At 38.9% G+C, this 274,028-nt stretch overlaps 16 protein-coding genes and 1 long non-coding RNA gene across 29 annotated transcripts; 10 read left to right on the top strand and 7 right to left on the bottom strand.

Annotated features, from left to right (window-relative positions):
• Positions 1 to 1,415: 1,415 nt before the first annotated feature.
• LOC137181516 (transmembrane protein 43) lies at positions 1,416 to 6,992 on the top strand. The gene is made up of 12 exons (XM_067587280.1): positions 1,416 to 1,549; positions 2,521 to 2,667; positions 2,776 to 2,910; positions 3,635 to 3,729; positions 3,817 to 3,866; positions 3,954 to 4,023; positions 4,113 to 4,183; positions 4,288 to 4,415; positions 4,536 to 4,610; positions 5,568 to 5,669; positions 5,785 to 5,902; positions 5,983 to 6,992. Exons 1-12 carry the CDS (start codon positions 1,532 to 1,534, stop codon positions 6,183 to 6,185), a joined length of 1,212 nt encoding a protein of 403 aa, XP_067443381.1. The 5' UTR covers positions 1,416 to 1,531; the 3' UTR covers positions 6,186 to 6,992.
• Positions 6,993 to 23,950: 16,958 nt separating this feature from the next.
• On the bottom strand, positions 23,951 to 28,151 carry LOC137181513 (transforming protein RhoA-like). The gene is made up of 5 exons (XM_067587277.1): positions 27,994 to 28,151; positions 26,902 to 27,059; positions 25,347 to 25,467; positions 24,786 to 24,916; positions 23,951 to 24,686 (listed from the first exon to the last, which is right to left on the bottom strand). The coding sequence occupies exons 1-5, from the start codon at positions 28,121 to 28,123 to the stop codon at positions 24,513 to 24,515; spliced, it is 714 nt and encodes a 237-aa protein (XP_067443378.1). The 5' UTR covers positions 28,124 to 28,151; the 3' UTR covers positions 23,951 to 24,512.
• Positions 28,152 to 29,605: 1,454 nt separating this feature from the next.
• On the bottom strand, positions 29,606 to 33,191 carry LOC137181514 (cytokine-inducible SH2-containing protein-like). 2 transcript variants are annotated; one of them, XM_067587279.1, is made up of 3 exons: positions 32,845 to 33,191; positions 32,259 to 32,512; positions 29,606 to 31,973 (listed from the first exon to the last, which is right to left on the bottom strand). In XM_067587279.1, the coding sequence occupies exons 2-3, from the start codon at positions 32,395 to 32,397 to the stop codon at positions 31,462 to 31,464; spliced, it is 651 nt and encodes a 216-aa protein (XP_067443380.1). In that variant the 5' UTR covers positions 32,398 to 32,512; positions 32,845 to 33,191; the 3' UTR covers positions 29,606 to 31,461. The 2 variants fall into 2 exon arrangements, with proteins under 2 accessions (XP_067443380.1, XP_067443379.1); XM_067587278.1 differs by having other exon boundaries at positions 32,259 to 32,415; positions 32,845 to 33,189.
• Positions 33,192 to 35,013: 1,822 nt separating this feature from the next.
• Positions 35,014 to 47,349, bottom strand: LOC137181559 (WD repeat-containing protein 82-like). Of its 2 annotated transcripts, XM_067587352.1 has the most exons (15): positions 46,558 to 47,349; positions 46,209 to 46,309; positions 45,781 to 45,847; positions 44,649 to 44,748; positions 44,012 to 44,128; positions 43,632 to 43,787; positions 43,452 to 43,521; positions 43,222 to 43,364; positions 40,028 to 40,201; positions 39,335 to 39,430; positions 39,138 to 39,242; positions 38,635 to 38,715; positions 38,292 to 38,442; positions 36,633 to 36,754; positions 35,014 to 36,512 (listed from the first exon to the last, which is right to left on the bottom strand). In XM_067587352.1, the coding sequence occupies exons 1-15, from the start codon at positions 46,716 to 46,718 to the stop codon at positions 36,345 to 36,347; spliced, it is 1,812 nt and encodes a 603-aa protein (XP_067443453.1). In that variant the 5' UTR covers positions 46,719 to 47,349; the 3' UTR covers positions 35,014 to 36,344. The 2 variants fall into 2 exon arrangements, with proteins under 2 accessions (XP_067443453.1, XP_067443452.1); XM_067587351.1 differs by lacking the exons at positions 35,014 to 36,512; positions 36,633 to 36,754; positions 38,292 to 38,442; ... (2 more) ...; positions 39,335 to 39,430; positions 40,028 to 40,201 and adding an exon at positions 42,778 to 43,119 and having other exon boundaries at positions 46,558 to 47,112.
• Positions 47,350 to 47,452: 103 nt separating this feature from the next.
• On the top strand, positions 47,453 to 51,148 carry rpusd4 (RNA pseudouridine synthase D4). The gene is made up of 6 exons (XM_067587350.1): positions 47,453 to 47,934; positions 48,747 to 48,954; positions 49,095 to 49,188; positions 49,586 to 49,736; positions 49,836 to 49,933; positions 50,698 to 51,148. Exons 1-6 carry the CDS (start codon positions 47,538 to 47,540, stop codon positions 50,899 to 50,901), a joined length of 1,152 nt encoding a protein of 383 aa, XP_067443451.1. The 5' UTR covers positions 47,453 to 47,537; the 3' UTR covers positions 50,902 to 51,148.
• Positions 51,149 to 51,411: 263 nt separating this feature from the next.
• On the bottom strand, positions 51,412 to 72,272 carry LOC137181553 (transcriptional regulator QRICH1-like). Of its 4 annotated transcripts, none has more exons than XM_067587337.1 (12): positions 72,151 to 72,272; positions 58,101 to 58,360; positions 57,919 to 57,993; positions 56,304 to 56,393; positions 55,254 to 56,189; positions 54,622 to 54,781; positions 53,417 to 53,571; positions 53,217 to 53,331; positions 53,030 to 53,138; positions 52,764 to 52,915; positions 52,572 to 52,662; positions 51,412 to 52,268 (listed from the first exon to the last, which is right to left on the bottom strand). In XM_067587337.1, exons 1-12 carry the CDS (start codon positions 72,161 to 72,163, stop codon positions 52,079 to 52,081), a joined length of 2,346 nt encoding a protein of 781 aa, XP_067443438.1. In that variant the 5' UTR covers positions 72,164 to 72,272; the 3' UTR covers positions 51,412 to 52,078. The 4 variants fall into 4 exon arrangements, with proteins under 4 accessions (XP_067443438.1, XP_067443436.1, XP_067443439.1 ...); XM_067587335.1 differs by lacking the exon at positions 72,151 to 72,272 and adding an exon at positions 59,584 to 59,699; XM_067587338.1 differs by lacking the exon at positions 72,151 to 72,272 and adding an exon at positions 59,043 to 59,500.
• LOC137181552 (uncharacterized) lies at positions 66,312 to 70,944 on the top strand. The gene is made up of 6 exons (XM_067587334.1): positions 66,312 to 66,631; positions 67,817 to 67,936; positions 68,028 to 68,143; positions 68,442 to 68,592; positions 68,675 to 68,796; positions 68,879 to 70,944. The coding sequence occupies exons 1-6, from the start codon at positions 66,358 to 66,360 to the stop codon at positions 70,751 to 70,753; spliced, it is 2,658 nt and encodes an 885-aa protein (XP_067443435.1). The 5' UTR covers positions 66,312 to 66,357; the 3' UTR covers positions 70,754 to 70,944.
• Positions 72,194 to 88,700, top strand: tmcc1b (transmembrane and coiled-coil domain family 1b). Of its 7 annotated transcripts, none has more exons than XM_067587346.1 (9): positions 72,194 to 72,283; positions 77,164 to 77,340; positions 79,514 to 79,553; positions 80,823 to 81,085; positions 84,733 to 85,152; positions 85,882 to 85,923; positions 86,553 to 87,037; positions 87,133 to 87,268; positions 87,348 to 88,700. In XM_067587346.1, the coding sequence occupies exons 4-9, from the start codon at positions 80,864 to 80,866 to the stop codon at positions 87,660 to 87,662; spliced, it is 1,620 nt and encodes a 539-aa protein (XP_067443447.1). In that variant the 5' UTR covers positions 72,194 to 72,283; positions 77,164 to 77,340; positions 79,514 to 79,553; positions 80,823 to 80,863; the 3' UTR covers positions 87,663 to 88,700. The 7 variants fall into 7 exon arrangements, with proteins under 7 accessions (XP_067443447.1, XP_067443444.1, XP_067443446.1 ...); XM_067587343.1 differs by having other exon boundaries at positions 80,313 to 81,085; XM_067587345.1 differs by having other exon boundaries at positions 79,510 to 79,553.
• A 1,339-nt stretch (positions 88,701 to 90,039) lies between these two features.
• On the top strand, positions 90,040 to 92,666 carry LOC137181560 (transmembrane and coiled-coil domains protein 1-like). 2 transcript variants are annotated; one of them, XM_067587356.1, is made up of 4 exons: positions 90,040 to 90,623; positions 91,494 to 91,848; positions 91,932 to 92,067; positions 92,145 to 92,666. In XM_067587356.1, exons 2-4 carry the CDS (start codon positions 91,550 to 91,552, stop codon positions 92,454 to 92,456), a joined length of 747 nt encoding a protein of 248 aa, XP_067443457.1. In that variant the 5' UTR covers positions 90,040 to 90,623; positions 91,494 to 91,549; the 3' UTR covers positions 92,457 to 92,666. The 2 variants fall into 2 exon arrangements, with proteins under 2 accessions (XP_067443457.1, XP_067443456.1); XM_067587355.1 differs by having other exon boundaries at positions 91,405 to 91,848.
• A 36-nt stretch (positions 92,667 to 92,702) lies between these two features.
• h1m (linker histone H1M) lies at positions 92,703 to 94,422 on the bottom strand. Its single transcript, XM_067587357.1, has 5 exons — positions 94,213 to 94,422; positions 93,792 to 94,048; positions 93,593 to 93,713; positions 93,467 to 93,522; positions 92,703 to 93,020 (listed from the first exon to the last, which is right to left on the bottom strand). The coding sequence occupies exons 1-5, from the start codon at positions 94,304 to 94,306 to the stop codon at positions 92,763 to 92,765; spliced, it is 786 nt and encodes a 261-aa protein (XP_067443458.1). The 5' UTR covers positions 94,307 to 94,422; the 3' UTR covers positions 92,703 to 92,762.
• Positions 94,423 to 95,949: 1,527 nt separating this feature from the next.
• LOC137180809 (uncharacterized) lies at positions 95,950 to 112,128 on the top strand. Its single transcript, XM_067586057.1, has 13 exons — positions 95,950 to 97,100; positions 97,329 to 97,613; positions 97,963 to 98,274; positions 98,449 to 98,508; positions 103,259 to 103,306; positions 103,562 to 103,636; positions 104,657 to 104,758; positions 105,557 to 105,575; positions 106,049 to 106,068; positions 106,206 to 106,222; positions 106,354 to 106,411; positions 107,205 to 107,221; positions 112,108 to 112,128. Exons 1-13 carry the CDS (start codon positions 97,088 to 97,090, stop codon positions 112,126 to 112,128), a joined length of 1,047 nt encoding a protein of 348 aa, XP_067442158.1. The 5' UTR covers positions 95,950 to 97,087.
• A 15,315-nt stretch (positions 112,129 to 127,443) lies between these two features.
• LOC137181512 (uncharacterized) lies at positions 127,444 to 136,388 on the top strand. Its single transcript, XM_067587276.1, has 12 exons — positions 127,444 to 127,717; positions 127,808 to 128,104; positions 128,443 to 128,754; positions 130,654 to 130,713; positions 131,267 to 131,341; positions 131,440 to 131,514; positions 132,809 to 132,898; positions 133,645 to 133,663; positions 134,150 to 134,169; positions 134,307 to 134,323; positions 134,447 to 134,504; positions 136,153 to 136,388. Exons 2-12 carry the CDS (start codon positions 127,990 to 127,992, stop codon positions 136,155 to 136,157), a joined length of 846 nt encoding a protein of 281 aa, XP_067443377.1. The 5' UTR covers positions 127,444 to 127,717; positions 127,808 to 127,989; the 3' UTR covers positions 136,158 to 136,388.
• A 16,134-nt stretch (positions 136,389 to 152,522) lies between these two features.
• LOC137182263 (uncharacterized) lies at positions 152,523 to 153,600 on the top strand. Its single transcript, XR_010928293.1, has 3 exons — positions 152,523 to 152,829; positions 153,091 to 153,387; positions 153,512 to 153,600. It is a non-coding gene; the product is annotated as an uncharacterized lncRNA (long non-coding RNA).
• A 5,643-nt stretch (positions 153,601 to 159,243) lies between these two features.
• On the top strand, positions 159,244 to 161,749 carry LOC137180808 (uncharacterized). The gene is made up of 7 exons (XM_067586055.1): positions 159,244 to 159,520; positions 159,742 to 159,768; positions 159,997 to 160,269; positions 160,361 to 160,657; positions 160,971 to 161,282; positions 161,534 to 161,593; positions 161,694 to 161,749. Exons 1-7 carry the CDS (start codon positions 159,487 to 159,489, stop codon positions 161,747 to 161,749), a joined length of 1,059 nt encoding a protein of 352 aa, XP_067442156.1. The 5' UTR covers positions 159,244 to 159,486.
• Positions 161,750 to 165,282: 3,533 nt separating this feature from the next.
• LOC137181511 (voltage-dependent calcium channel subunit alpha-2/delta-3-like) lies at positions 165,283 to 201,697 on the bottom strand. Its single transcript, XM_067587275.1, has 39 exons — positions 200,579 to 201,697; positions 198,825 to 198,906; positions 195,835 to 196,062; positions 194,279 to 194,395; positions 192,922 to 192,981; positions 188,270 to 188,432; positions 187,552 to 187,683; positions 185,744 to 185,804; positions 185,497 to 185,647; positions 185,143 to 185,217; positions 184,942 to 185,031; positions 182,395 to 182,508; positions 181,261 to 181,339; positions 179,922 to 180,055; positions 179,408 to 179,425; positions 177,544 to 177,615; positions 177,364 to 177,444; positions 177,187 to 177,261; positions 176,175 to 176,258; positions 175,806 to 175,877; positions 175,630 to 175,691; positions 175,458 to 175,525; positions 175,267 to 175,312; positions 175,056 to 175,153; positions 174,776 to 174,869; positions 171,720 to 171,815; positions 171,476 to 171,597; positions 170,688 to 170,765; positions 170,526 to 170,587; positions 170,400 to 170,444; positions 170,235 to 170,297; positions 169,432 to 169,502; positions 169,263 to 169,338; positions 168,704 to 168,744; positions 168,075 to 168,130; positions 167,858 to 167,975; positions 167,618 to 167,730; positions 167,286 to 167,368; positions 165,283 to 166,242 (listed from the first exon to the last, which is right to left on the bottom strand). Exons 1-39 carry the CDS (start codon positions 200,701 to 200,703, stop codon positions 166,150 to 166,152), a joined length of 3,498 nt encoding a protein of 1,165 aa, XP_067443376.1. The 5' UTR covers positions 200,704 to 201,697; the 3' UTR covers positions 165,283 to 166,149.
• A 3,264-nt stretch (positions 201,698 to 204,961) lies between these two features.
• Positions 204,962 to 208,474, top strand: LOC137181510 (parapinopsin-like). Its single transcript, XM_067587274.1, has 4 exons — positions 204,962 to 205,509; positions 205,808 to 206,136; positions 206,839 to 207,081; positions 208,208 to 208,474. The coding sequence occupies exons 1-4, from the start codon at positions 205,179 to 205,181 to the stop codon at positions 208,322 to 208,324; spliced, it is 1,020 nt and encodes a 339-aa protein (XP_067443375.1). The 5' UTR covers positions 204,962 to 205,178; the 3' UTR covers positions 208,325 to 208,474.
• Positions 208,475 to 208,563: 89 nt separating this feature from the next.
• cacna1da (calcium channel, voltage-dependent, L type, alpha 1D subunit, a) lies at positions 208,564 to 273,530 on the bottom strand. The gene is made up of 46 exons (XM_067587273.1): positions 273,032 to 273,530; positions 270,815 to 271,262; positions 269,449 to 269,554; positions 252,909 to 253,048; positions 247,650 to 247,825; positions 246,864 to 247,016; positions 245,440 to 245,636; positions 244,920 to 245,023; positions 243,233 to 243,402; positions 240,588 to 240,662; positions 239,073 to 239,160; positions 238,680 to 238,706; positions 238,051 to 238,211; positions 237,469 to 237,694; positions 237,148 to 237,355; positions 236,470 to 236,590; positions 236,155 to 236,242; positions 236,005 to 236,035; positions 235,744 to 235,898; positions 235,507 to 235,636; positions 233,350 to 233,409; positions 231,786 to 231,892; positions 231,591 to 231,678; positions 231,376 to 231,483; positions 231,237 to 231,289; positions 231,000 to 231,146; positions 230,552 to 230,753; positions 229,898 to 230,056; positions 228,649 to 228,759; positions 227,970 to 228,053; positions 222,244 to 222,372; positions 222,086 to 222,151; positions 221,896 to 221,987; positions 221,627 to 221,786; positions 221,051 to 221,178; positions 220,851 to 220,947; positions 220,628 to 220,730; positions 220,346 to 220,447; positions 218,532 to 218,665; positions 217,503 to 217,619; positions 216,674 to 217,062; positions 213,578 to 213,706; positions 213,293 to 213,432; positions 212,458 to 212,564; positions 211,989 to 212,306; positions 208,564 to 211,825 (listed from the first exon to the last, which is right to left on the bottom strand). Exons 2-46 carry the CDS (start codon positions 271,114 to 271,116, stop codon positions 211,520 to 211,522), a joined length of 6,294 nt encoding a protein of 2,097 aa, XP_067443374.1. The 5' UTR covers positions 271,117 to 271,262; positions 273,032 to 273,530; the 3' UTR covers positions 208,564 to 211,519.
• Between the last annotated feature and the right edge of the window lie 498 nt (positions 273,531 to 274,028).

Raw genomic sequence — 274,028 nt, 5'->3', positions numbered from 1 at the left:
TATGAAAAACTCAGTTTCGAGGCATATGATACATTCAAAATGGCGACATCTGCTGGGCAAGTGTTGGTACTACACTAGTATGGCTGAATTAAATCTGACAGATTATAAATGGTGTTACTACTTTCACTGTTGTTATTTTGTTCATTACAGTCTATATTATTAAACGGATCACTTTTAAACAGTCTACAGCTCTGTTTTCAGATATCGTGGCGATGGGGAGGAACACCTTTTTTCATCTCTTTATTTATAGAAAGCGTCATTTACAACATGTGTGACATCAAGACAATAACAGAAAACACTTTGGCATCATAATGAAATAAAGATAACATAACAAGCATGACTTCACTTTCACTTGGTTGAAACATTCAACATGGTAACAGGACATACGGTAAAAGTAACAATAAAAGTAACGGAAAAGGTAGGCAATAAAATCAGATATCTTAAAAATTAAATAAATCTTGGAGCATACTAACTGTATGTGCACATTTCTTATTATTTATAAACTGGAAAGAATCAAGATACTTAAATACTAAATTCAATCGTGAAAAGTTCAAACTTTGGTCGAGAACTTGGATTTATGGATGTAAAATGTTCCCAGTAAAATGACTAAATTGACAGTCGGTTGAACTTTCAGGTTTTGTTTTCATAGTATATTATTACATCATTGGCTTCCAGCTTAATTAAATGGTTTGTTTGAGTGTCAGAGTAATCTTCAATTATTTTCTGACATTCTGACATATATAAAATAGATGTTTCGTTGTTTCTTCTTCATTTTAACAAAATTCATATTTGTTATCGCTATCCACAAATCTTGAGATGAATTTGTTGGTGGAATATATATTATGCACAACTTTGTAATGCACTTCTTTCTTTGTTGGCGATATGAAATAACAAATCCTCATAAATTTCCTATGTGGAGTAATGTTGCTTTTGCTGTAGAAATCATTTTGACAAGTTTATTAGTACAAATGTGACTTTAAATATTTATTCAGTTGACGAATAACGTCGGCTCCAATTCCAGCATCGGGGTGGTCACGTGATTATTGATGTGGTGAAGCGAGGCATCGAAACGTACTCTGCCTCTGATTGGCTAGTACTCGTTGCCTTCGTTGGTTAGGTTTAGATATGAGGAGTGAGATTGGTTAGCGGTAGGGTAAGAATATCAAGGTAATCCAATCAGAGGCAGGGTAGAGGCGGGTCTTCACAAAAAGCGGGTGGGGGAAAAAAAATTCTTGCGATATATTTTTTTCCTAGGATGGCGAAGTCATGACCCGCACTGCTCTGCCTCTGATTGGCTTACCCTGATATTCTTACTCTAATCCTAACCAATCTCACTCCTCATATCTAAACCTAACCAACCCAACCAACGAAAGTAACGTGTAAGTAGCCAATCAGAGGCAGAGTAGGGCGGGTCATGACATCGCCGTCCTAGGAAAACAAAATAGTCTAACCTTTGGTGATTCAGCTTCCAGTCTCATCTTCGCTAACATAAACTTTCCTGTTTGACCGTGTAGTTGAACCTGATAGAGAAATGTCTTCAGCACCGACAGTAAGTTGTTTAGATACAAGGCTACGGTTTTATGTGTTTGTAGAGACTTTACCATGATTCCTGCGTGCAGTTAAGGTTACTGTAACGTTAGCACTTAAACTTTAGCTTCAGTCTAATCTTCATTAAAGCTACAACATTAGCGTTTAATTTACACTAAGCTGTATTTTATTTAGACGCAGTGACGTAACCCACGATTAGTGAATGACTTTTTGTTACAAATGTCACACGTTACTGATAACTTTGGTAATTCATTAGCTGAATCATGAAAATGAAGTTAGGAAGTAAAATTAGCACAGGTCAAAAGAGGTGTGTCAGGTATTCACGTCTAGTTTAACTCTGTGAAACACTTACCGATGTACTTTCACTTTCTTAACTAGCTGTAATGAATCTGATATCTGTGTCAAATGCACAAAAAGAAGTCGACCTAACAGTGTTCACAGCAGATTTGCTGTCTTATGTTCAACAACACTAATACAAAATGTGGAATTACGGCTCCAAGAGTTTAAAAGTTAAAGTTACCTTCTTTTAAATCTTCATACACAAAGAAAAATGGAAAAATTAGCATTAAATTTGAATGTGGTGCAGCCAGTTTTGCTCCATCATCCACACTGACTGAGTTATTGTCTCAGGTGAGATACACAGTACTTTGATAGTTAATAAATTGTACCAGAGTGACTGCTAGGCGATTCTTTTAAATTATTATTATTTGTCTTTTCAGATATTGTTATCATGACATACATTGGTGCTGCTTTAAGTCGCTGTCAGGGCTACAACTGTCCTGCTACAACTGTTTCTTTAGTGGAGACAAATATGGCCCCACAATCCAGAATAACCAGATATGAACAATAATGAAGGAAGTGCCATTCATTGGGTGTTCACTAAGTCAGGAATTTCATCCATCTTTCCTCTGGATGTTGATTGGTGGTTATTGTTGACATTCAAGTTGTGCTGTTTTTGCATTTTTGTTTCAGTTTTCAGGTAAAGACCCAAACCAACACAAACGCGTGTCTTCAAAGTCAAACCCTGGATTCCTGGAGAGATTAGGTGAAACTGCAGGAGGAACAGTCTTCGGAGTTGGACTGTTTTTCCTCTCAATATACATTCTCTTCACCAATGAGGTAAGAAACCCTCACACAGCATCACATCAAAGCAGCAATACACTACAGTGAAATAGTTGTGTTATGTTGCATGAAACAGCAGACTAACACCGTTGTTCATCTCTTCAGGGACGGGCTCTGCAGACAGCGTCCTCCCTGAATGAAGGTCTCTCTCAGGTCGTGTCACTGGGACCTTCCTCCAGCCTCGACCTGCAGAACAACAACCGTTTAGTTCACCTGTCTGCAAAGCTGCGCACCGCACAGGTAGATTGTACTCGGTTATTGGTTGCACTTCCAACATTTTGTTGTGTCAAACTACTTTCTCTAATCACATGTTGAAAGTGACCTCACCATTAATCATAAATGATCAAGCGAGTATATACAACCCCACCTACAGTAAATACATGTATGTGGATTAAATGAATCTTGATATGGATCCAGTTTTCTGTGGAAACTGTGGAGATCATGCGAGACAGACAAAGAAAATGGAAGAGAGAACGGAAAAGGAAACTAACGTATATCAAATTTCAGAGTGAACACAAAATAGTATTTCATTCAATATCATTACTGTCCTATTGATTTTTTTAAATTCTTCATGTGTTTAAAGACAAATATATATGTTGGATTATGAGTAACAGGAAATGCTAAAGACATATTTGAGGTAATTTAGAACAATGTCACATTTACATAGTTGACAAGTTTATTTTTCAACTGTAAAATGTTTTGGGCACAATTCTTTAAAATACAAATTTCAGGGACACAGTTGCTGTGTTTTTTTTTTTGTTAGAAACTTAGCACAGGTTGAAGTGTAAAACAGGATGTATCCTTTTCAGACACGTTTGTGACAAGTTTTTTATTCTGTTGCTGCTACTAGAAAAAAACTCACAACAACTCCAAAATCAGCTAAACCCAGGCAGTAATTTCTTATTGCAATCTACAAGTATTTACTTTCTTAATTAATTAATCACCTGCATCTGTATCTGTGTAGCCCCTGCATGACCCCAACTACAGAGTGGTGGTGCAGGCAGTGAAGCTGAAGAGGCAGGTGGAGATGTATCAGTGGGTGGAGTACCAGGAGAGCAAGTGAGTCTCTTGTCTTGCATGTCAACACTCGGGGCAGGGTGAGGTCTAAAAATGTTGGCTGGTATACCTATTGTAATGTCATTTCAGGGACTACCAAGAGAACGGTGAAACCAAAACTGAAACGACGTACACCTACAGTGAGTGGTGCTTAACTTCAGTAACAACATGACCTGCTTGATGTTGTTTGAATTGGTTGGATGTGTGATTCTCTCTTTTTCTTTTAGACACAGAGTGGAAATCAGAGTTGATCAACAGTCGCAATTTTGATAAGGAAATTGGTCACCAGAACCCAAGGTACTCAAATACTCTTAAGATTACTCTGTTATTCTGTAGTATTAGAAATAACTTATTTGTGGTTGAATAATTGAATCTCTCCATCTCAGTGCCATGGCGGTTGAGAGTGTGACAGTCGTGTCTCCTGAAGTCATAGTTGGACCTTTCAGTCTGTCTAAAGGTATCTGTCTAAACAAACTGAGAAGTCATACAGCTGCTGTACTGTCTGTCACATTGTTTACATTTGACTCATAATTCATCAGTTGATTGATTGCTCGTCCTCAGGCCTGGTGGAGCAGATCAACAATTTCCAGACACTGAGCTTGAGGAATCTCGTTGGCTTTAACTTGGACCCTTTTCTCACCATTGACGATGATTATTTTTATCACACTCAGTACCCGCGCAGGCCAGAGGTAAGTATCATGATGGGAACTTCTCCCAAATACATGTGGCATTGGCCTCTGTGGTGCTATGTAATTAACACTGGTGCACTTTCTGACCTCATTTATCATTTGTTTGGTTTCATTCGTAAGGTCGGGGATGTTCGTGTGAGATTCTCCTTCGCTGGACTAAGCGGTGAGACGTCCCCCTTCGGCCCGGCCCAAACTGTGAGTTCTGCTGTTCCAATTATACATGCATTTCCACAGTGCCTTTATCAATAAAATACCTATATGTTGGTATTTATAACACAGAGATATTTGATCCTCAATAAGCTTGAATTTGTCTGTGATAAATGAGCAATATTATTTTAGTGCTGAAATGAGAAAATTAAGAGTTATTCATCAATTTAGGATTTCACTCATAACATTATCAAACTCACAATGGACAGTTTCTAAACACAGGATCAAAATCAAAGCAGCAGAACCAGAGATGTTGTCTTCTCTGTTCCATGCATTCTTCTTCCTGTCTTCTTCTGTCGAAACCTGGCGCTGACATTACCCACAATGCAGCTTGACCGCTGACAATTCAGTTGGACATTTGAGTATCTCATGCTAGTAGCGGCTAATATAACCTCAGGACGTTAGGCTCAAGGAGAGCTGAGGAGCAGGCTGCAGAGGTCCGGTAACCTCACTTCTTTCTGACTCGATACACCCAGAAATTTGTAGTCAAGTCACATCACTTGAGGCAGTCTATCAGACTTCACACAGCTCGCTCTTGAGCCACAAAAAGCTTTATACAACTTTTTTCACATACGCAGTAGTGCTTCCCATGACCTGAAAACCGATGCGCCGAGTATGTAAAGTCTTTAAAGTTCCCCTTTAATTGGCAACAATTTTGTGACTTAAGTAAAAATGCCAAACATCTTCTGGTTCCAACTTCTCAGATAAACAACTGGGAACTTGTGATGGTCATTTTCTGACCTTTTACAAACCTAATTATTAAGTAAATAATCGAATAGTCAAAAATAAATCAGTAGATTAATCGACAATGAAGAGAATCATTACTTGCTGCACTAGCTTTAATGATAATAGTTTTTGTGAATATTTGAACTTCATCTGAAATCGTGGCCTTCCTCTTCAGTCACTGGTGAAACAACAGTGACGATGTGATGAACTGTTTTTCAGGTCAGTATTGTGGCGATGCAGAGAGGCGAGCAGCTGGTGCCCTTTAAGACCAAGTCAGGTGACACTTTGGAGATCCTGTACCTAGAGGATCTCTCTGCAGAGGTCAGTCTTGATTTTATTTCATGTGCTGAGTAACCAACTCATCTGCGTCTAGATAACATGTATTTTCCATGTAGTCTTCGGTTCTAATAATTGATGGGATCTATTTTATCTATAGGAGATTTTTGAGAAGGAACACCAGCACAACAGTATGAGGACATGGGGTCTCAGGGCTGCTGGCTGGGCGCTCATGTTCCTTAGTATTCAGCTGACCATGCGCATCATCTACACACTGGGTAAACACACAGTAAAGCCACAATGTATAGATTTCTGTCCCTGCATCTGTCCTTCATATTCTTTTGTTCTGTGCCCGCAGTGGACTGGGTTCCTATTCTCAGAGAGCTTGTGTCCGTGGGGCTGAAGATCTTCGCCTTGTGCGTCTCCTGCTCTCTGTCTCTTCTCACCATTGGAGTAGGTTGGCTTTTTTACCGACCGTTAGTGGCAGCGGCTCTGGGAGCGCTTGCTCTGCTTCCAGTGTTTCTCGCCCGCTCAGGACTTCCAGCCAAGAAGAACGAGTGACTAGTCAACTGATGATCATCACAAGTTTCTGATGTCTGGTCGTATCCCTCATCAGAGGAGAGAGACAGTTATTGTGCAGCTTTTTTTTCTACAGTGGATTGTAAACTGTACAGGATTAAAGTGACTCTCCCTGGCAATGTGTTTTGCTCTACTAGGTACAATAATAGGTTTAATCCAACATCCATCAAAGTTTAAATGCACTTGAACGCATCAGCCTGTAAATAAATTTGTGTATAAAAGGATATCACACCGTAACCGCTCAGTTGATGTACTGTTAGACACAGGTGGAAGTCCTCAGTTGTTGCCTTAAACCAAATGTTATCAGCTGCGACCTTTCAAAAGTTCATCCACACACACAAAACCTCCTGTGTTCTCACTTGATATTTTGTTGTTCACAATGAGCAACACAACATTACTATGGTGTCATTTTTTGCTGTAAATAAAACTTGCCAAAGTCTTGTTGCTTCTGCCACTAAACTTATGGTTCTTATGTGAAACGTAGGTTGTTTGTTCATAAATCCTGGATTTCCTGCAACAATGAAGGAACATTGTTTATCTATTTTTAAAACATCATGTTGCCCATTTCATCAAGTATTTATTAATAAATTAATGACTTGAGGTGATGTCTTTGAGTTTAAACATCTTTGAGTTTAATTCACAGTTCTCATTTGAAAAAGTGATAAATGACTGTCTTTGTTTTGTTAAAGACCAAGACCAAAGACCTGGGTATCTGCAATTTGTATTTGTTTGCATTTGTTTGCATGCATTTTATGTTGAATAAAGCACTTTTTGTTTTTATCAAATTCAGACCTATCAGACTTTTTGCCTCGTGTTTCCAATAAGGGTGCAAGATGGTCTGGAAGTAAAGAGGCTGACCAGTGCCCAGTCAGCCCTGACCCCAACTGACTGAGACTCAGGCTGTCTGAAGTCATTCCCTATTAATTATACAGCACATTACATTTACTTTGAGTGTGAGAGAGTGTCAGTATTAAATATATGCTCTATATACTGTAGTTCCCATAGAGATTTCACAATCCCTGCCGGGCATGTAGTGCAGCCCAGGTGGCCATCTCGAAGACTTCCCTCACGCCATCCTTTGTTTTTGCAGAGCACTCCATGTATCCAAAGGCACCAATCTTGTTAGCCATGTCTCGTCTATAACTGCTCCCAAAAGTTTTCCTCTGGTACAGATAAGCCATGCTCCGACTGATGTTTGACCAGTATTTATTTTGTTCTTTTAACTAGCAACATATTCTTTTTAACCATCAAACACCTTGAAAAACTAAAATGAAATACGTATGTAGCGACTACTGGCAACAATGTAAAAGTCGCTGAGAGGCTGAGGTTGGGCCTTGTTTGCTGTTTATCTGACACACTACCAAAAAGATTAGCTGAGATCAAAAAATAAGTTTAATAACTTTTATTAATGAAAAGGATCAACTTATTATAACGTGCACAAAATATACTCAAAATAATCACAGCGATCAGGTGTAAAACAGCGGTCAACAAAAAATACAGCGACCCACTCACCCTCTATCTCTTTCTTACCAGCTGGCATGCAGGTGAACAGGTGCTTATATTAACTATAGGATATCACCACCCACATCCATGTGACCTGATTATCAATCACCGTGATCGTGCAATAATAAATAAACCAAAATAACCCAAAATATAAAACAAAAAAATACTACTTTGCAATTCATTCAAACTTGAAAATTAATCCATTCATGACTCCTACACGCCAGGCCCCTAATTATTAGGTTATTACATAATAATTATTCACATTACAGATGTTAATAGGAGGCATGAAGCAATTAAAAGCTCAATAATCAAAGTCCATAAATTTTCTTTACATTTTCGATCTTCTTTCTTCCTCCCGATCCTGTACATGAGTCATAAGTCAGTAAGACTAGAGGTTACTAGCACATAGTCTTATCAGAGTGATCATTACCATCACTCTATGTCTGTCAGTCAAAAATGGAGGTCAAAGTGTCACAATGTGCATCAGCCACTCCTTATCCAGCTTTGGCCTCCTGTAGTAGACAGACTTTGGTTATTGGTCGGTCCAGGCAGCTGCTCTTTGTTTTGATGCGCACCTGACGCACAAAACCTCTCCTGTCTGGAAAGGTTTGTAGGACTCTTCCCATGACCCAGGAGTTACAAGGTGCTGTGTTATCCACTATAAGCACTATATCTCCAGGGATGAGGTGAAGATCTTCTTCACTGACAGGACGACAGGACTCAAGATACCAAGAGGATCATAGATGGAGCTAACTGTTGAGAGAATGCCTCTCCTGGTGAGTGGTCTGTCCTTGATCACAATCTTGAACTTAAAAGTATCAGACTAGATACACCATTCCACACCAAGTACTCTCTCTACTGGTAGCACATACTGGTCCATGTCCAACCTTTTCATATCCTTAGCTCTGTGGCTCTCAGGTATCACAGACAGAACATCACGCCTGTTGCTTATCCACTTTGTGAGCTGGAATGCACTTTTAGCACAGATGGAGACGAGGTCATGATAAAGTGACACTGTTTCCTCCTCTGAAGCCACTGACACAAGACAGTCATCAACATAGAAGCAATGTAGGACCTTATCCACCACTTCCTGGCTGAACTGTTCTTTGTTGTCCTCTGCACATTTTCTGAGGGCAAAATTGGCGCAGCTGGGAGACGACGTTGCCCCAAAGAGCACCATCATCCTGAAGTCGACGAGATCTTGATTTAAATCCCCGTCAGGCCACCAGAGGAACCTCAGCAAATCAACATCTTCCACTGGCACTCTTACCTGGTGAAACATGGATTCAACATCTGCCATGATCACCACCGGTTCTTTCCTGAATCTGGTCACCACTCCTGTCAGTGAACTTGTAAGATCTGGTCCCTGTAGGAGCTGAGCATTAAGTGATGTTCCCTGGAAACTCGCTCCACGGTCAAAGACAACTCTGATCTTTCCTTTTGTAGGATGGTAGACACCATGGTGCGGGATATACCAGACCTTGCCATCACTATGTTCCACATAGCAAAACAGACACCATTGTGCTTCAAGAAGCCAATCTTCTCTTTATGTGCTCTTTTCCCCAACTGAGGACACAAATCCAATGCATGACCTCCTCCATAGCAAAGACATGTCTTCCTTTCAGTTTGAACATGTTCCTTCCCTTTGGTTCCAGGTTGAGTTTTGTTTTGGCTACAGTGATAGCAAAAGTTCCTTTAATTCCAGAACGAGATTGTGGATTGTGCTTGCTTACACCTTTGTTTGTTGTCAGCAAAGGAGCATCCTGTATGTTTCCAAACACTGGGTCAGTTAAGATTCTCACTTGTCTCTCAATGAAATTAGTGATGTCAATGAATGTAGCTCTCTGGCTGCGCCTTTCTTGCAGTTCACAGGCTACAGTTCTCCACTTGTCCCTAAATTTGTAAGGCAATTACCTTATAATGGCCAGCATATTGGCAGGCATGTCTAGCTCATGCAAGTATTGCACCTCTTCCATGGCATTACAGCAGCCTCTGAGGAAAAAGCTGTAATCTTGAAGAGCTTTTACATCTTCAGTTTCGATCGGAGGCCATGAAAGAGCCCTTTCCATGTATGCAGATGCAACCTTCTGCTCATTTCCAAACTGCTCCTGTAATACAGCCTTAGCCTTAACATATCCCCTCTCTGGATCAATGTGCTGGCAGCTTCTAACAAGCTCTTTTGGATGACCCTTAGTGTGCTGCTCCAGGAAATAGAGTCAGTCACTGTGGCTCACAGTGTTCCACAGTGATCCATTCATGGCTCCTACAACGTATTAAAAACACAAAGATATTATCAATACAAATTAAATATACAAACACATACCGTGTGCACCTTCTGACCAGAAATTTAGGAGTTATGACTTTTAATGTCGCACTGATACTCTTCATTGGCGAACTCCTTAGTCCGTGTAGCTTCTGATAGTAGCATCTGGCAGTACATTCATTTTCTCTCCCACTAAGTGATCATGTGAACACCGCATGTTGTCCATTCAACGTAATTCACAGGTTTAACAGTAGGTGTTGCCATTACCCCAGGGAAACCAAATTACACTCGAGTGGATGATTGTTCACAATTGACATGACCTCATAGAAGAATGTTCTCAGTGAGGTGTCAGCTTCTATTTGGCGCTCCCACACGCCTCCCATATGGCTTGCTTCCAGAACATTCATGAGAAAGTCGCATTGGTTTCTTACCAGACAGAAATCCTCTCTTTGTCTAGTTCCATTAGACCTTTCTCCATCTCATTCTTCACATTGACAAAATTTGTACCTTGGTCAGACCGGATCTGTCTCTTAGCTCCTCTAATCGCTATAAAGCACCTCAAAGCATTTAAAAAGGCATTGTGATGGCCCCAGAGCCTGTTGCCTCTGTTGCCTTTGCAGGTCCTTGGATGGGTGGAGCCGATGTCATTCGAGTACTAACTGGGAACACCTGGCCAGTGCCCCAGAGAGCATTTAAACCCGCCTGCCCTGATTCCAGTCTCTCTCTGATCCCCTCTCCATTCACCACGCTGTGGTTGTTTTTTTGCGTTGCCTTTTTGGTTTTGTTTTGCACTGACAACACGCACCCTCACATTCGAACACCACTGATACAGACTTCCATATCCCATTGCAATTATTGTTATTTACTTTAATAAACTTCATTTTATTATTGCTGAGTTTGGGTGTGCGTCTCCCTCCTTTTTTGTGGCCTGCGAGCCGGTCATAACAGGCATCAATATTGAGATCCTCCAACATTTCAATGTGGATGGCTCTGGAGCTTCAACATGTGAGTAACAGACTGTATCTCTTGAATTCTTTCCGACCTTGTTTTGCAAGTAACACATCTGATATGCTTTGCCACTACCTTGCTGGCACCTATTATCCAATATCTGCTGGCCCTGAGTTCATTCAACGTTTGCCCTCGGCCTTGGTGCTAAGTTTTCTTGTGACAGTGGTCAAGTATTAGTTGTATCACCATGCCTTCCTTAGGAAGGATCACTGGATGTTTCAACTCAAATGATGCAGAGGACTTCCTCAACCGCCCTCCAACCCTGAGCAGTCCATTAACAAGGAAAGGATCAAGTTGGTACATCTTGTGACTTTTTGGTAGATTAGCAGATTTCTGAATGAACCATTTCAGCTCTTCTTCAAAGGCTTCCTTTTGTGCTGCCTTGATGAGTGCAAGGATGGCCATTCTTCTCTCTTCCACACTAATGGACCCTAACCAGTCTCCCCTTGCCAGTCTTTGAATCTGAGCTATGATGTTGAGGGCTGTGTTCCAGTCAGAGAATCTTGACAACCTTTCAAGGAAATTGTCCTTTTCAGAGGCACTTGTCTTGAGAACCTTTACTTCTGGGTCACCAACAAAAAGCTCTGGGGATCCTTGACTTGTGACAATCTCCCATTCCCACAAAAACTTAGGTCCAGTGAGCCAATTTGAATCAATCAGGTCTGCCACCTTGAGACCCCTAGATGCATGGTCTGCTGGATTTTGACCTGTTTCAATGTAGAACCATTGTCCCAGATCTGTAGTGTCTCTTATTCTCTGGATGCGATTAATGCCAAAAACATGAGAGCGCCGGGCTTCGTTCTTGATATACTCAAGCACCACCTGCAAATCTGTCCAGAAAGACTCCTGATCAAGTCCAACTGATTCAGTTCAAGCTCTTTTCTGAGGAGGTTACTTACCTCAAGGCACGGTATGGTGACTTTGTTAGTGGGTGCCACTCTGGCTTTACCCATGACCAGTGCACAATGCACTTGTTCATCAGCAACAATCCTGATATATGAACATTGCCTATAACCGTCATTGCTGGCATCTGAAAAATGATGTAGCTCAATTTTTTGGATTGTGCCAATGTTCTCAGGTACAAAGCATCTTAGTATTTGAATTTTCTGAAGATTCTCCAAGTCTTTGAGCTATGCTTCCCACTTTGGCTTTAGTTCGGGGGGGAGAGGTTCATCCCAGCCAACACCTTGCTTACACATCTCTTGGAGAACTCTTTTTCCAATCAAAATGTAGGGAGAAAGAAATCCTAACGGGTCGCACACACTTGCGACTATTGATGGGATTCCTCGCTGTGTGGCTGCCTTTTCTTTGAGGATGACATTGCATGAGAACACACCAGTCTCTACATTCCACTTTACTCCCAATACACTCTGCATTGGAGCCTCATTGTAGTTCAGATCCACCTCCTTCTTTACACTGGCATGTTCAGTCTCTGGAATCATATCCCAGACTTCTCTGATGTTGGACACAAATTTGTGTAGATATAGTTTCCCTTAGCACAGATTTTTTGTGCTTCATTGATCAGCTGCTTGGCCTTTTCGACTTAATCAACGCTGATGATCCCATCATCCACATAGAAATTTCTTCAAATGAAGCTTGCTGCCAATGGGTAGTCCCTATCATGTTCACTGGCAAGGTGTTTCATGCCATAATTAGCACATCCCAGAGATGATGCTGTTCTGAAAATATGCACTCTCATTCGATATTCCTTGGGCTCCCTTTCTGCGTTCCCATTTTCCCACCACAGGAACCTCAGGAAATCCTGATCTTCTTCGCTGACATGGAAGTGGTGGAACATTTTCTCCATGTCGCAAATAATTGCGATTTTATGCTCATGGAACCTACACAGCACCCCAGTCAGAGCATTAGTTAAATCAGGACCTGTGAGTAGGTGATCATTAAGAGACATGCCTTCAAATTGGGCAGAGCAGTCAAAGACAACTCTAATTTTTTCTGGCTTCCTAGGATGGTACACCTCGTGGTGTGGGATGTACCATGTATTGCCCTCTTTCAGTGTAGCATCTGCTTTTTCTGCATCACCATCCTTAAAGACACTGTCCATGAATTTCACATAATCCTGCTTGTACTTGGGACTCTTTTCCAATTTCTTTTTAAATGCTTCAATCGGACTTTAGCAAGCTGCTTATTGTTTGGAAGCTGAGGACGCTCTTTGAGGGGTAAGGGCATTTCCAGATGTCCTTCTTTATTATGCTGAATTTTCTCATTTGAGAGCTGTAAAAATTGAATGTCCTCTTGAGATATATTTCTTTCCTTAGGGTTTGTGTCCCGAAAATCTGTTTCCAGTGCCTCGATCACAGAGGCAGGTGTGATAGACGGATTACAGAGATGCGATGGCAGACCCCTGTCACGTCCATTGAACTAATTCAAGTTTTCATGGATCCCACTATACTCTAGACTAAATCAGTCTTGACTGCATATGGATCGTATTCTTTCCCTGATATCACTTGTTTTGGTTTCAGGGCCCTTGTGCAGTCATAGCCAATCAGGAGTCCCGCAGGAAAGTTCAATAGATCTGGCATCTCTTCTGCTATGCTATGAATGTTGGTCCAACCCTTCACTGTTTCGTGAGTGGGAATACTATTCTGCTCCAGTGGGATGTATTCTTGAGTGTATGTGGGTGGCGGCTCAATGTACTCTTGTGAAAGGTACTCTCTCACTCTTAGTGCATCCAGTCTTTGGCAATGCACTATTGAACCCCTGTCAGTCATTGTTGACAACTTCAATTTAACAGGTTCTGTGTCTGCTTGAATTTTTTCACAAACATCTTGGTCAATAAATGTATTACTGCTCTGTGTGTATAGTAGTGCATACACCAAGGTTTCTGGGCTGTTTTTTGTTGCACAAGAGAGCCACACTGGAACAATCATTGAAGTGCGATCACTGTTGTCCACTCTCACAATGCATGCAATGGTAGAAGCACTTTCCTCCCGTGGTGGCGTTTCAGGCCTTTCTCCTTGTGGACATCTTTCATGAAATGGAGATGGGTGACTATGCCTGCAAATATTGCATGTGACCCTCTGTCTACAGTTTCTGAAGACATGGCCAACTCTGAGGCAACCAAAGCACATCTTTTTGTAAATGACAAATTTTTTCTTTTCCTCCAGAGGCATCGCTGCAAAATTTTCACATTAATATATAAAGTGATGTTGTTGACAGCAGATATATTCTGAAAATCAGGTCCTACAGCTGTCCCTCTACATCACTAAATGGGAAGGGTGAGTGCCAGGGGACCTAGTGGCTCATCTCTCCCTAAGAGTCCAAATAGCCTGTGGAGAGAAATACAAGTTAATATTTACATATCTCAGACGAAAACTCAAATCCTGTATTTCATAAAGTTAACATACTCATATCACAGAAAAGAGTTCAAATACTATGTATCATATGGTTAACAACACTAGCAGATATATTCTATTTGCTTTTTATCTTGAGTAGGAGAACGGGTGGTTTGGGTACCTTTGACGCCCTTTGATGCATTTAAGGCTTTTGAAATGGATTTTGGGTTTTGAGACCCTTTTGTTGATGCCACCAGGACACTGACTTTGAGACACTTCTGTTTGAGACGCTTCCCTCACAGGTTTTTAATCTGTGTGCTTTGATGCATAGAGAGAGGAGACTGGATTGCATACTATGCATGCCTCTTCTGCCATGAAGTCAGAAAATTCCTTGAAACCTGGATAGGACTTCCTTTCATTCAGTTCTTTTGTGACATACCGGTTCCAGCGGGTTGTTGCCCAGTCAGGATGTTTCAGTAATAATTTTTGATTTTCTTCACAATAATCTAAAACCCTTAGATCTTGAACATGGGGCATCGCATTCTTACAGGAGATGAGGAAATCACTAAACTCTCTTAACTTAAGTGAGTCCTTTGGTCCAATCAAATCAAAATTTCCTTTTTCCTGTTTATTTCAGCCTGTTTTGATGCGAAATGTGCCGCTGCGTCTGCCTTCTTTGCAGATACATGACTCTCTTGCTGACTACTCCGATCAGCTCTAGACACAGTTGAGCCGTAAACTGACCTAGCGTCATTTCTCTGGAGTAACAGGAGGAGTGATTCTTTCAAAGCCACTGCATCAAACTCCTTGGTATCAACTTCTATATACCACTTTTTCAGGAGTACAGTTCTTTCAGTAGTAACTGAGGTGCAGCTATCCATTTTCCTCCTTATATCTTGAGATGGTGTGGTCAGTGCACGTAAGCTCTCATATTCCTGTTTTAGTTCTGACACATTTTTCCACTGATTTGATCATTTCACCTAACTCAGTTTTAGAGCATTCTTCTTTGAGTTTAGATCTAGTGAGTTGAACCTCTGCTTTGAAGTTTACATATGTGAACATAAACTTTCTTTCCTCTTTTGTCATCTCATTCCTTTTAAACTCAAGCGTTTTTTCTGTAAGGTTTCTCCCTCACTGATCGTCTCACCTCTTGTTCAACTTGAGATGGTGCCTCTGGTAGCCCTATCCTGTGTATTTCAAAATCTGCATGAATTTCAGCGATTCGTTCTTCAATTTTTTGTCTTTCTGATTCTTCAATTTCACTACTCTGCTCCATTTGCACACTCCTTGCAAAACCCGCACGATTGTAATATTAAACAATGAAGGGCAAACTTACAAAACCATCAGGAAAATACACATCAATTATCAAACAAGCTACACACTTCCATTCAACTTGGAACATTTACAAAATGCAATTTTCGATTTCCCCCTTTTCTTTTGTCTTTTTTTTTTTGAGTACTTTGATTTGCAAAAAATATTAACTAAGAAGGGGGACTATGTTTTCAAACTTAAAAGATACAGTCTGACCTGGTATGTCCCAAAGGTGTTATGACTTATTGTAAACTGCAATGTCCACAGGCTTAACAAATTGCCTCCACTCTGGATCAGGCGATTGTGGTTCAGATGTCTGACAAATGTTGGGATATGCAGGCAGATCTTCCATGTGGACTATGGTAATGAAGTCTTTGAAGCATGGCAGAATTATTTACAATGTGATTACAAAGTAAACAAGCCACTTTCTTCAGAAGGGAGTTCAAATCTCTGGAAATCAGCACATTTTTATGCGACAACTACACCGTCCATCCTCTGGTTTCACAGATGTCACAGCCCAGCTCTAAACTGTGGCAAAAAAGAGAAGTCACACAGGTATTCAATAATACTGCCCCTTAACTCAGCAACCCCCAGCTCTTAGAGAAGCAAATTTAAGAGTTTACAGGGAAAGCCAGAAGAGGAAAGTGGGGACCAATGAGTCGGAAACAAGAAAATGCAAAAAACCAGAACAGTTAAGTCTAAACGAAATTCTCTAGGTGCACCAGTGCACAACTTGGCGTGTGACCCTCAAATGCATAAGGCTTTACCTTAACCAGTAGTATGCTCTTTAGACTGGAGCAAATCTGTGATGCTCAGACTTATGGTCATACCAGTACTTTTTCTCACCAGGCTTACTGTACTTAGGTGTTCGTATTGTACCAACTCTGCCTGTGGTCTGCATACCGGTAGGAGCTGTGGACAACACAGAATACGGCTGCAAACATTCAGGCTGTTCTGATCTTATTGAATAGATGCTGCTAGTGCGGCAGGTTTAACATGCACATCACCACAACACTTACTCTTAGCTCTTATGGCGGAACATTCCAGTGTCCCCTTTCCGTACAATAATTACACATGTCAGCATCAGACTGTCCTCCTGAAACCTGTTTTGACCTACCAGCCCTGTCCTCGGACCACATCCTTGGTCGCAGCTTAAGCCAGTTCCCAGCATCACGGGCACGGGACTCAAAATCAAGCTTATGCACCAGGACATACTCGTCTGCAAGAGCAGCAGCCTTAGCAGCAGTTTTGACTTTACACTCATTAATATAGGTGGCAACATTACCTGGCAGAGATTTTTGAAACTACTCCAAAACCATTGCATGGCATAAATCAGCAAATGTTTTAACTTCCAAAGCTGTACACCACTGATTAAAGTGAGTTGCCAACTCCCTGGCAAAATCCATATGTGTCTGGTTACTTGACCTTTCCCATGATCTAAATTTCTACCTGCAAAGAGTACTACACACTGTTAACTGAGCCGTACGCACTAACACAGGACCGTACAGACCACCAAATGCACATAACAAAATCGGAGCCCTCTAACTGCCTAACCAGAAACTACCTTGTCTTCAGGTAGCTACTTGTGGTGGGTATTTATGCACCAGTAGCCCGATGGAACAGTGAGGCAACCAGAGAACTGGCGACCCCTTCGTAGCCATGGATGTGCCCCCGAGACTAACCATGTTCACCACCACACTACAAACTCCCCCCAACGAATACCATAGGGAATCTACAGCCTAATCAGGGTGTGAACTCTGACAAACTACTTTGAATGTGCATCTGACAGCCGGTACAACCTGCTGTGCACCTCAAAAATTACAAGAGTACATGCTCTCTGGTGAAAAACTAACCTCTCCTTTACTTCAACACCCACCACTAACATTCCAAGCATCAACACAACAAAACAAGACACTGACAAACTACACTTACATGCAACCAATTATACCCGTTTAGAGTGACTCCCTGTAGCACACTTCCACAACCTCATTCACAAAACACTGAAAACTCTGGACGTGGTACCAACACACCAGAGACCAATACTACTGATTATACACTACCTTCACAATTTTCAAACTTGCTTGCTTAAGAGGCAACAACTTTAACTAAATAAACTTACCACTATACCTCCAAAGACTGTTAGGACGACCCCCAATTGTCACAGCCCGGCTCTAGATTGTAGCAAAAAAAGGGAAGTCACAAGGGTATTCAATAAAACAAGAGTAAATTTTTGTAACACAAGGTACTCAAAACCAACAAAAACTAAAAGTAAGTAGAGTTTGTCTGTAAAATCAGTCATGTAGGCAGTTGCTGAGTGAGTGTATGCTGTGTGGGTGTTGTATGGTGAAACAAAAGGAACCAAAAAGCAACCCAGGAGTGTGTGGGGGAGAGAGAAGAGATGATCTAAGGGCACACCAGGCCCAAGTGTGTCCCATCCGTGTGCTCAGGAACCTGCCCCTGCAAACAAAGAACACAGCAGCAACAAGGAGTACAAAGTAGAGGGGTCATCACACTGGTTCCTAAAGAAAAGGTCCAGACAAGTGTTAGGAAACATGCATTCATTACTAGGAGACTGAGTGTGAGTGTGTGTGTGTTTGTGTTTGTTTTAACATTTTTACCTGCTTCATTTTGGCAAGCTCCCTTCTGGTGTGCTCATCGTTGCGCAGGTCCTTTTTATTTCCCACCAGTATAATGGGAACATTAGGGCAGAAGTGTTTCACCTCAGGAGTCCACTTCTCGGGAATGTTCTCTAAACAAGGAGACAAAAAACACCATCACTCAGAGCACAGACACAGCTGTAGTGTGCATGATATATGTAGTGTGAAATGATTTATCTTAGTTGAGTAATTAATCGGGAATTAAGAATGTTGCACAGAGTCCTGACAAATTTCATTATACAATAAATGCCTTGGTAAGTGTGCACAGTTGTGATTTATAGCGGAGAGCAAACAGACACGTGGTGGGATAACATGTACCCGAGGAGGAGCATGTGAATATACTTCTCCGTGTCCAACAGATGTTCAGTTATTTTGTGTGTGGCTGGTTCTTTGCATTCAATTATTAAAGCTGTTTTTAACACAAAACCTTTGCCTGAATTCAGATGAAATTAACTTGTATCAGAGAAAAAAATGTAACACAGACACTGACACACACTGTCAGAGGTCTCTGGTTTCACTTACCGAGACTGTCGGGACTGTCAATGGAGAAGCACATGAGAATGACATCAGTGTCTGGATAAGAGAGTGGGCGCAGTCTGTCGTAGTCTTCTTGACCTGCTGTATCCCAGAGTGCTAACTCGACCTGCGGGAATAGTTCACAAGTTATCAACCACATGAAGCTGAACTGTGTTCAGGGAGTTTTGACATTAGACTGACTTACTGAGTGCATACACACCAATATCCTCTTATTCAGGAATTCTTAAGTATTATACTTAAAGCACATAAATCATCCAATTTATATGACTGACATGAACGATTTTATATAAAGCAGTACATTCACTTAAAAGACAAACAAAAAATTATAAATTCCACACATTATACTTCCTTGTCAAAACAAATGTTTTCATTTTCAAACTTGTAGCCTTCATCCCAAACCAGTGTTAGTGACATCTAGGGTTGCCAACTTTTTCACTACCAAACAAAGGACAAAAGTTGGCATGCTGTGGCGCTGTGGGCATGGTGTTGTGTGAATATACAGTGTATTTTTTAAACCATTTGTCATAATAATAGCTAATCTCTTACAGTCAAATTAAAGATTAATACACAACTCTCATGCCTTGGCAACATATGGTAGGTTTAATAATAGTTTGTTAATTTACAGCAGGTAGCTTTAACACAGTCCTTTATTTTAACCATTACCTATTACCTTTACTATAAGTCTAAGTCAAAACACTTGTGACTCTTGCACTGTAGGTTAGAAAACGTTATCCCCTTCTTGTTAATCTTGTTAATCAAGCAGTCTTTTGTCTGTTTGTGCAGCCAGATAAAAGTCCTTACATGAAAAGTCATAGTTCACAGATATTTGAAGTTCATTTTTGATCAGCTCTGTGCTGCATCTGTTTCTTGAGTCTAACCATTTAATGGTCATCAAAGAGAAAATCCCCTCTACAAAGGCATTTGAGTCTGGCACACTGCGGACAAATGAGACAATCCTGAACATGTTGATTAAGTTGGCTTTCCCTATGTTTTGGAAAACTGCAACTCACTTCTCATTGGTGTATTTTGTGGTATCCTGTCTGGCTTTCTGTATTTCCTTCCGGCTAGCACAAAACTCTTCATAGAGTTGGTCCATACTGACTGTCTCTGTCATTTTGAGGGCAGCCACCAACTGCTCCATGTCAGTGAAGGAGAGCTCCTCATGTAGGCCGATCAGTTTCAGTTTCATCATCACATTTTCAGATGAGAAATCAAACCACTTGTCAATGTATGCAATGACAGAGTCATAGAACTTCAGAAAGTCCTTTTGCCACTTTGATTTTTGTGCTGACACTTGTTTGTCCATCAGCTGCTTGCTCTGATATCCAAGAAAGCTGTCTTGTTTCCGCTAAAGCATCTTCACTTTGAATTTTCCCACCTCCTCGGTAAACATCTGTGATGTAGAGCGTTGTTTCCTTCAGCTTCCTAACGAGTGTGTCAAAAACACACCCCACGTTGTGGAAACAGCACAGATAAATCTAAGCAGTTCCAGTTCTCTTCGTCCTCAAAAATCCTCTTCAGTGCCACAGGACAGGGACCTTAAGTATGAGGTGAGAACTGGCCCGCTCTGCAGCAGATGAACAGCTGGATGAAGAGACAGCCATCGCATGCAAACATAACGCAGAATTTCACGCCATTCAGTGTCAACAAAGGCAACAAATGCACACAGTTCCTCTCTTCAGGAAGCAGACACTGAGAAGTGGCTGTAGATGCAGTTTTATCACTGCGTAAAAGTCAAGTAACTTGCACTGCACCCCATCAGACAGAAAAATATCTCACGCACACTGGACACATTTTTCTATTTCCCTTGTTTGACGCCTGAGACACACATGCTGCGTGAACCTCAGCAGTGCGTGTGCGTCGCAGAACTGCTGTGTCTCGCGCGCCTGCAGCAGCCACATAGACAGCGTTGCTGCTGCGGCGCTTCTGCTGCCAGCTCTATCTGTCTACATAGAGTTTGGCTTTGATAATGGCCATCAATAATAGCATGTTTCGTATCATTTAATTATAAATTTCATTTGTATTTAGTTTAGTCAGAAAAAGATTAAGAAGCGTGTGCTTAATTGTTAAAAATAAATAAATCATATGTGAGGTGAAAGCGGCTTTCTTTCTGATGGGCATGGTGGGGTCTAGTTGGGGATACTTCTGTGTCAGCCACATACACTCCTCACAAAGGACGGTTTTTTAAAATTCATTACATTAATCATTTCACTAGTTAAACCCTGCTGTCACCTCTCCAAGTGAAGAAAATCCCTCCTGACGACACCAAACGAGCCAACCACTCCGATAAACAAACCTCAAAACTAACTGTCGGGAAGGAAACTGACAACAATTAAGGAAAATGACAACACCAAACCTCTGCCTGGAAGCAGGTGAAACAACATGCAGGAGCCCCGGTTTGAGCTAATATCACGGAAAGCGAGCAGGGGCCGAGAAAAGAAGCTCGAGTTCCCCGCCAGAGAGGCTTCCTGCACCGCGCAGGCTGACAGGCTACAGATATAGACATTGAAAACATCGTGAAAGGTGTAATGTTGCTGGTATGATGTTAATATGACTGTCAACAGATCATTTTTTCTGTCTATTTTTGCTGAGGACTGCACGCGTCACGCGGAAAAATGGGCGAGACCCCAAATCTCTAGATGAGGCGCAGTTGAGACGCGCAGCTGCTGAAAAGCAAGAGGTTCCGCGACACACACGCACTGCTCAAGCAGACTGTGTCCCAGGCGTAAAACACACTCACCTTCAGTCGGGGACAGATAATCCAGAATATCCTGCACAGTCTTTGGTCCTAAAACATTCATTGTGATGATCTCAGATTTCGTTCTTCCTAAATGCATCTTCTTCACAACATCTGAGTCATGAAACAAAGCACCGTTGAGTTTAACGAAACAGTTGGTGCTGTTGTAGCTGAGTCCACGGTTAACAGTATGATACACGTACGAGGCTTCTCTTGCTACAATTTTGTCATTTTCCACAGTAGATGCCACGAGGAATGCACCGATATTGCTTGCACCTTTCGCTGGTGTGGCCTTCTTGTGCATTTCTGTGGACGCATGCTGAGTCGGGTCATTCTCACCTCCATGGCCAACCGAAAAGTCCCTGCTACATAAAGTACAGAAGGCTTTCATTGAGTCACCGCTGACGGGCTTAACCCACGTCTTTTTTTTTTTTTTTTACTTCCCATTGCTTTTTGTAGCTTAGTGTTGGAGTACTCGAGTCCAGGACTCGATCTCGAGTCCGACTTGCGCACTGATGAGTCGGACTCGGACTTGGACTCGAGCATTGACTGCATTCGGACTCGGAAGTTGAAGACGAGGACTCGAACTTGTTAATTAATGAAGAGGTTTTATATATCCGAATTTTTGCCGGTCAAATTTTCACACAGCCACACTATGATTCATTTCACGCACACAGCAGCAGCTGCGGCACAGACAGTGTACACACACACACACACACACACACACACACACACACACACACTCACACACACACACACGCCCACAGCGCATAGACATTACAGCAACACACACACATCGCCGTTGGTATGGTGAGTGAAGAAGTCACAAAGCTCGCAATTAGTAATACTTTTAAGTCCAAAAAAAGTATTTAGTTCTTATAAAGAAAATCAGAATCGACAAAAATCCAAGAAAATTGCAATCGGTGTTTAGTCAACTGATGATCATCACAAGTTTCTGATGTCTGGTCGTATCCGTCTATCAGAGGAGAGACACTTATTGCGCAGCTTTTTTTTGTCTATAGTGGATTGTAAACTGTACAGGATTAAAGTGACTCTCCCTGGCAATGTGTTTTGCTCTACTAGGTACAATAATAGGTTTAATCCAACATCCATCAATGTTAAAATGCACTTGAACGTATTTGGAGTTTTATCATCCTGTAAATAAATGTGTGTATAAAAGGATATCACACTGTAACCACTCTGTTGATGTACTGTTAGACACAGGTGGAAGTCCTCAGTTGTTGCCTTAAACCAAATGTTATCAGCTGTGACCTTTTCAAAAGTTCATCCACACACACAAAACCGCTGTGTTCTCACTTGATATTTTGTTGCTCACCTTGAGCAACATTACTATGGTGTCATTTTTTAATGTAAATAAAACTTGCTTAAGTCTTGATGCTTCTGACACTAAACTTATGGTTCTTATGTGAAACGTAGGTTGTTTGTTCATAAATCCTGGATCTCCACCCTGTCAGCAACAATGAAGGAACATTGTTTATCTATTTTTAAAACATTACGTTGCCTGTCTCATCAGGTATTTATTCATAAATTAATGACTTGAGGTGATGTATAAACATCTTAGAGTTTAATTCAGTTTTCATTTGAAAAAGTGATAAATGACTGTCTTTGTTTTTTTCAAACCACTTTGTTTGGTCAAAAACCAACACCAAAGACCTGGGTATCTGCAATTTGTATTTGTTTGCATGCATTTTATGTTGAATAAAGCGCTTTTTGTCTATCAAATTCAGACCTATCAGACTTTTTGCCTCGTGTTTCCAATCAGGGTGAAAGATGGCCTGGAAGTATAGAGGCTGACCAGTGCTCAGTCCAGCTTATCTGTCCTTGAGCTTGTTCTGTTACTGAACCGCCACCCTGAACCCAAGTCTGACTGAGACTCAGGCTGTGTCTGAAGTCACTCCCTAATAATTATACAGCACATTACATTTACTTTACACCGTTTTATTTGATCGTGAGAGAGTGTGTCAGTATGAAATATACACTCTATATACTGTAGTTCCCATTGAGATTTCACGATGTAATGACAAAATAGTGTCTGTGGCACGTCCACGACTTTCTTCTAACAATCTCCCAGTGCAATGTGTTGGATTTTCTAGAAAATGACTTTAATGCAACATTACACCTGTCAGGGATTATGCAAATTGACTCATAGATGTCTAAAATCTCTATTTAATGCTCACCACTGAGTACATTATGCAGGGAAAGGTAAATGAGTGAAGGAGGGGCTGATTTCAGACACAGCTCTGGTGTATTTGTAATTCAAGGATATGCATAAGACAAAATGCCTGTGCATGCAAAGTTTTATCTTCAAAGTAACTTTCCCTACCTAAAATCTTTCATTTTGTATCCAAGCAGGACTATGATTCAGTGGCGTAAGTGCTCGTCAGTGTTTTTCAAGCAAATGATGCAAATTATCAAGCTTCTTACAAAGTAATTTATTACACAAAACACTAAGTTTCCATTTGCGTTTTAACAAAATGCGTTTCCAGTCTCATACTGTGCATGTGATCATAATGCACGTAGGATTTGTATATGAAGCACACAAACAAATTTTTGACTTCACGTGTGCATCTGTTTGTTGAAATAATTAAAGGACTACGGGTCACAGTGTATAGGTACTTCACCCTAGTTGGCTGTGGAAACATTCCTCAGATCAGCAGGCAGGGCTTAAGCACTTAACTGTAGTTGGCAGGTATGACACAACAGGTCCCCTGGCTGACTTCTCTGATTACATAGTACATGTTGATAAAGGAGATTTCATTATGGCAGATTTACTCATGTTAAAGTACAAAAAAGTATTTTCCATAACCTCAAAATTGAATACTGACAGAACCTGACTACTTTTGCTTAAGACAAAAAAAGTAAAAGCATTACACCTTTAGTAAAAACTGGGGAGAACAGTCTTTTGTGTGGGTGTGTTTGGGGGGATTTGACCTAATGCTCCTTCTTTCCCCCTGTAGGAAGCAGTCCTCATGCCCCCGTTTACAGTAGGACGCATTTACTGTTCTTCTTTCCCCGCCGGGCTTGTAGTGCAGCCCTGGTGGCCATCTCGAAGACTTCCCTCACACCATCCTTTGTTTTTGCAGAGCACTCCATGTATCCAAAGGCACCAATCCTGTTAGCCATGTCCCGTCCATCCTCTGGTTTCACAGGTTCCTAAAGAAAAGGTCCAGACAAGTGTTAGGAAACATGCATTCATTACTAGGAGACTGAGTGTGAGTGTGTGTGTGTTTGTGTTTGTTTTAACATTTTTACCTGCTTCATTTTGGCAAGCTCTCTTCTGGTGTGCTCATCGTTGCGCAGGTCCTTTTTATTTCCCACCAGTATAATGGGAACATTAGGGCAGAAGTGTTTCACCTCAGGAGTCCACTTCTCGGGGATGTTCTCTAAATAAGGAGACAAAAGACACCATCAGTCAGAGCACAGACACAGCTGTAGTGTGCATGATATATGTAGTGTGAAATGATTTATCTTAGTTGAGTAATTAATCGGGAATTAAGAATGTTGCACAGAGTCCTGACAAATTTCATTATACAATAAATGCCTTGGTAAGTGTGCACAGTTGTGATTTATAGCGGAGAGCAAACAGACACGTGGTGGGATAACATGTACCCGAGGAGGAGCATGTGAATATACTTCTCCGTGTCCAACAGATGTTCAGTTATTTTGTGTGTGGCTGGTTCTTTGCATTCAATTATTAAAGCTGTTTTTAACACAAAACCTTTGCCTGAATTCAGATGACATTAACTTGTATCAGAGAAAAAAATGTAACACAGACACTGACACACACTGTCAGAGGTCTCTGGTTTCACTTACCGAGACTGTCGGGACTGTCAATGGAGAAGCACATGAGAATGACATCAGTGTCTGGATAAGAGAGTGGGCGCAGTCTGTCGTAGTCTTCTTGACCTGCTGTATCCCAGAGTGCTAACTCGACCTGCGGGAATAGTTCACAAGTTATCAACCACATGAAGCTGAACTGTGTTCAGGGAGTTTTGACATTAGACTGACTCACTGAGTGCATACACACCAATATCCTCTTACTCAGGAATTCTTAGGTATTATACTTAAAGCACATAAATCATCCAATTTATGACTGACATGAACGATTTTATATAAAGCAGTACATTCACTTAAAAGAAACAAAAAATTATAAATTCCACACATTATACTTCCTTGTCAAAACAAATGTTTTCATTTTCAAACTTGTAGCCTTCATCCCAAACCAGCGTTAGAGACATCACTTGAGACAATTGTCTTTTTCACATATGCAGATGTACTCAAGACATGTAAATAGTCTTTGAGGAGTAAAATCTGTGGAGTTCTTCTTTAATTTCTTTAACCAAGGCCCCATACTGTCCAAAGTCACTCACTCCTGCAATAACTGTCTATGCCTCCTTTGGTTACTGAAGACTGGAATATCAATTATCATGATATGAAGATAAATCTCCAGTGTCAACAGTTTCACTATTGAATTGATGTTTAGACCTCAATTTTGGGCAAAAACAGAGACACAGACAGTAACGCTTGATTAATGTGAGTGTTATTTTCTAATTAAACACTTAAGGCCATATATGAATTTTTAAAACCTTTTAAAACAACCTTAATTTGTAATTATTCAAGAGATTTTACTGCCATCTGCACAGGCACAAGGTACATGCATGTTGGAATTATTGCGTGGTTCAATCAGTCAGGTTTAAAAAACCCGACAAAAAACAAATTTACAATAAACTAACTTAAAAAATTAGATAGAAAAAATAAAGAGTAACAAACACACATTTGTTTTTTCAGCCCTAAGGAACCCGGTTATTTAAAAGTTTACCCAAAGTAAAAACGTATCTGGGTTTAAACTGATACATGTATTGTTAAATACTTATTCACAATCAGAATCATCTTAATTGGCCGATTATGTTTATGCATACAAGGAATTTGACTCCAGTTTAGTGCCTCTTGGTATACTTACAGAGAATAACAACACAACAATCTTCAGAAAGATACAAAAGGAATGAATATACAAGGGGAAACCTTTTCAGTGAACAGTAAACAGGATACAAACGCAAAGGTGTGAAGTTTGCAAAGAGTGTTGAGTTAATATTGAACAGTAAAAAAAATGGGTTACATGTTACTTATACATATAGTAGGTTAAAATGTCCTTATGTTCCACAAGTCTTAAATCAATTGAAATCCTCAAGCTTTATTCCTATTAATCACATCAGTGGATCACACAGTATATAACCTGTACGTAACACTGTTTATGAAAGCGGGTGGAAAAGAAAATACAACCAGCAATCAGCTCTTGTTGTAATCAGATATTAAGTTATACAACGCTGATTCCTGGTCTGAAATGTGAGGAGAGCAAAATTTCTCATACCTGTTTGCTATCAACTTCAATGTCAGCAACGTAGTTCTCAAACACTGTGGGCACATAGACCTCTGGAAACTGGTCCTTGCTGAACACGATGAGCAGGCAGGTCTTCCCACAGGCTCCATCTCCCACTATGACCAGCTTTTTCCTGATTGCTGCCATAGCTACAGACAAGAGACAGAAAACAGCAGAGGTTACGACATAGGAACACTTTATCTAAAACAACTGCAGGGCCATTTTTTTTTATTGCATTCAAGGATTATGCAACTACTACCAGCACCAGCACTACTACCCCTGTGAGAAACGATGAGAGGCCAGTAACCTTCAGCTGTGTTGACACAACGCCAAACCCGTCTGAAACCAACACCCGAGGCTAACAATTTAGCCTTCTGTAGCAACATCAGCATCATCACGGATATTTATGGTCAGTCTGTCAACTACACAGCAGGTTTTATACAAGGCTGACAGTCTTTAGTTGACTTTGTCTTGTATTTTAAGTCAAATTAGCAACCTTCTTCCATGATGATACATTTCCGCTCCAGTGTTTCTGACCCACCCCGGTATCAAGCTTGACAAAGTCTTCCCTTTATTTGGTCTCACATCGTCCCAAAAAAACAATAAATGTTATATGTTGATAGCCGGTGTCAACAATATGATTAAGAATAACTGCAGTGATGTCTGACCTAGATTTTATTGAGCTAGGAGGCTGTTCTGTTTACCAAAGACTGAACGTTAGCTACCGTAGCTAACCAGCTAGCCGGATACGTAGCTAGTGCGCTAAATTTACATTTTTATCTGATTATTCAAAGGTGGTGTAGGATACATGTGTACCTCTGTGTGTACATAATGAACCTGACGCCACAGTGGTGTGTGTGGTTCCCTTTTAAGAGCCAAAGCTCACTTCACAAACCGGGGTTTGCTACCCAAGCTTAGCTTAGCATAACGGAAGTCAATCGGTATGTTAGCTAGCTGGCTAGCGTAAGCAGAATATCGGAAGAAAATACACGTAAACAAACTATATGTAGCGATGTTATGACCACTAAAACACACTGACGCGGTGCTGCAATTCCACTTTACTTGTAAATACCATATGCTCACCCAGTGATTGATTTAAAATTTGTCCAAATGACTTCCAAGTAGTGCTTTGTTGGCCTCCGTCGCTGCTGGCTGACTGCGCTGCTGCTGCTGGAGGATTAACAGGAGGGAAGTGAGGGGGTGGGGAGAGCATAACAATACACTATTATACCAACACTAAAACATGGACTTTATCATATAATATCTTATTATAATAATAATGAGTATCATGATTATGATAATAATAATAATAAGTATTATTATTTGTAGTAGTAGTAGTAGTAGTAGTAGTAGTATTTCTATGTTGCATGCTTTAACATACAATATTTATGCTTTTATATTTTGTCTTACATGATTAAAGCCCCTTTTATACATTATTTACAGTACATATGTTTTGTATATGTCAGGACCTGCTGTAAATTACACAGGTCCCTATGCAGTGGTGGAAAGTAACTAAGTACATTTACTCAAGTACTGTAATTAAGTACAATTTTGAGCTAATTGTACTTTACTTCAGTATTTCCATTTTATGCAACTTCATACTTCCACTCCACTACATTTCAAAGGGAAATGTACTTTTTACTTTTTACTGTTGTACTTTTCTCACATGGGTTCATTTCAATAAATGTTCAAATGATTCAATATTTCACCAAAAATCAAAGATTAAAGAAAAAGAAACCCAAAAACTGAAAACAGATTTATGTATCAGAACTTTGTTTTTTCTTCTCCCATTAATCACTTCACGACCCCTCAGATGTATCTGGTGACTCTTTGGAGGGGCCCGACCCCTAGGTCGGGAACTTATATATACTCATGCAGTGCTACCTGATTTCTTGGCCTCCGTTATTGCTGCTTCAATGCATAGAAAAATGAATACTGTTGATGTGAGATATGAATGAGTAGCAACAGCATGAAAGATCATTACAAACATAAACAGATGCTAAGTCCTGTAATAGTGAATCTTTTCTCATTTCAAGTATAATGAGGGCTGCATTTAAAAATAAAATACATAACAGAGAGCTTTTGAAAAAATGCATCCTAAAATAAAGTGGATCAATCATATTAGGCTCTTAGATCGTTTATTTTCTGTGACTTCAGTTTGGATCATTTGAGTTGGTATATTTGCTCAAAAGATTTGTGCTTATATGACACATCCTGGTTTTGAACTGCCTGTGGGAAGTAGCCCTAGTGTCTGTCCATTCTTGATTAAAAGCTGTGTTTTCACTGTCTACTTTTCTCTTTTTAGAGCATGCCATGTGAAAAAACTTTTATTTAGCTGAGCTGATACTAAACGGTGACATGAAAACACTGCTGACCACTGACTGGTCAGTCGTTTATCTCACAAATTAATTTAGAACTATGCATCATGTCAGCACAATAGACTTTTTTTTTACAGCAGGCATTTTCATACATTATGTTAGGAAAAGCACAGGTGTTAAAAATAACATAAACAACAGCTCTGCTCTATTGAAGACTCAAAACGTCACAACAGTGAACCAGCATGTACAACACCAGGACCCTGAAACTGAAGCAGCTAAATGGAATTCAGCCATAGTTGATTTTATTAACACCTGTGCATTTCCTGTGACATGTCATAATGTCTTCTGTGAAAAAAGGCTTGTATCAACTAAAATAATAATAATAATAATACATTTAATTTGTACTGCACTTTTCATTCTCAGTGAAACTCAAAGCGCTACAGTATTAATAACATGGAACACACAACATAAAGAAAATAATATGAGTTAAGATGAAAAAGCCTTCCTGAATGGAAAGGTTTTGAGACCTTTTTTTTAAAAAAAAGAGTCTAGGGTCTGTGCTGCCCTCAGATGGTTTAGGAACGCTCAATCCCCCGTGGTGCGGAGCTTAGTACTGGGGGCCGGACGAGCAAGCTGCTGGCAGATCTGAGGCTGTGAGTGGAGGTTTGTGGTGTGATTAGTTCCTGTAGGAAGGGAGGCACATGTCCGTTAATGGATTTGTATGTAAGTAGCAGGACTTTGTAGTGAATCCTGAAGGAGACAGAGAGCCAGTGCAATGAAAACAGAATTGTTGTTGGTGCTCTATGTTTGTGTTTTTGGATCCTGGCAGCACTGTTCTGAATGTACTGGAGCTTCTCGATGCTCCTGCCAGGGATCCCTGTGAAGAGCTCATTGGCTTTATCTCCTCAAGGTAACTACTTGAGGAGATAAAAGCATGGGCAAGTTTCTCTTCATCTGACAGGGTGAGAGGGGGGTGGAGTTGAGAGATGTTTTTGAGATGGTGGAAAGAGGTTTTGCATAGATCTCTTATATGATCATCAAAAGTCAGCTGAGGGTCAAACCTAACACCCAGAACCTTAGTACTTAATGTACTTTAGTGGTGAAAATTCTCCAACAAATTTGCAACTAATCAAATTACCACAAACCAGCTTACAGGCAGTGTACCTGGAACTTGTGGGGATCTTACAGGTCTGAGTCACTTTTCCTCTTTGCCTGGCTGCTAATCCAGCCGTGTAAGGTAGTTGTACATTACTTGAGTGTTTCAACTTTATGCTACTTTAGACTTTGTCTCCTCTGTGTTTCTTTGACATGAACAGTATATGACAGCTATAGTTACTAGTTACTCTGCAGATTAAGATTTAACAAATATAAGATCAGCAAATACAATATGATGCATTGTTGTAAAATAGAAAACCCAGCAGAATATAAATATATATTTATGGCTCCAACTCAACCAGCCAGCTGCTTACACATAACAGATCTATAATTACTGCCCAATAATAAATATATAATCATATAAAACTCTGAAGGGGGTCATTCTGCATTATAAGCACTTTTTAATTTATACTTTTGAATACCCAACTTGAAACAAGGTATTTTTTCTATCGTGGTATTGCTACTTTTACTTCAGTAAACCATCTGTGTATTTCCTGTATGACTCCATATATGTGGACATATGCAGTTGGTATAATATTGTTTTAAGTCTGCATTAAGGAAGACAGAAGAAAACTGACATATACATTGTACATTAACATCAGCTACTGCTACTTCTGTTAGCCTTCCTGTTAGACATAGTGCACTTCTATGCTTTCACCATGCTGATAAAGGTTGTAATGAGGAAAGTGTCTCAGCGATGCTGCTGCTGATTATTTAATTACAGACTGAGAAATTATTATAATACTTCAGATTGACAGGTTGAAGTAGAGAGAGACAGAAAGGTGGCCTGCTCTCAGTTGGGGCAGCAGTGTATTAATAACTGCAGCTCCTACTCTAATCCTGATAAGAGGCTTTCTCAGCACTGCTCTGTTCCACCTCTTGGAAACCAAGGCTGAGCTCATTTATGAGCAGCGAGGTCACAGTGAAGTGTATTAAACCATTACTCTATTCTCCCTCTGGGTTGCTCTCTACTGCCTGGGGTCTCAGACTGTTCCAGATTCACAGTCTGTGTGGTAATGGAGAGAGACCCTGATCCATATTCTTGTCTGTGTGTCCTGCACCGCAAAGATAGAGACCCTCATATGTGGAAAGGATAGTCCTGCAGGTAGTGCAGGAGCCGCTTTGGGAGTGGCAGCTGGTCGGGGCAGTTTGTGTGTCTGTTGATGGTGAGGCGTGTCAGGTGCTGCAAAGAAGGGAAGGCCTCAGGTCTGCAAAGGGGGCGCATGAGCCTCAAAGGCACGCCACTGTCCTTAGCTGTGCACTGGACAGAGCTGGGCTTTGCTTTGGGGTGGATGTTGTCCTCATTAGATGCCTGGTCCTGTGGTGTGCGGCCTGAGCCAGTGTAGTGCTGTATCAGACTGAGAACATCAGGGAAGGACTGCAGGTGAGGCAGGCCGGGGAGGAGGGAGTCCAGCCAGAAAGAACCCCTGTTGTACTCTATTCGTACACTGGTGGGTCCACAGCGGGTCTTCACTGACAGGGCCAGCATGTACTGAGGGTGGCTGCTGTCCCGCACCAGGAACGTGCCTTCAGACTTTGTCAGGAGAGCATCCCGAGCCTCACTCGCTGAGATGGAACCCCAGTACCAGCCTGCAATAAGACAGATGGTTTTGATATCAGTTTTTAATTAATTTTTCACTTTAATTTAGTTCTAGATCCACTTGTTAGGCTGATTCCTCTTTTCACCCCAGTTCCTTCTGCAATATCACCCCCAAAGCCTTTAGTACAATATCACCTTCCAAAATGTTTATCATGTGCTCATAAATGTCTCTTAATCAAATAAATAATGCATATATGAGCTGGATTCAAACAGCTAGATGTTATATTTAAATGAAATGAAATGCAATGCCAAAATGAGAGAGGCTGCTGGTGTACCTGAGGTCTGTAGATACTGGAAGGTGGTGGTGATGCAGCAGAGGTCCTCTGCTGGGTCCCAGGGTGGAGGGGAGGGATGTGGGTAGCATGAACCTCCTTGCTCCTCATGATGAAAAATAGTCACTGCCCGGGCAACCATCTCTGACTAACAGAAGCCCTGTCAGGACAACGTTGATGTTGGTGCATCCACATTTATCAACATGTGTCAAGCAAGATTTTTGTGCAAGTTTATACTGAATTTTGTTCCAAAAACTCTGTGAAATAAAGTAAGTGGTAAAAGTTTTCATATCAGTCTTTAAATGCATATTTTGGTTGTACAATTTTATTTGAGAAACCATCACAATTATTACAAAAATGAGAGACAAGACTGTCATTGTCCAAAATTAGCAAACAAACTATAAAACCAAACAATACCAAAAAAAAAGAGGCAGAAGCAAAAACTATACACACAATAAACAACAACAATTACATAATAATAAAGTTTATATAGCTTTAAGCTCGCTGTCTAGACAATTCCTGTATTTTTGTATTAATAAAAAATGCTAGAATAAATCTAATTTATGCGATTGTTTTTAAATATTCTCACCTTAGATTACAGAAAAACATGAGGATTGCGACCAGTTTGAGAAGCAGTTGAAAAAAACAGTCCAGAGAAAAATCCAGCAATTTCTCACGGTAAATAATTAATTTTCACGGGCGAATAGTGTCGGATAAAGGCGCAACAAAAACTATAAAACATTCATAATCACTATCTGTTGTAGTCAAATAAAATGAGAAAGAATATCACCGGTGGTCTGCTGAAGTAAAAATGTGAGCGAGAAGCGGAGCGGCTGCGTTTTATTCAGTAAAGTGCAGCACAGAAAACAGATCAGTTGAGTTTGTACTGACGGAGGTTCCAGGAATCTGTTTCCAAGAAAGGTTTTGTGTTTCAGCGCCCGCAGTGACAGACAGGCTGCAGCCAGCAGCTCCACTGAGCTGCGTCAATACGCACACACTGTCCACACACTGAACTTCCTGCTCAGATTTCACAGTGAAACGTACTGATGTTACAACTCTATGAAGAAGGAGTCAATCCTTGCAATGCAGAATAAGATTAATAAAAATTGCATTGCATGAGAGGAGTACAGGTGTTGTAGATAAGTCCTAAACCTGCTTTGAGAAATGATTTCTAAGTTTGTAAATGGCCTCATATAGCTGAGAGCTGGACCGTATGCAGGATTTCAGAAATACAACCAAACCCACCTCAACATTTTGAGTCTGTGAAGTTGTTCTGATTATTTGGACTTAGACAATTTATTTCATTATGTTTATAAAATGTCATTTTTCATCACAAAGTCTTGACTGTTACTTCAGTGTGAATGAACGGACAGATAAACGGATATGAAGATGGCATTGTGAAATAAAATCAGACTTTAGATGAGTGTTTGGGGCACCGCTGCCCTGCATGTTTTAGATGTTTCCCTGCTCCAACACACCTGATTCAAATGAATGGAGCTTGATGATGAGCAGATCATTTGAATCAGGGGTGTTGGAAGAGGGAAACATCTAAAACATGCAGGACCAGGACTGGAAAACACTGCTTTAGAGAAGAGCATTTTGAAATAATATCAGCTTAAAAAGAAAAAAAAAAAGAGAAAGAAAATAAGCACAAACTCTGTTATTGTCTAAAGAAGCAAGATGAAACATTTCACAATAATTATTAAAATATATGTCATAGTTATAAACTATGTTTGTACATATTTACATGATTATTATTTCATGATTTCTTATTAACAATTTAATATTGAACGCTTTCGGTCTCCAAATAAAATAGATACCTGTGGATCTTCAAATCTGATTTATAATAGTATAATATAATTTTAATTTTATTCTGATCTATAACTTACGGCAGATTATTATTTATTATTTCTTTCATCACTTGTAATGTAAGAATTTTCAACCTTTTATGTTGAAGGCACAGAGCATTGCTTCCTGTGATGTTTGTGTTATTTCTGCCAGCAGTAATGTGTTTGATGCTGCATTCAAGTCCAATGGAAATTACGACTTTTACCCATAACCCTGTAAATACTACATTAATTATATTATGTAAGACTTGTAAGTTTTCAACATGATTTATTTTCACTTACTATTCATTTAGACCTTTGGTCTGTAGTCTACAGCCATGCACTTAATGTGTATCGTTTAGTTAATATTGTAGCCCACAGCAAACCAAACACTATAATATATTAACATCCATTCATTCATTTTATGGCCAATTCTCTGCGGTCCTCTCCAGCATGCTTTGAGCAAAACCTTTCAACCAGTAATTATCATTATCAAGAAAAATGTGGTGCAAAAGGTTTATTTGTTCTTCTGAAAATCAGCTGCTCTGTGTCATTTCAGAAGTCAGTAAGTTGTCAGAAGTCAAGATTCATCACCATCCACCCACAATTCCCATGTACAAAGATAATGACCTCTTGAAAGCTGCCATTCAGCTCTGAACCGTGTTTCCGAGAAAAATTGTTCACATCAGCCATGTTTCCCGTGAGATATGAAGGCAGCATAACGAGCAGCTGAAGGCTTCTGAGTAGAGAGGCTTCCTGGAAAACACACAACAAATTGACCTCTACTACCGAGCCCTGATCCCTGCTGCCGGCCAGCATGACTGTAGGATATCACACACACACAAACACAAATAAAAACGAGGATACAGACACGAGAAAATAAAGAAAATATTTTATTGTAGGTCCATGTAAAACAACAGCTTTCAGTTGAATGTAGTCAAACCTTAATCAGGTGACTGGAGAAGTGATGTAGATGAATTTACATGTGGTAAAGAGTGAAGGATGGGCACAGCATAGGCCTATTCCTAGGCAATATAAAGGATAATCCACCCTAAAACAGAAAATTCATAGCAATTTCCCAATGGTTGTAAATAGATTAATCAATATTAGTGAATTAAAAACAGTGAAGCAACTGATTCCCAAAAGTGGAAAGCAGAGGCAGGAGAAGGCAACATGGATGGACAATAGTGCCTTCAACCTGGGCAGTAGTAGACAAATGTAAGTCAATCAAGAAAATAACACTTTTAACCCTTTAACATCCAGATATCACATTTCATTTCCCTCTGAGTAGCTTTAAGGTTGTTAAAACATTCTTGTTGCACACTATGAGGCAGTGTCATTGTGTAGCAGCTTGTTCAAACTATTACTTGAAGCTATATGATGTTTACACTGAGACTCTGTGTTTCCATGGCTGCATTATCACATCACATAGAAATATTCTACATGTCTTGTACCTCATTTTTATATTATCTTGAGAGGCAACTGGATTTGTAAGATCACAAGATCACGCGAAAATCCATCTTGTCAGGCTTCAAGTTATGCGCTTGTGTCCGAACCACCGGTGGTTTGGACCAATCAGTGCTGTGAATCCAGCTGCCTCGCAAGGTAAGATGGTGATAGACAGACGGTTCATCCAATCACCTGCCAAGTATTTTTTGAAAGTGCCTTCCCTTTTCCAAACAGTTTCCAAGGACGACTTCTCAGATGTCTCTGTGTAACAAACCATCTAATGCGTCAGGTTACATTTCTTACACATTTCCTTAAAATTCAGCCTGACATATTTGGTATCTTTAAAAAAACTTTTGGATCTCAACTATACTCACTGTAGATTTTTTCCCTTCATAATTATTTATTATCATTATATAATTATCTGCAAGATGGTCCTCCAGTCTACCTCCAATCTACCAATTATTAACACTTTATAATGACTTTAACATGTTTTCATATACACTTAAATTGAATTTAATTTTTATAAACCAAAAGAATCACCACTCAATCACCCTCATTAGACTCAAACCATCAATTTCTTGTTCAGTGTTGACAGAGCAGCTATTACTTTCATAAACATGTTTCACAACAGGAAAATTTATATGAATTCTGCTTTATGATGGATTTATTTATAGTTTCCCCTTTTGTTCCAGTGTGAAAATATGTCCTCAAGTAGCCTAAAAATAAAGAAGGAATGGCTAGAAGCTAAACAGTCAAATAACAAGTCAATTCATAGATATTGTGTGGGTTTGCTTGTGTATCATGTGTATTACGTCTAACTTTCTTCCCCGTTCTCTCCTGCACCCTTGATGAGGCGTTTGTTGCCCCTCTTCCCTCCTGGTCCGCGGGGCTTGGCAAAGGCCTGCTTTAAGGTGTGCTCCATTGGGTGGACCTCCTCATACAGGAAGTCTTCTGTCAGGCCGTCGCCACTGTCTATCTCCATCTACACACATACAGAATAATACACACACAAATGAACTTGTACACAGATGAATCACTACTCTTTTCAACATCATAATTCATAATCATGGTACTATATTTGTGTGATTTGGGTGATCTGTACCTTTTTGGTGACCTCCAGCTGGTAGTCTCTCTCCACCTCATCCAGTAGCCTGTTCTTACAGCTGGAATACAACATCCGCTCCTTGATACTACAGGTGTACCCAGGCATCGAGTATATGAACACTGGAAGAGACATTAAGTCATCACTTCACCAGCTGATATTTTCTGCATTGCTCGATCAAATATAACTACTGCTAAACTATCGCCCTTCATTATTTGTGCTGTTAAATCTCTCTGTGCAGCAACACAGAAACCTGACTCATATGGTACAGCTCACAGTCAGAATAACATCCTGCCTTCTAGGCACATTACATTAAACTCAGGGTAGACAGAGTACTAGAACATCATTCAATAAAGCACATGTTGTAACACTTGGCCTTAATCAAATAGGAGTAAGAGGACTGAGAAACATTTAGTTAACTACACACAGTCACTGATACAGCCAGTGGTTTCTGAAAGCTGCAATTGATTCTTTTTCTGAAAACACAATATTGTCATATTATATCATACATTATATTATCATCACCTTATAAACTTGCTATGGGGAACATGTTAGGATAAAATTTCCTATTTAAACAGCCAGCTGACACAGAGCAACATCAGCATAAATTTGGAAACCTGATCACTCTCCTGTTTGATTTGGTCAGGTTTGGTCTCCACCGACTCCTGAGGGAAATATCTGGTGCTAAATGCTTGTTGTTTTTATGTTCAGCAGCTATATGCTAACTTTTTCTGTTTGCCGTTTGGCACTGAGCCGGTAGTGTGCAAGTTTATAAGAACTTTTTTGTTAAAAAAACAAACAGCTGCTACGGCTGATAATGAGTTTGATGAGAGCGGTGAGAGTGAATCAAAACAATACAAGTTCAACCAAAACAATGAGCTGTAAGACACTAAAACACTTCGTCCAGCTGAGAGTAGTTGCAGAGTCTGGAGATAATTCTCTTTGGGTTCGTCACTATGAGTGAATTATTTCTCATTACACATACAGTAGACATTTCATCCATTGTTACCATAAAAATTAATTGGGTCATTTAATAAGGAGATGAGGTTTTGGGAGATTCTAAGACAAATATACTGACTCTTTTTGGCAACTATAGACATTGTTATGGTGGCCCTGAAGTACAAAACATAACAACAAAACTGAAAACACATCAACATTTTAGACAATTGAGCCACTAAGCAATCCACTACGCATTCATGACTAGTCAGTGCATTGGTGGAAGTTAACCTCCATACATCATCACTGACTGACTTGATGTGGGTTTGGTCCAATCACAAACAAGAATTGTTGTCCCTACCTTCTCCATTTTGTGAAATGTTATTGTGTCTTTCTTTTTGTTGTTGCGCTTGTCTTTTTGTTGTTGTGTTTTGCACTTCAGGGCCACTGTACATGGCAGTTTTTATGGTAGGAAACCAAATGAAGTTCAGTAAAGGAGAGGGGAACCTATTTCAGCTTCTAAAATTACTAAAAATGTTTTAAATAAAAACAAATTCAATAGACTTTTCATATATAATAATTCCTTCATAATTCACGTGGCTCTCCCTCCAGTTTCTTGAAAATAGCAAAATTACAGATCATGCTATTTCTATTAGTGAACTACTTGTATCCCTACATTAGCTCATCGCTGCACTCACATCTACAGTGAGCCTGTGTACTGACCGAGCGCCTCCTGCAGCTGGCCCTGGTGAGAATGTTTGAAAATGAAGAAGTGGTATCTGGGTGAATCTGTGGGAATCCTGTAAGGAAGCTCATGGGTTTCTGTAGGTTTGGTGTGAACCAGCTCAATGGTCTCTTTCTCTACATCCAGCCTCTGCAACACACACACATACACAAGCATGCTTTGTTCACGGGTCAAGTCATGCACAGCCAATTTTACCGCTATTCACTGACAAACATTGAAGCACAGTTAGTTTTGAAAATAGATCCTTACAGCTTCTTTTTTATTTACAGAGAGTTTGTTACATTTTGCATGCTGTATAATTAGCCATAAAGATTTTCTCACCAGCTGTATGTAGTTGATGCGTTTCTGCTTGAGTTGCTGCAGAGCTCGCTTGGCCTCTTCTTGTAAAGGGAATGCAAGACCCTGAAGAGTCTGTGCCCTTTTGTCTAAGCCAAACTCCATCGTAACCTGCAGAGTTGACAGAGAATCATAGAAAACTTTGTGCTAATACGTCTCAACACATAAAATAAAATAACTACATGAGCAAAGGAAGCTAATGACTGAAACAGATATCTATGAATAGATTGTGACATACTCTCGCTCGTGCTGTTGGAGTCCCAATACGTCTGCGTTCATCCTGTGGACACATTAGACAGTTTGTAAATCTGACTCTTCCTCACACACACAGACACACTCCAAAACTCTTATCAAGAAGAAAATCAACGTACCCATACAACTTTATCCTGCAGGAACAAAGTAGAAGCATACAGGATAAGTATGGAGTATATATATAGTATGTTAGGTATTTAGTTCATATCATATTCAGACAGCCTGTATTCTTTTACCTCTGTGACTTTAATTTGTTGTAATTCCTGCTCAGCTGCTGTGAGTGGAGCCGGAGAGGAGCAGGAGGACATGTGTCGCAGGTATCCCTGGAAGCACAGGTCGTCCTGCAAACACAGACACGGCAAACAGGAAGGTACATAATCACAGCAGATGACGATTCACTGATCAGACATCATGCTGGAGAGATTTTACTGACCTCCACGGTACCAAACAGTTCGTCTTTGATGTGACCTCCTCCAAACTCTTTCTTCAGTGTGGCGCGGGTCGCTGCGTACACCATCTTCTGCCTCACCTGCAGGATGCCAGGACACACACAGGAGGATATAATGAGCTTTAACCATTTGTTATTATGGTTTGGGATTTATCATTGATTTGTATTTACTATAAATAGTCTTTATTTTTATTTTGTGGTAAATTAATTTGGTAGTTTAGTTGAGTGTCGATTAGCTGTTTAAATGACTGATTGATGACTTTTCTGTTGTTGCTTTGTTTGAGTTTAGCTTCTGATCTATTTTTAGTTTCTGATCCATTTTTAGTATTTTTAATTTAAATATGGAAAGATGTGATGACAAGACAGACATGTTGAATGTGTTGAAGGCAGGTGATGCATTTTAAACTATAAATACTAAATCCTTCACAAAATTTAAATATTTTTTCAATTTATGCTTATTAACAATAATCACAATCTAAAGCCAAACCTGTGTTTACATTTTTTTTGCCCTCATATAAAAAAACCTTTAAAATGTTACATGTATAACAATGTAGTTCATAAATGTGGTTTTCATCTTATTTTTAGTGTACAGTAACTCTGGCTGCAGTACTTTGAGCGACTGAAGTTATGACTGTGGCTGTTCAGGGTGATAACGTGAATTAGCCTCTCCGGACATACTGGTGATTGGTCAGGTGACCAGGCAATGAAGATCCACTCATATCCCTGTGCATTCTGGGAGTCCAGACGGTAGAGGATGTAGCACGGCTCCTGAGGTGTGAGCAGAGGAAGCAGGAACTGATCATAGTCCCTGTCCCAGCTCTGTGCTGGCTCTCTGTATGAATCTAACACCAACTCCTCTGCAGACAAAAACCTGTATCAGCATCTAAATATTTAGAACAAGTCAACTGAAAGTTTACTTCTGTTTCAACTGTCTGTGTTTACCATTCATGATGACAATCTTCATTATTCTGATGGCACCTCCCCTTGCTCGGGCCAGAAACTCTTTGAGCTCAGATGTTGCTAAAGTAACCAGATATAAGGCAGACAAGTCAAAACTGAGGATGGGGGGTTGACAGCAAGTGAGACAGAGTTGGGTAAATAAGAACATGAGACTCCACTTCAGGTAGAAAATTTGATCCACTGCCAGATAGTCACACTATCACCTAAAGTGACTCAGACAGGAGACATATGACCAAATAATCACTGAGAAATATGATTTTGAGGGTGAAACAACCTCACCAATCCCAGAATTTCAAACCTATGAATGGTAGTTTGGTACTAGAAAGTAGATTGAGGTTTTTAATGTTCTCCCTCCTTCTCTCTCACCATGGTTACCAAACACAGTGGTCTCATAAATGATGTAAGATCAGGTGAGAAAGGTGAGAGAGGTATGCTTCCGCCAATCCGTCCCCCTACGCTCCAATTACCAAATGCCATAACACATGTACTGTATGTATAACTATATAACTATAATGTTAACTCTTAAACTATCCATAAATGTCTGTAGGTGCTAAATATCATGATCGCTGGACATTTTTGATGTGAGTCTAAAACAGGATTACAATTCTATAGATGTGCTGCTCTTACAGTCTATAATTATTTACATCCACAGCAGGTAGAAAGACAGTGAAGTTACTGCTTCAAGATGATTTTTTAAAGATAACATTAAAAAAAATCAGAGAATATCGTCAGTGAGATTGTGAGGATGAATTATTTACCGTGGCACAGCTCAAAAGCTAAAAAAAATAAGTAAAAAAGTAGTTTGGAAACAACGAAGACACAACTTCCAGAGCATCCTCTTAAAAAATGTACTTACCGTTAATTCCAGTTTGGTGTGACATCTTTTGGCAGTCAGTTTTCAGCTCTTCACACTCCTCTCATGGAAGAAGGACCAGGTCCAGATCACTGTGTCCTCGCTCTTCTTGCTCAGCAGGTAAGGCTGCCTCTCCACTGATGGCAGACAGATGGACCCACGCGCACCTGTGTGACATAAACGCCTCGAGGGTGACTCGGGATATTCACTTGAAATACAATCTGCGGAACTGTGGCTGATGAGTAATAACGTGCCTGTCAGTGGATATGCCACCCTGACCACTGATCTAAAACTCTTTGCGTATCGATGACCACAACTTTAAAGGTCTCGGTGTGGGAGCCTCTCTCGTGTCAAATACTGCATTGTGCTGTGTGTGAGGGGCAAACCAGGCTATGCAGAAATCTACCCGCCATGACATCAGTGCTAAAGTCTTTTCAGATGCTATCAGTGCACCACATGTAATGACAATTTATCACTCATTCGCATAAGAGTGTCCGATCAGCTCAAGGCTGACGCAACTGCGTGATCTCAAATTCCAGCCGCCTAGTCGCAGAAATGTGACACCAGGCGAGAATCTGACAGCTACATTTCAACATTGTTGTCTGGACTAAGAATGGGGGGATTTCAGGTATTTGTGGTCAGTACATTCTTGGTATTTTTATTGGCATGGTTGCCTTTAAAAATTAATGAAAAAGCCAGAAAAGGCTGTGCACTATTAAAGTATGGGAATGTGATGTCTGTTACAGCGAGATACAACCTCATTTTATCCCAAAACGTAAGGCAAAGAGCTCCAAATATGTAGTGTGTTCACTGAAAGAGTTGGCTTGTGAATGATCTGTACAACAGGCCACAGACAAAAGCAAAAAACACACTAACAAAGTCAGTATACACTGTACAGTATGTGTGTATATTTGGGTGGAATGAGTGATGGTGAGAAGAGGGGAAAAAAGTGTTATGTTTGAAAGAAAATGAGTAACAAGTGCATAAACTATCACACCTTATTCCGCCGTCCCTCCTCCCACACATTCAGCGGTGGTTGAGAGAAAGATAACTTTGCACCTGTGAGGTTACCTGTGATGGGATCATCCATTATTCACTCAGTGGTGAGTACACAACCCAAGCATCCATACATTATTCAATAGAGTCCACCCCCATCTCTTCTACTTCAGGAAGACACACATTATGTGCACAAAAAAAGGAAAAAAAAACACCCATTCATCAAATTGATTAAAGCTGTCTGCGTTTCTCGCTCTCTTGCGTGTTTGTTCACAGATTGGTTTACTGACTGAGGGAACTTCTGTTTGCATCTGTTAAGTGAGCTCACAAGTTTAGTGTCATTGTTGTGAGAACCAGCAATCCTCTAATCCTGTAATTATCTAAAAATAAAAGACCCATTTTTAAGACATATTTGCTGTTTTAAGTTTGAAATTATCCATAAACAAAGAGCAACTTGTATGATCTTATCAATTTTGTATTAGAGAAATTGTGAAACATTTCAATTTACTATAAAATGTAAATGTTCCCCATTCATTGGTGCTGCTGTATATCAAAGATTTATCTAGATGATTAAAGTATTTTAGTTTAGTATCATGGCACAAAGGAAGGAAAGAGTAGCTGATTTTTCATCTATAACTGTTTATTCTCAAATATTTAAACAATAACAACACTGATTATCAGTTATACATGACATAACAATATACAGTGTAACAATATTAATTTAACATGAATATTCACAAGTTCTGTAAAAAAACTACTATTAAAAGGAGATATGTGGGATGTGGCATCAATCATTTTTTAATTTTAAAAATACTGTTGGTAAAAACATTAAAAAAAAACTTTTTTCCTCCAAAATACTGTTAGGCCTTGAGGCTCTCGTCATGCCAAAAGAGGCAGTTCAACACACTAAGGTCACTGAACCATCCCTCTATAGGTCATCAACATACGGGAGCCAAAATGTCTGTTGAGAGAAAGAGAAGAAGAAGAAGAAGAAGGTATTAGCGAGCGCTCTGTTCATAGCAGTTTGTCCAATGAGAGATTATTGTGATATGTTTGATCTCACCATGTTAGTGCAGGCGCTCGCAAATGTCAAGTATCTGGGGTTAAACTGCAGGGTGTTGATGGGTCCTGAATGTTTCCCATCCAGCACAGCCACCTTCATCCCACTCTCTGTGCTCCAAACATGGACTCTCCCGTCCTCTGAGCCTGTACAGCGAGACGCAGTTTGTCACAGTCATGAGAGAGATCTCACAAGCGGAGACACAAATATAAAGCTGAGGTGTAAGGACTTACCAATCATGACAAACTGTGAGTCGGGAGTGAAGCATGCCTCCAGGGATATGCCTTTACTGTTGTTGTAGCCCTTTGAATGAGCAAAGTTAGGAAACTTACAATTAATTGCACTGATATACAGACAGATGTATAATAATTGGGTAAGTTTGTGGCAATTGGAAATTACTGTTTGTGTCTTACAGAAAAAGTGTGCAGCACAGATCCATTGAAAGCGTTAAGGACGCGAATCATCCCTCCGTTAGTAGAGATGAGGATCTGTTTCCCATCATTGCTGAATTTGAGTCCAGTCCAGTCACAGACGCGACTAAACCTCATTTCAAAGGAGGCAAATGGACCCTTTTCACAGAAACAGTTCATATACAGGGATTAAAGCAAGAAAATATTTATGAGCCTGAAAAGTTGTCCAAGGATTAAGTATTAAATGAATTTTAATTTTAAAAGAACTTTAACCTCTGAATATATCAGATATAATCATGACAGCAACTTTATGGAGGTCGACTCCCACATTCATACATACGAGCACAGACACTAACAGCTAATGTGCTGATTTTGCATTTTACCTTGTCAAAAGCACGAAGGTCGTACAATTTAATGGCCTGAGATTCCACTCCTGCAGCAAAAATCAGTCCATCAGGGTCAAAGGAACATACAGGTTTCCCCAGCGGATTTGTCAGACCCTGAAACACAAACATGGGGAATAAAAAGGGATGTTTCAACAGAAAGTTTCAATTTTGACAATATATTCAACAAATTTCAGCCTCCTTGCTTACTGACTATTGTTTGTCATACTTCATTCATATTAATGTATCTTTTCATACACGTTATTTACTGGTGGCACCTTTGAATTTTGATGCAGAAACAGTATTTTCTTTAAGAATCTTTCATTTAGTGTTTTTACATGTTGTGCTTTATTACAGCTGCTGTGTTTGGGTGCAGTTTTACATCTGAGCAGGAAGATCAAGATCCAAGAGAAGCAGTGGTTGGCAAAGCAGGTCTGGGGACACCCAGTGGTCACAGGACAAATGCTCATTAAACGGGGCTTTGTTGACTGCTGATACACAGAAGTGCCTCAATGTGCAGTAATTTGTGAGGTCCTGATCGAAAGCGCTAAGAGTTGTAGCAGCAGCTGTGATTATAAATTTGAGTAACTGACTACAGACAGTAGTGGAAGTGTCATTATGTTCACAGACAACTCACTTGGCAGTTTGGAGACCGCAGATCCCAGATCCGGATCGTCTTATCCAACGAGCCTGAGATAAACGTATCATCCACTGGCGACATGGAGAGAGCAATAACCCTGAAAATAAAAATCACAGGAGAATCAAATTAATTTTAAAGAAAAAAAGATCATTTTAGACAAGGTAATAAGCCAAAAAAGGACAAGGCGTAACTTTGATGATGCCACTGAGAACTGAGAACAGCAGCGTTATCTCAGATACTAATAAGAACAAGCTGGAGACAATAATAAAATAAGAACGGAGCACAGACAATAGTCACCGTCACAGATGCAAGCATGGCAAACTTCTGTGTTAATGTGTTTGGAAATACATTATAAAAGCACAATTTTTCTTTGTAAATTTAGTGTAAATGTTTATTTTTTTACATACTATTTTTTTATCAGCATACTGGATAAAAAGGTATAGATAATCAATGGATTAGAATAAGTACTAACTTCAAAGATGTAGGGAGTGTAAAAATTTACTTTTTGTGACCATTTTAATGAAATTCTACTTATGCATAACTCCACTTGGAAATGCAAGTTGTTACTTCTTGGTTTGATCTGATTAGAGGCTTGAAATGCTCTCCAGGAAACAAGAGTTGGATCACAAAAATGTGTGCAGTCATTTCTTCACCCAGCATCTGACCAGCGTTGTGCATACTGGGGCGGCTGAGGTTCAGGAGATAGAGTGGGTCGTCAACTAATCAGCGGTTTGATCTCTGGCTCCTCCAGTCTGCATGTTGAAGTGTTCTCGGACAAGAGACTGAACCCTAAATTGCTCCTGATGGCTGTGTCAGTGGTGTGTGAATGTGTGTGTGAATGTGCATTTAATTAGATCCTGATGAGTAGGTTGTCACCTCGCATAGCAGCCTCTGCCATCAGCGTATGAATGTGTGTGTGTGAATGGGTGAACGCTGACATGTATTGTAAAGCACTTTGAGTGGTCGGAAGACTAGAAAGGTGCTATATAAATGAAGTCCATTTACCATTTACCAAACATCTTCTCATTGTACCTTCTCGGGTGGAAAGAGACTAATCTGTAGCTTGGTATTACAGCACAATATATCCTTCCTCTGGGCTCAAGGTTTGTTTGTTGCTGTCTTTACTCACCTTGCAGTGTGACCTGGGAAATATCGGATGTACTTGTTGTCACTCAGTGACAGGTAACGAATGGTATCTGTAAGAAAAGTAACAAATATTTTATTTACCAAAACACATGAGACCACATGAACACAAGTCCACACAGTGCTAGCACAGATAACATGTATTTCATATTTGTGACCATTATAGCCAAAACATAAACAGGTTTAAGGCTGAGACATGATTCTGACAATGTAGAGACATCCTTGTAGTGAAAGGATTATTCTTACACACCACATGTACACACAAACCACAGTTTTTATAACATCAAACATTCTTGTCACAGTCTGTGCTTTCAGACCCATTTGTAGACCACATGTATCTGAATTCCGTTTTCAATCATGTGGTTTGTTTGGTGCTTTGTGCCAAACAGCCCACTGTCAGTACTGAGTTATTACCATCCAGTTTGTTGGAGCTGTAGACCACCGTCTGTGCGTCTCCATGCGTGAAGCGGATGAGGTCTGCTCCATACTTCTTGCTGAACAAGGTCCGCATGGGCCTGAGAAAGGACACGACATTTCAACCTGTTAATCATCTGATCACCTGAGAGCATAGGTAGGTAACATGCAGCACTGCCACAGACAGTTTCACAACAATCACAATATGAACCAATTTATCTAATTAAGACAGTTTGGGTATGGAAATTGATTATTAATTCAATATATTTTGATCATGATTCATTTTACTTTGAGTTTAGATTAGAAAGATAATTACACAGTTACCACTTGTCATAACATGCATACTTACTTTCCTTCCCGGATATCATATAACACAATGCAGTCGTCGTCGCTGCTTGATATCGCATTTTCACCGTTTGGGCTGTAATCCACACAGTTGACTTTCTGTGAATTTTCTCGATATGTTCTTGCAACCCTGAAACTTCGCAACACGCTGTCTGTGATCTTCATGTCTGTAGCGCAAAGCTTCTCATAAAACAATATACAGTATAAAACCAAAGGGTCGTCTTTCTCATCAGTCCCCTTATTTACTTCTGGTTTACTGGAGCCAGCGAGTCATTTCTTTTCTCTGTCTGGTCGAGCGATGAACGGACTGTTGCTTGCATTTCCGGGAAAAAGCAGCAAAAAACAAACAAACGAACAAATGTAAACAGTATTTACATCTTGCAGCGATACACCAACGTGTAGAAACAACGACCATATGTTCCGTTTGTTTTCTCAGTATCTCTTCCAACGCCAGGGCGGGGTTTGTCAATCACCGCGAGCTTTCAAATGCCGCAATACAAGCGGGCGATGCCGGAAAGACAAACGAGCGTACCGCTGTCAGGAAAAAGGAAGTTACGACAGAGCACAGGAAACTGCTGTTGGCATCACACACTGTTAAAGAGTTGTTTTTTTATCCTAAAAATGAATTTACAAACAGTATGAAGACAATTATTACAATTGAACAGACACCACACGAGACATAAAAACATTTACATTTACTTTTTTGTTATTTATGTGTATTGATTAAGAAATGACTGTTTATTTTATATATCTCTATGTATATTTTTACATTTTCTCAATTAATTTCCACGTTAATATTGTATTTAATTCTATGTATGTATTCTCTATACATTCTCTATGTTGTTTAATGTGCGTTCAATTAAAAAAAAGTTCAATGTGTTATAAATGAAGTTGCTTACGGCCCGGAAGTCATTTGCACATGACCTCTGGAGTCACGAATGTGTACTGTTGTAGTAATATAGTAATGTGTACTATTCAGCCACAATGAGCAGCTGCAGGATAGCCTGTACCGGGAACTGGAGCTCCGGCTTGAACGTCCTCTTTTCTGGGGTCAAAACACGCCGCTGTTCGGGGTCGGCAGCGTCCCTGCGCCGGAGCCAGACCACCGCCGCCAAACACGCTTCAGGCCCGGACACAGGACACAAACCCCGCCTGAGAGCGATAGACCTGGCGCGGAAGGTCCAGCAGGAGAGGACGAAGCAGCAGCCGGCCGAGCCTCCGGTGTCCGGCCAGCAGAGGAGAGTGACGGAGCTGAAGCGGTTCAGTCAGCAGCTACAAAACGTTCATCCCAACGTGCTGGCAAAACACCTCCACAGAGGCGTGCTGTACCAGGACAAAGATGTGGTTGTCATCAACAAACCCTACGGTGTTCCTGTTAGAGGTAAACCGACAGCTCCTGCAAGTTGTCTGAAGTTGAGCTGCAATGATTAGTCTGTTAATCGATTCATTTGATAATCGAATATTCGTTCTAGTCAACAACAACAACATTTGCCGGTTGCAGCTTCTCAAATGTGATTTGAAGCTTTTGTGTCATACATGACAGTAAACTGAATATCTCTGGATTTTGAAATAATGATCAGTCAAAACAAGATGTTTGAAGATGTCACCATTAGCTCTAATATAAAATTATAATTAAAAAAATACATCTATTTCACTATTTTCTAAAATTTTATTGACAGAAATTAATCAAGAAATCAATTAACGGATTAATCAATAATGAAAATAACCGTTAATTGTAGCCCTAGCCTGAAGACATTCAGTGTCATAGTTACATTGGTAGAAAATTACGTAATTTACTTTAATTTTTAAATATCAGAAACACTCGATTACTGAACTAGTTGATCAATAGAAATTCAACTATTTGATTGTTTGAATCAGGTTTTACAATAAAATACCAAATATTATTTGTTTCCAGTTTCTTAAATATTAGAATTTCTTTTTATTTACTCTAATCTGCAGATTAATATCTGTCAACATACTGTAAATGCCATTCTGATATATCTGTTATAAGTCAATGTTGGCTGATAATATTGATCTTGTTGTATTGGTAATGCTCTTATTACACTGGTGGAAACTAGACTTTGTAGTATTGCAAAATCGGTATTGGAATCAGCTGTAATGACAATGGAAGTTGTTTGATTGGCAAAAAGTGTTAATTATCATGCTGCATTTGTTGTTGTTGCTGTGTCTCAGATGACTCAGGGGTCACATCCATCTCCTCGGTGCTTCCTATTCTCTCCAAAATGATGGACGGGATGAAGATCAGGTCTAACTCTCAGCTGCTCCCCTGTCTGGGACTGGAGAAGGAGACAACAGGAGCTCTCCTGCTGGTGAGGAGAGAAGAAGCAGCGGAGCACATTCTCAACCTCAACAGAAACAACCAAGTGCAGAGAAAATACTGGTAAGATACAGGATGTGGATATAGAATATATATATATATATATATATATATATATGTGTGTGTTTTTCATGACTCATAGGTCACATTTGACGTGCCAGCATTCACATCTAGTCATTCACAAATTCACTGTTCCTCTTCAGGGTCGTGACAGTCGGTGTACCAGTGCCATCTGAAGGAGTGATTGACATTCCCATCATAGAGAGAGAGGTCACAGGCTCTCAGCCGCACTACAAGGTGTCTCTTCTTCTGTGGTTCTGATGCTGTAACAATTAGTTTTTAGTCAATACATCAACAGACAGAAAGTCAATTCCTAATTTGATCATCAGTTAATTGCTGTAGTCATTACTAAAAATAGCAAATATTTGCTAGTTTCAGCTTCAGTGATTCAAAAAGTTGCTTTTTTTTCTGTATGTCACCATAAATAGAACAAGAGTTTTTGGTGTTGATCACATTGTTTTGGTAACGTGTGATGGATGTTTACTGTTGTTTAAGTAAATTACTACAATTAAAACAATGAGTAGATTTGATAACAAAATGATAATTATAGAGCAATGATATATTATTGTGTAACTATTCTTATCACTTTGTTTAGTTTTTTCAATCTCATAACTTTTTTTTTTAAAAATTTCAGATGGCTTTGAGTCCTCTCTTCAAAATGAACGATGCAGGTGATGGTTTAACTAAAGTCCGAGGCCATCGGCAAGCCCAGTCAGCAGTGACCAGGTACAGGGTCCTGGACAGCAGCAGCGGCTGCAGCCTTGTGGAGCTCCAGCCGTTCACTGGTGAGAAGATTGTGCTTTTTGGGAACTTGTCACAGGAAATAGCTGCCAAATCAGTTTGTTGAATTTCTTTCTACTTTATCTGCTTTCTTGTGACCACAGGGGCCAAACACCAGATGAGGGTCCATATGGCGTTTGCTCTGGCATGCCCCATCCTCGGTGACCACAAATATTCACACTGGAGCAAACTGGCACCCCAGGTAAAATGCTTACAATGCACCACAGAGAACTGGTGGCGTCACATAGATCCAGTTATTAAATTAATGGCATGTGGCATTGGATGGCATGTCACTTGTGCCTCCCTAGTTTAGCTACCAGAACAGTATAGTGTTCATCAGCTGCAGCTGCCATCAAGGAGTGGTTATCTTCCAGAATCACATTATAGTCAATGGTCAGCCAGCAGTGGCATATGCCTGAAAAATGTGTCTATGGTGGTATCTTCCTGTGAAAAGTGGCCAATGCCAGGAAGACATTAGCAAAATGCCACCATCAATCAGCAATAAATGCCCTTAAAACAAAAATAGCATACTACTAACTGCTTTCTGATCTCAGCGTTTAGTCAAATGATGACAAATCAAGGCATATCTGGTGTCAAAGTGTTTGTGTTTATCCCTACAGTACCTCAAATAAACAGGCAACGATGTGACGTGTTCTGAATATGGCCTTTATACTCTGTCACTGTTTTTTGTAAGGTTAATTCTCATAGGGCCTCCTCCCACAAGCAAACATTTTGATGAAGTCTTGCTGTTCGACTTCAAGGTTGTGGCCTTTGAAAGACCAGTGAGCCGTCAGTCTCAGTGATTCTCACATCTACCCTACTGGCATCCAAAACAGGAGTTTTAGTTGCACACCCTTCCATATTACACACATACAAACGGAAGAGAACAACACACATTTCTGCAAGGGGCAATGATTTCTGTTTTGTCACTTCTTCATAACTTAAATGGTACATTTTGATCCCCAGAAATTACCAGAACGTGTGTTGGGAAACCTTGGACTGGAACAGAGCAAGATCCGTTATCTTCCTCTTCATTTGCACGCTCGACAGCTGACGCTGCCAGGAACCAGTCAAGCAGACGTCAGTGTGTCCTGTCCCCTCCCTAAATACTTCACACAAACACTGAGCAGACTGCATTTATCTCTTCCTGATGAAAAAGACCAAAAATAAATTTGTGTCCAAAAGTAGTGTGCGTCAGTTGTGGAGGATTTCAGACTGCGATGTGACAACAAAGAGTATAACCATTTAAATTAAATGGGACGTTAAATTATATTAAGGTGGTTCATTGGAGAGATGTTCTGTGAAATTATGCACAGAAAGCTATGTGGAAAATGGTGTGAAACGTGTAACATGTTACTGTACAGTGCTATACAGCTCATTTTACTAATAAACAAATGAAGCCAAACTGTATTATAAATGCTTTTTGTCAATGTGTTTGATCCAAATCTGCACATTTCTTTTCCTGGGAGGCACCACTACAGTATGAATGCTGTTTGTGTGACGAGTTAAGGGTTTAAGAGGCCACAACATTCTGTATTTCAAATGAAACAACACAGCGCTTAATATTTTTCATTCTTGAATTGCTTGACATGAATCCTGACACAAGGACTGTGTTAGCTAAACAAGGATTTTTCCACCAGTATATGTTGTTTAATAACCTACTATACATACACACAAGAATAAGTTGGCAAAAATCCTTTATGGGGGTTTCAATCACTGGCTTTGACCTGAGAAAAATGTTTCCAATCTCCTGAATGACTACAATATAGCACTTGACCTTGTGAATATTTGAGGTTAAACACACTCAATGATCCACAAGCATAAATTATGACGTCATTTTTGAAAACAGGCACAAGTTCTTCAGCTTTGTACATATCAATACATGATCCAAAATGCAGTATACAAAAAAAGTTGAGAGCAGTGGTCCCTGTAACATTAAGATGTAATGTATCAGGTTGGGACCGTAATGAGAAGTAAGACGTGGTTAATGGTCTGTGAGGTTAAAGAGCGAAGGGTTAAATATCCTCATATTATAATCGATAAGACTGACTTAAGCCTTGCTTACTTTTCAGTTCAAAGGTTACAGAGGCAAGGGCTTAAAAAAAGGTAGTCAAGAGAAAGTTTAACAGTTTACCCCATCAGCTGAAAACAGAAATTACTAGAAGAGAAAACTGCTTTGAATCTGGCACGTGCTTTCATGATGCACTCCTCAAAGAGAAACGCTTGTTTCACAAGTTCAAAAATTTTTTTTTGAGATGGCCAGTGAGGTTTATCGAGTCAGGATGGGTACTGCATAGTCAGCAATCAGTGACTGGACAACTATCTCCTGTGAGTCAGTCCTCTCAGCTTAGCTCACGTTCTCTGGACCGGCGCCGATGATCTCCTGGATCTCTCGCACCACGATGATGCGTGCCAGCATCTGCTCCACTTGCTGACTCAGGAGGGGCTGAGACGAGTACCACATCGGGCTGTTTGGCGCAACGACAGGCTCTGGAGTCATGTAGTATGCGTCATTACGTCCTTTAACGCTTTGAGGACTGCAAAAGGGAGGAAAAGGGAGTTAAGGTTTTGAGGCTTAGAACTGCAATTGTCAGTCGATCACTGGGTTACGGACTGCTGGTCAGGACAAAACAAGACATTTGAGGACGCCACTTTTGGCTTTGGGACACATTTCTCACCATTTTTTGACATTTTACTGACCAAACGACTAATCGATTAATTGAGAAAATAAGTGAGAAAATAAATATATAATGAAATTAATTGTTAGTTGCAGTCCTGTTGGGGTCCATCCTGAAAAATAATCCAGTTACACAGAATTTGTTTGGTTAAGCGCCACTCACCATTTGAAGAGATAAAAGTCATAAAGTTTAATGGGACATCGAAGAGGATTCTCTGGATCCTCGATCTGCTCTTCATACATGTCATCAGTTCCTGAAACAGAAGTCACACAACAGGTTAGCGACAATGATTTCAGCTGTCAAAGGCTGCGATACATAGCAACACTTCAACATAAACCTAACTATACTGAGCACCTTTTTGTCCGGCATTGTGTGGACTTTGTCCTTTCAGAAGGCGGATGCTGGTCGCTTTGTCCTTGGCATTAGTAGGGTTCTTCCTTGTGTGTCTCAAGACCTTAGAGAAAGCTACTTTCATGTGCTGTTCAGGTGTTATCAGGCGGAAAAACCTGTGACAAAGTTGTTGTTTTTTTATTACAATTAGGATTTACATCTGAAATACATTTCCGTGTTGTTAAAGAGAATAGATTCAGTTAAGTTAGTGTCGAGAGGTGGGAACTCACTTAGTGTTGAAGTACATTAGAGTTGTTAGCAAGGTGCCTGGTGAATGGGCACCAAGCTGTTTACACTCCCACAGCATCTCCTCTGTCACATGACTTGGAATGACGTAACCTTAGGGAGAGGACACACAGTTATTAATTCACACTATAAAAAGAAATAATAAAACCTTAAATGGCGATTCTCTCTTACCTAAAGGATGGATACTGGGTCTCCAACCATCCAGGATTTTGTGTAAACACTCACAGAAACGAATGTAATATGGATCAGAGAAAATATCGTCCACTCGTCCATTTTCGGACAGATACTATAAAAAGAGACATACATTAGTAACTTCAGATAACCTTTTGACACGGTCCACCATCTTCGTGTTTGAGCATGTGGGCACTAACCTTTTGTATACACAAGAAAACATAATATAGAACATCCGGTGAAAATTGTTCTTCGTCTGATCCTCGTGCCTCCTGCGTCATCAGGGAAAGACCCAAGTTTAGCTCAGCTACTGCGCTGGACACCAAGTCTTCTTGAAAACGCAGAGGCTGACGACCTGAACACATCCACAGAGAGATGAGAAGAAGAGGCAAAGTTTTTATTCTTGTTTAAAGGGTAGAGCGGCCTACATTACTTGTGTCCTTGATCTTTATTTAGACAGAGGGAAAGCAGAGAAAGTTAGATGCAAGACAAAAAGTCTGGGAGTCGATGCTGTTTTAGACAAAATCTGTATACAATGTCTTAATGACCATTTTGTCGTCTCGTCATCTATTCAAAAACACTAGTGCAACGACCATTCAAAATGAACCTGTTTGAAACAGGCCGATTGCTTGGCTTCCGGCTGCTACTTCAACGCAAAGGAAGATGAATACAGTTGATGTGAGGTGTGAATGAGCAAATACACCAACAACATGAGGCAAAATAAAATTCTATTATTAAGTACTCTACGAGTAAATAAATGTTCTATTCTCATTTCAAGTAGCCTAAAATAAGGGCTGCTTTTAAAAATAAAATAATTTACATCCTAATGAGACAGTATATGAGACAAACTGGTTTTGAACTGCTTGTGGAAGTATTGGGCTCTGTCTGAGTGCCTCCAAAATGCAGGTGACCTACACTCAACAATGTACCTGAATGCCTCCTGCATAGTCACTTGCAGCTGATCTGCCAAACGTGCTGCTACACTACGCTTTCTGTCTAGACACAGGGTGAGAGTGTCCATTCTTGATTAAAAGCTCTGTTTTTTCTGTCTATTTTCTCTTTATAGAGCACTTTTCTCTGACTCGTGTCACATCTCGTCTCTGGTCTTTTCCTGACATGCTGGAGTCAGTCGGCAGAGCCCTGAAGCTCCTCCCTGCCCCTGAACAGAGCAGAGCAGCTCACTTGTCGCTGGTTTATTCAAAGTTTATTAAAATTACACGGATTGCAAGTCCAAATTGCACCAAATTAGACACTGCACTCCCTTGGGTCCCCAGCCATACACCCATCAAGTGTAGAGTCAGTGGGATGAACGGTTCAAGAGATACATGAAGGACATATAAACATACAGAGATTCCTTTTTATAGTAGAGAGATAGATGTATTCAAATGATTATAGGCTGACTTACGTCCTATGGGTGCAAGCTTTGTCTTTTCCTGCTTGCTCAGCTCTAGGTTTTTTCGCTTCACCCAGAGGCGCCAGACCTCCAGGCCCTCCTCTGGCTTCAGACAGACAGGAACCAGAATTTCCGAAGGTGGTTCTGCATGAGCCTCCGTCTCCACTTGACCCTGCACAAGACCAAGATATTAATGTTAACGTTGAAGTTCATGCTTTCCAAAAAATAAGATAGCAAGTAATTTCAATTTCAGACCAGTCTGTCTGAAAAGGACCAGAAAAACAGAAACAGAGAAATTTGAATGATGATACTTCCAAATCATGAACTATCATATTTATGAGGTTTTAAACACTATGAGCAAGTTTGAATTAGTAGCTTTTCGGTATCGTTTCCCTTTGACATACCGCTGACTGCCCACTAATTATTAATGTCTTGATAGGAATAGTAATTTTTAAAAGCCACACAGTTTGCCATACAAACCTATATTGTACAATAATCACAGAGTTGTACAACAGACTACTGCACCTGGATTTAATTTCATGATTCTACATTTTCATGCACTGAGCTGAGTGGAAAACAAGTACAGCACACAGCGCTAACTGAAGGTCTACAGTATGGCTGGTAATAAACAAGACTGTTCTTACCTGCAGATGGAGCTGCTGCTCTTGTCCCTCTTCTCCTTGGCTCTGCTGTTGATTTGGGTCCCATATGTGTACCGACTGTGTAGTGTTGTAAGTCCCATCTACAGTCTGTACCGCCACAGGGATGTGAATGTTCCCGTTCATGAACTGCGCCGGGAACAGTGTCTGTACTATTTCTTCCTGAGTCCCGGTAGAGGCTGACTGCACATCTGCAGACCTTATTGAGGAACTGGGGGACATTTTGTCCTTACCGTTGGCTGTAGTAACTTGCACTGTGCTGTACGACTCCTGTGGTATGGCAATGTGAGTTACACCCTGCTGTTGTGGAGTCGAATAAACAGGGATGGTCCAGGTCTCCCCTGTGGGACCTGTGATTGTTCCCGTAGTGCTGTACAGTTGAGCACTGTCAACAGTGAGCAAATCTGGTCTTAGGGACACATAACTTTGCTGCTGCCCTTGAGGGATGGCTAGAACTGTGGCCACTTGCTGGCCCTGTGGAACGGCATAGGACACTGCTAGGGGAACATCCACCTTACGCTTCTTGGCAGGTTGGAGAACAGTTGAGACAGTACCGGACCTCCTGTCTGTCTCCCTGGGAGAGTCCTGCTGGTGGGAGGGAGACATGGCCTCTATCGTCTGGATTTGGATCTGTTGGCCCCCTTGCAGCTGGATCTGCTGACCACCTTGTAGCTGAATTTGTTGGCCCCCTTGTAGCTGAATGTGTTGGCCACCTTGTAGCTGAATATGCTGACCACCTTGCAGCTGAATCTGTTGGCCACCTTGTAGCTGAATGTGTTGAATCTGTTGACCAGCCTCGAGTTGAATATGTTGGCCATCCGGCAGCTGAATCTGCTGCGTTCCTTGTAGCTGGATTTGTTGTCCACTTGACAACTGAATTTGTTGTCCTCCTGCTACAGCTGCAACCAGCTGTGCCTGAATCTGTGAAATACAGACAACATGGTGACAAACCAGCAGTAATGCACCATACCAGTGCATGAATAGATTAATAATTCTCAGTATGGGCGACGATTTAAATACTATTTATTTAAGTACCTGCTGTTGTTGCTCCTCTGTGAGTTCTCCCTGTGGGACGAGGTGGGCTGTTGAGATTCCCTGCAGGTCCTGCTGTTCCTGGATCTGAACCTGGCGCAGAGGAGAGGCATTACAAAATAAACCGGCCTGTCAGCAATCATACCGAGAAATAACAAGACTTATTATTCATTGACAGATTTACGAACTACACTTTTTATGAAATAAGCAACTAAACTTGGATTTAGATGAAAAAGTGACTTAAATTATTTCAATTATGACATTCTGATTATAAAATGTGAATAAGGGGTCTTTGCCAAAGAGTAATTTATTTTTAAATTCAAGAACACACAACAATTTCAAGTGCTTAATACAGTTCAGCAGTGCAACAGAGAAGGTGAATGATTGATCCCAGTTCAATGTGCAGCCACTGCCAAGTCTACCAACAACCTACAGGGAGCAAAACAGCTAACTGTGAGTGAATGAATGTTACTTATTGGACCCATAAAATCACACACCACTTTAAAAAAATAATGCATATTATTCTTATTAATTTGTTATTAAAACGGAAGATTTGAAACAACCTAATTTATATATATATTATATAATATTTCACTTGTACTAGAGCAGAATGGCAGATATACTCTCAAAGGGAACAATTAAAAACTGATTTGCACAATCTGCCATTTTGGTTTTGAACTAGAATCATAATCTTTTTTCTCACCTTTTCTCAACAACAAATGGATGCCAAGTGCCAGACCAAAGCTACTTAACTCCAACTACAATTAACTTATCAAACACCACAATGCCTTTCCATTTGTTTTCCTCTTGACAGTGAGTAATGACAATGTTTCTGGACCCTGCCAGACCCATCTGTCTTGTGCAGTTTAAACATAGTATGTCTCTGATAAGACTGACTAATGTGATCACATAAACACAAACCTTACTGACAACCAATTTTCTTTTTAATCCACAGCAGTGATATATATATATACACACACACAGTATATTTATATGTATATATACACACACACCGTATCATTTTATACGTCTGTAATAGGACAATTTTTACAAGCCTAGTGATGTTCTATAATTTTCTTTTTAACAAATCCGAGACGAGACCAAAGCCAACAATAAATTGATTGAAAAAGTAATTACACTGCTGCACTGAGTGACATGTTTGTTCATTACTATTGTTGTTTATTTTGAGTCGTACCCACATACACTGCCCTACTGCAGTAAATACTCCCTAATGCACTAAATGCGTATTAATCTGCCACTGAAAATACTCACCAACAAAATTTACTCATGTCTGAGTGGTGTTTTTTTTGGAAGCTACAGTGCCCAGCTGTTTTTTAGGGAAATTATTTAGCCTTTAAGAAATACAAAACTATATATTTAGAGCCATTTTTAAAGACAAACATCTTCAGTGGGAACAAATGGGTTTGAGACTTAGTGCCACAGACATTGTAGGCAAGTCAAAAAGTATTGAGAGACAACGTATTATAGTTTTTTGTCTTTTCATGAGATTTATTGACAATAGGAGAAATATGGGATGTCTCCAGCCTTATTCTTTAAGAAATAATTTTTGCATGGCTTACTATCTGTGGTAAGGAACTGACACTCGCTATAAACCAACCTGCACTTGAAGCTGCTGTTCAGAGCTTTGATGGACAGATAGCTGAGGTGAAATCTCAGCCGAGGTCACCTGTACCTGTCATAAAACGTGTGTGTGTGTATATATATATATATGTAAATATAAAAGGTATAGCACATTGCAAAATATTGATTCATTCAACCACCATAATAATATGCTCTTACCGGGCATGCTAACTCTAAGAGAGAGCCAGCCACCTCTGTGCTGTCCGTGTAGACACAGTTGGTGCCCTGCTGCTGGTACACCATGGCTGTGGTGGTGGTCGCCCCTCCCTGCTGGCTGAACTCCTGCAGCACTTCTGGGCCCTTGGCGAGGGACTCCAGGAACTCCTTCATCCTGTGCTGAGGCACAGTGCGGGCCTTCTGCCGCACATATTCATCAAACGACACCACACCACTATCCTGCTCATTCATTGTCACTTGACCTGGAAAGATTACAACACATATCCATACACTTGAGAATGTAAAACAGCTTTGATTTACAACAACATCTCTGATGAAGATGTAGCTCTGGTTACTATTTGCATCTGCAGTTGTAAGAGCACAGTATAATAAGCAAAATTATATAATTAAAACGTCTGATAGTCAAAGAAAAGGACGTTTGGATGACATAACTTAGTGAGCACACAGGACAAAGTGCATTAGTCGATTTTGGCTTCTAAGCTGCGTTTTAATCAACTTTTACTAGTAAAGTTGCAGCCAGAAACACAGCTCACAGCTAGGCCTCAGCTCAAACTTAAAATTCACAATTTTGTCTTAATGTACGTCAAATAGAAACACAGGTCAAGGTACCAGCAGTATGTTATCCTGGCAATATAAACTGTAGTAATAGTGTGTACGTTGGCTAGGCTAGTTGTTAGCATGTTAGCAAGGCACTACTGTTTTGTTACAGCCTGTGTGGCTAACTGCCGCTAACGTCAACTGTATTTAATACCACCGAACAGAAATGCGATGTCTACTGTAAATTATGCAACTGGGCAACACAGTTTGCTTTTAAGGTAACAAACATCAAAGCAACAGTCCATTCATTGCAATAGCGTAACACTAGCTAATCGTTGTGCTAATGTTAGCCAGCTAGCTCAACGGCTCTGAATCCTGTCATGCTACCTTAAATAAAACGAAATCCTCTCCTTTCCGCCAAGGCACGGTGTTTAAAACTAAAAAAAAGCCGATAAACGTCTAACAGCTACCACCGGCGTGCCATCCACCTCGCCACATAGTGCATGTGGCAGCAGTGTAATCCCGCAAACAATGCTGTGATTAGTTTGCAATAAAATGTAACAGCAGCAGCAGCAGCGGCAGCGAGCAGGCGAGGTCTCTGACGTCTGCTTATTTCAGGGGGAGATCCAGGCTGCCTCCGCTATGAAACAAGTTCCCCAGCTGCGGCAAAGCACGGATTTATTCATCCAGCTGGATCCTGAGGGATATTGCTACAGCACGCACAGCAAGGCTACACATGCAACAACGTCCCTTGTGTTTATAAAATCAAATATAAAATGACGGAAGTATAGGCCCCGAAAACAACACTGCTCTCTGCCAGGCAAATGGCCTGCCGCGTAGTCCTGTTAACAAGGTCCCCCATCCTACAGTGAGACCAAGACTGGCATTACGTGGCCCTCCAAAACTGTGAAATGACACTCAGACTAACCATGCAGACCCAGGTGTATATAGTTCAATGTGCAGTATGTAATGATGCCACCTTCATCACGTTTCACTATTTGTCTGTGCAGATGGGACACAGCAACATCACCCACCCCTCTCATGTGAATATTGGGTAATGTGGAGACACAGTGTTATTTATACACACAGTATTATTTATTAGCTCCTTGATTTTCTGGCGCTGAAAAACAGAGCAGGAAAATAATAGTACTGAAAATCTTGTTTACAGTTCACACACACTTGTATTCCTTGTGTTCTGAAAATTGTTGTTATTTTAAGTACACTGAGAGCCACTAAACCAGAGTCAAATTCCTTGTATGCGTAAACATACTTGACCAATAAAGATGATTCAGATACTGAAAATATGCAAAGTGAAAATGTGCACTTATGTATACAGATATATGCAGTGCAACCATTGGATAGATAGACGGACAGATAGATAAAGAGATAGATATTAAATCTGAATAGATCACAGACAAGGGATATTCTCAAGGAGAAGAAACTAAAATTTACTCTTCACTGTACATTCAATAGGTTTTTGCTCAATTTTGGTCTCATGATGATCTCTGTAGTATACAGTCCACCTCCTGATATAAGCATATGAAATGTGGTTTAAAACTATATATAAACTTTTTGCCAAACTTGCCCCTCTTAGGTTTACCACATCAATATACTTTTGACTCTTTGACTACAAACTAAGTTCCAGGTTGAATCATTTTGAATTGACACATATACTTAATATAATTCCAAGCCATAAATGCTTAAAATGCTCTCCAAGATAGCTCTGGTGATGCCTGGTAAACATATGAATGCATGTACCTTTAACAAAATGTAACTTCCCCAGTCTCCCTTAAAGAGCCAGGCATGTGCTGCTGAGGGCCTCCCCCTGTTCTCCCCACAACAAACTGCCTCTCACCCGTCTTAAGGTGGACCGAGACAGATGTACTGTTCGCATAGGCTATATCCTCTACACACTGGACAGGGAAGAGTTAATTCCCACACTCACTGCAGACTTGTGATTCTGCAGGGGCTCTCTGGTGGACATGGTTGTGGTGTTTATACATTATATATGTATGTTATTATATATTTTTATGAAAAGGTTTTTTACTACATTCTATTGTGTCTTCTGTGAAAATAATAAAAATCATTTCTACATGTCAGCATATGCATAATATCTACTGTGTCTAATGCCAGGTCATGTTTGGCACCTTGCATATTATTTTCAGGATAATAAGCCAGTAAGTTGGCATACAAGTGTTAGTGCATCTGCTCGTGTCTAGTTGGCGTTCCACATCGCTTCATGTGACTTTGTGCCACTGTAAGAATCTTAATGTAATCCTTTAGAGAAGGATTTACCTCAACACAACTGTTGTAGACACTGGCAGGTGAGGAGTGTAGACTTTTATTAACGGTCAATTATTTATAAAAATCATGATTTCTTTTTTAAATCTACATTTGTCAGGATAATACCCAGGACTTTTTTTTTGCATTTATGCAACTTTTTTTTCCCACAATGGTCCCTGATATTTAGATCCTGCTCTTGATTTTGCAGGCGACATCATGATGGGAGGCTGCCAAGTAACCAGCCGGTGCAGTAATAAGAATAAGACGCCAGCTTGAAGCCCTGATTGCTGTGAGCATGTCTGTAAATACATTGTGGTCAACCCTCGCTGCGGTGCTCTTTATGAACCTCGTCAGAGATCAGATGCAGCGAGAGATGCAACTCACAACGCACTGAAAGGAATCACAAGGACTCACAGGTACATCTGAGTTATCTGGTTTTATTGAGCATTTTTTAATTTATGGGAGAGATTGCTTTGGTAATCAGATACTGCGTGTTGGTGATGTTGTAAAATAATGGTAAGTGATACCACAATACCTTTGGAGCCTAAAATAGTTGCATGTAGAGCTTTTTAATACTTTTGTGTTTAATATTGGTTTGTGGCTGAGTGACAAATAGTAAAATCTGAACTCATTTAAGGTTATATTTAGAAAAGTCACCTGTAAGAAAGCAGATGTTATGCTGAAAAAGATAATACTATTTTGCGTTTACTTGGTGTTTATAGTATTTTCATCTTTAAGTCATTTACACTTTTTTTATTTAACATTTTTGTTTTCAAACGATGTGTGATAAGCACATAATTGAAGTGACATTTGTGATCCAAAGGGCACAGACAGATCAAGACCTCTGAGCTGCAACGTTTTTTACAACCTGTGTTGTATTTTTGCTGAGGCAAACAAGTCCACAGATGCTGTGAAGTCTGCAACCCCATTGGATTACAGAGGGGAACTTAATTGGGCTTTATAGCATTGAAACACAAGATTGATTATCTGGAAATCTGTGTGACTCTTTACCTCTAAATCTTTAACTGTCTTTTACAACTACTGTATTTTAATTAGTGTACTTAGAAATGCCACATCCCATTAAAACAGGACAATGCTCTTATTTGAGGTCAACTAGTGTGTTAATGTTTATCGGTAATCTGATAGGCCACTGTCAGTTTAATGAATGTTTAATGAATGTGTTAATGTTAATTGATTAATTAATTACGAAGCTTATACATTTTCAGATTTTGTTGACATTGTCAGAAAGGTGATAATTCTACTTTATGTTTATTATTGAGGTTGTTGTGGGTGTTGGTGGAGTGCATTATATTGAAATTATATTGAAAAGTGTTCCTAAAAGTGAAAAATGTTCCATTAGCAGACATGAGGGGGGCAAAATATTAGTTACACTTTTCAATATAATGCTCCCCAATACACCAACACCCAGTAGAATTATCATCTTTCTGACAATCAACAAAAACTGAAAATATATGTATAAACTTCGTAAAAGTAGAATTTATGGCAGAGCTGTTGTATTGGATTGCATTAGATTGCACAGGTGTTCCTAAATAAAGTGGCTGGTGAGTGAATAACATGGGGATTGACACACAATCCCCATGTTATTCCCCATGCCATACAGGCATTGAACACAGAATGACCGCATCAGGGAACATTTGTTATTTTATAAGACTTGCACTCTGGTATTATTTATTTATATAACCTTATATAATCTGCTGTTACGTTCCCATTTGCACTACTGTATGTTGTATATTTTGTATGTTTTTAATGGTGTGTTATTCTTGTTATGCATAGTGTATGTACTTTGCTTTACAGTAAAGTTAATCAATCAATCAAGCAATCAAGCAATGAAAACACTTTCTCCCTTTCTGCTTCATTCTACAGGTTTGGGATTTCAACTTAGGTGTCAAAAAATGGGGCGTTCATCTTTGCTCTTCATTACACTAACTGTGTTTCTCTCTTCACTATGGAGCCTTATTCAAACTTCACAATCACTGGACAACTCTGATTTGATCCGAATGACTCAAACCACAGACAGAAGCAACAATACCACGCACAGTCGGTCCAGCGAAGCAATCCCTCATTCAGAGAGCGGTGACTTTGTGGAAGGCAGTGGACGTAATGTTGACAGTATGATATCCCAGACAATCTTCAATCGGACAGTTCTTACAAAGGAGCCTGAGCGAGCTGGCAATGAAAACCGTTCCGGGTCTGGACTCACATTACCTACGTCGGAATTTATTCTACCCCACTTAGGGGCTCATGACCAAGCTACTGACAAATCTAATACTTCAAGCACAGGACACGCTCACTCCAGTGTACACATAATCTCAGAGGAGGCTCTCGTTGGAGGCAGCCACATAACAACTGAGGAACAGTTAAAAAAGAATCATACAACCACAGTAAATGACGACTTTGTGACTGGTGAGTGAACATGTGATTGTAGATTGAAGTCAAAAACACACAGTATGTTACTGATCAGATTCATAATTAATTTTCTTTAAGTGATATGATCTTACCTGATCCCTGAGTCGTCAAAATCTAATGTAATGTGAAAACCCTTTCTATTGGCTATTTCTATTTCTAATGCATCCATAATAAGACTTTTCCTCTCTCTCTATCTCAAAGGTGGGGACAGCTCTGACCTCTCTGTCCAAACCAAGGTGTTTACCTCCATGACAAATCAGAACCCATCAGGACCTGGAGGTCCCTGTGTTCTTGGTCTTGGTCCGTGTGTTGTTCACACAAACTTTAATGGCACCAATCTGCTCTGGGATGACATGAAGCGCACACTGGCATTTGCCTGGGAACTACATGTGTTTGGATCAGCTAGCCTTTTTATACTGATGGCAGCCCTGGCGGTTTTTGGTTTGGCTGGTGCATCTACTCTACCTTATCCCCTCTGTGATGCCCTGACCCTGTTAAATAGTCTCCTAATCCTGAGTGCTACTCTGCGTGCTGTCCTCCTGCTACTTGATCCATACGGTACTTGTCAGATCCTGTCTCGTGCTACTTTGGCAGCACTGCAAAACACTCCCCTGCAGCTCCTCCTGTGGGCGCAGGTAGCCCTCGCTCTGGCCACACTCAGAGGGTTGAAATTATTACTTTTCCCACTGAAGCTGCAGCGCCCATTGGTGGTTGCAGGGCTGGCTGTATCACATTGCTCTCTTTTAGTGGCAGCAGACCTATATTCTCCAACTTTGTCCCCTGCTCTCCCTTTGTTGCTACAGATGCTCTCGCTCTCCTGGGGTTTCCCATTCTGCATGGGAGTCCTCACCAAGTCTCTCTCCCATCTACATCCGTCTCTGAGTTCGTCTGTACCGCAATGGGCTCCTTCACATAGGATAGAGAAGCGTTCAGAACGGGTTACAGCAGTGTGCGCCTTCTTCGGGGTTCTCTGCTGCAGCCTTCAGATGTATAGTCTCCTCTGGCTTTATGGGCTGCTGGGGAACTGGAGGCGCTTTGGCTGGGGCTGGTGGCTCAGTCAGTTTTGGGCCAGAATCCTTGAGTTAGCTTGGGGATTCTCTTTGCTCGTCTTGGGATCCTGGATCTTCTGGACACCTTCTAGGGGTCATTCAAGGGGTGATCATGGGCAGGGCAGAGGTGAGGTGTCTAAAGGAGTGGAAGAGACAGGCTTGTGGAGTAGGGTCTTAACCAGCGTGTGGAGTGGGCCACTAAGAAAGTCTGATAAAAAATGGGAAGACCTGATACCAAATAATTGGGCAAAGTATAACCTGTCCAGAGCAGGTATCAGCAACAACATAATGCGTCCATCTGATGATCAATCCTCCATCACAATACCAGAGTGCAAGCCCGATCCTGTTAGCAGCTCTGACTCTCAGACTGCACTACTGTGGCAAAAAGTTGGTGAACGTGAATGTGTTCTTTCGCTTATAGAATTTGACATGCGGCCCCCATCTCCTATTAACCTCAGACGCAGCATCGACAACGCCCTCCATCACGGACAACTTGTAGCAGGAGGTCTGTTCACACCTCCTCCTCCCTCTTGGACTCACAATGTGGGCCAAGACGCCACTAATGGAGAAGCATTCCCTCCATCTTATGTCGGCTATGGGTGGATGTTGGATACAGAATCTATCAATGCATCTCTGGACCATTTCCAAGCCAAAGAGCCAATACAGTCACCCAATGCTACCACTGATCATAGTGATAATGCCGAGTCTCCAACTAGTCAACATCAGGGAGAAGATTTTAATTCAAGGATGTCAGCAGTGATGAATCGGCATGACTGGTCTGATGACGACATCACAGACCTATAAACTGTCTTTTATGTAAGGAAAGCCACAAATAACATCTAAATGATCTAGTCTACATGAAATGGTACAATCACGTTGTATAGACGCAAATTCTTCTGAAAGTATTTATCTCGCAAGTATCATTTAAGTACTGCTTGTGTTGGCTTGAAAAGGGATTAAGTTACAGATATTCAGCACACGATCCTCTTGAGTAGAAGCCTGGTAATCAGACTGAATTGCCATTTCATTTCATTTCATTTCATTTGAATCCCTAATCAAATCCTAGATGTGTCTAGGATCTATTAATGTCTTCCTCGTGATATGACTTTCAATGGCTGTTCTGAAATGCATGTATTTTTATCTATATGAGTTCTAGCACAACTTTATCCATTAAGTAAAGTGTGTGGAAATGGCAGTAACAAAGTGCAAACAGCAAGAGTTTATTTCCAGTGAGCATTCACAATTAAAGTGTTTTATATTGTTTGCTTCTATACGCTCCTTATTTGTGTATGCAGGATAGGCCAGTGGGTTTAAAACATTTAAATAATCTGAATCGACTTCTCACCTGTTTGCATCAGGTTTGTGTAGAAACTTGAAGTCATGTGTGCATTTGTTTTTAATTATATTTGTTTATAAAACATATGTGTAGATGCTCTATTTGCCACTGTAAGAATTCCAATTGGATGTTTTCACTGAATGTATTGTTTGTCAATAAAATGTATTTATATGAATGGTTTATAACCTTGATGATGGCCATGTGCAGGAATGTTTCATTTAAGCATTTAAATTACTATTATTTTTATCGTTATGTTTTCACTTTAAAGAACAAAGGAAGAGTTTTCTAGAGGTAAAGCCAGGAAAAATGATTCATGTTGATGGATAATTTCTGGCATTTATGAGAGTGAGAGAACTGATCAGGTGATTAAAACATGACTTCTCAGTGATGTATTAGTAAGAATAATCAGAGAGAGGCTGACTGGAGCTGGATCACTGCACTCTCAAGAGTCTCGACTCATCAGCACCTGACCTGCACAACCAGGTGCTCTCAGCAGCCTGGCTGTGATTGGCTCGTCAATTAAGTAACATTGAACACTATAAATATATGACGAATTAACGCGGTACAGTCTTGGCGATTGGCCCAACACTAATGTTGCCAGGAACACATGTTTAACACAGTCATCGGGGGTGTGATGCCTTGGAAAACTCATGTGTTGTATTTCCTACTAACATCGACACTGTCGTCCATAAAACTCAGTGATGGACGGACCGCAGATGTCGGGGTTGTTTTGCAAAGACCCGCAGAAACTATTTCAGCTCTTTCTTCTCGTTTTGGGACAGTACAAGGCAGTCTTCAATTCAGCGTGAAACATGAATCTGCGGCCCCAACTCGAGGCGGATCACTTGCTCTTAGGTTAGATAATCAAAAGCCGACGACAGGTGAGTAAAAGATCCATTCAGGTGGACCAATAATGTCAGTGGCGCTGGTCGTTCGTGCCACTGAGTTTATTTGCACGACGTGTAGTAATGCTTATGATTTTGTATGGAAACAGGCTACCACATTTACACATGGTAGTAGTTTTCTGTCCAATTAGAAAAGCCACGCCGAATCAATTCCGTTTGAACAGATCCACACTACTTGGCAAGAAAATGGAAAAAAAAAATCTCTCTCCCCATAGCAAAATCTGCTTCATTAAATTTCATCATTACAGGCTCACCAAATTTATACTTAGCAGTACGTACAGTAGGAGAGGGGCTATTTTCACCAAACTGGGTAGTATTTTAAAATCTGAAAAAGAACAGGCCTGTCTTCTTTCTTACTTAGCTTTATCTTGGGCATATGTTTTCATGATTGTTTGTCCCTGTTGCTTGTTGTATACAATATATCTGGGATGTTTGTTTGTTTGAAAGCATACATTAGTGATGGACATTCATTGGCATATAACTAATATGGAGAAAATGAGCACCCACCTCCAACACATACCTGCCCCCCTCCCCTCTCACTGGTCTCATTCTGAGACAATAATCAAGAGTGGGCAGATTAAACCTGAATGCCAAAATTACACTCACTGATAACAAAATTACACCAAATCTAATGCAATCCAATATAACAGCTCTGCCATAAATTCTACTTTTATTAAGCTTATACATTTTCAGTTTGTTGATATTGTCAGAAAGGGGATAATTCTACTTTTTATTATTGAGGTCATAGTGGTGTACTGGAGTCCATTATATTAAAGTGTTCCTAGTATTTTGTCCATGCAATTAACATATATGAGGAACAGTTGCTATTTCCAAATCTATATTTTGCTTTGCTACTATTTCTTATAGTATCAGATTAATCATGGACTAATACTTTTCTTGTTGACTGTTTAGCAATGAAAGTTACTGTAGCTCGCTTAATCAGGTCTGTAGGAAACTACAAATGCAGTGAGGTTTTTTTTTTTTTTTTTTTTTCATTAAACAGAGGCTCGGGTTATCTTATTTATCATAAATATAGATACAGAGGCTTTTTCTAAGGCTGATGCAGTATGAGTATATGTTTTTTGTGAATAAATGAATTCAGTACAATGTTAAGTTTTTTTAATGGCACGGTGAATTGACTGGATTTGTGCTTGTTTTCAGCGTTGCACAGTTTGATGGATGCAAAACTCAAGCGCATGGATCCATCAGTGCAATGTGGTGACAACTTGATGACTTTGAAGGTCAAACAGACCAGAGCTCCTCGTTTTCTTGTGGATAGTGGTAGGCTACCTATAAGGAATGTGGAATATTGGCCAATGAATGCACGATACACAGCTAAAAGTAAACTTTTTTTTTTTGTAATGTTAAACAGGTGAGGGACCTATTCCTCTGTCTCAAATGCCCTCAAGCTGTGGCTATTTTGTGAAGAGGTCCCGCAGAGATGTGCTCTTTGCTGCACCTTACCAGGGCTGCCATGTTACCCAACAGGTTAGGTTCATTTTGCATGACAATATCCACCATATCTCATGAATGTCCTTAAATCAGTTGCTTAGCTTGCATGTCTTGCTCTGAACAGTGAAATCTACACATGTCGACATACTTCCCAAGGCTGAATTTCCATCATTTCTTAATAATTGTCTTTTTAAAAAAAACAAACAAAAAAAACTGCTCCCTTTTCCCCAGTAAATAGTGTAGATTTGCAGCTGTCACCCTTGAACCAATGTAGAATTCTTAGATATTGCGCTTAACCTTTCTTTTTTTTTTTCACAATCCTTTTGTACTTCAGGGTGGCAATTATGTACTACCACTGCGTCTATCAGGGGCACCAATGACAATGTCTTGCCCAACTGTGTCACCACTACCCTCCATTTCCTGTTTCCCAACTGGAATGGTGCTCAAGATTGTTGGTGTAACAGCAAGTGAACTCAAAGTTAAAGGTAAATGACTTATATTTGGGAATTCAATGTGTTTAGAAAACGGTTTTAATCTATTTTCTCATTTGACAATAAACTGTTGCAGTGTCTGGCACTTGGAAGTCCCTTTCATCCGTCTGCAGCAGTTGTGGATTTGCTGTTGAAGAGCTCTCTGGAGGACTTAAGCTCACTGCACCCTACCCCGGAGGCTCGTGCATAGAAATGAAGGTATGGTGGGCCCTCTTGTGGTTATAAATGGAAGCTGAAATGCACACATGCTTTTGATTTAATCAGGTTTGTTTATTTGCAGGATGAGGAGTATTTACTTTCTCTCCTGTTGGCGGATGTTGAGCTCTTAGTCACATGCCCTTCATTACCGAGCGTTAAGCCTACAACAGCAACAACTACGCCTTCTAGTGATGCTGGTCAGTTCCCACAGTATCCTCTGTACCCTCAGTTCCCGATTTTTCCACAACACCCAGTGTTTCCTGGGCCCTCTCCTCAAACACAGAGTCCCACTGCTCCCACAGATGCACCGGCACCACAACTTCCACAGCTTCCTTCAAGTGCTGGTGCAGACTCCGGGCCTGACACTGAAAACCAAGAAGTGCCTGCAGCTCAGCAACCTGCATTCCCGTTCATGCCACAGTATTCACAGTTCCCTCAGTTCCCCTTGTTTCCCAGACCTGTGCCACCAATACAGTCTACAGCTGATAAAAACACTGCTGCTCCTCCGGCACAATTACCTCAGATAATGCAGTCTCCACAGTATCTCTATCCTTTTCCCCCACAATTCCCTATGGTACCTGGAATTTTCCATTCAACAACCACTCCTCCTCCTGCCACTAGCGCAGAGGTTTTGGTAACCACACCTGCCCCCACTGAGCATGATGGGAAGCCTAATTTTCCCCAGCAGCCACAGTTTCCAGTGCTCTCTCCATATCCTTTCTTGCCATTCCCAAATCGCCCAGTGTCTCCAGGAGATCAACCCCAAGCTGTTCAGGATCCCAAACCTGTTCCCCAGCAGCCCAAACCATACGTGTATCCCCAGACTTATCAGATCCCCATGTTTTATCCACCTCAAAAGCAAAGTACTCAATCTCAAACTGCAGCTCCTGCCACCACCTCAACAACCACTGCAACTACGACTCTAAAGCCTTCTATACAAAAGCCATTTTACTACCAACACCCTTATATGCCACTTTATTATGCTCCTCCTCAGCAGCCTGTATTTCCGGATACTCCAACCACACCTCCTCCTCCTCCTCCTGCCACTAGCGCAGAGATTTTGGTAACCACACCTGCCCCTACGGAGCATGATGGGAAGCCTAATTTTCCCCAGCAGCCACAGTTTCCAGTGCTCTCTCCATATCCTGTCTTGCCATTCCCAAATCGCCCAGTGTCTCCAGGAGATCAACCCCAAGCTGTTCAGGATCCCAAACCTGTGTTCCAGCAGCCCAAACCACATGTGTATCCCCAGACTTATCAGATCCCCATGTTTTATCCACCTCAAAAGCAAAGTACTCAATCTCAAACTGCAGCTCCTGCCACCACCTCAACAACCACTGCAACTACGACTCTAAAGCCTTCTATTCAAAAGCCATTTTACTACCAACACCCTTATATGCCACTTTATTATGCTCCTCCTCAGCAGCCTGTATTTCCGGATACTCCAACCACACCTCCTCCTCCTCCTCCTGCCACTAGCGCAGAGATTTTGGTAACCACACCTGCCCCTACGGAGCATGATGGGAAGCCTAATTTTCCCCAGCAGCCACAGTTTCCAGTGCTCTCTCCATATCCTGTCTTGCCATTCCCAAATCGCCCAGTGCCTCCAGGAGATCAACCCCAAGCTGTTCATGATCCCAAACCTGTTCTCCAGCAGCCCAAACCACATGTGTATCCCCAGACTTATCAGATCCCCATGTTTTATCCGCCTCAAAAGCAAAGTACTCAATCTCAAACTGCAGCTCCTGCCACCACCTCAACAACCACTGCAACTACGACTCTAAAGCCTTCTATTCAAAAGCCATTTTACTACCAACACCCTTATATGCCACTTTATTATGCTCCTCCTCAGCAGCCTGTATTTCCAGATCATCCAACCACGCCTCCAACTCCTGCTTCAGCTGATCAGAATCAACACCACACAATGCCCCCTTCTTTATCCTTTAGGAATTGGTGATGGCACTGCTGGTTGTTCCCAGGAACATTACAGACTTCCCTTCATACGTTTTGGTCACAGATTTGGCTAAATGGATTGCCACGTTGTTGAAGGGCAAATAGCTTCTTTTTTTTTTTTTTGCCTATAGCATTTAGCAAGAGGGATTCGAAATGTACATTTTCCTGAGAGGACAAATAAAGGACAATATTATATACACGGTTACTGTCTGAATTTGTTTTCTTGATAATGGTGGATAAAGACATTCAAGGTCATAGGTCGGATTCTAGGAACACTGAGGTCTACATGAATCCACATCTTCCTATTTTGTCCCCCCCACCCAACTTTTCAAATTGTTTTATTTATCCTGTTTGTTTATTTATTTATTTATACACATATACAGTGTTTTCTGCAAATTTTATTTTTCAACATCAATGCTGTTTCCAGGGCTGCTGCAACTGTTTTCATTGTTGATTGATCTGACTATTTTCTTGATTAATCGGTTGTTTGGTTTCCAAAATGACAGATAATAGTGAAAAATGCCTTATCACAATTCCCCAGAACATGATGTCTTTAGTTGCTTGTTTTGTCTGACCAACAGTCCAAACCCCCAAAAAGTTTACCAGCAGATATTCCTTCAAAAGGAGGAAGCAATAAATCTCTTAATACCTGCTCTAAAAAAAATACTCAAATGATTAGTAGACTAGCTGCTGATTACTTTTCTGTCAATCTATAAACTAACCGTTTCAGCTATAGCTGTTTCAAAGTTCACACACTGGCTGAAACAACATTCAGATGGGGAAATGGCCTACTGACCATTTTATTTTTTGTCGGACTAAAATATGTCAAATTTAAATATACTGAGTGTAAAATAATTGAATCACTTAAACACCCCGTGTGTGTGTGTTTTTTTTTTTTTTTTTTTTTTTTTTTAATTATAGACTGTAACTCCCTCCAAACCACCAATTTGCTGAAGTTTATTTACATTTTCTTCACACTCTGTAGTCTTTGTTAGCATCATCCAAGCACTCTCAATTCCGTTTATTTATACATTTATATAATACTTTATGAAATGTAATTATTCAATTATGATGAGGGCTTTTTTCTATTCAGGAAGGCTTTGTCATCTTAACTCATTTTCTATATGTTGTGTGTGTGTGTTCTACATTAATAATATAGCACTTTGAGTTTCACCATGAAAACTGCAGTACAAATTGTATTGTTTACAGTTGGGCTTGAGTGCTCAGAAATAAACATAGACTGTAACTCTATCCAAACCACCAGTTTGCCTGGGGGGGGGGAGACACAACAAAACCTGAGGACATGACCCCAGTGTCCTCAATAGACATTGCAGCCACTTTGAGTCTAAAAATGTAGCCATAAGTGCATAACATTGCTATAAACCTCTCTGTCCGGCTCACCTGCACGGTTCATATGGGATGGTCATCTGTCTGCTGCTCAGCTGTTCTGACGTTGAGCCATTGACGTCACCGTGGGAGTGTTCCACCATCGGGAGAAATGAACGGTCATCAACACAATCCTCTCAGCGCCCATGTAAGTTGAAGCCTAGCAAAACACACATTTTATGAGCTACTCTATGAATGAAATGTGTTTCCATGTTCTGTTATCCGACCTGCACAAGGGCTAAGGTTGATTAACGGTGTGTATGCTGCCGCCGCTGCCGCTCGGCGACGTGCCGTGTTTGCCTGCAGCTAACCTTAGCCAAACCTGCTAACTGACAGGCTTGGTGGCCAAGCGGAGAGTAAGCGCCTGATTTACCACCCAGGATAGTCTGGATGGGCGATGTTAGATTTATTTACATCTGAAATGATACGAAAATGTAACCATTGCTCATTTCATATATAGGCAAAAATCAGCAAAGGTTCTACTTTGGAGACAACACCCAGGCCTGATTCAATTATATTCTCCACAGCGGTCAGGCCAGGAAATGCAAAATTAATTGCACCAGTTAACGTTACGTTGAGCTGAACAGCTTTGACTTGTCCTCAATTAAGCACTGGTTGATTTAACGATAAACGAGGGGACTCTTAGCTGATACAAACCCACATTGTAGGAACTAATACGCCACCTTTTAATCAAGACTCAAAGGTGTGATTAAGAAAGCCTGGTGGGAGTTATGTGACAGATGGTCATCCAATACCTCCACTCTGACTTTCACCTGGTGTGTTTGAGCTTTTCACACCTATGAGGATTGTTGTAGGATGAATGCTGTCAGATTCTGTTGCATTTCTGGAAAAATATGGAGTTCAATTGTTAATGACCAATTCCATTAAAGTTGATAATAACAAAAACAGATACCACAGCATGTAGATATCAATAATGAGACATTTGGTACTTCATTACACTATCAAAGATACAAGTATGTTGAGAGGTATTGAGGAGAATAATTTACTGTGATGGCTAAACATGTAGAGTATCACTTAACTGTAATGCAGCTTTTATTAAAAAGTAAATTATAGCTATGTGATAATAGAACAACAACCAAAATCCTAAACATTACTCTCATGATTCTGATGTAGTATTTCATATTCAGTATTTTGAATTTGTTAAAACAGGTGAAGAGGAGACTCCTAAAAAAAATAATTTTACAGTAATCTACTGGATCGTACTTGAGAATTTGTCACACGTGTCACATTGCATGCGGCCACTATCTGACCACTAATGTTTGGTTAGGCTAATGAGCCTGAATGTTAAAAGCACAAGAGCTGAGTCTGTTTATTAGCAGCTGCAGCACTGATGATAAATCTATACATATTTTTTCGTTTGTTTCATTGCATACATAGTTTGCAAAACATGGCCTGACATTTAGCAATTCACTGCAGGCCAGAGAAATATTCTAAGCAGAAAAAAACAATATAAAATGGCAAAATAACAATCGTTAGATGCTCTTGTTGTAGCCCTTGAAAGCCACAGGGCCCCTAATTTGTGAATGGACTCTTAACCCTTGAATATCCAGGGTACCATACCCTCTTATTCTTATTAAACCCTGAACACAGAGGCTCATGTTTCAGTGTATATTGTAAAAGAAATTAATTGTGAAATGTAGTAAATTGTTTTTTTACAATCTTCGCACTCGACAGTTTGAGTCTGGGGTGATAAAGGGAACTGTCATGAATGCAAAATTCAGAGAATGACCCTAATGTGTCCACACCAATAGCACTATGACCTCGCCCCGCACAGCAGCACCGGTGTGCACCGTGAAGTAAAATGAACAGCCTCCGGTGCACCACGATAGCTTATACTGCTAGCTGCTGGTGGAGGAGCAGACAAGCCATCAAAACGGGGGCAACGATGTATTCAGAGCTTATCTTCCACCACGGTTAGCAAAACCCTGGAATAAAACTATAAACTACATTGACGTTTTCAGCAATTACAGCTTACAGAGGAGTGTTTTTAAAGGTCAGGCCTACGAACATTAGCTAGCGAGCTGCTAATTTCATCCTCTTCTTAACTCCAGCTAACGTAAAACCGTTGGGCTCCGGCTATGTGCAGTAACTTAGCAACGTTACTCATCCTTTTATTTGTGTACATAACTGCATTTATCGCACCGGCAAGCCTTTTAGCTTTATGTATACACGTCGCTACAGTTAACGCTAATGACACTCAATGCACCTGTAACTTACTGTTTACTAATGAACTCGGCTGTGTTTGGGCGGGGAGCTTTCTAATGTTATTGTGTTGTAATGGAAGTTTTCATTTTGCACAAGACGAGTCTAATCAAACAGGAACCTTCATTGTTACATCAGGTGTTGGTACTGAAGTGGTGATGATATCATCGGAATGCACGTATCACTGTCTGTATCCTGTTCACACGGAGGGCGTTGTTCCTATCAATACATTTGGCGTTTAAATGTCACGTTGATTGATTTTTATCTTAGATGCGACTCTTTTAGAAAACAGACTAACAGCTCATGCCCTGCAGATATTCCCTAAGGGGCTATTCGGCACTATTAATTAACATTATACAGTTAATTAAGCTGTAAGGCCTGGGAGGCCTGTGCTGTATAAAATTGAAACACGTGTTCCTGTTTAAAGTTCCCCTCCACTCAAAAATGTGTTTTTTTTTCTTGTTCCTTCAGTTGAATGTTTGAGCTTCACTGTTTCATCAAATGATGTACAGATGGTTGACAAATTAAAGGAAAAGCCTGAATAAATGAGTGGAGAAACATAACGAATGCAGATGCTTCCACACAGTTGCACTGCATGGTACAATAAAGCAAATAACATCCAATGTGGCATGTATGAAAATGCTGAGCAGGCCCAGTTTTGGCCAGTTTAACACCTACGGGAGATTTTGGACTGACGTGTTAGTCAGCGCTCTCCACTACTATCATCAAAACACTAAACGAGGGGATATCTTTTGGAAAAATGGCGCTCATCCCTCCAGTAGAGTTCAGAGACTTGTAGAACCAATGCTAAGGTGTATTGAAGCTGTTCTGGTGGCACACGGTGGCCCTACACCTTACTAAGACACTTTATGTTGGTTTTTCCTTTAATTTGTCACCTGTCTGTATGTGCAGAGTTTGACACTTGAAGGCTGTTTTCACATTCATCTGCTGAAAGTGGAAAGTGCTCATTGAAAATCTAAGTTAAAGGGGCGTACCCTACCAGCATGATTTGATACATCACAGCTATTTTGGAAGCTGATCCTGGTCCAATATACACAAGTGTGATGTGGAAACTTGAAGCCTCCAGTGAACATACACTGGAAATTGACTTTACTGTGAAGTAGGAGACATCTTGTGTCCAGCAGTTAGACTTTTTAAATGAAAAATAATTACATATTGATAGATTATGGATTTTTAATGAGGGAGAAGGAGGAGATGTAATTTTAAGAATTTCCAACTAGATAATTCAACTTTTTTGTGGAAAAACCATATCAGACAAATTATTATTCTGAGTATTTTATATACATCTTAAAACATGTTCGGAGGAGATCTTGAAGTTATGAAGCCACAGACTTGTACAAGCTTTGTGTGACCTCCTTTTGAGAAGGATGGGCTATAGTTACAGAGATTATGTGTCTTGTAATTTATCTGACATTCAAGGTACGCCGTGGAGTTTTAACTGTAAACCTGCATTCAGTGATTTGTGTGGGCCACACAGACACAGAAGAACTCCACAACAACCTGAAAACACTCTTTAGTATATCATTACATGATAAACTTGTTATTGCTAATCAGTCAATGAACAATTACCTGGTTTGCATTTTACACTCTGGTCTGTACCAAGTCCTGTCAAAGATATCTGAGTCTTTAGCATGCACAGTGTTGCACTTTTGCTCACCAGCTAGTGGTTAACTTTGTCTGTTTGCCACTTAGTGCTGCTGAAATCAGCTGTCTCCTGCTGATGGAAACTGGGTCGATGAGAGCAGAAATTTTAGGCTGTACATCCAAAGCAATGGGCAAAAAGGGTCTAAAAAGCTCTGTAGAGTTTAGGGACTGCAGGGCTGGACAGAATTGTAAGCCCTTGTGAAACAATGTGTGGATGGGTGCAATTCCTGGAGAGACTGAAACAATAGATGTCACACTCATCAAAACATCGCCACTTGTGGTTAAAAACTCCTCGTTTCCTTAAAGATATACTATGCAGGATTTGTTAGTTGTTGTTTGTAAACATGCAGCATTCAAAGTTGGCCCCTCCTCCCCGGCTCAGAGCGAGAGAGAGAGCAGCGGTGGTCGAGCGAGCTAGTGAATGAAGAGAGCGAGCGGCGCTGGTGACAATAAAACTGTGAATCAAATAAATAAAATTTTATTTTCTGATTGTTTCATGGCGGTTACATTCTAAAGCACAAATAAACACGCCCACGCCTTTGCACAACCCTGCTGGAAGGTGCAGCATTGCCGGATTTTGTTTAAATGCAGAGCTTCATCCTGTCCGCTATAGCTCAGCTCCGCCCTCGGTCAAGCAGACACACACAGACCCGCAGCTCTTTATACATCCATTACACAGAGACAGAGAGCAGAGCAGAGCGGAGCAGAGGAAAGAGATGGAGCCAGCGATGTAACCTGGTTGCTATGCTACAAGTTCCGACCTCACATGCCCAGAAGCGTCCCAAACACAGCAAAATAATTAGAAAATAAGAAAAAACAGGCAGAGGGCAGAGTCTCTGTAGATAAATACACCCACACACACCTCTAGTGGGTCATAAGTGATGATTGAGAGGGGTTATTTTTGTATGAGTCTATACATTATTTTTTAGGAAAATCCTGCATAGTTTACCTTTAACATTTGGCTACAGTAGACTTATGTACATGCGGCACCACTTTAACATATTAAATTTATCATATAAGTATCAACATTTATGAGAAATATGTCTGGGTGTCTGAAGATTGTCAGTTTGAAAATGGCAGCATTCCCTTATAACAAACAGCTTTTCAGGCCTCTCTGTTTTTTCTTTTTTTCTTTTGCAGCACGTGATTTTTCTAAATGTCCATGGAAACAGCTGACTAAAGTTTGACAGCTATCCCACCAGATTTCCTTTTGGAAGAATTAGCGAGAGGAAGTGTTGCTGGAAATTCGCTTGGATTATTATTCCTTTTTCTGTGTTAAAAGATCCACACATCATTTGCTGATGACCACATCTGAAGGTATGTTCATCTGCCCTTCAACTCTTGCTGAGTCGAGTGTCCCTCTAACCTAACTATAGCATATCCTTATGATTTATTGCTATTAGTATATGATTTTAAAACAGGTTTTTATCAGTTTAAACTCATTTTCACCTGTATTTTACTATGCAATAAAAAATGTAGTGTTCCCTGCTGCAAGAACGCTATTCACCCCATTTTTTAGCAAATAATCGTAACCGATATGGGAAGATAGGAAAGTGTAAAAACGTATGTAGGTCTATGATGTAGCATTAACCCAAATTGCCTCCAGTTTGAAATTGGACCCACTTACAGAAATGTTTCCTCAACACAAAAGCTTAAATGCTTCTAGAAATGCACATCATTCTGTAGATGGTGTGACCTTGGTGACAGGCGAACGTTGTGTGACCCACTTCAAAGAGAACAGTTTGCCCTCAGCCTGGAGGAGTCGGAAGCCATTGTATTTTAATTGCTGATGAAAGATATAGTTCAACGTCTGTGTTTGTTTCGAATGTCTAGTCTTAAATTTCAAGCGTACAAAGCTTAATGCGTTTGCATTGCACTGAATCACTGAGTGGCTGTCTCTGTTTTCAGTGATTCAGGAGTCAGGAACCATAGTCATATAGCTACTGTTTTTCATAAAACAATGAACTTTAGTGTTTGGTTATCTGTATAGTTGTGTTATGTTTATGTCTATAGAGACTTCATCATGGTTTGCTGTAATATCTCAAAAAATATAAACTTATTTTCAAGAGAATGCAGTTTAGAGTCACCAATAGACAGTTTATACTCACAGTATTGTCCTTGCAAGGGGGAGCGATGCTTCATGCAAATAATTAATGTTTTGAGTAATGAGTGAAATGAGTCAGGACTGTGGGTGAATATTAATGCAATTTAAAATTGAAATGGCCTTTTGTTGAAGGATGCTGATCAGCATCGGTAGGGATACTCTTTTCATCATCAGACTATTATTCACTGCCACCTACCCTTTAACAAAGTGCTTTCTAATCCAACACTGCAGCTGTAACAACAGGACATAATGAGTCAGTGTGTATCATTAATGGAGCATTTCGTAGTGTTTTTGGTGCTAGATTGTGCTGCTGGCTTGTTAAATGATACTTTGTAGTTTTGCTGAGTCATTTTATTACATAGTCAGACCAGACCCATCACCTTTAACAGGCTTTGGATATTTTCTTGAGTCCTTAAGGGAACAACAGTCTGGTTACTTGACGACAGAAACTTGCTGTTGAAAAATATATTGTATTTTAGTCTTTGTGAAAAGCAGTAAGTGTACAGTTGATAATGTACTGAAAAAGTCTATAGATTGTGGTTTTCATCCTTAGTAATAGCTGTAATTCCAGTTTTTAAAAGAAAAATATGTGAATATGTAATTTCAAACATTTGCTGTGCAAACAAATCAAACCTTTAGCTGCCGTTCATGAGTGCTGATGTTTTGGGTTTGAGTCCATGTGATTTAAACCAGTCGAGCTGCGTGTGTTGCTGATAGTGTCAAATAAGCACAGGTACTGTAAAAAAAAATCTTCTTAATGTCCATTTGGTCATATAAGAAATCATAAAAAATTAATAAGTAGATGTTTGTTTTGTCAGGATAGTGTGCACATTGGTTGGCCCAGAAGAAAAGGAGGACGGGAGTGATCTTTGACAGGCTAACGTCCCCCACGCCCCATATATGAGCTACAGATGAGTTGTGCAGTGACAGCTCCTTAGAGCACTATTGAGCTGTATTCATGTCATGTTTTGTTTCTATGTAGAATTAGCATTATCACTTGAACAGTGAGTCTGGATCTGATGCCAAGTAAATGTTGTCAAGTCATGTAAATGTCATATTGGCTGTTATGTACTGTAGTTTCCTTAAACATAACAAAGTGCGTCATGCATTGTCTTTCTGCTGGCTCTTGAGATTTTAAACAATGGTCCATTAGCTCGTCGACAGTTTGTTATAGTCAGCATGTTAGAAGCTTTTAAACCTGTCTGTAACATTCCTTTATACATCCATAACCAGCTACTAATGGGTTGAATTGTTTGATCTGTGTGTGATTCTATACCTTTTTTATTTAACCTCGGATCGCCAAAGTTCCTTTTTTTTTTTGCTTAGAACAAAACCTATTATTCTAATTTTATATGTTTTCTTTATATTTCTGCTTCATTTAGCCAGTCCTGAGTTGTGAGTCAGAAGAGGAGAGGCTGGGCTGATGGTAAGCGCTCTGTCACACTATCTCATCTTCTCTCTTACTTTCATTATCGCTGTCGTATTACATGTTGGTAAACGAAAAGGCTTTAATATTTGCTGTCATTTGAGAACCAAAGACTTGGAATGGTCCTTTACGTTACAGGATTTAGCCTTGTTATAAAATGAGATGCAAAGAAGAGACCACCAGGGATCACTGAACACCTAATCGGTTAAGAATTAGATATCTTTCACTGTCCATTTAGAATTTCATTTACATTTTTTAACACTCTGTAGTTTCTTTGTTAGCATCATCTAAGCACTCTCAATTATGTTGATTTATAACTTTCCATAATGAATACTTTCTGAAATGTTAACCATGGTGAGGGCTTTTGTACAGTTGGGCTTTAATGCATCATCAACCTGTAACATGTGCACTAAAATAAACTTGGAGCATTTCAGAAACTGTTCAGAAACCTTAAAAACGTGTTTACTTTGTAGACTGTTTTTTGCATTCGTGGGTTGGCGCTGTAAAACATGCCACATGATTTTTAAGCTAAAATGGATTTGGAGAGAAAATATCAAACTTTCCTCAATCGTGGATTGTTTGCAAAAAGTTGTTTAGACAAAATTAACAAGAAAAATTCTATTTAACAGCTAAAAAGTGGTCATGTCTGTGTCAACCCAGTATACTTTGCTTGCTGTTGTTTTATATTCTGCTGCTGCTTATTATGTTCATCACTCACTGCTGCATGTCATAATTCATTTTATTTTCCTTTTGTGGTAGACAAGCATGACATTGAGACAAGCCACAGATGCATGCCCACTCAAAAGGCCCAACTGAGCGCCATCCCCTCTGCTTCCCGGCTCAACCAGCCTCTCAGAGGGGGGGTGTCGTCGGGGCGTAGCTAGTCCCCTGCACCCCCAAGTAGAACCTCACTGTGAAACTGGAGGTCTCTGATGGATCAGGGTAGTAGTGAGCAGAGTCCAGAGGAGCCGGACACAGGAGGCCGAGCGGAGACAGAGGTTGGCAGGAGGGCGTCGGAGTCAGAGCATGGCTTGTCCAAAATCACCCATAATGCCCTGGAGAACATGGGAGCGTTGGGCCATGGCCTAAAGCAGTTCTTCCAGCCACAGCGCCGACGCTCCTCCGTTTCCCCACATGACTCCGCCTCATCCTGCACGGGCGCCCCTCCCTCCGAACCCACAGATGTAGGGTCAGAAGTAGGGGACGCTCCTGCCTCCTCGGCTCCCTCTTTGGATTCTGACAACCTTGCTGCTTCCGCCCCTCCCGCAGCTCTGAGCCGCGTTCTGCAGCAGATCCGAGGTGCTCCACCAATGATGAAGCGAGGCACCAGCTTGCAGAGCCGCCGCAGCAAGGCTGGCACTGGGGATCCTCCCCAGAAAGGTAGCCCCCAGATCCACCGGCGCAGCACCCATGAGGCCCTGCTGCAGGCTGGACGCCCACGCTCCTCCTCGACCACAGACACACCAACCAGCCCCGCTCTAGCAGACATGCTGCTAACATCCGGTTACCACTCCACTGAGGAACCTGACAAGGTGAGTGTCCAGTGACGTGCTTCTTCGCTCAATCAGCTTTGTACTATGAGCGGTGGGGTTTTTCATGAACACACAATTCTCTGTCAAAGTTTTGATTATTTCACATGAGAGATTTCTGTATTTGGGTTTTTGTCTTACTTTTTCCACTTATTTGAAGCAGGGCTTGGAAAAAGATGATGTCATATATTTAGATGCACCAATCAGAATTTGAATCAAAATGTAATAATAGTTGTGAGGTTGTTTCCTTATACTGCCAGCACTGTCAGTCAAATCTGATCAAACTACACCCACACCGCCATGATGAGATTTGGAGTCTCAATAAATACTAATTATGGATATGTTCAATTCTCCAAACCATGGTTTTTGCTTATTTACTAATGAATAAGCTAAATACTCAAGATTTGAAACCAAGTTTTCAGGAGCTTTAATGTCGTTCTGTAAGATTCTGATTCATTATTTTTCTGAAATTCTGAAATTAATTTCTGAAACTCTAATTTAGTATTCTTAGAAAGGTTTGCCTCAGGGCATGAAACATTCAGATTCAAACAGTAGTATATGGAGACACGGTGCACTCATTAGGAAACAAATGCTTTGTATTTGTCAGCATCCTATTGGCTTTTTAGCTGTAAAAACAAAAGATAAAATGGACTCATGCACTAATATCTGTGCAGGAATGTCAAAATTAAGTGAACTGGGCAATTGTGATAAAAGGCTGTTAATGGTTTATATGTGCCTGGATGAACCGGTGAATGGGTAGATGAGCTGTCAGCTGTGGAAGGTCAGAGATTGCCTTTGAGTGGTTGGTCACTATGTGCCTTTAAGCCTTTCTAAATTTAGCTTTGCTGTCTCTGAGTGTACTTCAGGTCAGAGAAGGCTTGCAGGGATAAACAAATTGAAACTTGTGGGATGATTTAATTTGGTTTAGTTTTTTTTTTTTTTTCAACACAGAACGTTCATGATCTGAAAACATCTTCAGTGTTATTACCAATGAAACTGTAAAATAGGGAAGGGCTTACATGCCTTTGTCATAAGAGATTAAAAGAAAATAATAAAAAATGACACTTGAAGCAGGGTTTTGTTAAAGGGGAAATATTATGCTTGTGATTTTCTGATATTTACAGCACCAGTCAAAAGTTTGGACACACCTTCATATTCTCTTGAATGAGAAAGTGTGTCCAAACTTTTGACTGGTACTGTATATACTGTTATGATGTCGGATATCTATGCTAAACATGGTCAAAGTACCAAAACACGAGGTGAACATATGTAGAAATACTCCCTGAGAGTCAGAATCCCAGGCTTCAACTGGCTCTGAACGCTTTGTTTGACATTTTTTTCTACCTTGCTTATGAGATGACTTCAGCTCATTGTGCATGCCCATAGATGGCCATCTATTCTGTAGCGTTTGTTACTAAGGTTTCTCTATGTGTTGCTTGTATTGTCCGCTCTCATACTTTGGATCGGATTTCAGCTCGAACATGTATGGATGTATTTGAGAAGTTGACATTTTGAGTTAAGAACGAGTAAAAGAAGTGAAATCCTACTACTGCTGCTTGTTTATATAGCTGCCGGAAGTCAGCCAAGATGCAGCTTCCTTAAACTAACCAATCAGAAGAGTGGGCTCATTGGTAGGGGGCCTTAATAGACAGGAGCTAAAACAGCCTGTTTCAGACAGAGGCTGAACTGAGGAGTTGCATAAAGGGTCAATATGAATTAAATAAGGAGTTTTTCAAACTGTAAACCATGCAAAGATATTCTAGTAGAGTCCCAGAATATAAATATAGACCTGTAAAGGTGTATATATATGTCCCCAATAAAGTGTAGCTGCATCAAAAAAGTAAGAGGAATGTATAAAAGAAGAATGTATAAAGCAATACAGTAATTAAGGCAGATCATAAAAATTATTTACACACTATAGGACCAGCAGTATGACAGGAAAATCTCTGGAATGCCACACTGTTCGTAGCTCCTTCAACTCAGTGTAGGCTGCATTGCACCTTCCTGTTCCTGCTCAGCTTATAAAACTGTTTATGACCTGTTATTAGTAATTGACAATGCTCAGCTGATGTCCATTTATGGTCCCTCAAAACCAGATACCAGGATAGACATCCTTCAGTCAGTAAAGAATATCTTCCTTAAAACACTAGTTGTCCCTGTCAACAAATACACATTGAAACATACATTATCTCAGAACCTGTTTGCACAGGATTTTTTGTTTGCATTTGTAATAAGTGAGAATGCAAAACCTGTAATTTAAGTTGTGGGGCCTCGAACAGTGTTCACTCTTTTAAAGGTTAGTATTTGTTTGAGCTCTGATAGACCCAGAATGTTCTTGCATACTTCACCAGGTAGGTCTCATCACTCTGCATGTAAGTGCAGCTCTGCTCTTCTGTGTGATTGAATACTATGCTTTGATACCTTAGACATCCAGTAGTTTTTAGTGTGACTGTCCCATCAGACCCTGTGATAGGTAAAAAATTATGGTAATATTGCTGTTGTGAAAAAAATAAGCATCATCTGAAAACTATTTAGATCAAACTACCTTATCTTAAGCCCCACCTGCTTGTTCTTGAAGATGTTTGTTTTTTCATCCATAAGTCTCCAGATTAGAGATTTTGCAAACTTTTATCACTTCACTGAATGAGACACTTTCAAAGGAAAGCAAACTTCAGAGGAATAAAAGGACTGGAGCACACCGATAGCTTTGAAGCCTTTAATTTTACAAATAGATCAAACGTTTCAACACTGGGTCAAAATGAACATAGGGCAAATACATAGTCAACCTAGGAAAGTTGTACAGTTGTCATTGAATAGTTAATTGAACAGGATTTAAAACTTATTGAATGATGGATCATAGGGCAAGAGTTGTCATAGCCAATGTCCAAGTGCGCCATTATAATCACATCAAAAACAAAAGAACATAGATATACTTTAAAGATACAAAAATCAAGCACAAAAAGCGCTGTGTTCCTCGAGTATGATCACTTAGAGGAAACATGAAAAATTGAGTTTAAACCTCTACTGTAGCTGATGCTAGAAACAATCTGTACAGTCAAAATGTTAATAAAATTTTCCTCATGTGTACATTGTCAGACAATATCATGTTCGATGGGCCATTATGGTTCACAAATAAAACTATCTCCTGAGGAGTAATATAAAAATTGATCTTAAAAGATCTTCTCAAACCTCTGTTAACTTGGCTTATTTTTAAGCTTTTGTTCCCCACTATACTGACAGCACACCTTCCCATTCACTTTAATGAGAAAGTGTGTCCAAACTTTTGACTGGTACTGTTCATCTGGAACTAGAGGTGTGAAGTGACAGTCAAAAGGGAACTTTATAGGCGCCATCTGCTGTTGTAAATGTGTAGTGACATACATGTTAAATATATGATGAGCCCACTTTTTTGTTACTTAAACATTTTAATTAACATTAAAAGTCACATTCTTTTTAGTACAAGTCTTCACATTAGATACTGAATACTAGAGGGAGAGACAACATGATACACAAATTTCAAAGTTACAGATGTAATATCAGTATTACTTCACTCAGTGCTTGCATCACAGTGCAGTATTGAAAAATCTGTGACAATGTGACTGAACAGCATTTTTTTCACATTTTGAACTTCTGTTCACTTCTCTCAACAGCTGGATCGTTACGATGGATCAGGACCTGCAGTGTCACCTAATGCCATGTCCTACGGTGCAGACGGGTATGATGTAGTCGACAGTACCCCAGACCCCCAGCGAACTAAGCAGGCCATTGCCCAACTACAACAGAAGATCCTCAAGCTCACAGAACAAATCAAAATTGAACAAACCGCACGTGATGACAATGTGGCTGAATACCTGAAACTGGCTAATAATGCAGACAAACAGCAGAGTACACGCATCAAACAGGTGTTTGAGAAGAAAAATCAAAAGTCAGCTCAGACTATCCAGCAACTGCAGAGGAAGCTGGAGCACTACCACCGGAAACTTCGTGAGGTGGAGCACAATGGCATCCCTCGCCAGCCCAAAGATGTTTTCCGAGACATGCACCAGGGGTTGAAAGATGTTGGAGCCAAGGTGTGTGCTTCACTATTGCTTTCAGTATTTTTTTTGTTGCCAAAATACACTTTCTCTGAATTATTTAAAAGGATTTATGTAATTTTATTGACAAAGGATTACATGTTAAATATCCTTTTTACAAAAATGTTTAAACTATGCCATCTACATTAGTAGACTGAGTAAATGGACAACTTAGTAGTTATTAGACCAATCTCATGACAGACATTTGACTTGCCAAACAGGTGTTAAAATTCGTTAATGGGTGTATTCCATTTGGGTTTGCCAGTACGGTGCATGCTGACTCACTGGCATGGTTTACTGTCTCATGTAATTGGAGTGGAGTCAAAATGTCTGCTGTGAGAAATGTCTTTAATAGTAGTTTGTTGTAGTGTTACACCAGAGGTGGCTGTCTCACCTAAAAGCAGAAGTCTGAATTAGTCCCTCAATTGTTTCAGTCAAAGGATCAGTTCACCAAGATTGAAAAAAAAAAAAGTTTTTCCACTTTCCCTTAGTGGTATGTAGCCATGAAAATTGTTTGTTTTATGTATATTCTGTATTAGATGTTGGGCTTCCCCCACTATCACTTCTACAGTGGAAATTAATAGCAATTATTAGATTATGGTGCTCATAGCATCCAAAAATCACAGAAAAGTCTTTTATTGAATAACACTGATTCTGGGAAAAAAGGTTCTTATCACTACTATGGTGACAAAAGTCTGGTTTTACTGTGTTTCCACCACTGTACAGTGGAGGCTGCAGAAGTCACGTATGGCCGCACAGAACTCCCAGGTGATTGGATATTTATTTTTTTTATATAATTGAGTGAAGTGACACTAATCTTTTGAAATGTTGTGTATATTTCTGTATTGAGCATCTGTGCTTGTTGTTGTGGTGGGCATGCTTAAAGCTATAGACATAATAGTTGTAGGTTGGTAGTGGTAAATGTAAGTGGTTTTTGTCTCACACTGGTGTATTGGTAAAAGTTTACAGAGATGGAGCTCATTACAAATGAGCTGTGTATGGTTTTCCATGTACAAGCCATATAAGCTATTGATATCATGAACCTTTATCACAGCTTAACACACAAAATCATATTTTATTGAGTGCTAGGTAGAAATGCATACACATAATTAACAAATGGCTTCCAGACTAGGTTCTTTCTGGTAGCTATAGCATTTTATTTTACCAATGCAGCCTGTGCATTTGATCCATAAATTCTCCATTTTCAAATCTGAATACTGTCAGCTGAATATTGATAACACACACACATATTATGCTAGATGTTTCCACCTCATAGGATTTTTTTTTTACTGAGAAATCCTCTATTGTGCACCTACTGCACCATTTATTGTGATGAAACCAGATGTCATATAGCAACTTGACACAGGCTGAGTATCACCTACGTATTGTCATTACAGGTGACAGGTGGCCTCTCCAGCATCTCTCAAGCTACTCATTCTGCAGCTGGAGCTGTGGTGTCCAAGCCGAGAGAAATAGCTTCCCTCATCCGCAACAAATTTGGAAGCGCTGATAACATTTCAGCCCTGAAAGACTCTTTGGATGAAACCCAGGGAGATGAGGGTGTTGGCCCTGGGGGAACGAGGACCCTTGGGACAGGACAGTTGCAGTCCAGCCCAAAGTATGCCAGTGATGATGACTGTTCCAGTGCTACTTCTGGGTCTGCAGGAGCCAACAGCACCACTGGAGCCCCTGGAGGCCCCCCTAGCTCCAGGGGCAATACTCTTGAACATGCCCAGGCCTCAGGCTTCGATGCTATACTCCATGAGATCCAAGAGCTCCGGGATAACCAAGGTCGACTTGAAGAGTCCTTTGAAAACTTGAAAGCCCACTATCAGCGGGACTACACAATGATCATTGAGGCCCTTCAGGAGGAACGATACAGGTAGCGTAGGTCTTCACACTGTCGTATAGTAGGTCTGTGTGTGTAGAAAGAAAATTCTCTGTTTGTGATGTACTTTTGCCGTCGCTATTTTGCAGGTGTGAACGTTTAGAAGAACAACTGAATGACTTGACAGAGCTGCACCAGAATGAAATTCTTAACTTGAAACAGGAACTAGCCAGCATGGAGGAGAAGATTGCTTATCAGTCTTATGAACGAGCGAGGGATATTCAGGTAAGCTTCACCAGAATAAACAATGTATCTGTTTTGTTATCAGAGCCATTTCACTGACAGTTGTGTCTCCGACCTGCAGGAGGCGCTGGAGGCATGCCAGACACGAATCTCCAAGATGGAGCTGCAGCAGCAGCAACAGCAGGTGGTGCAGCTCGAGGGTTTGGAGAATGCCACAGCACGGACTCTTCTTGGAAAACTTATCAATGTGCTGCTAGCTGTCATGGCAGTCCTTTTGGTGTTTGTGTCCACAGTGGCTAACTGTGTTGTCCCTTTGATGAAAACACGCAGCCGCACGCTTTCGACGCTGCTCCTCATAATCCTCCTCGCCTTCCTCTGGAGGCACTGGGATGCTATTTCAGAGTACGTGCATCGCTTTCTCCTGCACCCCAGATGACCGGCTTGGAGAGGCTTATTTAAACAATGAAGGAGCAGAGGGTTTGAGGCTGATGTGTAAACTGAGGACACTGACCCGTACAGGGAGTTGAATCTCAATAATCCGACCTTTTCTTCCTGTTGAGCAGCTTCTCAAAACACTCAGGAGGATTGCATCAGAGGTTTGTCACCTCATCACTTTCTGGAATGTGTTTTGAGAAGAATAAAACGGAAAATAAGGGGAGAAAAGTTCGGATGTTTGGTATTGACTTGCAATCTTTGGTGCAATTGTGGCTCAAGCACACACTGTAAGGGTGAATGGGGGGTATAGTTGAAGGAGGGGCCGAGAGAACTGCACACTTGATTTCTCTCTTCTGAGTGAATTTGTTTACATGTGGAAAACTTTGCATTGTTTCTCCACAGAAGAAATTGTAATTCAGAGTTTTATTACTTTTGAGCTGATTCAAGTGGTATTGTTTTGAACTCACTGCTATTTTTTAATACAGCTAAATAATGGCTTTTTACTTCGTTTAAATGTAATGAGCTGACACTTATCTGCTGATTCAGTTTTCCACAGTCGTCTCTTTCTTTTTGTAAGTTCTTTCTCTTCTGGTTTTTCATCAGTCTGCTACAGTATTTCTGTCCTCTTCACCTACTCTTTTCAACTTTTAGCTTGTGTGACCAACTCTTCCTCTTCCTGCTCACTACTCTCTGAAGAACGGGGTGCTTGCACATCAGCTACATTGCTGTAGAATCAGACTTGTCACTGGATCAAATAATGGTGGGTTCTCGACTTGTTCCTTTTGGATGTGTGAAGTCAATAACACTGGTTCTGCCACAACCAGGATATTACTATCAAGAACCTTTCGTTTTGAGCTGCAACCCTGCCCTCTTGGCCAACTGGATCCCACTATCCTAGTGGATTTCCCACTGCAGAAGAATAATCCGTGAACTGAATTAACATACTTGAAGAGCGGTTAAAGTGCTCAAAGACTCAGTGCTTCCGTACTGTTCAATTAGTGACAATGAAATAGTAATACTTTTTAGTTGATTTTTTTTTTATTTTTTAAAGACAAATAAATTTGCTGTTTTAAAAGGTGAAAATGAAAGTCTAACTTGTATTTGTCACAAATGTCATGAAGTCACATAAATTGTACGTTGCAATTGATTAGCAACAGAACCACTTGGTAAAATGTCACCAAAGTGTTTTCAGAGGTTCTATGATGAAACAAAATAGAAGAGAGTTATATGGTATGAAAAAAAACCCAAACTGCTTTGACCACCAGACGACACATTACCAAAAACACAACATCCCAAATGAATCAAGGTGAAGGAAGAGTCCTCTGACCTGATTCTTTGGACACTAGTTTTGACACCTCATCGGGCCTTTTGTATTTTAGGTAACAAATGAGTGATTTTAAATTCTGTTGCAAAATATTCACCAGAAAAAATAGTGAGAATTCTATACACAGCTCTGCAAACTAGATTAATCTCACCTCACAGCAAATGCCTGGTCACTAAGACAAGTCAGTTGTTTCACCCTCCATAAATTCCCAGATTGGAGATTGTCCCATCTGCTCATGTTTGTCGCCAAATAAAAACCCCGTCAGCATCTCATCCGTTAACCCTAGTGCAGCGTTCAAAACAATCTGAACAACCAAAGCATGAAAACAAGTCTTGCACTACATTATGATACAACACAATTTTCCAATATACCTTCACACAGACTCAGTGTACAAATAATAATAGAAGTGTCATTTGTCCCTTTTTAACAAAATTATTGTGCCTGAAGAGATCTAACTAGGCACAATAATCAAAATGACCTCGGTGGTTTTAGTATTGGTGGTTGGGGGCTTTTAAAGCTTCCTTCTCCACCTTAGAAGTAGGTGAAGTTGTTCAGTTACTCTTAATAACTTTGACTTGGCCTAGCTTTCTTCAGTAAATTAACCTGGTTCTACTATGTAGTGACATTCAATGGTCAATTCAATTCAAACTGTGTCCAGTTATTTATTATGCTTCCACGCCAGCGCCAGCTGTGGATAGAGGCATTATGTTTTTGGGTTGTCTGTCCGTCCATCCATCTGTCTGTCCCACTGTCGTGAATGCAATATCTCAGGAACGCCTGGAGGGATTACATCTGGCACAAACGCCCACTTTGACTCAAGGATGAACTAAGAATTTGGTGTTCACATGTCAAGGTCACTGTGACCTCACAAAACACATTTTTGGCCGTAACTCAAGAATTCATACCCTAATTATGACAAAGTTTCACAGAAATGTCTAATAGGATAAAATGATGAAGTGATGACATATATCCAAAAGGTTAAAGGTGAACTTCACTGTGACATTATAATGTTCGGCAAAAACACTTTTCTGGCCATTATTTAACGCCATAACTCAGGAACAGAAGGGCAGATTGTGACCATATTTCACATTTGGTCGGATACTGAATTGGTGACACTAATCTTGGGTGTGCACCTTGAAACTGTGGCGATTGTATAGATCTTCTGTGCTGCCGGATTGAAGATGTGTGTGAAACATCCGGCATCCATTTAGAATTTGAAGCTTCTTTGCAGTAACATCCATATTTGAAGTATTGTCTACTGTCATGGCTACAACATTGTGCTCTATCAGAATGTGTTTGTTATGTTACGTTTTATCGCTGCTAAGCAACATCTGAATCTTTGGGTTGTACAGGAACGTTAGCTTTAGCATTTAGCAAACAACAACTGAAAAAAACCCCATAAGCGTTACGGGTCGTGTTGCTGTTTCTGTAACAGTTTAGCTAGCAGGCAACGTAGAAACTGAATACTGGGCGTTTTTATAAAACATTGGTGTGATTATTTAGAGAATAAAACCATTCAAATTGTTTTTAATAAACAGTAAATCAAAATATCAGCTCAAACTAAAGAGGTTTATCTACATCTGTTGCCATGATGGACGCCTGGCGAACGAAATCACTGACAACTTAATTTCATTCAAGGTAAGTATCTCAGTATAGAGGTAATTTCACTCAAACTACACAAAAACAACGTATTTTCTCACTTAAGCTACTTCTAGAGGTGTCTGGCAATGCAGACAGTTGTGTTTGCGGGTTTTCTCTGAAATATCTGCCAGTTCCTTTTAAGTTCACCTAGTTGCTAATGGAGGGCGATGCTCATCATTGTAAAACAAAACCAAACCAAAAGAAAGTACAGTATAATGTTAAAAATGAAACAGCATGCTACTCTGGATAATCCACAACAGTTTATAGAAGGACAAGGCCTTTTGTTTTTGGTAGGTAACGTTAGTAAAACTCACATCAACATACAAGCTTTTCAGATATCTAACTGCAGGATTTGTGGTTCAGTCCCTGGTTCCTCCTGTCCATATGTTTAAAGTGTAACACATAATAACAATACACTGAACCTTGAATTGCTTCCGATAGTAACTTAGGCCTGTTCCTTGCATGGTAGCTTGTGTAAAGTAATAAATGCGGCCCATTAAGCAGCAGACCTCCCTCTCAAAAACAAAGATGTTTTTGAGATATGCATCAGATTGAAAGGAGCCAAGTTCTGTGCTTTCCCCTTTTTTATGCCAGTTTAAGGACAGAAAGGCCACATTGATATTCTCCTAAGCACAACCAACTAATTTATCTATAATCATAGAGTGAAATAAAGGGATCAAGATATTGACCTCATACCAGAGTAGATGTGATTTTCTCACCTTGAAGCAAAACTCTGAATTTAATGTCTAATCTTGCACTGCATGTCAATTCTCTCAAGTCACTCTGTAGCTGGAGCTGTGGTGTCCACACTGAGAGAAATGGCCTCCCTCATTCACAACGATTTTAGCAGAGCTGGTAACATTTCAGCCCTGAAAGACTCTTTGGATGAAACCCAAGGAGACGAGGGTGTTGGCCCTGGGGGAATGAGGACCCTTGAGACAGGACAGTTGCAGTCTAGCCCAAACTATGCCAGTGATGACTGTTCCAGTGCTACTTCTGTGTCTGCATCCAGCTGCACTACTGGATCCCCTGGAGCCCTCTCTTGCTCCAGGGACAATGCCCTTGATTGTGCCCAGGCCTCAGGTGTTTATGCTTTACTCCATGAGATCCAAGAGCTCAAGGACAACCAAGTTCAACTTGAGGAGTCCTTTGAAAACTTAAAATCCTACTACCAGCAAAACTATACCGTGATCATGGAGACCCTACAAAAGGAACAAAACAGGTAGCATAAGCTTACTACTGTATAGTACTCTGTGTAGAAAGAATGTATCCTGTTTGTGATGTACTGTTGTCACTATTTTGCAGGTGTGATCTTATAGAACAGCAGGTCAGTGACTTGACAGAACTACATCAGAATGAAATTGGGAACTTCTATAAGAAGCTAGCCGACATGGAGGAGAATATTGCTCATCAGTCCTATTTTAGAGTGGCAGACATTGATGTAAGCTTCACTAGTCACACTGTGTGTCATATAGCAAGAAAGAGACTTTCAATTACAGTTTTTACTTTGATCTGTAGGAGGCACTGCAGGCATGTCAGACACATCTCTTCAAGCTGGAGCAGGAGCAGCAACAGAAGGTGGTGCAGCCTGAGAGTTTGCAGAATACCACAGCACGGACTCTTCTTGGAAAACTTATCAATGTGCTGCTAGCTGTCTTGGCGGTCCTTTTGCTGGTGGTGTCCACTGTGGCTAACTGTGTTGCTCCCTTTATGAAAACATACTGCCGTATGTTTTCCACACTGCTTTTTGTAGCCCTCTTCTTCCTCTGGTGGCACTGGGATGCCTCTTCAGAGTATCTGCATCATTTTTTGCTGCACATGACATCCTGAATAGGGAAGCAGTCAATTAAATTGTCTCAACTCAGGCATTACTCTGGAGTATTTATCAGGAATCTAGTTGAAAAGTGTTCAGCATATGACACCCTCTATCCTTAGACCAGCTCAACTCCAGTGTGACAGTTTGTATTAAAAGGCTAGTTTATTTGAAGCTACAACTACTATGTCCTGACATTGCAAGCAGAATAAAGGTATAATGCTCTACATGTCAAGAGGTTTAAAAAAACAAAAACAAAAAAGTTCCAAAAAAATATTTTTATTTCCAAACAAAACAGTAAAAACAATTTAAGAAGTACAAGTTTACTCTGCAGTCTTCTTCCCACGTTTCCCAGTTGCTTTGGAAGCAGGGGCATCACTACCTGCTTTAGCAGCCTTGCTCTGCGATGCCTTCCCTGCTTTTGCCTCCTTGGCGGTTTTTGCTTTAGTTTTGGCTGAGTCAGAGGCTCCGTCGTCATCCCCATTCTCAGCGGCTTTTTTAGCTTTTGGCTTCTTTGCTGGGGCAGCCTTTGAGGTAGTGGCCTTCTCGTCTGTCTTTGAGGTTTTGGGTGGCTTGGAGTCCTAAAAACAGAAAAAAGCCAGTGTCAAAGGGCTGTAGCCAGGATGTTATAAATACTGGAGGTCATTAGTTAGCAGCTCTGGATAATTTTGAAGATGCTTGAAAGTTATGTAAAGGTTTATATCTGGATTTTCTATGAGTGATTAATTCACCTAGTTATTGTCTGTTCTACTAAACAGTTGTAAAGACTATGTATGCTCAGTCAAACCACATGGAAACATATGTAAATAAAAGGTTAAATAAGGAAAAGAGCCATTTATTCATTTAAACACTGTTCCATGTCAGTTTTTACTCATGATTGTCCAAAAGCCAAAAAAGGCCAAGAATAAATTTAGGTGGGAATTTTTTTTTTTTTTTTTTTTTTTTTTTTTTTAAGTTTGTGCATTTATCTTGCAAAACTGTCAAATTTAATGACACTGCATCAGTCTCAGAGCACTCAGTCTCTCACCTCCAATGACTTGGGTTCGTCGTTTTCAGTGTCTTTCTTCTTCTTCTTCGTGGCACCTTTATGAAGTCACAAAGTTAATATACCTCATAAACTAGCCTTTATTAGTTATAATCATTTTACCTTTACCTGTTTTTTTGGTCTTCTTGGCTGCATCCTTTGCTTCATCCTTGGCTGCTTTTGGGACTTTTTGTACATTAGGATCCATGTTCTCAGTTTTTGACTTTGGCTGCTTGTCTTGTCGTGCAAGCTTATGACAGATAACAAAAAGCTGAGATTAGTGGAGTTATTTAGCTTGTGTGATGAGACTGCAGACCTGACATCTTACCCTGAATTTTCCCATTGCGCCTGTAGTGACATTGGAGTTGGCAGGCCTCACCAACGTGCCAGTCTCGATCCCCTTCTTCAGGGTTCTGCGGACTAAGTGCTTCAACCTCACCAGATCCACTGAGGGGTATTTTTGTTTAATATAGTTCTGTATCGCCTGGGATGAAACCCCCTTTCGCGAGTCCAACGCTTTAAGTGCTTCTTTCACCATAATAGCTGTGGAGGGATGAGCTGCAAGTTTCCGCAGCGTCGCAACATCTAAGAGGAAACGTGCACAAAGTGTATTTATGCTTTTGTGGGGAACAAGACAGGTTTAACACTGACCACAAAACATTACTGGACATTTTAAAATTGTTTTAAATTATATGCTCAGTCACATCGATCTCTATTTTAATGTGCATTTAAATCATCTGCGCACAGACCTGATTTACTCTCGACCTGCTTTTCAACCGGGGCGTCGCTGGAGGACGGCACAGGTGGATCAGCAGAGTCCGCTGCTTTCTTTTTCGGAGGCATTACTGAGAATCCAATATAAAAAAAGAGAAAAATATAACACAAATGGCAAGATCTCTGAAGTCTAAAAGTAAGCTACACTACAGATACATGGTCAGTGTCTCCCTCTTTATGCAGTTGCTTCCGGTAAAACGAGACCAGGTGAATCACATTAGATCAGGTGCAATCCATTAAGCTTTGCAAATTAAAGCCATTAGGGATCGCAGCGAGAGGCGTCATCACACGTCCTGCAAGGACCTTATGAATATTGTCTTTGAATGTGGACTGTTACCAAAATGCAAAGGTCATCAGCGATTTGCAGTATTTTAGAGAAATGCTTATCTCATTTGGAAAAAAAAGATCATCATGAACTCTAACTATACACCAAGCGTGCAATAAAAAAGTGGTGGATTTAAAATAACCAGGCATAAAGCGCACAAACCTCTGTGTCAGATGGTTTTCTGTTTTTATCAGATGACAAAAGCAGATGCATAGAAGAGGTCTCTATTTGCAGCCTTTATAGTGGTTTCGGTGTTCTTGTGTTGCAGCCGTATGAAATGCGATAACGTGGGCTACATAACTGTCATACTGAAAATATACACTCAGTGATAGCAGGAAGCTGTATATAGGCTGACAAGAAAGGACTGACCCTTAAATACAGTTTGTAAGATGCTTCAAGAAATAGTGTACCAAAGAAATAATCGAAATGATTAATAATAGTAATAACAAAAAAAATCCAAATTGGTAATCAATGGCTCACCTTGAAAACAATTTGTTTTACTGGGGATGATGAACAGCAGGCAAGTGGATGGACTTTTCTCCAAAGATATATTACCAATCTTGCAGTATTGGCTCCAGGACTAGAACACATAGAATCAACAGAAATGATGAAATAACTCCCTTTGTCATCCTTCTTCACTGGTTAACCCACACTGTGCTGCTTTTGATCTAAATATATGATACAAATGATAATTTGTGCGTTGTCTGACAATTTATTGTTAAACAAGTTGTGGAATGACTGAGAGGAAAAGTGGAGCATCAGTCGAGTTGGATACAGTGTACAACACTGAGGGAATACTGAAAAATTGGAGTTGTTTTTCTTACTTTTCTTTCTTTTTACCAGTCAATTGATATTTACATTGCTACTACAAGAAAAGAGGTCCCAGGATAATGTAATGGGTCTGTTGGACTTACTTGAATTGTCAAATGTTTGGACATGCAAGCATGATTCCTAATGTTTTAAATACTAAACAATGACAGTGTTCATACACACACATTTTCAATAAGTGACAGGACTTGTTAATGAAGTATTTACTTTACTAGGGAGAAACATTTCTCCAGGCAGTACATACAAAGTTTAGAGGGCGAGGCATTAAATTTACTGCGATAAAAACGACAGAAAAACACAGAGCTTCATACTGAAAGGCAAATGCAGATCTCTGTGAAGAAAAGTCAGCACTAAAATGGGTAATGACTACAAAAAGATCATGAACATGCAAGGTCTGGATAAGAATGGACAGTTTCAAAAATAAAAGACTTTTAGAGGATGTCATGAACATAAAGTACATTTCCTTTATCTCACAAAAAACACTTTTTCTATTTTTGCCATTTAGACCAAAACTGGTGATATGTCAGTGTCATACATGTATATTTTATTTGTATAAGTACTTTGGTTTCTGTTTCAGATTACAGGGAATATGGCTAGTGGCTGTGGTTTGGCAAGTAATTAACAAAAGCAGCTCTGTTGGTTGTACAAGTACAGTATAAGCTTCACTGCAACATTATTCTTGATATATGAAGTGAAATGCAGATTTCTGGGTGAAATGTTTAGGACAAAAATGGGAAATAATTGCATGTTTAGGGCAGACCATGAACATGCTAAGTGTGAATTTACAGGTGCGAGCTACTTAAAAAATAACTCTTTAAAGCCCTACTTCTAATTTAATTTAAGTATTCTGTCACTTAAAGCATCAATAATCGAAATTTTCAATAATAAAATGAATTGGATGACCATGTGTAACGTGAGATTCATCTGAAACAAGACTCCAAATTAATGATAATGGTGCTTTGTAACTGCTGGATGTGTAAATATGCAACTACTTGCTAACAAGTCCACTATATAAACTTGATAAATTGATATGTCAATGTTGTGTTCACAGTTTGTTTCAGCTGCCTCCAACTGGTCAGATTAATAATTATTGCTGGTTCAAGACTGACTGAAGTTGTTTGGCTTCAATTTTATCATGAAGTTACCTCAAAAATACTAAAAACAAGACCAATTAAATGTGATGACACGGGTTTGGATTTATGTGATGTACAGTATGTAGCCTGTATCACCAGTCCTGCCTGATTTAGCAAAAAACAACAGATAAAAGAAAAAAAATAAGAGAAACAATTATAAAACAACATAAATGATGAACAAACGTTTATTTCTCAGACACAGTTAAACAACACTGTGGTAGATTTGATCTAAATATACCGCACCACACATACTGAAGGCTGAATAAAATATTGTAAAGTTTTTCTGTGGCCTGTCAGTGTGGTTCATTTCTGATGCTTGCTGTGGTTTTCCTGAGAACAAGTTCTGCAAAATGACACTCCTGTATATCAAAGTCCATGTAGTCAGACACACAAGTGTAGTCTTAAGAAATACGTTTGCATTATTTTGCTTCATCATGGCTGGACACCTTTTGTTAGTCTTCCTCATATGCAAGTTAAACCTCTAATTTTAAGTTATTGATCAATTATTATTACATCTGTTTCCCTCGTTAACTTGTTGTTTCTCCAACAGATTCCTTTCATGAGATGAAAGCACAAGGTCAGTCCTGAGTTTAATATTAATTAATAAACAGCTGCACTGTCATAGTAAGGACAGTTTATTACAGTCTGCAGTTAATTTGATAATTTGTGTACATAGATGTACAGTACATTTTCTCTACTTCCTATACAGTACATTAAATCACAATTTCTCATTAGGAATTTCTCCACATTAATGCAACAATTCAGTATTTGATGTGATAACATATTTCCTTCTCTAAATTTTCAGCATCTCTTCCACCTAAACTGACAGTGAATCCACAGGTGATCACAGAGACAGACTCAGTCACACTGAACTGTCAGGCTCCAACATCAGTGTCTCATTGTTATTTCCACACTTTAAGTGAACAAACTGCCACGGTCCTCCCTTGTCTGTATACACTGACAGGGACTGAACTGCTGCAGATGGCACATCAGAGATCACCTGCTGAGGTTGAAGTGAAATGTTATTACACTGCCATGTTTGGAGACACATATTCTTCACACAGTGACTCATCCTCCATCACCATACAGAGTGAGTGACTGTTACTTCTTATCTACTGATATTATTATATCTTGATACAATATCAGCACAGGATAAGTGGCTTGGTGTTATATTTCAGGTGTACATGTGTTTTTAGGGGTTGAATACCAAAAATATTCTGAGTAATGACAATTTTGATTACACTTTGTATTACATGTTACAAACTCACATCAGATGAATTAAACTAAATTATTATTTTAGATGGTTGTTAAGCATGATAAGTGTTGTATTGTATGAGTGTAGGATATCTGTAAATGCCAGCACAGATTACAGTGTACTTGATAGCAAAGTGGCACATCATAGCTTTGACTTTTAATTATTTTATTAATCTTTCTGATAGGTCAGAAACCACAGATGACTCTCCAGCATTTTGATGGTGAATATGTTCTCTTCACTTGCTCACTGCCTGGATCTGCTAATCATGATACGAGATGTAACCTGTACTTTGGAGAAGCAAGTCATCCAGTAAAAACAACAACCCTCTGGAGGGAAACGACCTCAACAAACTGGAAGTTCTGCCAGTTTACTGTCTCAATAGATGATTTGTTGACACATCTACGTTCTGTTCTGAGAAAGGATGCCAGCTGTGATTACACCTTCGGAAGTGAACCCAACTCTTTGTCTCCTCGTAGTGGTGGATACAGCTTGACTGGTAAGTCAGAGATGACATGAATACATGCTACACTGCTACAACACATCCATTTAAAAGTCAAAAACATACATATAAATGCATACACATGGTCACAATTGTAAAAACCAAACACACAGTTGTCCACACATGAGACTGACAGGGCTAAATCTACCTTCCTTTCTTCTATTATTGTAGATATTGTAGACAAAGAGTCAAGCAAGATGCAGACAACGCCAACACTTACTATGACCACAGGTAGGTCAGCTGCAATATCACAAATCACTCTATCACTATATTTGTTATTTTTAATAGTTTTAATCATTGCAGCATTTTACAATAAATAATTACTATGAAATAGTGCTGTCAAACTGTAACTGACTGTCATCAATACTGAGTATGCAGTGGACATTCCTTCAAGATTATAGTGACAAGAAAAAAATGTTATTCACGCATTCCATTCATGAGATGAAAGCACAAGGTCAGTCCTGAGTTTGATATTAGTTCATAAACAGCTGCACTGTCATCACAGCTTGAACAGTTTATTACAGTCTACAATTAATTTGACCATTTGTGCACATGGACGCAGAGTACATTTTCTCTACTTCCTATACAGTACATTAAATCACAATTTCTCATTAGGAATTTCACCACATTAATGCAACAATTCAGTATTTGATATGATAACATATTTCTTCCTCTAAATTTTCAGCTCTTCTTCCACCTGAACTAACAGTGAATCCACCGGTGATCAAAGAGACAGACTCAATCACACTGAACTGTCAGACTCCACCATCAGTGTCTGTGTCTCAGTGTTATTTCTACACTTTAAGTGGAGGAACTGTCACAGTCCCCTCTTGTGTGAAAACACTGACAGGGACTGAACTGCTGCAGATGGCACATCAGAGATCACCTGCTGAGGTTGAAGTGAAATGTTTTTACACTGTAAAGATTGGAGATATAAATTCTCCATCTCCACACAGTAACACAACCTCCATCACCATACAAAGTGAGTGATTATACTGCTATGCTATTTACTTAATGCAGTATCAGCAGACACACTGCAGCATTCAACAGTGGGGTCAAGTGGCATTAGTTTTTTTTTTAAATCTTTTTTTTTTAATGTGTATGTGGATTTACTATTCGATATATGCAATGGAGGTGTTTCTTTATAGCAAGTGTCACGGTGCAGGTAGTAGGCTACTGGTAAATGATTTGCTGTCAGGTCCAGAAGATTTAATTACCACTGAACTTCATGTCTGTACCAGCTGCTAGCATGCAGGCCTTACATGAACCCTGATGAGCTTGACACACTTTGAGCATGTGCTCTACTCGTCCCTGACAGCATTGTTCACTCACCTGGTTGGTTGGAGCTGAACCGGTGTCCTCCTCGTTTTGTCAAACAAATAAGCTTGGTGTTGGTTTCAGTTCATTTAAACAAATAAGACCATCCTCCCAAGAAAAACAACAAAATCTGTCTTTTAAGCAAGTTCCCCAAAATGCCATATCAATTAACAAAGTATCTAAAGGCCATAGTAATTATCACAGAAGCAAATGAAGAAATATGGTAATGTTATTATAGAGCAACAAAGTCCACATAGTGAGAAGGAGGGTGGGATGGATGGGTCAACAACACAGGACCTGCTTATATTTCAGCCCGTGTGAGATCAACCTTCTTGAGGTTGGCAAACAAAACACAGATGACAACCTGTGATCGTGACACTTGAAAAATGCAATTATTTAATTAAATTAAAATGTGTTTACTTCAACATTTTCAGCACTTCTTCCACCAAAAGTGAAAGTGAGTTCACCGGTGATCACGGAGACAGACTCAGTCACACTGAACTGTCAGACTCCACCATCAGTGTCTGTGTCTCAGTGTTTTTTCTACACTTTAAGTGGAGGAACTGTCACAGTCCCCTCTTGTGTGAAGACACTGACAGGGACTGAACTGCTGAAGATGACGAATCAGAGATCACCTGCTGAGATTAAAGTGAAATGTTTTTACACTGTAACACATGGAGAGACAAATTCTCCATCTCCACACAGTGACTCATCCTCCATCACCATACAAAGTGAGTGACTGTTACTTCTTATCTACTGATATTATTATATCTTGATAGTGTCAGCACAGGATAAGTGGCTTGGTGTTATATTTCAGGTGTACATGTGTTTTTAGGGGTTGAACACCAAAAATATTCTGAGTAATGAAAAATTTGATGGTAACACTTTATAATACAGCCCGCGTTTTGCGGTGTAACTTCCTCGTATGAATCCATACATATAAAATACTTTCCGGTTCTTACTGGTACTTAAATGTAGGTACAGCGGTAGAAAACGAAACAACGTGAAACAAGGGAGTAACAATTGAGGTTTTAAAGTGTAACTTCCCAACATTTACCATGTAATTTCCCAGAACTTATGGTGTAACTTCCTCGTATGAATCAGTACGTTACATGTGTATATGTGTACTAAAATCAAATGTTTTTGCTTGTGGCAGTTATGACAATCATTTTTTTATGCATGTGTTTGACAGGCAAGCTTCACCCACACTCAAGAGATTTATTATGCTTATGTCTTCTACTTCATTGTATGAATTTGAATAAAACAAGTCGATAAATGGGTCTATACTTTTGAAAATTGGCTCCTAGCAGCTATGTTGGTCCAGCACTGCAGCAGCTCATAACAGGCAATTTTACCTCTCTCCAGTGCACAGCTATGAAAGGCTTGTATTGTCATCTGAGGATGAAAAAATAACAATACAGTAATGTAATAATATACATAGTATATCTTTAATTACACAATAGTAAGGTACGCAGGAAGTTATGAAAAATGATTTTATTCTTTAATTACACATAAACCACAACATATGTGCTGTTCTCCCAGTCTTACTCTGTAGGTACAGACTAGTTACCCTATAAGTACACAGTAACAACAGGGAGTGGGCTGTATTATTAAGTTCACACTGTTCCCCAGTCCTTACTCTGTAGGTACAGGCTAGTTACCCTGTAAGTACATGGTAATAACAGGGAGCAGGCTGTATTATTAAGTTCACACTGGAACATAATCCATTTTTTCATCTTCGGATGACAATACAAGCCTTTCATATCTGTGCACTGGAGAGAGGTAAGATTGCCTGTTATGAGCTGCTGCAGTGCTGGACCAACATGACTGCTGGGAGCCAATTTTCAAAAGTATAGACCCATTTCTCGACTTGTTCTATTCAAATTAATACAATGAAGTAGAAGACATAAGCATAATAAATCTCTTGAGTGTGGGTGAAGCTTGTCTGTCAAACACACATGCATAAAAAAATGATTGTCACAACTGCCATGAGCAAAAACATTTGATTTTAGTACACATATACACATGTAATGTACTGATTCATACGAGGAAGTTACACCATAAGTTCTGGGAAATTACATGGTAAGTGATGGGAAGTTACAACGTAAAACGCGGGCTGTATTATAAAGTGTTACCAATTTGATTACACTTTGTATTACATGTTACAAACTCACATCAGATGAATTAAACTAAATTATTATTTTAGATGGTTGTTAAGCATGATAAGTGTTGTATTGTATGAGTGTAGGATATCTGTAAATGCCAGCACAGATTACAGTGTACTTGATAGCAAAGTGGCACATTATAGCTTTGACTTTTAATTATTTTATTAATCTTTCTGATAGGTCAGAAACCACAGATGACTCTCCAGCATTTTGATGGTGAATATGTTCTCTTCACTTGCTCACTGCCTGGATCTGCTAATCATGATACGAGATGTAACCTGTACTTTGGAGAAGCAAGTCATCCAGTAAAAACAACAACCCTCTGGAGGGAAACGACCTCAACAAAATTGAGAAGAAACTGGAAGTTCTGCCAGTTTACTGTCTCAACAGATGATTTGTTGAAACATCTACGTTCTGTTCTGAGAAAGGATGCCAGCTGTGATTACACCTTGGGAAGTGGACCCAACTCTTTGTCTCCTCGTAGTAGTGGATCATGCTTGACTTGTAAGTCTGAGATGACATGAATACATGCTACACTGCTACAACACATCCATTTAAAAGTCAAAAACATACATATAAATGCATACACATGGTCACAATTGTAAAAACCAAACAAACAGGTTATTTGGTTTCTAGTTCTGTGAAAATAACAGCTCAAGTACACAAATAATTACGCTGTTTCACACAGTTGTCCACACATGAGACTGACAGGGCTAAATCTACCTTCCTTTCTTCTTTTATTGTAGATATTATAGACAAAGAGTCAAGCAAGACGCAGACAACGCCAACACTTACTATGACCACAGGTAGGTCAGCTGCAATATCACAAATCACTCTATCACTATATTTGTTATTTTTAATAGTTTTAATCATTGCAGAATTTTACAATAAATAATTACTATGAAATAGTGCTGTCAAACTGTAACTGACTGTCATCAATACTGAGTATGCAGTGGACATTCCTTCAAGATTATAGCGACAAGAAAAAAATGCAATTCACGCAGAAGTCAATATTTTAAATGATGTAGATTTGGACATTTTAATTTTTTAAATTGTGCTGTATTACTGTAAAGACACATATTGAACTCAAGAGTCTGACTTTACACAACAGTACATCTTACATTCCTACCAGACAAAATGATTGATTATACTTCACTACATCAGTTTACTTCAAACACTCGATGTTAAGATCACTTTAAAGTTCACAATCATCTAAAATACATTTGGCCTTCAGTAATAGTAAATTAGTGTTAATGGAAAGCATATGACATTACATAAAATACAACTTACACTGATGTACAGTAACAGATTTAAATATGTTGCAACATTCTTTCAGTAAGGAAAGAAACTGTATTTCTTTAACCTTAAAGACAATATTACAGTAGCGCTGAAGTAATCAGCAATTTGTTACATCTAAATCCAGAAAATCATCACATATCACTTATATATTTATTAATATATTAAGAATTTTACTTTTTTTTTGTCTTCTTAATGACCAGGTCTTCCAAGCTATCGTAGGGTTTCCACTCCCGTAAAACCCACATCAGGTAACAAAATTACTAATAATAAGAAACACTGTATGTATGTTTTCCATTGAATATTTTCACATGTACTTTTCTTAATTACCAGGTCAGACTGTTGGTAAGCCGACTAACACTGGTAATTCAACCTCTACATCCCTCTCACCTGTGAAAACGACCTCAGGTGGCACAATTACTCAGGTTCTTAATGATCCATGTTGACTTCTAAGAACATATTGTGATTTTTGTCATTTTTAATTTTAATGTTTTTGTGTGTTCAAGGAACGTTTACTGGTATAACTATGACCTCTCCTGACGCAGCTCTTACGAATCAAGCATCTAATGATGAAATAACAGGTAGACTTACTTTTTAATTACTGCATAAAAAAAAAGTTTTCTATATTGACCACGTATTTGCTAATATAACTCACCTAAAACAGGACATCTATCATATTTTTTTCTCTGATTCTAAACAAATATTTACTATTTAATTTTATTAATAAAAATGGAGACTAAAATTAATATTTAAAATTGACACATTATAAAAACCTGTAGGTAATGTGCTGCTCTCTTCAACTAAGTCATCTTCAAACCTCACCTGAGATTCAGTAGCTCTGCAGTTTGTTGATTTTGGGCACAAATTAAGTTTCCTGCAACTAAAAAAATATTGCTTTGATTACAGAACTTTCTTATTAAATCAGTGGTTACTGACAGTTTGGTTCTTCTTTAAAAAGGACTGTCCATACGGCCATGATTTTTCTTGTACGCAATTAAAACATCTAGCAACAGCCAAAGCTATACAAACAGTAGCTCACACACACTGTGTTTCAGTCATGTCATGTTCTTTGTGCAAAATGTGAATAAAATGAAAAAACAGAACAAAAAAAACCATTATATTAAATATATTAAAAAATTACTTGCATACCGGCAAGGATGCCTGATATTCATTGGTTAGTCAGAGAAGAAATTATGTGAATCAAATCAGTGGGCCTGTGCCGTCAGTCTGAACATTTCATAATTTATCTTGAGAATTAGTTTGAAGGGCTTTTCACACTGCACTTAGCCCACAGCTAAAATCATTCTTAGAGCATTCTTAGCCCCAGGCAAAAAAAGCTTTCACACTTGCACAATCCAAAGTGGGCTAACCCAGACTTTAGCCTTGACACTACTGTACGTTTCTGTTTTCTGCTGGGTTTAAGTATTATGGAGGCTATTGCTCTGCAGTGTCACAGTGAAACAAGCTGTATTTCATAATTACGATGGTTAATATATCCTTAACCTGAATTGAAATGATTCATCATGTTTACAACTTTATTCACATTAAAGTCCTGTTAGTTGCAATGACACTTGTTTGTGGCCTTTGTTGTTCCAAAACAGAAACGTGGATATGGAAGTTGGTAGTAGTTGTGGTTGGTTTTGGAGTAACTGTAGGTGTCATCTTGCTGGGATTTGCACCCCTCTACAACCAAAGCACAATTGGTAAGACTTTAAAATTTTACCCCAACAGAGTTTATTTCAGTGTCCAAGAAATCTGTTCAAGATGTGATGTGAGGTTTTTTTTAGCATGGCGATATGTTGTTCAAAGTTGCTCAAGTTAGAACTTGCTGATTTAAATAACATTATTTCTTTATTGTCTCATTTAACCAGTTTGTTGAATAATACTGAAATAAAGATATTGGCTTGAATAGTCATAGTCATTCCAATCACAATTAAAAAAACAAGGTACATGGGATAAGCTGGAATACATATGTGCTTTATTCTTATTGTAAAACCCAACTGCAGTTGTAGGAAATCTTTGATGTGGCTTCACATTTCCTTTAAAGAAGTTTAGTTCTTTTTGGTACAACATAAAGAAGTGACTTGTATTCAATATTTGCATTTTATTAGGGATTATTACAGTTTCGCAATGTCAAGTTAAGCAAGTCCATTTTCATTTATACAGCCCAATATCACAAATGACAAATTAGCCTCAGGGGGCTTTTATTATCTGTACAGCAATACAAAATCTTCTTTCCTCAGATCTTCGATTCAGACAAAGAAAAACACAAACCCCCAAAAGACCCTTTATTGGGGAAAAAATTGAAGAAACCTCAGAAAGACCAACAGAGGAGGGATTCCTCCTCCAGGACTGACAGACATGCAACATATGTTTTGTGTGGAGAAAAGATCAAGATAATAACATTAAAATATGGAAAAACAGGATGACAGAATTATAGATAAACTGATAACATATATTTCAATGATCAGATTTTGATGATTTTTTTTTGCTTTTTCTAGAAAAATGTGCTTTCAAGAGGTAAGAAACTTTGTCTCTTAAACATTCCCAGGTTAAACCAAGTTGGTGTCACCTTCTTTATCATTGTTGCCCAGTTTTAAATTCATAGTTTCAGACATTCATTCATCAGGATTATGTACCCCTTATAACAAAACTGATTGGGCTCTCAGTTAATCAGACTAGCAGTGATGGTTATGCGGGTAAAACTAACACCCCCAGCACATTGAAAACATACGTTGTAGTAAACAGATGTCTGAGCTGTCAGGATTGAAAGGATGTCCTGTAGACTTGTATGAATGAGACTGGATATTACTAGTCGGCTGATAGCCAATCAGATGATTTATAATTAAGTCAGGATGTGATGAATAAAGTACTGATAGCTGTTCAGGTATTCAGAAATGTTTGGGAAAACCAACACAATAACACAAACTATATTTATTTGGATTTTACATTCTTCGTTTATATAACTAACGTTTTCTATTATTTTCATTTAGACCAAAAGCCATCATCACTGGTAAATCAAAGTATTTCTTCCTCTTTTGCATTCGCTGTAATGATCATGTCAATGCAATTGATCAGTGTTATACATGTATATTTTATTTGCACCTGTTTGTCAAAGTGTACTAAGGAGTGCTATGGTTTCTGTTTCAGATTACAGGGATTATATGGTAAGTCTCAACAGTGAATGGGGATTTGAAAACTTCTGTTTCTGCTAAGAGGTTTTCCTTCATGACTTGTCTTAGTCATGTCTTACATGAGGTTATTCTCTCTCTCCCTCTCCTTTATCATTTCAATTAAGAACTTGCAGGCTGGTTATGATGAAACCTACAGTATCGTCATCTATAAATGCAATATTGGTGAGCTGATTTTCTCTTTCTCTTAACTTGAATGAAGTGTAAGGTTCTAAAATGTTGGGGAATAGTTTTAATGGATTACTTAAGCATGACCACTATGGTCAAATTAAATTAATTAATACCTGGAAAATACTGCATGTACTGTTTATTTGGTAAACCTGAGATTGAAGAATTATTATTACTTTTACCAATGGGGATTTCATTTTTTTTAGAGTTACCTAGAAGATTATAAATGGATTCTGATGTTAATAGATTGGTCATGGAAGCAATATATAATTAACTTTTCATATCAAACACTTAAAAGTGACCGTTGAAATGGTTATGGATTTTATCAAAATGCCAATGAATGGATACATGTAAAAGCTTTATTTAGGTTATTATTTTAGGTTTACATAACAGATGACATGAAGGTTGTTGTACAGAGATGATTGTAAAGAACATTGAACAAATATAATATGAGCCACTTGGTGGCCCCAGTGCTTAAAATTTGCTAGAATTAAAACAAGTATAATTAACATTTCAGGAGCAGTCATGAAAATGTGTGAATTCTATAAGTTGTTATTGTGGCATGACAGATATTCAACATTTGCAACTTTTAAATCTCAATAAATGAGAAAGGTTCACTGAGAAGAATTAAGTCATGTCTGTTTCTTTCTTTTCACAGAATAAATACCGAAAACTCTTTTGCATTCGCTGTAATGATCATGTCAATGCAATAGATCAGTGTTATACATGTATATTTTATTTGCACCTGTTTGTTAAAGTGTACTAAGGAGTGTTTTGGTTTCTGTTTCAGATTACAGGGATTATATGGTAAGTCATAACAGTGGATGGGGATTTGAAAACTTCTGTTTCTGCTAAGAAGTTTTCCTTCATGACCATGGTGTCTTACATGAGGTTACTCTCTCTCTCCCTCTCCTTTATCATTTCAATTAAGAACTTGCAGGCTGGTTATGATGAAACCTACAGTATCGTCATCTATAAATGCAATACTGGTGAGCTGATTTTCTCTTTCATTTCACCATGAATGCAGTATAAAGTTCTTAAAATAGGTTTGAGAATTGATTTAATGGATTACTTACTCGTGACTACTATGGTCAAATTAAATTAATAAATACATGAAAAAACACACCATGAACTGTTTAATTGGTAAGCCTGAGATTAAAGAATTATTACTTCTACCAGTTAAGTTTTCCCTTTTTGCAGAGTTACCTAGAAGATTATAAATGAATTTCTAATGTTAATAGATTGGTCACGGAAGTAATAAATAATTAACTTTTTATTTCAAATACTTAAAAGTGACTGTGTCAATGGTTATGGATTTTATCAAAATGCAAATAAATGGACATATGTAAAAGCTTTATTCAGGTTATTATTTTAGGTTTACATAACAGATGACATGAAGGTTGTTTTACAGGGATAGATGATTGTAAAGAACATTGAACAAATATAATATGAGCCACTTGGTGGCCCCAGTGCTTAAAATTGACTAGAATTAAAACAAGTATAATTTCCATTTCAGGAGCAGTCATGAAAATGTGTGAATATGTGTTGTTATTGTGGCATGACAGATATTCAACATCTGCAACTTTTAAATATCAATAAATAATCAAAGTTCACTGAGAAGAATTAAGTCATGTCTGTTTCTTTCTTTTCACAGAATAAATACCAAAAACTGAACCTTAGAGGAGCGAGCTGCATCTCACCAGGGGGATACAGTGTACAGCTCTCTAAAGCCATTTTGAATTTCAAGTGTTGTTTTTCTTGCATCTTTATTTTCATTTTGCTTTCTTACAATGTTTACACTGTTTACATTTTTTAGAACAGTGTAATGCCTTTGTTGAATTCTACTGAATGGATAGAAAATTGCTTTAAATAATAAAAACATTATACACAACTATTAAAAAGAAGTCCCATTTATTTCAAAAGTTGAAGTTCAGGTTCATGTTTAATCGTAAAGCTCTAGACACAAAACAAGTTTCTACAAAGTGCTTTACACAAGAGGAGTGATAAACAAATGTACTTTTTATGTAAACAAATACAACACACATACACAGAAAACAGTAAAAACCAACAAAACAAGATTTAACCTACAGTAACACAAAGAGATAAAAACAATCACAGCTGTTTAGTGAAGTTATTTCCTTGTATACAGTATACCTTGTATAATAAGAAAATACATTTTAAAAGATGACTTAAACATATTAATTAAATCAATGTGACACTTTATCAACTTGATGTAAAAACACAGTTTATGCAGCATAATTTGGATATGGTATTTTACACACACACACACAAACACCAAAGAGAAGTGAAACTGAGATGCTGCTCATCAATAGTTCTGCCCATCTCTGTTTAAAGGTACTCTGGGAAAAACAACCAGAAAGCAAAAGAAATGAGGAACAAACTTACTGTCGTCTTTCTTCTGAGGTTAGCCACATGATGTAGGTAGGTAGATTAATCTAAATAAAACACGTAGTTAGTTCTTTGAAAAGGATGTTTGGTGTGTGTATTTCCGTGGCCTGTTTAATAGTGTGATTCACCTCTGATGCTCGCTGTGGTTTTCCGGAGAGCGAGTTCTGCAAAATGACATTTCAGTATGTGAAAGTCATAGACACAAGTGTAGTCTTTAAAAGAGTCCTGGTCAGTCTTAGTGTTCAGCTTCATCATGGCAGGACTCCTGTTGTTTGTCGTCTTCATGCGTAAGTTAAACCCTCTATTGATTCTTTCATCATTAATATACAAACCAATGCAGGTTCACCTTGCAAACACTGGTTAATTCTTTAGATTACAGCCCACAGTGTATGGTGTAATTATTCCCAATTTACAGTGTAATTTTTGGTCCTAACTAGGTGAGAAGATCATACATACCTCGTAATATTAAAATAGATACCTGTCAGTTTAAAAACTACTTACAGTATAAATTCTTTAATTCCCAGATTGTTACCACCTTTAATTGCTAATGTAACGTGAGGGTTCGATAGGTGGTAATTTGACACTCTTCATGAGAGAAAATAGCAGGATGGAGACAGATGACTTTTTAAGCAGCCTTTTACTCTTGCTCCCGGCATCAGAGTCATAACAACAACACTTCCTCGTCTTTTAGGCACATGTGACTAAACCAACCAATCATAAGCTAGACTGAGGCAGATCCAACTGTAATGAGGTAAAACCACAGAAGCAGATTCAATACTGTTTCAACCTTAGCAGGATGCTGATGCAAATATTTGAACTTGTAAATATATAAATAATACAGCATCGATATATAAATAATTAACTGTGTAAACATTGTAAATACATATTTTGTGAATTAACTTGAATGTATAAATTAACTTCACTTTTAAACCTTACACTAACTTCACATCTTGTTCTCTTGTACCTACATCAATATATACTGTGCTGGTACACCATCAGCACAAACAATTACACTGTAAATTGGGAATCGATGCAGGCCGTAATCTAAAGCATAACCCAATCATGAAATCAATATGCATCGTATGTATATTAATATGTATCAGCATGTTAATATACCACAGCATGCCTACCTCTGATTGATAGAATTACACATTAGGTAAAGTTTTAATCTGTCTACATCTTGTTGAAGTTCTTAATGAGTTATTATTGCATTTATTTACTTTGTTAACACATTGTTTTTCCAACAGATTGTTTTCATGAGATCCAAGTACAAGGTCAGTCTATGACCTATTGTCTTTCATGTCCTGCTGTACTGTTGTCACTGTATGGGAAGTTTATTAGGGCAAAAGGGGCAAAGACCCTATTGTCTTTCATATGTTTGTTTCTTTCTTCTTCTTATTAGGGCCTGAGCCCCAAAGGGGCGAAGACCTTATTGTATTTCATGTGTTTGTTTCTTTCTTCTTCTTCTTCTTCTTCTTCTTCTTCTTTCTTTATTATTACGCCACTTCAACCCTTAATTTGACCCCCTAAACATGCTCAAAAACTCACTAAATTTGGCCTGCACATCAGGTCTGGTGAAAAATTTGATAAAATGTAAAAATTATCCCCCAAAGTGCCAAAATGTGCTCTATAGCGCCACCTATGTATCTAATATGGCTGCCACGGCTCATAGGAATGTCGTAGAGAGATCGAACCAAAACTCAATTATTCGTCTCATCAAGACCTACAAATCATATGCTGACACCCCTGACATAAATCCAACAGGAAGTCTGCAATATGCCCATCAAAGTACGACTTTGCGCCAATTTTGGACCCCCAAGAAATGCTATCTCTCCTAGGGCGTTAATGGTATTGGCTTCAAACTTGAATGACTTATGACACTGTGCTGAACAAAAGTTGTTAAAAACTTGTAATAACTCGAACGGTTTAGATCTAGTAAGCCCTGAAAGTTGTAGTGCCACATCACATCTTACAATGTAAACCAATGGGGAGGCAATCTCTAGGCATGGACTTTGTATCAAACAAATGGCTCTGATGTCTAAACTATAAGTCTGACCACTTTGAAACCTGTATCAATGGATTTGCGACGAAATCTCCTACAAAAAATGTGATTTTTAATGTGAGAATTGGCCAAAGTCATTTATGAAGATATTTCACAAGACATTCTCCTCTCCAACTGAGAGGGAGAGAGAGAGAATAGGAGGTTGGGGGGGGGGGGGGTTGAATGGAGCTCATTGAGTGAGAGTGACAGTTTAGTGATAAAGTGCTCCAGAAAAATAAAATCAAAACTAAAATTTGTAGGTCTGTACTGCAGTTTTTCCTTTATTAGGGCCCAAGCACCTAGTGGTTTGCTCACACTCTCCATTCAAATATATATATATATAAGTATTTTTTGGTGTCCAGCTGCAGTTACTTATTGTCTCTATACATCTGACAGCAGTGTTCAATGCTTACTTTTTTGTCGAGGAGTACATGTGTTCCTAAATGTAAAAAATTAGGAGCACACAGAAATTTAGGGGCACACTGAAAAATGTTCAAGTAACTGTTAATTAAAGACAACAATTTATCACACACATATTTAAATGCTTTGTATGTGTGTGTATGTAAATCAAAATGTATGTCCTCTTTAGGAGTGCTTGATTATGGCAAAAAGCATAATCACAATTATTTCTGCTCAATATTGACATCACGGTTTTTTAACAGGTTTACTTATTGACCATTGCCGATTTATGCACATATTTTTCCCACTTTGCTGAGGAAACATACTAAGTATGATCAAAAAAGACAATATATGATGGAAGAACTCATATTTGGTCTTGTCGTTGAAGCGTGTGGCCGTGGCGTGGCGTTGAGTTTTGATGTTTCGCCATGACGGAGGAAATTGCTATGACTTTAGTGCAAATGCTCCAGTCTGCCCCAAACTTTGCATGTTTGATAAGAGTCCCGGTCTGAACACGTCCACATGACAATATTCCATGAATGATGCTAACTGGCTGAATAGCGCCCCCCACAAAATTGCAGCAAAGGAGCCCCAGCAGCGGGCAAAACAGCGGACAAAGGAAGTGATGTTTATCTCCTTCTTGTACTGTCTGAAAACAGCCCGGGTCTGAAGACATCTACATGCCTGTGATAGAAGCCCTTCGACTGTGCCGCGGCCCAACGTGCGCAAGGGCGCAAAGGCCCGTTCAACGCTGCTTGCAGCTTTAATTAATTTGAGTTTTTTTACACAAATTAATGCAACTATTACGTATTTGATAAACATATGTTTACCTTTACATTTTCAGCTCATCTTCCACCTAAACTGACAGTGAATCCACCAGTGATCACAGAGACAGACTCAGTCACACTGAACTGTCAGGCTCCACCATCAGTGTCTGTGTCTCAGTGTTATTTCTACACTTTAAGTGGAGGAACCGACAGAGTCCCCTCTTGTGCGAAGACACTGACAGGGACTGAACTGCTGAAGATGACGAATCAGAGATCACCTGCTGAGATTAAAGTAAAATGTTATTACACTGTAAAGACTGGAGATATATATTCTCCATCTCCACACAGTTACACAACCTTCATCACCATACAAAGTGAGTGATTATACTGTTATGCTATTTACTTTATGCAATATCAGCAGAAACACTGCATGATTCAACAGTGGGGTCAAGTGGCATTAGTTTTTTTTAAATCTTTTTTTTTTAATGTTTCTGTGGATTTACTATTCGATATATGCAATGGAGGTGTTTCTTTATTGCAAGTGTCACGGTGCAGGTAGTAGGCTTCTGGTAAATGATTTGCTGTCAGGTCCAGAAGATTTAATTACCGCTGAACTTCATGTCTGTACCAGCTGCTAGCATGCAGGCCTTACATGAACCCTGGTGAGCTTGACACACTTTGAGCATGTGCTCTACTCGTCCCTGACAGCATTGTTCACTCACCTGGTTGGTTGGAGCTGAACCGGCATCCTCCTCATTCTGTCAATTGTGCACTTAAGCTTGGTGTTGGTTTCAGTTCATTTAAACAAATAAGACCATCCTCCCAAGAAAAACAACAAAATCTGTCTTTTAAGCAAGTTCCCCAAAACGCCATATCAATTAACAAAGTATCTAAAGGCCATAGTAATTATCACAGAAGCAAAGGAAGAAATATGGTAATGTTATTATAGAGCAACAAAGTCCACATAGTGAGAAGGAGGGTGGGATGGATGGGTCAACAACACAGGACCTGCTTATATTTCAGGCCGTGTGAGATCAACCTTCTTGAGGTTGGCAAACAAAACACAGATGACAACCTGTGATCGTGACACTTGAAAAATGCAATTATTTAATTAAATTAAAATGTGTTTACTTCAACATTTTCAGCACTTCTTCCACCAAAAGTGAAAGTGAGTTGCACAAATTAATGCAACTATTACGTATTTGATAAACATATGTTTACCTTTACATTTTCAGCTCATCTTCCACCTAAACTGACAGTGAATCCACCGGTGATCACAGAGACAGACTCAGTCACACTGAACTGTCAGAGTCGAGCATCAGTGTCTGTGTTTCAGTGTTATTTCTACACTTTAAGTGGAGGAACTGTCAGAGTCCGCCCTTGTCTGCAGACACTGACAGGGACTGAACTGCTGCAGACGGCACATCAGAGATCACCTGCTGAGATTAAAGTAAAATGTTATTACACTGTAAAGATTAGAGATATAAATTCTCCATCTCCACACAGTGACATAACCTCCATCACCATACAAAGTGAGTGAATATTATTCCCATCACCTGATATTATTATATCTAATAAAGTGATAAAGTATCAGCACATAATAACAATAGTGTGATGTAAAGTTTCACTTGTGATTTCTTTGTAGGTTCGGCAGAAAACAACAAAAGTAAAACTGATTTAACAACCTCCATTTCCATTACAAAGTCACCTGTGGGCGGAGATGATAATGGTTTTCTTTTTGTTTGAGAAAATGTTTTCTAAGTAATGATAGATCTAATTACACTGTCTTTGTATTACATATCACACATTGAACTCAGATGATACATAAATATTAATTTTAGCAATTTGAATGTTAGTGTACAAATAATACAAATAGCACAAACATGGATTTATGTGACAGATTATATTTGATTTATTTTCTTTTAAAATCACCAGGAGTATGCTATGAATCTGAAATGTAATCAAGTTTTGAAAGGTCTTTGTATCATTATTCTTCAGGTCTGAATGTTAACAGTGCTTCCACTCCTGTAACTCCTGTAAAACTAGCATCAGGTAATGAAATTACAGGTATTTGTCTTTGAGAGTGAGTTCACAACAAAATGAACAAATTTCTTATTGAAAATACTGTATTTAAATTATTATTTATTTTTATTCACCAGGTCAGACTGTTTTGAGGCCAAGTAATACTGTTGGCTTGATCTCTACTTCCTTAACATCAGTGAAAACAACATCAGGTGACAATTACTTTCTCTGGCTTTTTTGAAAATGTTGAAATATGTGTCATTTTTAATATCTGTGTTCTTGTTTTTTCAAGAAACAGTTACTGATTAATCTCAGTGCAAAAGGTAGTGTGACGACTGCTGTTGAAACTCCTATGATAAGCCCCAAAAATGCTAAGACGCATTGCTGTGAATGTTTTTAACGTGTCTGACTATTTATTCATAAATACATAAATACAAAAACACATTTAAAAAGTGTCCAAAAAGCAGCCAGGCGTCTCGTGGATAAAATCGTTCAAGAGAGCAGACGATAATAATGTATATTTGGTAATGATAAGTCCATAAATATCTGTGAATTGCTGAGTGGAACAAAACAGTAACTTTTCATGGTTATTTAAACGATATATCATACTAAGTAGTTACTAAGTAATTCCTGATTAATTCATTATTATGCACCTTTTTGCCCTGCTTTGGTTTAACACAGGAATGTTTTTGGTCTGAATGTCCACTAAAGCATCAGCCTACAAAACAACAGCAAGTAGCTACTTAGTTTTTACTGGGAAATTCACAAATAGTTTCCTTAATTACAAATCAGAAACAGCAGGATTCTCTGATGCTAAAAAGCCATCTTGTTTGCAGTTATAAACATTAGTAAGTCATTAATGAAGGGTTGTGGGTTTCTTAAATTTTAATAAATTATCAGCAAAAAGCTTGTCAGTCACCTGCAGTTATAAATGTTAATAAATCATCAATAAAGGGTTCTTACAATAATCAATCAAGTCTGCAGTTTTAAATATCAATACCTAGGTTAAAAAAGTACATCGAAGTACTCTTAATTTAAGTATGCTTAATACTTAACATACTTCCGTGTGTACTCATGATTAATGTAATTAAAGTGTGCTATTTTAAACATACTAACAATGTAGGCCCATATCATTAACGCCACAAAAATGATCAACCTTGTCTTAGTTCACATGACTGTGCTATTTTGAGACACCATTTAGCTGTAATTAACTGTGCATAAGTACATCTTTTTTTAAATGTTCTTTGTGTGAACCTAAAGTATATTTTAGTCCACTTTTAGGATAACTATCAATACACTTTTAATATAAAATAAAGAAATGTATAATATAATTATAATATGTAAACTATATATTGAAAATACAATCACTCACAATTATGAATTGAAAGGTCTTTGTATCATTATTCATCAGGTCTGAATGTCAACAGTACTTCCACTTCTGTAACTCCTGTAAAACTAGCATCCGGTAATGAAATTACAGGTATTTGTCTTTGAGAGTGAGTTCACAATAAAATGAACACATTTCTTATTGAAAATACAGTATTTAAATTATTATTTATTTTTATTCACCAGGTCAGACTGTTTTGAGGCCAAGTAATAATGTTGGCTTGATCTCTACTTCCTTAACATCAGTGAAAACAACATCAGGTGACAATTACTTTCTCTGACTTTTTTTGAAAATGTTGAAATATGTGTCATTTTTAATATCTTTGTTTTTGTGTCTCCAAGAAACAGTTACTGCAAAGACAAATCTCAGTACAAAAGGTAGTGTGACGACTGCTGTTGAAACTCCTATGAATCTGGCATCAGGAGACAATATTACAGGTGAGATGTTTATGATATGCCCCCAAAATGCTGAGATGCATTGCTGTGAATGTTTTTAATGTGTCTATTTATTCCTTACAGTAGGTCAGGCACTTAACACACCTAACAATAAAACTAGCTTGATCCCTTTGAATCTACTGAATCCAGTTCCAGGTGAGCAAGAACATAATTCCTTACACATATTAGATATTACAAATATTAAAAATTACATGCTATTCAGTTTGGTATATTTAGCTACACAAACAAGTCATTTTGCAAAATATGAACAAATACTTAAGATTTAATATTTTAAATTTAAAAACTCATCTACAGTGGACACTACTGTACATTTCTGTTTTCTACTCGGTTTAAGCATTATGGAGGCTATTGCTCTGCAGTGTTACAGTGAAGCAACCTGTATTGCATAATTATGATGGTTCAGATATCCTTAACCTGATTTATCATGTTTACAACTTTATTTATGTTAAATTCCTATTAGTTGCACACTGTAGTTGCACACAAGTTGACACTTGTTTGTGGCCTCTGTTGTTCCAAAACAGAAACGTGGATATTGAAGTTGGTAGTTGCTGTGGCTGGTTTTGGAGTAACAGTAGGTGTCATCTTGCTGGGATTTGCACTTCTCTGTACCCAAAGAAGAACTGGTGAGAACTATATCCAATGTGTCCAATCAAACCTGAATGTATTTTTAAAGCAGCTATAATTGATATTTCTATAATATAATATCATATGTGAGAGGCATCAATTGTAGTGATGAACCTTCAGAGAATTATGACCTCTACAGTGAATCTACAGATGATCACAACTCTGCAGCTCCCCTTGGATTTACCGAACTATATAGTTTTAGGTGATTGTTTAGCTGCACGACCAGCAGCTTTACTGTTTTAGTTCACTGTCACTGCGCTCATAGGCAGCTGTTTTCAGTAAAAACACTCTAAAAACACACTAGACACTACTCGCTCAGCACCAAACGACAGACATATACTGTTGGGGACTAGCTGATGAGCATAGTCAAGCAATTAACAGCTAAAAAGCCAGATATTGCCCAGTTGGTAGAGCTCAAAAGAAAACAGAGCTCAAATACAGTGAATTAAATTCACTAGGTGGCCAGAAACACAACTCAAAGCTGTGTGCGTTGGAGCACTAGCCGTAGTATCAATATTGGAATATTGTCGACATGGCTCTGAATTGTCATGATTACCAGACACTGTGTGAATGGGTAAAATATTATTTCCTGTGTCCAGTATATGGCACTGGAGATGAAATTGTGTATACATTTGATGAACTATGTGTCATTTAGGCCTCACTTCCTGTTGCATGTAGGCAATACTACATAAATGAAATATTAATGCAGAAATGCATTTACAAGAGGGCAACTGACATAGATATACATTTTTATGAATATTGTACATCGCATGTAGGAGATAACTATCACTACTTATATGTCATGTTGCTGTATATCATATGTAGACCACATCATGTAAATTTCATGTAAATCAGATGATGTTTGTTGCATAAGACTAATTTCCTGTTGTCAGTAGGTGGTGCTATGACTATGACTCAATATTGACATGTACAGTACTGTGCAAAAGTTTTAAGCACTAAAAATAAAGTGAGAATGCTTACAAAAATATTGCTATAAATTGTTTTAATTTATCAATTAACTTCTTACAAAGTTGAGTAAACAGCAGAAACCTAAATGAAATCAATATTTGCTGTGAGCAGCTTTGCCTTTAAAACAGCAACAGTTGTCCTTGGTTCACTTTAACACAGTTTTTCATGGTAACTTGCAGGTAGGTTGTTGTAACCATCCTGAAGAAAGAATGTTCTTCTGTTGATTTATTATTTAGGCCTCTCAGGTGCTTCTTCATGTAATCGGTGGGGGCCATACCTTACCATCTGTTGCAGGACTCATCATTCTTCTTGTTGCTGAAAATAGTTCTTTATGACTCTAGCTGTATGCTTGGGGTCATTGTCATGTCATGAATAAATTTGGGACTGATCAGACACCTTCCTGATGGTATTGCATAATGGATAAGAATCTAAAAATTTAGGGTGCCTAAAACTTTTGCACAGTACTGTAGATGTGTTCAGGCCTGGATTCGCAATTTAGCACCGCAAAAATCTTTAGATGTAACCTACCAAATATGATGTTACTTGGGTTAAAGCTCTAGAAGAAGTTCATCAAAGTACAACGCCTATAAATGGTTAGATTCAAAATGGCTGACTTCTTATTGGACTTACCGTATAGCTCCAAGAGGCTTTTTTTAAAGTCTGGAGATGTTACATCTGCCTACCAAATTTCGTACATCTACATCAAAATTTAAAGGTGGGGGCTTTGACTTTGAAATTCTCTAAGGGGCGCCCTCGAGCCATTTTACCACACCCAAACCCAAAACCCATATCAGATATCAAGTTAAGCAACTTCTGATGCATGTGCAAAGTTTCATGAGTTTTGGAGCACCTCAAAATATTAAAAGTAATTAGGGGGCGCTATAGAGCTGAAATGCCACGCCCAAGCCCAATTGTGATAAAAATTGAAATATTTACTAGTTCAAACATAGGTGCAAAGTTTGGGGAGTTTTTCTGCATCCTATAGGTCTCAAACATGTTTGAAATGAAAATTGACACACAAAATCCAAAATGCTGACTTTTTGCTGGGCAAATTTAAAAAAAAAAATCAGTTATGGCAAGAATGATGAGAGCAATGATTCCACTGAACTTCATGAACATCAAAGCAACTTTATCGCAACATGTCCCTTCGTTTGGGGGTACTATGGAGCCTGCTGGCCACACCTGAGTCCAGTCATTACAGAACTTTGCAATTTTCACCAGTTCTGGCATGTGTGCCAATTTTCCTGAGATTTTTTCGAGCATCCAAAGCCCCTCAAAAATGCAATGGCGTACTAGAATAATAATAATCTCTACAAAAACAATAGGTTCCTTGCACTTTCAGGGAGATACAGGGCCATTAGGCCCCTGGCACTTTCATGCTTGGGCCCTAATGACATTGCTCTGTAACTAATTATTTGCTAACAAGCTCGCCATATCATCTTAAAAGGTGATGATATGTCAATGTTGTGTTTATGATGTGCAAGTGGCACAAAAAACAAAAATTAAAAAATCAGTTTTTTTCAATAGATTTCAAAAATCTGAAACCACCCCCATCTAGGTCGCCTCTAATTATTAATAAGAATAAAAACAGAACTTTCATAATCTTAACTATTACATTATTGTTATATATTATATATATATTTTTTCCACTGATCACAGTTCATAGAAATTACAGCTACTAAAAGGAACTCAATCTGACAAGCCTGATCATTAAAGATTCCTGATCTTAATGTTTATTGATTGCTTTTTGAGATATTATTTGTTTGTTTTTTTATAGAAAAAGATTTGTACAACAGGTAAGAAATCTTTTTTTAAAAAAAATCTTTTTAGAAAAAGCTGAGTGACTAAATATTTTCTTTTTTTACCACTTTCATACAGACATTCAGCTTCATGTACTGTAGCTTCCTAGTGCAGCTTGTCCTCTCATTCAGCCACTGAGCAGAATCACTAGAACAGTGCCTTGCTCGAGGGAACCAAGACATTAGTTGTTGAATCAGTAGAGAGAGTTCATTCACTTTCTTAAATCCCATCAAACCCTCGGCTTTAAATTACTGACCACATAATTCACAGAGGTGTTTTGAGAAATTAATATATTCCTCTGGATATTCTGTTCATTGTCCCACAATGTAGTGTTTTCTGCTTTCTCGTGTGATGAAGACAAAGTCTTTATTAAAACTTGTTTCCCCCTTTATTTCTGTGTAGGACACAAGAAAAACTCACTGGTAATGTACATATTAAGTAGTCAGGCAACATTACTGTATATTCATAGATACTATAGGTATTTATATTTGTTTGAGCTTTGTTTTGCCTTCTGTTGTAGATGACTTGGTGTCCATGAGAAATATTGATTGTGGTGAGAAAGAGGTAATTTCAGATGTAACATTTACATAATTGCAAGGCTCCTCAGGTTGATTTAATGTGTTCATGAATGTCTCTCACTTCTTCTGTTCTTACCAAACAAGTTACCTGCAGGTAATGCTGAAGCCTACAGTATGATCAGCTCTGAACCTGGTGCTGACTGTCCTACTGGTGAGCTGCTTTTCTCTTTACACCAACCTGAATGTAACATAATGGTCTTTTAAAGGACGGAGAACAGGTTTCTACTGTATATTACTTATAGTAAATAACTTTCCCAATATATGTATTGCATTAGTTTTTTTCAAGGTCTTTTTAAAAATATACCAGATGGTATACACTGTAGTATGACTACCATTAATTACAGAAGCTGTATATCATTAAGTAAGCAAAACATTCAATAACAGTGTTGCTTTCCCACCTTTTTTCAACAAACAACAAACATAACAATACATTTTAGTATTAATACATTAGAATAAATTTGGGACTGATCAGACACCTTCCTGATGGTATTGCATAATGGATAAGAATCTAAACATTTAGGGTGCCTAAAACTTTTGCACAGTACTGTAGATGTGTTCAGGCCTGGATTCGCAATTTAGCACCGCAAAAATCTTTAGATGTAACCTACCAAATATGATGTTACTTGGGTTAAAGCTCTAGAAGAAGTTCATCAAAGTACAATGCCTATAAATGGTTAGATTCAAAATGGCTGACTTCTTATTGGACTTACCGTATAGCTCCAAGAGGCTTTTTTTAAAGTCTGGAGATGTTACATCTGCCTACCAAATTTCATACATCTACATCAAAATTTAAAGGTGGGGGCTTTGACTTTGAAATTCTCTAAGGGGCGCCCTCGAGCCATTTTACCACACCCAAACCCAAAACCCATATCAGATATCAAGTTAAGCAACTTCTGATGCATGTGCAAAGTTTCATGAGTTTTGGAGCACCCCTAGCACCTCAAAATATTAAAATCAATTAGGGGGCTATAGATCTCAAACATGTTTGAAATGAAAATTGACACACAAAATCCAAAATGCTGACTTTTTGCTGGGCAAATTTTAAAAAAAAATCAGTTATGGCAAGAATGATGAGAGCAATGATTCCACTGAACTTCATGAACATCAAAGCAACTTTATCGCAACATGTCCCTTCGTTTGGGGGCACTATGGAGCCTGCTGGCCACACCTGAGTCCAGTCACTACAGAACTTTGCAATTTTTACCAGTTCTGGCATGTGTGCCAATTTTCCTGAGATTTTTTCGAGCATTCAAAGCCCCTCAAAAATGCAATGGCGTACTAGAATAATAATAATCTCTACAAAAACAATAGGTTCCTTGCACTTTCAGGGAGATACAGGGCCATTAGGCCCCTGGCACTTTCATGCTTGGGCCCTAATGACATTGCTCTGTAACTAATTATTTGCTAACAAGCTCGCCATATCATCTCAAAAGGTGATGATATGTCAATGTTGTGTTTATGATGTGCAAGTGGCACAAAAAACAAAAATTAAAAAATCAGTTTTTTTCAATAGATTTCAAAAATCTGAAACCACCCCCATCTAGGTCGCCTCTAATTATTAATAAGAATAAAAACAGAACTTTCATAATCTTAACCATTACGTTAAGAGATTTATTATCTATCTATCATCTTATTCTGTCTTGGCCTGCAGTAATCAGGGAATATTGTTTCCACTGATCACAGTTCATAGAAATTACAGCTACTAAAAGGAACTCAATCTGACAAGACTGATCATTAAAGATTCCTGATCTTAATGATTATTGATTGCTTTTTGAGATATTATTATTATTATTTTTTTATAGAAAAAGATTTGTACAACAGGTAAGAAATCTTTTTTAAAAAAAAATCTTTTTAGAAAAAGCTGAGTGACTAAATATTTTCTTTTTTTTACCACTTTCATACAGACATTCAGCTTCATGTACTGTAGCTTCCTTGTGCAGCTTGTCCTCTCATTCAGTCACTGAGCAGAACCACTAGAACAGTGCCTTGCTCGAGGGAACCAAGACATTAGTTGTTGAATCAGTAGAGAGAGTTCATTCACTTTCTTAAATCCCATCAAACCCTCGGCTTTAAATTACTGACCACATAATTCACAGAGGTGTTTTGAGAAATTAATATACTCCTCTGGATATTCTGTTCATTGTCCCACAATGTAGTGTTTTCTGCTTTCTCGTGTGATGAAGACAAAGTCTTTATTAAAATTTGTTTCCCCCTTTATTTCTGTGTAGGACACAAGAAAAACTCACTGGTAATGTACATATTAAATAGTCAGGCAACATTACTGTATATTCATAGATACTATAGGTATTTATATTTTTTGAGCTTTGTTTTGCCTTCTGTTGTAGATGACTTGGTGTCCATGAGAAATATTGACTGTGGTGAGAGAGAGGTAATTTCAGATGTAACATTTGCATAATTGCAAGGCTCCTCAGGTTGATTTAATGTGTTCATGAATGTCTCTCACTTCTTCTGTTCTTACCAAACAAGTTACCTGCAGGTAATGCTGAAGCCTACAGTATGATCAGCTCTGGACCTGGTGCTGACTGTCCTACTGGTGAGCTGCTTTTCTCTTTACACCAACCTGAATGTAACATAATGGTCTTTTAAAGGACGGAGAGCAGGTTTCTACTGTATATTACTTATAGTAAATAACTTTCCCAATATATGTATTGCATTAGTTTTTTTCAAGGTCTTTTTAAAAATATACCAGATGGTATACACTGTAGTATGACTACCATTAATTACAGAAGCTGTATATCAATAAATAAGCAAAACATTCAATAACAGTGTTGCTTTCCCACCTTTTTTCAACAAACAACAAACATAACAATACATTTTAGTATTAACACTTGCACTTTCCATAACATGTTACTTTGTTTTTGATACAGGCAGATATTGTATTTAATCATTGAAGACTCATTACTGATGTATAAATTTAGGCGAGCACAATGATTGTCAGATTCTTGACATAGATCAGGTGGTCTATAAGCTTTTTTATTTACAGAGGACCTACACATCTCACCTCTTTTATTTTTACAGACAATTGAAAATAATAGTATGTGGTTCTTTCTTATTTGCAGGTCCTGAAAAACCAAAAGGGGGGGAGCTTAAAAATGAGGCTGTAAGTCAGACATGAGGCATAGTATTGAATATGTTTGCTGTATGGGTTCATGCTATAGAGTCCTTACAGTTGGTTTCTTTTTTCTCCCAGGACACATACCATACATACTCCACCATCTCTGAAGAGCCAGCTGCATCAGCCCTGAAGGATATGGTGTACAGCACCATACAGGCACATTGAAAGACAATCTTCTATACTGTATAGAGAAAGAGAAAGTAGACAGTCTAAAGAACTATTTTTAAGGAACTTGTAAATGTGTCTTTTATACTGTATCTTTAAATTGATGTAGGTGATAGGGATGTGCAGAGAGCCTAGTATTTGCATTTGTATCTGTATTTGTTGAGGCAGCAAAATTATTTATATTTGTATTTGAATAAAAGTGGATATAAGTATAAAAATCCAGTTTTTGTTTTTGTTTTTATTACACTTTTAATTTTAGGATATTAAAGTGTTAAAGTGTTTAGCGTTGACTACTAAGCTAAAACCAAGTGCATCACAAATGCACAGACAGACTCTACTTATTTATACACCCATAACACGTGTAACATGTAGAGAAGAACTTCAAAGGCGATTATTGCTTTGCACTAATCTGGACTCCTGAGAGCAGGAGAGTCAATGCCAAGCAGAACAACTACCAAGCACACTCACTCCATTCTTAATGAAGCTTCAGACTGGGAGATGCAAGTGGACCTGAAAAGAAACATGTCTTCCCTGAAGAGGTGGCCACAACATTGCTTCGCCCAGATATGGTGCTCTTATCCAGCACCAAGGCAATCTTCCTGGTGGTACTCACAGTCCTATGAGAGGACAGTCTTGGTATCTCCCATGAGCTCAAGAAAGCCAAGTATCAGGAAATGATTGATGAAGCCCATGCAAAAGGCTGGCATGCAGCGCTTTCCGATTAAAGTCGGATGTAGAGGCTTTCCAGCAGCATCAGTACATTACTTTCTCCAGAAAATACGGCTGTCACTTAAACAGCTGAAGAAAGCCATCAAGGACACAGGAGCAGCAGCTGAGATCTGCTCAAGGTGGCTGTGGCGTAGAAAGAGGAAACAGTTGGAACCCTTCTACAGGTGAAGGCTAGTTTGGCCTTTTTCTTGCCCCACTCAGGTGAGGCGTACTGGTTTAGGGGTGAAATATTGGTCACCCTGAGATACTTGCTGAGGATGTAGAAGGGTTCGCAAAATCAACTCTGTTTCTACCAAAGGAAGTCCACCAGTACCATACCACGTGAAGTTCAAGCAGTTCCTGCTTATGTCAAAGCATCTCTGATGTTTAACTCATGTAAAAGGTGATGATATGTCAATGTTTCATTCACAACGTGTTTCTGCTGTCCCCCAGTGGCCAGATTATTAATTATTGCTGGTTTAAGACTGAAGTTGATTGGTTGTTGATGTGTTTTTATCATTACGTTACTTCAAAAACAATAAAAGCAAGGCCATTAAATATGAAGTTTTTAAAGGCCTGGTTTTGATATATGTGATGTATAGTATGTATTTATATCACCAGTCCTACCCAATTTAGCAAAAAAGAACAAGTAAAACAAACAATAAGGAAGACAATTAGAAAAGCAACAGAAATGATGAGCAACCTTTTATTTCTACCAGTTAACCAACACTGTGGTAGATTTGATCTAAATATACACATACACATACTGAGGGCTGTATAAATGATGTGTGTCTGTGTTTCTGTGGCCTGTCTGTCAGTGTGATTCACTTCTGATGCTTGCTGTGGTTTTCCTGAGAGCAACTTCTGTAAAAAGACATTCATGTCTGTCAAAGTCCATGTAGTCAGACACACAAGTGTAGTCGTTAAAGGATTGCTGGACGTTCACATTATTCTTCTTCATCATGGCTGGACACCTGCTGTTCGTCATCCTTATATGTGAGTTAAACCTCTTGTCAAGTTCTTTCAAAGTTAATGTTGGCAAAAACACACTCATGTACATTTAATTTACAAGCAAGTGATTAACATGTAATGTTTGTATTGTTATCAGCATGTTTTATTATACTTTTCCATCAGTCTGAAGAAATCAGGAATTTTAATTATAAGTTATTGATTAGTTATTATTTTGTCTATTTTTCTTGTTAACATGTTGTTTCTCCAACAGATTCCATTCATGAGATGAAAGCACAAGGTCAGTCCTGAGTATGATATTAATTCATAAACAGCTGCACTGTCATAGTAAGGACAGTTTATTACAGTCTGCAGTTAATTTGATTTGATAATTTGTGTACATGGATGTACAGTACATTTTCTCTACTTCCTATACAGTACATTAAATCACAATTTCTCATTAGGAATTTCACCACATTAATGCAACAATTCAGTATTTGATGTGATAACATATTTCTTTCTCTAAATTTTCAGCTCTTCTTCCACCTAAACTGACAGTGAATCCACAGGTGATCAAAGAGACAGACTCAGTCACACTGAACTGTCAGGCTCCAGCATCAGTGTCTCAATGTTATTTCCACACAAATGGAAAACCTGCCAAAAGTTTCTCTTGTCTGAAGACTCTGACAGGGACTGAGCTGCTCAAGATAACAAATCAAAGTCCACCCGCTGAGGTTAAAGTGACATGTTTTTACCTTGTAATGAATCAATCTCCAGATAGTGATGTGTCCTCTATCAGCATTCAACGTGAGTATTCATAAATTTAGAAATAAAAATTTGCATTTTAAATAAATGTGACTTTTAGTTATTTAATCCAACATATGCTTAAAATTTCAGCATCTCTTCATCCTAAACTGACAGTGAATCCACCGGTGATCACAGAGACAGACTCAGTCACACTGAACTGTCAGACTCCACCATCAGTGTCTGTGTCTCAGTGTTATTTCTACACTTTAAATGGAGGAACTGTCGGAGTCCCCTCTTGTGTGAAGACACTGACAGGGACTGAACTGCTGCAGATGGCACATCAGAGTTCACCTGCTGAGGTTGAAGTGAAATGTTTTTACACTGTAAAGATTGGAGATATATATTCTCCATCTCCACACAGTGACACAACCTCCATCACCATACAAAGTGAGTGACTGTCACTTCTAATCTACTGATATTATTATATCTTGATACAGTATCAGCACAGGATAAGTGGCTTGGTGTTATATTTCAGGTGTACATGTGTTTTTAGGGGTTGAACATCAAAAATATTCTGAGTAATGACAAATTTGATTACACTTTGTATTACATGTTACAAACTCACATCAGATGAATTAAACTAAATTATTATTTTAGATGGTTGTTAAGCGTGATAAGTGTTGTATTGTATGAGTGTAGGATATCTGTAAATGCCAGCAGATTACAGTGTACTTGATAGCAAAGTGGCACATTATAACTTTGACTTTTAATTATTTTATTAATCTTTCTGATAGGTCAGAAACCACAGATGACTCTCCAGCATTTTGATGGTGAATATGTTCTCTTCACTTGCTCACTGCCTGGATCTGCTAATCATGATACGAGATGTAACCTGTACTTTGGAGAAGCAAGTCATCCAGTAAAAACAACAACCACCCGGAGGGAAACGACCTCAACAAACCAGAAGTTCTGCCAGTTTACTGTCTCAATAGATGATTTGTTGACACTTCTACGTTCTGTTCTGAGAAAGGATGCCAGCTGTGATTACACCTTGGGAAGTGGACCCAACTCTTTGTCTCCTCGTAGTGACGGAAACAGCTTGACTTGTAAGTCAGAGATGACATGAATACATGCTACACTGCTGCAACACATCCATTTAAAAGTCAAAAACATACATATCAATGCATACACATGGTCATAATTGTAAAAACAAACAAACAAACAAACATGTTATTTGGTTTGTAGTTCTGTGAAAATAACAGCTCAAGTACACAAATAATTACGCTGTTTCACACAGTTGTCCACACATGAGACTGACAGGGCTAAATCTACCTTCCTTTCTTCTTTTATTGTAGATATTGTAGACAAAGAGTCAAGCAAGATACAGACAACGCCAACACTTACTATGACCACAGGTAGGTCAGCTGCAATATCACAAATCACTCTATCACTATATTTGTTATTTTTAATAGTTTTAATCATTGCAGCATTTTACAATAAATAATTACTATGAAATAGTGCTGTCAAACTGTAACTGACTGTCATCAATACTGAGTATGCAGTGGACATTCCTTCAAGATTATAGTGACAAGAAAAAAATGTTATTCACGCATTCCATTCATGAGATGAAAGCACAAGGTCAGTCCTGAGTTTGACATTAGTTCATAAACAGCTGCACTGTCATCACAGCTTGAACAGTTTATTACAGTCTACAATTAATTTGACCATTTGTGCACATGGACGCAGAGTACATTTTCTCTACTTCCTATACAGTACATTAAATCACAATTTCTCATTAGGAATTTCTCCACATTAATGCAACAATTCAGTATTTGATGTGATAACATATTTCTTCCTCTAAATTTTCAGCATCTCTTCCACCTGAACTAACAGTGAATCCACCGGTGATCAAAGAGACAGACTCAGTCACACTGAACTGTCAGACTCCACCATCAGTGTCTGTGACTGAGTGTTATTTCCACACAAATGGAAAACCTGCCAAAAGTTTCTCTTGTCTGAAGACTCTGACAGGGACTGAGCTGCTCAAGATAACAAATCAAAGTCCACCCGCTGAGGTTAAAGTGACATGTTTTTACCTTACACCTTATCAATCTCCAGACAGTGATGTGTCCTCTATCATCATTCAACGTGAGTATTCATAAATTTAGAAATAAAAATTTGCATTTTAAATAAATGTGATTTTTAGTTATTTAATCCAACATATGCTTAAAATTTCAGCATCTCTTCGTCCTAAACTGACAGTGAATCCACCGCTGATCACAGAGACAGACTCAGTCACACTGAACTGTCAGAGTCCACCATCAGTGCTTGTGTCTCAGTGTTATTTCTACACTTTAAGTGTGGGAACTATCAGTGTCCTGTCTTGTCTGCAGACACTGACAGGGACTGAACTGCTGAAGATGGCACATCAGAGTTTACCTGCTGAGGTTGAAGTGAAATGTTTTTACACTGCCATGTTTGGAGGCACATATTCTCAGTCTCCACACAGTGACTCATCCTCCATCACCATACAGAGTGAGTGACTGTTACTTCTAATCTACTGATATTATTATATCTTGATACAGTATCAGCACAGGATAAGTGGCTTGGTGTTATATTTCAGGTGTACATGTGTTTTTAGGGGTTAAACACCAAAAATATTCTGAGTAATGACAAATTTGACTACACTTTGTATTACATGTTACAAACTCACATCAGATGAATTAAACTAAATTATTATTTTAGATGGTTGTTAAACATGATAAATGTTGTACTGTATATCTGTAAATGCCAGCACAGATTACAGTGTACTTGATAGCAAAGTGGCACATTATAACTTTGACTTTTAATTATTTTATTAATCTTTCTGATAGGTCAGAAACCACAGATGACTCTCCAGCATTTTGTTGGTGAATATGTTCTCTTCACTTGCTCACTGCCTGGATCTGCTAATCATGATACGAGATGTAACCTTTACTTTGGAGAAGCAAGTCATCCAGTAAAAACAACAACCATCCGGAGGGAAACGACCTCAACAAACCGGAAGTTCTGCAAGTTTACTGTCTCAATAGATGATTTGTTGGCACATCTACGTACTGTTCTGAGAAAGGATGCCAGCTGTGATTACACCTTGGGAAGTGAACCCAGCTCTTTGTCTCCTCGTAGTGACGGACAAAACTTGACTTGTAAGTCTGAGATGACAAGAATACATGCTACACTGCTACAACACATCCATTTAAAAGTCAAAAACATACATATCAATGCATACACATGGTCATAATTGTAAAAAACAAACAAACAAACAAACATCTTATTTGGTTTCTAGTTCTGTGAAAATAACAGCTCAAGTACACAAATAATTACGCTGTTTCACACAGTTGTCCACACATGAAACTGACAGGGCTAAATCTACCTTCCTTTCTTCTTTTATTGTAGATATTGTAGACAAAGAGTCAAGCAAGATACAGACAACGCCAACACTTACTATGACCACAGGTAGGTCAGCTGCAATATCACAAATCACTCTATCACTATATTTGTTATTTTTAATAGTTTTAATCATTGCAGCATTTTACAATAAATAATTACTATGAAATAGTGCTGTCAAACTGTAACTGACTGTCATCAATACTGAGTATGCAGTGGACATTCCTTCAAGATTATAGCGACAAGAAAAAAAAATGTTATTCACGCATTCCATTCATGAGATGAAAGCACAAGGTCAGTCCTGAGTTTGACATTAGTTCATAAACAGCTGCACTGTCATCACAGCTTGAACAGTTTATTACAGTCTACAATTAATTTGACCATTTGTGCACATGGACGCAGAGTACATTTTCTCTACTTCCTATACAGTACATTAAATCACAATTTCTCATTAGGAATTTCACCACATTAATCCAACAATTCAGTATTTGATATGATAACATATTTCTTCCTCTAAATTTTCAGCATCTCTTCCACCTAAACTAACAGTGAATCCACCGGTGATCACAGAGACAGACTCAGTCACACTGAACTGTCAGACTCCACCATCAGTGTCTGTGACTGAGTGTTATTTCCACACAAATGGAAAACCTGCCAAAAGTTTCACTTGTCTGAAGACTCTGACAGGGACTGAACTGCTCAAGATAACAAATCAAAGTCCACCCGCTGAGGTTAAAGTGACATGTTTTTACATTGAAATGAATCAATCTCCAGACAGTGATGTGTCCTCTATCATCATTCAACGTGAGTATTCATAAATTTAGAAATAAAAATTTGCATTTTAAATAAATGTGATTTTTAGTTATTTAATCCAACATATGCTTAAAATTTCAGCATCTCTTCGTCCTAAACTGACAGTGAATCCACCGCTGATCACAGAGACAGACTCAGTCACACTGAACTGTCAGACTCCACCATCAGTGTCTGTGTCTCAGTGTTATTTCTACACTTTAAGTGTGGGAACTATCAGAGTCCTGTCTTGTCTGCAGACACTGACAGGGACTGAACTGCTGCAGATGGCACATCAGAGTTCACCTGCTGAGGTTGAAGTGAAATGTTTTTACACTGCCATGTTTGGAGGCACATATTCTCAGTCTCCACACAGTGACTCATCCTCCATCACCATACAGAGTGAGTGACTGTTACTTCTTATCTACTGATATTATTATATCTTGATACAGTATCAGCACAGGATAAGTGGCTTGGTGTTATATTTCAGGTGTACATGTGTTTTTAGGGGTTAAACACCAAAAATATTCTGAGTAATGACAAATTTGATTACACTTTGTATTACATGTTACAAACTCACATCAGATGAATTAAACTAAATTATTATTTTAGATGGTTGTTAAACATGATAAATGTTGTACTGTATATCTGTAAATGCCAGCACAGATTACAGTGTACTTGATAGCAAAGTGGCACATTATAAATTTGACTTTTAATTATTTTATTAATCTTTCTGATAGGTCAGAAACCACAGATGAGTTACCAGCATATTGATGGTGACTCTGTTCTCTTGGTTTGCTCACTGCCTGGATCTGCTAATCATGATACAGACATCACTAAATCTACCTTCCTTTCTTCTTTTATTGTAGATATTGTAGACAAAGAGTCAAGCAAGATGCAGACAACGCCAACACTTACTATGACCACAGGTAGGTCAGCTGCAATATCACAAATCACTCTATCACTATATTTGTTATTTTTAATAGTTTTAATCATTGCAGCATTTCACAATAAATAATTACTATGAAATAGTGCTGTCAAACTGTAACTGACTGTCATCAATACTGAGTATGCAGTGGACATTCCTTCAAGATTATAGTGACAAGAAAAAAATGTTAATCACGCAGAAGTCAATATTTTAAATGATGTAGATTTGGACATTTCCATTTTTTGAATTGTGCTGTATTACTGTAAATACACATATTGAACTCAAGAGTCTGACTTTACACAACAATACATCTTACATTCCTACCAGACAAAATGATTGATTATACTTTACTACGTCAGTTTACTTCAAACACTCGATGTTAAGATCACTTTAAAGTTCACAATCATCTAAAATACATTTGGCTTTCAGTAATAGTAAATTAGTGTTAATGGAAAGCATATGACATTACATAAACTACAACTTACACTGATGTACAGTAACAGATTTCAATATGTTATGTCAATATTTTCACATGTACTTTTCTTAATTACCAGGTCAGACTGTTGGTAAGCCGACTAACACTGGTAGTTCAACCTCTACATCCCTCTCACCTGTGAAAACGACCTCAGGTGGCACAATTACTCAGGTTCTTAATGATCCATGTTGACTTCTCAGAACATATTGTGATTTTTGTCATTTTTAATTTTAATGTTTTTGTGTGTTCAAGGAACGTTTACTGGTATAACTATGACCTCTCCTGACGCAGCTCTTACGAATCAAGCATCTAATGATGAAATAACAGGTAGACTTACTTTTTAATTACTGCAAGAAAATGCTAAAATGCCTTACTGTGTAAGTCTTTAAATGCCTTCAACTATGTACTTTTATGTCAATCTGTTCTTGTTCATTGTATTCCCACTGAGAACAGTTTCAGGTGATAAATAAGATTTTAATTTCTTACACCATCGTAATAATATTTTTAAGTATTTTCCTCAAAGGAGTAGGTTTGGTTTTAATTTTGGTGGACATTTTTTGTCCAATAGCCAAAATAAACTTTTTTCCTATGTGCACTTCTTTCATATGCAAACATACACACATAAAGAGCTTGACTCTACAAAAACTTTTCTATATTGACCACGTATTTGCTAATATAACTCGCCTAAAACAGGACGTCTATCATATTTTTTTCTCTGATTCTAAACAAATATTTACTATTTAATTTTATTAATAAAAATGGAGACTAAAATTAATATTTAAAATTGACACATTATAAAAACCTGTAGGTAATGTGCTGCTCATCTTCAACTAAGTCATCTTTAAACCTCACCTGAGATTCAGTAGCTCTGTAGTTTGTTGATTTTGGGCACAAATTAAATTTCTTGCAACTAAAAAAATATTGCTTTGATTACAGAACTTTCTTATTAAATCAGTGGTTACTGAGAGTTTGGTTCTTCTTTAAAAAGGACTGTCCGTACGGCCATGATTTTTCTTGTATGCAATTAAAATATTTAGCAACAGCCAAAGCTATACAAACAGTAGCTCACACATACTGTGTTTCAGTCATGTCATGTTCTTTGTGCAAAATGTGAATAAAATGAAAAAAAAAAACAAAAAAAACATTATATATTAAAAAATTACTTGCATACCGGCAAGGATGCCTGATATTCATTGGTTAGTCAGAGAAGAAATTATGTGAATCAAATCAGTGGGCCTGTGCCTTCAGTCTGAACATTTCATAATTTATCTTGAGAATTAGTTTGAAGGGCTTTTCACACTGCACTTAGCCCACAGCTAAAATCATTCTTAGAGCATTCTTAGCCCCAGGCAAAAAAAGCTTTCACACTTGCACAATCCAAAGTGGGCTAACCCCGACTTTAGCCTTGACACTACTGTACGTTTCTGTTTTCTGCTGGGTTTAAGTATTATGGAGGCTATTGCTCTGCAGTGTCACAGTGAAACAAGCTGTATTTTATAATTACGATGGTTAATATATCCTTAACCTGAATCGAAATGATTCATCATGTTTACAACTTTATTCACATTATATTCTTTTAGTTGCAATGACACTTGTTTGTGGCCTTTGTTGTTCCAAAAAGAAACGTTGATATGGAAGTTTGCTGGTTTTGGAGTAACTGTAGGTGTCATCTTGCTGGGATTTGCACTTCTCAACAATCAAAGCAGAATTGGTAAGACTAAAATTTTTACGGCCAACAAAGTTTATTTCAGCGTCGAACAAATCTGTTCAAGATGTGATGTGAGGTTTTTTAGCTTGGAGATATGTCATTCAGTGTTGCTCAAGTTAGAACTTGCTGATTTAAATCACATTATCTTTTCCTCGTCTCATTTAACCAGTTTTTCTAATAATACTGAAATAAAAATATTGGCCTTAAGCTGGAATACATATGTGCTTTATTCTTACTGTAAAACCCAACTGCAGTTGTAGGAAATCTTTGAAGTGGCTTCACATTTCCTCTAAAGGAAGTTTATTTCTTGTTAGTAAAACATAAAGAAGTGACTTGTATTCAATATTTGCATTTTATTAGGGATTATTACAGTTTCGCAATGTCAAGTTAAGCAAGTCCATGTTCATTCACATAGCCCAATATCACAAATGACAAATTAGCCTCAGGGGGCTTTTACAATTTGTACAGCAATACAACATCTTCTTTTCTCAGACCTTTGATTCAGATAAAGAAAAACACAAACCCTCAAAACACCCTTTAATGGGGAAAAATGAAGAAACCTCAGAAAGAGCAACAGAGGAGGGATTCCTCCTCCAGGACAGACAGACATGCAACAGATGTGTTGTGTGGAGAATAGATCAAGATAATAACATTACAGTATGAAAAAACAGGATGACAGAATTATAGATAAACTGATAACATATATTTCAATGATCAGATTTTGATAAAAAATGTTTTGCTTTATCTAGAAAAATGTGCCTTCAAAAGGTAAGAAACTTTGTTTCTTAAAGATTCCCATGTTAAACCAAGTTGGTGTCATCTTCTTTATCATTGTTGCCCAGTTTTAAATTCATAGTTTCAGACATTCATTGAGAGGATTATGTACCTGATTGGGCTCTCAGTTAATCAGACTAGCAGTGATGGTTATGCTGGTAAAACTAACACCCCCAGCACATTGAAAACATACGTTGTAGTAAACAGATGTCTGAGCTGTCAGGATTGAAAGGATGTCCTGTAGACTTGTATGAATGTGACTGGATATTACTAGTCGGCTGATAGCCAATCAGATGATGTATAATTAAGTCAGGATGTGATGAATGAAATACTGATAGCTGTTCAGGTATTCAGAGATGTTTGGGAAAACCAACACAATAACACAAGCTATATTTATTTGTATTTTACATTCTTCGTTTTTATAACTGTTTTTCTCTGTAATGACACTAACAAAAAACTTTTTCTATTATTTTCATTTAGACCAAAAGCCATCATCACTGGTAAATCAAAGTATTTCTTCCTCTTTTGCATTCGCTGTAATGATCATGTCAATGCAATTGATCAATGTTATACCTGTATATTTTATTTGCACCTGTTTGTTAAAGTGTACTAAGGAGTGCTTTGGTTTCTGTTTCAGATTACAGGGATTATATGGTAAGTCTCAACAGTGGATGGGGATTGAAAACTTCTGTTTCTGCTAAGAGGTTTTCCTTCATGACCATGGTGTCTTACATGAGGTTACTCTCTCTCTCCCTCTCCTTTATCATTTCAATTAAGAACTTGCAGGCTGGTTATGATGAAACCTACAGTATCGTCATCTATAAATGCAATATTGGTGAGCTGATTTTCTCTTTCTCTTAACTTGAATGAAGTATAAGGTTCTAAAATGTTGGGGAATAGTTTTAATTGATTACTTAAGCATGACCACTATGGTCAAATTAAATTAAGAAATACCTGGAAAATACTGCATGTACTGTTTATTTGGTAAACCTGAGATTGAAGAATTATTATTACTTTTACCAATGGGGATTTCATTTTTTTGAGAGTTACCTAGAAGATTATAAATGGATTCTGATGTTAATAGATTGGTCATGGAAGCAATATATAATTAACTTTTCATATCAAACACCTAAAAGTCACCGTTGAAATGGTTATGGATTTTATTAAAATGTCAATGAATGGATACATGTAAAAGCTTTATTCAGGTTATTATTTTAGGTTTACATAACAGATGACATGAAGGTTGTTTTACAGGGATAGATGATAGTAAAGAACATTGAACAAATATAATATGAGCCACTTGGTGGCCCCAGTGCTTAAAATTTGCTAGAATTAAAATAAGTATAATTTCTATTTCAGGAGCAGTCATGAAAATGTGTGAATTCTATAAGTTATTATTGTGGCATGACAGATATTCAACATTTGCAACTTTTAAATCTCAATAAATGAGAAAGGTTCACTGAGAAGAATTAAGTCATGTCTGTTTCTTTCTTTTCACAGAATAAATACCAAAAACTCTTTTGCATTCGCTGTAATGATCATGTCAATGCAATTGATCAGTGTTATACATGTATATTTTATTTGCACCTGTTTGTTAAAGTGCACTAAGGAGTGCTTTGGTTTCTGTTTCAGATTACAGGGATTATATGGTAAGTCTCAACAGTGGATGGGGATTTGAAAACTTCTGTTTCTGCCATGAAGTTTTCCTTCATGACCATGGTGTCTTACATGAGGTTACTCTCTCTCTCCCTCTCCTTTATCATTTCAATTAAGAATTTGCAGGCTGGTTATGATGAAACCTACAGTATGGTCATCTATAAATGCAATATTGGTGAGCTGATTTTCTCTTTCTCTTAACTTGAATGAAGTATAAGGTTCTAAAATGTTGGGGAATAGTTTTAATGGATTACTTAAGCATGACCACTATGGTCAAATTAAATTAATAAATACCTGGAAAATACTGCATGTACTGTTTATTTGGTAAACCTGAGATTGAAGAATTATTATTACTTTTACCAATGGGGATTTCATTTTTTGAGAGTTACTTAGAAGATTATAAATGGATTCTGATGTTAATAGATTGGTCATGGAAGCAATATATAATTAACTTTTCATATCAAACACTTAAAAGTGACCGTTGAAATGGTTATGGATTTTATTAAAATGCCAATGAATGGATACATGTAAAAGCTTTATTTAGGTTATTATTTTAGGTTTACATAACAGATGACATGAAGGTTGTTGTGCAGAGATAGATGATTGTAAAGAACATTGAACAAATATAATATTAGCCACTTGGTGGCCCCAGTGCTTAAAATTTGCTAAACTAGAACAAGTATCATTTCTATTTCAGGAGCAGTCATGAAAATGTGTGAATTCTATAAGTTGTTACAGACATTCAGCACTTGCAACTTTTAAATCTCAATAAATGAGAAAGGTTCACTGAGAAGAATTAAGTCATGTCTGTTTCTTTCTTTTCACAGAATAAATACCGAAAACTGCACCTTAGAGGAGCGAGCTGCATCTCACCGGGGGGATACAGTGTACAGCTCTCTAAAGCCATTTTGAATTTCAAGTGTTGTTTTTCTTGCATCTTTATTTTCATTTTGCTTTCTTACAATGTTTGCATTATTTACATTTTTTTTAGAACGGTGTAAACGGTTAAATTTTACTGAATGGATAGAAAATTAAGTTAGGTCAGAAGATAACATGAATCATGTGTCGCAATGCTTTAAATAATAAAAACATTATACACAACTATTAAAAAGAAGTCCCATTCATTTTAAAAATTTAAGTTTAGGTTCATGTTTATTCATAAAACTCTAGACACAAAACAAGTTTCTACAAAGTGCTTTACACAAGAGGAGTGATAAACAAATGTACTTTTTATGTAAACAAATACAAAACTAAACAAAACAAGAGTTAATCTACAATAACACAAAGACAAAAACAATCACAACTGAATTAATTCTTTCAGTGTATACAGTATACTTTGTATAATAAAATACATTTTTTTAAAAACTTAAAAATATTAATTAAATCAATGTGGCACTTCACCTTCTTGATGTAAAACACAGTTTGTGCAGCATAATTTGGAGATATAAGGTAAAATGGGAAAGAACTGATGATAAGTACTTAGTCTATCAATATTCCATGTGTGTGCGGAGAGGTGTCCCTGAAAAATAACAATTTCTAAAACTATAAGTATTTTACACACACACTAAAAAAGGTGAAACTGAGACGCTGCATATCAGTAGTTCTGCCCCTCTCTGTCTAAAAGCTACTCTGAGAAAAACAACAAGAAAGCAAAAGAAATGAGAAACAAACTTACTCTGTCTTCTGAGGTTAGCCCCAATGTGGTAGATTAATCTAAATAGAACACGTAGTTAGTTCTTTAAACAGGATGTTTGGTGTGTGTTTATAGTGTGATTCACCTCTGATGCTCGCTGTGGTTTTCCTGAGAGCAAGTTCTGCAAAATGACATTTCAATATGTGAAAGTAGTCAAGTGTAGTCTTTAAAGGAGTCCTGGTCAGTCTTAGTCTTCAGCTTCATCATGGCAGGACTCCTGTTGTTTGTCATCCTCATGTATAAGTTAAACTTTCTATTGATTCTTTCATCATTAATGCACAAACCAACGCAGGTTCACACTTGCAAACCCTGGTTAACTTTTTAGATTACAGCCTACAGTGTAATTATTCTAAACTTACAGTGTAATTTTTGGTACCAACTAAGTGAGAACAAGAGAACAAGTCATACAAACCTTGTAATATTAGAGTAGATACCTGTCAGTTAGAAAACTACCTACAGTGTAAATTCTTTAAGTTCTCAAATTGTTACCACTTTTACTTGTTAACTTGATGTCTTGTTCTCTTGTACCTACATCAGTATGTAATGTGCTGGTGTTGGGACTTGGTTACAGGTTTGGCTATCAGCAAGAATTAATGATCATCAAAGATAATTGTTAATTATTAAAATCAATAGAAATTATTAATAAGGATAAATAATAACGAGGCACCACCCTGGGATCAGGGATAGATAGATAGCCAATAGATTGATACAGTCTCTAAATTCACTAAACTATTAATCTGGAACTGTGATTAATAATTAATATAATAACTATAACCAAAATTACCATAAGGTTGAAGGTTAAGGTTGAAAGATTTTGAGTTTTTTGCAGAACAGTGGTTGGCAAAATTCACTCTTGTGCAACATTAAACAGACAGCATGTATATCCAAAAGCATTTTTTTTAAATGTAAGAGCAAAACCATATGGAATCTAACTGAGTGTATCTATATACAGATGTGTGTGTGTGTGTTTGTCTTAGCATGTGAACTGCAAATAGGGGAAAACAATAGCAAGATGGCTGAAGTCACATGGTAACTGAGCACACAGCATGAAGACAATATGGCCGACAAAAAAAAACTACACAGACAAAAGGCCAGACCCTGTGGTGTCTTGAAACCACATGGTCTGCCAGAGGCAAAATGTGCCAAGCTGGGTTTTAAACCTCTTTCTGTGTGGGTCTCTGTTTAAGGCCAATTGGTGCAGGATAAGGATGCCAGGTTAGGAAGAGGTTAGTTAGTGCATGCAAGGCCTAGTAGTCACTGTGTGAAGCATGCTGACATCAACTTAGCAGCATGGCTATTCAACAATAAACAGACATCACAAGAATGGAGCTCAATGAACCTTTAGTCAAATCAATACATGTACATTGACATTGATTAAATTAAGCAGTCCTGTGCTTTAGCCATGTGTCATTCTATGCTATGCTCAGTAAGTTACCAAGTCTATGGAGAGAGATGTGCTTTGTGGCGTACTGCTTCTTAGCTGGTGAATCCATGCGTGAGTCAGGCTGAGATGGGCTGTGGCTCCAAGGCTGAAAGGTGCAGGCTTTGCTGGGCTGTCGGTGATCCAACCATGTGAGCAGGCCACACGTGACAGCAGAGAGCTGCTCTCAGCAGCAGCAATGGAGAAAGAGGAAGTGGAGAGAGGGAGCTCTGGTTTTGTGAGTCAGGGTCCATGGGTGGAGTTCACACTTAGGTGCGAAAAACCATGGACTCTGCGATATTGAGTTTCTTAAGGACTCCCTTTGTTTCTTGTTGAAACATGTGGTCGGTCTGTGATACCCAACACTGGTACACCATCAGCACAAACAATTACATTGTAAATTGGGAATAAATAGGCTGTACGATGGGGGCCGTAATCTAAAGCATTACCCAATCATGAAATTAATATGCATCGTATGTATATTAATGTGTGTCAGCATGTTGATATACCACAACATTCCTACCTCTGATTGATAGAATTACACATTAGATAGAGTTTTAATCCATCTACGACTTGAAGGTCTTCATGAGTTATTATTGCATTTTTTTTACTTTGTTAACATATTGTTTTTCTAACAGATTGTTTTCATGAGATCCAAGTTCAAGGTCAGTCTATGAACTATTTCCCCTTTCATGTCCTGCTGTACTGTTGTCACAGTATATGAACTTTATCATAGTATTTTATTAATTTGAGGTTTTTTTTACACATGGTTTGCTTGTACAGTATATTTTGCTCTATAATTTCTCAATATTAAATCACAATTCCTCATTAGGAAAGTCAAATGAATGCAACTATTAAATATTTGATAAACATATGTTTACCACTGAATTGTCAGACTCCACCATCAGTGTCTGTGTCTCAGTGTTATTTCTACACTTTAAGTGGAGGAACTGTCAGAGTCCTCCCTTGTCTACAGACACTGACAGGGACTGAACTGCTGCAGATGACACATCAGAGTTCACCTGCTGAGGTTAAAGTGAAATGTTATTACACTGTAACACATGGAGAGACAAAGTCTACATCTCCACACAGTGACACAACGTCCGTTGCCATAAAATGTGAGTGAACATTAATGCTGTGGACTTATACTTAGATATTTTTATATCATGTTATATTGTCATTACAAACAACAAAGTGGCTCTCAATTTGGTACCAGGAACCCATTATCCTCCAGTGCTGTCATATTCCAGAACTGCAACCTACCTGGAGTGCTGAGAAGTACAAGGTGTTCAGTGCTCAGAGACATGGCCAAGGTAAGGAAGGCTGAAAGAAATATCTGAAGACAGATTTTTCAAAGGTTTTATGGACTGATGAGATAAGATTGACTCTTGACGGACAGATGGATTGGCCCGTGGTTGGATCAGTAACAGGCACAGAGCTCCACTTTGACTCAGACACCAGCAAGGTGGAGGTGGGGTACTGGTATGGGCTGGTATTATTAAAGATGAGCTAGTTGGACCTTTTCGGGTTGAAGATGGACTCAAAATCAACTCCCAAATCCACTGCCAGTTTTTAGACGACACTTTCTTCAAGCAGGGGTGCAGGAAAAAGTCTGCATCTTTCAAGAAGACCATGATTTTTATGCAGGACAATGCTCCATCACATGCATCAAAGTACTCCACTGCGTGGCTAGCCAGTAAAGGCCTTAAAGATGAAAGAATAATGACATGGCCCCCTTCCTCACCTGACCTAAATCCTATTGAGAACCTGTGGGCCCTTCTTAAACGGGAGATTTACAGTGAAGGAAAACAGTACACCTCTCTGAACAGTGTCTGCGAGGCTGTGGTTGCGGCTGCACAAAAAGTTGAGTAGTTTTAGTTTTTTTTGTTTAGCTGCAATACCCGCAGCTTTACTGTTTTAGCTCACTGTCACTGTTCTCATAGGCAGCTGTTTTCAGTAAAAACACTCAAAAAACACACTGGACACTACTTGCTCAGCACCAAATGACAGACAGATACTGTTAGGGACTAGCTGGTGAGCAACATAGTGAAGCATTAGCAGCTAAAAAGCCAGATATTGCCCAGTTGGTAGAGCTAAAAAAAAAAAAAGCACAAAGAGAGTGAATTAATTTCACCAGGTGGCCAGAAACACAACTCATCATGCTAATGCTCCATAACTAATTTGTTTGTTTGCTAACAAGTTCGCCATATCAACTTAAAAGGTGATGATATGTCAATGTTGTGTTCACAATGTGCAAGTGGCAGCAAAAAACCCCCCAAAACAAAACAAAAAAAATTTGCAGATTGCCACCCCCATCTAGGTCGCCTCTTATTATTAATAAGAATAAAAACAGAAGTTTCATAATCTCAAACATTACGTTAAGAGATTTATTGTCAGTTATTCTGGCTTGAATTGCAGTAATCAGGAAATATTGTTTCTACTGATCACAGTTCATAGAAATTACTAAAAGGAACTCAATCTGACAAGCCTTTAGTGATCATTAAAGATTTCTGATCTTAATGAGTACCAATGGGTTTTTGAGATATTACTCGTTTTTTTTTCAGAAAAAGATTTGTACCACAGCTAAGAATTTTTTTTAAACCTTTTTAGAAAAAAATGAGTGACTTGATATTTTCCTTTTTACCACTTTCATACAGACATTCAGCTTCATGTACTGTAGCTTCCTTGTGCAGCTTGTCCTCTCATTCAGTCACTGAGCAGAACCACTAGAACAGTGCCTTGCTCGAGGGAACCAAGACATTAGTTGTTGAATCAGTAGAGAGAGTTCATTCACTTTCTTAAATCCCATCAAACCCTCAGCTCTAAATTACTGACCACATAATTCACAGAGGTGTTTTGGGAAATTAATATATTCCTCTGGATATTCTGTTCATTGTCCCACAATGTAGTGTTTTCTGTTTTATCATGTGATGAAGACAAACTCTTTATTAAGACTTGTTTCCCCCTTTATTTCTGTACAGGACACAAGAAAAACTCACTGGTAATGTACACATTAGGTAGTCAGGCAACATTACTGTATATTCATAGATAGTATAGGTATTTATATTTGTTTGAGCTTTGTTTTGCCTTCTGTTGTAGATGACTTGGTGTCCATGAGAAATATTGACTGTGGTGAGAGAGAGGTAATTTCAGATGTAACATTTACATAATTGCAAGGCTCCTCAGGTTGATTTAATGTGTTCATGAATGTCTCTCACTTCTTCTGTTCTTACCAAACAAGTTACCTGCAGGTAATGCTGAAGAGAAAGTGGACATCCTAAAGAACTGTTTTTGTATAATTTCTAAATGTGTCTTATAAATTGTATCTTATGATCTAACAGAGAGGGAAATTGATGTAGGTAATATGTGTGGTAAGCCTGACCTATACCTCTTGGAGGCTTTGTCCATCAGTTGTGGAGTGCCACATGGTAGTGTCCCGAGTCCCCTCCTGTTTTTGCTCCATATTAATGACATGAAAACGTCCAGACAGAACTCTGACAGGGACACTAAGATTGGTGGTTAGTATGTGGTTCTGGGCCCTTACACAAACTTTGAAACACAGTAGCTCAAAACAAACTGTTTAGATTCATCCTCAGGCTTGAGATGGCGAATGTCGTTCTTGCAGCTTCACTGGCCTTCAGTAGAGGACTGAGCATGTCATATTCATTTAAAGATAGTTTATACTGTAGTATTTTACATGAAAGTGTAAAATACCCAGCTGTGTAATTTTTCATATTGTGATTTTGAGAAGAATCACAATGTGAAAAACTGGATGTTGATAGTCATAACACCAGAGCTAGTATAGGGAACTTGTCTTAATATTAATCTTTATTTACTTAATTTTTATAGATTCAATAAGATAGGTTACTGTATGCTGTTTACATAGGATGACTTCCCAGCCTCTTTAGTTGTGGCCTCTTTAGTTGTAGGTTAGGGCCTGTGGTTCAGAGGGTCAGGGAAGCAGCAGAGGAGGACCACTGAATCCAAGCAGTTGGCATCTCACACCAGGGCCAGTGGATGCAATGGGATCACTTGAAAGGCCATTATCGTGGAAAGATCTATGGGGCACAGACCAGGGCAAGCTTGCTTTCCTCTTACATGCTATTGTAGACCTCTTGCTCACACCTAGCAATTTGAAAATTTGTGGCAAAGAAGAGGATGCATCATGCGAGCAGTGTGGGGTAGCGCACTCTGAACCACATCCTCACGGCGTCCTCACAGCATGTCCTAAAACACTGTGAGAGGGCTGGTATAGGATGAGCCACGATTAGGTCCTCACTGAGATTGCTAAGCGGGTAGAGCCTGAGACAATGAAAGCTAGGCAGGTGTACAGGTTTAGGGGCAAAACATTGGTCACCTGCTGAGGATGTAGAAGGGTTCCCAAAATCAACTCTGTCTCTACCAAAGGAAGTCCACTAGTACCATACTGTTATGGAATTTTCCATCTTTAGGGGTTACAAATTGGATTACATTGGGTCAAGCCTGGGCCTTGAGGTCACACTGTAATTCTTAAACAGGAAGGAGGCATTCTCTCCTCTCCTTGAGACTCCAGCCGTCTGTGATGTTTTGGGGAAAGCAGAAACCTCTCTGATAAAGGGTAAATCAGCATTGCCATGGTCACCAAGGTGGGAGAGGGCCTTCCTAGACAACAAATATGTGAATGCGTAGCCAGAATATGCTGACAGTGACCTGAAGTTCCATGCAACGTGACCTGAACTGACACAGGTAAAATGCAGTTCCTTGTTTAGAAACTAGTGAACCAATTAGACTAATTTTTCATATTGTAGGCTGATCTGCTCACAACGGAAAGAGACAACATCCAAGTTGCAGATGACTTCGATGTTCGCTATTTCAGTTCTCCTTGATCAAGTGCTTCAATAAACATTTTCAGCTTTAAGACATCAACGGCTCGTGTCCGCTTTTCTCCATTGAGGTGCTGATCATTGCTCAAAATATCCACAACACATACCACCTGTAGTTCAAGCAGTTCCTGCTTATAGCAAAGCATTTCTGATGTTTAACTCACCTAAAAGATGATGTGTCGATGTTGCATTCACAACGTGTTTCTTCTGCCCCCAAGTGGCCAGATTATTAATCATTGTTTGTTTAAGACTGACTCAAGTTGATTGGTTGTTGTTGGTTTTCCATCATAAAGTTACTTCAAAAACACTAAAAACAAGGCCATTACATATGTTTTTTCTAAAAGTCTGGTTTTGATTTATGTGATGAATAGTATGTATTTATATCACCAGTCCAGCCAAATTTAGCAAAAAAGAACAAGTAAAACAAACAATAAGGAAGACAATTAGAAAAGCAACAGAAATGATAAACAACCTTTCATTTCTCAGAACCAGTTAAACAGCACTGTGGTAGATTTGATCTAAATATACAGCACCACACATACTGAGGACTGAATAAAATGATGTCAAGTTTTTCCTGTGGCCTGTCTTTTAGTGTAATTCACTTCTGATGCTTGCTGTGGTTTTCCTGAGAGCAATATCTATAAAATGACATTTCTGTATGTCAGAGTCTATGTAGTCAGACACACAAGTGTAGTCTTCAAAGGATTCTTGGACTTTTTCATTATTCTGCTTCATCATGGCTGGACACCTGCTGTTAGTAATCCTCATATGTAAGTGTTGCAGCCAAGGACTCAGGCAGATGCAGGACTGTCGTGCAACTAGCAGTGTCTTTACTTTTGCTTTAAACAACGAAAACAAAGCAGTCTATGCTCACTCTTACAGTCCGGCAGCACACTTTCTCAGCTGCTAAAAACGATTGTCTTCTTCTCTTGGCTACCATGACAACAACAACAACAGTTTTCTTCTTCTCCCTCACAACTCAACTTTTTTTCGACTCAACAGCATAACCTAGTGGCGGGAACTAGACAGCGCATCCACAAACAATACTGAATGAAATACAAACTCACAAACACTTTATGCGGTTTAAATTTAACCCATTAGATTAATTAAATTCTGCAAATTAACCTGTTAAACTCAACTAAATTACAAAAGAAAATAAATTGGGAGGGGGGGGGGGTCTCTGATTTAACAGTAGGGAATGCCCTCGTTAACAAATATAAAATATCTTACTGATATCCATTGACCCCTCACATAAGTTAAACCTGTTTTCAACTGCTCAAGTTGGCAGTTACACACTCATTTTATTTTATTCACAAGCAAGTGATTAACATGCTAACATGCATTGCTGTGGATGATTTTAAAAAGTTTGTGTCTGTGTACTTACCAGGTTGTTACGGGTGTTAGTAAGCCTGGCACTAAAGATAGTCCTTTACCTGAAACCCCAATGAAAACAGCTTCAGGTGAGTATGTGTAATTCCTTACACGTAATGCATGTACTGATATTAACATAAAAAACATACTATAGTAACATACTATCAGAAATAGTCAAGCCCTAAAACACCCCACACAATTTTACATTTGTGAGCAAAAGACTGTATGAGAGGAGATGGTAGAGAATTGTTCTCTTAACAGCGGGTTTATTTTGTGACATTGAAAGCTTAATTACACAAAATCATGGCAATCTTTAAGTACCATCAAATTCTTGAATCTAGTCAGCTGGACTGAAGGTCTTTATTTTTATATAGAAAAACATGTTATTTTATACAGACTGTGCCATAAAATGCCAAACATCGTGGGAAACAATCATCTTAGTAAGAGTTTCTTTCTTACTTGTAGGAACTGAAAACCCGAGAACCGCAAAATAAGGATGTAAGTGAAGTCTGACATGATGAACAATCTTAAATCCAATTACTCCATACAATAATAGATGCTACAGTCTCTTTCTGTCTTTTTTCTGAAGGATACAGTGTACAGCACTGTGGAGGTTCATTGAAACACAAACTTTTTCATACTTCATAGAAAACAGGAAAGCAGACAGCCTAAAGACCTGTTAGAAATGTAAACCGTGAGTTTAGAGTATAATCTAGACAAATGTTTGACTTCTGTAATGTCTTTTTCTTGTTTGGATCAATTAGGCTCCAATTAGGAAGAAGTCTGGAGACAATAAGATTGGTGATTAGTTTGTAGTTGTCATGCCTCCCGCTTCTGCCTCCTCCTCCACCTAGCCTGTAGTGTGTAGTGCGTCTGTCTCTCTCTCCCACTTCCTCGTGTCTGTGCTTAATAACAGGGGTGGAGACAGGTGTGTATTGGAGTCAGGCAAGCAGCTGCCATCCATCAGTAGTCCTGCATAAATATTTGGTTCTGCCTCCATCTCATCGCCAGATTATAGACTCTGTTACCACAGTCAGTCGCGTTTCTAGCCCTCCAAGCCTGACTACAGTTCAGTTGCTATCAGCATTGCTAATATATTTTTCTCTGTGCCTACAGTTTTTACTTTGCCTGACTCTGGCCCCTGTCTCCAGCCTTTCTGCCTCGTCTGCCTGGCACATCCCTTTGCCCAACTGCACGCCCAAGCCCTTGCCCCAGCCTCCCAACTACCACCTTGTAATAAATTATCTTCCAAAACTACTTGTTGCTTCCTGCCTCATTGTTCTGCACTTGGGTTCACTAGCCTAGCCTTAACAGTAGTTCTTGGCCCTTAAACAAACTTTGAAACACAGTAGCACAAACAAACTGGTCAGACTCATCCTCAGGCTTGAGTTGTCACGTGTCCAGATTACAGGAGGACTGAACATGTCATATTCGTTTTAAGATAGTTCATACTGTAGTAATTTACATAAAAGTGTGTATGTGTGTATTATGTAATTTTACATATTGTGATTTTGAGAGGAATCACAATATGAAAAAATGTGGATGCTGATAGTCATAACACTGGAGCTAGTGTAGGAAACTTAAATATTTATAGATTCAATAAGATGGTGTAACAGAGTAGATGTGCATCATCACCAACACTAACCGATACTGATTGTGGATGGTTTTGTGTGTGGTGAAGGGAATTCATGTTGGCTGTAAACCAGTGGCTACGATTCAGTGGGCTGATTGAGGGCAGGTGTGTCTGGTTGTGCCTCCACTCTGTCGTCTATTTACGCCACCTGCTGCAACCACTGCTGGTACTCATTCTTTATGTTTCTCTGTGTGCAGTCCAGGGTCTGCTCCTGGTGCCATGTCCGAAGACAAAGTTGGCTTCCTGAGGGCTGAAGTTTATTGCCAGACCAGTCCATGGTGGCTCAGGAAGTACTGCTGCATGGTGCTAAAGTGTAAACTGCTTGGAGGAAGTAAGCAACCTGCAGCGCAGCAAACCTTTGGACAAAAAGAGAGACATTTAGCCTTGGACTGTTTTCCCCTCCCTTTCTGCTCATTGTGATATTGACTTCTACCCCTCTTTTACATAATTTAGAGTATTGCCACAAGCCCCAGATATTCCCCTATGATTTTAATATATTTTATACAAAATAAAAAGTCCTCACTGAGATTGCCAATCGAGTAGAGCCCCAGAGAATGAAGTTAACAGGGAGGAAACATCTACCCCCAAGCCAGTGGACTTCCTGAGAGAAGCAGAGCAAATGCCAACAACTATCAAGCACACATTTCAAAAACACCAAAACCAAGGCCATTAAATATGAAGTTTTTAAAGGTCTGGTTTTGATTTATGTGATGTACAATATTTATCTCACCAGTCCTGCCCAATTTAGCAACAAACAAGAAGTGAAACAAACAAAAGAAAAAGACAATTAGAAAAGCAACAGAAATGATGAACAACCTTTTATTTCTCAGAACCAGTTAAACAACACTGTGGTAGATTTGATCTAAATATACAGCACCACACATACTGAAGGCTGAATAAATGATGTCAATTTTTTCTGTGGCTTGTGTGAAGCCACTGACAGGGACTGAACTGCTGCAGATGGCACATTAGAGATCACCTGCTGAGATTAAAGTGAAATGTTATTACACTGTAACATGTGGAGAGACAAATTCTCCATCTCCACACAGTGACACAACCTCCATCACCATACAAAGTGACCACTATGATGAAATTAAATTAATAAATTAATAAATACGTGAAAAAACATGGCATGTATTGTTTATTTTGTAAGCCTAAGATTAAAGAATTATTACTTTTACCAGATGAGTTTTCCCTTTTTGCAGAGTTACCTAGAAGATTATTAATGGATTTCTAATGTTAATAAATTGGTCACGGAAGTAATAAATAATTAACTTTTTATATCAAACACTTAAAAGTGACCGTGGCAATAGTTATGGATTTTATCAAAATGCATGTAAAAAATTGTTATTTAGGTTATTATTTTCGGTTTACATAACAGATGACATGAAGGTTGTTGTACAGAGATAGATGATTGTAAAGAACATTGAACAAATATAATATGAGCCACTTGGTGGCCCCAGCGCTTAAAATTTGCTAGAATTAACAAGTATAATTTCCATTTCAGGAGCAGTCATGAAAATGTGTGAATTCTGTAAGTTGTCATTACATGACAGATATTCAGCACTTGCGACCTTTAAATCTCAATAAATGAGAAAGGTTCACTGAGAAGAATTAAGTCATGTCTGTTTCTTTCTTTTCACAGAATAAATACCAAAAACTGAACCTTAGAGGAGCGAGCTGCATCTCACCAGGGGGATACAGTGTACAGCTCTCTAAAGCCATTTTGAATTTCAAGTGTTGTTTTTCTTGCATCTTTATTTTCATTTTGCTTTCTTACAATGTTTACACTGTTTACATTTTTTTAGAACAGTGCCTTTGTTGAATTTTACTGAATGGATAGAAACTGAAGTTAAGTCAGAAGATAACGTGTATCATGTGTTGCAATGCTTTTATGTAAACAAATACAACACACATACACAGAAAACAGTAAAAACCAACAAAACAAGATTTAACCTACAGTAACACAAAGAGATAAAAACAATCACAGCTGTTTAGTGAAGTTATTTTCTTGTATACAGTATACTTTGTATAATAAGAAAAAAATTTTTTAAAGATGGCTTAAAAATATTAATTCAGCCAATGTGACACTTTACCAACTTGATGCAAAAACACAGTTTGTGGAGCATAATTTGGAGTTAGAAGGTAAAATGGTAGAATAATCAGGACAAAAATGGGAAATTGATGATACGTACTTAGTCCATCAATATGTCAAGTGTGTGTGGAGAGTGTACCTGAAAAATAACAGTTTTAAAAATTGTAAATATTTTACACAAACACACACATACAACAAAGAGAAGTGAAACTGAGACGCTGCTCATCATTAGTTCTGCCCCTCTCTGTTTAAAAGCTACTCCCAACCAGAAAGCAAAAGAAATGAGGTTAGCCACTGATGTGGTAGATTAATCTAAATAAAACACGTAGTTAGTTCTTTGAAAAGGATGTTTGGTGTGTGTATTTCCGTGGCCTGTTTAATAGTATGATTCACCTCTGATGCTTGCTCTGGTTTTCCTGAGAGCGAGTTCTGCAAAATGACATTTCAGTATGTGAAAGTCATAGACACAAGTGTAGTCTTTAAAGGAGTCCTGGTCAGTCTTAATCTTCAGCTTCATCATGGCAGGACTCCTGTTGTTTGTCATCTTCATGCGTAAGTTAAACCCTCTATTGATTCTTTCATCATTAATATACAAACCAATGCAGGTTCACCTTGCAAACACTGGTTAATTCTTTAGATTACAGCCCACAGCGTACGGTGTAATTATTCCCAATTTACAGTGTAATTTTTGGTCCTAACTAGGTGAGAAGAAGAGAAGAAGATCATACATACCTCGTAATATTAAAATAGATACCTGTCAGTTTAAAAACTACCTACAGTATAAATTCTTTTTAAATTCCCAGATTGTTACCACCTTTAATTGTTAACTTCACATCTTGTTCTCTTGTACCTACATCAATATATACTGTGCTGGTAAACCATCAGCACAAACAATTACACTGTAAATTGGGAATCGATTAATCTAAAGCATAACCCAATCATGAAATCAATATGCATCGTATGTATATTAATATGTATCAGCATGTTAATATACCACAGCATGCCTACCTCTGATTGATAGAATTACTCATTAGGTAAAGTTTTAATCCGTCTACATCTTGTTGAAGTTCTTAATGAGTTATTATTGCATTTATTTACTTTGTTAACACATTGTTTTTCCAACAGATTGTTTTCATGAAATCCAAGCACAAGGTCAGTCTATGACCTATTGCCCTTTCATGTCCTGCTGTACTGTTGTCACTGTATGGGAAGTTTATTAGGGCCTGAGCCCCAAAGGAGCGAAGACCCTATTGTATTTCGTATGTTTGTTTCTTTCTTCTTCTTATTAGGGCCTGAGCCTCAAAGGAGCGAAGACCCTATTGTATTTCGTATGTTTGTTTCTTTCTTCTTCTTATTAGGGCCTGAGCCTCAAAGGGGCGAAGACCCTATTGTATTTCGTGTGTTTGTTTCTTTCTTCTTCTTCTCATTCTTTCTTTATTAATCCACCACTTCAACCCTTAATTTGACCCCCTAAACATGCTCAAAAACTCACTAAATTTAGCATGCACATCAGGTCTGGTGAAAAATTTGATAAAATGTAAAAATTATCCCCCAAAGTGCCTAAATGTGATCTATAGCGCCAACTATGTATCTAATATGGCTGCCACGGCCCGTAGGAATGTCGTAGAGAGATCGAACCAAAACTCAGTTATTCATCTCATCAAGACCTACAAATCATATGCTGACATCCCTGACCTAAATCCAACAGGAAGTCCGCAATATGCCCATCAAAGTACGACTTTGCGCCAATTTTGGACCCCCAAGAAACCCTATCTCCTCCTGGGGCGTTAATGGTATTGGCTTCAAACTTGAATGACTTATGACACTGTGCTGAACAAAAGTTGTTAAAAACTTTGTAATAAGTTGTAGTGCCACATCACACCCTACAATGTAAACCAATGGGGAGGCAATCTCTAGGCATGGACTTTGTATCAAACAAATGGCTCTGATGTCTAAACTATAAGTCTGACCACTTTGAAACCTGTATCAATGGATTTCCTTTATTAGGGCCCAAGCACCTAGCGGTTCGCTCACACTCTCCATTCAAATATATGAGTATTTTTCTGTGTTCAGCTGCAGTTACTTATTGTCTCTACACATCTGACAGCAGTGTTCGATGCTTACTTTTTTGTCGAGGAGTACAAAAATTTACAGAAATTTAGGGGCACACTGAAAACTGAAAACAATCAAAACTTATGCTCTCTTTAGGGGTGCTTGATTATGGCAAAAAGCATAATCACAATCATTTTTGCTCAATATTGACATCACGGTTTTTTAACACGATTACTTTATGACTTTCAGTTTTGGCGATTGCCGATATATGCACATATTTTTTCCCACTTTGCTGAGGAAACTATTACACATGCAAGCATAGATTGATCAAAAAAGACAATATATGAAGGAAGAACTCAGGAAGACTAGAGTTCTGGATCTCAGCATTAAAACTTTAATGAACCTGCCAAGTGGGTGGAGTAGCAGATTTGGGGTTTTTTTGAGTTTATTAGACAGACAGGATTGATGTGTAGGATTTAATATTTGGTCCACAGTCCGGGCCACAGGTTGGCGGTAATGTGCGTAATATGCTATAATTTAGCTATCGTTGGAGCGTGTGGCCGTGGTGTGGCGTTGAGTTTTGATGTTTCGCCATGACAGAGGAAATTGCTATAACTTTAGTCTAAATGCTCCAGTCTGCCCCAAACTTTGCGTGTTTGATAAGAGTCCCGGTCTGAACACGTCCACATGACAATATTCCATGAATGATGCAAACTGGCTGAATAGCACCCCCCACGAAATTGCCGCAAAGGAGCCCCAGCAGCGGGCAAAACAGTGGACAAAGGAAGTGATGTTTATCTCCTTCTTGCACTGTCTGAAAACAGCCCGGGTCTGAAGACATCTACATGCCCCTGATAGAAGCCCTTCGACTGTGCCACGGCCCAACGTGCGCAAGGGCACGAAGGCCCGTGCAACGCTGCTTGCAGCTTTAATTAATTTGAGTTTTTTTTTACACAAATTAATGCAACTATTACGTATTTGATAAACATATGTTTACCTTTACATTTTCAGCTCATCTTCCACCTAAACTAACAGTGAATCCACCCATGATCAGCAAGACAGACTCAATCACACTGAACTGTCAGACTCCAGCATCAGTGTCTGTGTCTCAGTGTTATTTCTACACTTTAAGTGCTTTAAGTGGAGGAACTGTCGGAGTCCCCTCTTGTGTGAAGACACTGACAGGGACTGAACTGCTGCAGATGGCGCATCGGAGTTCACCTGCTGAGGTTGAAGTGAAATGTTTTTACACTGTAAAGATTGGAGATATAAATTCTCCATCTCCACACAGTGACACAACCTCCATCACCATACAAAGTGAGTAATTATACTGCTATGCTATTTACTTAATGCAGTATCAACAGAAACACTGCAGCATTCAACAGTGGGGTCAAGCGGCATTAGGTTTTTTTAAATCTTTTTTTTTTAATGTTTACATGGATTTACTATTCGATATATGCAATGGAGGTGTTTCTTTATTGCAAGTGTCACGGTACAGGTAGTAGGCTTCTGGTAAATGATTTGCTGTCAGGTTCAGAAGATTTAATTACCACTGAACTTCATGTCTGTACCAGCTGCTAGCATGCAGGCCTTACATGAACCCCGGTGAGCTTGACACACTTTGAGCATGTCCTCTACTCGTCCCTGACAGTATTGTTCACTCACCTGGTTGGTTGGAGCTGAACCGGCGTCCTCCTCGTTCTGTCAAACAAATAAGCTTGGTGTTGGTTTCAGTTCATTTAAAAAAATAAGACCATCCTCCCAAGAAAAACAACAAAATCTGTCTTTTAAGCAAGTTCACCAAAACGCCATATCAATTAACAAAGTATCTAGAGGCCATAGTAATTATCACAGAAGCAAAGGAAGAAATATGGTAATGTTATTATAGAGCAACAAAGTCCACATAGTGAGAAGGAGGGTGGGATGGATGGGTCAACAAAACAAGACCTGCTTATATTTTAGGTTGTGTGAGATCAGCTTTCTTGAGGTTGGCAAACAAAACACAGATGACAACCTGTGATCGTGACACTTGAAAAATGCAATTATTTAATTAAATTAAAATGTGTTTACTTCAACATTTTCAGCTCTTCTTCCACCTAAACTGACAGTGAATCCACCGGGGATCACAGAGACAGACTCAGTCACACTGAACTGTCAGACTCCACCATCAGTGTCTGTGTCTCAGTGTTTCTACACTTTAAGTGAACAAACTGTCAGAGTCCTGTCTTGTGAAAAGACACTGACAGGGACTGAACTGCTGCAGATGACACATCAGAGTTCACCTGCTGAGGTTAAAGTGGAATGTTTTTACACTGTAACACATGGAGAGACAAAGTCTATATCTCCCCACAGTGACACATCCTCCGTTGCCATAAAATGTGAGTGAACATTAATGCTGTGGACTTATACTTATTATATTTTTATATCATGTTATATTGTCATTACAAACAACAAAGTGGCTCTCAATTTGGGGGGTTGGGTCTTTACAGGAAGTGTAGTTTTTAAAAAATTATGTCTTTTTAAAAACATAATTCATGTAATGAGCTCAGGCTCAGTGCATCCTCTTCCATTATAAATGTATCATTATAAATGTTTTCAAATAAATGCAATTTTCAGTTATTGAATGCTTAAATTTTCAGCATCTGTCCCACCTAAACTGACAGTGAATCCACCGGTGATCACAGAGACAGACTCAGTCACACTGAACTGTCAGGCTCCAGCATCAGTGTCTGTGTTTCAGTGTTATTTCTACACTTTAAGTGGAGGAACTGTCAGAGTCCTCCCTTGTCTGCAGACACTGACAGGGACTGAACTGCTGCAGATGGCACATCAGAGATCACCTGCTGAGGTTGAAGTGAAATGTTATTACACTGTAAAGATTGGAGATATAAATTCTCCATCTCCACACAGTGACACAACCTCCATCACCATACAAAGTGAGTGAATATTATTCCCATCACCTGATATTATTATATCTACTAAAGCATTTATGTGCTGATAAAGTATCAGCACATAAAAACAACAGTGTGATGTAAAGTTTCACTTGTGATTTCTTTGTAGGTGCGGCAGAAAACAACAAAAGAAAAACTGATTTAACAACCTCCATTTCCATTACAAAGTCACCTGTGGGCGGAGATGATAAAGGTTTTCTTTTTGTTTGTTTTCTAAGTAATGATAGATCTAATTACACTGTCTTTGTATTACATATCACACATTGAACTCAGATGATACATAAATATTAATTTTAGCAATTTGAATGTTAGTGTACAAATAATACAAATGGCACAAATATGGATTTATGTGACAGATTATATTTGATTTATTTTCTTTTAAAATCACCAGGAGTATGCTATGAATCTGAAATGTGATCAAGTTTTGAAAGGTCTTTCTATCATTATTCATCAGGTCTGAATGTCAACAGTGCTTCCACTTCTTTAACTCCTGTAAAACTAGTCCAGTAATGACCTTTTTTGAAAATGTTGAAATATGTGTCCTTTTATTATGTTTAATAACACACCTAGCAATGAAACTAACTTGATCCCTTTAAATCTACTGAATCCTAAGATTTAATATTTTAAATTTAAAAACTGCTACCAACTCATCTACAGTGGACACTACTGTACATTTCTGTTTTCTGTTCGGTTTAAGCATTATGGAGGCTATTGCTCTGCAGTGTTACAGTGAAGCAACCTGTATTGCATAATTATGATGGTTAAGATATTCTTAACCTGATTTATCATGTTTACAACTTTATTTATGTTAAATTCCTATTAGTTGCAATGACACTGGTTTGTGGCCTCTGTTGTTCCAAAACAGAACCGTGGATATTGATATGGAAATTGGTAGTAGTTGTGGCTGGTTTTGGAGTAACAGTAGGTGTCATCTTGCTGGGATTTGCACTTCTCTGTACCCAAAGAAGAACTGGTGAGAACTATATCCAATGTGTCCAATCAAACCTGAATGTATTTTTAAAGCAGCTATAATTGATATTTCTATAATATAATATCAAATGTGAGAGGCATCACTTGTAGTTATGAACTTTCAGAGAATTATGACCTCTACAGTGAATCCACAGATGATCACGACTCTGCAGCTCCCCCTGGATTTACCGAACTATAAAGTTTTAGGTGATTGTTTAGCTGCACGACCAGCAGCTTTACTGTTTTAGTTCACTGTCACTGCTCTCATAGGCAGCTGTTTTCAGTAAAAACAGTCTAAAAACACACTAGACACTACTCGCTCAGCACCAAACGACAGACAGATACTGTTGGGGACCAGCTGGTGAACATAGTCAAGCAATTAACAGCTAAAAAGCCAGATATTGCCCAGTTGGTAGAGCTAAAAAGAAAACAGAGCTCAAATACAGTGAATTAAATTCACTAGGTGGCCAGAAACACAACTCAAAGCTGTGTGCGTTGGAGCACTAGCCGTAGTATCAGTATTGGAATATTGTCGACATGGCTCTGAATTGTCATGATTACCAGACACTGTGTAAATGGGTAAAATATTATTTCCTGTGTCCAGTATGTGGCACTGGAGATTGATTTTTAGAAATTGTGTATACATTTGATGAACTGGCCATTGTCATGTCATGAATAAATTTGGGACCGATCAGACACCTTCCTGATGGTATTGCATAATGGATAAGAATCTAAACATTTAGGGTGCCTAAAACTTTTGCACAGTACTGTGGATGTGTTCAGGCCTGGATTCGCAATTTAGCACCGCAAAAGTCTTTAGACGTAACCTACCAAATATGATGTTACTTGGGTTAAAGCTCTAGAAGATGTTCATCAAAGTACAACGCCTGTAAATGGTTAGATTCAAAATGGCTGACTTCTTATTGGCCATTTTACCACACCCAAACCCAAAACCCATATCAGATATCAAGTTAAGTCACTTCTGAAGCATGTGCAAAGTTTCGTGAGTTTTGGAGCACCCCTAGCACCTCAAGAATACTAAAATTAATTAGGGGGCGCTATAGAGCCGAAATGCCACGCCCAAGCCCAATTGTGATACAAATTGAAATATTTACTAGTTCAAACATAGGTGCAGAGTTTGGGGAGTTTTTCTGTATCCTATAAGTCTCAAACATGTTTGAAATGAAAATTGACACACAAAATCCAAAATGGCTGACTTTTTGCTGGGCAAATTTAAAAAAAAAATCAGTTATGGCAAGAATGATGAGAGCAATGATTCCACTGAACTTCATGAACATCACAGCAACTTTATCGCAACATGTCCCTTCGTTCGGGGGCACTATGGAGCCTGCTGGCCACACCTGAGTCCAGTCACTACAGAACTTTGCAATTTTCACCAGTACTGGCATGTGTGCATCCAAAGCCCCTCAAAAATGCAATGGCGTACTAGAATAATAATAATCTCTACAAAAACAATAGGTTCCTTGCACTTTCAGGGAGATACAGGGCCATTAGGCCCCTGGCACTTTCATGCTTGGGCCCTAATGACATTTCTCTGTAACTAATTATTTGCTAACAAGCTCGCCATATCATCTTAAAAGGTGATGATATGTCAATGTTGTGTTTATGATGTGCAAGTGGCACAAAAAACAAAAATTAAAAAATCAGTTTTTTTCAATAGATTTCAAAAATGTGAAACCACCCCCATCTAGGTCGCCTCTAATTATTAATAAGAATAAAAACAGAACTTTCATAATCTTAACTATTACGTTATTGTTATATATTATATATATATTTTTTCCACTGATCACAGTTCATAGAAATTACAGCTACTAAAAGGAACTCAATCTGACAAGACTGATCATTAAAGATTCCTGATCTTAATGTTTATTGATTGCTTTTTGAGATATTATTTGTTTGTTTTTTATAGAAAAAGATTTGTGCAACAGGTAAGAAATCTTTTTTTAAAAAAAAAAATCTTTTTAGAAAAAGCTGAGTGACTAAATATTTTCTTTTTTTTACCACTTTCATACAGACATTCAGCTTCATGTACTGTAGCTTCCTTGTGCAGCTTGTCCTCTCATTCAGCCACTGAGCAGAATCACTAGAACAGTGCCTTGCTCGAGGGAACCAAGACATTAGTTGTTGAATCAGTAGAGAGAGTTCATTCACTTTCTTAAATCCCATCAAACCCTCGGCTCTAAATTACTGACCACATAATTCACAGAGGTGTTTTGAGAAATTAATATATTCCTCTGGATATTCTGTTCATTGTCCCACAATGTAGTGTTTTCTGCTTTCTCGTGTGATGAAGACAAAGTCTTTATTAAAACTTGTTTCCCCCTTTATTTCTGTGTAGGACACAAGAAAAACTCACTGGTAATGTACATATTAAGTAGTCAGGCAACATTACTGTATATTCATAGATACTATAGGCATTTATATTTGTTTGAGCTTTGTTTTGCCTTCTGTTGTAGATGACTTGGTGTACATGAGAAATATTGACTGTGGTGAGAAAGAGGTAATTTCAGATGTAACATTTACATAATTGCAAGGCTCCTCAGGTTGATTTAATGTGTTCATGAATGTCTCTCACTTCTTCTGTTCTTACCAAACAAGTTACCTGCAGGTAATGCTGAAGCCTACAGTATGATCAGCTCTGGACCTGGTGCTGACTGTCCTACTGGTGAGCTGCTTTTCTCTTTACACCAACCTGAATGTAGCATAATGGTCTTTTAAAGGACGGAGAACAGGTTTCTACTGTATATTACTTATAGTAAATAACTTTCCCAATATATGTATTGCATTAGTTTTTTTTAAAGGTCTTTTTAAAAATATACCAGATGGTATACACTGTAGTATGACTACCATTAATTACAGAAGCTGTATATCAATAAATAAGCAAAACATTCAATAACAGTGTTGCTTTCCCACCTTTTTTCAACAAACAACAAACATAACAATACATTTTAGTATTAACACTTACACTTTCCATAACATGTTACTTTGTTTTTGATACAGGCAGATATTGTATTTAATCACTGAAGACTCATTACAGATGTATAAATTTAGGCGAGCACAATGATTGTCAGATTCTTGACATAGATCAGGTGGTATATAAGCTTTTTTATTTACAGAGGACCTACACATCTCACCTCTTTTAGTTTTACAGACAGTAGAAAATAATAGTCTGTGGTTCTCTCTTATTTGCAGGTCCTGAAAAACCAAAAGGGGGGGAGCTTAAAAATGAGGCTGTAAGTCAGACATGAGGCATAGTATTGAATATGTTTGCTGTATGGGTTCTTGCTATAGAGTTAAAGAGTCCTTACAGTTGGTGTTTTTTTTTTCCCCAGGACACATACCATACGTACTCCACCATCTCTGAAGAGCCAGCTGCATCAGCCCTGAAGGATATGGCGTACAGCACCATACAGGCACATTGAAAGACAAACTTCTATACTGTATAGAGAAAGAGAAAGTAGACAGTCTAAAGAACTATTTTTAAGGAACTTGTAAATGTGTCTTTTATACTGTATCTTTAAATTGATGTAGGTGATAGGGATGTGCAGAGAGCCCAGTATTTGCATTTGTATCTGTATTTGTTGAGGCAGCAAAATTATTTATATTTGTATTTGAATAAAAGTGGATATAAGTATAGAAATCCAGTTTTTGTTTTTGTTTTTATTACACTTTTAATTTTAGGATATTAAAGTGTTAAAGTGTTTAGCGTTGACTACTAAGCTAAAACCAAGTGCATCACAAATGTACATAAGTAGACAGACTCTACTTATTTATACACCCATAACACGTGTAACACGTAGAGAAGAACTTCAAAGGTTATTATTGCTTTGCACTAATCTGGACTCCTGAGAGTAGGAGAGTCAATGCCAAGCAAAACAACTACCAAGCACACTCACTCCATTCTTAATGAAGCTTCAGACTGGGAGATACAAGTGGACCTGAAAAGAAACATGTCTTCCCCGAAGAGGTGGCCACAACATTGCTTCGCCCAGATATGGTGCTCTTATCCAGCACCAAGGCAATCTTCCTGGTGGTACTCACAGTCCTATGAGAGGACAGTCTTGGTATCTCCCATGAGCTCAAGAAAGCCAAGTATCAGGAAATGATTGATGAAGCCCATGCAAAAGGCTGGCATGCAGCGCTTTCCAATTGAAGTCGGATGTAGAGGCTTTCCAGCAGCATCAGTACATTACTTTCTCCAGAAAATACGGCTGTCACTTAAACAGCTGAAGAAAGCCATCAAGGACACAGGAGCAGCAGCTGATATCTGCTCAAGGTGGCGGTGGCATAGAAAGAGGAAACAGTTGGAACCCTTCTACAGGTGAAGGCTAGTTTGGCCTTTTGCTGCCCCACTCAGGTGAGGCGTACTGGTTTAGGGGTGAAATATTGGTCACCCTGAGATACCTGCTGAGGATGTAGAAGGGTTCTCAAAATCAACTCTACCAAAGGAAGTCCACCAGTACCATACTACCTGAAGTTCAAGCAGTTCCTGCTCATGTCAAAGCATCTCTGATGTTTAACTCACGTAAAAGGTGATGATATGTCAATGTTGCATTCACAACGTGTTTCTGCTGTCCCCCAGTGGCCAGATTATTAATTATTGCTGGTTTAAGACTGAAGTTGATTGGTTGTTGATGTGTTTTTATCATTATGTTACTTCAAAAACAATAAAAACAAGGCCATTAAAAATGAAGTTTTTAAAGGCCTGGTTTTGATATATGTGATGTGTAGTATGTATTTATATCACCAGTCCTACCCAATTTAGCAAAAAAGAACAAGTAAAACAAACAATAAGGAAGACAATTAGAAAAGCAACAGAAATGATGAGCAACCTTTTATTTCTACCAGTTAACCAGCACTGTGGTAGATTTGATCTAAATATACAGCACCACACATACTGAGGGCTGAATAAAATGATGTGTGTCTGTGTTTCTGTGGCCTGTCTGTCAGTGTGATTCACTTCTGATGCTTGCTGTGGTTTTCCTGAGAGCAACTTCTGTAAAATGACATTCATGTCTGTCAAAGTCCATGTAGTCAGACACACAAGTGTAGTCGTTAAAGGATTGCTGGACGTTCACATTATTCTGCTTCATCATGGCTGGACACCTGCTGTTCGTCATCCTTATATGTGAGTTAAACCTCTTGTCAAGCTCTTTCAAAGTTAATGTTGGCAAAAACACACTTATGTACATTTAATTCACAAGCAAGTGATTAACATGTAATGTTTGTATTGTTATCAGCATGTTTTTATACTTTTCCATCAGTCTGAAGAAATCAGGAATTTTAATTATAAGTTATTGATTAGTTATTATTTTGTCTGTTTTTCTTGTTAACATGTTTCTCCAACAGATTCCTTTCATGAGATGAAAGCACAAGGTCAGTCCTGAGTATGATATTAATTCATAAACAGCTGCACTGTCATAGTAAGGACAGTTTATTACAGTCTGCAGTTAATATGATAATTTGTGTACATGGATGTACAGTATATTTTCTCTACTTCCTATACAGTACATTAAATCACAATTTCTCATTAGGAATTTCACCACATTAATCCAACAATTCAGTATTTGATGTGATAACATATTTCTTCCTCTAAATTTTCAGCTCTTCTTCCACCTAAACTGACAGTGAATCCACTGGTGATCACAGAGACAGACTCAGTCACACTGAACTGTCAGGCTCCACCATCAGTGTCTCAATGTTTTTTCCACACAAATGGAAAACCTGCCAAAAGTTTCTCTTGTCTGAAGACTCTGACAGGGACTGAGCTGCTCGAGATAACAAATCAAAGTCCACCCGCTGAGGTTAAAGTGACATGTTTTTACCTTATAGCTTATCCATCTCCAAACAGTGATGTGTCCTCTATCAGCATTCAACGTGAGTATTCATAAATTTAGAAATAAAAAATTAGCATTTTAAATAAATGTGATTTTTAGTTATTTAATCCAACATATGCTTAAAATTTCAGCATCTTTTCGTCCTAAACTGACAGTGAATCCACCGCTGATCACAGAGGCAGACTCAGTCACACTGAACTGTCAGAGTCCACCATCAGTGCTTGTGTCTCAGTGTTATTTCTACACTTTAAGTAGAGGAACTATCAGTGTCCTGTCTTGTCTGCAGACACTGACAGGAACTGAACTGCTGCAGATGGCACATCAGAGTTCACCTGCTGAGGTTGAAGTGAAATGTTTTTACACTGCCATGTTGGGAGGCACATATTCTCAGTCTCCACACAGTGACTCATCCTCCATCACCATACAGAGTGAGTGACTATTACTTCTTATCTACTGATATTATTATATCTTGATAGTGTCAGCACAGGATAAGTGGCTTGGTGTTATATTTCAGGTGTAAATTTGATTTTGAGTAATGACAAAATTGATTACACTTTGTATTATATATTACAAATATCAGATACACTGAATTATTATTTTAGCTAGTTGTTAAGCATTATAAGTGTTGTATTGTATGAGTGTAGGACATCTATAAATACATGTACAGCTTATAGTGTACTTGATTGCAAAGTGGCACATTATAGCTTTGACTTTTAATTATTTTATTAATCTTTCTGATAGGTCAGAAACCACAGATGAGTTACCAGCATGTTGATGGTGACTCTGTTCTCTTCACTTGCTCGCTGCCTGGATCTGCTAAACATGATACGAGATGTAACCTGTACTTTGGAGAAGCAAGTCATCCAGTAAAAACGACAACCATCCGGAGGGAAACGACCTCAACAAACCGGAAGTCCTGCCAGTTTACTGTCTCAATAGATGATTTGTTGACACTTCTACGTTCTGTTCTGAGAAAGGATGCCAGCTGTGATTACACCTTGGGAAGTGGACCCAACTCTTTGTCTCCTCGTAGTGGTGGATACAGCTTGACTGGTAAGTCAGAGATGACATGAATACATGCTACATTGCTACAACACATCCATTCAAAAGTCAAAAACATACATATCAATGCATACACATGGTCACAATTGTAAAAAAACAAACAAACAAACAAACATGTTATTTGGTTTGTAGTTCTGTGAAAATAACAGCTCAAGTACACAAATAATTACGCTGTTTCACACAGTTGTCCACACATGAGACTGACAGGGCTAAATCTACCTTCCTTTCTTCTTTTATTGTAGATATTGTAGACAAAGAGTCAAGCAAGATGCAGACAACGCCAACACTTACTATGACCACAGGTAGGTCAAGTTATAAATTGAAATAGAAAGCCAGAACAATATCACAAATTATTAACTATATTTGTTATTTTGAAAGTGTAAATGTTTTTTTATTCACCAGGCCTGAATGTTAACACACCTTGTACTTCCATTTCTCTAACTCCTGTCCTATCATGAGTATTCTGAAATGTACTTGATTCATACCTTGTTCATTGACCAGATTGGACTACTGGAAGTAGCACTGTTAGTTCCAGCTCTACTTTTCCAACATTAGTGAAACCAACATCAGGTAAAAGTTTGTCAATGATTCACATTGATTCTTTAGAAGGTGTTGATTTACACACTATATAATATTCACATGTGGAAAATTGAATATGTCAAAGTGCATACTAAACTTATGGTTGCTGATTGGTTACTCTGATAGTGTGTGATGGATATGCAGGTGCTTATGTGCCTGTGAAGGTAGCCATCTCACTTTGCTGCAGATACAAGCCCACACTGTTCATGTAAAATCAAGTTGTTAAGCAATGCATTGTTGTCACGTCATATTTGTACCCCTAGTACAATAGAAGGAACTATATATTTTTAATGTTGATATGTGTGTGCCTTCAAGAAGCAGATACTGGTATGACTGATAAAAATCAAGGATCTGGTGATGAAATAACAGGTAGACTTAAGATTCTTATTAGTGCATCAAAAATGCTAAAATGCATTGCTGTGGATAATTTTTTAAAAGTTTCTGGCTGTGTATTTAATAGGTTCAAGCGTTAGTAAGCCTGGCACAACTGATAGTCCTAACACCCCAATGAAAACAGTTTCAGGTGAGTATGTGTAATTCCTTACACGCAATGCAATTACTGATATTAACATAAAAAACATACCATACTAAAATAATATCTAGTAATATTTACGTTTTGGAAATTTGACACATTTTGTAACAAAGTAGATTGAGTTGTGCAAATAGCACACCCAGTTACTACAGATCAAATCTGTGATCAAATATTAGACGTGATGTCATTATGCAAAATTTTAAGAAATAGCTGAGATTTTATGTTTTTAAAGTTGAAAATGGTTACTCTCTTATCTTTAGTAGACACACACTGTATGTTGCTGCAGTGGAAAAATTGCTACAGTGAAGTAACACATTTTGAATAATTATGATGCCAAAAGGTCCTCAACTTGAATGAACTGTTTCAGTAGGTTGACAACCTAATTTACTCAGTAACTTTATTTCAGTAGCAAAGCAATCACTTTTCATTTCATATGTGTGTTTGGTATTGTTGGTAGAAATACTGTAGTCTATAGAAAAACACTACATCTTTTTTTTTTGATAATGTTGAAACAAGCAAAACTGACAGTATGGTCTCTTTTGTTTCAAAACAGGAACATGGATATGGAAGATAATAGCTGTTGTAGCTGGTGGAGTAACTGTGGGTATCATCTTGCTGGTTTCAGTAATTATCTGGAACCAAAGAGGAGCTGGTGAGAAGTGTTGATTTGTTTGTCAAATAAAGTCTGAATCTACTTTTATATTCATGTTTACACATACTGTTTGATACTGAAGTTCAGAATTTCGTGACAAAAAACAAAAGCCCTCCCCATCCAAAAACGTTTTAACAATTTGTCTATTATTAAATGTGTGTAAACTCCAGAAGTTGCATTCTAACAACCATTACATCTTGAGATTTACTCAGCTTGAGATCAAAAGACATAAGCACCAAAAAAACAACTTAAGTCAGAGATGCTTGTCAAGGAATACTATTAGGTTCTTGTCTTTGAAGGAACTGTCATAGAATTTGAGCAGCATTCAATTTTTGGTGAAATCAACAAATTCAAAAATACAGCGCATAAGAAGGAGGCTGGTGGAAGGAGCTGTGGCAGCAAATTGCATTCGCATTAGCAGTCAGCAGACCTGTGGCTTTGCTCTTTAAAGCCATTTGCAGCTTTCAGGAAATATTTGATGCAGCTTCATGTTTTTTTCTTAGTTCAACAGATTTCACAGAACTTATAGAGACTAAAACAAGCTGCTGTTCTGGAAATCAGCAGCTCATGTAAAATAAACATGTAAGACCTGCAGCGGAAACTGAAAGCAGACCACATGTGTGGGAGAATGCACTGAGACAGAAATAATCTTGTTTGCTAGGCCTAACACACCGAACACAATTTTACATGTATGAGAGGAGATGGTAGAAAATTGTTCTTCAACAGCCGGTTTATTTTGTGACATTGAAAACTTAATTACACAAAATCGTGGCAATCTTTAAGTAACGTAAAATTCTTGAATCTGGTCAGCTGGACTGAAGGTCTTTATTTTTATGTAGAAAAACATTATTATCATTCATTTATTATTATTTTATACAGACTGTGCAGTAAAATGCCAAACATCGTGGGAAACAATCATCTTAGTATTAGTTTCTTTCTTACTTGTAGGTTCTAAGGAACTGAAAACCCGAGAACCACAAAATAAGGATGTAAGTGACATGATGAACAATCTTAAATCTATTTACTACATACAGTAATAGATGCTACAGTCTCTTTCTGTCTTTTTCCAGTCTGACACACACCGTGTGTACTGCGAAATCTCTCAGGAGCCAACTGCAATCGCCCTGAGGGATATGGTGTACAGCGCTGTGGAGGCTCATTGAAACACAAACTTTTTCACTCTTCATAGAAAACAAGAAAGCAGACAGTCTAAAGAACTGTTAGAAATGTTAACTGTGAGTTTAGAGTATAAACTAGACTAATGTTAGACTTCTGTAATGTCTTTTTCTTAGATCTACTGAACTATACAATTAAACCAAATTTTTACAGCAAGATCAGATTTTTCAGTTGTGGTTTATGAAATGACAACACAGTATAGGTTCCATACTATTTTTTAGATCTAGATTGAAAAACTATTTGTTTTTACTCACATATAACTAAAGCTAAAGTTCACTTTACTCCTGTTTGTAATTTTTTATTTTGTTTGTTAATGTGTTATATACATAATTTTTATAACCGGATATATTTTCTCACAGACGTTTGTGTTTTTGTGCTAAACTTACATGCATTTACAACTTTCATTGCATACATACCTGCAACTGTATATAAATACTACTGTCCAGTGAAAACCATGTATCTCCATTCATGTATGAGCTGATTTTTAATTTTTGAGACAAACTGAAAGCGTTGTATTTCCTTACTACTTGAGAAAGAAAAGTGTCATGCTCCATTATTTAAATAAACCTTCTAAAAACCCACCTGATTATCTGACAAATACATTGTTACTAAGCTGAAAACAACCTTTTTTTTTTATCTCATTAAAAGTTTATGTTATTCAGTCACATGGTTTTCTAAGGACAGTGAAGACATGTTTTAGCCCACTGTTATTATTCATTTAGGCTTTTTTATATTTGTTATCTACATACTCTGAGTTTTTCAATTACTGTACTAATTTCACTTTAGTAATTACAATTACACGCACACATAAACTGTAGCTGTGAGGACTGTTATTGACGTAATGCATTCCTTAGCCCCTTACCCTAACCATAACATGATTCTAACCTTAACTCTAAACCAAGTCTTAACCCTCAAACAGGTCTTTGAAGTTGTGAGGACTGGCCAAAATGTCCTCACAAGGCTGAAATGTCCTTACGTCCTCACAAAGATAGATAGACATGCGCATGCACACACACATTTGAAGAAATAACACCACTGGGTAAATGAAGGAAAATATTTCTTTGTATTTATTCAGCAGCTTTTTTAAACATGTGGTTAAGAGTATGTGGTCACCTTGACAAAGTATGGATTTTAATTTTTATATCAATGTAACATTCTTTGAACACACTGTTAAATCTTCATCATGCATCTGTAGCTCATCTGAAATGTCTTCTGCTTTAAAACAAAGAGAAACTGGAAGAATAAAGCAAGTTCAAATTGTCCTTTGTCTCTCTGGTACTTTACACGATCCATACTATTATTGACACCAGAAACAACTGAGTTACAAAATAAACATAAAATATTTGAAGAAAGAAAACTATGACAGCACTGTCAATTGTTTTTAGCAATTTACTGCCAAAAATATAGACTGTTCTGTATTCTTTTCACACATGACAAAAGTGCATTTTACATTCTGCAGACTTTTATGTCAGCCATCATTTTTTCCCCACAACAAAGAAACAAACATATTTGATGTCTTATTATTGTCCTTTGCAGAAAGGACTTGTTTTACACTTTGTACTCCTATGTTATGCATTTGTTTTTACTGTTTGACATATTTCTTTCTCTTACTTAATTTCAACACACATTCAGGACAATATGGCAGTGGCATGATCTGCAATGCTCTGAGCAAAGTCACCAAGCACTCCCATTATTTTCATTTTCTTTTGCTGCACCACATCGTTTATGTTTTCTGCATTAATGGATGTGACTCTCAGTGCTACAGATAAAGATTTTTCTTAGTAGAGCGCTGCCTGTTGCAGAGGTATGAGCAAATTCATTTCTGGTTGGCCATGTTCTCTATGTGTTTATAAGCATCTTGTTTTTGAGCAGTCCTATCTGACTCCTGCTCTGGATGCTGGACTCTGCCAAGTTTCTGGTCACCTGCTGATGGTCACTGCTATCAGAGGCAGCAGAGCTACTGTTAGAGGACCAGAGAGGCGTGTTGCTGAACCACACTCCATTGCATTTTCCTGCAAAAGACACATTCAGTTGTGATAAATATGGAGCTGTACAGGGGTATGATATTAAACATTAACAGGACGGACATGCTCTCTTATACTACTGGTTGTATCTGGAAGTGAAAGATAGACGTTAATTATAAAATCTTTGAAAGAAAACAACTCAAATCACTTCATGTTTGTTATTGAAATTGGACACTAAACACTATTTGATTATGCTCTAGGATAATTCTGGTTTATAACAAGTTGGGTCATATGTTTGTAGCTTTGTCCATCATTTCTATGAATTACGTCAATACAGTACTCATCAGAGTGACTATCGATATCTGGGAACAGAGTGACATCGCTACAATGAAGTCCACCGGGACAAGAAAGAGAAATGATGAGACAATAATTAAACCAGATGATCTAAGCCACTTCATTTCAAGGTAAAACTTAAATAAGGTACTCCTGCAATATTAATAATGATCTCTAATTGCAAGGGCAACAATGGTATGTACAGTGGGTTAAAGTTAAATAGCTAAAAGCTAAATACATTTGACTAACCTGGGGGTTTGTTTAAAAACTGTCTGACCATCTGAAATATACAGAATGTGCATATTTTTGCCCTGTTGATCTTATTCCTAGCAATTTCAGCAGTTACCTTGGTGAATACAATGTTATCATTACCAAAAGTTATAATGGACAAAACTGCAAAAATAAGACCCAAGTTTTTATAAACCAGAATTATTCCTTAATGATCAAATCATGCAATTGTTTCTGTCATTGTTTCATTCTGTGTTGTGCAAGTTTCTTAAAGCAATTAGAAGTTCACTCAAGTGTTCAACTTACTTCATAATTGATATGTGTCTTATAGATTGACATTGCAGTATTGATGGCGTTACTTGTGACATAGATGAAACAGAGATTGACAGTCTTGATGCTGTTACTCTCCAGTTATACATTATATCTTTAAACAGCTTGATCAATGAGCAAACTGTCTCCTGTGTTTGTGCTGCAGTGTCAGCAGTATTCAGTGTGTAACTGCAGATGCAGACAAACACACATTGTCATACCTCAGGGTGGAAAGGGTGACATGATTCAGGCTTCTTTCTGTCCTTCTGAAACTTCAGTCTGTCACATTTTAGTGACTCGTTGTGTACAAAGGTGTCAAGGAAATAAATGACATGACAGATTTAGCCTGATGTGAAACTGAAAACTTAAGTGAGTGCAACTCTTAACACTTTTAACATCTATTACTTCTAAATGAGAAATAAAATTATTCTCACAATTGGTAACTCATACTGTAAGTAATCCTATGATCTAACTGACATTGTGCTGAAATGAAAAATGCTCTCAGAAAAATTTTTGCACATCAAACATCTTGAGTTTCATAAATAAAGGATATACATGATCTCGATGGGATCCATGGTTACGAGTGGGGCACTGCTACAGTCACACTTGTTGTCCACAACAACCATGAAGAGGTTGCTGCTGGGAATCTGCTGTATGACAAAAGATCTGCAGCCCAAACAGAGAAGATACTGGAATTATGATGTTTTAATAATATAGATGGATATCATCTGCAAAGGGGTTGATTATTTGATGATTCAATGAGTAATTATTTAAAGTTGGCCTAAAACAGTACCTGATACAGCCCTCACAGTCAATGTTGCCTGTTGTTTCTTTGATGGTGCGTTCAGAGACAAAGGCAGGGTACTCTGTATCACATGGCACCATTGTGGTTTTGCCCCGAGATCTTTGAGCTAAATGTGACACAAAGTAAGTGTAACTGAACAAAGAACAACAATTAAACAGAGAACAAACTTACATGCCTATAATGATCATCTATCATTAACTATTACCTTTAACAGAAAGATCTACGTTCCACCAGCTGTACAAGTTAAATTCTAGCAGAAAACTGAAGAGAAAAACACAAACATCATATTAAAACCAATGTTGCTGGGAACAGTTATAAGAATATATTAAATAATAATATTTAACTCAAACATTCATTAATATTATAACTATTTTAAGAACATTAACTACAAATAATAAGTATTAAGCAACCATAAAGTAATGTATCTTGTTATTATCTGACATGTTGAGTTTTTAACTAGCATTACTACATAGTTCATAAGATATAAATGTTTTTGCTGACGTCCAGTGGTATAACCTCCCACCTTGCTGCAGTGATGTTCAGGTGTAATCCAGGACCCTGTGACATCACCGTTGGATGTGGTTACAGGTGCAACAGAGCACACTTTTATCCACATCCAAACACCCAGCTAGAGGTGAAACAGGCTCTAAACTTTCACCCAGGGAGGGCAGTAAAACACTGCTTTTCAACCTGGTGTTAAGTTATTCTTTAAAGGGTCCACTTACGTCTCCGTCCTCCAGCTTATAACTCTATAATATAATATACCCTTACCACTGTGTACATCATATCATGTAATTTATTAGCCCACAGGAAATTATTTTGTATTATTCTTACATGACAAGTTCAGTCAGGAGCCACTTAACAACAGAGAACGGCTGAAAGAGAGAAAAGCATATGATGTCAAAATCTCTGTGTAAAAACAGTGGGTACAAAACAGGTGAGGTACATAAATACATAAACAGCCAAGAGAGACAAAAGACCAAAAGAGAGGGAGATATGACATCTCTGATGAGAGGTAAGCGAGTAGATGGATGTGTGTCTGTGTGTGCTGTGTGGGACCAGGGCCATGGGAGTGGGGTTTAGGTGGGTTATATGAGATAAAAGATTGAGACATTCATACACAAATACACTTGAACCCATACGCATACTGGAAACACAAACATATACACATAGTGCATGCATGCAAATGTTTCTATAATTTATAAATGTCACAGTTCATTTTCTGAAACTCTATACTGTTGTTCCACCAGTGTGCAAACCGTTAACCACAAACCCCGAGACAGGTGTTGAGGTCTCTGCACTGTTGCTGCACTCAGGCAGTTAAAATGTAAATGTGCTTTACCACAGATGATAAAATTATGACCAGTGTCTACCAGTTGATGTTCTCGCTTACATCAGATAAAGTGCGTGCGCTGTCACTGCTCCCAGCATACTCTTTGCAAAGGGCCTGGTAGTCATACAGCGTGATCCTGCAACACAAACAGGCGGAGGTCACATTCAGTGTTGAACAACAACAAGGTCCAGTTCACTGAATCAGAGAGATGTTATGTTGTGTCTCAGACCTTTTGAAGGATCCCATTTGGAGAAGTTTGTTCATAACAGCACCTTCCACCTCTCCAAAGAAGAGTCCTGTCTGAGAGAGAAGTTTTGTCAAAGCACACAGGCACACAGTTTAACGCCTACAGTGGGTGGACAAAATAATGGAAATGTTCCATAAACAATGACTTTAACTTTTGACTCAGTAAGTTGTAATTATTGGTAGCTCAAGTTTAAATATTTCACTCACAAATTGCATCAAGAGAGAATCAGTTTGACAAAACTCATATACACATACATATTTATTTCAGGGCTGCAATCTACCAGACAGAGTGTCTGTAATGTGGTTTAAGAAGCATTCATACTGAACCCCCTTGCAATAGAAAAACAACATATGTATATGTGTATGTCATGTGGTGTCCTCAATAATTTGGTCATTTTTACATCTGTTGAAAACCACAAGATGCATCAACCTACAGTGGTTGCAGCCAGCTGTTAAACACTATGAATCTGTTGAGGTACAAGCAGCCATTTTGTAGGAGTCAGTCCATGTTTGTCATCATACAACTGTAATTTTACAGAGCTAAGCGCAAACAGTGTTTGATCCAAATATGTCCATACACACTGATGACCAAATTTAATGTGTGAGAAACTCTTAAATGAAGTTTAAAAAAACTTGTATGACCACTTCTGTTATCAGGTTCCAGTATTGGTTCAGTATTGCCAGACATTTTCAGGAGAAGTGAAACATTTATGGCAGAGGGGGCATGTGTTTAAGTGTTTCAATTGTTTTGACATTTGTTCTTGAATGTAAATATGTACACAGTACCTGAGATTGCTCCTCTGTGACAAGAATGAAGCCATTGTTGTCAATGAGATAACAGTTAATGTCCTGTCAGAAGGATGAATAAACAGATTATGTTAACAAAACCAACAAAGCAGAAGCCAGAAGATGCAAGGGGGTTGATTATGTGGTTGATGTGGTTGTCCTTACCTCGTTATCGCAGCTAATGCTACATTTTCCATCAAGAGCTGTACACTGAGCAAAGAACAAGAGTAGTTTAATTTCACATCTCCAGGAAGCTCTTTTTTTTTGTTACAGTTGTTGGTCTTGCATTACCTGTCTGCATGCAGTCCAGAACTTCCTCTGAAAGAACTCGAGCTTCATCTGGATCCCTACAGCTGAGCAAAAGGTGAGGAACATAAGAAACTGCACAATATTTAAAAACAAGTATTAACATAGTGATGATGATGCTATGAAAGAGGGTTTAGAAGTTGTTACCTGCAACAATTGGAGATTTTCTGTCATCAAGGAGTTGAATTGCTGTGCTGGCCAAAACCACACTCTTATTTTCTAATGCTAGAGGGGAAAAGCAGAATAAACTCTAGCTTATTTGTCAGATTCATTCATGTGAGGAAAAGTACATTTTCTGCTCACTAGATGGCGCCCTTTACCAAGCTGCCTCAATTGGCCAACTCAAAAGAAAATGCAGTACCAGTCCATTACTTTACAGTAATGGTGTCCAGTCAGAGCTTTTTCTACATCCAGATGACTAATAATTCTGAAATGGGTGCTGTGATGGGACATTTCAGGTTATGATGGCAAAGCCTGAGTGGATGCAGTCATCATTAACAGAGAAAAGGTGGTAAATGTCGTGAGAGTGAAGCTGAATTCTCCATCCTCCCTTCGGCTAGCAGACAGAATGTGGGCCACATTAACTGCAGACGGCCACGAGGGAGGCGAGCTGTGCTGCACATCCTATCAGTGGAAAACCAGTTAAAACCATAATCCATAATAGAGAGAGGGACATAGAAAAAGACTGATTTAGATGTTAAAATGCTGAATGAGTAAGGGAATCAGATGAATTCCCAAAAAGGTGGTTCACATAATGCTGCTCTGGAAAAAGACAAGTAGGCCTATATTGAAATGGACTTGTATTATGCAAGATGCAGATAATTTAGCAGCAATAGGCTGATAAACTCATGTTCAGTTTAGTTTTTCCTGGGCTCAGGGAGCTTTTCTTTTGTGCTGCACACTTGAGCTACTTTCTCTGATTTTGTTCTGCATACCTGTACTGAAGGGGATGGAGTAGACAAATGTGCCGGGGACCTGCTCTGCCGCTCTCTTGTACCACAGAGGAAAGTGATCAGCATTAAACACACCCTCCTTGTCCTCCGCTGTCAGGAAATCTCTGAGGAAGCGCACAGAACAAAGCCAAGGTGAGGAGCAAAGGATTAGATTCATCAAGCATAATCACGGCCGCGCCTCGTGCTTTAAGTAATGATTAGAGAAATGTTGAGCAGCGGCACTCACTTATTAGAGAGCTGATCGGGAGCTACAAACAGGTTGGTTCTTGACAGGCCTGTGCGTGTTCCCAGAAAGGCAATCTCCACTCCTTTGTCTGAGTTCCTGTTTGTATAATGCAGAGCAGTGACCATTTGCCACATAAACACATCTTTACATCCTTTATTAACCTTCTGCCTAGATTCTGTTACAAATATCAGATGTCTCAAAATTTCCTCCATCTCAATTCTTTCAAAACTGAGGTGATTGTGATCGACCCCGACTGTTTTACTAAGGAGGTCAGTCACTATATTGGCACCCTTGCTAGCAACATCAAGACCACATCTAAGAATCTTTGTATCCTTTTTGACCAGCATTTGAACTTTGAACCTCATATTACTAAGCTCATTCAGTCTTGTTTCTTTCAGTTGAGAAATATTGCAAAAATCAAACCTGTACTATCAGCTAAAATATGGAACTTCTAGCACATACCTTAATCTTTCCCCGCTTAGAGTACTGTAACTCCCTCTTCACTTGCATTACTCAGTCCTTGTAGCAGCCAATAATGTAATAACCTCCATTAATGTAATAACTGCCACTAACGTAATAATTTTTCCATTCTTCATGTAATATAGGTTGATAATGTAATAACTTACCCATAATGTAATAAAATTTCTAAACCAATGACGTAATAACTTTTTTTTATTAACTGGGTTTAAAAAAAATCATAAAAAAATATAATAACTGGAGCCAATAATGTAATAATATACTTATATCACTTCATCACACTTCCATGACAATTACCCTTGCTGTTGCCTCTTTCAAATAGCTGCTCAAAAACCAGATATTTGTTTGTGTCATGTTAGCTTCAATTCCATAACTTGAGTGTCTCCTAAAACCTATAGTGAGCTACATGGTTTTTGCCAAAAACTGCATTGGATTAGCATAAAATTGGCATGTTTGCAAAGGGGAGACCCGTGGGTACCCATAGAACCCATTTTCATTCAGATATCTTGAGGTGAGAGGTCAAGGGACCCCTTTGAAAATAACCATACCAGTTTTTCCCTTTGGAGCGTTATTTATCTGCCTTCCTGACAAGCCAACATGACATGGTTGGTACCAATGGTTGCCTTAGTACTTCTAGTTTCATATGATATCAGTATCTTCACTAGCTTTAAAATTGATCCTGCTACAGCCTCTTAAAAATGTCGGCCGGGGGCGCAGACGCCCCTGCAGGTCTCTGAGGGTTAATTAGAATGATTTCACAAATTTGTATATCCTCTTGCACTAAATATATAAGAAATGTTAATCTAGTCTAGTTAATCTACCTCTCTAGCTCGTCTTCAATTAGTGCAAAATGCACCCACAAGGCTTTTAACAAAAACTAGTCGTCAGTCCCACATCACCCCAATTCTTGCCTCCTTTCTTTGGCTTCCAGTAAATATAGAATTGACTTTAAAATTTTACTAATTACATACAAGGCCCTGCATGGCCTGGTCCCTGCAAGCGAAGCCTTTTATCTGTTCCTCGTTCCTATTTTAAAACCAGAGGTGACCGTGCTTTTACGGTTGTTGCTCCTAAACTTTGTAACAGCCTTCCCCCATCCCAGCAGATCTGCTGAATCTGTGGTTTGTTTTAAGTGGCTCATTTCTATAAGTTAGCGTTTTTATAATTACTCTCTGTTCACTTTTAGTTTTGATTATCTTGGTCATGTGCTTATTTCATGTCTATGTATCAGGCTTATATGTATGTATGTATGTATGTATGTATGGTGTATGTATGGTGTATGTATGTGTGTATGTACATATACTTGTATTTGTATGTGTGTCTTTTATCCTATATGTGAAACACGTTGTAACTGTGCTTTAATAAGTGCTATACAAAAAAAAAAAAAGTTTGTGGATGCTGATTACACACAATTACACAATGCCACATGTAATTTATTTTTTTCTTTTAAATGTATGTTGTAGGAAATTTATAAATGTATTCTTGCAGGTGGTTTATTTCTCCGACAAATCTCAGATCTGCTGTTGATTAAACTGAAATGTGTTAAATGTCCTGAGAGGAAAGTTCTTGACGCAGTCGATCTAGTGTGAGGAGGCCTTAATGTATCATATTAAAAGAGTGAAGGGAGACTGCATGATGTTTCATCTTCTCACACTCACTTGCCTCTTATTTATTCATAATATCATATTATTCATTTGGGCGGGTTTGACAGTGTTGTGGACCAAAATAAGCTATTTGAAGAAATTACTTTGGGCCCTGGCCACATTGCATATACTGTTTATACTAAGAGCATTTCCACATTCCTGGTCAATATACTGTACGTAACTTCCACAGTCTTCATTTTAAACTCTAACAGCTCTTTTCAGATTATAATATGGGTAGAATATAGAATATTAGAATGATGGGTAATAAGCCGTAAACAAAAACAAATTTTAAAATACATTGTGATTGTGAAATATATATTTGTCTGTGGTTTGTTCTTCACCAGTATGACTTATTAACATTTACAAATGCAGACTTGATGGGTCATTGTGAGCCCCCTTTAATGATTTACTTATATTTAAAACTGGGTAACACTTTTTAAGCTCCCCTATTTAGTATTTAGGTACATTTAAAAAATAGTTTATAACACACTGTAATGTTGTCGTGAACAGATATAATATTTTAAAATGTTTATTACTGTACAGTATATGTCAACAATTATAACTTTTCCTATGAAGACATGAAATAATGTAATGATATAAAATATCATGTTATTACAACTGTATTTTACTATATTTTCATTCATCATCTGTTTATACACCAGCCTGCACTTATGGTGGCCACAGGAAGAGTTATATTGCTTTCATTAATAAGCACTTATATCTTCTTACAATTACATTATAGTGTGCAAGCACTATAAGCAATTTAATTAACTGTTTGTACACTGCTTGTAAATACTTAAAGGAAAGTGTTACCTATAATTGCAGATGACTTACAATGTGAGAAACACATGACCTTTATTCAACAGCTTACTAACACTCAACTCATAACTGCAGACTTGAAAAACACCTAGAAAGTATTTGAAAAAAAGAGCTTACTCTGACTTGTTGAGGGCCAGTCCAGTCCAGTAGGCCTCCAGTGGAGCAGTGACCACTGCGTCAAATAACACCTCCTGGATCAGCTCTCTGTCACCTGCAGAATATACAACAGCAGTTTTAATTGAAGACCTGATTATCCAAAACATCCAACTCATTTATAATAATCAATTTCTTTTGTTTACACTTCATTAAATAATTAGAACTTGATCAAATTTTCTACACAGATAATACAGGCACCATGAAGGCTAATATATTTAAGTCTGACTCAGGTGTCTCTTACATTTGAGGTGCGGTCTACGGCCTGTCATGAAGAGCTTGATGGCTTGAATCTGGGTCAGGTGACGATGCTCGTGCTCTTCTTCTATGTTGCAGTACGTCCTGTGGTCCAAACAGAGACACACTGTTACATCACAGGCCTCAACATCCCCGCTGAACACAGAGGGATAACCTATATAACGCATGAATGCCCACTTCCATAACCCCAGCATTACCATTCATCTGCCAGGGCGACATCTGGCTGTTCCAGATCACGGAGCCCTGAAAAACACAAGTCAGTAACGCTTCAGCAATGCCAAGCCGGGATAGACTGATACAATAAGAGCTCCTTCAAACAAGCAGGTCAGATTGTTATGCATCTTACTGTATTCAGTTTTGTTAATACAATAGAGTTGGAGTGATATACCTGCTTCGACTGATACATTCCCTCTGAAGAAGTATTTGCCATGGCCTCTAGAGAGAGCAACTCCGACACTGGAGACAAGAACAGAGGACAGAATCAACCTGAGTCATCAACGTTTCACTAGAACCCAGACATAAACCTACAGGAAGTCATTTAGGAGTGTAATAACACACACCTGAATGGAGTTCCTTTGATGTCAGTGTAGTAATAGTCATTGTGCATCTTCAAGACACGCCTCTAAAAGAACAAACAAACAACGCAGATGAGATTTATTCCTTCGGTCTAGAAACGACAGCGAGAACAACTCTCATCTGATAGAGAGACACTAAACATCTTTATCTGCAGCCTCACCCCTTTATCCACTGTCTTCTTCACCTCCATAGAAAAAGTTCCCGTCTTCCTGTTCACCATAGCGTTGCGGAGCTGAAAGATAAAACGCACATAGACGCATGTAGAGCAGACAGGTCGAGGATGGGTCATTGTGATTACCATTTAAATGTGATACTGAAAACAGAGCAATCATACCTTCATAAATATATGGATTAATTTAAAATAATATAGAACCACTAGTCTGGTCACAATGTGAAATAAAGGCATTGCGTTGCAGTTACACAATGTTGCATCTAAAATACATTTAGTGTTACATTTTGCACACACTGAAGACATTTTTTACAAGATTTTTGTCGCTATAATATTCATTTTTAGGGGTTTAACACGTACGATATCATCTTTGTCCTCCCACTCCACCTCAGAGAGATCCACGCTGCTGTAGTTTGGCTTTCTCCTCTTCTGACCCTCCTGATACTGCACAGAGAAACACAGTATACACAGTTTAATAACCCCTTTGTATAACGAGTTTTTATTTTGACTAAAACTTCAACCAAACTCTAATGTAATGAATGTAGCCTGACCCAACGGTGAAATCTGTATGTGACACAACACTGTCAAATAGAGATGAGATTAACATGAAAAAAAAATCTATTTAGAAATACGTCATTTTAATGTATCTTTTGTTATTCACTGTTAAAAGGAAGACTTGTCTGTGTGCTCTTGTTTTATGAAGTCCTGATACAGCACTTTTACTGGTTAATTATTTAACAAATCATCTGTGAAATGAACACTGTCAGGTAAAATGAAAATAATTAATATGATTGATAGGAAATCCACGCTCAAATAAGTCTACATCAGTGCATTAAACTGTACATGACAGATGCGGCTACGTAATGTCGTACACAAGAAAACGACTAGTCAATGACTACAACCACAGCACAATTTTAGCCACAAAAAGACACTCACAAGAAACCAGCACAGACCAACATACACACGGTTGCACAGAGAGGAGTAGCACTAACACTGGCACACACAGATCCACTAGCACAGCCATAGCTCCTGAGGAACCAGTTGGTCCCAGGGCGAGCGGCTGTGGTCTCTGCCAGTGAGTGTTAAGTTACCTCTGGGAAATCTCAGGCCAGCCAGCCCTATGAATGGCCTTTATCCCTGCATGCATACATCAAAGGAAAAGGTGGGGATTACAGACTATACGAGCCCATTTAGCCTCCTAACCACATAACACATTTGTCTCTGTGTGCCCTCGTCAACGGAGTCTCTCAGTTCATCATTTCGGTTATGTACACAATTGCATGGACAAAACAAAAAGGAAAAAACAGGGTAAAGTCAGGGAATGTTGTGAGACTGTAAAATGTGTAAAAGTGATGTTAAGAAACCGCGTTACCAAAGGCCTGAGGTCCGGATGTGTCAGGATGTAGCCATTGTTTGTGATGGCAAATACGTATCCATGGATCCCTAACTAGAAACACAAAATGAGGCACATGTAGAAGTTTTTAAAAAGCCTTTTTTATATCAGCATATTAATTTAATTTCTGCAAAAGTAGAAGACAGCTGATTGTACCATATGTTTGGGGATGAGCTTCATCAACTCCTGCAGAGGGATGTCTGTTCCTACAACTCCCAACAGAATACCCTGGTTCTTCTACATGACAAGATTCAAAACACATACACAACTTCAGATGACTGCAGGAATACTCATTAGGTGTCTCACACTCTGTCAGTCAGTCAATCAGTCACTCACCGTTTCATTCTTTGTGCTGAAGACGGGCATGGCTACTGTCGTCATCAGACTCGGGCCTGCTTTTTCGTTCAACTGGAAAAAGAAAAAGGAATTTCTGACTGATGAATGCTGCTATTCTGGCTGAGTAATCCCATCAAGTGAGTGTCAACAAGTTCTCCAATCAGGTGCGTAAGCATCCTGTCAAGAGCACTACGTAGAAAAAATGATTTAATCCAAACTTTAAACATCTGCGCTTGCCTGATAATCAGACTAAATTGCCATATCATTTTGTTTCATTCATTCTAATCACTGAACAACTCAGACACGTGTGATTCAAAGGTCTGTAACCTGCCTACAGAGGTAAAAGTTTATTTAGCATTTCTCATCAGTACATCTTGTGAATTCTGAACAATAACCAACACAGTTACACACTTACACTTTAAGACAAACTGAGTTTCCAAAGATTAAATGTCTTGTCCATAAATGACTCCAACTGCTACATAACAATGATTATGTTAAAAGAATAAATTAGAACTATGCAACAACATTAAATGTGATCAGCAGCCGTGGAAAAGTTAATAAATGAATTAAGAGATATAATTGATTTTTTTCATCCAGTGCAGGAGGCCTAACTCACACTAAATTAAATTAAAATTTCTGTATAAAATAGTGGAGTGTGAGTTATTGATAACAGCTTCATGACTTGGCAGAAACAAAGCCAAAACTACAAAATTAGGTTGAGAACACATAAAAATATCACAAAATATCTATGATCTAGAAATACACAGATTTGATACAGAGATATAGCATCTATTCCTTGCCCAAAATGTTTAAATGCAGCATCCAAATGAAGTCCTGCAGAATCACAGTTTTTTTTTGTTGTTAAGCCTGAACCATGTGAGGCTCATGTGGCGCTCAGGGGAGGAGATGAGGTAAGTTCAGTAGGATGAAGGCTGACATAATTTAGCACATGAGTGCCATTAAAGTAGGTCTGCTATTCCCTCACCTCATGAGTCCACACAGCTGAGTGTGCCTGCATGCCTCCATGTTTGTGTGCTTGTGTGTGTGCTTGGGAGTGTGTGTGTATGTGTGTGTGTGTGGTGGTGGTGGGGGCTTGATGTTCATTTGTGCACGTGCATGCATATGAAGCAAACGGGCTGCGAACTGCAGGGTGTACTAGATAGCTTGACAAAATGAAGAATGGTGGGTCCTTACATTCATCCCAACACACAATTTGGCAGAAACTGCTTCAGACTACACACACACACACACACACACACACACACACACACACACACACACACACACACACAGGTAAACCTTCGAACACCTAACTACCTCTCCCCCTCCTCCTCCCCCCTCCTCTCTCTCTCTCCCTCTTTCTCTTTCTTGGTCTCCCCTCCAATGTCAGTTTTATTATGGGCTTTAGGAGATAAAATGCAATGATCCACAGAATGATGAATGGTGTGTCTGAGGCTGAGATACAAGAGCACACACTCCAGAGGACAATCTCCCAACCCTTCTGCGTGTGTATGTGTATGTGTGTGTGTGTGTGTGTGTGTGTGTGTGTATGCTCATCGTCTCCATTGTGAAAAGAAGTACAATAAATGCTTCTTTGCTGCACCATCAAAGGGAACTTTAGGCTTCCTAAGAAATACTACAGCATAATGTTGAAAAGTATAAGCAGCTATTTAACCTCTCTAAGTCACTTTTATTGTACTACTGTAAATGACTCTACCTATGATCTCCTTTCTGATCCTTGTTCAGAACTACTCTCAACGGCATCTGGCTGATTCTTTTATAATGACACGACAAATTAATTGTTTTAACAACGTTTAAGTCTACCTGAGAGCGCAAAGAGATCTGATCACATGTAGATGTTTACCTTATGTGCCTGGGAAAGCTGTTGAGAAAGAGGAAACAGAAAGATTGAAACTCTGCACATTCTGCACTGACTGTGGACACAGATGTACATCGGGAGTAATCCATGCAGATTAATGAAGCTCATAATGACGAATCATTCCAGCAGCGTGAAGACTAATGACAAGACAGCAGACACACAAATGAGCACACTTACTGTACATAGATGGACAAAATAACGTATAATACGTATAATATAATAATGTGATGCAGTGAACATTATATGCTTCACAAAGGTAGTATTTAAAGCAGGGCAAGTACTGGCTCGCATTATACTATAAGATGTTCCGATTATTTTGTCCACTTGCTGTAGAAAACATGTTACTGCACTGTACATACTGATGCACCCAACAGATACACAGAAGCATGCAATCACACATACAAAACACATATATGGACCAATAACTTAAAAGATTAAGACTCACAGGAAGTCATCACACTGTTTCAAACTAATAAGTAGAGCACTGTGACACACTTACAGCACTGTCCACATAAGCTTCAGTCCACACTGTATCGTGTTCGTGGTCGATAACCTTTGGGCGGCTCATGACGTGAAGATACCTCATTACATTCTCCTGAACGTCTGCTAAAGTGGAAATCTGACTAAAATAACCTGCAATAAAACACACACACGAACCCAAAATTATTTAGAAAATGTGTGCAGGAACAACATAATATGAACAAAATATGAAGTCCTGCATGTATTTGAGTTATCTGAGATCTGCATTAGTTTATTTTTTGGCCACCTGGGGGCAGTAAACATATTTTCATCTTACATTGTTTGGGCAAACATGTTAGCAAACAGTATTTACACATCCAGCAGATACAGAGCAACATTAGCATTCATTTGGAGTGAAAGTGTTTCTGCCCACCTAGCAAATGTCAGTCTGATATTCATTTTCTTTTTAGCTCTGTTTAGGTCTCCCCCAATGCTACACCATATTCACCAGCTAGTGTGCTGTGCTTTCAAAACCTAAATTAAAGCACTTAAGCATTGTTAGCAAAATGTAGTTAAGCATCAAAAGTGGTTAAATATATGACATAATGAAATCTTCATCTGCAACGTAACCAGTAATTATAGCTGTCAAATAAAATTACAATATTTCCCTCTGATATGTGGTGCACTAGAAGTATAAAGTGGCATAAAATGGAAATACTTGAGTACAAGTACCTCAAGACTGTGCCTAAGTAGCCTACAGTAGTAACTGTAACTTTGAGTAACTTTTTAGTTACTTTCAACGACAACCAATGTCCCTGACATTACTGGACTGTACTAAAACCACTCTGGAAACAGGTCTCCAGTGGTTCAGTCCAGAGTGACACAGGAGCCATTTGACTTGGTGTCAGCTCCAGCTGTTGCTGACAATGTCTCATATCAGACAAGTAAGGTTATTTCACAGTGGGGGTCTGCATAGGGAGGGAGGTTTGGGGCTTGTCCCTCCACAATCCCTCCGTGATCTGTTTTCCTGACTGTGACTTTCCCTTCAAGAGGGCACTCATCCGGAGCGTTGACGCGTGGGAGCCATCAGTGGCGAGCAGCCGAGAGGGAGACACTCTGACAGGAAGAGGGATTAGAGTGGATTGACCTCTGACCCTCCCCAAGTGCCACTTCATTACCTCTTGGCAGAAAGAATCTGATCCCGCACACATACACACACATGCACGAACACACACAAACACACATAACACGGCCAAACCACACTAATACCCACACATCCTCCACTTCTCATACTAGAGTACAGAAACACCACATCAGGCCTGTTCAACACTCACTGATATGGAGCTGTCTTGGAAAGTGTTTATCAAAAAGTCCCAAACCTTTGTTGGCACAAGCCATCCATTTGAGGTTATCAGCAAACGCAGACTCTCGTCCAATCAGGTAAGGGAATATGCGCACCTGTGCAGAGGACAAATAGATGTCAACAGTTTCAAAGATGGAAGGATTAAAAAAACATGCAGAGTGATGTGTCTCCTTAGTGCTTCATCTTCCTGTCCTGATTCTATCTGCTTTGGAACAAGACGTAGCTGCATGTTTTTGCATCCTCACGAGGAAACACTTAGTGCTTAGCTGTCTGTTCACTTCTTTATGTTCATTCTTTACATTTTTTCCAGCTTACCTTTGCCTGTTTTTCAACGTAAGTTGTCTTTTTTCTTTAGATAGCACTTTATGCAGTTATATTCAAATAATTTTCTTTTGTTGGGGGGTTGGGCATGAGGGCATGTTGTACTGACTGTCCTTTTAAAGAACGCTGTGTGACTCTTTGCCAAACCTGCATGGCTCATTGGCTCCAGATGCTTTGCTAAGCATAAAGCATATAGAAAACACTGAATGGCTGCCATATAGCGGCCCTGAGGGTGTATGAAGGGGGGATGGGGCACCCAGCCAAACACTGCCCTGTACCCTGCCAAACACTGCCCACACACATATGCTTGATAGGACTGAACAAAAGCCCCTGAGCTGTTGTTTTTATTGCTCTGTGAATGGCACAGCAGTCTATTTCATTTCAATTGCATTTAGGTCATACAAAGGAAACCTAACAAAAGATTTTAAACCCAAAGTTGGGTTCAGGAAAAAAGTGTAGGGAGAGCACAGCAGTGGGGGGACCAGAGCCTTTTAGATTGAGCCGCTTGCACATGTGCTGCCTTTGAAAGTGGTTGATTTCTCATGTTTCATTTCTCATGGGGGAAATATTGCTCTGTAATGCCTCAACACATTGAAAAACATCATATTGATGCAGATTTTACATTACAGAGTTATGAGTGGTAATGAAGTACGAAACAAATTCCCCAAAACATCAAGACAGGAGCTCCACCTGCCATATAGTATTAACATGTACATCTATCCAAGCTGGAAAAAAAGTGCGGTGCAAGCAGAAAATTCAGAAAAAGGACATGTATAATGTTCAGAATTAGATACCAGGTGGAGCAGAAAGGAGAGAGGGAAAGACTCACCTTTCTTTCTGGCCAATTGTGCTTCTCAAAAACGTTGTCATACATTTCAGTTGCTCCGTCCGTCACGAGCATTATGGCCTGGCTGCACAAACTGCCATGACCAGTCTGATTAAACTGCAGGAAGACAGAAAACAAATGAAAATATAAATAATAATAATAATAAATTACAAAACCCCAAATTATATCTGTGGTGTAAACAGAGCCAACAATCTCTGTTTCACTGTATATGAAGGTGATGATTAAGCCATCAGTCAATAAAATACAGATAATGGCTTTGTAAATAAACCAGAGGAGCGTAGTACTCTTAATTCTGATGCAGAAGATGCATGGCAGTAATTAAGTGGCTTATTGACCTGTAACAGAGTGAATGTGGAGACAAACAAAAGAGTGTGGTGACACAATCACAGACTAAAAACTGCCAAGCACCACTGCTCTTCAACCCTACAGGCTGAGCACCAGGAGGCCTTCAAAACTCACAGACACACCTGCTTATGCACAAATATGTTAAAAATAGAAATATTACCACCAGTGTATAAACAATGTTGGTGTGTCCTATCCTCTCAACAAATTCTCTTTATTCTGGAGGAATTTTATAACAACGAAAACAAGCCTCAGTAGTTGGATCATAATTTTAAAAAAGCCTTTAGAGTCAGTAAAGTAAGGCTCAGCAGGTATTAGCTCAAAACGCTGATCATTTAACATATTTTAATGTGTTACAAAGGTGCCAGACACAACCAGATCAAATCAAAACATAATTGGTTTTATTTTTCCTACTATGGAGTCCCATGTTTGTCATTGGGAACTGTGCATCATGTGTCTTTCATCTCAAACTAAAGCAGCAGTTTGTGATTGATTTGTGTCTGAGGCAACTCAGTCTGTGGTGACTGTGAGGGTCGTGACTTTAAGGCACAGCAAACAGAGACAGCTCCGCAGAGCAGGCAGTAAGAAGATGACAGATAAAGGATTAAACTCCAAATTCAAATAGTAAAGTTAAGTTACAGTAGAGACAAACGGTAATGCAGGTATGCTCACATGACTATGCAAATTGTATGGCATTAACAAGACTATCTGTCAATAAGGTCTACTTTGGAAAATGTTTTCAGTGTAAGTATAATCTACATATTCACTTAGCAGTAGAATGAATAGGAACTATGAATCTCTGAATAAGTCTGAAGTAAGGTAATCACACAATTTACCATAAAACAAACAACTGAATGTAGCACAAATGTTCATTTTTTGTTCATATTGAAATAGACCAGAGCAGTTTCTATCATCAGTGTTATCAGAGAGAGGGAGGATGTCCAAAGAAATAAGTGGAGTGTTTAAAGTTTATATTTAAGATGCTCAGCACTTTTTTGCTTCTGGGCATTTGTATTATTGTATACCATGCATAAGTAAATAATTATTTCTAAATATAAATGTTAATGAGAAAAGACGTGATCAATAACAGGATCATTAAGGAATTGCTGCTGATAAAATCTAATCAATATCAAGCCCGTTACTTGAGAGACAAATTAATGTTCTCGTTTCCAAAGAAAAAAATCATCTAAAAAAGGGAATGATTATATATTTTGCAATGGTAAAATATTTTATTACATGCTTGCTGTTTTATGTTTCTTTCGCATTATTCTGTTCTAACTGTACATTTTCAGTTCACACCTCCACTTTCACTCAGCTGACCAGGACTGGATGCAAAAACGGTGCAGTGCTCTTCACATGAGGTGAGTTTCCTTTTGATCAAGGTTATGATAGACTGTAGTCTAACGTCTTTCACTGGACAGCAACAATGAATTTCAGCAGAGGGCTACTGGCTACCAGATTACCATATTCATTGCAGAGAGCTTTAATTAATCTGACAAATGCAGAGGTAAAAGCTGCGCTCCCTCAGCTTGAGCGGCGTAGCCAAAGCTCGCCTGAAAACAGGGAGATAAAAGGAGTGCAGCGTGGCTCCTGGCCTTATCTGCTTTGTGTTCCAATCAGCCACGTTATTAATCATTGACATTAATTAGAGCCATTAATCACGCTTCAGAATAGATGTGTCTGTGTTTGGAGGGCGGAACGGGGATAGCGCTGGAGCGTTTCGACAGGCGACACACCTCCCAAGCACTCAAATGTATTTGACTAGAGTGTGCTACTTTTTATGATTAGCTGAGAACATACAGAGTGTCGTACTTGAACACTCTGTCAGTGAAAACAAATGTGGCTTGTAAAATGAAAGTTTTACTAATGTTCTGGTCAAGTGGAGCCCTCGAATTAAATGACAAAGTACATTTGTGAAAGCTGGGCATGCGCACAAATTCATCACTTTCTGCCAAATGAATCAATCAATAAATGAATCATTTTGTGAAAACTCATGAATACTTAACAGCATTGTCACATTATCAGCAGCCAGTCAATAAGAAATGAGTTGATCTGCTTTGTGATACAATATTTCAGTGGAATATAGACTGTAACGATTTATGTGTGAACAGCATCCCCATTAAACTGACAGTCGGTCACAGATACAGAGCAGGTGGATGTAACGAGGTTTACTGTGCTGGAACTTACATCATTCAGGATTGTGAACGCCTCGCTCAGAGCTTCCCCCAGCAGCCCGATCCCTTTGGCAAACAGCTTGTCCAGATGTTCACGGAAATGCTGACAGATAACGGAGAAAGTGGAAAAGAACGGTTTTAAACATTAATCACACATATTGAATTTGATACGATCCACATATATTCATTACATGTCAGTCTGATCAGGACTCACGTCTTTATTGGCTCTGTCTGCCCGGACCAGCGTGCCATTCAAACAAGGCTCCACATAGTGAATTTCCTGATTATACTGCAGAAAGACAAATAACATTTTGATAGAAAAACATTAAATAAGCACTGTTTGTTTTCATTGCAAGACTGACTTACAGTTATGTAATTTACATAACAGTCTTTAGTACAAATTATTCAAGATTTCAGATAGCAAAGGACGAAGATTACAGATAAATGGAGAGAATCACATAATAAGAATATAATAATATTTAGAGGAATGTAATAACATGAGAAAGGACACAAACATGTATAAATACAGACTGAGAAAAGGTGACATTTTGGTTGAGCTGAAACCTACTGCAATGATGTTGAAGAAGTCGTCATCTCCAAGTGTGTCTAATATGGAGGAGACAGTCTGCCTGGCAATGGTCAGCCTCAGTCCCTTCATACTTCCACTAACATCAACTAAGATAACAACATCCTTAGGCGATGTCGCTGCCTGGATGTACCTGTGATATGGAGTTAAATTACACTCTTTGAATCCTTGGGTGTTGCAGCAATGAGGGAGGAACAAAACAAAAGATAACAGGTATTTAGATGCTCACCACTTCCTGTTTCTGCAATCAAAGCCGATAACCCCATGTTCATCCGGATGCCACTTCACTCCTGTGGAAAAGATCAGAAAGTAAAACAACATATACTGAAAAGAGACAGAAAACGGCAAAGTGTGACAGCAGACAAACACAAGCACACTGACACAGGATATTTGAAATATGACAATGACGTGGGTCTGCTATTATTAAGGTACAGTATAGTCTCTTAATCTCTCAGAGAAGACATCGGTAGTAGACGATAATGTATAAAGGGTAGGCATTTTAAATCACAGTGGGTCCTCAGTACTGCTGTATACTGGAGAGGTTATTCCTCTGTGCCACAGACCTCCATCGATGTCCAAAGACTGTTGAAATCACATAAATGAGCAACATTGTTGGACTAGGTGATATGTTCCTTCATTACCAGGAACACAGGTGCTGTAGTTTATCTTGAGTCAGTCCCACATTCACTGTTCTGCTGCCAGAAAGACTCACCAAATGTGTATAAATCAGTGGCTGAAAATAGTGTTCAACAAACACACTATTTGCTCCTGAAAAACTAAAGCGCCCAGCTGTGTTGTGAAATTATTTAGCCTCTTTAAAAAATTAAAGGATATTCGTATTTGTGATCCTTTTTTAAAGATTTACGTCTTCAGTAGGTATGAATGAGCTTTGGGCTGACGGCCACAGGCATGCTGTTGGTAATATAAACAGATATCTGCATAGGATATCTGCAAGATTTTGGGATCAGTAAATGCCAGCTTGGATGGGCCAGGGGGACAAAGTCTCGCAAGTGCGGTTAGGGTTAGGGTTAGGGTTAGGTTAAGGTTAATGTACAAATCTCGTGAGTTTCGCAAATCATCCCTCCGGCCCATCCAATCTAACACCAACCTTTTGGGATAAGAAATGTTCTGGTTTCTGTTTCAGCAATTTCTACAGGAACATGCTTTGGTTGCACGTAGGTAAAGAGTCTGTGTGGGGAGCGAAAGAACACATTGGTTGAAATGTTGTCTGGACCTAAAACACCTACAAAAAGTATTGATGTTTCTTTGGTTTTAAACTCTTAACTGAGTATAAACTGGCTACTTGTGAACAATCTGGTTGTAGACGTCGTCACTCAACTCCAACTCCATTCTCACTTCTCGAGTTAGATCAAGCTAAATCATTGTCAGATGATAGCCAACAGGTTCTGAGATTGTGTTGTTGGTCTTTTCAAAGGATTTATTGACAACAAGAAGAAAATGGAATGAAGTTATGCCTATATATATAATAATATACAGTAAAGTCTTACTGTTAACTGCCAGGAAAATGATTACTAAAACGGAATGAAAACATAAAAACTATATATAGTGGCCTATCTAGCCTATCTTTCCTTTATGAATTTCTCCTAATACATTAAACATACAGAGGCCATATCTGTTTTACAATATCATCAGTTGTATCTCATCTCCATGGCTTCACTCCAGCACTGCAGTGAGCCGACTGCCTGTTTCACATCAACGTAACGGTCTGATAACTTTGGCTGGATCCAGCAGCTGTGGACTCGTTCTCAGCGAGGCTGTAGACCCACACCAGCAAATGCTGATTAATTACAGTCTGTATATATGCATCCTCTCTGATGGTCTGTAAAATTACAACATTAGCCAAATTACCCTTTTAGTAATTCTATATCATTTGTTATGATCTGGATTTTTTTCCCTGCACTGACGGCTGACAGCTCCCTTGAGACAACCCTTTCTTTCCCACAGAGAGACACACACACACACTAAATGGACAGATTTAGAAATAAGAAGAGAAACTACCAGAGTTACAATACTCACCGGGGTACTGCCTGAAGAAACCTTTTGCGCTCCCAAAGTACTGCCAGATGAGCGTTGGATCCCTTTCAAAATTATCTACAAATACTTTATTCAGGGCCTCAGACCAGTAAACCCCATTCACTATGTCAGGATCTAAGGAGATGTGAAGGATGTAGGAAGAGGAAGGAAGAGAAAAAGAGAAGTAAATTAAACAGTGGTAATGGTAATCATCCTGCTCACCACTACCGAGTGCATGTTTGACCTTTGTCCCTTATTGACCCCCCTGAACGAGATACAATGCCTGTGACTAAATCATCCCCTCCCCTCCTCCTGCTGGACAACTGGCAGCAGCCTCCCTTTGTGCCATGAACAGAGAGTTATGGGGAGTCCATTACAGCCACACAAAAGCAGCCACAGAGAGGTGACACACTCCGTTACGATACAAGAAGCAACTGCTACCATACAAGAAAAATCTTTCCCACCCCCCCTTTCTCTGCACTCTTTCTGGGGTCTTTGAGAGGTTTCTTTCTCTTTATGTCTGGACTGCTATTGATCCCCTAACTCCACTTTTCTCAGCTTGTGACACTGATTCAGCTTCAACAACCATTTCTTACTTTCACCACTTACTCTTCTCCCTCCCTCTCTCCTCCCCGTTCATCACCTTGCAGTAGGTAAATAACACTCGCCATAATCCTGCAGCCCTCTGGCTGTTTGTGGCCCCCGCAGGCTGAGCTCTCACCTTTGTTGTACATGTTGGTGGGCACCTGCACCACACTGAGGCTGACGTTGACTGACAGGTTGTTGAAATGGTCATTTGGCTCCAGGAGGAACTCTCCTCCCAGCTCCACGTTATTGCCCTCATCGTCCACTTCATTGATCAGCACCGCGTTAAAGTACTCGTACTGAAGAAAAGAGTGAATATGGTAAATGTTACGAACATTGCAGGTACAAGAAATGTTAGCTAGAGAGCAGACGTAATTTGCATTATTCGTTTAACTAAAAAACCAAACTTTAATTACAGTATTCATATAAGCTGTAATTATTTCTCCTCTCCATAAAAGCCATGTAGCAATCCAGTACGGACAGCAGGAACAATTACAGCAACCAAAAACTCTTTCAGTGTTCACATGTGCACATGAGTATTGTGAATGATTCCTTTAAGGGGTTTGACAAATTTTCCTTACGCAGGTTCTGCTCTTCCCTTCGAGGAATTGCACTACAATCAAACCCAAGATTATTTAGTAAATCCACAGTACCTCATGTTTAGTCTACATCTGTCCTCTGAGCTCCATAAACCATTAAATAAGAGCTAGACCTGCAACGAATAGTCAATTAATCGATTTGTCAATCGACAGAAAATGAATTGCCAACCATTTTGACAATCGATTAATTGTTTTGAGTCATTTTTTAAGAAAAAATACTAAAATTCTCTGCTTCCAGCTTCATAAATGTGAATATTTTCTGGTTTCTTTAGTCTTCATTGATAGTAAACTGAATATCTTTGGCTTGTGGACTGTTGGTCGAGACGAAAATGTCACCTTGGGCTTTGGGAAACGGTAATAAACATTTTTCATCAATGTCTGACATTTATAGACCAGATGACTAATCGATTTAATCAAGAAAATAATTGCAAGATTAATAGATAATGAAAATAATAGTTAGTTGCAGCCGTAATAGGAAATAAAATCTGACAAAGGAGAAGTAAAAAAAAGAAGAGACGAATGAGGTAAAGTAAAGCAAGAGTCACAATAAAACTAGAAAAGTAAAAAGGTAAAATAGATGGAAAATATACATAATAGCATGGCTTCTCACAATGTAGAAATATTTCATTACATTACATCAGATTCATTTGGAAGAGGTTTTGTCCAAGGACACTTGGACACATGGACAGAGAGAGGTGGGGATCAATCAACCTGCTATAAGCTACAGCCACTCATAATCAATAAATAATAACAAATACGAGTGTATGCAGATGTTTTGTGGAATTTGTTTAGTTTGTGCAGTTTTTTAAAATTTCTAGGTGTGTAAAGTGTCGCAGTTGTAACCGTCACTTGTCACTGACTTCTAAGAAGGACTCGGACGAGCAAAGAGGAGTTCATGACTGCAAGCGAAAAGTCTCCCTAAAGTGAAACCCAACAGTTTGTCTGTCCTGTCATTCACTGCCTGCTGCTGCAGAAGAAAGACTGCCTCATCCTGTCTGAGCGGCCTCTCTGTGGCCTCTGGTCCTTATTGTCTGCACTGAGAGAGAAAGAGATGGAGGGAGGGAGAGAGAGATGGGTGATGGACTCTACAGCATCACACTCGGGGGAGGCCTCGCCGGCATCACCATCAAGCAGCCTCTGACAGCTCATACCACGCCTGAGCAGCTCTCTGACGAGCTGTGGCGGGATGGAGGGGGGAGAGAGCAGCGGAGGGGGAGCTGTGGGGGAAAAAAACGTGCACCCTCAGCAGAACTGATAGTGCTGTAGAGAGGCACGTTAACCACCAGGGTTATTACTGTAGAGCAGGCCATGGGACACTGCAGCTCTCCGAGACGCCCCACTGACTCTTACACTACTGCAGTTAGCTGTAGGCCTCACTGCAGAGATCTGCCCTCCATTACAGGCTGCTGGGCCTTACTGTATAAGCAGAGATGGTGGGTTTCACTAAGCTTTATTCCTTACGCTTTGCAACAAAATCTACGAAGTCATCATTGTCTTTTATCATTTTAAGTCTAATTAAAATGTGAAAGGCTCTGACTCTGCAGTTTCTGTAACTAACAGTTTCATAGTCAAAACTAAATTAGTTTTGAAGGTGTGTCCTTCCCTGAGGTTACGGATCACATTGTCATGGTATACTGTAGTTTAAACTGTTAATAAATAATCAGCAAGAGCATTCAGCATATGAGAAAACACACTTTGGGTTGAGCAAATAATTTACTGTAATACTACTTTTACATTACTAACTTTACTCAGTAGCACAATTTATGTAAGAGTGTGATTTTTATGATGTTCAGAACACAACAGCAGCAGGCAACTCAAAAATGAAATAACCTGGATTTTAAAAATTTTAGACATCCTCTGCTAATGAAAAAAAACTTGAAATACACAGTAACAATGATTTCTAAACACCACAATGATTAATAATAATAACATTTTCTAGAGACAATCATAAAAGCTAAAATTTAGACTTTCAATGCAAGAGCTGTTCTTCTCCCTGACAAGGTTTTGGCAGAAAGATAGATTAAAGAAAGAAAGCACACAAAGAACATTTAACCTGTTTAAATTCTGCTGGTGTCCCTTCTCATTTGAAATATTAAGTAGAAATTTTATTTCATATTTCTAAAATAATAATCTTACAATCAACTCATTTTCCTGACCTTCAAAATCTCTTGGAGACTATTTCTAGGCAAAAATTCTGTTAACAAACTTACAGCCAAAGCAACACTGAATACAATATTGAAGCCAAGTTTCTGCACACCCTTAAACTGGCGAATACACTCGGGTCAATGCAGAGCACCGGGCTGTCCTGACACGAAGCAGCTGAGATAAGAGCAGCCGGCTTATCTCATTGTGGTCAGTGAAATGGTGCGTGAAAAATGTGTGGTGTCAGAGGAGGCGAGCTTGGCTCAATGATGCCACAAGGAGTAATATCATGACATCACATCATTATCGCAGGTGGATACTGAATTTTCCTTATTATTTTTTATGGCCTTTAAGATGAGATGTCTGTGTGATCGGCCTGCGCTGTATAACAATAGTGTCAATTGCTTGAATAAAAATGTAAGAACAGCTTCTATCTATTAAAAGTATACAACAATTTTACTGTATTGTTTTCCATACAATTCATAAAATCACATTAATGGTTGTAATACCTCTTTTAAAATGCAGTAGATGAAGACAGATATTTGTCAATGGCAAAAAGAGGAAGCCAGTGCAGTGGTCAACTATTCATTACAGGAATATTATTAAAATATTTCAGTAAATTGTGATTGTGACAAAAATAATATAAAGAATTAAATCAGTAATGGTGTATTTAATATTTGTGGAGTCCACATATATATGGTTTGGTTTAAGGATTAAAGGTTTGAGAGTAAGAGATACCAAATTATCTATGAAGTGATGTTATCTGGAGAAAATGGAAAAATATGATTCAATAAAATATGCAATGAAAATAAGTCCCGGAAGTGCATAAATCCTTCAATAAAGTGTGTAAGCAATCTGCTTTAGAAGGTTTATTTGACCTTAAGTTAAAAATTAATCGTCTATTATCACGAACTGGACCAGAGTCAGTGACAAAGGACAAATTAATTGTAGAGGTATTAAATTCTAAAGAAAATATTTTCAAGTATCATGTAGAAAAAATGGTATATATAGGCTGTATTTTCTCAATTATTAGTTAAACTTTTTTTTTTTTCAAGGGTTAAAAGGTAAAATCTACCTAGTCTTGTCATGGCTGTGTGAACAGCAGAGGAACAAGGTGGCTGAAATCTATTCATATGATGTAAATGCTTCTATTAACTGTAAAGTTCTGCCGTTATTTCAGTGTTTTGTTGCTCGAGTGGGTTTCCAATCTAGAGCCATGTAAGTGAAACAATGCGCCGCGCAAAAGGGGGTAACATTTATCTTTGTCCACTGGACAGGGAGAGAGAGACAGAGAGAGAGAGAGAGAGAGAGAGAGAGAGAGAGAGAGAGAGAGCGCACTAATAAACGACAGAAATACTGCATTCCCTCTGCAGAGACTGAGGAAGCTCAGTGCGCCCTGGAAATCCGCAATGAGAGCCGCTAAATAATGTCCTGAACACAGCCAGAGCACAGGAGCATATCCTGTTAAATAAAATGAAAATGAGAAGCAATGCAGGCCTACCTCTGACTCCATTTTTTTCCCTCATGATTTAGACTATATGGCCGCAAAGACTCCAATAGTACAACAACCTCTGAGAAATGTTTTTATTTTAATAAAAACACTGTAGCATGCATCATAGCCTTTAATTCAACCTGCCAAATCAGGACACAGTAAATCTTAATCACCGTTCTGCTATAGGCCTGATGTTCTTAAATACTGTATTGAAACTTGAAGGCGCCGCTGCAGAGCTGCAGTCTACGCTGATTCCTGCACTTAAAAACAGTCAGTTTGAGTTATGACAGCATGCAGCTGCAGCCTTCAGTGTGTGCGGCATTGCTTATCAAAGACGCATTATGCATCAAAACGCTGACAGGATATCAGTGTGAAGGACGACGCCAACGCAATTAAAGACTTTTAGGGTCTATTACCCTTCTCTCACCTTGCAGCCGCTTCTCCCCACCACCAATTAAAAAAGATTCATCCTGGGTTAATACCACCTTTTTAAACAATTATGTTTCTCTTTTCTTTTCTTTTCTTTTCTTTTCTTTTGTCCGGGACAAAGCTCACCTGCAAGTCGGGATTATCTTCATGCTGATGGTGCGCTTCTTCTGCTGCCTCCACCAGCCGCTGAGAGGAGGAAAAACGTAATGAAGTAATTATTATATTATTATATGCAGCCTGTTATTGGTAAGTGTAAAACTATTACACGCATCATGCTTACATCTGTATAAAAACAATACAGTACATGCAAATTTTTCATTGAACAATATACTTCTTCTAAAGACTTCCACAAATAGCCTCCAGAAAGCCCACTGTATCACCAGAAGTTTTTCTCCACTCTACTGCTCTTTGTATTTTTCAGACTTGCTGTTTGCACATTTTCTTTCCCGCTCTGTTATTTTCACATCTCAACAAATGTCCCGTCCAAGAGGAACATGATGGAGCACGTAAACCGGGATTTTAGATTCATCTTTGAATGAAATCGACAGGATATCCAGCTTTTCCTACTAAGCTGTTCTCAAAACTGTTAGTCTCTCCCTCTCTGTCAATCCTTGTAGTATTTTTGAGGGCCAAAAAATATGCATAAAACGTAGGCCACTATACTGCGGAGGGTGGCTGTGAAATGATTGATGGAGGCAGGTTGGAGCAGCGATATAGCCTCTGCTATATAAACACAACTGAAGCGTTTGAGCTGCGGCGGTCAAATTCATTCGACCTCATGGTAAGACCTCATGTAGTCAGCAGCTGGAAAATTAAAAAATAAGGGGGAAAACGACAAAAGAAACATAATATTTTCTGATTTAAACGGAGAATGGCCTCATGGTATGCCTAATTTGACTTTTTATGAAATGTCGGTGGCTTGACACCTACACCGCTATATTGAGGTCACTGGTTATATATTTGACTCCCTTTTCAATTTGGAGTAAAGTGATGACGTCGTCAGTTTAGGATTTAACACACCTATGCTGGAAGCCTCTATAGGTTTAATTACGAACCTGGATTTTATTTAAATATATATATATGGCTTTCACACATTTTTCAAAAAGAATTTAAATATGTTGATGTATCTCAGGGAATTAAATCGGGTTTATTAAATTAAGCGCCCTCCTAAATATGTAATTTATAGGCAGAATTGTCATGAGTTGCGGCGCACATGGGATCAGGCGGGATGAGATAAACGTTATCATTTCCCAGCAGTCCCTGCAAGAGGAGCAGCATTAAAATGGTTACAAGCTCCTCTGCGCTGAGGCTCACAGCTCACAGCTCAGGCCTGCAGACTAATACATCTAAGACTATATTCCAGATCAACCTTTTACAGCAACATTATTAGGATAGATTTGGAACAATAGTCTGTTTTTTTTTTCTCCAAATGATTAATCTGCTCAACTTGTCCCCCAAAACAAAATAAAATAATTGTACCTACCCTGGTGGCCTCTGCTTTTTTCCGAAACATTTCCTCCATCTTCATGGCCAGGTTTTTGACCAGTTTCACACCATCAATTTCTTCCACTCTTACTGATTTTTCAGGCTCTTTATATTTCTGAAAACAACAACCAGGAACAAAATTGTGGCATTGACAGAAAAGGGGCAACTGTAAATCTTACAACACTGACTGCAGGAAAAGCCACTAAACATGGTTGACCCATTAAATGCTTTAAATGCCCACTAACACTCCTAAGAGAAGAAAAACATTTATATAATCATCTTTTTCTGTGTTTTTGTATTCTGCAGCATTTTTGAGGGCTGTTTCCACTGCATCCCCCTCCAGAGAGGTGGCAAATTGTTAAACAAGGCTTATAAGGCATCACATGTTGGTTGACAAGCTGCGAGAAGCCGGTCTCAGATGAACGGCTGATAAAATCCATGCTGCAACACAGCATGATTGATAGTCTTTATCTGGTCTCAGTCATTGGCTGCACATGCTGCTTCTTTCTCTCTGATTGGCTGAAGATGGCCAAGTTGGGTGGCCGAGGAGGGGGAAGGGGGGCGGGGCTGGATCTGAAGGCTATGCATGGCAAGAGGGTAATTGAAATGGAGTCAAAGCACAGGAGAAAGATAATAACGTGTCAAGCTTGGTCGACTCTGGGTAATGAACTACACCTCACATAATGCTGATTCTGCTGGACGCACAGGACCTCCAGTGATACAGAACAAAGCCCACCACAGCTCCGAGGAATATAACATTACATAATCCCACACCTGCCTGGCACACACACACACACGCGCCAAATAAAAACAAAACCCTGCATCCTCTCACGCTGTCCAGTCAGCCACATCACACACTTCCAATAACCTTATCTAAAAATAAACATGAGCCACGACAGGCCTGTAGCACGCATTCAAACACGTTACACATTGTGTGGACAGGATGCACACAAAAACACACACTCCAGTACATGAGGCGACAAATTACCTTCTGAAAGGAAGAGTGTGGGCTCGCAGTGGAGCAGAACAGTTCATTTCACGCCTGTCCTCCTCGCCTCAGCACCCCAAGTCCCCAGTCCCCCCCACATCCTCCTCCTCCTCCCTCTCACTCCTCCAGTCATCAAGTGGAGGTTTGGCCCCATCCATCAAAAGCACTGATCATGATTATTGATTAAAGTAATGACCAACGCAGAAGTGAGGCCTGCCTGCGGGAGCCTGAAGAGCTCCAGTGTTTCCCCTTTCACCGAAATCTTAGTAAAATCGAGTAATTCGCCATAAAAGCATCTAATGATCAGCCTTAATGACCAGCCCCTAACAACCCGTCAGTTCCCTCACAGCTCACTGCTTTGTGCTGACTGGCTCAGCACAGCACTCTCCAGACATGCCTCCATGAACAGGAACACGAGCAAAGTGCTTACACACACTCAAAAAAGGGAACAAATCTGCAGGGCATATTGCAAAAAATGTTTTTGAACAAAGATAAAAAGCATGTTTGGTAATAAATAGTGGAAATAAAGCATAGTGCTTCAGCTTCTTATTTTAAGGAGCTGTCACCTCAGGACAAGGAGTTCCAAGGTTTGGAGCCTGGAGCCGCTTTCTGTATGCAGTCTGGACGCTCTCCCCATGTTTACGTGCACTTCCTCTGGTTGTTCCACCTTCCTCCCACAGTCCAGGACATGCAGGTGAGCTTTTAGGATTAATCCTGCTACTGCCCTTGACCGAGGAACTGGCCTCAGAACTGGAGTTGGTCCCCGGACGCGGCACTGTGATAGCCCACAGCTCCTAAAATAGTGAGGATGGGGTCAAATGCAGAGGATTAATAAGTATGATGGGGATTGATGATGTAACTTAACCTAAAGGAGGAAAGTAAAGAGTCAGAGAAGAGGCAGAGGGATACAGTGTTCAGGCCGAGAACTGGTCTACTGTACATGACTGAAATGCCTGCTACGGTCTGTAAACTGAGTGACCAGAAAATATAAACCCCTTTACATTATAAAGCAGTCCTGTAATAAATAAAACACTTCACTTCTCTGACAAATCAACTCTTTTGTCTGAGATGTGTTGATTCAATCTTATAGTGAGTTTTGAGGCCCTAGTTTGTGGTGTTCTTGTATTGAAATGTATCATTTTGCATTGTTTCACTAATTCTTTTGTTCCTCCGTATATATTTGAAGGCATACTATGCAGGATTTATTGGTTGCTAAATGTAAATACAACATTCAAAGTTGGCCCTTCCTCCCTGGCTCAATGACACCAGAGCGAGCTGAGAGCATGAGCAAGAGAGAGAGAGAGTGGTTGAGTGAGCTAGAGAGTGAATGAAGAGAGGGAGCGGCGGTAGCGAGAATAAAGCAATGAATCAGAGTAATAAAATGTTATTTTCTGAATGTTTCATGGCGGTTATGTTCTAAAGAACAAATAAACATGCCCACACCTCCGCACAACCCTGTGGGAAGGTGCTGCATTGCTGGATTCGGTGTGAATGCAGCTGAAGCGCACACTTCATCCTGTCCGCTGTGGCCTCTCTGCTCTGTGCGTGTGTGTGTGTGTGTATGGAGCTCAGCCTCAAACTCGGTTGAACAGACACAGACCTGTTCTCTTTACACATCCATGACACATACAGAGAGCAGGGGAGAGAGACAGCAGGCTACCTGACCTAACACCCCATGCGCTGTTATTGGCTGGGGGCTACACACCCACTGCCCAAAGTTTGACACCCAGAAATGTTCTGAACACAGCAAAATAATAATAAAATAAGAAAATACAGGCAGAGGGCAGAGTCTCAGCAGATAAATACGCCATCACACACTTCTAGTGGGTCATAGGTGATGACAGAGAGATGATTTTTGTATGAGTCTATACGTTATTTTTGGGAGAATCCTGCATAGTATATCTTTAAAGAAAATGAACAAAATTATTTATTTGAACAGTTTTTCTTTTTATGGGCTCTCAGTGTATTCTATAAAACCCACTGTTTAGACAAAGTGATCATCTTTTTTATATACTCGAAACCAAAGACAAAACAAAGGCAAAAATTGGTCAACTTGACAATTAAAAAGAGCTCTTAGTGAGTAGACAGCAAAGAGACCTGAGACACTTAAGTCAATAACCCTCTTTAAAAGCCATTATTTTAGTGTGGCTATAACCTGCTGTATGTTGTAGATACATAACTCCTTAACATCATCAACCTGACAGACCTTCTCATCTGTTATACAAACTAAGGTTGTTTAACAGACCTAGTTCACTTTATTCACAATTCTAGTGGAGATTCAAAAGTGTCAAACTAAACCAAATATATAAGCTTGTATTTAAGGGAAATGTGTAAAATGATGCAAAAGCCATCTTGCACATTTCCATCTAATGTAATGGTGTATCAATACAAGCATGCTGTCTTGTGTTTAAATATTTCACTTGGTTTAACCATAATATACATACTGTATAAGTATATATTCTATATGTGATACTCTCATAGAGAGTGGAATGTGATCATTTATATTTTGTGGTTTGTGCAGGTTGTGTTCATGTTTAATGCCGCTGGCTGTCTCTTCTATTTTCTCTCTTAATTTTCTCTCTTTTTTATAAAGCAAAATGTTTACTTGTTTACTTTTTAAGGGGAAATTTTAAGAGAAACCCGGGGTTAATGATTTAATTAAGTGCCTTTTAAACACTATAGGTCATGAGTGCAATGTGTCATCTACATATAAATTTAAAATCGGCAAAAGAGATTTAAAACACATCTTACAGATGCTGTTTATCTTCTATTCATATGCAGCAAATTTTCACTGTAATATAATAATTTCTTAAGGCACATGAACTTCACACACAGTGTGTACTGTATTGTATGTACTGTTACTCGACACACTTACTGGACACACACATTTCACACTGCAGTGCAGTTATTCAGCATTCACACAAAGGAGCTCCTCCTCCAGCTGTTTACTTCACACTTTCTGTTCTGGTCCTACTTCAGTAAAAACAGACAGTTCACCAATCATCCACCTGAGTCCACTTTGACCAGCCTTTTTGAACTTGAGGCCTGTGAAAACAGAGCCCACCTCTGCCATCAAGTGGTCAGAAAATTAAATCTACTGCACTGGGTCATTGCTTTTGTCTCTGTTGGTTCCACTTGTTCCATTATATCAGCCCCCCTAACCCACTATCAATCCCAACTACACATTTATTCAATTTGTCTCCTTGTCGCTTTCATATCAAGAGGTTGAAGCTCTTGACTCCAGAGAGTTAACTGAAGAGATGAGATGAGAGAGGAATCAGCCGTGGTTAATGGGCCGTATCAAGAACAAACACACATGCACACACACACATGCACACACACTCACACAGACACACGCTAAGCTCTGTCTCTGCCAAACACACCTGAGTCTCCTCTAAAATAGTGCATCAGCATTCAGTCGAGACACCGAAATGTCTCTGCAGCCATTAGAGAGGGAATACAGCATTACAGTGTACAATATGTGTAACTACATGGTCATTACAGGAAAGGGAAAGGACATTTGTGCTCATGCAACACTGGGAAATGAGAAGAATACCTTCTGCAGTAGCTGGGAACCAGAATATTTTGCAGAAATGGATTTAATTTCTCCACCGAACGCTGATGCCCAGAGCTTTACGCTAGGACACAAACAAGACAAAGAAATACAATTAAACCAACAATCTTCCAAATATTATGGAAACGTGTATATAAAAATGCATGTAAAAACATAGAGAGGTAAGAAATTGAATGAAATAAAATAAAAACATGTAAGTTATTGTCTAAACTGAAATGTGGCGTTGCATGCGTAAGAAATTCTAGTTCAACATTAGTCAGATGTAAGTTCAAATCTGTTATCTCACATCGCCTTCTCTGCACTGAATACTCCCTGTTGTCTGTCCACCACAGCTGCTTTTATCTCTCCTTAGCTGTCATCTTTTCTATTTTCTTACCTTACATGATCAGTCATGTATTGTCTTGGCCTGGTGGCACCAACCTTCATTCTCTTGACAGATGACTGTTGTAATTTTCATGACCTATACTGTAGTTATTTGAGCTTCTTCTATTGAATTATGAGTGACTTGTGGTAAAGGTGGCAGCAAAATACTTTACCTTAAATGTAACACTAAGGTGGATGTAACCGTCCTACAGGAAACTTGGCTGCTGATTTAAGGATTCAGAAAGTCAAACTACATATATTCAAGCATGTTTAAAATAAATATATATAAAGGAGTTACAGTTATATTGGCTTTCATCTGCAACTTTGCATTAAAAAGCTCAGAGGTATTTACTGCAGTACAATAAGAACAGCCGTCTCCCAAACAGTGTCTGAAAGATTTCTCAAAATGTATTAATTTCATTTTAGCTGATTTTCTGTTTTCTATTAGTTTCCAAAATCTTATGGCTATGGATGTGTTATTGTGGCTTTAAAACTAAACTAAACCTAATATAATAATATATAATCCTGTCAAAACAGATTCCTCAAGTAAAAGGTTTTGCATTTCATCAAGTCGCCCAATTTGCTGCAAATGTAATATGACTTAAAAAGCAAAATGTGCTTCATTTTCAGTTAGCTGTTGCACAGAATAGAAATTTGGGAATCATTAGATTACACCTGTACAGGGCTGCAGGATTGTGATTTGAGCTGTAATAATTTCCAGTTTTAATAAAAATATGTAAAACTATTTCTGCTCTTAATCAATTTACCTTATTGAAAATTTGGTTTTTGAAAATGAAGATTAAGATGGCACCACTAAGAAAAGTTCTACCCCTCAAGTCCACGAGATATAAAAATGTCTTGTTTTAGGACCATATAGGTAGTGAAGCCAACCGTAACACTTATTGTTTCAAGTTATAGATTGAAAAGAAACAACAGAAAACTCTAGGCTGCTATTCTTCCATGTATGAATTTCTCCACCTCCTGTGATTTTTTTAAAAAAAATCCTGCTTATTTGCTAAAATCACATCTGTACTTGTGAGTTTCTTCCATCATCAGTTTATCCTCCAATAAATGCGGCCTGTGTGGTGGAGTACACAAAGAAATCTGTGGTTCAATTAAACTCACACAGTGGTCCTCACAAGAACCAAGAAAAACAAGAATCAACTTCATGTTCAGAAAATTTCCTACATAATCCCTAACCTTTCTTTAACTTTAACCTATTTAACGCGCTGTAAATTTATTTAAGAGTTTTATAAAAATAAAAAAAAACCCACATGCAGCTCGCTTATAAATGCAGCATTTCCTTCCTGTAAGAGATCAACATTTTGGTTATTTCCATGTGAAACAAAGTTGAGGAGCTGCCTCTCACTCACACTGACAGAGGGATCCCTTGCTGGGACCCCGCCACCTCCACCACATTCAAGCCGACGAAGATCCAGAGCAGAAGGAAGCTGGTGCTGCACATGTGCGAGAACAGGATCCTCCAGTTCCCCTGCATCTTCAACTCTTAGACAGATGTACAGTAAATCCAGTCCCAGCACCGAGTATAGCTACTTCTGGACCCCGGTGGACGTTCTCCTGCCGCGTTACTGTCAGCACGTACCCTACTGTATTTGATTGTATAGACTTCCCCCCTCAGAGAGAGAGAGAGGGAGGGAGGGAAGGAGAGAGAGCAACAGAAAGAAAGACGTGCAGACAGACCGAGCATCACCATCCAGCCTGCTTCTCCATCCTCTGCTCCTTCTGCCTTCCTCTGAAAAAGGTGGAGACAAGCACAGACCTTTGTCTCTGGGAGCGACTCGCCTGCTTGTTTGCAGCGAAGCCTGAGAGCTTCTGCAAAATATGATTACTGGACGCTGGACGGGCTTACAGAGCTTCATCTGCAAACCACTGAATACAGGTTTTCCTCTGCGATGCACCTCTCATTGATAGTGACTGAAAAGAGCATTGAACTGTTTCAAAGTTGTTGCATTTAACGCTGACGCTGCGTTATAGTGAAGAAGCTTGGTGTACTGCATTGTCTCCCTGCTCCACACACATTCATATCCAACATGTGAAAGCATGTTTTTAGTGTAACTGAAAGGTAATTATGTAGTGTAGGACATAATTACATCTGCAGAGCATTAGAAGACATAGAAGACGCGTTTAAGGGGAGATTCCTGGCTCTGTGGGCGATAATGAGACTGCAGACATTTGATGAAGGCTTGCGCACCGCCATTAGCACAATAAAAGAGAAAGAGAAAAAAACAAAACATGCATTTATCATGGGAGTCATTTGAGTTTGGGAAGATATGGGCATTTTCCAGACTGACTTCAGATAATGAATAATACAAAACAAGCAAAAACTGAGAGATATATGTCAATAAATGCGCACTGGAGCGATACCCTGTAATAATATCTCTAAACTTTGTGCATTTGTTTATAATAGTTTGGTGGTTGAAGTCAAATCAATTGACCACATTGATCAATGACGTCATGTCATTCACATCAGCAACTTTTCCGCCTCAGAGATTGTTTCAGGAGTTGAGGGGTTAGTGAAAGAGCAACTCCTCATAAATGAAGAAGTTTTCATAGCGCCATATTCATCGGTGCTCGCTATAAAACTAGACCAGAAGATGCTGCCATCGCCTCGTGCTCTAAGCGCTGATTAGGAAGCGATAATGATGTCATGGCAGTAAGAGGGTTGAGGCGCCACCCCCCCCCCCCCCCCCCCACCACCACCACCACCACCACAACAAGAGCCGTGTTTCGACTTGAGGCTTTTATTAGTTTAGTAATTGCATCGTACATCAAAGTTGCGAGGAGCCTGTACTGTCTGGGACGTGCCGATAAGGAGCCTGTTGGATGACGGACAATATCATCCAGTCTCTTGTCTGACCGGCCCCGCTCACTTTACCGGCTCCCCGAATGCTTTAATTAACTATCGACGGCAAATAAAAAGCACTTCTCTGTCATGAGACTGACGAAAGTTCTCCGGTTTGATTCGTTTAATGCAGACAGCCGGTGAGATTACTGGGGGTTTAAATCCTGCCGGAGTGTCTCAGTCTCTGCATCTGTGCACGCGGATACAAAACACACTTCTCCATTGGATTGAATTTCTTGTCATGACCTCCAACCACACACAGAGTGCAGATTCAGGTCAATTTAACACATCAGTAGGCCCATTTTGTTCAAATATAGTGAGATTCAGCTGATTAAAATAGTTTGATGCTCATTATCTTGCTGCATGATTATAGTGTTTTGTTGTAAAATGTAAAATATCACTTTGAGTGCAGTTAAGTGGATTCATGGGGCTTCCAAAGTCAGCACAACTGTAAAGTTGTTGCTGAAAAGTTTCAGAGGAAACTCTTGACTGAAAAATTGGCTTATTTTCCACTGTCCACATTATCACCTGATATAGCTTATAGAAACACTGAATCCTGTATCAAATCATACGAAACACAGATTTTTCTGATGTTGAGTCAATCTGAAGGTGCTCTCCATGGTGCTGAATTTGGTTTCAATCCTCAAGATCCACTTGCCATCTTTTTCAGGAGATTAAAAACAAAGGTAGTTCAGAAAAACTCTGGAAAAAGCTTGAAACTCCTGGAAAAAAGGCCAGTAAGTGTACATTTAGCTTGGATTGCTGCTATGTCGAAGGCCAACAATCAACATCCACGCTTTTCATGTTAAGGGATTTTTTTGTAAAAAGATAAGTAAGGCTTCTGAGGACACTGACAGTGGTAAATGTATATGGGCTTCAGTTTTCATTGTTCCAAGTGATTTGTCATTTCAAGTGATCATAATTAAGGGCATTGTACCAGACATGAAGGTGTATAATCAGAATCAGACTGCTGTTGCTCCCACTTGAAATTTCAACCCAAACAGTTGTAATCTCTGTCTTGACTTGATTGGACATAAACCTCTTAAAAGGTTACACATCGGACACCTGTTGTCATGTTCTCTTGTTAAGTCACAGGGCTTAACCTCACCTCATGCCCTCAGCACCCGCGGATAATTCACTTCAGACCACCAACAACAGTCAACATTTCACTCATCCAGTGCTATATATAGAAGACTTTACCTCAGTTTACCAATATCTCTGGAGGTATCTGTAAAGCTTTTATATGTTTACATAACTGCTGTCAAGACTCAAACATTACACTGGTACCTCACTCTAACCTTCAAACATCATCTCATGTACTTGTCACAGTAACTTTTACACACTCATATTGTTTTTCTGAGCTCAGGTGGTAAGTACTGTATCATGTGTGTAACCCATTGTATTTGATAACAGACTTAATATAGCACATCGCAGTGATCCTCCTGAGTCCAGACAGCACATTAGTGTAGTTAAATAAAAGCTTAACCAGTTACTTCACCCTCTTGGGAATACCAGTGAGGTTAAATGGGATCTTGCTGCTGTCTTAAGCCGACCTACAGAAAACACTGTAGGAAAACAGTTTATACAATTTTGAATCTTTTCATTCACATGCAAAGCAGAAAGTTATATTATTGAAATTATAAAACTGCAGTGGATGGACAAAAAAATAAAAAACACCTCACAATAAATACCAATACAAACTTAGTGAAGCTCATTTAACATTTGTTCTTTTGCAAGACAATCAGAGGTTGTCAGAGGTTGATTCCACATGAACTATAGTAGATTACACTGTTGTTTAGCAAAAATCTCATTTAGTGACTTTAATGTTGTTAATGGCTGAATGATCTATTTCCAACTGTGTACTGGGTTTGATTCCTCATTTTAATCCCTGCTGTGCTCCCAAGCTGCATGATCAACTCAGATAAGGGATGTAGATGTTTACCTGATGTGTAAAAATACACCTGGATGGCTTCCTAAAATCACAAAATCAGAATAAAGTTGGTGAAGATGATGACGAACCCTTTAAGAAGTGTAAGTCTGAGGTGGAATGTAACAAAGTACATTTACTCAAGTACTGTTTTTGACACACTTGTGTATTTCCAAGAACTAAACCCACACACACTGATGCAAAGAATCTTGGTGTCACTAAAATGTGACAAACAAATAAATTCTGTAATTCCATGTTTTCCTTTTCCACATAAAAAACTAGAGAGATATCTATATTCTTTCTTACAATTATTGTTTTAGTAATGTTTCTTTTCCACATCTAACTATAATCCTAAAGATAAACATAAATAATTATGCCACTAAAAGTGCCACTGGAGGGAAATACCAGAATATGTGATTAAATGATTCTATGTCATCAATACAAAATGTCTTTACATGCTTTTGTACATGTGCTGGTTTGATCTCTTCATGTCGTGATTACTGTAACTCTCTTTATGAGTCAGTCAGTCATCCTTGTCTCACCTGCAGCATGTCCAAAATGCAGCAGCAAAGCTCCACACTGGTACCTAAGGAAAGAGTGCAAATGAGTGACAATTATTAACGTAACTGCAATATTTACCCTTTTATTTTAATTGTAATAGTGTAGATGTATTTCTAGTTTCTCTTTGTTCAACTGACTTAACTTGATAGTGATACTGATTAAACCTTTTCTGATCCCTGGTTTGTGTAAGGAGAGCAAGAGAGAAGAAAACAATGACATAGAAAGTGAGGGAAAGAACCAGAAAGAGATAATCATCCCTCATTGATAATTACTGTATGCTGTATGTTGTGACACACCACCTCTAAGCATTTTTAGAAAGCTAAACCAGCAGTCTCTTTATCCCTCTGTGCGGAGGGTGTAGTCATTATTTTTTGCACTTGCTTGGCAGATCCTGGTGAGGAGTGCTGTGGAAGTGCCTTTACAATCAAGTAAAAGGTGAGGGATCAAGGATCATCATCATTTGGAGGAATTACTCTTTGTTAAGTCCAGATCTGGAGGACTTATTTAGACTCAAGGCATCTAATCTCATCTGTCACATTCGAGTGGTGCAATATTGAACATCTAGAAGCTCCAGACAAGACAAGAACAGCCTGACTGACCACTTTTTAAAGTTTTTTCATCCATGCAACACTCAGATTTTTTCCCAAATGTTTCTTCTTACATGGGCCCGCAGAGGGAGCCTCCTCTGTCACGCACCGGCTTCATCATCCTCGCCATCATTATGGCCATTTTCACCGGTCCGGCCATCATACTCAACGCTACAGTGATTATGGTGTCCCTCATGTACAAGCAGCTGAGGAAACCGCTCAACTACGCTCTGGTGAACATGGCTGTGGCTGACCTGGGCACAGCGATGACCGGAGGGGTGCTTTCTGTGGTCAACAATGCCCAGGGGTACTTCTCTCTGGGAAGGACAGGCTGCGTGATGGAGGGCTTTGCAGTGTCCTTGTTTGGTGAGTGAAAAGAGCAACACAGCATACGTTAAGTTGGTTTTAAAACTGCACATTTTGTTACAGAGTTGTGGTACAATAGGTGCATCTTTTCTAATGTAAAATGAGATGTCTTCTGTTATTTTGTAATGTTAACAGTGAATGTTTTTACTTCAACAAGCTTCTTTTAGCATGACTCAATTAATCATTGTATTGACATTATTTTTAGTTTCCAAAGTACAATATTAATTAACATTTTATCAATATGCAGACACCCCACTGTTTCTCCTATATGACTTTGCTTTCCTTGACTTGTCCGCAGGCATCACATCTCTGTGCACAGTTGCTCTGATCGCAGTGGAGAGGATGTTTGTTGTATGTAAGCCGTTGGGGCTGACAACTTTCCAAAATAACCATGCGGTTGGAGGTATTGTCCTGTCCTGGCTGTGGTCCCTCACATGGAACTTACCGCCCCTGTTTGGCTGGGGTAGGTATGAGCTGGAGGGGGTCGGGACTTCCTGTGCACCTGACTGGCACAACCGAGACCCTCACAACGTCTCCTACATTCTGGCTTATTTTGCAGTATGCTTTGCCGTTCCTTTTGCCATTATCTTGGCATCCTACACAAAACTATTGTGGACATTACACCAGGTGAGTTTTTACATCTTTGGCTTTGTCACAGGCTGCATTAGAGTATGTGCTTTTATCTTGTAACACAGGTTCATCAGTTATTTTTCAGATTTTTAGTTTCTCATTTGTTCTGCGGCACATATTGTGAGAACTGGATTTCTTAGATTTTTATCTTTTTTTAATTTATTTGCACACCTATAGAAAGGCATAAATCCAGATAACAGAAATAAAACAAGATTTGACAGGTGGCTCAATGAAAAAACAATGAAGAAAAAAACCCAGCAACTGATAAATACTGCTGTGACCCTAAATGCAAAACAAAACAACATTTCAGGAAACAGATTGTTGTGTTTTCAGAAATGTGCAATTTCCCTTTGTTTAATAGTTACTGGTTTCCAACCTTTTTGGTTTGTGACTCCTTAAAATAACGCAATGCCAGCTTGTGACCCCTCTACACTGGTTGCAGATGTCAACCAGTTATGACCAACTCATGCAAAAAGTGATTTTTCCCCATCATAATTGACAATAATAATAAAAAAAAAGATCAAAGAGAAGTCTGATAAACAACATCATTTGGTGCAGCAGACGTCTTTTTCTTTACTATACTGTTGTCTTGACCCCTTAGATTTGCCTTGCAACCCTCCAGATGCCCAACTTAGAAACTGCTGTTTTTGGCCAGTGGGCTGTAGATATAGATATTTTCAATGACATTCTGTGTTACAGGTATCAAAGATGGCCTGTGTGGAGGGTGGTGCAGTAGCTAAAGGAGAGATGAAGGTGGCGTCTATGGTGATTCTTATGGTCCTAACGTTCCTGATCAGCTGGTTGCCTTATGCCGGTCTGGCCATGCTGGTGGTCTACGACCCTGATGTGGAGATTCACCCGCTGGTGGGCACAGTGCCTGTTTACTTGGCCAAGAGTAGCACTGTGTACAATCCCTTGATCTACATCTACCTCAACAAACAGGTACTGTAAAACCAGACACTGATTATACAGAGAAATAAATCAGCACATCAGCACCATCTGGTGGTCTTAAAAGACAGTTCAGTGTCTTGTCTTAGGAAGAGTAGTAGGGATAATAGTGACAATGTAACTGAGCACTCTGTTGTTATTGGATGGAAAGATATAATAAAAGTACATATTGGATAAAAGATACAACTATTCTTGTAAATTTCAAAACAAACTTTTCAAAGTCTTCGTCTACTATAAATTACTTTTTATTTATGTATATATTTATTTACTTATTTAATCATCTATAATCTTACAGCACAGCATAATATGGCTGCAACTGATGATTATTATATATTATCGATTAATCTATTCATTATTCTGTTGATTAATTGATTAGTCGTTTGGTCTATAAAATATCAGAAAATGGTTAAAAATGTCAATCACTGTTTTCCAAAGCCCAGGGAGATGCCCTCAAATTTATTGTTTTGTCCTGACCAACAGTCAACAACCCAAAGATATTCAGTTTACTGTCACAGAAGACTAAAGAAACAAGAAAATATTCACATTTGAGAAAGTGAATTTGATTAATTGATTGTCAAAGTAATTGGGGATTAATTTTGTGTCAATTGACTAATCGATTAACCGGCTTATTGCTGCAGCTCTACAGCATAACTAATTTTACATAATTAACATTATGTAAAGTTATGTAAAGTTGAGGCATTTCAAAAATTATGTCTATAAATTATAAAATATATAAACTGCTTTTTGATATATTAAGTAAACAGATTCTTTAATACTAACAAAAAACAAGAACGTGCATAAATTATTGTATAATGAAAAGTAGTTTGAGTCGCTGAAGAACCATAATAAGTTTATTTATTTACCTTTTAACTGTGTATTATAATATAATGTATAATTATAATAAAAATGTTTTTATATTATTGTTAAATATTAGTTTTTCACATGATTTGTAATGTTTCTATGCATAATAATGCACCTTCTATCTAACTACTGACCAGTGTTTGATTAGTGTTTGGACTTTTCATCACTTTTACAACATTTTCTTGGAAGTTGGATTCCACATCATCCACACTGAAACATGCTCAGTCTGATATTCTCTGTTTTATTTTGTTTTGTGTAGTTCCGTAAATATGCGGTGCCCTTCCTGCTGTGTGGCAAAGAGCCCTGGGTGGAGGACGACACATCAGAGAATGTAACCACCGTTGAGACTGCAGTAAACAAAGTGTCTCCCGCCTGAAATATACGCACGCCTACAACCAGCCATTAATAAGCTTTTTACTGACATGTGTATAACTCAGTTTACATATCCTGCTCCACAGTGACTACAGTGTTTGAATGTTTATGTTTTTTGTGAGATGTGTATGTATAACAGATATGACATTCTCTATAACTGTAGTAGTGACGAGACAATGTTGGTGAATGTGTCCAGTGCTTGCTCTCTAAAAAGTGTAAAATACAAATAAATGAGAACAGTAATTCAGCATAAGTTTATTCAATGATGATCAATAGAAAATAAAATATCAGTATCGATTCAAATAAAGTCAAGGCCAAAATAAAATGAAAAATACAAAAAAAATGTATTGATACAAAACCTAGAGGGTTATAGTAAAGCATCTGCTACTAAGAGAAATTATGTTTACTGAATAAAAACATTGAGGAGCAAATATCAAGACTTTCAAGTAGAGAACATTACCATGGGTCTTTCCATACTTTTGTACATATTTTACATTATCTTCTATTTTAATACAGCTTTCAGAACATTAATAGTTGTAATAGTAATTATAATCATAACAATATGAAGGAAACTAATAGAAACGTTCAAATCAATATGTGTTTCTCTGTAAACTGGTACTTTAACCATTTTATTTTTTTCCCTACCCGCGAACAGAGGAACAGTGCACCTTGAAAATATTTTTTAATACTCTTTCATTCCCAGCATTGTAAGGTGAGGTGTAAATGACAAATATAGATTCCACTAAACCATACACACAGTCACAAAAAGTACAAAATTGTCTCACCTTAATACACAAATCTGTTTAGAAAAAGGAGAAACAAAAGCACTATACAGTTACTTGTGCAAAGACAAACAGCTATGTGCTAATATTTAAATACCATTGGTATAGACTGAACCAAATCATTATTTTCTTTTTTTCAGGAATCCCTGACATGAGGTAAAAGTAAGTTCTTTTTATCTTTAGTTTCACACAACTTTAAAAGTGTTTACAAAATAATGCATATCTTCAGTTCATCAGTACTGTAATTGCTACGAATAGTACAATGTGCCTGTTATGTGCATTGGTCCTTTTATATGACGTTCATCAACAAAAGGACTAGAACACATTTTTTTAACTCACAAACAATTCAAAGAGCCCTTTCAATGTGCACACAAAATGGAAAACCTACATTGTCATGACAGTATTCGGTTGAATTAGAGTACAGTACGCACTCGCCTACAAATCAAACACTCATGAACAACAGATCACATTAACCCTAAAATATCCTTGGTGCTAATTAAACTCTCCATGGTAATGCCTGAAAAAGCCCACTTTAGTGTATTTAGTCCAGTATCCTTATCGTGATAGATCAAAAAGTGATAAAACTTATGGGCTTCAGTTGCTTCTTTTTATGCATCCAGGGTTAGGTTTCCCTTCTAGTCTCATTAATTTATACGGAGGAAAAAAACACAAAATCCAGGTTCAAACCCTGTTTAATCTCTTTCAAAAACTCCACTGTGGGACACTGTGACAAACAGATACGTTGAGACAATGATATGTTGTCATCGTTGCCTAACGAGGTATACTGTATGCAGGAACCAGGCAGGCTGAGAGAGAAAGGGGCGGGGGGTTAGTATTGCTTAGCCTCTCTCCAGCATCCTGACACCAGGACACCCTCCACCTAGAACACACCTCGGACTGTTTCTGACCTTTGGATGTGTGCATGTGTCTCCTGCCACCACAGGCTCCGAGCCCTCACACACTACTACATGAAGGCTAAGATGTGATTGCGAAGATTTAGTACAAAGGTTTAATGGAATCACGCCATGAACAACAAAGAGTATGTCATGGAAAATCCCAGCACAAGCTATGAGAAATATTAATTTATCCCTGTTATTACCATCTATCCGTTTTCGTTCTTTCAGCAGCAAAAAGGCATTTCAGTAGGGGCTGACAAAACCTAGGTTTGACTTTGAAACTAACTAAAAAAGCAGCATTGTTAATGCACTATGCATTTTAAATTCTTGTGCATCCCCTGCACAAAATATGCAAACAAATGTGTTTGTCACATCTGTATAAAATTTCAGCACTGGATCCTTGAGGCTTGCCTTCTAAAAATGCTCCTGTAAAGGGGGCTTAACCTTATGCAACTGGTGTTGGTTTGATGAAGTAACATGTGTACTCCTATGCTAAGAAATCAAAGCCATTTGCATATCTTGTGCAGTAGTGTTGTCACACAAGCAGAATCTCTTAAAAATGCTGTTTTCATAGGCAAAATAAAGGGTGCATATTAGCAAAAAAATAAAAGGCAAATAAATATCAGAATATTGTACCTAATAAAATAATGCTAGTCTGCTTTTATAGCATAACAGGAGTAACAAGGGTCCATATTGCTGATCTTTTAAATGATACATAATTACAAAATATAGAATATCTCTTTACAAAGTTTCTTTTGTTATATAATACAATTTTACAGCATATCAACTATGAAATATTAATCAGGCTATTCTAAAATTTTAAATAACCTGCCTGCTAGTGCATTTATCACAAATGCTTTTGTCGCTTCAAAAGTACATATCTCAAGTTGAATGATGCTATAAGTAAGTAGGACAATTAGTTCCTGCATAATCTGGTTCAACTCTACTGGTGCTTCTTCACTTTTTGACTCAGCTGTAGCAATCATCACACGATCTGTTCTAACAACAAAGGGATCAAGTTATACTAACGACTACGGGGAGGAGATATGCCTTTCTATGCTTGCATTGAAAACTTGCATGATATGCCAAACCTTAATAAAGTGACTGAGGTAATGACATCGTACATCTGATTGTCATCACCCTTAGAGACCCGCCCTAAAGAGTATCTCACACCCTTGCCAACTGGTCCATCTCTCTCACTGGCATTCAATGTCCTTGTCTCTGATTGGCTGCAGGCTGAACCTGTATATCACCTCCAGGTCAAGGCCTTTGACAGGAGGGTGCGGTCAGTCCCTCTTTGCTCAGCAGGGATGGTAGCTGGCTCTGTGCTGTGACCTCCTTTGCTGGCAGGTGGAGAACAATTAAATGAACGGGACTAATGTGTCTCTCTTCTGTATGCCTTTTCTCTTCAATGTAAAAGGCACTTCTTTTGGTCAGAGCCAACAGATGCATTTCTTTTTTTAAAATTTTCGCTGATTGTAGTCTGACAAGGTTATAATTTGCAGATTTCTCCAGCCACTGCTATAAAGTCGTGATGCAAATCATCTCGTCTGCCAGGTCCTCCTCATATGGAGCTCTGGATTCTGTCTCCGGCTCCTCGTCACTGTAACTGGCTGCGGTGTCCTGCAGTTCATAGTCCCTTGGAGTCAGAATGGGGAACACGTTGACCCCGTTGACACCCGGAGCAATCCCTCCATTCAGCAGGTGGCTGGCTGCGCTCTCCATCTCATCTATTGTCATCTCACATGCATCTGCTATCTCGTGCTTTGTGGCAGCGACGAACTTGGGATCCTTGGCATATCTCCCAAGCCCTTCTGATATCAAAACCTGCTCGACAGAACGTGAGGGAAAAAAGTTAATGGTAATTTTCAGAATCTTGTTTTGCTTATCTTGCTTGTCACATTTCGTTTTGACCAAAGTCTGTGAGATTAAATTATCTGGTCAGGGACACAACTCCCCTCCCTACGTCCCCACCAACACTCAGACTCACCGCTTCCACTAAGCTGGTGGCGCTGCCTCTCTTCTGGTGGTACTGGTTATGGTACTCAGGTGGCACCTGCAGGTGGACCGGTGAGTACGTCCTCTGGGAGAACTCGGGGTCGTCTGTGTACCAGGAGCTCTTGCGCACAGACACTTGGCTGCTAGCAGCGCTCTCCCTGTGTGGGTGGTCCACACGGATGAGAGGAGTGTAGTATGGTGACTGGTCTTTACTGGCTGGGGTGGCAGGGGGAGTGGCCCAGGAGCGGGTGGAGCGGGTCGGGGAGAGGCGGTGGGCTCTGCTGGAGTCCAGGCCTGCTACAGCCATAACCTGACAGGTCAGGAGAGAGGCGTAAATACAAATTTACTGTAGTACAGTCAAATTGTGATACCCTATTACCACTACTTCTACAACACTACTGCCACTCTCTCATGTTAGTTTTTCATAGGAAATATAATTAGTTTGCCTGTGCCTGTATTACCTGGTGCTGCATAAGGTGCAGTGGTAGAGCAGTACGCTGATGTGGAAGCTCATCTTGGCTACTTTGTCTGCGCAGACACTCAAAGTTGAAAGATGGCCTCCTGTGACCTGAACAAGCCAGGTGTGGACCAGTGAGTGACCTCATGCAGCAAACTTTGACAGCATGCAACACTTTAACATTTCAAACACTCAATATAAAACTGGGTGATTGGTGAAGTGAAATGTGTTGGTATGTGTGCATTTAGTAGAGTAAGACTTTGAAAACAAAAAAACAGCTTTGTGATATTTTTTTTCCAGGACTGCATATGTAACACAATTCACAGATGGTTTATAGCTACCAGTGCTTGTAGACTTTTAATTGCCTTCAAAGGATAATTGATTGATTTAAAGCCCCTAAAAAGTTTAATTAGTATTTCTGTAAAACATTGTAAATGTCTGACTAAAAAAGCAGCAATCAAAGTTTTAAAAATCATCTTTAGGTCTCATTTATTAAGAGTGTAACATTTAAAAACCTTTGATTGGTGTACAGAAGTATGGATGTGGCATCACCTTTTCCCACCTGAGCCCCGCCCACATCAGGACAGAAATCTCTTTAATGTGAAATAATCAAAACTGCTCTAACTGAGGCAGAAAATTGTATTTTCATGTAGGATCCCATCACTCATGACCAGAGGCTTTTGGGAATATAAGTTTTCAAGGCCGTCTTGACAATATCACTTAAGAGCCTTCATGCTGTTAACAATGTACAATAAGCTACAAATATTAAATGTTATGTAGATATAAACAGTATTTATGGAAAACATATAACTCATGCAGCAGGAAAAGACAGGAGATACCTTGAGGTGTGGCAGGGAGCAACCGTCTCTTTGGTGACCTCCTTGAGTCGCGGTAGAGAGGCTGCTCATCATCGTCATAGTAACTGTCAGGGTGATGGTAACCTTTGGGAGTCTCATACTCTGTGTCACTGTTCTGATACCTGTCAGCACAGAGTAGTAAATATAGGACATGAGGTTTCTTGCAAAAGCCACAAGGAATATGTTTCCTGTTGTGAACAGAGCAGGGTACGATAACACATAAGATTGCTGACTAAAACTCAGAAAGGCAACCAAAAACGTTAATACCTGTCCCCTGACAGCATACTGTCGTCTTCATAAAACTCCTCCCCGCTGTAATACTCGCCAGAGAGGCGGTCTTCATCAAACTCCTCCTCCCTGCAGATGGTGGGGTGGCGTCCATCCCCTGCGTGGGACCTGATGAAACGTCAGGGCACAGGGGTCAGAGCGTGCACACACCGCTGCAGTTCAGGGGGATTACTGGAATAGGGCCATGCACTGCCATGCAGACGCTAGCCTCCAGGGGGCTGCGATGCAACTGAGCACCCTTATAGGTATTAACCAGTTACCACAGCCAAACCAAAAAAAAAAAAAAACAGGCAGATGTTTCGGGCTTAAAAGCATCACTCATCTAAACCTCTCGTCTACCTTGACATCCTTCCTTAGATTAATTAAAACGATCTCTGGTTTGGAATCATGGAGTGAATTGAGTGTAGGGCTGGGAAAATTTGGAGGCAAACAGAATTAGTGGTGACTAGTAGTGCAGTTTTTAGAAAAAGACATTCTCCTACACTTCCTTGTTTTCGAGCATCTGTGTCCTTCTTCAAAGCAAGCACTTTGACACATGCATAAAGCAGGGCCGCTCTCAGCGATATGCTGGCCACTCATATTCATGTTATTTCTCCTTTTACCTTAAAAGCACTGACACAACTGCATCATAACAGAGGTGGACAATAACCAGAGAAGTGAAGGGCCAGCATATTGCACGTAACACTGACTTAGCAAGGATGCAACCATTCACCGATCCAAAACCAAGTCAAAATGCAATAAATAAAGAAATAAGAAAAATAAAATCTTCTCTTTGGTGTTGAGACATACTGCTGGAGCCAAACCTAGAAAAACAACATACCTAACATAGGTCTCATAGTAGCGCCTTCTGTCCAAGAAAGCAGAGGGATGGTTGAGAGAAAGCATTTTGGTTAGGAAGGAGAAAGGGAGAGGGAGAGAACAGAGAGAAAAGGGCGGAGAAAGCGTGACATATATATCATACAGTATATGAAACATATACAGCATTCTCATATATATGTATGAAGAGGAGAGAGTGTGATGGCAGACGTTCACTCCAGTGTTGGTTGACAATTCCATTTTCTTTTCTTAAGATAAGAAACAAACAAAAAATAATTTCTCTTTTGTAAAGTGGCAGCAATGAAATTGTCCCCCAAACTTATTGGGTAGTAAAGAAAAACAGGCCCAATACTGGAGCGGCTGACTAAACAGAGCATGGGAAATCAGGAGATAAATGTACTATTGGTCACTTATGAAATTAACTGTCAGAATGAGAGTCGGCTTGTGATCCATTATGGAATGAAGGATTTACAATAAAGGTTTGTGAAAGAGGAAGGTTTGATAAGAAGCTGGATCCTGCCTGTGGGAAAAATACTTATGCAACAGATGATGTCCTCTTGTTGCAGAAAGCACAAAAAAACTAATACCAATATTTTATTTTAACCTAAGATAGCTGCGTAAAAAGACTCTCAGGTGAGGGAGCGAGACAAAATTCAAAATGTCTGCAATTGCAATTATGTACTGATGTTTCAGCCTTACACTTGAAGGGAAAATCTATAATCCATATCTAAACTCTTACACTTACTGTCAGATATTATAACTGTGTAATATTTTATTTATGCAAGGTATTCTGAGTTACCCCTTAACTGTACCCACAATCCATAAGTCTGTTTTATGTACTTCTGTTAAAAATAATAGGAAAACACAACAACTAGAGATGAACATAAATTAAAAATAATCATTTATTATCTCTCCATATATGTATCTTGACAAAATTCTCATATCTGAATGAACCAAATTTTACCAAAGTTTGTCATGGTGTGAGATCTTAAAGGACTAGTTCAACAATTTGGGAAATATGCTTATTTGCTTTCTTATATCTGCTTGTTAAATATGAAGCTACAGCCAAGAGACTGTTAGCTTAGCCTAGCATAAAGCCTGAAGTAGGGGGGACCACCTCAACTGGCTCTGTCCAAAGTCTTGTGCTGTGTCCAAAATCACAACTTACTCATTCACTGCTCCAATAGACACTCAATAGTTCAATCAATAGTGAGTGTCAGCTGTCAGCTGTATAGTCGCAAAACGGTAATTTTTACATTGAAACCTGACGCTTTGCATTGTGGGATTATTAGCAGAAAGTAGTATACATGCCATGGGCACTACTTTTTTTGTCCCATTGATGAATTTTTGAGGGCACTTAGTAGCGGATAAATTTACACACTAAATTCAGACACTCAAATAGAATGGCAGACAGCATATATAGTGCACTAAATAGTAAATACGGAGTGATTTCAGACACAGTCTTGGTGTTCCCACGAGGTTGCCAGTGTACGGAGTAAGTTAGTACAGATTAAAGATATGAGATATAACATGTTAATTAGTGCGGTTTAGAGGTGCTGGTAGGTGGATTTTATTACCTTTGGACAGAGCCAGGCAACCTGTTTCCCCCTGCTTCGAGTCTACGTACATGCTATGCTAAACTAACTGTCTCCTGGCTGTAGTTTCATATTGAACGATCAGATATGAGAGTGGTATCGATCTTCTCATCTAACTTTCAGCAAGAACGCAAATACACTTATTTCACAAAATGTGAGGTAAGAGGTAACTTTTTTTTCTTCAGAAAAGTTTTATTTTAACTTTGAGAACTTTGTGGTATTATTTGCAAAAAAAACGACAGGGATTTCTTCTTCTATTATTGCCTGCATTCAATTTTTGATCCCAGTCATTTATTAAATTAACTTTAACATGAATTTGTCATTACATCCCTAAAAAAGTGGTATCTCTGCCTGTTCTACAAAAACATATGCAAACTAATAGAAGAGTTTTGTTTTTAATGTTACAGTTAAAAAAAACTTCTGCAACAAAAATCTACTGTAGATAAGTTGTAAATATCTTGATGTGATTTGATTTTACATGTTTAGTTCAAGTGCTTTCAACATTTGGCAAGTTATGGGAACAAGAAAACACTGGGCTCAGAGACACAGGGTACACCGATGGCTGCTGAATGGAGCTTTAGGTGGGATTGTACATTTCAACAGGTATTTTAGCTGACAGACTTTTCTGCAGCAGAGCAAAAGCTGATGATCAGTGTGTTGGTACCTTTGACCCTGTGGGGTCCGGGGCTTGTCGTAGTCGTAGTAGGAGCTGCGAAGACCTGGGTAGCCATTGGGAGGTGCATGCTCATAGTAGCGATGGTGTCCTCCGTTGGGCAGACTGGACACGTTGGCATTGTTGAGGTTGATGTTGGTGGATTTGGGAGACTTCCCGTAGGAGTTGTGGTGGCGGTGGTGGTGATGGTGGTGGTGATGATGGTGGTTGGGGTGGGACATTGCATTGGCTCGAGACAGGCGTCCAACAGGCTGCTCCATATGAGCATAGTGAGGTGGCGGCTGCACCTGCAGAGGCCGCTGTGTAGCGTTGGTCTGGTGGCCGTTGGATCGTCGATGACCACCGTTCATGAGATGGTTACCAAACAGTCCGCCATTACGCTGTGAAGGAATGCTCAAAGTAAAACCACCAGGGCTTTCGTTGTTTACAATGCAGAACAAATGTACTATTGATGTTAAGTCTGGGAACTGATTTTCTTTTCAGAAACTATATGAGCAAAACATAAGTTCAGAAGCTGGTTTCATGGCATATGACATATGTGGGTAAATGGATGCACTCTTTGTAGTTTGTTGAAATTGAAATGGAGGAAAAACATATAAGAAGCCAAAATAAATAAAATGTACAAAAAAGCTACATACTGTAGCTGTAAAGATTAAAGATGCATCTACTACAGATTTAGCTGATTATTGTTTCTTGGAGTACATTCCTTTTTATAGAAAGCTCTTTCACATGGACATAACCATTGAGTTATTTCATTAAAAGCACAAAATGTAATTTTTTCCACAAACATTCCCCTGTCAGGTAAAATTAAATCAGTTACCCTATAAATTTCTTCGTCTTCCTCTGGTATAAAGTCTACTAGTTCGTCATCTTGCAGATCACATGATATCGCTCGGCGAATTTCGGGCCCAATATCATGCAGCGTGCGAAGACCAGCCTGTAACCATGACAATAAAGAGGCTAAGCGCTACGGCTGGGACCTTCATCTTACAACTCACATTACGTTATCTGACATCATACAGTCACAACCACACATACTGGGCATACACACACCTGTGCTGGAGTATGCAACACCTGACATTTACGGTACTGACAGACTGTGGGAGATGAGAACACACAGACAGACAAATGTGCTCTCCTGAATGCAACCTGCTGTGAATATTATTTTGCTGAAATGTCTTGTGTAGAATCCAGCTGTGCTTTCTCTCACATACGCTTCAGTGAGTGCAGTAAAAATCACTTTTCCTCCTTTCCTTTCCTTGGTAGGTGTACTTAACCAAAGTAGGATAATATACATTAAGATTTTATTATGAATAAACTAAAAGCTGGTTGCTGGCATGTTTACTGTCTGACAATGATATATGGTGACAGATTGAAGCCATATATCGTACAATATAAGGTAACAGAAATGGCAACAAGCTTTGCATGGGAAGTTCATGAGTCGATGAGTGAATTGTGATATTGTGATGCACAGAAAACACATGAAATTATGGCTGGAGACAATGACACACGCTTAACATCAACGTCTGTGATATTTAAAGACACAGAGACACACACTGATAACACAAATAACAGTAACAGATTCATACTGTACACCAAGATCATGAACGTCCTGCTGGATCATAAACCATAACATTAGCACACTTGATGATATTTTAATGAAATGCACAAAGACACATTTTACAAACTTGACTTAACAAAATTACAATGCTCATAAATCCATGTTTTCACACAATTTTCAACAATCTTTCTTGCTTCTTTCATACATAACACACACACACACACACACACACACACACACACACACACACACACAGTCAGAGTCGCACTCAAACGCTGTGAGACTCACCTGTAGAGCAATGGCTGTGTTGTTCTGGGAGGGATGTGCACCCACCAGGCCTTCCTCTTTACGTTTCTTGAATTTCCTAAAGTAGTCCTGTATCAGGAAGGTGGCATAGAACTTCCCCACGGTTACCTCATCATCTGAGTGAACAGACCACACAAATGCTTCCTGTGTCAGCAGGTCACTACACACAGCACCATGGAGGGGGAGAGAGAGAGAGACTCTTCTCCTCCCTCTTTCATTTTCCTTCAAACTGTGGCTCCATCGCCTCAGGACTGCAGACAAGTGAGGCACTCTTCAACCCCAACCAATCAAACAATTTAAATTATATACATCCATCTTGATGGTGTATATACTGTACCTCAATGTGCACCATGTGAGATCCTTCGCTGTATTTCAAAAAGAACAAAAAAAACAAATATATGCTACGATGTCTTTACTTTGTGTTTGTGTATCTATGTATCTGAAGAGCTTTTAATGATCCATGTGGGATCTTCTACATTATATGTTTGATTTTAAATTGGATAAATTAATGTTCAAACACCTACAGTATTAATGTGAGTTTTTTATAGCAACGAGTTAAGTAATTTCTGTAATTTCTCTTCCCCAATGTTGGGCAATGAAGAGGTGAGAATCAGCACAATTAAGGTCCAGCAGACTTTAGAACATACAAGATGATTAAAACAATACCACTAATTTTCAATCTGTGCATTTAGTAGTAACATACACACTTCAAAATAGAAAGACTGTTCCATATTTGGATAATATTTATCTAAAGCAACTGTCATTAATTTACCTTTGAGAAACTTTTTTAAAAAATGCTCAAATAATTTTTGTTGCAGCAGAACCTAATTCTTACTTAAATGTCTAAAAAAGCCATTTACTAGACTACTTTAGCACATGCAAGCAAGCAGAACTACGCATCATATGTGTCAGTATGTTTGCGTGAATTTACCCGCTTATGTTCATGTATGTTTTTTGGTTTAAACGTGTGCTAGTCAGTGAACACTTAATTGAAACTGCGTATGGGTGTGATCTTGCATGTATTTTGGCCGATTGGATATTTTCTTTTTTTTTTTTTTTTTTTTGGAAGAGTGTATGCAACAGTGTGTGAGAATCATTCTGAAGCAGGGGTCTGAATCACTTTGAACAAGCACGCTGGGGAGAGAGATCGGAGACAGAGGCAACACTAGTTCCATGCCACCACCCTAAAACAGAACTGCTTCAGAATATTCTGAAGTGCTTCAGAGTTTTGGATACAGAGATATAAAAAATGTGAGGAGAATAAGCTGTGGAAGCTCAAGCAGTGAGAAAAGGACAGAGATTAAGACAACAGAGATAAAGAAGGAGACAGTGAGAGACAGACAGTTAAAGAGAGAGAGAGAGAGATTAGTGAGAAAGACAAAGCATGCACTTGCACAATGGTCTAAAAGGCCATGCAAGCCCAAAGCCCAGCAGACAGTCATTGGCCTCCATCAGCATCCAGGGCAGGAGGGAGGAGCGTGGATCAAACACACACGGATAAGAGACACACTGCTGAGGGGGCAACCAGGAGAACATGAGCAGAGCAGAAACAGCACGATACAGCTTTACTTGTGTGTGAGAATCTGACTGGGTGTGTGTTTTATTTTAAGGACATTGAAGGAAAGACCAGTTTTGAGCTTCATGTAATCTTATGGAAATAGCATGTGGGCAGCATATGGTGTCTATGTGTGATTCTCTGTGCAGGCTGCTTTATCTTGGTTTGTGTGTCAAACTATAACAGAAAGTTTAAGAGGTGTATGTGATTTCATTGACAGACACTGGCCGATTCCACTAACCACCAGCAGGGGGCACCACTTGATCCAGCAGCTTCATGCTGGTTCTCTTCCAGATTTTCTTGATGACAGCCCGCAGCTCTTCGTTGGCTTGCTCCAGATTACCTGCACCACAGGGAGACAAATGTCCCTTAGAAACGAGCACACCAGTTCACAGCCATTTTAAATCAACAAAAGCTTGTAATTACAGGTAACAGAGATCATTAAACTCAGGGACTATATGCTTTGGTATTGTATGTATTCTTAGAGCGGTGCAGTGTGATGTGATTTGTATTCAGTTTATACCTTCTGTTTTTATCTTCAAGGCTGTTCTCACCAGTGCAAACAGAGTGGCGTTAAACATGACTGTGCCGTCACTGTTCAGAGGCATGTTCATGGCTACTAGCCTCTGAAAGAAGAGAGCAGATACAAGACTTTAAAAATGTACAACAGGCCTGCTGAATGTAATTTAAAATGTAATTTAAAATGTAAAAGATGTAAATGAGATAATAGAAGAAGGACAGCAGACCTTGCAAGCCACTCTGTGAGGGCATAGTTTGCCGAACCCAAGAGGAGGCTGGATACGACGAAGAAGAGTTACAACATCCAGATGCTTAATTCTGCCCCTGTATGATAAAAAAAATAAGATGTTAACTGACAGAAACAAACGACTGAAAACCACTGAAACATGAATGTGATATGTGTTCAGATAGATAACAAAGCACATACTTGGCCTCTGGGTCGTATTCTGACCAAATTCTCTTGAATTCATCAAGGTGGTGTGGACCAAGAATGGACCAATCACGTGTCAGATAGTCAAAGTTGTCCATGATGACGGCCACAAACAAATTGATAATCTAGAAAGCACAACAAATTGTCTTGCATAATTCTTCTTAGTGTTGTGGTTTATTTTCATGTGTTTCTTCAGATGTGAAGAACTGTGTCATTGCATAAGATCGTATGACATCAAGCACCTTCATCATTAGACACTGTACATTTTAAGTTTTTTCAACTATAGGTCATGTAGGTAAAAATATATTTAAACCACAAACAAAAGTGTAAATATTGGCCTCAGGTTGGCATGTGCAAAGATGTAGACCAAACATTTAGCAATATGTGTTTCAAAGGTTGACATTATTTATACTTTAACCGTGGCAAACAACAGTTTTTCAAAGGTAGAAATATTTCGTAATGCCTTTCATGTTCTACTGATGATGTAATTAGAAAAAGCACAGTAGATAACACTTAGCACAATAAAGTAAATAACTAATGGTTGGCATAACACGGTTTAAATTGTGTTCGTACCAGGAAGGCGCAGAGCATGTAGAAGGTGATGAAGTAAATTATTGCAAATCCACTGCCACACGTCATCTCCTCCCCGGGGTTATAGTCGGACTCTGGGTCACACAGTTTCCCTGGCATACAGGCCAACATGATCTCTTGCCACGCCTCTCCAGTGGCACACCTGGGGAACAGACAGTTAGGACAAACACAAACCAATTACTCAACTATACAGACCCAGAAAAACACTCCATCAATTTCCTGATGACCTCTGACCCTGAAATCTCACTGACCTGAAGAGAAGCAGCACAGCCTGAGGGAAGGTCTGGAAGTTGTTGTTTCTGTTGATGTGTGTGCCATCCACCATTGCAATCTTTCCAAACACCTAAAGCAGAAATATTGCCCGTACGAATACAACTGTAACTGTACCAACTCAGTAAAGATTGAGAGGAAAAATAATTTCAGTCAAGTTTAGTTACCCACCTGCATGCCAATGACAGCGTAGATGAAGAACAGCATGGCTATCAGAAGGGCAACATACGGTAGAGCCTATAAGAGGGGTGAGAAAGTAGAAAAAGATTAACATGATAGACTTTGATACTTTCCTCGGTCACTGATTGAATAATTGTACAAAACCTCACCTGGAAGGATTTGATGAAAGTCCAAAGTAGGGTGCGAATGCCTTCCCCCCTGCTTAGGAGCTTGACCAGCCGCATGACTCGAAAAAGACGGAAAAAGGTGATGGAGATGCGAGCGCTGTCCTCGGTGTTCTGTGAAGAAACAGCCGAGAGTCAGAGGAAGGCACAGCAACAGTTAGTGTAGTGAACGCAGAGCCCCTGGCTGTGTTTCGCAGAATGATGAGGTCTGAACTCGGTACCAGATACATATGGGCTGAGAAAGCAGCACTGCACCTTTATATCACAGGAAATCATTAATTTCTTTTGAGCAAATATAGCTTTGAATTTGTTATTTTTGTCCAATTATTTTATCTAGCATATATATAGCTCTAGATTTGTACTTTGGATTAAAATATTGAAAATGATTGCAGTGTAGCTGCAGCTGATATGTTTCTGTTAGTCTGCGTCCAAAGCACTGTCAGGAGCCCTGTCACTGTACAGACCTACAAGGGGAGGAAGCAAGGAGGCAAGCATGCTGGAGAAAATCTTGCCATATTTGACAGGACACATCTGCACAAGCATGGCACCCTCAGTCCAGAGTCACTGCATGCGGAGTCACAGTGGGACCAACCCGAAAGGGTCGGCCAGGAGGTTTACAGGTCAGAGCTGGGTGACCTGATCCCAGGGGTCATCCATGGGTCACTACCACACGCAAGAATGGTGGCAGAGACCATGTACCAGTGTCAACAGTACAAACGTGAGGAGCAGCACAAAACCGCTCCCACCTAACAGGACACACAGCGTCACGTTTGAGTGACACCCTCGCCTTAGAAATAACTCCAAACATTTAAGGAAAATGTAAAGCAAAGTTTTTTGAGGATATATGCAAATGAATAAACAGAACAAAAAAGAGAAATCAAAAAAAAAAAGAATGGAAACCTTACCATGAGAACATAAATTGAAATAAGCAATAGATCATAGAAGGTGAAGAAGACAACAGAAAGATACCAAACAAAGAAATGCAAACATAAACATGGCATGGCCCTGACAGGAGGGAGGGGGGTTGGAGCATCTTACCCCCTGCTCATCCACCTGAGGAGCCTCCGTTGGCTTTAAAATCAAAGACCTGTATTAATGACTTGTACAGAGCCCGCAGGTCTCACACACACATTGGGCCAAACACGTAAACATCACATTTTTTATAAAAACAAGTGTTTATCACACAACGCCAGCACACGTCAGTCAAGACGTAGACAGAATGAGTCACTACTCTTCTCACGTACAGTGTAAAACTGACGGGACAAAACTGTCTTATTGTTTCACTATGACAGAGACAAACATTCATTGACACCCTACTGTACATGTATCACTGTCTATATACACTTAATGTAATGAGAGACATAAAACATTATCTTAACACTTTAAAAGACTGCCACAAAACGAGTTTACAGTTTAACATTCCTATGTGGGACTTAACAAATTACATGTCAGACTGACAAAACAACATGAAGTTACTTAAATACTGAGTAACATGTAAGACTGGAACACAACTTTATCGCTCCCCGGTGTAATGGTCATAACTGATGAGTTTAAATGGATTTTATGGCTAAGATGCTTGGCGAGCTTTGGACAATGTTAATGAGAGGCTAACTGACTGACATAACAAATGTTATGAATTCATGTCATGACAAAGGCATAAAAGTCTGCTATTTTAACAGAGCCTCGACTCCTAACTAAAGCTTTATTTTTCCTGTTTCTCATATAGATTCAAGCAAATAGACTTGACTGGACAAAAGTCATACATTGTGTGCATAATGCATCATTAATGGCATCCATCAAAGGCTGCCATCTCACCCTCTTCTGGGCTGTAATGACTTACCGGTAAATCAAGTATTTTGAAAACAATGTTTTTTTAAGTAGCTTGAAATGAAAATGCTTGCTGATCGAAATAAGACTGAACATAATAAAATAATTTGAACTGCACAGTCGCTCACTCAGGTTCACACCCATACACAGTTATTGTTTGCAATTCATGTCAATAACAGTACATAACAGGGTATTAGCAGTATTCAGCGAGCATTTGTACAAACAGAAAGAGTCCAGGTGCAACATAAAAATAGAAACATCTATCATAGTGGTGGTTAGATTAAACCTGTATAATGATAATGAGATTACTCGACACTGAAAAGGCCTATAGAGAATATCAGAAAGCAGAACTCGGCACAGAAAACAAAGACATGTTCCAGACAGATATGGCTTCATTCAAATCCCTCAGCACAATACTTCACAGTCCGTCTGTATGAGGTGCAGAATGGGCAGAAATGATAAAATGTAGAATTAGCTCGAGGAGGTTCTTTAGGTAATCCTGGCCACAGCGTTGATGGAGCATGCGTTCAGCATTGCCACGTTGCTGGGAAGCACTGCACGCACACGCAAGACATTTGGATGATGAGGAGCAATTTGTGAACTCATAGCAATGCAGCAACTCATGCATGTCAGTAGTGCCCCGCAACAAAACTGCCATAGCAGGGCGCTCTCACAGTCTGGTGCAGAAAGAGGTGATTGAACGACAGAGAGGGAGAGAGAGAAACAGAGAGGAAACCAGAGATAGAGACCAAAACTGGGACAGAAAGTGAAACCAGACAGATTGAGTCATACTGAACTGGGAAAAGGAGGAAAGACAGAGAGATGTAAAGAGGGAGAGAGTTACTGTACAAGTGTTCATGCACCTGACTGGAGTCTACACACCTGCGCTACACATGAGCTCCATTCTGAGCTCCATTCTGAGCTTTAAGAGCTCACTACAGGAAGACAGAACAAAACACAGAGACAATCACTCACAGAGACACAAACACAAGATCATCAAAGAACCTCAAACTCAGCTGCAGTAAACCACCATCAGTGTAAACGTTCAGAAATCAGGACTAATTTAGTGTCTTCCGATCCGCTGAGGAATTTTTAGTTCACAGAATCTTACCTGAGAACTGCACAGAGAAAGAATAGACTTTTTCTTTCATTTGTGGATAATAACTGAAGCATAGTCTAGAAAAAACTTTGATTTCCATACAAGTTACTTTGTGACTTGATCTGTTTTCCCTAATATTGATGCCTTATATCAGCCGTATGTGAAGCCACAGTGGCCTACACAACTTTAAGGAAAGTAAATGATGATACTTTTTTAAAAAATCTCATCAAGAATTTCTCAAGCAGATTTAGCTTCGCAGATGTTATACAGATGTTGACCTTAATGTTGTGTAGGTTGGACATTTCCAAGCAGCTCTGAGCTCCAGGGCCATTCTGTCTGGAGGTAAAGATCGAGGGGTATGGCAAGAGAGAAAAGGCAAGCTTCACAAGGCTCTATGGAAAAAACTGACCGGAGGGGAATGGAGCGGGTGGCCGAGCGCCATCTGTGAGAGGCGGGACATGGAAAGGATGTTAGGTAATGAGGTGAATGGCTGATGCTTCCCAGCATGCATTTGGAGAGGTCACAGTTGTCAGGCAAGAAACATAACAAAAACAAGACTCATGACTGGAATGGATAAAGGCAGGCATGTAGCAAAAAACAATGATTTAAAAAGCAAAGCCATCATAGATCAGCTATTACAAACGATTACATGGAACCAGAATGATTTAGTCACACAAAGAGCAACAACTGCATGCAACGCAAACCAGAAATAAGTGTAGGTTATGTATGAAAGTTACCTCACAAGAACCACTATGAAAGCCCTTGTGACATCAACATCATGTCCCAACATTCAAAACACACACGTACGTATAGTACACACACGCTCATACATACAGCACGCCCTAAAGTACATACTGTACACACATAAAACACACATGCATGACAATTAATAACCCATACACGCCGCCGTATGTTTTAAACAAAGTTAGTGCTTGTTTATACACTCATGCAGACACATATTTTGAAACTGAGAAGACACAGAAAACATGAAATATAACTCCAGAAAAACAGCACTGCAGCTCAAGACACAGGAGCACTCAGAGGGGGAAAGGGGGGGGGGGCAGGTTGAGCAGTGAGTCTTTGGTACACTGCACCTATAACAAGCACCATCATCAGCATAACTATTCCTAGGAAACTTGAAACTGCGTCTCTCACCATTCCTGGTGTTTGTTTGTGTCTTGGACTACAAATCTGAACATCTTTACCATTTTTGCACCAGTTGAACTCAAAGCATAACACAACAAAGTGGACGTTTAGTCTTTGTTTTAGGTGTTTTGTGCAGAGCCAGGTCATAAAGAGAAGAGTATTTTTGTTGTTGGTAGTAAAATAGAGAAGAAGTCATCTACTATTTTATCGAGACTTGACATGAATTTTCTAAGTGAATTACTGACTTTGATCAACTAAATTAAGCTTTCAATTAAAATTAAATCCATGTGTTACTGTACTGCAAAATTACAAATATCTATTTTTTGCCCAAGTCAATAAAGCATCACATAACTAATTAAGTTTTTAATCCATTCGCATTATAAAGGGGTCCCGAAGATAAAGTTGTTATAAACAATAGGTTACACACATACAACAGTTTCGTTCATTGCCATACTTGCCTCTACAAGTTTCTATGGAAACAAAATGAACAAAAGTAAGAATTAGACAACCTGCTCTGAACTAAATACAGGCCTCAGTTCACAAAGAAATCTGAGAGGCGGTCACAATCAGCATGTTTTTCACAAATTTTGTCATAATTCCTGCAACAAACAGTTACTGAAACACAGTGACATTAAGACATGGAGAAGAAGCAATATTTCAACAACACAGACTAGTAGATTAAATCAGATGTAGCACTGATAACAAGAGGACATTGATTGAAGTCAAACTGAAGCTTTACAGAATAAGCTGATGGCTCTTTAAAAAACTAAAAATGTCTTGTAAAGATGTAACATAATGTAAAGTTTTAGCACACTCAGGAGGCTCTTAGTTTAGCAGATACCATTTTAAAGTGGAAGTTACAACTGAACAAACTAAAGCAGATGATGATTGCCAAATGTTACATTTGTCTATATATATTTTTTTCTTTTTCCACTTTTTTCTATTTTTTCTGCTTTTCTTTGTGAAATACTACATATTTTCACCTCTTAAGGGCTGTAAAATCCTACAAATTAAAAAATCAGAGAAGTAAAAATCACTCTCCTGTTGATCTGCTCAAAACTCTCATCATGAAGGTCACAAGTAGTTTCATTTCAAGAGGCAACAAGCCAAAAAGGTTACTACACTAGAGTATAATCAAATTTCAACAAATAATTCTGGTGATTGCCATGTGGCTTTCCTGTCAGGCTTCAGTTAAACTGGGAAGTCAGAAAAAAGTAGTACTCACATTAACTTCAGTGATAGCAATATCGACGACGCTACCGACAACAATTAAGGCATCAAATGTGTTCCAAGCATCAGCGAAATAGTGCTGTTGTTAATGCACGACATGACATGTAAAGGTGAAGATGGGAATGAAAGAGAGAGGCAGAGAGAATCAGTGAGGAGGTGAAGGAAACAGAATCAGACAGATGAGGGAAGAATAGAAAATGAGAGGAAGACAGGGAATGAGTCAAAGGATTTAGTGAAATGGCAGGATGAGGGAGGACAAAAAGAGAGAAAAAAGAGACAGTATTAAGAGAAATCAGATAAGAAGTCAGAAATCTAAGTCCTGCTCTGAAAGTCTGCGGTGTGAGCCGAGGTGGCTGGAACAGAGAGAGGTCAGAGAGTGGTGGAGCCAGTTAAAGCTGAGCTTACTTACATCGATCTCACTGAGAACAATGTCTACTATGCTGCCAATCACAACCAGGGCGTCGAACACGTTCCAGGCATCTCCAAAATAGCCCTAAACGAGGTTGAGCGAGCAGTGGGCAAGTTGTATGCAGCAATAACAAAAAGTCTTTACTCTCACACTGAAATTTAGATCCACTTATGCTGGTAATTTAAAACACACAAGAACCTCTGCAAGCTACTCGAGCTGAAAGGCTCATTATTATAGTGCACTGAGCTGCAGAGCACCAGATCTAATTGATGTTGATTCTAATATTACATGCAAAAACACTGCTGCCAAAAACTTGACAAACAGCAAGGGATGTTTTAGCAAAAGTCAGCACTGCACCCCACACTGTCTCTTACTAGCATCCTGTCCTTCTTCTCAACACACAGCTGTTGGCCAGCACGTCACGTCGAGGGGAAAATGAAAAAATATTCACAGACTCATCAATATTTCCACGTTCACATGTGCTGCTCTGTTCTTCAACATTTAGAAATAAAGCTATGTATCAATAAATGTATGCTAAAATTGGATATGTGTGTGTGTGTGTGTGTGAATGTGTGTGTGTGTGTTTTCAGTGCAGGTATTTGTGTATCTATTTGAGTTTATGTGTGTGTGTGATCTGCTGGAAGTAGTTGTGTGTGAAGACATGTGTGGGATGACTCACCCTGGGTTTGAAAGCAATGAGTTTGAGAACCATTTCCACAGTGAAGACAGCAGTGAAGACCATATTGAGAATGTCCATTACATAGTTAAAGAGTGCCGACTGGCCGTAGTGCTGCAGAGAAGACAGGAACAGTTAAAGAAAACTGAGATGCTATTAGTTTTATATGCAAATAATTAATACAAAACAAAGATATTAGCTAGGGAGATGGAAAAATAAACAACATATGTAAGAATAAGAATAAGATAATTGTTTCATAATGACAAATTCATTTTCTGAAAAGTCTAATTTTTGAAGTTATGTGTATATTTTTTGTGATTACAACATTCTTTGTGGGTTTTTTTTTGAAAAAAACAAACAAAAACAAAACAATCTGTGAAAACTGGTAAATGAAAAGCTTTTGGCTAACAAGTATTTTCATTATCAAGTAATCTGCCAATCATTTTCTTGATTAATCATTTGGTCAATAAAACATCAGTAAACATCCATCACAATATCCCAGTGCACAAGATGACATCATCAAATGTCTTATTTTGTCTAGTCCAAAACTCCCAAATATCAAATGTACAAAAAGGAATAACCAAGACCTATTTGAGAGCCTTGAACTATCAAATGTTTAGCATTTTTACTTGAAAAATTAGTTAAACAATTACTCGAATATCAAAATAGTTGCAGATAAATTTTCTGTTGATCGACTAATTGTTGCAGCTCTACTTTCAGCCCATTTATCTCTTTGTCCTCAGGTCAGCTTTCATTACTGTTTACCACAGTGTCTTTCTTGAGACTTCCAGCGGGGCACGCCAAAGTTGAAAATTTCATAACAAATATCACAAAAACTGCAGACATGCTGAAGTAATTATGACAGTTCAGAAGGCAGAAAGTTGGCACTTAAGTTATTGATCACAAAATAACATTTTTAGAGACTGATGCATCTATAATGATGAAAATATTTTTTGGTACATAACATGGACTCATGGACCGGTGATTGATACTTTATAATAGACTCAAATGAATGTGTAAACTATAAATAAATGAATTATTAATTGATCATAATACCACATTCTCATAAGTTTTATTAAATGTCTACTTTTTTCTCAACCTCTTCTTTCAAACTAAATAAACAAATTTAAAATAACCTGTGAATAAATCTGATCACCTTTGCATCAAACCATCATACAGCACTAGAACAACAGACACTCATTTTCTTCACGGAGCTGGTTGGTTTGATGGGTGTAATGACTTGATGTCTTACCTGTACAGCCAGGCAGAGTGTGTTAAGCATGATGAGCACAAACATGATGTACTCAAACCCAGTGGAGTTCACCACATACCAGAACTTGTACTGGTATGGGTTTTTGGGGATGTACCTCCTCAGTGGACGCGCCTTAAGAGCGTACTCCACACATTGACGCTGCACAGAAACACATAAACTTGGTTTTTATGCAAGATACTGATATTTGACAGACAAATGTTATGAGCATAGATCATAAAAATGATACTAATAAAAAGTAATAGCCCAACAGAACCATCAGATCCTCTTCGTCCATCAAAATAGAGGATGATTTTATTCATTCAGTAAATCCTTAAATCCTTAACGATAAATTATTATTATCATTAAAACCTTGCTGCTATGGGTTTTAATGCAGCTTACAAAGTTACTGTGGAAGTTTGGTTCAGGAATTTATCAGAAAAAATATTGCATTTAGTAGTAGTATTGGATTTAATAAGCATTTTGCAGGTACTTTAAGATCTCCTTATTGTATCATTTGATCAAGATCCCTCATCTCTGTGCCAAGCTTTTATCAATACACTGTAACACACACACACACACACACACACACACACACACACACACACACACACACTGCCTCTCACACCCACACTTTGTGAACCTGCTGACTCTGACCTGGTTCTTGTCGAGTTCACAGTTTTTGTACTCTTTCTCTCCTTGTTCCTGAAATGTGACGATCACAAAACCTACAAAGATGTTCATCATAAAGAAAGCAATGATGATGATGTAGATGATGAAGAAGATGGAAATCTCCACTCGGTAGTTGTAAATGGGACCAAGGTTCTCCCTGTTGGAGTCGATGGCCTTGTATAGCAACCTGAGAAGAGACGACAGAGAGAGAGGATGAGCTGCAGCTGCAACAGTTTCTCTTAACAGTTATCATCTGTGTCACTTATTCGTTTCTCTCTTTGTGCACTTTGAGCTGCATCTTGTGTACGAAATGTGCCTCACAAACAAAATGTTATTTTAAATCCTTACATGCTCTGGGTAAATGTTTAGATTTGACTTCTCGAATAATAATTTCAAAGCTTTAATACGGGGGAGTAAAAAGTGTGAATCTTACGCTGGCCAGCCTTCAAAAGTAGACACAGTGAACAGAGCCATCATGGCCATGAGGACGTTGTCAAAGTTGAATTCACTGTTGTGCCACAGTCGTTTGTGGATGGTTGGCTGGTTCACATCTCCATCCTTATACAAGATGAACGTGCCCCTTTGAGAAAATGACATAATTCATGAAGGTTAAGTCGCAAACCACGATGCAAATAATTTGTAGCACTGGTACAAGACATTTAAAACTAACTTGCACTCTTCTGGGTGGGACTTTGCTTCATCCGTGCAGCGATAGAATTTTCCCTGTGAATGAAAAAAAAATAATTCTAATGATTCATAAATATACTTTTAACTAAATATCTAAATATCATGTGTAAAGTGCTGCTGACCTTAAATAGCTGCACCCCTATACAGGCGAACATGAACTGGAGCAGAGTGGTGACAATCATGATGTTACCAATTGTTCTGATGGCCACAAACACACACTGCACCACATGCTGTAAGACAGAGAGACATACATTTTTTTGTATTCATACAGAAGAGTCTCAGAGTGGTGGTTATTAGTGTGGACAAGCTGCAGGGCGGCTCTGTGATGAGGCCGCACCTTCAGGCCTTTGGCTCTGTTGATGGCTCTCAGGGGTCGAAGAACACGAAGGACCCTAAGAATCTTCACCACTGAGATGGCCGAGGACCTAAATGATGAAAACAAATGTACAGAGTGTCATTTAAGTTAAACTGTGCTGCATCTTTGCTGTTTGTACAACAATCAGGAGGCAAATGTGTCTGCGTTTGTACTCACTGAATGCCAAAGGAGACAAGGGAAACCCCGACCACTAACAAGTCCAGGAGGTTGAAGTAATTCCTACAGAAGGCTCCTTTATGGAGAAAAGCTCCATATGTCGTCATCTGAGAAGAGAACAGAAGAAGTTAGAGAAGCAAATAGCAAAGAAAAAACACATATTTCATCCACACTAGACACACAAATAGTGTTACACTTACACACCACACCTCAGAGGACACAGACACACACACTGTGCAAACATATTAGAATAGGAAAAACATATGCTCACATATACAGCACTCACCAGCTTTCAGTCAAACACACACACACACACACTCTCCACACTCTTGTAGATCACTCTGATTTGGGGTGGCGAGCTCAGAGCAGTGAAACAGGAGGCTAAATCTACTGTTGCCACCCCCACGGCCCTTAACTACATGAATGTAGTAGTAAGTCATTCATTTCACAATCTACTATGGGATGAGGCAATAAAACATGCATTTTGTTGCCATGATGTTGGGGATATTTACTACCTGCAAGAGCTCTAGTTATAGTGATTGGAAAGTAGAAATGGCCTTACTGTCACATTCATGTGGACCGTCATCTTAAAGCACATTCCATTATGTTCTTTAATAGTTCAGAATAAGGGGAAGCAGCTCCCAATTAAAACTTCAGAGTTCAGCAGGCAGAGAAGAAAAACCAGCCAAAATAACTCTTCTTCAAATAATAAAAGTAAAGGATTAATTTTCCGAGTGCAATTAAATGTGGAGTCCTGCAGGGAGTCAGAGAGAGGAGAGTGCTAACCAAGAGCATTTGAGAATTTCTGAGTCAAACAGCGATGGGTTTGGCAGGTTTTAGCCCAAGTGGCTGCAGAGATAACTCCACATTTCTATGCACTCAGTCAGGGAAAGCAGACTGAACCATGCTCGGCAGGAACATGGTTGGTTTTGCCCCCTCTTTTATGGGTAAACTGAAGAGCAGTCAGTACGACTGGAGTTGACTTTACGTCTTTGAACACTTCCCTGAAACTCAAACTCAACTCAGCCAATGCCTTGACGATGTCTGAACAGCCCATTAAAATTTGTTGCATCGCACAAAGGGTTGCATCATGTTTTACATATCTGCATCATCAAAATCATTTCAGCGATGACTGCCCGAATGACGTGACACCCATGTGAGTATAATGTAATGTTGATGTGATGTTTCCTTCCCCCAACATGAGTTCTTTGATTAGTGTAATTTGAACAATTCTTGTGTTCGTGTTTGTGTGTGCAAAGTAGCAACTAACAACTCCAATATTTGTTTTTTTTTGCTTTTTAAAAGAGGTGCCATGAAGAAAAAAGTAAATAAGAGAAAGGAAACAAACAAGCCAGGTTGTACTGAGTGGCAGGTGACACACAAGGAGAGAATGCAGCAAGGCTCTCGTTGTCATTTAAGGGGTTACCTTCAATACGATCTCAAATGTAAACATACTAGTGAAGACATAATCTGCATAGCCTAGGACCTGGAAGGCAACGAGACGTTTGGAGTGTTATTGGGGTGTGGTTAGTCACAGCACGGACAGGGGACACAGGACATTTACCTTCAAAACGATCTCAACAGTAAAGATAGCCGTGAAAGCATAGTCAAAGTAACCAAGTATCTGCAAAAAGCAACGTACATGTTTAACAAAGACAGTTCATTGTGCAGCTTCATACATCATATGAAAACAAAATGAATGAAAAAAAAACATTTGAAGCATTTTCTGGAAAGAGTTTGTGGGAGTAAACGTCACACAGTAATGTAATTATTTTCAAAAAGGTATCCAGTGACTAGTTAATATGACAAAAGGTGGTTTCAGTATCACATTTCTTATGCCAAACATATCATAAATTAACCATAGTAATGTTAGTGGTCACATAAAATCATTACAATGCACTATTGAAACACACAGATCACTAGGGTGAAGGTTGACTTACAGGACTGTACCAGTGCTTTTGCTGTTTTAGCTCATGGAATATAAATTGCATGTTCTTTACATTATTGCCAACCAAAGTGTACCAAGAAAGAGAGCTAGAAATTTATTCCAGCACAACATAGAAAATTGACACCAGCTTAAACTTATAATGAAAATGAAGTCAAACCCTATTTTTGATACTATTTATGGTCAGTATTTATAGCTGTTCGATGTATTTACATTCAGTAATTACCTTTCTACACAGTAATTTTCATTGTCAGTGGAGGAGTCCACATTTCCTGCGTATTATTCAAATGGCCTAATTACGCACGAGGGATTCACAGATAAACGATGCATGCATGTAATCAAGTGTTACTGTTTCTAATTTTATCTAATTAATATCAGGCTCTCTGTTTTCCCTTCATTGTCTTTATGCTGCCCCAATACTGTATTAAGTTACTGCTAATGCAAACCCAATATTTCCCCTCCAGTCATGGCATGAAGGAAAAAGGCCATTTAATTGAATGTTCATTAAAACAAGGTGAGTTTGTTTGGCTGCACTGTTAATAGACACACCAGTTGCTCTTCTGTTGTTCTGTTTTTCGATAAAGTAGCTGCCCAAGGAGTGTTTGCTGCCCCCAGAATTTCACTAAATCTTTAGGATCATAACTTGATCATACAGTCAGTAATACATCTCTGTTAAAATTCGATTGCCTTAACTTTATATAAAAGTTACGTTGTCCTCAATGAGTTGATGCAGGCACTACTTAAAAATAACACTTCTTTATAGTGCATTCAAGGGCACACTGACTTCTAAGTTGAATGAGTCACCTGCTAAAAAGCATTGCATTGTTTTTGGAAAAGCAGTTCCAAGAGACAAACAATATTGTCAAAAGGAAAATGTGAATGGTTGTTTCATGGATTTAAAAGGTTGCTGTTGAGTATTAAACCCCTAAATCATGAATGCTGGAACAGACCAGCTGGAGCAGGGTGACTAGATGTCCCCTTTAAATATAGACAGCCCATATTTTCAAGCATTTGTCCTGGTGTTGTGACAGGAACTGTCTTTGCTCTGGCAATAGCACCTAATTTATGTTAAAATAAACTGCAAGTAATGTGAAGTGTGTCCTCAAGCCAGAGCTAAGGACAGGATAGATGATGTAGATGTTGTAGAAGAAAAGGAGCTCTGGCAGAATGATAAATGGGAGGACTCACACACTTTATAGACATACACAACATCTTTATTGATACCAGTAAAATTATGTGATTTTTCTGATGACAGCCTTTTAACATCTATAATCACATTTTTGTTGCTTCGCTGAAAATGATGTGAAGTAAATAACTTTTTCAATTAATGTTGTTGTCCTAAACAGATCTCATGTTGCCATTGTTCTGAATATCAAATCATTTTAAATACAGTACCAGTCGACAGTTTGGACACACTTTCCCATTCCCTTGAATGAGAAAGTGTATCCAAACTTTTGACTGGTACTGTAAATGTTATAAGAAACACTGACTTTAAGGTTAGAAATCAATGTAAAAAAATCATTGTGGTGTGTGCTTTGGAAAAAAGGTCAGTAGTAATGCAAAGTATGCAAGTTTTAGTAAATGGGCTAAAACATGCAAAACCACCAGTGTGGTCAGTCATTTAAAGGACCAAAGACAAAGAATTATGACACTAAAGAACCTCAAAATGTTAAACTAACATTACAACCAGAAAAGTAGTTTATTAATAATGTCACTTTGCACACTTATCTTTGCTGGGAGCAATAAAAACATTTCTGTAGAAAGTAAAAGACTTACAATATTGCGAGCTGAGAAGTTTCGTATCGGATCCTCAGCAGCGAGAGAGACAGAGCTGAGCATGATGAACACCAGGATGAGATTGGTGAATATGTGGTGATTGATGAGTTTGTGGCAAAACACACGAACCCTGGAGCAGAAAGGAACACAGCACAGCACAAGACCCCAATGTGACATCAGACACAACCTGTGTGTACGTATCCATATGTGTACAGTCTGTCTGCCGCTCTTTCTTACGGGTTTGTGTTGCTGAAGATGAAGAAGGCACTTCCCTCTGGGATAGGAGTGATCTTCTCCTTCTTTACCAGCTCAGAGATGACTGGCCGAGGCCCCGATGGAACTTCAGGGTCTTCCTCCTCTGCTGCAGTGTCGTCAATGTCCTCCTCTTCTTCCTTAAAATAGAAAGTATGCAGTGTGTGTGTCAGCCTACATAACTCCCCAAACTGTTACAGTTACTTTATGATTTGAAGCTCAGTGTTTGAAAGAGATAAAGAATACCTTGTCATCTTTTTCATCTTCCTTTTTGTCCCTGGAATGAGCAGAGGTATTTTCATCACTGACAGAACACTGTTGCTACCATTCAAGCATTTAAAACTAACATTTGAAATATTAATATTTGTCACAGAGCGTCAACAGCAAAGCTGTCACCCTTTTTTGTCTCCATCATCTGTGTTGAGAGACTCTGCATCTGCCAAGTTGTCCACAGCAATAGCCAAGAAGACATTCAGGAGGATATCTGAGCAAAGTGTTCAGTAAAGGATAACTTTCTCATCAAAAACTCTGAAGGAAACTGGGCTTTCAGTTAGTGTTTAAGTTTGAATTGGCAATGTAATTTATACTAGTAATAATAATGCAGCAATAAACTAACACCACATGCTTGCACAGTAACAGGAAGAAGCCCAGGATGTGTTACTGCATGTATGTAGCAGCTACAGGTGTGTCAGTATCAGTGAGAGAGGATACAGTTTCCACAGATGAAAAGGATGATGAAGTAAAAGCACACGATCATCCCAGAAGAGGAAGGGCCTCCGTATGCCATGATCCCATCATACATGACAGCGTTCCAGTCTTCTCCAGTCAAAATCTGAATGAGTGATACAGTGATACACAAAGAACACATTTTCACATGCTACAACCCAACAAACCAGCTATAAATGGGCAGAGTTGTGATACAGTGTAGGAAACACATGAATACCTTTAAAAAAAATAACAAAAATAGATCTTACCACGTAGAGGACAACGTGCAAATTTGAGTTTCCTAACATATATATACTGTATATTTTACCTCATTTTGACACTGGAGAAGTACACTGAAGTATTTGTTGGTAAAATCAAAGTCACGAGGACTTCAGTCACACAGAGAAAAAGTGAAAGGCAATCAAAATAGGGCAACTGAGTCCAAATAGAATCAAAGGAAAATTTGCTACACATCTTCATATCAATGTTTTGGCACTAGCATTGTAGAAATTGATTTGTTTCTCCTCTCTTCAGCAGTCCGTAAAACCTAAGTATCTAAAATTCTGCACAACAAAACAGCTTTTTACCATGTTAGTAGAATTTTCAAGTCATTTTTAGTAAATGCTTCATTGGCAAAGGCTGAACGTAAATGTGTTTGTCAACTGTGGATCAGACTTTAAATACCTGAAATACAGTGATGAGGGCTTGGGGGAAGTTGTCGAAGGTACTCCTCTTGGTCTGTGTCTCATCAAAGTTGAACTTTCCGCCAAACACCTGCATGCCCAGCAGGGAGAAGATGATGATGAAGAGGAAGAGCAGAAGCAGCAGGGAAGCGATGGACTTCATGGAGTTGAGCAGAGATGCCACCAGGTTACTCAGAGACTGCCAGTGACTGGAAAGAAAAGCGAAGCAAGAAAGGGCAAGAGATACAGATGATGAATTGAACACCACACACACACACACACACACACACACACACTCATAAACAGCATGGTGCCATCTTACCGAGTGACCTTGAAGATTCTCAGCAGGCGGACACAGCGGAACACAGAGATACCGAGGGGAGACATGATTTCGAGCTCAACCAGAATGGTTTCGGTGATTCCTCCACACACCACAAAGCAGTCAAAGCGGTTGAACAATGAAACAAAATAGGCTTGTAGCCCAAGACTGTACATCTTCACCAACATTTCACATGTGAACAGGGCTAGCAGCACCTTGTTGGCCACATCTGAAAGCCAGAAAAAAAACACTGAACTTTAAAAAAAAACATAAATAACTGGAATATATAAATAGATGGAGAGTGTAATGAGAGGTATGGTGACACATTAGATATCCAAGCCTGCAATATTACACATTTAGTATTTCAATAGAGGAAAATGTTCATTAATATTAAAATTGTATTTAATATAATGTGTATCTAAATCTGGTATAAATCAAGTAGAGACAGACAATCATGAGATATATTAAAGATATTTTCATTCAAATAAATGCAAACAGGGAGAGAAAATAGTGAAAATGTTCAGAAAAGCCAAAAATGGATTCACATTAAGACTATCATATCAAGTGTACTGCAGAGCTTCATACCCTGCACTTGTGTCAGCCACAACGGCTGGTCATAGTGCTCTGATGATATGGTGAGGGTGTTCAGGAACACCAGGATGATGACCAGCCAATAGAAAGGCACCGATTTGACAGCCAACCGGCACTTCCTGCGGCAAAACCTGTTCCAGCGGCGCCAGCGCCGACTTAAGAAGACAAATGGAACATCAGTATGAAGAATAACATTAATGCACTTTGAAAATAAACTGATATAGACTGTCACATGTATCGTTAAGCAAAGGAATAAATACATCAGTGTTTTTTTGTTTTTTTTAAAAAAATCACTACGGATCATTTCATTTAATAATTTGAAAGCAGTGGAGTGAGGGGGCACTTCTGTACATCAATAGATTTTTTGCAAGTCATACTATATACAGTAAATGAGCTGAAAACACTGCATAAGGCTTTTCTCTAAAAATACCTTGTGGTATATGCTGAGTTTATAAAAACTTTTGATTTATCATCCCTGGGAAAGTCTCATTAAAAATACAGTGATATGAAAGCTAAGCACTTATAAATAAAAAAAGACTCTGTACATAGTCTAATGCAGGCACGCACATTATAGTAACAGCTTTATACATCATGCAGAGACAAAGACACACAGATATACTGACCTGAACTTTGACTTTGAAATTTTTTGACTGAAAGAAAGAAGAATTCAATAAGTTTGTATAAATGCAGGTTGTGACAGATGTTTGTTAGTAGGGGTGCAAGATGAAGATTATCAATTTATCACAAGGCAAAAAGTATCCTGCTGTAAAAATCAGTAGCATAAGGAGGCACGAAGACATGTGATGTTTACATTAACCAATTGTCTTTTAGCAGAAAACCACCGCAAAATGTAAAGAAAGTAGCATTTGAGGATGAAATGTGGTGATGTTTGTTTGTGCCAAATGCCTGTGATGTGAGACTCTATAGCAAGTGTCACACCTATACTATAATTTAATTTGATACCAGTGGTTCTGTTTCTGGAAATGTGTGTTGTGCAAAGTGCTGCACATTCTCACCACAGAGGTCCGCAGCATGGTGTCTTTTCATCCTCCCCGTTTTGATTCTCTGTGTTCACAGATTCTGTTTCACTGGCTGGAACGCTCGCTGCAGCAGCAAATAAAGCAGACATTTAACGAAAAAAAAAAAATCACATGCACTTCACAGTGGCCGCAGTTGAACAAGATTATTCAGACAGACACAGTGCAGTGCAAGTGAAAAAGAAATGTAGACTGCCTTCATTACATCAGGCAGTTCTGACGAAAAAAGGCACACAAAAAGAACAAATTTTACAAATCAGTTTACAATTTAAAAACTATATCCAAGTGCATCACAATTATTTGATAGTGATTTAAAAACAGAAATATCAAAATTATTATATTATATAACTTATTATATATATATATATATATATTTGAATCTCCAAAGCCTTGTTGCAACTTTAAAACTACCTCATAGAAAGGAAGGAGCTAAGCGCTGTGGCTGTGCATCACTGTCATCATCAGTATCATTTACCAAGTGCTGAAAGGGAGCTGACATGGGACAGGCGAGTGGACAGCTGCTCTACGAGGGCTGACTGATGCAGACAATGAGGGGCAGAGGAAAGAAGGGAGCAGGGCGAGGAGGACAGAGCTCTTAAAGCTGTCTCTGAAATGCTACACTCAAAGTACTGCCAGCGCTTTGGAAGACCGCGCAGACAGATGATGATTAACTGTGTGAAACGTCTCAGTGCCTTAACTCCTATGAGGGAGCGTGGTGTGTGTCGAGAGCGCACACTGCTTAGCTTATGTAGACGTTTTGGCTTTGATTCCTGAGTGGTCGGACAGCTCTCAGCTCCGAAAATAGTGCTGACTGCTGGAGTAGTGATCTGGGTTTAGCCCTGTTTCCTACATTCATACTGAGCCCCTGCTTTTGAGATGGGACGTGGGAAGGAAACGGGGCGTGGTTGCTATCAAAAGCAGCTGTATTCCTATTCCCTGTTAGACTCTTTTAATGGTTAGATGATAAAAACTCTTTCGTTTAGAAGGAGAGGAACAAACAAAAAAGGCTGTGATGCTCGGATACGAGGGTTAACACACAATAGTAATGCACAGAGTGATGAGGCATTGCATTATGCTACACAGAACACACACATAGACTCACTTAGCTGTCACTCAGGATGCTCCAGTTAAAATTCTTGGGTTACTGCTGCTCATCTTTAACATTAATTTCCTTGTTTCCAGTGACAATCAATTTATTATATTTGAAAAGAACACAGTAATGATGATTAACTAATAGATGACAGACTTGATTTCTTTTTTTGTGTTTTTTTTGCTCACAAGGAGAGCAAGGCAGCAGAATGGTGATTAATAACAACAGATAATAGATATTTTTGTTTTTGTAAAAATATTGAAAAATTGTCTCATTATTGAGTGAAAACTGCTAATTTTTCTGTATCAGATCAGTTCGAGCATCAAATACACTCAAACGCACAGACACACATACATACATACACAAGAGCTAGAAAACTCTAGGAGGGAAACCACAGGATTTACCATGAGTGTCGGACGACTGGCTGAACCACCCAAACCTTCCTTTCTTCTTCTCAGTAAGGTCAGCCAAAGTCACCCCTTCATGTGTAATGCATGCAAGCCCATGCATTCAGACACAACGGCACAGCAGAGGGACATGGAGGGGCGAGAATGGGCTGCTATCAAAATGGGTCAGAGCACACAAGCACCACAGGACAACAACAGTATTCAAAATATCAATATCCAACAAAATGACAAGACCGGTAGGAGCCACAGGGGCTGCAGACACTGAGGAGGGCAGAAGAACAACACGGACAGCGGTTAATCACAGGAAGCGCCTGCTGGCCCGGTACTAACATGTTATAGTGCAAATTAAAGCATTTACATGTAAACATGTTAGTGGGGGCTCATGTATCATCGACAGACACCAAAAGCCAGGATGGATGTTGAAGAAAAGCTGTATGGACCTGCCTCATCTTAACACTGAACCTTTACTGTAAGTGTTTATACACTAAGTTTAAAGTATTAAACTAAGTATAACTGAGGGAAAGGGCATGTGGGGGAGACAACAGTAAATGATCAGTGTACCTTAAATAATGATGGCAGTATATGGGTTGAGGGGAACAGACAGAGCGCAGAGAACAGAGATCCTCTGCTACATGTACTGTATAAGGTGAAGCAGTCGCAGTTTCTCTGTTATGCATCATATGTGCTGCTTATATGAAGAGGATTTGGATTAAGAGTTTTTCTACTGCTCAAGTAATATGTTTTTTTTTTTCATTTTTTCCTTCTCAGATAAACTGCAGTGGTACTCACAGTGTGTTCCACTTTGATCGGTGACATACACTGAGAGTGAAGATAAAAACAGCTTCAAGCACCTTTCATATATTTATATTGAACACATCTAGGGAAAGACCATTTTGTGGTCAATATGTGTGCATGTACGTGTGTGTGTGTGTAAATACATTGACTATGGCACAAATATTGTTGATAATTTTGCTTTATTATGGTATTATTCCACCATCAACTGTGATTGCACTGTTAACTGGTAATCTGCATATGTTTCACAGATGTTTCATCACTCTGCTTCATCTACTTCTACTTCATTAAGTGATTAACATCAAGTGCCAAGATGACTTTGGAAAAGTTGAGTGAGAAAACTGTGTGTTAAAAGGCTTAATCAGACTCACTAAATATTTGCATGAATTTCATAAAGAAATATTGATACGGTTAGTGGAGGAAGTTAAATGTTTCTCTTCTATGATTTTTTCCTGCATGATTAATGAGAGTTTATTGAAAATAATGGGGCTGAAAGAAGAGATGACTTAAGTGTGATGTTTTACAATATAGATTTTTGGCTGGACCGGCCACGGAGCAGCCCTATAACTGCGGTTGTTCATGAGTGAGTGACTGAGTGAGTGATGTAGTTACACTATTGGTTGGTCGGCCAAGTGTTGGAGTTTCCTTATTGGCCGCTGCTCTTTCAAAATGAATCGGCACGAGATGATGGAAGTGGAGGACAAAGGCGCAACACAGAGCAGTGAAGTCGGCTAAACTCCTGTTTATACAGACACGTACCAGTGTCTCTGCCGTCTCCTCTACCGCCCAGTGGGATCGACTCTTTGGCTGACAGCGCTGTCAGCAGCCGGCAGGAGAGACACTCTGCTGTGCGTTTGGATTTTATAACTGAACTAATACCAGGATGCAGACTTTTTGTTTCTCTGACGTTTTCACATCACAAACGATGAACAACAGCATTAAAACACGAGTCTTGCAGGTAAAACATGAGACTCATGTAGCTGTTGTGTCCGTTTAGTGTGGAGCGGCTGCTCTGCTAGTGCGCTTGATTTGACTGTAACCGCAGTAAATGGGCGGAGATAAGCCTCCTGAATTTGCACCCAAAATGCTGTCAAAACTTTCATTTACAATTTCCACTGCAGCCTCCATGATCATCGACCGGGAAAGAGGCAGAAAAAAGGTGCATAGAGGCATGAGGAAGAGCGCAGAGTTAAAGCACCCAAAATAACAATCACTCTGACAAAACACTTAATGCAGATTGAAAAACTAGAGACATCTGCAGAGTGAAAAAGATAAAAGAGCAGGGGGAGTTCACAGATAGGTAACTGGAATAGTTATAAGAAGAATTAAAATAAAAAAAGTTCTCAGTCAAATCAAACATCTTAAGATATGAGTGGAAAATATTGTTCTTGAAACTGCATTTATAACCTTTTTTTTTTTTTACTCAAACGTAGCTTAACCATGGTCCAGCCATATACTAGGTTTTGACCTAGTCTTGTTTTCCTCATTACTATAATACCATTGGTACCACTGTACCTGCACTAGATATGTCTTAGTTGGCAAAAGCACATACAGTACTGTGGGATTTTCCAAATGTGAAAATCATCTTTTAGTTTCAGGCAACTGTGTTTACCTATTTTCCGAAACTCCCCCTATGACACATCAGTGTTCTCTGGAATACAAACTTGTTTATTTCCTGATTATATAATAAAAAAAGGCATAACAATAACACACAATGCTACTGCTGCTCCAGTAATTTCCTTGATGTGGCACGAACAGTTTTGATCAGTTTTCTGTATTGAAGGACACTTGTTATGGCAGTGCAGCATTGCGTAAAGGAGGAAGTGGGACAACTGGGAGAAGGTGCTTACGGTTGCGTTTGCTCTCCTCATCGGCCTCATCCTCGTTGTCAGGGTCGATGTCTTCAGCCTGAGTGATCCAGTCCAGATAACCCTTCAGATCCTCTTCCAGCTGCTGCTTCTCACGCAGCTTCTGGAAGTCTCCACGAGCTTTGGCCTTCTCTCTCTCCTTGGAGAACTCTCTGGGTTTGCAGAGGCACACGTACACAAACGCATACGAATACACAGGAGCACATACATTACCAAAAATACACACACATAAGGAGGAACTTACTTTCACAGCAAACAACAGACATCTTTCACACAAAGTATAAATAAACAAGTCATCCCTCGTATAATAAATCATCTCTAACAATAGAACGTCTTCTAGATTTACAGTGAACAAAGATATTTCTGCATATTCTCCTTGTTCTTACAGTATTCACATACTTCAATCACAACCTTTCAATGTCTTGCGTGTTTTTCTGAACCCTAGCCACTGGAGGGAGATGTACACCTTTGAATGACAACACAGCGCTATATTTAGAGCCCTACAGTACAGTAGCGTATCCTTCAGGCGAGCATCTTAATCATACAGAAAAGGCAATTTAGGTAGACAGATGGTTTCGAGAGACCTGCCACATTTACACAGGATCTAAATTCATAGATTATATAAAACAACAACTGTAGAAACTATAATGTGTAAAGGTTCAGAAGAGTGGAGGTAAATATTAACATTGCATGGCGGGATATTGTCATTAATGAGAAAAATATGTACTTAAGCTGTGATAATGAAAAAAGAGAAACATATGAGAAGTGTCTCATTTGAGTGGTGTTATAAAATTGTATGAGACGCAAAAATAAAGCATTTAAAAAGTTGATGCGGATAATAAATTATTACACTCTCAAGTAGCCGACAGGGTTGCAAGAGTGTCTGAGTTGATGACTATGTTAACCTTATTGGCTTTTTTCGAAATCAGGCTTTGCTGGCTGGTCAACCATCCAGAGTTAATTCTACTGTAATACCCCACCCCCACTCCACAGAACTGGGAAAGCAAACTGGGGTTTGAGAGAGCTTAGGAGCGCAGAGGGAGTGAAGGGCGAGGAATAAGATTAATTTCTCTCTCAGGAGGTTGGGTGGGTTGGGGATGGGGTGGGGGGGTGGGGGAGGAAGGAAACGCTCACTTTGCAGTTGCCGTGGAAAGGATATGATAGTTTGACACCAACAGAGGTCAGAGAGGAACGCCTAAGAGAGGATATACATTTATCTCAACGTCCTACCATAGAGTAACCACTGGTTTAATATCTCAATTTGTATAAAGATTGTCAGGATCTGTGTGTTTGAGTCTCCCATATCTCAAGAATCTGCAGCACAGAACGTACCTTATGTATAAGCTAATACTGTTTCCCAAACACAGCAAGCAATGCCCTGGTCCACAACAACCCACATCATACATGCTTTGCACACTGCAGACAAAAACCACTGCACAAGTTGTCTCTTACCCACTAAGCACACCTAACACAAGGTTTAGCACAAAAAAGGAGCCGAGTATGATCAGGCTAACAAAATAAATCCAAGGTGTTTCCCATCCAATGGCGTCGTTGACCTACAGGAGCCAAAAGTGACGGGTTAACAGACAGAAACACATTTAACAACAGAGACCATCCAGCTTGCAATCAAGTGGAGGGTCTCTGTCCGCAAAGAGTAGAAGGTGCTTACCCGCTCAACACACCCAAAACCAGGTTAAGAACGAAAAAGGAGCCGAAGATCACAAGACTGACAAAGTATACCCATGGAAGCTCAAAGCCCATAGCATCGTTCATCTGGAGAAGCAAGCATCAGCACAGACGAAGGAGAGTAGGGGGAACAGAGAAGGAATGAAGAGAAAGAAAAGCGTGAAATAAGCTGTTACAGGCAGAAATTATCAGAAAAGAACAGAGCAAAAGTTAGATAATGGTAGCTTTTTCTTCAGATGAGGAAAATTAGAGATCTTGTAGGAATATTGACAGCGCCAGGATAGCATCATATTGTTACTGTAGATGAGTTGTTGAATGCATTCAATCATTTAGTTAATCAGTCACATCAGAGTGATAAGAGTTGCCTCAGGAGATTATCAGCAGCTTCATCTTTAGAATGTCAGTCACATTATTGTTGCATGTCTGATCTGAGTAGACATTTAAGCTGAAGGCATATGACAGTCGCAGGTTATTGAACTGGGAGGGAACAGCGAGGGACTTACCCAGTACAGCACGTCCGTCCAGCCCTCCATGGTGATACACTGAAACACCGTCAGCATGGCAAACAGGAAGTTGTCAAAGTTGGTGATCCCACCGTTGGGACCTTGCCAGCCTTCCCTGCACTCGGTGCCGTTGATGGGGCATTGGCGCCCGTGCCCTGAGATCGCACATGGAGCTGGTTCCTCCTCTGCTATCGCATCTACAGAAAGAGACATCCACTGGTGTCACATAGGGATTTGACATATAAATGGCACAATATCTCAGCAAAATATAACACTGCTTTTTAAAACACGCACAGGAGTTCACTTTAAACTTCAATTCAAACACACTCTGTTGTATGTAGAGGGTGATTAACTATCTGTTGATGCTTAACTTTTATTGAAGCTCTGAAGGAACAATAAGCCTGTCTGTGGAGTCTTAAAGTCCAACTGAAATCACATTTAATCATCACTCTTTGTGGTTATACATTATGTCAACCAGCTTTTTAAATGTATTATTAGTAGTTCTATATTATTGAATGAAGAAAAAACATCAGAAATGCTCCTTTTTATCTCAGCTGGCTGGGGGGGGGGGCGTGTCAGAGGTTTGCCTGATTGACATTAGCTGGCTGGTTAGGCCTGCTGAACAGTAACAAAGTAAACAAACATGGACAGACAGTGCATCGCTAACAGGGATTTTGAAAACGCAACAACCAAACCAGTGTTTGACAGGTCCAAAGTGACATTTTCAGGTATGTTTACACACTGTTTAATGTGCTGCAGCTGAGCAACTAATTAGCTGTCTAGCCTGCTAACTGACGTTAGCGGTGCACTTGTTCAACAAACTAAGGTGCAGGAAAAGACGTGTGCTCATGTGTGTAAATTAGATAAGAAGGACACTTTAGCAGGGAAAGCTGTGGCTCTTGTGTTGTGTAGCAGGATGTGATCAGGCTCAGTGTGACCGTCAACGCCAAGTTATCGCTTTATTCAAGAATGAAAAATGATGTAATCATGAATTAAAATAATTTAAAATTTCTCCTGTTATGTTTCTGATTTTTTTTTTCAAAGGAGAGCACAGGACAAGTGATTTACAGAGCAGATGTGTATGCTGTGGTAGACAAAAAAGGCAATTTCATTTCAGTTGGACTTTAAATGAATGACTGAGACAGAGAATTTTCATGACATACGCTATTATTTCAATATGTCTTCATGAATTGGTTAAAAATAAAATTTGTGCACCGGTTCAGCTGAGCATTCATGCTGTCAGATAAGGCTGGTTTCACCTTTAGCATCAAGTTGAAAAACATGTTGTTATGTGCCAAATAGTTTTAAGGCAAGATTGTTTTCAACATAAAATAATTGCTTGTTACAGGGTTTAAATTACACCATGCATAAACAAGAAAGTTGAATGGATTTTACGTGTAAAACAAACAAACAAGAGGGCGTACCTGAACCAGGTATAAAGCAGGTTGCGTGCATTTTACCGATGAAAAGCTCCAGGCCAATAATAGCATAGATGATAATGACAAATAAGACCAGTAGGGCAATGTGAAGGAGAGGGACCATGGCTTTAATGATGGAGTTCAACACCACCTGTAAACCTAAGCAAGGAGGAAAATGAACATATTATAAGAAGCCAAGTGCACAAACGCTTCCTAATTCTCTTAGATTGCTTCCTGCTTCTATTGCCGTCATTACTGAAAAAATATTAACTCTATGATGGTCAGTGCTCACACTCATTTAAAATATAAATCGAATATACACGTAAGTCATTTCAGTTGATATTATGACAATAATGACCAACAACATGAGTGAAAATATGTGCAGTATGTCATGATTATACTGTAGCCCACTATACACTTTCCCCACTGGGTGTGAATCAGTACTGCTTCATCTATACATTTGAAACCAGTTTCAGTAGATAAACGTGTATTAAAAACACATAGTTCAGAAATGTGTCAGAAGTGTTTACTCTGAGTTTGCTGTTATTACACCCAGAGCTCTTATCTCCAGGGTGCAGATGTTGATGTTGAATACATGTTTTTAGAAAACAGTCCTCAGGGAGCATGGTGTGCTTACACCATCTGGCCTCGTCATGTGTAACCCTTCACCCTACAATTTAGTGGGAAGAACTGAGGCCATTATGCAAAAAAACAGAAAAAAAAGCCAGAATGTGGCAAATGTGAAGGACCGGGTTTACACTGGGTAACATGATGTGGCTGTACGTTACTTACTGGGTACTCCTGAGACCAGCCGCAGGGGTCGCAGCACACGGAAGGCTCGAAGGGCTTTAACATCAAATCCACCTGGCTTACCCCCGTGGCCGTGCATCGACGGGTGGCTACTAAGTCCGTCGCCTTCTTCCACCTTATCATCTTTGGTCAGAACCTCCAAGACAACACTGAAGAGTCTGTCAGTAAAAACAAAGGGAGAACCTCACAGTCCTGACAGGACAAAAAAAAAAATACAATTTGCGAGTGTTGGTTTGCATCTGAAACACACACAGTATCTTCCAGAATATATTGACCTATTATTACTGATTTTGTAAAATTTCAACACCATCCTACAGTAGATGTTTTTAGGACAATATAATGTAGATATGCAGTTTTTTTCACAAGGGTCAGAATCATTCTATTCTACTTTTTTTCTTGATAGGCACATAGACTTTGTCTGAATGTGATGCCCCACAAATAATCTCTGTTTTTATTATACTATAATCAAATACTTTGATTCCTAATATCATCGTCTTATTGAGACAGTTTCAAGCAGAGGCCAAGTTCTGAACAGAAGTTTTTCACATGAAATATAAAATGCTTTCTTTGCACCTTTGTGTACTTTACACTTGATTAAATGTTATCAACAGTAATATTTTACAGTACAGAAAACAGCTGATGAGTAAAGGGTAATTCCTTGATGGGTTACAAAAACACACAGCGGGTATAAGTACATTATATGGAACCTAAAAGGTAAGCACTGTATATGACAATATACCAAGTCATAATACAAATACTTCCAATAATGATATATGATTTATTTATGGATTGCAGACATTTAAAAAATCATCATTATCAAGGGATAACATGTTCAAGTGAAAACATCTATCTCCAACATGACCCTAAATATAAGTCATTCACTTCAGAAATTAAGATATGAACCTTTTTGTTTTTCTTAATTTTACTGCAGGTAAAATTACTGCAGGTAAAATTAAGAATGTAACTCAAACTTTCAGTGTCTTCAGACTAATTGATATGTGTGTTCTCTTACATCAATAATGCCACTCGCTGGAAACAAGTTCTTATGTTCTGCATTCATTTTCAATTCAGTAAAAAATATACAAGACCTTAATGTTTCCTTTTTCTTTGTTCTTGAACTAATTTACATTTCTAAAATCCACATCTTCAAAACTTTCATTTTTCCAAATAAAGACAGTATGCGTGCTTTAATATACAGTATTTGTACTTATCTGGGTATTCTGTCCTGTTTTTGACCTCTTTCACAGTCGTAATGGCATAAAAGTGTTTTTTTATTTGCCCTGACAGTAAGTGATGACAAGAAATTAGAGGAGAAAGAAGAGAGATAACAGAAGTGCCTGGCCAGACTCAAACCAAGCATGTTGCAGTTACTTCAGCATCTTTAACCTCTAAAAGTGGCTTTTTACCGTAACCTTATACCTTACATGTCAATTTTTCTTTGCATTTAACAATTCTTGCATCCTCTTTTCACCTTACTGTTGTTGAACTACAATGTAGTAAGTGTCATCGGTTTATTTTACAGCCACCCACAAGCCACACTGATATCACCTGGATACAGTTGGATTAATATGAGTAATAAACATACGGTACACAACACACAATGCACTGTTAATGTTAACGGATAGTATAAAAACAGTCTATTTAACAATTAACTGGCAGGTTCTACATTATCAGATTAACTGCTTAGCATTTTTGAGAACTTGACAAAATACTTTAATTAAGGTAATTTCCTTATCAGATGATCACCTGTTAATACAGTGCTAGAGCTGCACAAAACCCTTTCAATATGAACCTGTGAGTGCAGCATGTTGTGGTAATTTTTTGCATTGTTCACTGAAGAACACCCACAAGAGAGCATTAAACATAGTTACTTGTTGAAGCAGTTGTAGACACTTTACAATCCATCATACAAAACACAAAACAAAAATTCAATTATCTTGTATTTTTGAAGATGTTCTTCAGCTGGCCCTTTTTCTAAAGATTGCAAACACAAACTAGACAGCTTTATACCTCTCTAGCAGCAAAGTTAAATACATTCAGGCCCCTAAATGGACACTTCCACAAACTGTTACACCTTATAACAAACAAATGTGGTCATAGATGTTCTCACAGAGACCTTATGGTCAATGACTTCAAACAAAGACATCCTTCAAATTCAGTTCCTTTAGGTACCTCGTGATCCACACAATGTCTAAGACAATAGGCTTAAGGCAAAAATATCTCTTGCTAACCCCAGAGGTCAGCAAACAACCCTCAGATAGAAACAAGTTCAAGAGTTCAACTACCCTGGGAGCAGGATTTCTTATACCACAGTGTCACAGTGACATTACTAGCGCATTGAATTGAGAACATATATAATATATACAAGCAATATATCAAATGATAACCACTATTTAAATCTCCTTCACAAGTACAATACAGCAGCGTCTCACCCCCTCTGGATTGATGCCTTGTTAAATTGTACTACAGCACATCTGTATACAGCAAATACAGTAAAGAACAGCCTCCTACTGTAGTCACAAAGTGAACAAATCACTCCCCATGAAAGAGGTCACTTCATTACAGTCAGACATTCCTCACCTAGCCAAGAGGGGAAAATCATTGACACATCACATCAAAGTTGTGGACTACAAGCCGTGAATGGAGCTGCCGATAGGGACTGGAAGGAGTTCTGAGGGCCTACAAGCACAGTCCGCTCAGACTTAAGTTTTACTGAGTCACAGCTGTAAGACTGACCGCCCTCCACTGGTGTTTCATTACTCATCCAGTCAGGTTCAGAAGAAAACCATCCTTCACACACCGACACCTTTTTACTGAACCCACTGCAGAGAACCACTTTCATAAAAGTGATACTTTCCTTACCGGTGAAGCTGGATTACCTCAAAGATTCTCCTCACTTTTTAGGGAACCACACCAGTGGCTTTACAACTTCTAACTCACTTACTATGAATCACTTTTTACAAACCATTCTACTTTCTTTTAGATATTTGAGTACATGTTTTCTACTGTTGTAGGCATTGATTGGTTTCCATTCATTTCCACACTGCGTGAAAATCAATTTGCATATTCTAAACTTGCTTGAGTTGTGTAATCCATCACAGTCAACATCAACTATACAACTCAAGCAACTTTCATGGGTCAGCCATTGGATTTTTATACTGTATGGAAATGAATGAAAACAAATTGCTGCCTGGAACAATAGGAAATATGTACATCCAAATATCTAAAACTGTACAGAATATATTAAAATACTCAGCGTCAGTGTTGAAGTTGTTTTAATTGATTTTTTTGGCATATTATCACCTTAATAGGTTGTCATGGTGAACCTCTTAACAAACAATTACCTATTTACACTCCCAACAGACAGAGGACAACATTAGCATTTATTTGGATTTGTGTTTCTGGTCAGCTAACAAATGCCAATATTCATTCTATTTGGGGCTCTGATTGGATCCTCACCAACTCCTGAGGGAAATATCTGGCTCTTTAGCTGCTAAGTGCTCCACTATGTTCACCGGCTTGTTGCTTACTGTGTCTGTTTGCCATTTGGTTAGTGGACATTGGGTTTTTAGAGCTTTTTCACTCAAAACAGTTGCTTGCTGCGGCTGCAAATGAGGGTGCAATGCACTGCAGGTTTCAATGAACTGAAAGACGCTTAAACAGTCCGTAGAACTGAGGCTGATAATTCTCATTACTACTGATGACCCCTTTCACATGTATGTAGTCATTTAATCACTTCTTAATATGAAAATATTGATAAGTGCAGCTATAAGAATACATTATTTGAAGTCCAAAAGCTAACTTTCAAACATGCTGACATGGTCCTTTAAGTAAAAAAAAGCTTCACATCTCATTAATACTCACCTCCACTTAAAACTATTCTCAAAATGTTAATGTCCTCATCTTTCCTCATTAATTTAATAGATGTTCTTTTATGTGGCCTTACTGTTACCTTTTTCTTTGTTGCTAAACTACTTTGCATTTCTGTAATCCATGTCCAAAACTTTCATTTGTGTGTTTTAATATATTTCTTCCTCTCTGGGTATTCTGTCCAGTTCTGTTATCCTTTCTTTTTTTATCAGATAAATCAAGAAAATAGGCTTTTCTGTAATATTACAAGTATACTGTAAAAAGATTTTTCCTGCATTTCAACACTTTTCCATCTATGAAGCGCAGGATTGAATGAAAAAAATCATTCAAACCCTTCAGGAAGCCCAGCTGAACCTTTGATTGCCTATAACCTTTTTCTAACATCTGTTAAATCTTAACGTGACCTGCTTTGTCCTATAAATACAAGATACTGAAGCATATTGACACCTGTCGTAAAGTGGACTGAACCTTGACCTTTGAAGTTAATATATTCAGACCCATATAGACAGAGCTATATTTTCACATCACTGGATTTATTATTTCAGTGTGTCATTTCAGTGATTTAGCAGCAACAGTCACTCTTCGTAGCAGGAGCAGCCGTCTTTGCATTTGACTGCACGGCAGATCAACCCTGCGTGCTGCATACAGACAGAGATCTGACCCAGCTACCCACTGGACTGTGCGTATTAGAGGAGAGATAGGCAGATGAGAGAGAGAGAGGAAGGAAGATAGAGGGGGAAAAAAAGAGAGGCGGCGATAAGGATGAAGATAACCAGAGGAGAGTGTGCAGGAGATAGGAATGAGGGCAGAGTGAGGTGGGGAAGTGTAAAGCATGAAGTACAACCATCTGAGGGATCAAAATGGAAGGGAGAAGTGATAAGAAAGAGCTGCAGAGACAAAGCAGAGCAGGATTGGAGAGTGTGTGCAAAAGACAGTAAGTGAGAGGAGAGAGAAAGATAGGAGGGAGTGTTGGAGAAGAGATGAAGTATGGAGAGATGGTGACTCACTCAAGTGGTGGTAAAGCTCTGATTTATTCTCTCTGTCTTTTCTGGGTCATATACTGTGGGTGTATGAGGGTCTCTATTAGCACTTGGCTGCTCAGAGCAGAGGCTTAAGCAACTTTAACACTGACTGCCTCTCTCAGAAACACTGTAAACTGCAGCTGTCAAAGAGATCAAAGAGAAAATCCTAACACCAAACTAAAATAACAAAACCTCATGACGTGGTCTGCAAACAGAGACATTGTTCGAATCAGCTGATGTGACGCCCACTAAAGCAGCAATTAGAACTAATGGCCTTTACACAATACTGTTTGTTACATTAAAGCAAATCAATAAAAGTAAAAATCAATGAGTGAACTTGAGGACTTACCCTATGACGACAATGACGAAATCCAGCATGTTCCAACCGTTTCTCACGTACGCATTCTGGTGCATCACCAAACCATAAGCGATAATCTTCAGAAAGGTCTCGATTGTGAAAATGATGAGGAAGGCATACTCAACTGTTTCCTGCAGACACACAGATAAAAGAGAAGAAAGCATTTAGGAATTTGCATATGATGAACTGTCATAGAAACAATATGAGCTTGTTATTAAAGGGGCACTCAATTGTGACAATTTTACACATTAAGTTCATTTTACTCGTCACCAGGAGCACTACTAAGGAGGAACTTTCCAAAAACAAACCCAGATGATGTCATCATAGTGTCATCTTAGCTAGGACTTGAGACTTTAATTTTTAATAGAAACTTTCATTACAAACTGGAGGTTTAGGGTTTGAAAGTTGCAGGCATTTAGGAGGCAGAAGGAGTCTAATGAAAGATGTTAGTTGCGAGTTACATTATGGGAAATGTAGGATTCAGCGTTATTGAAACTTTATCCATACTAGAGACTACAAATCAAGATACCTCTTGATTTTAACCATTCTTTAAAAATCTATCTCTCGTGAGTCTCTCAACTTTGTGGAAGTACAATACTAAATCAAAAATAAATCAATACTAAAAATACAATATGTTGGGTGGACAAACAGGCAGGACAGATACAAACACACACAGACACAGATGGATGAAGAAGTGATGTGAACATTTCAACCCGGCTCTGTAATACTGACGAAGGGGCTCACAGACATGACTGCAGTGATGAAAGCATCTACAAATAGGATCACACACACGCACACACACACGCACACACACACACACATCATTAGCCCCATCAATGCAAAAAAAATCAAACACTTATTCTGGTGTCCGTTCTCCTTCTAAAGCACTTTTGTTCAACCTGAGCAGCAAAGTCTCACCTTGTCCTGACCTCATTCTGAGCTGATTTGGTTCTCACACTTTCCAAACCTTCTCAGCACATGTTCACAGAACACTATGACGACCATGACGATGTGAGAAACCTTATTTTGAGTTTTTAATTGAGGTAAGACAGCAAGAGCATCACTGTTTTTATTTAAAACTGTATTCAGTAGTGAGACCAGAGGCTGTTTGTCTTTATGTTTTAAACCTGCATTAACACATTTTTGTCCGCCTGGGGAAAAAAAGATGTTAACAGAACACTGACATTATTATCTCTTAAAATGGAGTTTGCAATCAGCCTATTGAAACATCCAGCAGATATGAGCAAAATTAGCATTCATTTGAAGTCATGTTTGTGTTCACCTGATATATGTAAGTCCAGTATTCACTCTCCTTTTAGTTCAGCTCTTGGTCTTTACCCACTGCTGAGGTCAATATCTGGCTTCTTGGCTGCTATGTTCACCAGCTAGTTGCTATCTTTGTCTGTCTGCTGTTTAATGCTGCAAAAGCAATGCTATGAGAGCAGTGAGAGTGAACCAAAACTGTGAAGTTGTAGCCAGGAAACCAAAACAATAAGCTGAAAGTCACTATAAAGCTCCATAAAGCTGAGGGGAACTGCAGAGACTGGAGATAATTCTGTGTGTTCATCACTATGAGCAACACCTTTCACATACAAGAAGTCATGTGATCCGCTTTAACATGAAAATATTGATTATAGCTGCTTTAAGTGTTACCTGCACTGACATAACAAAACAAACTCAAAGAACTATAGCCTACAAAAGCCAGATGATGTCTTCTTTTACACTAAATTCTGCACTTGAACACAACACAAAGAGTGCAGTGGGAAGCCATCTGATCACAGACATGCGTCTTGAATCATGCATCATGCTTCTGCATGAGAGGAAATAACTAGTCAGTAGTCTGCATTCATAATCCAAAACCAACACTAAGAAAATAATCTAATTTCTGTGGTGCTATATGCTTGCAATATGAGAAGATGATATGAAAACGCTTAGCTTTGCCAAGCTCATTTTCTTTTGATTGTGGATGAAGGAAAGAAAATGCAGAGGCAAAGAAAAGGAGAAAATAACACTAAAATGGTGAAAACTCTGATTCACTAGGGCTGAACAGCCAATCAGAGATCTCTCCCTCACCAAAGCATGAGTGTATCTGAGTAAAGCAGAGGTTAAAAAAGGGACAAACACACTTTTGAATAAAATGGCTGTCTTTGGAGGGTATGGGGAGACCAGAACCAGTGATGCGACTCAGCACTGCGTCTTTCTCCGGTTGTTTCAAAGACACAGGAGAGGACACGGGAACATTAAGCCATCAGGTTGAGGTCGACTGGGAGTGCAGCTGACAACAGAGGCACACATAGGTAGATAAAGGTGGTATGTTAGCGCAGTGAGATGTGTGAGATGCTGGAGGTGGGCACACCACAGGGTGACTCAGCTGTTTAGGACAGTTGTGGGACCTCCCTGGAGATATGAAACCAGAGAGAGGCCCTCTTCATCCTTTATGCATTAGGCAGGTAAAGTCTGCGCATGGGCTGGCATTCATATTGCAATATCTGTCAGTCAATATAACTACAAGTCAGTGGAAATGTCTCTTTCACAGCCAGAGGCTGACACAGGCATTTAACTTTTCACATGGGAAGCTCACTGCACTCTTATAAACCAAAATGCAGACAAATACTGAATACCACACACTCTCACATATATTGTTATATACATATTGTACACATAATAACCTCTTCCGCCTGAGGTAGTCCTAATCCTCTGCTCTGTGTTCTCTGCGGACACCATTGATGCAAGAGCACTGTGGGCTGCGGGGCTCGTTTTCCCAACAGTTTACTGCAGATTGTGAGAAGCACTTAGCCCAGAATAAGAGACATGGGCCTCTTTGTTACTGAAGTAAAAGGTTGAGTTAAGCTTACAGCTGCTGCCTGTATGACAGAGCGTTCTCAGGCCGCAGGGAGCAGAGAGAATAGAACAGTTCATACAAGAATGCAAGGAAAGCGACAAAGAGACAAGTGAAGAATTTTAGAGGCATTTACAGACCAAAAGCACCAACAGTAAACACAAATTAATCCAAATTTCTGTTTATATGCCTACAAAAGACCAGTTAAATAAGTGCAATGATGTGAATGTATGTTCTGTGTAAATTTAAGAAATAGAACATAATATTTTCTTCTTCTTCTTGTGTGGTCTACAGCTGTAATTGAGAAATAATTGTAAAGATACTGAAACTGGCATGTAATAGGTTGTCAGAACTGTTTTAGCTTTTGCAAGCTATGGTAAATTTATGCAAATTGCCACTTCCTTGTTCATGAAAGCATGTTAAATATAATAGCAAATGATAACCATTTCCTCTCAATTAACCAGCAATTTATTCATTCATCAGCACGTTGAACTGCAAGCAGAAATAGAAAGAGAAAGAAAGAGAGTGAGGAGAGGAAAGAGGCCTTTGGGGATGACCATAAATATCTCTCATCTTAGTTTATTTGTGCTGTAAAGAGACTTACTGTAGTATGTTCTCTTTTCTTATACAGTATATGCATATTATCAGCAGTTAATGGGTTCACTTCATTTTCAGCAATTCTCTGAGGTCTGCAGCACAACATGATATACAGTCTCATACACAAACACACACATACACACATATGCGCACGTTTGTGTCCTAAAATGCACGCTAACAATACATAATAATCTCATGCAAAGCAGGATACCACACAGCATACATGTTCCTCCTCAACCCCCCACAGCTGAACAGACCCTCCTGTGCCACAGGGTGAGTGTTCATGTCTGCAGGCACGACTCAGTTCAACTCACACATTCACAGAGCTCAGTTGACCATATGACAAAGGATGCAAACTGGCTGAAGCATGCATTCCTCTACATAACTCACCATAAGGAGGACAGCGGTAATGTAAACCTATTAACAATTCAGACGGGCCTGACTGCAGTGCTCAGGAGACGCAGTGCATCTTCCTCCAAATTACACACAGAAAACCGCTGATTTAATGTTGTGAGTACTAATTAAGAGTGAAAATGGAGACGTAAAAAGACAATGAAACAACTTGTCATAGCGCCATTGTTCATACGTTATCATTTATTGTCTAAATAAAGACAATTGACTGATACTGATCCTGTGTGAGATCAGAGTATCAGAACTAATCACAGCCCTTCAATATCTATAAAAAAGATTTCACCATGAAACACTGTGCTTAAATATTTACTATTGCTTCCATAACTACAAAACCAGCCATATCCCATTCTCTAATCAGCTATGTCAAACAGTTACAGACCACAAAATATAAAATGCAGAAAAATAACATTTATACACGGATACATAAAGTGTAGGGCAGCACCAATGATTATTTTTATGATGGATTTCATTACGGTTGATTTTCTCATTTAATCGTTTGGTCTGTAAAATATCAGAAAATAATGAAAAATGTCCATCACAATTCCTGAAGTCCAATTTGACTTCTTCAAATGTCTTGTTTTGTCCGACTAACAGCATAAAACCCAAAGATATTCAGTTCTAACATGTAAGACAAAGAAAATCTTCACAATTGAGAATCTGGAAAAACTGAATGTTTGGTGTTTTTGCTAGATTAATGACTTAAACCATTAAGCGATTATCAACATAGCTGTAGATTTATTTTCTGTTGATCGACTAATTAATCGATTTGTTGTTCTCGTTTAATTCAGGTCTAGAACACAGTATCACGTTAAAGAGAGAAAAAAGTCAAAGTCAAGCTTAAGTTTATTCATTTGGATCTAGAACATGTAGGACTTTTTATTCTACTTTATTTTATTTAGATAATTATATAAAAGAATAAATTTAACTTCAATGAAGACAAGATTTCACCTTATTGAATCTAAACTCAGTGAACCATTCAACTGCCAATACTCTGCAGTAAATTACATGAAAAAAGAGAATGAGAGTATAAGTATGTTTCACTTACTCTACTTGAACCACAGGCATATATAACAAAACGTTGTTTAAAACCATTAAGAAAATTTCCACAAACAGTATGCACACCAAAAAGGTCTCACAGATAACAATGTACTAGTGAATTATATGAGTATACTGTCGGTGGACGAGGGAAGCCAGACCTGGATGACCAGGGACTTCCTGCTCAAGTGGCAAACCAGGCTAGCTCCTTTTCACCACACTGAACTGAGTTTACATGTTTATTAATTTACTACATTTTGGTAAAAAAAATATTGATTGATCAGGACAGGAGCACTGTAATTTGGGAACATTTTTTTCTCCTGTTGATCATGGTATGGGTTAAATGTTGCTAGTTAACATGATGAGCTGTTTTCAGTGTCAATATCCAGACATAAACCCTGTTAAAAGATTAACCTTTGATATGACGTGAAATTCATGTTTCCCCCTCCAGTTTTGAAGAGAAAGTTGTTCAGGATTGCTAAAATCAACTGCAAGATGTAAACAATGTGTATAGTACTGTATGTTTGTAAATTCTCAAACAAATACTGTACATCCTGCAGGTTATTTCATGTATTTCTGATTACATGACCACCTGAGCCTTACTACATATGCGTGCATGAAAAGCCACATCTGAGTGTGCGGCAGCGAGCCTGCACCCACATGAGTCAGAGTGACATCATGCATGTTTGATATTTGTGTGTGACCAGAGCGCTTACAAGCAGAGCAAACACAACAAACTGCGAGCAATAATACCGACGTCAAAGCACGCCATATGTAGCACAGTAGACAGTACACACACTCAATGCATACAACCTCACAGCACAGCGACGCAACACAGCAGCCAATGCATGAATGTAAACCAAACAAAGTACTCTGCAGTTATCAGGCCATGGGACAGTTTGAGAGCAGATATCTCCTGAGTGCCACAGAAACGTTAATAATAATGTCTTTTTGGATCTGATTCTGCACACAACGAGCAGACATATATTCTGTAGGACTTCCCACATCACTCTCCTGCTACATCTCCCTCCCCCATGCTCTCTTCCATCGCTCGCTAACTCTCTTTCCTTCCCCTGTCTGTACAGATCAGTCAGTGCCATCCAGCCAAGCCAGGAGGAGGGAGGGTGAGTGGGGTGAGGGCAGCCAGCATTTAGTGCTTCTTCACCGCCTACTCCTGCAGGTTTGCACAGTAAATAAGTGTGCTTGAGTGTGCGGTCTATATTAGGATGGCTGTGTGTGTGTGTGTTATGCATGGGGTTTGTGTTTATCTTGTGCATCTTTTACAGAAATAAGGCCTGTTACAACACCAGTTGATCTTATGTACCTGTGTATCTTGACCTGTTATTTCTTATCAGGTGAAGTAGAATGTTTTAGCAGAAATTCATCCATATTTCTTTGCATTGATTTTATTTTTCAAATGATATTTATATAAAACAAAAGACAACAGTGATAAAATGTCTGTCTACTCCATAATGACATAAATGGAATCCAACACTACAAAATACAACATAATGCACTGCAACACATGTTCTTTATCTCTCTATATAGCAGGGCCCATGTGTTTGTATGTATACAGTATATGTTGTGTATGTGTGCACACAAGTTTGCGTGTGTGTGTGTGTGTGTGTGTGTGAGGAACTGTGGGGGCGGGCAGGAGTTGTGTGAGGATGTGGATGTCACTCTGCCAAGGAAAACTCTACAAGTGCAGGTCATCTTCAGCATACCCACACTACCAAGTGAATGTCTTCAAAAAGAAAAAAAAAAAAAAAAAACATCACACTGAATATTTGTTGCATAAGGTTGGTGATGTATTACTTGCTTTTGCCCTAAAGTTACGTGATCGACACACAGTTGAACAGCGATGTAGTTGTTGAATCGAGATGCAGTCGTTTTGTCAGTTTGCAAAACGCTGCAGCAGTGAGAGCAGGGAGTTTGGCAGCAGTCGTATGCATTTGACTGAGAAAGAGGCAAATGCTGAATCTGCTACCTGAACACTGCAACACCTGACATGTAATAAAGCAAGCTCATGTATTTTCATTTCAGCCAAGCCCCACACACCCCCTCTCTCTCTCAAAATGTGGACACACACTGCAAATTACAGATGTAAAGACTTCTTCCCACTTTGTTTTTTCATGATCAGACCACTCCATCACAGTGAGATAGAGCCAACATGTTTCTTTTTGTTATTTCCAAAGTACACCAGTGAATTTTAGTGATCAGTTACAGTAAGAACACACATTCCAGCTTGCAGATGTGTATTCATGAAAGGAAGTACATATGGCACACAGTAGCTGAAATCAGGAAATTAAAGTAAAATCCCAAAAGCCAGACTTTGGCTGTTCATCTCCAAATGGTATGTCAACCAATCAGCTTGGTGCTGTAGTTTTATTGAAATTTCTCTTTTGAAGTTTTTGGCTCAGTCAGTCAAATATTTTGACCAAAAAAAAAAAAGTATTAGATTACTGAAGCCATGCACAAAACATCTGTAATGGTATGAAATTACTGCAACATTGGCATGATTTGGAAAGAACTATCAAGGAAAACTTAAATGTTCAGGTGACTTTTCTCTCTCCACCACTCTGTCTTGGTTTGTGATTTGGTGTCAACCTGAGTTATCACGGCTCACATGTTAAATTCATCTCCCTCACTCTGTCGAGTTCAGTCTCCCTCACACACACGAGCCCAGACGTGCACACAAACAGAGATAGGTACATGTTGATCTAAGGATTATTTGCCCATTATTGTTATCCATAGTTGTCATTTTGCTATATTTGGGAAAGGCAGCCAAGTAAAAGCACAAATGAATATATATTTTCTATGTTTTGCCTTCATGTGATCTTCAAAAGTGCAGCGAGACTGGAAACATGAACCGAGAGAGACAAGTACAGTATAACTTTTCCTCAGTAAGGAAATAAAATGAAGTCCATACACTGTGGAATTGGTGGAACCTTAAAAATCCAAATAAACTGCTTTGGTTTTAATCTTCTTACAGCAGTGAATGGTGTGTGTGTGTGTGTGTGTGTGTATGAAGAAGTTCACACCCTTCCAGGATAAACAAATCCAAACTAGAGTAGAGGAGGGCAGAAAGTCATAGTGAATGAGTGTGACGGCCAATTCAGAGACTATGGGGACAGAACGTCAAACAACAAGCATACTTTCAAGTTAAGTTGATGAAATCGTTGACAAGCGTTCAAACATCAGCGTTTGCCATTATTTGGATTATTTAAAGTCTGATCCAAATCAGATATATTCATATTAAGAATATGCTATTGAGTAGACAACTTGAGAAGACAGCAAATGGTTCCTTCTAAAAAGTCATCCAACAATAAAATTTATATTTCTTTAAACCAATATATGTTTTAATGACATGATATAACTAAAGACAATAAAAGACAAGAGAGAAGTAAAATATCTGACAATGGAGAGTACACATTTCTGTTCACAGAGCACCGACACACTACGACACACTGAATGTTTTGTGTTTCACTCTTATGTTTTGTTTGTTTGTTTCCTGTAGGTGGTGGTGCCCATACCTGCAAGGTGTACCTAAAAAGTTGCTGAAGGAGAGCAACGTAACAAGATATGACAATCATTTCTTGTACACACTGAAGCCAAACTTCACAGCAACTTGTGAGCATTCATGGACAATGACAGTGTCAGTGCACTATGGCTTAACATAACAGGAACTATGGCTAAAAGGTAAGAACAAAAATGTGAGTGACAGTTTTACTGACATATCTATTGTACAATTTAAATCCCAAAAACATGTCATAATGTGCACGTATGACTGAAAAACTACATTGAGAGACAAAACAGTGAAGCATAACAAAACTAAACAAGATGGGAATGATTAAATATTTTGCTGTCACACACTGTCACAAGTATTTCCTTGAATTTTATTCATAAGAAATCATATATCTTACATACTGAGCCTAGCAAAAAATGATGTGTTGTTCCCCTTTAAGAAGGCCTGTTTGACTCACACTCTACAGTATGCACATGCTCTGTTGTTATACATTATCATGGCTGCTCTTTCACACAGTATCACACAAAACCAGCACAGCTCTAACTCTCTCTTTACTCGCTGTCTTTTGCTTTCCCTCACACACACAAACACACACACACACACACACACACGCACACACACACACATGCAAACACACTCTCACATTTGTACACACACGCAGATATACACATTCAAGATAACAAGCAGGGACAGTGCTACTGTGAGCCACAAATAAGCAGTTACATTAAGTGACTAAACACATACTTCTACCATTATCGTGATGGGAGCCCACAGTCCAGACATTTACTGCTCACGCCAGCCATTACACACATGCAGCCAACTGCTTCATCTGTCAAACGCATGTACACATTTACACTCTTCTGTAACACAACGTGCAGCCAAAACACTGACACATGAACCTTAGCGGTGCACCTCAGACGAAAATACACGTAATCAACTCCACCAATGTAGACCTGAGCAACAGAATAAGATTAATACATCAAAACAAAGACAATTGCAAACAGCGACATTAGACAGACGGGAAACTCTAAAGTTAGGATGATGATCAGAATGTCAGCAGTACATTTTGGCCCAAAAATTTTAAATCAGCCAATCAGGTTTGGTTTGGTAAATTTACAATAACCACTGTTTTGCTTCGGCACAAGGCTTGAGGACCACTCTATGAGGTAAATACAACAGGCAGTTCAGTTGATGATACACTTTTACTGTTCTTATTTTTTACTGTTTTAATGGTCTTGGTTCGTTCATGAGTAACTGTAAGGCTGACACAGTTCATTTAACCCACTTTAAGGCTGTCCCATTATTCTAAAGAGAAATAAGCAATCTATTGGTGGCAGAGTGTTTTTTTTTTTTACCATGCTTCAGTTCACTGCTGTGGAATACTTCACCTAATCAAAGAGGCTGAAAACCTTCTTCTTCTCTCTCTAATACAGTAGAATTATATAAATGCTGCCTTGTTCTGTTTCTTTTTCCTTGCTGCTTTTTTGTAAAAAAAATATTTTTAAAAAAACTTAATTGTTGTTTGCACATGTATTTTTGTTTTTATATATTTTACATTGTTCATGCAAGTGAAAAAAAATGCAAAATGTACATTCACATGCACATCAACAAGCTTTGCCACTGCCCTGCAGAGTGTGAACCTGGACAGAATGCTTACAATAAAAAATGACTATGTAGTGAAATATCTACATTTAAAGATTCCACAAGTTAAAAGAATAAGTTTGAAAGATGATAATACCTGCATCCTTGAAATAGGCTGAAGTAAGATGGAGGATTTTTCTTACTTTGTTCCTGGTGAAGCATTAAAAATATTACCAGATGTAAGCGCCAAAAAAAACAAAAAAAAAACAAAACCTTCACCGTATCAGGCCTGATTATCCATGACAAGAACCACAGCAATCTGGTGGATGCCTCTCAGTGGCTGGTTGTCACACTGAAGCACTTGGTAACTGTGATCAGTCAACAGGCATTTGCTGCAAGTCACAAGTATGGCACTACGATGGTTGTTGTTATATATTTACATCAGAAATGACTTCTCCTTTGTTTGTAGTTGCTCATTTTGTAGTACACAGTATGTGCATTTCACGGCAACAACAGGGTCGCATGCAATGTATTAGCGTCACTTTTCTTAGAGCATAAACTTTTGTGCTGTTGCTGTGCGGTGGGCCTCAGAGTTAATTGAAGTCTTAAATTGTGTTAAATTGCGCATGTCTGAACTGACTGTCGATGTAAGCTTTAGGTGATAACTGATGATGGATCTTTGTGAGTAGTTAATGTGTATTGGAACCTGTGGCAGGAACTTCTGCTGTCTGCTGTCCTACACTTGGTGCTGATGATGAACTATACAGTCAGTAAAGATGAGAAACAGTAGTGTTTGATATACCTAAGCACTATTTTTATAAAGAATAATTTGTGTGTCTCTCACACAAGAACAACTTTCACAGTGCGCTAGGATGGTTATTATACCAAGACGAGTATATGGCATATGATTTCTGAAGATAATAGTTTGTCCTTTTTGTAAGTTATCTTACTAGTCAAGATAGCAGCCATGGAAAATTTGGTTTGATTAATATGACTGACTCAATTAATAGTCACTTAGATACAGTATATTTGCAAATTGTAACTTTATTAAATGAATGATTAAGTAGATGTAATGTCTTTGTCATCTCGGTAAAGGATGTTGCCAAAAGATCTGTGCTGTCTGCTTGTGTGTCATAATAGAAAACACAGTAACATTACATTACATTACCGGGAGATGACAAGCATGTGACTGTCATTACTGTAGGCAAGCTTCGCTTATTTAATCTTAGTTAATCTTAAACAAGGAGGACAGTTGTTCACAATGGTCATCTCACACCCTTGTCACCTCTTTTTGCATAATTTTTCTTAACGTGTTGTGATGAATTTTAAGAAATTTAGTTGTTTTTAAACATACTGACATCCTTAATTGTAAAGTGAAACAGAGCCAAACTGTGTGAGTTTGACACTGCTTGCTGACATCCAAATTACCTCTCTGTTGGTTTGTGTGTGGATATTTAAGTCTTTACATGTTTTTGTCCTTTTATCCCCAGTAAAATAAAAAGCTCTGTGGCTCCGGAGTTATGCAATAACAGTGATATGGGCAAACACTACATGATACCAGACGCAATTCGCTGCATGTTGCCTTACGAAGGATGAGCTGTATGAATCATATTCACCATGAAAAGGTCATTGTTTTGCCCAACTACCTACAGCAGGAGCTGCCTGGGGTGTTGAGTCTCAGAGAGATAAGTCAGAAATGACCTTAAAGCAAAGGCAGGAGGGTTGCAGACTATTTGTCTGTCCCCTGGACAAGGTGGGTGCGGAGGCGACACAGTCACGTGCAGGATGGGTTGTGTGTGCACTTCTTACTATTACAGCAAAATGACTAAACAAAGGAAGAGCAGTAAAGGAGAGAGCCAAGCAAAAGAGGAATGAAGAAATGAGGTCCTGACAGGGTTTGTTGTCTCGTTGCTCACGTGCGTGTGTGTGCAATTGTGTGTCATTACATCCTGCTGCTCACTTGTGCCTCCTGGTGGTAGCAGGACCACGATCTTTTGCCCTGTGTTCTGCCTGAGGAGGAAATTGCTTTCTATTTATAATGAGCTGCTGCATTTAACCAAGCCTCACTAACAAGACTGGCAGACTCATGCTATTAAGGCCTCTATGACTTTGCAGCATTGCACTGTTCTAACTCACAGCAGCTCTGCAGCACCTATAGACACTACGTAGACACTGCACAACAGTACATGCCAATGCAGGTTTTCACCTTTCAGGAGTTAAAGGCAGAATGAGTTGGATTTGTCAGTTGCAGTTTGTAAACACAACATTCAAAGTTGGCCCCTCATCCCTGACTCAACAACACCAGAAGCGCTACGCTGCAGTGCAGCGCGATGTCGCTACATTTTTATAAAGTGCCGACCTCACACACTGTGTGCTAAACACCCACTGCCCAAAGGTTGTCACCCAGAAACGTCCCGAACACAATAAAATAAGAAAATACAGGCAGAGGGCAGGATCTACAGATAAATACACACCTCTAGTAGGTCAAAAATGATGATTGAGAGGGATTATTTTTGTATGAGTCTATACATTATTTTAAAGAAAATCCTTTTTATTCTGCCTTCACAATATTTTGAATAATCAAGATCAATTTTCATTATCAATTTCATTCCCCTGCAGAATATATGTGTGAGTTAACTGACAATGCGCTAAATGAACGGTCAACACATCCACGAGCATACAAGCCAGCTAGTCTGTATTGCAGGGCTTCAGTGTCTCTGTGTGTTGAAATTTATACCACATTTGAATGTATCACTGTGTAAAAACGTGCATTGTTTAGCAGCCTTGGAATATAATTTGATCCTTGCTTTACACATCAGGCCTCTCAGCACTCTCAGGTTTCATAGCAGTCCTCAGTCCACCTGTGCAAAGCAGAGCAGTGTGAAATGGCAATCTTCACCACGGCCTTACCTGCTGGCCGCTATAGCAAAACTAGCTCAGCATTTCTCTCTCTAGCGCTCCTGTGACTAAAGTGTGAGGTAGAACAACTAAGGCCAAGCTGGCACACCTGCCCTACAAAGTATTCTATTGTTCAACCTCTGCTGAAAAGGGAAAGATTGCATTATTTGCCCTCTGCTATCTGCTTTAATGTTGACACTGCAGAATTAAACCAAAGTCCTGTGCAAGCAATGTAAAGCTTACTGTAGCAATGGACATAACCGCATATATAGTGTGATTAAAGAAGAGTCCATTACAGAGGAGGCAGTTATGCATTTTACGAAGTGAGGCTTTGTCCTGACTTTACAGATTACTGAAAGGAAACCACTATATAAAGATAATTTCATATTTAAACAATAGCATGTCCAGCAAGTCACCCTCCACTCAAAAATATACTTTGCTTTTTGTTACTTCACTTGAATGTTTGAGTTTCATTGAGCAGAATGATGTACTGTATGTACAGAGTTTGACACTAGAAGGCTGTTTTCACATTCATCTGCTGTATCTCTATATGCTCACCTTAAATATCAGTTTAACACACGGATGGACAGTCATAATTTGTGACATAATAACCAGTTTAGACGCCAACAGACTTGCAAAGTGGTTCCAGAATTGTTTTTCCCCATTCTGTATCCCTATTTCTGATTTAACTTATTTTACTTTAAACAATATCCTCAGTATTAACATAGAAACACAGGACTCTCACGGATAATGTAAAATCCACCAGGGTCAATGATTTCAACTTTGTTTCTGAGAATCATGTTTTGTCAGTGATTTTGGTATGGCAGCCAGCTAACAATACTACAAAACCCCCAAGCTATGCTATGGAGAAGAAGCCAGTCCGAAGCCCAAATGGCCTGATTCACACTACAGATTGTAAAATCAATTTTCTCAACCCTGTAATCTTTAGCTTTCACCCGCCGTTAGCAGCGCACGTGACCAAATTTTAAGCTCCTTTATTGGCTGTTTCTTGCCACAGTACACAGTCTTGTACCTTTGTTGGTTTTTTTTTATCAAAGAACCAGATATTGTCTAAAACAGTATTAATGTTCTTGTGATGAATAAACTGGGAGAGTTTCATGCCAATTCAAGCCATAGAAGTGAGTCAAACTGTGAGTCACGTAATGTTGTCTATGGGAAAAATGAATGGGATTTTTACATCTGGAAACAGGGGCACCCAAAATAGCTCCTTCCACTCTGCGACTCTGTCCTGGTACAATATGCAACTTACAAGTATAATGCGGAAACTTGAAGCCTCCAGTGCACATATGCTGAGGATGGACTTTTCAGTGAAGGAGGAGACATCTTGTGTCCAGCAATTAAACTTTTGCAACAAAAAATATTTGCATATTCATAGATTCTGGATTTTTCAATGAGGGAGAATGAGGAGTTGCTTTAACAAATTTATAACTATGTGATAACTATGTGTGATTTTTAGATGTCTTAAAACATGTCTGGAAGGGATCTTGAATGATTTTGCTCAAGAGGCAAGAAAGTTGCATCAGTGATGCTGTTCAGTCTCAGACAATCCAAACGGCAGAGCACAAAATGTAGCCTTTCTGGTTAATTCTTACTGGGCACATCCATAAATCTAATCTGACATTCCTGACAGGTTTGGACATCAGACACGATGAAGGCATCTTTAAAGCCTGTCAAACTATCCATCACATTACACTTACACCTACAGCTCTTAGGTTTGTATTATGAAGGCTGTGATAAGATGTAGGCTATTATCAAGTGTGTACTGGACGGTAGCTTCCTTCCTCTCAAGCTTAGTTATTGAGTTTGATGCCATTTGGGCATTACCAGAGTCAATATTGAAATGCTCCCAGACCTTCCTCTCTGCCAGACACCCTTGGATGTGATCTGAATGCATGAGAAGGTGAAGCTCTAAACATATGAATGTAAATTCTGACAACACTCTGAATTTATTAACACAGGCAGTTTGGCTCCATAATGCTAGGGATGCAAATCTGTAAAAAAAAAAAAAAAAAAAAGCAAAAAAGACCTGAGATTCGGAGGCTATGCAACAAGTTACGGGTATTAAATAAGCACCTGTCAACGCTGTACATATGGTCCATTATCAGTCTGAAGCTGGCCACACATTAGTGAGTGGCATCTGTCACTGAGAGCTGTTTAGCTCAAGTCATTTAAAACACCATGAAGCTGCCATTCAGCTGAAAGTAGCTTCTCTTAACACTCACATAAAGCTCACATTTATGCTCTGTACTACAACAAACATTTAGTTTTTCACAAAACTTTGTATACAAAAAACGTGGCACTGAACCAAAAACAAAAAGAGAGAGAAACCCCAGCAAGTACAAAAATATTTTATATACTCAACTCAATCAGGATGCTCTTAAATTCCTTTTTTTAGTTTCAGAGTCCAAACTGCATCACATGTTTCCAAATTCTTGTTCTATATTTCTTATGCACTTGTGAACATTTCCTTCCAGCTGTCACTAAGTTAAATCCACTGTAGTGTCACCTACACTGAGACTGTTAGGACAACCCAACTCTTTCCAACATCACTACCAAACTAAACCTGACAACATACTGTAGATATACTGTATGAAACACTGTGATGTCCCAGATGGCCCACTTTCCTCTGATGCAATACCGCTGTGTAAACAAACACCCTGAGGTCACCCTCCAGGAGGTCAAACTGGGAAGCAGTACACCTTACTTCTCTAAAGTAGACCAAAGCTTATCTTGCACAGCGGGTTCAGCTGCATAACAGACAGAAGAACACTCCCTCTGGTTTTTTAAAGCAGGCTGGTAAACTTTGTCTAACATGTTCCTGCTCTCAGATGAAGCTTTCAAGAACATTCAAATGTCTGCAGGCACACTGTATAAGCTGCTCATGAATCATTGAACACTTCAGTTAAATTCTGCACATGTAAGAACCACATTCTGCGTGTTTGTCTGGCTGTGGAGAGAGTGCACTCATCCTCAGCTGTGGAACAATGCTTACAACACTACATCACCCATAATTCATCACACAGACATAAATGCACAAGGTGCACAGAGTGGTGCAATGACGAGAAATTCTAAAAATAGAAAGCAGTATAAAACCTCTGTACAGGAAAACTATGGCATGATAAAGCACCAATGAGGATAGCTGTCAAACTGTTCCTCTGTGTAGGCACAGCAGATACCTCAAATCTGCATGATAAAGCAATATACTGAAGATAGAGTCTGCATGTACTATGTAACTACTAAAACACCTCTGACTATATCTACATCTGAAAAAGGTGATACAATCAAACTTAATCAATCAAAACAGGATTATTAAGTAACATTATGTATAATGTATAGACAGAGCTAACCAAACAAGCAGACAACAGGCATCAGAGGAAATAATCCTTCATTCCCCTTTCCTTATCACTTTCATAGTCTTTACAATGAATTTCTCAATTTATCAATTCATTAATTCAAGCCAGAGTAAAACATTCTGATGATGTGAACTCAAAGAAACTCAACGAGTTCACATTATACCATCCCATCTTAGATTACAAATACAGTGTATAGGTACAGGTATCAGCATTGATACAAAAGGCATACAATGAATAAATGCATTATAATTACATATACAGACTACTCACCAGGTCATGGTTTGTGGAGTTGGAATCATCTTCAGGGAAGGGGACATAGACAGCTAAGGCCATACAGTTGGCAAAAATAGCAATTAATATAAAGATATCAAATGGCCTGAGAAAAGAAGTTAAGGAAAAATGCAGAGGAGATTTAATGGCATAACATAGCAAGAGAAAATAATAAAATAAATAATAATTACTTGTCAAATCCCTGGTTGAGATACTATAATTTCTGCAATATTTACAAAGGTGTAACTTTATTCTTTATTGACAGAACTAAACTCGTTTTATCATCATGATTACTTCCTCAATGAAGATTTTCTCAGATTTGCCAGAATTTTATACACAAATTTATCTCCTGCAACTAAGAGACTACTGCCATCTCAAAATGTTTTAAATTATTAGTGAATTAAATAACATATTTTAAGTTATGCTGAAAATAGTTGAATATTGAACTGTTGCACCATTTCAAGACCAGAGACTGTTTCATTGAAACAGCCATCTGTCTCACATGCGTTCACTTACAGTTACAGAAATGACCATTTTTCAAATGTTGTAAAGCAGAAACTGAAACATACGTTATAAATTCAGTTCATTTGTCACACTGACAAATTATAATTGCAACTGTCTGAAACAAACATGCACCAGTTGGGACTCCTGGTATACTGGTAGTAAACCCACAGTGACTTGTTTTTCAGAAAAACACACAAAAGTGAATTATGAAATGTTGCCATTCATTTCACACAATCTTCTTTATACCATCTGATGGCTTTTGTGATGACCTGAGTATCTGCTTCAGCAACAAACCCACCAGATTGTCACACAGCTGTGTTTAACAGTGTTGAGTCACTCTATCTACATACCCCAACCAGTATTTTAGGATTATGGACATCATCATCAACATTATTTTGCGTTTAGTTTGAAGAAATCCACACCTCGATTTCACATAATTTTCTAACTGGGACCCAAACGAAAGATTCAAAAAGTATTTCCACCACGCTGCGCTCAACTGAACATTTTTTCTAGCCAACATCGCAACAACAGCAACATATGGCTTAACATGTTTTTTTTCTCTTACATCATGCTACAGCGCACATATAATACAGCTTCAAATCAACAGATTGACTAACAAATTTAATGAAGGAAAAAGAGCTGGAATGGAAAGCTGTTAACATGTTTTAAAAACAGGCAGGAACTGACTACATTACCTTTACAGGGACTGAGTCTGGTTACTTTAAAAAACTCTATATGAAACCACCTGATGTGGCAGTCATTAATAATTATTACATCTAAAATACAACAAAGATATATACGCAAGTTTATCTCAAAACTCAGACATGCACCCAACCGCGCATGCAGTCGCTGTAAAGGATACTTCCACTCCACCAGGCTGATGCAGGCCCTGCGTATGGGGTTGTTGAGGTTGAGGCAGAACAGAGCCCTCGGTGGCCTGCTGTTGGCGTTACTGCCCTGTTTCTTGCTTTTGGCATACTGCTGCCGCTTCTTCTGTGCCAACGCACCTACCGGGATGGTAGAGGCCGTTGGGGCAGGCTGGGCAGGAGGAGCGGGTGGTGCCGCAGGAGCTGGAGCTGGGGCCGGAGCAGGGGCAGGGATTGAGGCAGGAGGGGCTTCTGGGGCCGCGGGGGCTGGGTCTGGGGCGGGCCCGTTGGCGCTCATGGTGCGGGCGTGGCTCTGTGAGGAGCATCCAGCAGCATGGATCTGCCAGGGTAGACAGGGAAGCTAGAGGAGGGCAGAGTAGTCTGACCAATGAGCTGGCACGTCACCAGGGGGAACGACTCTGGTGCTGCTGGCATAATTTGCCTCTGAAAGAGAAGGTGAGAAGAGTTGGCATCAGTTCATTTTGCACTAAAAAAACACTGACAGAACAAATTATATCACTTTTAATTGAGTGTTTGTTTGTTTTTTTTTTGCTTGTTTTAGGTCCAAGTGACAGGTGACAATCCAGCTCAAACTCTAAAATTTCTGCTGGAAGACGGAGCTGAATCTAAATATGTCTTTCCCAGTGATCTGCTGTGCTGACCTGCACAGGCATAGGTGCTCCAAAAGGGCGCCAAGGTAATGGGAGTTCAGTGAAGTGAAAAAGTGTAAAGGTTATACATATTAGCATATAATGCACATAGTGGCTTTCAATTAATGTTTGAGACCATATGAGAACTTTTAGTCCTTTGTTTAGTTTAGTTGTCATTAATGAAAAGGAAGAAAATTAAATCACACACATCTTCAAAAACCCTGATGTAAAATAGTACTGGTCTCTTGAGAATAAAGAATCCATTTTTTCTTGCCATTAAAAATACAAATAAGGTAAAAACCATAATGTCAACAGATGTGACATCCTTATATTTCTCATGTAAAGAAAATGATGAAGCTGATGACCCGACTACAAGAAATATGGCAAGTTGGCTCTGATGTTGAGTCTAAATTTAGTAAACAATCCAAATGTGCCAGAAACTGAACATATTCCTTCAGGTTAAATATGAAGGTAGATGGCATGCGGCTCAAGCCAAAACACACACACACACATACACGCACAGACACACACACACACACACACACACACAAACACACACACACACACACACACACACACACACAAATTAAGCGTGTATATTCAGAGCTGCCACTCTAAGGCATCACTTGGTCACATCAGTTGTGTAAGTCCTTGAACTGCGAGCAGGCCCCGCAGAGGAAGGAACAGAAAAGGTCACATTGCAGTGATGCTCCAAGAGGAATTAATCTTCATATCGTATAGAAAAAACGAGATACGCGTCTTATTGTAATGTAAAACTGCACATCTTGTGGTGAATTCAGATTGCCAGCTTCACATCTCCTTTGTGTGCTACGCTGCTGCCTTCATGTAGCAGAGGCTAGTACAAGCACAGTATGTGAACAATGCGTATTAAATGCGCTTTTTTTTTTTTTTTTTTGGAATATTAATTTCACTGCTGCATCGACAACGTCGACCGTGCACCCGTGATGACAATGAACACTGACATTTCCTGGCAAATTAACCACAATCGAGCGTACTCATATTTCTCCTTGGACACCACCAAGGTAAAGATATGGTGAAATCTCCCCAAAAAAACGATGTGAAATGACAGCCTGACTCCCGGCGCTCAAAGTGAAAATTGAGCAACGCACAGCCGTGAGATGGACCTTGCTGCTCAGCAGAAACAGCTGGCAACGTTATTACAACAAACCTCAATCAGCGATGCTTGTACACACACACACACACACACACACACACACACACACACACACACACACACACACACACACACACACAGGGGCTAATATAGTGGACAGTCCACATGACCAGAGCTCAGTTTGTGGAAAAGGTGTCAGCCTAGTATCAGCACTGACGGTCCTCTATTAAAAAGCATTTGTATTGTTAATGACAAGGCGATGAATCTCCTCCTCCAGAATCCACAAAACATGACAAGCGTCGAGAGGAAATTGGCTATTAATAACTGCTGTCCTCTGACAATAATGAAAAGGCACCATCATTGCCTGCATGCAGGGAAACGCAGCTATATGCTAAGAGGCTAACTTCAGACTGGAGCAGAGCACAAACCTTTTTTTCTGAAGACTTTAGGCTATAATTCAGCCGCGGTCCTCTCCGCTCGGTAATACAGGTCCGGTGCAAAAAGCAGGTCCGCTCTCAAACGGCGGTTTAAAATTCATCGGCTCCGGGAGCAGGAGGGACACATAAAGCCTGTGCATTAATTAAGCTCTTCCATGGTGATCGCGGAGAGCCGGAGTGCGCACCAGACAACAGAGCATCCTCGTCCGCTGCCTGCTTATCGTCACGGCGCCACTGATCATCAGTGAAACGAGTGCAAGCTCTCCTCCTTCTGCCCCCCGACTTTCCTGCTCCTGCACAATACCCTGCTCACGTCTCAAATGTTACCTGCTCCAAGTTTTTTTCCAAGAAAATGAGACACCTCTCAAATAGGGTCTCACATTCAGCATCCATTAATCACGTGAAGGTCACTGATATATTTTTAGTTTGTAGGCTATTAAGGTAGGCTACAAAATATGGGGACGCACTGACTAAGGAGCGTATCTTATTAATGATATCGGGTACCACTCTTTATAAAGAGGTTATAAGTTGTAATAAAGTATTTAATAATGTTTTATAGATCAGTAATAAGGCATTAATAGAAATAAAGTTTGGGTTGCTACTGGCAGGTGTGTATCATTTCTGTTTGGTAGTAATGCATTTATAAATGTTGGTAATCCATTAATAAATGCTCATGGGTTTCTCACTTTTAGATAAGCCATCAGGCCTGCACATATTCATGTTAATAAGTCATTAATAAAGAGTTTTAATCATCAAGTCTGCAGTTGTAAGTTGTTAATCCATAGATTTTTGTCCAAATCACCTGCAGCTTTTTTTTCTAGAAATTAGTGATTAATCAGTCAAACCAGTCAAAGGGAGTTTTCACATCCTGGCAACCCAAATGTTGTTATTTATTTATATTTATTTATTAACCATTAACAAAGACAATAGTTTAATCCTTTATAAAGGATGCCTTAAGTGGTACCAAATGTCTAAAATGCTAGGAGTC

This window comes from Thunnus thynnus, chromosome 4 (genome assembly GCF_963924715.1).
Source record: "Thunnus thynnus chromosome 4, fThuThy2.1, whole genome shotgun sequence".
Taxonomy (NCBI): Eukaryota; Metazoa; Chordata; class Actinopteri; order Scombriformes; family Scombridae; genus Thunnus; species Thunnus thynnus.
This window is presented reverse-complemented; position numbering and strand designations above follow the sequence as displayed.

Coding starts and splice junctions, on each gene's coding strand:
- LOC137181516 (XM_067587280.1), top strand. Junction 2,911..3,634: donor CAAAGCTGCGCACCGCACAG/GTAGATTGTACT, acceptor GTATCTGTGTAG/CCCCTGCATGACCCCAACTA. Junction 4,024..4,112: donor ATTGGTCACCAGAACCCAAG/GTACTCAAATAC, acceptor TCTCCATCTCAG/TGCCATGGCGGTTGAGAGTG.
- LOC137181513 (XM_067587277.1), bottom strand. CDS start 28,123: ATGCTCTCCCCACCCCCTCACTTCCCTCCTGTTAATCCTCCAGCAGCA. Junction 25,468..26,901: donor TTGAAGTTGATAGCAAACAG/GTATGAGAAATT, acceptor CTATTCCCGCAG/GTCGAGTTAGCACTCTGGGA. Junction 24,687..24,785: donor AGCTTGCCAAAATGAAGCAG/GTAAAAATGTTA, acceptor CCTTTTCTTTAG/GAACCTGTGAAACCAGAGGA.
- LOC137181514 (XM_067587279.1), bottom strand. CDS start 32,397: ATGGTTGCCCGGGCAGTGACTATTTTTCATCATGAGGAGCAAGGAGGT. Junction 31,974..32,258: donor CCAGTATCTACAGACCTCAG/GTACACCAGCAG, acceptor GTCTTATTGCAG/GCTGGTACTGGGGTTCCATC.
- LOC137181559 (XM_067587352.1), bottom strand. CDS start 46,718: ATGAAGATCACAGACAGCGTGTTGCGAAGTTTCAGGGTTGCAAGAACA. Junction 45,848..46,208: donor CAGCTCCAACAAACTGGATG/GTAATAACTCAG, acceptor CTTTTCTTACAG/ATACCATTCGTTACCTGTCA. Junction 40,202..43,221: donor CGAGCGCCTGCACTAACATG/GTGAGATCAAAC, acceptor TCTGCAGAGGAG/TTGGTGTTAGATTCATACAG.
- rpusd4 (XM_067587350.1), top strand. CDS start 47,538: ATGAGCAGCTGCAGGATAGCCTGTACCGGGAACTGGAGCTCCGGCTTG. Junction 49,189..49,585: donor GCTCTCAGCCGCACTACAAG/GTGTCTCTTCTT, acceptor TAAAAATTTCAG/ATGGCTTTGAGTCCTCTCTT. Junction 49,934..50,697: donor GGAGCAAACTGGCACCCCAG/GTAAAATGCTTA, acceptor TTTGATCCCCAG/AAATTACCAGAACGTGTGTT.
- LOC137181553 (XM_067587335.1), bottom strand. CDS start 59,698: ATGAGAGGGGTGGGTGATGTTGCTGTGTCCCATCTGCACAGACAAATA. Junction 56,190..56,303: donor CAGAGGAGCAACAACAGCAG/GTACTTAAATAA, acceptor TGTATTTCACAG/ATTCAGGCACAGCTGGTTGC. Junction 53,139..53,216: donor ACCCAGTATCCATCCTTTAG/GTAAGAGAGAAT, acceptor CCTCTCCCTAAG/GTTACGTCATTCCAAGTCAT.
- LOC137181552 (XM_067587334.1), top strand. CDS start 66,358: ATGTTTAACACAGTCATCGGGGGTGTGATGCCTTGGAAAACTCATGTG. Junction 66,632..67,816: donor TAATCAAAAGCCGACGACAG/GTGAGTAAAAGA, acceptor GCTTGTTTTCAG/CGTTGCACAGTTTGATGGAT. Junction 68,144..68,441: donor GCTGCCATGTTACCCAACAG/GTTAGGTTCATT, acceptor TTTGTACTTCAG/GGTGGCAATTATGTACTACC.
- tmcc1b (XM_067587343.1), top strand. CDS start 80,486: ATGGATCAGGGTAGTAGTGAGCAGAGTCCAGAGGAGCCGGACACAGGA. Junction 81,086..84,732: donor CCACTGAGGAACCTGACAAG/GTGAGTGTCCAG, acceptor TTCTCTCAACAG/CTGGATCGTTACGATGGATC. Junction 85,924..86,552: donor TGGCCGCACAGAACTCCCAG/GTGATTGGATAT, acceptor TTGTCATTACAG/GTGACAGGTGGCCTCTCCAG.
- LOC137181560 (XM_067587355.1), top strand. CDS start 91,445: ATGGCCTCCCTCATTCACAACGATTTTAGCAGAGCTGGTAACATTTCA. Junction 91,849..91,931: donor CTACAAAAGGAACAAAACAG/GTAGCATAAGCT, acceptor ACTATTTTGCAG/GTGTGATCTTATAGAACAGC. Junction 92,068..92,144: donor TTAGAGTGGCAGACATTGAT/GTAAGCTTCACT, acceptor TTTGATCTGTAG/GAGGCACTGCAGGCATGTCA.
- h1m (XM_067587357.1), bottom strand. CDS start 94,306: ATGCCTCCGAAAAAGAAAGCAGCGGACTCTGCTGATCCACCTGTGCCG. Junction 93,523..93,592: donor CAAGAAGACCAAAAAAACAG/GTAAAGGTAAAA, acceptor GACTTCATAAAG/GTGCCACGAAGAAGAAGAAG. Junction 93,021..93,466: donor ACGAACCCAAGTCATTGGAG/GTGAGAGACTGA, acceptor TTCTGTTTTTAG/GACTCCAAGCCACCCAAAAC.
- LOC137180809 (XM_067586057.1), top strand. Junction 103,307..103,561: donor TCCCGTAAAACCCACATCAG/GTAACAAAATTA, acceptor TGTGTGTTCAAG/GAACGTTTACTGGTATAACT. Junction 103,637..104,656: donor ATCTAATGATGAAATAACAG/GTAGACTTACTT, acceptor GTTCCAAAACAG/AAACGTGGATATGGAAGTTG.
- LOC137181512 (XM_067587276.1), top strand. CDS start 127,990: ATGGCACATCAGAGTTTACCTGCTGAGGTTGAAGTGAAATGTTTTTAC. Junction 131,342..131,439: donor ACCTGTGAAAACGACCTCAG/GTGGCACAATTA, acceptor TGTGTGTTCAAG/GAACGTTTACTGGTATAACT. Junction 131,515..132,808: donor ATCTAATGATGAAATAACAG/GTAGACTTACTT, acceptor TGTTCCAAAAAG/AAACGTTGATATGGAAGTTT.
- LOC137180808 (XM_067586055.1), top strand. CDS start 159,487: ATGGCTGGACACCTGCTGTTCGTCATCCTTATAT. Junction 159,769..159,996: donor TCATGAGATGAAAGCACAAG/GTCAGTCCTGAG, acceptor CTAAATTTTCAG/CTCTTCTTCCACCTAAACTG. Junction 161,594..161,693: donor AACACTTACTATGACCACAG/GTAGGTCAAGTT, acceptor TTTATTCACCAG/GCCTGAATGTTAACACACCT.
- LOC137181511 (XM_067587275.1), bottom strand. CDS start 200,703: ATGCAGGGGAACTGGAGGATCCTGTTCTCGCACATGTGCAGCACCAGC. Junction 185,805..187,551: donor TTTCTTCAGGCAGTACCCCG/GTGAGTATTGTA, acceptor TCTTTTCCACAG/GAGTGAAGTGGCATCCGGAT. Junction 166,243..167,285: donor GTCACCCTTTCCACCCTGAG/GTATGACAATGT, acceptor TGTCTTTTGCAG/GAAAATGCAATGGAGTGTGG.
- LOC137181510 (XM_067587274.1), top strand. CDS start 205,179: ATGCAACACTCAGATTTTTTCCCAAATGTTTCTTCTTACATGGGCCCG. Junction 205,510..205,807: donor CTTTGCAGTGTCCTTGTTTG/GTGAGTGAAAAG, acceptor ACTTGTCCGCAG/GCATCACATCTCTGTGCACA. Junction 207,082..208,207: donor ACATCTACCTCAACAAACAG/GTACTGTAAAAC, acceptor TGTTTTGTGTAG/TTCCGTAAATATGCGGTGCC.
- cacna1da (XM_067587273.1), bottom strand. CDS start 271,116: ATGAGCGCCAACGGGCCCGCCCCAGACCCAGCCCCCGCGGCCCCAGAA. Junction 239,161..240,587: donor CCAGTCGTCCGACACTCATG/GTAAATCCTGTG, acceptor TTGCTGCTGCAG/CGAGCGTTCCAGCCAGTGAA. Junction 220,731..220,850: donor CTCACAGAGTGGCTTGCAAG/GTCTGCTGTCCT, acceptor CTCTTCTTTCAG/AGGCTAGTAGCCATGAACAT.